The 288,358-nt window shown below is 36.7% G+C and overlaps 1 protein-coding gene across 5 annotated transcripts; it reads left to right on the forward strand.

Moving 5' to 3' along the window:
* Positions 1-20,043: 20,043 nt before the first annotated feature.
* On the forward strand, positions 20,044-239,005 carry CBLB (Cbl proto-oncogene B). 5 transcript variants are annotated; one of them, XM_059164255.1, is made up of 19 exons: positions 20,044-20,193; positions 21,598-21,779; positions 34,560-34,810; positions 110,414-110,560; positions 129,145-129,301; positions 138,394-138,515; positions 141,597-141,734; positions 145,026-145,113; positions 147,792-147,923; positions 158,818-159,021; positions 177,960-178,145; positions 179,808-180,173; positions 189,357-189,451; positions 201,780-201,926; positions 204,922-205,019; positions 205,135-205,266; positions 208,113-208,253; positions 216,366-216,485; positions 238,042-239,005. In XM_059164255.1, exons 2-19 carry the CDS (start codon positions 21,612-21,614, stop codon positions 238,299-238,301), a joined length of 2,952 nt encoding a protein of 983 aa, XP_059020238.1. In that variant the 5' UTR covers positions 20,044-20,193; positions 21,598-21,611; the 3' UTR covers positions 238,302-239,005. The 5 variants fall into 5 exon arrangements, with proteins under 5 accessions (XP_059020238.1, XP_059020237.1, XP_059020239.1 ...); XM_059164254.1 differs by lacking the exon at positions 20,044-20,193 and adding an exon at positions 20,390-20,585; XM_059164252.1 differs by lacking the exon at positions 20,044-20,193 and adding an exon at positions 20,726-20,915.
* The last annotated feature ends 49,353 nt before the right edge of the window (positions 239,006-288,358 follow it).

Below are 288,358 nucleotides of genomic sequence, written 5' to 3' on the forward strand. Positions count from 1 at the left end.
GGAGCCCAGGAAACATGCTCTTCACAAGGAAGAATGTGTCTGAAAAATGAGCAGTTTCTACCTGTAGAATACTTTTTTGCGTCTTATAAAAGGTCAAAAGATTGTAGATTGACAAATAGGCAGGAATCAGGAGTTTTAACATCAAGGAATGCAGGAAGTAGTAGGAGCATTGATGGGTATCTTAAGGACAGGACGGTTTTCCTTTAGGCTACTCAGTTACAAGGCAGATATACAATGTATTCTTGGTGAGCCATAAATTAGGCTTTGGGTTTAAACAACAATTACATACAGTCATGCTGACTTGAAAATCTAAATGGTTTCCCTATATATCAAGCCTTTAGAGAGTTTTTCTCTCACATGTGGGAACCTCCCATTTCTAGCCATTCAGTCAGAAGCACAGGTAACCGCCTACGCAGACTTGTGATTGGCATCTGAAGTCTCGGTTAGGGTCATCTTACAGGACTGAGTCCCTAATTTGTATGATCTAATGCTAACTCTCCATGGATAGTGTCAGAACTGAATGAATTTAAGACACCCTGCTGATGTTGGTCAGAATTGGAAAACTGCTTCATATGAAAACCCACACATATTTGGAATTCAGAAGTACTGAGTGAACAGTAAAGAAATAACAGGAGAGTTTTTCCTGGATAACATTCTGCACAGGTGACACTTAGATTGATAACTGACTAGAAGGAATCAGTCTTTATGAGATGAAGAGGAGAGGCAGGCAAAGGGAGTGGCTGGAACGAAATCCCTAAGGCAAGAATGAGCCAGTGTGGGTGAGAGATAGGCATGGTCATATCTGAAAGACATTGGGGTTCAGATCAAGCATGGCCTTGCAGGTAATATTAGAGGTGAGGTCTTTTACTCCCAAGTGTGTTGGGAAGGTGAATGAGGTGTGTGAGTTTTGTGTGATGTGAGCTAAGGTGTATTTTAACAAGAATACTCTGGCTGTTTTGCAGAGAATAGGTTATAGGAAGGCAAGGAGGCTCATAGTTAAGCCAAGAGGCAATGGTTTCTAGAGCTGGGTTGTTAATAAGCAGCGATAGAAACACGGGTGAATTTGAGTTAAGTTTTGAAAGTAAGATTTACATGATCTACCAAAACCATGGATTTGAAGGATGAAGAAACAGCAGCAAGAGTAATTCCTAGATTTTTGTCTTAAGTATTTGCATGAATTGCAGTGCTGTTTACTAATGTGGGGGGTACACAGGAGAGAAGAAGTGGGATTGAGAATCTATGATATCAGAAATTCTCCTTGTGTCTATTAAACATGCCCGTAGAAATATCAAGTAGATATTTGCATATATGCATCCAGAATTATAGGGAGAGGTTAGAATTGGAGAAAGCTATGTAGACTGGACATAGAAATGATCTCTAAAGTCACGAGAGAAGAGGAGGTCATTTTAAGAGATGTTGCAGTTGGTGACGGGCAGGAAGTGGATATAGGGTAGCGTGCTCATCAGTTCCGCATTCAGAGATCATCTACAAGGGGAGGATGCAGCAGAAGACAAGATGGGGTAGCTGGTGGGGTAGAAGTGAAACTAGGAAAGTTGCTGGCATGGTCATTTTCTTGGCATTGTCATTCGATGGACAGAATTCTCAGTCATCCTGTGAGAATAACAGTCTATGTTTCTACTTCAGAGGAAACTGAAGTTAATGTGATTGGGTGACTAGTTACCAGGCAGTAATCAATAGAGTGCAGACTAAACTCAGAGCTTCCTTTTCATCTTCCATATAGAGTTCTTGCAACCATGAGATATCTTAGGGGTTTCTGTCCAGTTAGCATCTAGACCTCCCCACTTCATTCTCACTCCCATGTGGCTGATTAGAAGGAAGTGGAAGGAAAAACCTTGAATCATCACTTCAATCTCCTGGATCCAGTAAATGGAAGTTTGATGATGACACAAGCCAAGGTCATCAGGGCCTTCTCTGTGAGTTTCCTCAAACCATCTGAAGGAGAGCCTCCTTACAAGGATAATAAGCCGTGTGAATGAGGAGGTTAAAACTGCCAGCAACTAACTTCCTACTAAGTAGGACCAACACAGAGGCAACACAGTGTTTGAGCCCCTGGAACCCGGCTTAGGCCTGAGCCCAAAGCACCTTTTCCCACATCCCCTTTCCTCATTATTTTACTTATACTCATTTGAGATGGGTTTTCACCACTTAAACTAAACATTTTCTAGTACAATGATTTTTCTTGTTTAGTTTGTATACTAGTACGCTCCATTTGTACATTAAATAAAACTGAAATGTTAGTGTTTAATGATGAAGTATCTTGATTTAAAATTAAGAGATTATGCTGAGTGAAATAAGCCAAGCAGAGAGAGTCAATTATCATATGGCTTCACTTACTTGTGGAGCATAAGGAATAACACGGGGGACATGAGGAAATGGAGAGGAGAAGTGAGTTGGGGGAAATCAGAGGGGGAGAAGAACTATGAGAGACTGTACTCTGAGAAACAAACTGAGAATTTTGGAGGGGAGGAGGTTGGAGGGTTAGGTGAGCCTGGTGGTGGGTAATATGGAGGGCACGTATTGCATGGAGCACTTGGTGTGGTGCATAAACAATGAATTCTGGAACACTGAAAAGAAATAAAATAAAATGAAAAAAAAAACATTGTCAGTGACCAGTCTTAACACTGAGTTTCCCAGGCCAGGAAAACCCCTTGGTCCCAAGAAAACCACAGTAGTTAATCACCATGTCTGAACATTTAACGCAAATCCGTATTACAGTAATTACTGAGAATTTATTAAGATCCCAGTGATCAGAGATGACAACAAAATTCTAGAGGACTCCATTGTGGTGGGATATGGTGCTTTACGAGACACAGAGATGGCAGGGAAACTACCTCTTCCTCCAAGTTAACCTTTCCCTCACCTTTAAAGAGGACTTCAGCTACTCCCATTTTGACCTCAGTCTGTACTTTCTAATTGATTAAGAGCTTAATTTTCATTCAGGCAAAAGATCCTGTAGGCAAAGCATCCCCTGATGGGAACTGAAACTATCCCCTCAAGCAACAGGGACTTCCCTGAGCCATCAAGACCCTACTTATGACAATCATGACCTGATTTTTACTGCCCACCTGCATGTACCCACCAACTTTGTCCCATTTTCCTTACGTAAACTTGAATTTTTAGCTAGTTTTTTGAGAGGTTAGTTTTTTGGCCTCACTGAAATAAGTTCCTTTATTGTTTCACTACCAATAAATAAATAAATAAATAAAATTAAGCCCTTCAGGGGTGCCTGGGTGGCTCCGTTGTGAAGCAGCTGCCTTTGGCTCAGGTCATGATCCCAGGGTCCTGGGATCTAGCCCTGTGTCAGGCTCCCTGCTGGGAGGTGGGGAGTCTGCCTGCTTCTCCTTCTCCCCCTCCCCCTGCTTGTGTTTGTGTTCCCTCTCTCACTGTGTCTCTCTCTGTCAAATAAATAAATGAATAAAATCTTTCTTAAAAAATTAAATTAAATTAAGCAGTTCAGCTATTTAACATAGACAAATTAGAGGATTTTTAAAGCTTTTCAGGACAGCTGTGTGGCTCAGTCGGTTAAGCCTCTGCCTTCAGATCAGGTTACATTCCCAGGGTCCTGGGATGGAGCCCAACATCAGGCTCCCTGTTCAGCGGGGAGTCTGCTTCTCCCTCTGCCTCTGCTCCCCCGGCTTGTGCTCTATCTCTCTCTATCTCTCTGACAAATAAATAAATGAAATCCTATAAAACAATAAAAAAAGAAAGCTGCTCCTTCCTTTGCTACTCAAAAACATTTAGTGATGTAAGAAAAATAGTTTCAACCAAATATTTGGTCTATTAAAAATGTGAACACTTTGAGAAAGGAATAACTTAGTTTTTTTTATTTGTGGTGTTGTTTTTTTGTTTTGTTTTAATTTAAGACTGCTCCCTTTTTTCTCCTCCTCTTTATTTTCATAGTTTTATGGGTGGACAAAGAAATATTTCAGGCCAGTGTTCTCCTGATGTTTTAAGTTGCCTTTCTGTATAGTCTTTAAAGTGTAGTCACCACATTTACCTTCTTGCTGCCCCTTGAGGTTTAACTTGATGAATTGATCCTCACCATAACTGTTTAATATAATACTTTTGCATCTGTAAATTCCAAAAAAACTTTTAAGCTTTTGAATAAATAATAAATTAGGTTATTATGACTATATAGTCAATGTTACCATTGTTATTAAACCCAGTTGTTCTCCTGAAAATGCTGTTGTGTAAGCCTGGATTGGTTTATTTTGACTGAAGATAATTAGAAGTACTTGTACTCCATTGTGTGAGGAATAGGGTAAGATTTTCCATTCTTCATTCCACTGGGATCAGAATGAAAAATCTGACTTCTGTATCCAACTGTGAATATAACGGCCATTATTCTGGCGTCATTTTTTTCCTCTTGTAAGATTATAGACACCATTTCCTTTTTCATTATCCGAGAGAAAATAATCCACTATTTTCTGGGACTATCTTAAGGACAGAGGTAGTGAAATTGTTGTATGGACCATAGACTCTGTATTTGTAAGTGTCCACCTCCAGGGCCTATTGATATTCTGATTCTACTTACTACAGGGTTTCAACTTCTCATATCTTGACATCACAAACTATAAATAAATCTGGTTTCTGGCCATGAAACAGAGTGGGTCCCACTGATATTCAAGAACCACCAATCTCAGAACGCCTGGCTAGCTCAGTTAAGCATCGGTTAAGCGTCATTTAAAGCATCCACCTTCATCTGAGGTCATGATCCCCGGGTCCTGAGATTGAGTCCTAGGTCGAGATCCCTGCTCAGCAAGGAGTCTGCTTCTCCCTCTTCCTGTCCCCCCCACTTCAGGCTTCTACTCTCTTTCTTGTTCACTCTCTGTCTCATAAATGAATAAAATCTTAAAAAAAAAACTCTATGGTTAACTTTTTTTGCTTCATCAAAAGTTATTAATTCAGTTTCTACTTGCACTTCTCCTGGTGGCTCTAATCTGATCACCCTTATGTTTTTACATGTCGGGTGTGTAATTGAATTTACATCAATATAAAGCAGTTTCCTTCGCTCTCAGCACCCCTCTCCAATTGTTGTACTATTTGGACAAGCTAACGTTTATTAGATATTTTCACACATTGTGCTTTAATGATTATGCTTACCTTCTTTTCTATTTTTAATGTGGATTTTATGATACATGCATCATTAAGACTTCTTTGGAATGAATCCCACCTATTCCATTTCAGACTTAAGTAAACGTTTTTTTTCCAGAGTGATAAGCTTCCTTAACTAGTTAAGTATTAGTATAGACTTATTGAAATTCTCCTCAAATCCAGATTCAACAAAACTCTTTAATTATGTATTACATATGAAGTTATTGTAAAGTTTTTTGTTTTCTTAAATTTATATTTCTTATTAAAGCTTAACCTTTGATGATAGCTCAAGAAGAATGTTGAGACATTCCTAATAAATAAGCTTACCCATTTCAGCCATTAGCTGTTGAATTTAGATAGTAAAAGAAATTACCTGAAGTGTATTTGAAGACTCTTCCTTCGATTCTAGTATAGAAATTGTTTAAGGCATATTTGATAAACTTTCTTGGCTTTGGGCCTGTTGTGTGGTAAATTGTGTCATCCATCCATCGAGTTTGGGTGTGTGTGTACATGTGTGTGCATGTTTTAACTGATGGACAGTGAGAAAGTTTATTTATGCATTTAACAAGACAGGTAAAAAAAAATAGCTGAGTAACATTTTGGATGAAGTATACTTGAGCTTAAACAAACAAATGAGCCCATAGATCACAACTAATCATATAGAAGACTGCCTTAATAAACTTACAGTCTGGGAAATGACTAAGTCCAAATATACAAATACACTCTGTGAGTCCACAGATAGCAGTATTCACAGCTGAGCATCATATTAAAAAAAAAAAAAACACAACAACTTTATTTTCTTAGAATAGTTTTAGGTTCAAAGCAAAATTGAGAAAAATGTACAGAGACTTCCCATATACCATCTGCTTCTACACATACATAGCCTCTTCTATAATCAGTATCACCCAGCAGAGTGGTATGTTTGTTACAATTGATGAACCTGCATTGATGTATCGTAATCACCCAAAGTCCACAGTTTACCTGAGATGAAGATCATTTTTTAAGAGATCTAAACAAATTGGAATATGACCAGGGAAGAAACACCAAAAGGTAAAGGGATAGAAACCAAATAACTTGACCAGTTTAAGAAGTTAAGGTACTTTATCCTAAAGAATAGAAGGTTTAGCCCTTGTGCATTGTTGATGGAGAATGTAAACTGGTGCAGCTACTATGGAAAATGGTATAGAGTTTCTTCAAAAAACTAAAAATAGAAATACTGTATGATCCAGGAATTCAACTACTGGGAATTTACCCAAAGAAAGTGAGAACACTAATTCAAAAAGATATATACACCTTTATGTTTATCACTACATTACTTACAATAGCCAAGATACAAAAGCAACCCAAATATCCACTGATAGATGAATGGATAAAAAGATGTGGTATATATTTTAAAAATGGACTATTACTCGGCCAATAAAAAGGAATGAGATCTTGCCATTTTCAAAAATGTGAATGGACCTAGAGGATGTTACACTGAGAAGAGGTGAGACCAAACTGATGATTGCCAGAGGAGAGGGATATGGGGCAAAGGGCAAAATGGATGAAAAGGTGTGGGGAGATACCACCTTTCAGTTATGGGATGAATAAGTCATGAGAACAAAAAGTACAGAGTAGGGGATATAGGCAATGGTTTTTAATAGTGCTGTATGGTAACAGATAGTAGCTACACTGATTATGAGCACAGCACCACACATACACTTGTCGAATCTCTATGTTTTACACCTGGAACTAATGTAATATTGTGTGTCAACTATACTTCAATAAAAAAATAATAATGACAATTTTTAAAAATATGTACTTAGAAAAAGAATAGAAGGTTCATGGAGTTATGTATTGTATACTGATATACTGTGAAGAGATTTCAACCAAAAAAAAGATTGTATTTTTCTCTGTGGTTCCAAGTGGCAGAACTGAGGTCACTGAATTTTCTTTGAGTACATAGACTTGGGTTCTCTGTAAGAAAGAACTCTCTTCTCAACATCAGAAGTGGCTAGATAAGAATGAAATCCCCTTTCAGTATGTCTAATCAAAGGCTATATTATATCACTAAGTAAGGGGTGTGTATTTGGAATCAAAGCCTTAGATCTTCTTAACCCAGAGATTTCCTCTACCTTAAGATTTTTTTCCCCATTAATCAAATTAACAATTACTTTTTCAGATATTGTTAGATATTGTGATACAGAAGAAGACAGGAAACCTCATGAGAAATACCTCTTTATCATCAAATACGGACTCAAGCCCATGTGTATGAAAATGAACTTATGACCCCAAGTCTATTCATGTTCTTAACTTTCCTATTTTTATCAAATACACATATGTTCAGATATGTTATATTTTACTTCATTTGACTTTTTTTTTAATTTTTTATTTTTTATAAACATATATTTTTATCCCCAGGGGTACAGGTCTGTTAATCACCAGGTTTACACACTTCACAGCACTCACCTATCATCAAGACAGCATGGTACTGGCACAAAAACAGACACATAGATCAATGGAACAGAATAGAGAGCCCAGAAATAGACCCTCAACTCTACAGTCAACTAATCTTCGACAAAGCAGGAAAGAATGTCCAATGGAAAAAAGACAGCCTCTTCAATAAATGGTGCTGGGAAAATTGGACAGCCACATGCAGAAAAATGAAATTGGACCATTTCCTTACACCACACACAAAAATAGACCACACATAAAATTGGAGATGGGGGTTAAATGGAATGCACCACCATTTCCTTACACCACACATAAAAATGGATGAAGGACCTCAATGTGCGAAAGGAATCCATCAAAATCCTTGAGGAGAACACAGGCAGCAACTTCATTTGATTTTTTTAAAAAAATTATTTATTTACTTATTTGAGCAAGAGACTGAGAGTGAGATAGCACAAGCAGGGGAGTAGCAGAGGGGGAGGAGAAGCAGACTCTCCACTGAGCCAGGATCCCCACGTAGGGCTTGATCCCAGGACTCTGGGATCATGACCTGAACTGAAGGCAGATGCTTAACCCACTGAGCCACCCAGGCACCCCATTATTTTTTACTTCAATTAAGTTTATATTCAATTAGAGTCAAAGTCTCAATCTTTCTTCTGCTTTGAATTGTGTCTGACATTCATCCTTCTAATTTTTCCTACTACCTACCCATTCTAGATCCTAAACTGTTGAAATCCAAACTGGGTCAATAGTGTCATAACAAGAGCCCTCACTACCATTCTCTTCATTTCTCTACTTTCTTAGATAGTCTAACACACTAACAATGATGTTCCTTAAATACTGATTTTTTAAAATATTTTATTTATTTCTTTGTCAGAGAGAGTGAGCACAGGCAGACAGAGCAGCAGGCAGAGGCAGAGGGAGAAGCAGGCTCCCTGCCGAGCAAGGAGCCTGATGTGGGACTCGATTCCAGGACTCTAGGATCACGACCTGTGCCGAAGGCAGCTGCTCAACCAGCTGAGCCACCCAGGTGTCCCAATACTGATTTTATTTTATCTTTATCCTCTTCAGTCACCTTAAAGTTCCCTTTTATCTACAGAATTAGACAAACTCCCAATTATATAATTTAAAATAACTTTCCATAATTGTTTTTTATTGTCTGTTGCATTTTGACATTTTTAACGTGAACTTTCTACCATAGAAACTAGCACTTTTCCTTCCCTTGAGCACATAGACTTAATTGTTTGTTATGCTTCCTTTGTGCATTCCATTTAACCCCCATCTCCAAATTTATGTTTTCCTCATAAGGTCCTTCAACATCCTTGAAGGACCAGTTTACTTTCTCCATGAGGCATTTCCTCACTTCCCTTTCCCAAGTTAATACTCATTTCTTTCTTACTTTTATAGTAGGCACTGTAATTATATATTTACATCAAATACTTGTTGAATATACTGGTAGCAGGTAATTACAGTACGTATGAGAGAAACACCAGAAATATAACATAGTCCTGTACATTTCCCACCAATAATATGGCTTAATTGTGCATTATATAATCTCAATTTCACAATAGCACTTATTTCCTACAACACATCTCTGTCAATATGCACAGGTAAGAAGAAATGTTTCCATCTGGTTCATTGTGGCTAAGAGGCAGAGGATAAGCCATCTACACCAGAACTTAGAAAAGAAGCTTGCTTGAAAGCTGGGTGAGCCATGGTAGCATCTCAGTTTATTTTTAGTTCTGCCTAGAAATAGATAATTTCATGCAAGAATTACCTTGTACCTGACCCAGAGTGAAGATTCTCTGGCTATTCTTTATATGCATTGATGCAATAGTAGAGTGGTTTAATGCTTAAAGAAAATCAACTAAGGATAAATGTAAGAAGGAGAGAGACTTTTAAGGTATGAATTAACTTTCTTCCTTCCTTTTTTGGGCAGACTTATTGTAACTGAGGGGAAGGGGAAGACTGTCAAGAGATTTAGCAACTGAGAAGAATCAAGAAGGTTGTTTACCCCAAGAATGTTTATAAACATATTTTCCCCACTTCTTCTTTAGGAAATAGACCAACTTTAGCAGGTGGTAGTTAGGTCTCTCTCTCTCTGCTGTTGACATTCAACTCATACAATCCCCTCATTTATTTTTCTATGTACATTTAAAAAAATCAATGCTCACAATTTTGATTGCTTTCTCAGCAATCTTTTGTGACCCGTGAGAGTAACATGGACAATTGAGAGGAGGTCATTTAGAGAGCAGGCATAAGGAGAAGAAGAGTAGGAAATTAATTGTATTCATCACCTCAGTCACTTCTCAGAGGATGCCTTCCAAAATGTCATCTTTTATTTTCAAATCCATTTTTCTTCATATTTAGATGCAACTGTAGCTGGTAAGAAAGCCTTTGATCTATATTTTATAGGTCAGTATTATACATGTGAATATTCCTTTTTATGACTGTAGAAAATATAAGCTTCTTATATATCTCCTGACTGAGGTCTCTGCCTCTCATCCTGACTTGCTGGTCATAAAATTATATTTTAAAAGTACATTTCTTTTTTCATTAATATTACAGATTAAATAACAACATGAAGCCTTCTTGATTTTTTTTTTTAATATTTGAAATAGACACTTTCCTCTGGCTAGCAGGGAAAACAAAAACAAGATGTGACAGAGGGAAAAAAAATGTATAAAAGTGGACCAAGTGACTTCCTGCTTGGGAGGTGTGTGATGTGGTGGTGGGGGAGTGGGGTGCACAGAACCAAAATCAATAGCCCAACCCAAGCCTGGCACTTCATAAAATGCTACCTAATGATAACATCCTACTACCCTGACATAAACTGGAACTATTTGGAAAATGATAACACATTGAGCTTATATACCAATTATGAGAGAAAATCTGTCATAATTTCTTAACCAAGCAAGTCGGGGAGGGCTATAAAGAGGGAAGAGAAGAAAATTGCCTGAAACAATTGAATACAATCTGAATACAATGTGGGTTAACTGTGACATTAAGGAGCAGGACAGCTGAGTCCTAGAAATTTAAGATTGGTTAAGTAAAGCAAGTTTAGTCAGATGGGCCGCACTAAAGGTGTGAGTGTGTGTGTCTGCACACGGTGTGTGGGGGCAAAGCCATGGAGTGAGAAAGGAATGAAAAATGGAGAAACCATTGAAAATGGCCTGAAAATCCCAGTCATACCCAGGTCCAACCCCAATCAAAAACACTGGAAATCTAGTTCATACATGGCATAGTCTGATAGAATGTCTGTGGAGCGGTGCTTGACAACTGACAGAAACAAGAGTTTGGTGATAGACTTAATACTGTTTATTATTTTTTTAAAATATCGTTGACTTTTTAAGATGCTGCTTTGAGAGAGCCTGGGTTTGATTAGTACCCTTTCTGGTTCTTTGACATTCAGCACCCTATTAATGGAAATGAGTCCCACTAATGATTGTATATACCCTTTACTCATAGATCAAGAAATTAAAATGACATGGTAGAGCAAGTGGTAGTCCAGAAAGTTGTCCTTGAGTTGCCCCATGTTTCTGTATGTCATCTTAGAAAGATATTTTATTTCTAGATGATTGCTGTTTTACTCAGTGTGAAAAGGCACATACAACATTAGTGGTTAAAATATACAAATGGGTAAAAAGCCAATAACCCTCTTCATTTTTAAAAATGTCCTTTGTAGTCTGGGAAACCATTTAAAAATAGCAAAATGAAGTTAATAGCTTTGTTTTTTTTAATGTTTCATTATTTTGTGAAAAATACATTCCGTGAACATTGATTGATTGATTGATTGACTTTTAAAGATGTATTTATTTGAGAGAGGAAGAGAGAGAGAGAGCACATGGACCTATGGGCTCACTCATGTGAGTAAGAGGAGGAGCATCAGGAGAGGCAGAGAAGGAATTTCAAGCAGAATCGCTGCTGAGCAGGGAGACCAATGAGGGGCTCAATCTCACCACCCTGAGCCCAAACCAAGTGTTGGACAGTTGGATTCTCAATTCGACTGAGCCACCAAGGTGCCCCTTGGTGAACATTTTATCTTATTTATTTATTTATATTTTATTTATTTATTTGACACAGAGAGAGCACAAGCAGAAGGACCAGCTTAGGGAGAGGGAGAAGCAGGCCCTCTGCTAAGCAGGGAGCCTGACATGGGGCTTGATCCCAGGACCCAGAGATCATGACCCGAGCTGAAGATAGATACTTAACCAACTGAGCCACCCATGCACCCCTACCATGAACATCTTAAATAAAAATTTTATTAATGTGAGAAAGTGTCTTTTTTTTTTTATTATTTTACTCTGGTTACTGGGACAGTAAACATGCTGTAAAAGAAACAGAGTATTTAAAATTTATTTAACTACACATAGACTGTACATAAAAGCATACCTAATGGTATAAATGTCCATACAAAGCTATAAAATTTTTCACAAGCACCTGCACACAGGCATGAGCAAATGGAATAATTTCTTTTGGGGCAAGATTATCATAACATGACTTTGCTGCTGCTGAGGTGTGTTAACACTCTCTGTGACAGAGATAACCATCTTTTCTGTGCTGTGTGCTCTCTTCCTTCCTGACCCATCTTGAACTATCTTGAACCATCTAGCTGATCATCTGAACTATACTCTCTCACCAAAAGATTTGATTTTTTTTATTTCTTTCATTCTTGCATTTTGCAAAACCTGTTCAATCGAAACACAAACCTGTTTTGAAGCTACAATCTTACTTCCCCCAGGACCCTGCTAGAGAAATATACAAATTCTTCCACTTTGGCATCACAGTCTAATTCATGGTCTCCAAACTCCACTGTGTTCTCAGAATGGATTCCATGTTTTTTTCTTACTTTTCCTTTTTCTTTTCTTCAACTCAAAACCTTCACCCCTCTGAAGTTCCCTTCTATTTGAGAAGTCTATTTTGTTTACCACTTTATCTAGTGGAGTTAGAAACCAACAAACATGGCTACCCTCAACCTCTTACCACCTCTAAAAATATTTATAATAAAATTATGCATTCTTTTATAGATACTATTATTTAAATATTTTCATGTTTCTCCCTTTTCTTTCTCAGAGGTCTCCTGTTTTTCCATTCTTGTAGGATTACACGCCATTTAATTTCTTTCTTTCTAATTTATTTTTCCACACTCATGCTTTCATTTCTTTCAGTCCAAAATTTTGACCTCCTTATCCCCACCCAATTCTGCATTCATCTATAGAGACCAAGGTCTCTTCTTCATCCTTACACAGATTTCTTAAAAGACTAATCTCTGGGGTGCCTGGGTGGCTCAGTGGGTTAAAGCCTCTGCCTTCCGCTCAGGTCATGATCCCGGGGTCCGGGGATCGAGCGTCCGGCTCTCCGCTCAGCGGGGAGCCTGCTTCCTTTCCTCTCTCTCTGCCTCCCTGTGATTTCTGTCTGTCAAAATAAATAAAATCTAAAAAAAAAAAAAAAAAAGGACTAATCTCTACTTTTCATTCCTCATATCCTATTCTTTTTTTTTTTTAAGGTTTTATTTATTCATCTCCCTCACGAGTGGGAGGGAGGGGTGGAGGGAGGGGTGGAGGGACAAGTAGACTCCCACTGAGGGCAGAGCCTGAAGCTGGCCCCTGAGAGCATGACCCAAGACAAAGTCAGACGCTCAACCAACTGAGCCCGCCAGGTGCCTTCATATCCCATTCTTTGTAACTCATTCTTTAATTGACATTGTTCTCATTTAGGTCACAAATGATCTCTCAATTACGGACTCCGGTGGGTGTTTTGCATTTTCCTTATTGAACCTCTCTCCTTACAATTGAAATTGTTGTTTGCTTCATAGAAACACTAGACTCTCCTGGTTTCTAGGGTACTACCCCCAACTGGTTTCTTTTGTGATCCTCCATCTTTTTGTGATATTTTTCTCCCTCTGATTTCTTCGGAATGTTGATCTTCAAGATTCATGTCTCAACTCAATGCTCTTCTTATCCCAGATAATCTCCCTTCATGCCATCACGTTACTGTTATTACTCATTTGTCAATGTTGCCAAATGTAAGATCATATATTTCCAATCATCTAACTAAAAGTATCCTTCTTACTTGATAGATGCCTAATTTTTTTATTTTTAAAAACCAAATTAATTTTCCCTTTCCCCAAACTAGACTGTCCTTTGATATTCTCTGACAATTGCTGAAGTTCTCTTTTGCTAAGTCATTAAAACTGGAATATTAAACTGTTTTGACTCCTCCATTTTCTGCACTTTTTATATTTCTGAATTTATCCAGTGATTACTACATTAACTAATCTGATTCTCAGCTTCAGTTGCTAATTAGGATACCTTAGCAAACTTTAAAACTACCCTAGATCAATGAAAGCAAAATCTCTGGGAGAAGAGTTTAGAAATTTGTTATTCTAATGGCTAAGGAGGATTGGAAACCATCTTTTTCAACATTTCTCAAATATCTCACTCTTTTCTTCTTACCTCCAGTACCACTGCTTCATTTTAGGTTATCTTCATTGCTTATTACATATATCCTTCCTGGCCACCCTGCCTTTAGTTTTATTCCTCTGCAATCTATTATCCATCTGGCCATCAAGATGAACACTCAGGAATATGAATATTACAATGTTATGTGCCTCACTTTTCTAATCCTGTGTACTCTTCCCTGGCTTAAAACCTTTCAATATTTCCCCATCAAAAAAGATAAAATCCCAAGTCTTTAATTGGGCACCTGAGGCCTCATTTTAGTTTACTTGTTATTTACCACGTTTTCCCTTTGATTCACATTTCTCTGCTTCCCACGAAATGGAGCCACTTATTCCCTGTGCATACAAAGCTGTTTTCTTTCTTTTAAGTCCTTGCTCATGAGGCCTCCTCTGACTAGTAATGACCTTTTCTGATTAACTGCTAATCCTGTTTATTTTATATGTTTCAGCTTTGTAATCACTTTTCCAAGCAGGGTTAGCTGCCTTTCCTCAATTTCTCATAATGATCTCTGCTTCAAGAAATTACTGCCTTTACCACTTGAGTTTATAATGATCTCTGAATACGCCTGCTTTCTCTTTGAAAACAATGACTACTGCTTAATCATCTTTGTATTCCCTGATGTCTGGCATAATGCTTGGCATATATTAGATACTCAAAAAGGTTTGTTGAATAAGTGAGTAAATGAGCAGTTAGAACTTATAGCTGATAAAGTTGGGTGCCTAGTAGATATTTTGTCTCAAAACAATCAAGAGACCTAAAATAGAAAAGGATAACTTGGGAATTGGGGGAATTGGGAACTTGGGAACCAATGGATAGACTTTCTGCAGAATTAGAATATATCAGATCTCTGCTGACATGATTAGAGCTATTCCTAGAGGTAATGGGCTTCTGATTTATATGTTCATTTCAGAACTTTCTGGTTATAATTTGACTTCTTGAGTAGAAAAATGAATATATAGCTGGTATATATATGAATACTGGTCTGATTAGCAATTATATTTCTCACACGATTACATAGTCTGTACACTACAAACTATGTAGTATTATTATGTATGTTTTTATTTATTTGACAGACAGATCACAAGTAGGCAGAGAGGCAGGCAGAGAGAGGAAGGGAAGCAGGCTCCTTGCTGAGCAGAGAACTGACAGAGAACCAGATGTGGGGCTTGATCCCAGAACCCTGTGATCATGACCTGAGCTGAAGGCAGAGGCTTTAACCCACTGAGCCACCCAGGCACCCCTATTATGTATGTTTTTTAGGGTTCGGTCACCATGGACAAACTTTCTGCCAAACCGCATCATGTGATCAGTACCAAGATCCCCTTCAGTGTTGAAATTTTGAATTTATATTTTGTTTAATTGAAAAATTAAAATAAAAATTCAATCTTGTATTAATGTGGTATAATCAAAATGCACAAAATAATTTCTCTGTAGAGAAATTATTGTGACAAATTCTATCAAATTTTACATTCCTTATACACTCTCTTGAGGGAAAAGAAAATGATCCACATTTTTCTGAATCAAGACATGTTAGGAAAACATGAAAAATGTATTGTGAAATATGAAGAATGCAATGGAAGTATGAAGGAATACAGAACTGAGGCAAAGTAATAGGTTTATTCCAAGTTTTGAAGTAGCTGTATTTAACACTTTAGTATAAATCCTTTTTATTACAAATAACAACTATCAAATAATTTTCCAGAGAATAATTGAAATGATGGGCCTGGGAATCAACTGTCTAGGAAAGAAAATCACAAAGAAGTGGAGTAATTTTGAAGGTTTCTTTTTCCCCCCACATAAATAGCTGTCTAATCTGATAAACACTTTAGAGCAGAAATACATTAAGGCAGTTGCTTACTTGATTTCCCATTCTGCACCCTATGATATTGAATTGTTCAGGATCACTGAACCCACATGCTGTATTGAAAATTATATATAATTTACTATACATATTTTCATACAATAAACTTTAAGCACATATATATCTAGTAATAGCAGATACTAGTTTTTGCTAAGGAACAACTTATAATTATCTATATATGTTACATATTATATATACACATATATGTATGTTTATCTATACACATATTTATTCTGAATTTCAACCGAGTATCCCAAATTTTCATTATGTCATACCACCAGCATTGGAAACTCTAGTTTTTGCTTCCAGAACTGATTTATCAATCATAAGTTTAATTCTTAGAACAAGATCTTTGTGATAAGAGTTGCCAGTTTCTTGCCGAACATCTATTCAACCATTTCTCTTTAGAGCCTAAACTTTAATTTTATGCTGGTTATATTGCTTCCTTTGTAAAAAGCACGTTGTCTTCTAGACCTTTTTGCAAGTGAGCTCGTCCATGGGACTGGGTTCTGTCCTTTAAAGAGAAATATTTGTGGGAGTTCTCTGAAAATTGCTTAAAAGGAATTGACTGAGCTGGAAGTTCAATATAGCCTTATATTAGCTTGTAGTCTGAAAATCAGTGGTAATAGCTGGAGCACCAACAACCATTTTGGGTTCTGGGATGACACGGAAGATACTAACTTGGATCCTTGAGAAAACTGTGGACCCACCAGGTAATTCCTACCTTCAGATTTTTCTGTGCATGAGATAGATAAAGTTCTATCTTCCTTGCTATTCTTATTTTTGTTTTTGCTGTCACTATTAAGGAAGAATCCCAGTTGAGCCCAAACTTGTGCTCAAGAGTCTGGTTATGTCTGATGAAACCATATATCCACCATCCCTCTTTGCCAGCTATTTGTATGTATTGTTAAAGACAGATAGAAATCTATTCCTCTTAGCAAGGAATAACTTGTTACACCCAAATATGACGAGGTAGTAATGCTCTTATTTCTCTCTAGCCTGTGTATTTGTGTCCATTCCAAACGAATCTCTAGAGGATTCATTTTTGTGTGATGTGTTATTTTCTATTTCTATATTAGGAGAGGCATTGAAAATCTGCCTTGTAGGAAATGTAACATCTTGCTTAGAATTGTGAATACAGTGGATTCTCCTTTGCACAGGATCAGGGACAGCCTTATATTTCCTATTTGAGACCCTAAATAGTCCATTCATTCATTCAATAAGTATTTTATTTTTGAGTAGCTATTACGAGTCAAATAAATTATGAGAAGGCTTTGTTACTTAGTCAATTCATGTCTATTACCACATGGGACACCTGTGAATTTGGCAAAGTTAGAAAAATGAAAAGAAAAAGATTAAACTGAATGAAAAAAGTCCAAACATTTGTCCAAAGAGTTGTCTTCTTCTTAAATTTTTTTCCCTGTGTTCAAAGACAAGACTGTAATCTACATTTTCCTGGACGGCACCAGCCAGTGAGAACAGATATTAATGATCCAATTACAAGGGTTCATAGATGTCATTACAAAATTTCTCAGCACTCCTGTCACAAAGTCTCCCAGTCTTTTCTGAGAGTCCTAGGGGAAGGGTCTCCCATGTGCTAATAATGGTTAACCTCTTCATATTATTCACTTACTGGCTGCTATGGTGCTTGCAAGACTCTTAGGCAGGAGTCTCTTACCATTCTGCCTTAGGTCAGGATGTTCCAGGAGAACACTCCTCTCCTGTGAAGATGCCATGTTCAAGTTCTCTCAGGTTATAAATCACCACACTGCCAAAGAATGCTGCATTCGTGTTGAACTGCACAGTGTTGGAAATTGACTTGTTCTATGTAGAAATGAGAAAAGTATTTCTCCAATCAGCGCTGCCACCTTGAAGTACTAACATTTATGCTCTGAAGTCTCCTGTGAACACATTGTGTGTGTGTGTGTGTGTGTGTGTGTGTTTATATTTATAGTCCTCCAATATGCAGTCCTTTCTTATACTCAGTCTCTTGTGTTTCCACTGGAGGTTCTTGGGATATGAAGTTTTATCCCAACAGGTCTCTATTCTCCCATGTACATCAACATAAACTAACATCTTGTAGAAATGGCTACTGCCCCATCACTTAATCAGACTTAGTCAAACTGTGAATCCTAGTATAGTTTAAATGGGAACTCCGCTATGGCACAACTTAACTTAGACTTTAGATGACTTTGATAAAGCTGAGAATGAGGCTGTAATTTCTTGATATTGTGTGTGATATGTATGTTACATATATTCATAACATATTACCATATCCCATAAAGGTTATAATTTGTATCAATATCATATGCTTGAAATGTAGGCAGTGCCATTTTCTCATTAAGTCATCTCTCTCAGTTGCAAAACTCATAAAGGAGAATGCCACATGCTGTAACATGTATTTTACTTACTCTACATTTACCCATTTGTGAATATGAGTAATGTACTTACAGTGTTCCCTTAAGCCACTATTTTCCTACATGCTGAAAACCTTCTATACAGAGTTTATACATTTTAAAAATTTATTTAAAAGGTGACCCAATAAATTTTTCCCTTTTGCAGTCTTCCCTTAGTAAAGATAGCTACTGTTACCATGAGTAAAGGAGATAGGAATGGGTGGAGGAGATATGGAGAGGTTAGCACTATTGTAGATAAACATAATGTGAAAACAAGGAACTACTCTTCAACTATTGGCATGGAAATAATGCCAAGAAACAAAATTACTTCCTGAACCACATTCTATCACCTGACTACTTGCAAAGAGCTCGTTCTGCCCGTTTTAACCAAATGAAAATCGTATCCATCTGAATGTAGATTTGTGGAGTAAATTATAACAACTCAAGATTCTTGACTGTAGTAATCACAGTACTAAAACGTTGATGTAGCTAGAATGTGGTTAGAACCATTGAGAAATATTTTATCAGGTTAACAGGTTAAAGAAAGAATAGAAATTTATATATTTTTTAAAGACACAAAATAGCACAACATCTGAGAAGCCTAAGGTGTAAAATGCATTCAGCACTACCAACTGTAGTGGAAAGAAAATTCCAAAGCATGACAGTCCAGAGCAATTGTTAGTAGCACCTGTGGTAGGATCGAAATTAAGCAGAAAGAAATAGAAGACATTTGTTTAACTTTTGATCATGTTGAAAGACGGGTCCCAGCACAGTAGATTTTTCCTTTTAAGATTAGCCAGATGTGGTTTTTGATAAGGGTATAGTGATGGAACCACAGAAGAGAGATCACAAATGTAAGAAGAGAATGGCAGATACCATAAGCTTGTTTTTAAGACGGAGAGAAATATAAAGCTGACTCAAACAAACAAACACACACACAAACTTTCCTCTTCAGTCATTTATGCAGAAACTTGCACTAAATTAAAATGATGTATATATTAGCAATTTCCATAACCTGGTTCTTTTACTGCCCTGGCCTGTTTAGTAGAGACTGTTTGGTCAGCACTGTCGACTGCATGCTTTTTCATCAGCCTCATGTTTGATCTGCACTCTCTAGAACCAGCAGGAAAAGAGAGACACTCAGAAATTTAGGAAGTTTGGGTTGGCAGTTAGGTGTTAACCCTCACTGGCTCTAGGCGAGGTTTATATTTCACCCCAGAAACTAGCTGGGTGATTGTTGCTCTTTTTTTGACAGCCGGCAAGAAGCTGCGCCTTAGACCTGTTTGGCTGCTGTCCTGGGTAGAAGAGTTTGGCAGCCCTAGGGAGATGAAATTCTTGGGCTTCGGACCCGCCCAGAGTACACCCTCTCAGCCACTACTCTGTTGCTATGAAACAAAAGACGAGGAAGGTGAGCGAAGCAGGAAGTCCCGCCTTTGAGCCCCCGTTGGCTTTGGCTCGGGCTCCCAATGCTCACGCCCACCCGCCCACTCCTTATTGGTCAGTTCCTTCAGTGCCTTGGCATCCTTTCTTCCATCTCCTTTCCCCTTTCCACTTTCGTTCTTCGGTGAGTCCAGTGCCCCCATTTCCCTCCGAGTCTCTTTGTATTGGGGACGTGCCGCGAGCGGGCCTTCCTTTGGGGCCATTGTGTACTGTGGGAGACGTGGACTGGGGGGGTAGTGCGAGAAGGACGGCCGCCTCCCGCCCATTGGCGCCGCCCGCTGTCGGGCAGGGCAAGGGCGCGTGGGATTGGCCTGGCGGCGCGCGGCCCCGCCCCCCGGCTCCGCCCCGCTCCCGGGCTCTCTGTGTGTGTATCCTACGGGGTGGGGTATCCAGCGAGTGGTCTCCACCTCCAGCTCGTGCTGCTGCGGCGTCCCGTGGCCTCCCCGGGAATCGGGCGGGAGGGGAGAGCGGGCGTGGATTGGTCTTGACGGTAATTGTTGCGTTTCCCCGTCTCGGTGGCCTGCGCTCCGGCTTGCGCCTTCCCCGGGAACGTGCTTTTACGGCGGCCACACACTCCCTCCCCTGGCTCCCCACGCACCCTGGGCTCGTGCGTGTAGAGTAGGACCCGCGCACACGCGTGTCTCCGGAGAGCTGCGGCGGGGAAAGCGGGGAGGGAAGGGGGCGCCGGGGAGGCTTGCCGCTTCTTTCCGGCCAGGGGACCCTGGGGCAGCCAGCCGCGGGGCCACGGAGGTCCAGGGGACAGCCCTGGCTTCCAGCTGCTGTCGCCGCGGCCGGCACAGTTTGAAGAGGGGTATTTAAAGACCGGAACCCGGGCTGGGCCGGGAGAGGAGGGAGAGGGAGTGAAGGGAGCCGGGTGGCTGGGTGAGTGTGCGTGCGTGCGTGTGTGTGTGTGTGTGTGTGTGTGTGTGGTGGGGGGTGGGGTGGGGTACGTCCGCCCGGGAGCCGAATGTGGGGCGCCCAAGACCGACGGGTCTGCGGGCGCTGGACGTGCGGGGGGGGGGGCTCCGGCCTTTCTGTGTCCACCTTCCTCCCCGAGCTGAGGTCCGAGAGTGGCAGGGGAGAGGCACACAGGAGGAGGGCGCACAGACGTCCCGAAACAAAGCTTTGGACCCCCACTCCCTTTGCGTGAGACGAGAGGAAAGGAGCAAAATAAGTGAACACTCTTCTCCTTTCGGTGCCCGCGCTTGTCAGGTTCTCACCCCTCTTTTTTTAGTGGGTTGTTTGTTGGTTTATTTGGCTCTTAACTTGGGGCTAACTCCTTGGTTGAAGAACTGTGTATTGGTGGGTCCATGTTCCCCTATCCGTACTTGTTGGTGTTAGCGGGGAAAATCCAAGTTCTAAACCTTTGTTGACAACAGCTATGTCCCTTGCGCTCTTGTAGAATCATCTTCACATTTATATAACTCGGCGAAATCTAAGAGAGTGAAAGTGAGGTTTTCAAGTGAGGCTCTCAACATGTTTTCTGGGAGCTTTAGTTCTAGTATACATTGAATTGAGATTAAGGCAGGGATGGGGAGAACATTGTGTTCCTATCTACTTGGAGGAAACCTTTGTAAGTTGTTTTGTTTTGGATGGGTTTTTGGTTTTTTTGGTTATGAGTTGGGTATTAATAAAGGCTTTGCCAGGTGAAATTCGAGAAGGATACATCTTTAACTCTTAGTGCTCCAAAAGCAAATCTAAGGTTACCGTTTGTTGTGCGAACAGATTGAGAGTGCAAATTCATAGCTATTGGGAAGTTGAACCTGGGACCCTGGATTTTGTTCTCAATGGTGGAGGATGTAGTGGGTACAAATTAACCTGTTCAATTTTCTGCTGGGTGAGCATTTTCATGACCAACTAACTTTCCCTCCCCCCCTTAATCTGCCTTTCAAAGAACTAAGGTTCCAGATGGCAAATTCTATGAATGGCAGAAACCCTGGTGGTCGAGGAGGAAACCCCCGAAAAGGACGGATTTTGGGTATTATTGATGCTATTCAAGATGCAGTTGGACCTCCTAAGCAAGCAGCAGCAGATCGCAGGACTGTTGAGAAAACTTGGAAACTCATGGACAAAGTGGTAAGTTCTGTATGCTTGTTCCTGTTATTTGCCCTGGATGTGGTTTCTTCTTCTATTGTTTTATTTGTACTTTCAATTAATATTATTGTTACCATTAATTAATAATTACTGTTATGGCAACAGTCTTTAGATTTGAATTGACCATTTTTCTTGCATCTACTCTGTGTGTTTTAAAAAGTTGGATTCAGAGCAAAGACTTGCTTGTGTTTTCTTTTTACCTTTTGTCCTACTCTTCAAGGTTCAAAGTTCCTCTATATGACTCAGATATTCAAAGATTTTACTGTTGGCTGCTCTTTGTTAGTACATGGCCATAGAATAGTTTGGAGGTATTTGCTCTGTCTTATGTGAAGTTGTGTTACTGTTAAATAACAAACGAGTGCAAACAAGTGTTTTAAGAAAATCCTCTGAGGGACCACTCATGACAACCACAGTGCATGACGCTGAGAGTATTTACTAGAGGAAGAACCAGATTAGTCCTTAAGTGGGGAAGCAATGTTTGAGAGAGTTTCCATTTCCATCTGTGAGAATTCATCTTCATTAAGAAACTTTTTCTTGTTGTTAATGTAGAGTTACAGTTTCTTTCATCTATTCCATTTTGAAACAGGAAACCTTTTCGATTGCACATTGTTTATTGTGAAAGGAAAATTTATGATGGAGGTGGGGGGGCTGAGAGTATCAGAAACCTCTGTGGTTTCTGCATGTTGCTTTCAGATGAATAATAATTTTACAAGAAGAAGTCAAGCTGGATGTTAGTACCCTGAGAAGTCTAGGCAACCTGAATATTTTACTGGAGACTACTGAGAAACTAGCTGTCAGTGTCCTCTTTTACTAAGTAGGATTATGAAATAAATATGATTAAGAGGTGGCTTGCTGCTGTGCAGAATTAATAGTTCTTGTTTTTGAAGCAGTTAGTACCGTCCCCTGTATATTGGTAAATGTTTGTAGCACCATCTGGTTTCATTTCGTAGATATTTGGGGCTAATTATGAATTTAGTTGATGCAGGGCTCTTGATATTTTTGTGACTGCAGAAATGGAATTTTAAAAAAGTATCCTCTGTAGGGATGTGCTAAAGCCTCCATGAAATCATATAGTAGTAGTTGCCTTTACTTTGGCTTGTAACTGTGTATGAATATTTGCCACAAAAAGCCACTGTCAGTGTAGTATTAGTGGCACAGGAAGGTGATAAGATTTGCTTTATTTTCGTTTATCCTTATGTATAGTACAGATGGATAGATGAATGATAGGCTTACCATTCTAGGTCCGGTGGTGCCAAATGCAGATCCAGAAAATTTTGCCAGATAAGTATCCTTAGTTTTGGGCTTCATTGTGACCTATTTAAGCTTCTGCCAATTTTTTTAAATTGTGATATTAAAATGCTCCAGACAGAATGATGTCATAGTGTCAGAACATTGCAACTTGCTGGTTGAGGTCAGGTTTGAATTTTAGCATTGGATACTTAAGAATGAGGAGTATGCAGTGGGAACAACTGCATATATTTAGCAGGCGCAAGTAACTGTCTTTGGTTTTCTAAAGAGAATGCGATTTAAGGTCACTTTCATTACCTAAGTCATTAGTTGGGCATAAGAGAAGGAATTCTTGGTTTTTCCCTATACCTGTTATATGAGTGGGCAACATGGGTCAGATTCTCCCAAGGAGCTGCCCCTCCCTCCCCATCCCCTTCTGCGAGAGGTCAGAATTTGTACATTTATGGTTTATGAGTGAATGTTAGCACAGCAAATAAAAAAGATTGGTATCAGGAAGAGGTGAGCTATAGTTAATATAAGAGTCCTTGTTTTTTAAACATTAAAGAATATATTCATAATTTTGGTTTGTAATTGCTTGTTAACATAAGTTTTATCCACTTTTAATTATTTCACCATGGGTTATGATAAAATAGATGGTTTTTGATAGTTAAGTCTCTGCCATTGTTTATTTTACTAACTCTTTTGTGGGTTTGGGTTTAGCCTCTCTAATTGAAAAACTTGACTCATAAGGAGAACTATTAATGAAAGTCTCTACTTAGTGGAATGTGGGTAAGGGTTGGCAAAGGTGCATTGGAATGGCTTTTCTTATTTTGTCTTCATTATTTGTCAAGAATGAAAATAATTGTGTTCATTTATGAATGCATTCATGGGCTTTGTGGAGGAAAATCACATGAATCGCTATAAAAGACCTCAGCGTGTTCATCACTATTCTATCACACAGTAATAAAAAGGCATTGATAATTACTAACTGAAAATATATTTTATTAGATTGTGTAATACAGAAGTGTCCCTCACATGTGTTTACCCTTTTTTTTTCTTTGTCAGTGGTGAAGGAAGTGGTTCATCATCTCAACATTGTCCTGGTGATTACATTAGGATATTTATTATGAGTCCAAATGTTAATCTCTTGATCAATCACCTAACTGTTTTATAAACTAACAGCAATAGCCTGAGTTTAGCTTGTGAATAACAGAAAAGAGTAACTTTCAAGTCCTACTGGTAGTTACGTGATGGGCAGGGTTAGGTGTTTAGTTAGCACGTTTTTCTTTGGGAAGCCTCTTCAGCAAGGACAGATCTTAGAAGGATAAATATGAAATGAACTTTTAAGTCCAGTATGTTGCAGCTACCTACTAAATCAAAGAACATTTTACAGTGGATATTTTGCAGTCCCAGACTGTAGTAGAAATTTCCAGGAAGTGTGTAGTTTTACCATTCCCTGGCATCTAGAATTTAAAACAGTCAATTGAGACTCCAGTTCCAACTAATTGTTATGTTTTCAGAGGGCAGACTTCTAGATACGGTCACTGAGAGTAGGAGAGAGTCATTACTCAGTTGGTTTGTGTGTGTGTGTGTGTGTGTGTGTGAGAGAGAGAGAGAGAGAGAGAGAGATAAAGTATTCTGTAACCCAAAATCAGTTTATTGAGAAAAAGGATTTAGCATATCGCAAAGCCTCCCATTTAGACATATTTTCTGGCCTTGGCTCTATGTGTCAGTTTAAGTCAATAGCTAACCCCAAACTCTTCTGGTCCCTGGAAATCTTATACAGTGACAGAGGTATTACTCATGAATATATATCCAGGTTCAGATGTACCTGAAATATGGAATCTATTCCAAAGCTATTACAGAGATGGGTTTGTTTTTTTTAAAGATTTTATTTACTTATTTAACAGAGATCACAAGGAGGCAGAGAGGCAGGCAGAGAGAGAGGAGGAAGCAGGCTCCCTGCCGAGCAGAGAACCTGATGCGGGACTCGATCCCAGGACCCTGAGACCATGACCTGAGCTGAAGGCAGAGGCTTAACCCACTGAGCCACCCAGGCTCCCCAGAGATGGGTTTCTCAAACACTTAACATTTATTGAGGGCCTACTATGTTCCTACTAAGTGCTTGTTATTAGGGATACAAAGCTAGGTAAGATGTATAATTTGGCCTCTGATGTGTCAAGGAACTCAGACACTGACATCACAGCGAGGCATATAAATGGTAATCTATTATTTATATTATATTATATTATATTTATTAGGTAATTGCCATGTAGTATGGACAAGGCTGTAATACAGACCTGTGGGAAGTACAGTGGGGGCAAAGTGAAGAAGAACCTCCTTGTGTTTTGGCTGCTGCTCAGACAGTTGCCTGTCTGGATTCTGCTGGCCACTGTCCTTAGGAACAGCGTTATTGTACTCTTGTTGGAAATGCTGAGGTGAGGGTAAGGAAATGATTGCTAATCAGTATGGGAGAAATGATAATTTATTAATGTGAGGTTCCTGAGCCTGGTTTTCATAAGCGCCTTAGCCAGGTGATGGAAAGTGGAAGGAACAGTTTTCCATCTAATAGATACTAAATGTACTGAGCTTACATGGATGTTCAGGAAATTAGAAAAGAATTAATTGATACCGAAGAGCAAAGCAGCTTGAGTACCTGCCTACGTTTTGTCTTGTTGTCCTTGTCATTTATTTGAAATTACATTATTGAAAGACTTTTAAAAGCATTTAAAAAGTGATGATGCCAAATAGCCTTTTCCTGCCTTTTCCCCTCAGTACACTCTGTACATTTGTCAAGCTGGAGTGTAATTCATTCTCCATCTTTATACTTTTACTGCAACTATAATTTATTTTAAAGGTTGTCAATCAGAGATGCTTGGAATATATGCAGCTATTTTAACAAATAATAGTCGATATTCTTTTCTAAGATGAATTCCTTATACCTCTGAAAAATATTATATGTGGGATAAAGCATAGGCTTTGGATGCCTCTTGTTTATGTTTGTTGGATTTATGTTTGTTTATGTTTGTTGGGTTTGTTGCAATATCACTATCCTTGGGCCCTTGGAATAGGGAATATCATTTATTTGAATCATTCTTCATGTATTTCCTTTTCTTTAGTGAAGTTCTTCCATGTTAGCAGAATCATGGGCACTTTTAGACTTGGGTAGATGATAACACATTAAGTGTCTGAACAGTTTTGCTTAATACTGAGATTTTGAGCTCTTGTGCTTGGCTAAGTGGAGTGATTCCAAAGTTTGCTCCTTTCCCCTTTTAGGGAAAATTTTTTATAAAATAAAAGATTAAAAGAATCCTACCAAGTTATCTTGGTTTATCCTTGTGACTTAGGACACGCATTTAACAGAAGCCTTAATAAGTTAGTCATCTTTTCAACTCTCATAAAATCTTTACCATTCAGGTTTTAAATCAACTCTTCTTTCTTCAAAGCTGCTTTATACGCTATCTATTGATTTCACCATTCATTTATCAAATTCCATCTGGAAAGATAGAGGTTTGTAAACACCCATTCCATTCTATGTAGTAGAGTGTGTTCTGCATACTCTAGAATGCGATAAGGCTGTAATGGGATATAAATAAAGTGCTGTGACGTAGGATATGGTTGGGGAGGATATGCTTGTGGGGGCTGAGGAGTTGATCAGGAATGCAGCTGGTAGAGGTGTTATCCAGCTACTCTTTCAAGGATGTTTTGGATTCCACTGAGGTGTAGTATACAACAGGCTGAAGGAATGTGGGTAGAGGGAGATTGTTGAGAAGTTAAGTTAGAGAAAGATGAAGACGATTTCTGCTCTTTCAAGGAGTTTGGACTTTATTTGGTAGAAGAGAAGTGTTATTATCTTTGAATAGAGTGTGAAAAACAGCCAAGGCTGTGCTGTGGTCGATTATTCTCTTGACTCTACAAAGCATAGATTAAGAGAAAAGAAACTTTAAAGTAGGAGTAGTGATCAAGAAGAATTAAAACAGGCTGGGCAAGAAATAATGAAGGGCTGAACTGAGGGCTGAACTCCAATTGAGAGTCAATTTAGCAAGCGTAGGTTCAAATGCGGGAGGCTTTTTTTTTTTTTTTTTTTTTAAGATTTTGTTTATTTATTTGATGCAGAGAGACACAGTGAGAGAGAGAACACAAGCAGGAGGGGGAGTGGGAAAGGGAGAAGCAGGCTTCATGTGGGGCTTGATCCCAGGACTCTGGAATCAGGACTAGAGAGGAAGGCAGACACTTAACAACCGAGGCATGAAGGCGCCCTGTGGGGGGCATTTTGGAGGTAAAATTTACAGGTGCGGGTGACCCTTTAGAGATAGAGGATGAAAGAGATGGTGAAGTGAAAGTGACTCGAGGTTTTTAGCCTGAAGGCGGTGATGCTTTAAATGAGATAAGGAACATAGTAAGAAAAAGAGGAAGCTTGGGAGCTGGTGCATAAGTTTGTTTTGGGCCATGTTGAGTTTGACATGCCAGAGCGAAATCCATTTTGAAATCAGAAAGTTGAATGTGCAGTTAAAGAGAGAAGTTTGAAACTGAGGACATATGTTTGTTAGATATGCCCACAGAGGTAGTATTTCAAGCTGTAGACCAGTAAGAGATTTGCAATGTAGAGTAGAAGATGGGAGTTAGAGAAAAAGTCAGAGATTGGCATTTTGTCTGTGTATGGGGTTGTAGTTATAATTAGATTGCAGAGAAGGAGAGAGAATCCTGCAAAAAACAGCGATGCGAGAGGTAGGAAAAGAATTAGGGCAGATTGATTTCTTGGGTAGAGACAGCTTCAATTAAGGAGATAGTTTCCAATTCTCAGAAAACCAAATTCAAGTCCAAGTGGAGAAAAGCAAGCAGGATGAAAATTTAAGAAGTCACTGAATTTCATGAAGAGAGGCCAATCGTTGACCTTTCAGAATAGTGTCATTTACGTGATGGGGCTAGATTAAAAAGAATGTGTGGGTAACTTAACAGTTGTTCTGTAAGTGACAACTGGTGAAAAGGAAGAAAGTTCTGAGAGATAGCTTGAGGGTTTGAGCAGAGCATAACTTTGTGTGTGTGTGGAGAGGTGTATAGATTGAGGAGAGAGGTATGTAGATAGGGAGTGATTTAAAATGTAAAGGTAGAAGAAGTAATTAATAAAGTGTCATCCTAGATTACAATGTGGGAGTAAAAGGCTAAGTACAAGTTGAAGAGTAAACCTTGGTAGATAACTAATTGCTACTTATATAAGAGGGAAGTAAGAAAATCTACAGAGTTTTGAGAGAATTTGTAAATTTTATTTTGGGTTGTAAGGAAGTGATTTAAGGAATAACATTTATAATGTTCAAACCACGTCTTAAAATTGTATATTGTAGAATAAACAATATACATTTTAATCAGTCTTCTAGCAGTTAAGTGGGCAAATAAGTAAAACATGGAGATGGAAGTAAGTTCTTATCCTGTGTATTTAGCTCATTTTAGAAACATGCTGTGACTTAAATGATGTCAGGATACTATTTTTATCTACTCTGCTTGGGCATATGGGGAAGTTGGTTTTTTGTTGTCATTGCTTTTGTTATTGTTTAGCATTTTTTAATTGCTGATATTTTCCGAGTAATGAAGGAAGCATTTTGAATATAACTGACCAAATTTTTAGCACTTTAACATACAAATATTTAAATAATTGTTAAGCTCACTCATGCTATCTTCCAATAGCAATGAACAAAAATAGTTATTAAACTAAATGTTCTGCCTGTTCAGATACTGCATCAGCTGAGTACTGCTGATTATTAATTCCGTATCAGGAGTACCAGCCTGGGCTTATTACCGTTTGCTGCTTTCCTGCGCAAAACACTCCAGACTTTTACAGAGCTGCAGGTAGTATGAAGAACTTCAGGAGCTGAAAGAACTCTTAGCCATCCGCAACAGAGCCCTTGGTCTGATTCTCATATGTTGGCAAAATCTGCAGTTTACCATGATGTGGTATAATATAAAATACAGAAGGAAAAGATGTACTAAGAAGGACTGAGTACCAGCTGTGTGCTACGTACCGTGCAGGTCACTTTACATTTCCTCTTCTGAGAATCATAACATCCTGAGTTTTCTGGAAGAAGAAACTGGCCCACTGTTGGAAAACTAATAAATGGTAGCACCAAATCTTAGGTTTGATTGACTCTAGCATCTGTGTTCATAGTATGAAGATTCAAGTACTCCATTCCATGAAATAATATGATTCTTCCTCTTCCCATGAGAAGGAAATCAAAAGGCTCTTTACCTTCTAATATTTGATATGATCAAATTCTTCTTGAAACTTTGTACTCACTTAGGTTTATTCACTGTAGGTATGGTTTTCCTATTTGTAGTATTCTCTTCTGAGAAGTTCTTTGTTCCTTTCCTCCTTCTACACCTTCTTTCCGCCATCAAGTATTTATTTTGCATCTACCATATGCAAAATTCTACACTAGGTGAAGGAAACAGACAAGTAAGAGATAAGTCTCCACTTTTGTTATTGTTTAGCATTTTTTAATTGCAGTTTTCATTTGGAAGGAAAATAGTGAACAAATGAACACACAATTGATATGAACACACAACTGAAAATTGATATTTTAATTATAGCTAGTCAGTTATTTAATGATGCTTATATTTAAAGACAGCTTTTAAAGAAAGCTTCATTGAAAACCATAAATAATTTGGTAGTTGGCCCAAATCCTACCTTAATTAATATATCAGATTCATAACCAATTTTATATGCTAACCTTGTTTTGCCCAATTAATATTTTATGTAGAAAGAATTTTATATTATTTTTATACTCTTTACATTTTATACTGTATACATGTACATTCTTTTATGTACTTAAGATGATTTGCTAAATTAAGATGAGAAGAATTCAAAGAACTCACGGATACTTTTTTATCATAATAATATCCTTTGTGTAATTGCAATAAGGAACCTCTTAAAACATTTACATGAAGAGAACAGACAAGGGATTCTTTCAAGCTTTTCATACTGTTGTTAAAAATGGGGTATTTCACTTCGTGGGTACATTGCTTGATTTAATATAACTGCATCGTACATGAAGTGAGGTGTGCTTTATAATGAAAGTCTTTTACAGTCTAGGCACAATTCCTTACTGTTGAAGTTTCCATTTGCTTCAGTAGAATTTCTTTCATACATTTCAGGGGCTGGGGTGAACCTAAGAAATATGTTAGCTGACCTAATACCTCTTTGTTAACTTTTGACTAGAAGTTTTAATTAAGGCACAGCGGGGAAAATCTTTAAATACAGGAGTGTTCCAAGAATAATTAATGGCTTTGAAAATTGTTACAGCACTCACAAATCCTGTGTTTATATTTGTGCCTTTGCTTTGATATAGTCAAATATATATTTAATGTATGTGAATATATAGTATTTATAGTATATGTATAGATCAGACACATATTTTTATGTGTGTGAAATGGTAAAGACATGTATAGAGAGGCCCCTTTAAAGATCTCTAAATAAATTTAAACAAATACAACAGGCAATTGCATAGTGTTAAGGAGAGAGTGCCTGACTTTCAACTCTAGACAGAAGGGTTTTGAGCAGTAAACTCAGCCATGTTCCATGTCTGTGTTTTAGTATTGTTCTGTCAAAAGGAGAGGGTATTGGTCATTGTGATTTCCAAGGTTCTCTTTAGCTCTAAAATCCTTTGACTCAATGACTGTAATGGAATTTGTAGCCTAATTCAGTACTAAGTGTTTTGCCTTTTAGTTCAAGAGTGAAGAGTAACCCTGCTAATGAACCAATCCTTTTATGCACTAGTCGATGCCCTAAAAAGTTTGTTATTGTATAAAATGACTGGAGATTTGTTCTTTTTAAAGCTCTTCTGTGTTAGGAACCGCTTGCATTCTAGGGAGCAACTTAGATATTTCTAGATGACATCTAAGTCATTTGAATCTGAACTCGAACCTTGTGGTGAGCTTGATTTTTCTCCTTAACATACTGTTTTTAGAAAAGCAATTTTTCTTTCTCTGGCTTTCGCAGTTCCTTGCACATAGCAGGGACTCAATAAATATTTATTGACTTGAATTTAACCTGCTTAGAAGTCAGTCCTGGTGTAGAGTTACTCGTTTTTGGCAGGAGCTGTCATAAATCACAGAGTTTAATACTAATCCAACTGATGAACTCTACACTCAGCAGCATATCATAGTTCAGCTTGTATGTTACACTCTCCTGAAGGCAGATTTAGAAAACTGTGTGGCCTATAGGAGCCCTGATGAATGGAATCTAGCCCATTTGAAATCTGCCTGTGCTACTCACCTGCAGGCTCCCTGTGCCTTCACCTCTTAGAATGACTGCATTGACTCCTTCCTTTCTGCTCTACTTTCTGGTACCTCACAAGCCTTTGCCTACCCTTTTGGCTGGAATATTCCTTTTGCAAATGTAGGTATGCCTTTTTTGATACTCATGGCAAGTTATGAGTGAGCTGCTGCTTTTCTCCTCCAGCACTTTGTACTCTCCTCCATTAAAGCCCTTAACGTGTCCTGTAATTCTTTTTTAAGCCATCTGTCTTTTTCACTGGAAGACTCCTTGAAGACAGGTCTGTGATTTATTTCATTCTGAATTCCCTAGGGCCTGAAACAATGCCCGACACATAAACATTTTAGAATTAACAAATGGGTCCTGAAGTTCATGGAAATTTGCAAATGGTGTAAAAATAAAAATGTAAATGAGGTTAGGCAGGGATCATTAATTATATGCCTAATTCTAATTAAGTTGCGATATAGTTAGAAAGAAGATCAGCCTGAGATTCAGAAGATGCAGGCTCTTGTGTTAGATTAATGATTTTTTAATAGTCCCTTAATCTTTGTAGTTCTTCGTTTCTTTATCTGAAAATGAATGAATTGGACAGGATCTTTCCAAAGATCCCTTAGAGCAAGAATTACATTGCTCCTAAGTTAATTAGAGAGAACTAGGCCTCTTCTGCCAGACTCCTTGAGGCAGGAAGTATGTTCTAGTCATCTATAATTTCCTGGCAGTAAGCTCAGTACCTGGTATATGGTAGTTATGCAAACAATTGTACCAAATAAAGCAATAAATGCCCAGATAGAATTACAATTTAAATAAAGCAAATGAGAAAAAGCTCACATAGAGAATAGTAAATTAAAAATCTGTAACACTTCAAATAATCTGTTAAAGAACATTTACTTGGAATGTCTAAAGAAAATACCTGAGAGAATTTTTTTTATCAGTTAAATGTTCACCAGTAGACGAAATTAATTTGAAATTGCCTAGTCTCCTAACTCCAAGTTAATCATTTATCAATCTTTGACATGTTGTCCCAAGTTTTATGTTGCTGAGATTAAACTGTGCCTGCTGTAGGTTGTGGCTGGTGATATTTTTGAAATTTGTATATACTTGTGATGCTATCTTACAGTTTTAAGAATTGAAAAACTATATCTTGTTTGGATTTGTCAAATCATTGACATATTTGAGACTTCATCAGTCTTTAGGGCAGAATGAGCTTCTCTGATTATATCAAAGTCCCAAAAGGAGAAAGAAGGTAAAAAGTTTTATTAACCCCTTTAACTATACTTTTCTTGTGATTTGGTGTTATTTAATTAATTATATGGCATCTTCCTATTAAATACTCTTATATTTAATCTTTGCTCGTGCCTTTGGATTATTGATTTGAACACTAGTATATTCAATCATGAAAATAAAGCAGTAATATAATAATATGATTTAAGTGTGTGTGTGTGTGTGTGTGTGTGTGTGTGTGTGTGTGTATATGTACTGAAGTATTCTGGAAAATCAACTAAGCCATCCATTTGTCACATTTGTACTATATGCTCGATACTTCTACATTGTATACAATAAAATAGCATGGTGGAAGATACAATGCCCTCTGTTAACGTGTGAAATGGTTGTCTTAAGGGCTGTTGCTTGATAGTTCTTTTTTTTCCCCCACACCCAAAAACTCATATGGTTATTTCTTAAAGCAAGTGTGTTAGTAAGTGTGAATACTTTTTTCATTTGTTGTTTCCTGGATTTCTTAGGTTTGTGGTTCTTGAAATTATTACTGTTCAACTGTTTTCTATTTGGCCCAGCCCTTCTGTGAGCACTCAGGGGTGAATCCATGTTTTGTTGAACTTGAAATTTGGAGGGGTCCTTTTAAAGAAAAATAATACAAAATTACAAATACAAAATTGGGTATGAAGGTGAATTTTTTAGACTGATAAATAAGACACAAGTTATAAATCTTTAAACGATAAATCCACAAACATCAGAAAAATGATCTTGACTCTGTACACTTTATACTTTTCTTCCATTGCCCTGTATGTTTCCAGTCCTGGGTACCTCTGGACACATGGAAATGACCAAATCTGACTTGGATCTTCCTGCTCCTATGCTGTGTGCTGCTCCATGGGCCTTGAAGTCTTCCCGAATCCATTCTCTTACTGTGCTTGCTGGCAGCATTTTAGCTAGCTCCAGAAGTGACTGGGCATCTCACATACCTTCTACCAAAGCCACACTCAAGTGTATTATTTCCAACTCAGATTCCCTTCAGCCAGATTTGAAAAACACCCACAGCAGGAGGTTAAGTGTGATGAAAGGGAAGTCCTACTGGAAAAAATCAGAAACCTTAGCCAATTGTGTTTAGAGTATCTTGCTCTTGAAAGTGTTACAAAGGATACACGATGAAGGCATCAGAAGAGAACGAGCTCTTAGAGGACCATCAAGCCTGTGCTTCACGGGCTTCTCGGGAAAGCTGCCTTTATGCATGAGCGTGCGCCCTTCCACTCTGGACGCTCCTGTGCAGTGTCTAATGGTTCCATTTAAAAATTGTTTGATTGCGTGGTTCCCTAAACCCTGGTTGGAGAGGTAGGAACAAGATGGGTTAACTGACTTTTTGCGGAAGTTACTCTTAGTTATGCAGGCAGCTCTGCATGCCCCAGTGGTTGGGTGGCACCCGATGGAATGACTTAACCGTTAGGTACCACATGTTTATAGGCACGAGATATAATGTGGGGAGGTGGAAGAGACTTGTTTGGACCTGACACCCATTTACTACTTAATAACTCAGTTATTAAAATTGCACCTCTTTGTTTTATTCTCCTGAGGGTTCAGGAACAAAATACGAAAACGTTAATTAAAATCTATGAGAGGTTAGCTGGGAGTTCAGTGTAGTTGGATAATATCTAAACGTGAGACATTGGTTGCCAGCAGAAGAGGCCCATTTCCTAATTTTTACTTAAAAAAAAGATACTATTAGTGTACGACACTTAGCACGCTATGAAGCCACGAACAACAGGATATTGTAGAAGAGAGAATGAAAACTTTAGTGGGGGAAAGTAAAGGTGTGTCATAGAAAAAAATGAATAGGAGGAGAAGAAAATTGGATTTAATTGTATCCAGAGGAATGCAGATATTTACCAGTTGTTTGTAGATTGGAGATAGTAGTTGTAAATGAAAATTTATATTGTGTAAAATGAAGAAATAGTAGTTTGATATATTTCTTAACTTTTCTGTGAAAGAAATTATTGTGGTTCCTATGAAAATGTTGTTATTTTTGTCTCTTTTTTTAGGTCAGACTGTGCCAAAATCCCAAGCTTCAGTTGAAAAATAGCCCACCATATATACTTGACATTTTACCTGATACATATCAGCATTTGCGACTTATATTGAGTAAATATGATGACAACCAGAAACTTGCCCAACTCAGCGAGAATGAATATTTTAAAATCTATATTGATAGTCTAATGAAAAAGTCAAAGCGGGCAATAAGACTCTTTAAAGAAGGCAAGGAGCGGATGTATGAAGAACAGTCACAGGACAGGTAAGAATGTTTCAGCTTTTATTGTTTTTAATGGTAAGCTCATAATTTCCATGGCTTTTGGCTTCACAGCATAAATGTCACCGTATCTTTGTTTCAGAAGAAATACCGCATTTGTATATTTGCTTTTCATGTTACTTAAACCTTGTAGTTTTACTTAATTTTTTTTTTGTGATAATAGCTACTTCATGAGACCCTGGTTTTTCTTAAACTTTCATTTTTAGAATGGTTTTAGGTTTACAGAAAACTTACTCCAAAGTACAAAGTTCTCATCTACCGCCCTCTTATTAGTATCTTACATGGTATGATACATTGATAAACCAATATTAATATGGTATTATTAACTAAAGCTCAGACTTTACATTAGCATTCACTCTTTCTGTGGGTTTTAACAAAATATATGACGTCATGTATCTACCATTACAGTATCATATAGAATAATTTCACTGCCTTAGAACTACCCTGTGCTCTTGCCTATTCGTTGCCCCTCTACTCCCCCACCTCCATCCCACAACTTCTGAATCCCTGGCAACCACTTATCTTTTTACTCTCTTTATAGTTTTTCCTTTTTTAGAGTGTCATACAGTTGAAATCATATAATATGTAAATTTTTCAGACTGGCTTCTTTCCCTTGACAGTATGTGTCTAAGGTTCCCCCTTGTCTTTTGGTAGCTTGATACCTCATTTCTTTTTATCACTGAATAATACTCCATTGCATAGAGGTACCGTGGTTTGTTGATCCATTCGTCTGTTGAACGATATCATGGTTGCATCCCAATTTTTGACAGTTATATATAAAGCTGCTATAAATATTCATATGCAGGTTTTTATGTGCACATTAGCTCTCAGTTCATTTGAGTAACTACCTAGGAGCATGACTGTCTTATGGTCTTATGGTAAGCCCGTGTTTTAGCTTTGTAAGAACCTCCCTACAGTTTTCCAAACTGGCTATACTGTTTTTGCATTCTCACCAGCGATGAATGAGAATTCCTGTTGCTCTCCATGCACCAGTGTTTGGTATTGGTGGGACTGTCTTTAAGATGCAGTCTTGACTGGATATGTGCATGTCATAGGTGTGGGTGGGAGATGACATGTGATTCTCATGGTTTGACTGTTAAGTGAGAAACTGAACAGGGATGGCAAAGACTGGAGGGATATCAACTGTATCTTCACTTTCCAGCCAGGATTCCAGACTTAGAGACTCCCCTTTAAAGTTTGTTGTCTGGCTATTTCAATGTTACATCTCATGACCTATCTTAAATCAAATGAAGAAAAGTAGTTTTCCATTTCTGGGATATTTTAAGTTTATCTAGAATATTCACTGATAGTGATAGTATATTTAGATTTCTACATTTGAAAACAAATATTAATTAAAATTCGTAATATCTTAATATAGGTTAGTTGGATTTTAGTTTAAGACACTTAATCTTTCCGGATTTTTAGTTTCTTTACACATAGGATAACCTCCAAGAAACTGCTAATCTTTCTTTCAGGTCAGAAAAGCTAGCCTCATGTAGTCTGATAAAACATAGGGTTGTATAATAGCAAATTCAGTTATCTAGGTGTATAGACTCTGAACTTGTCTGTAAATAACAGCCAAACAAATACCCAGAGTGAGTAAAACCATAAAAATCAAACATTAAAAAGTCCTTTGCCAAGAAGTAAAATGGCATAAATGTTTGCTTATTTATAATTTGTTCTCTAAATTAGTGATGAACTCTATAATCATAAATGTCTACCCAATTATAACTATAGGCTCCTCATTTAATATACTTGGATCACAGTGTACACATCTTGCAGGTGGTGAATCTTTCAGTTGCCTTTTAGTTTTAAAGCTCTTAGATTCTCCAGGACTGCCAAGAGGAATGTGAATCACCACATGGTATCAGAAGCAAAGTAGAGAAATATCATAGTGATTATTTCTTCTTACAGTTCTTTCAAGAATGACCCAGGTTATGGGGAGGCCAGCTGTTTATGTTTGAAACTATATTTTTACTTTGTAGTTCTACCAGTGATTTAATAAAATCAGGTTTTTTTATGACTGTATTTATACTTCTTATTTAAATTTAGTAGCCCTGAAATTCTTTATGAACCAGCAAAAACATCCATTTAATTTCACTTATTAGGACATCAGGTTAGTGAGAAGGCATTTAGTTTCTCAGTATTTTCATTGGATGTAGTCATATGTGATAAGCTTGTGGCCCACTTTAATGACTTCTTTAGAAACCTAAAACATTTTCTAACCCAGTCGATGTGATTACCATTTATGTATTTTGATATTTTTGGCTTTTTATGTGGGAGCATATATGAGGGAATCTCTATAAATGTTGGTTGCTTGTGGTAGATTCCCACAGATGATGATAGATTGCATAATGCTGATCGATCATGTTGAGTTGACTCTATAAATTCTGTGTTTTACGTGTCCAAGTAAATTTTGTCACTCTCCTAAATTCAACTGTAAGACAAATTTTATTAGTTTCTGTGCTGGTATAGCATATTCCTAAATGAATTTTACCGTCATCCATGTTCATTTTCTGATAGTGTTCTGTGACCAGCTCTTTTTATGTGGAACTTGCATTTGATACATGTTTAATCAGAATTCATAATAATGGACCATTCTTGCTATGCCATAACAAGGACATAGATTTTGATTTATGTTTCTTTTGGTGGTAATATGTTTTTACACATTCACTTTTAGGATTTTAAATGCAAGCTGAGGCTAAAGTGTGCCATTATACATGGAACTCTGGGACCTTTTGCTCTATAGAAAATAAAAGAAACTTCTTAGAATATTCTTATGGTGGGCAACAAAGTATTCTGTTTGGTAGAATGAGCTTTATAGAACATGGATGATGCACTGATTGCTGGGAATATTATAAAGTTTTTCCATGGGGGGCCAGAGCAGCTCAATCTACTGAGCCACCCAGGTGTCCCTATAGCCTGAATTTTTAAAGCGATTTCGCAGAAATGTGACAAATATCATAAATAGAAGAATAAATGAAAAAAATATAGCAATGGCATGCAATGTATTTTTTGTGTATAGGTGGGAGGTAGAAATATAGATGGATTTATTTGCTAGTGAAATAGATATCATGGGCATTGTGAAAACTTCCTTGAGGACGGGTGGAATGATGATTTCTGGTGAGAGGCGTGCTGCATGCTTTGCTGGACTTTCACAGTGAACCTTTTCTTTAGTATCACTTCTCCCAAGGTTGGTTTTTTTTTTTTTTCCTTCTCTTCTCCCTCCTACAAACAATTGAACCTCACACTGAGTTAGTGGTCTCCAGCTGAATGCCTAAACCATTCTGAGCTGCTCTTTTTGGGAAGAGTAGTTCAGCGATTTCTGGCACACAGAAAGTTTTCGTGCATATGTATGGGGTTGAGTCTGGGGGTCACGTAGAGAAGGGAGAATTTGTAGTTTCAAGCATGGAAGAGAGGTGAAACTTTCTATCATCTGGCTTAAATTTTTAGTGGCAAGAGTCGGAATGAGTGTGAAGGTAGTTATTGCTAACAAATGTAGAATTGACGGGGGGGGGGCCTTTCTTCAGAGATTCGGTTTCATCAGTTGACCGTTTCAATAGTGAAATTTACTTTTTCATATAAAAAGTTATGTGCTAATCACCTGCTCAGCAAGGCCAGGTTTGGGACACTGTTTTAGAACACCCAGAGGGGATGACCTGAGGATACTCAGATTTTCCATTTTTCAGAGCTGCTTCAGTGAACCAGAGTGCGACAACCTATCTTCCCTCCCACACTCTGGTTTACAACCACTGAAACAAAACCAAAAGTCAACTGAGGTGGAAAAATAGCTCTGGGTTTGATGGCCTATCTGTGAAGAAAATAAAGGCTTTAAAAAAAAATTCATGCCCGAAAAGTAATACATAGATGCTGTTGTGTTATTGATGTCATTTCAAAACCTCTGGGCCATTCCTTATGCACATGAATTGTAGAAAATCCTAGTGTGCACAGCTTGTATAATAATATGCATTCCAAGTCAGAATTTCTTTTTTTTAAAGTATTTCAACATAGAAAAATTAGTCCTGGAAGATGCTAGTCTTTATTTAAAATCATTCAGGAGTATCAGGCAAAAATCTTTCTCTCTACTCACCATTTGATTGAACAAAGAAGAATGTATTACCTGCTATATTAATAAAGTGCTTTTCCCTCTACAGGACTACAAATCACTATGCTCACTATTTATACCTGTGCTATAACTTATGAGAAAGTATACTAAGAACTTTTTGGAACTGATATTTTAAAGATACATGGTTAAGTTAAAAGTTGAATCAAAAATTGTCAGCAACAACAGTAACAGGAGCAACAAAAACACAAAACTGCAAGCAAGCCTATTTAGCTTTCTTCATACCCCATATGCCAAAGTGGCTTTGGCCAAATAATAATGTATCAGTTTAGATGTTTAATTTGTATAAATGCAAATTCAGTTGATTGCATTGGTCATGGAAGTAGTCATGAAATTCCTCTGGGTTTTCAGTTTAATCGTAAAGAGATCTACCTGTATGTAAAATTTGGGCTTCACATAATAGTTTTCATTATTACTAGAATTCTCAGGTTAATGGCCTTGTTTAAAATGCCACATTAAGTTCTATGTTTTCTCAGAGGCAGCTCTGTATGTTGCGAGAAGGAGATAAGGAAAGAAGTAACTTGTATGGTCTGATGCCATTTCTGCTCCAAGTGTGCTTTGTAGCCTTGGTTGGTTTCTTGACTACAATCTATGTTTTTTCAGTCTTTAAATTATTTTCTGGATGGCCACAGTATTTTTTGGTTCAGACGTTTCAACATCATCAACAAAGATGCAGTTTGTTTCAAACTAAAGGCTACTGTTGCTGTATAAGTCTATTAAATAATTTTTCAAATCCAGTAGTAGTTTCTAGTAAAAATGCTGTTTTTATAATTATAATAATCCTTTTCAGGAGAATTAGTCTTAGGGAAGTTATGTCTTCCTTTATAAATATTTTCTACAGTATGTTTCATATATTTTATGAAATATCTATTGTTTATGCATGAGAGGGAATGGTTTATACTCTTTTAAGAAAAACCTGACATTAAAAAAAATTAACCTAGTCTTTCTGTTTCTCCTTTTTGTGTGTGTGTGTGTGTGAGTGTGGGTTTTTTTTTTGTTGTTGTTGTTGTTGTTATCAGTGGTGGAAATTATAGTGCTTTTGCATTTCATGAGGACAAGGGACAAGATGCAAGTAGAAAAATATGAATTCTAGATACATCAAAATAGGTTACTGACTTTTTTGAACACAAGTACTTCAGTATAAACATTTAGTTGCCGTTTAATTTTTCAACATTTGCATTTTAAGAATTTTTTTCTTTTTGATGGAAGGGGAGAGGAACTGAAAGATTTATTTTTGATATTTTAAAACAATATGTAACTTGGATTCAGAAGACAAATAGTAGTTAACCCTTTGATTATCTGTGTCTGCCAGGTAGGAGATGGAATTTTTTTTTTTTTTTTAGAAAACTTAAACATCTTCCTGAGATTGATTTATCATAAATGACTAGAAATTTTATTTAGTCTTGATAAGAATGCTTTCATTCATATTTTTAAGCATCTGAGAGATATGAATATACTTTTCTAAAGTTTGGAAATGAAGGGGCTTATTTCTTAACACAGTTGTGAAATGAGAGACCACAAGAAAGTTAGACAAATGTTTTCAGAGTTAAACAAGGGGAGTCTGTTAGAGTGGGCAGGTGAGAGCTTGAAGAATCTTTGGCTGTTAAGGACTTTATGACTTACTCCATCTATGCTGCTTTTGCTAAGTAGATACAAAGTAATTTTCTTACTGGTTTTCATGTGAGTGAAAAGCGAAAGGGGTTTTGCCAGCAATTTCTTCTTTGGAGTATATTTTTAAAATCTAAAGAGGTTATTAAATACAATTTAAAACTAAATTCATTGTTTTTTAATTTTAAATAAAATGTTTACATTTAATTCATTCTATTTTATTTATTTTTCCCTGTCCTATTTTAATATCAAGCAGCCTCTAAATAACTCCTGATTTATTAGCCTTTAAAAATTTTATTGCAATTTATTTAAGTTCCTTCCAAATCAAATGATATATACATATATTTTGATTTTATAATTGGAAAATTTTTTCTCCCTCCAGTTTAGAGTTTATTAAATGTTTACAAATTCCCGAGAGCAATAAGTATTGTATTATAAGACAGCAAGCCAGCTCACAGGACTCAAGTGAACTTGGCTTTACAGTTGAATACCTTTTATGTTTTTCCGTCTTAAGGCAGCTTATTAAAATTGATGATTTCCTTTCAGTAAATATCTGGTGACATTCAAATTTGGTAATTAAAATCCAGAAGCACTCAAGAAAGAATGCCTGTTTTTAGTTGCATAATAACAGTACTCCCAACAAAGAAGGTTGATGAATGATGTCTTTCAAGCAGCAGATTTGTTATTTAGTTAAAGACAGCTCCTTTGGCAGTTTCTTAAAAAACTAAATTGAAGTCTGTTTATAAAACAGACAAGCTGCAGTAATAATCATAAAGCCTGAGGAATGCTTGGAAATCTAGCCCAAGAAGCGCCTTTTTTTTTTTCCCCAGTAATTTAACAAAGTGGAGTTTCTAGGAATCCAAACAGATTAGCATCCAGCACTAATTGGGTAGGTCATAAAATAGTACTCATGTCTGACTATTTTGAAATAAAGTGCTTCAGAAATATTCAGTTTTCTAAATCCATTTTTAGTATTAATCTTTTGTCTCATTAAGCTGACTGTTAGAACAGGAGTTCTTGTTTGAATTTGCATTTATACACCAATTGTTTATAGATGTGCTGATTATAGCAGGATACACCTATGAGGAAATTACAGGAAGTACTCAGCAATTCAGATAATAGAGTCGAGGCTGCTTGGTTTGGTGGGACCGTTGAAGAAAAGATATATAGATTTATTACTGAACTGTGAACATGTGATCGTGATCGTGTGATCCTGTGTAATCAAACATGTGTGAGTATATTAGTCTCCTAGGGTTGCCATAAAAAATTATTACAAGCTGAGTGGCTAGAACAACAATTTCTGGTATTGAAGTCAATACTCTCACACTAATGGAACTTAGAAGTCCAAAATGAAGGTGTCAGCATGGCTTTACTCCTTTCAGCTCTAGGGCAGAAGTTTCTAGGACCCTTTCAGTTTCATCAGCTCCAGGCTTTCCTTGCCTTCTAGCAGCGCAACTTTAATTTCTGCCTCAGTTCTCACAGGGTGTTCTCATCCCTCTGCTCGCGTCCCCATTTCCCTCTTCTTACAGGACGCCAGTCAGACTGGATCAGGGCGCAGCCTGATGATCACATCCTGGCTTTATTACATCCGTAAAGATCCTGTTTCCAAATGAGTTCACATTTAATATAGACTCGAGGCTAAGATTTGTTTTTTAGAGAGAGAGATGGGGTGGAGGGGCAGGGCATGTAGGGGCAGAGGGTGGGGAGAGGGAATCTCAAGCTGACTCCGCACCCAGTGCAAGCCCAACCTTGGGCTTCATCTCATAATGATCGCAACTGAGACAAAATCAGGAGTCAGGCACTCAACCGACTGAGCCACCCGGATGCCCCAAGATTTCAGTATATGTTTTTAAGGAACACAAATCAACAGTGACCAAATAGATCGTAGTATTAAATTTATACTCAGGAGAAGAAAATGGAAACTCATTAGAGTATATGTCATGAGAAATATGGAAGACTTTTCCCTATTGAAGATAATGCCAAATAAAACTACTTAAAACATTTTTTTGAAAGACCTGTAGGTCAAATAGTTTTTGTAGTTTTTTTCAGATTTATAATAAAAAGCATGGTGAATTAATTTCTTGATTAATTTTTATGCCTCTATTAAAAACATGGTGTGACTTACACTTTCATCAGTATTTTTATAAGTATTGACATAAATGAATTTATAAGTACCTTATTACAACAAACTTTCTTACTGATTTTAATGTTATCTGTCTCTCTTTAGAAATTATTGCTATAAATTTGTATATTTAATTAAAGGTTATAATATTAATAGCCCTGATAATCACTTGATTAGGAATCCCTGTTTTACTCTTTTGTTTTGTGATAAAAACTCTGGAGTATTAATTAAAATAGTTGATTATGACTTACATCATCATTAAATCTGTTTACAAAGTTTTCTGTATTGCAAATTAAAAAAAAAAAAGAGGTGCGAGGTGTGCTCTATGTTGGCATAGAGAGGGCTACACTTCACATCCACTTTGTGTCTTTAATATGAAGATACAGAGTTTTGTAAGTATGGATTTCAAATTAAGATTTTGGGGAATCAATTCAAGGATCTTAGCTTAAACAAGAATAATTGTTTCTACAAGTGGCATGTTGAATAGGCCAGGGGTCAGCAAACTATAAAACTAGATAGTAAATATTTTACATTTTGCCACATGATCTCTAGCAACTACTTAGCTATGCCTTTATAGTAGGAAAGCAGACATAGACCATATGTAAATAAATCGGCATGGCTATGTTCTAATAAAACTTTATTTATAAAAGCATGTGGTAGACTAAATTGGCTGTGGGCTGTAGTTTGCCAGTTCTTGGCCCAAAGTATTAAACACATTTTTGGGCAGTAAAATTTTGAAAATGTTTTTTCAACATAACCAAATATGTAAGTTGTATGAATTAAGAATGTGTTTGCCTAAAAGTAACAAAACCTGACCAACAGTAGTTTATGAGTGTGGGGATATATTTTTCTCAACAATGCTGTCACAGACCCAAGGTCTTTCTAACTTTGTAATCTCCTTCCTTAGTTAGGTTTGTCCTCATTCTAGTCACTTCATGGTTGTAAAATTTCTGCTGTGGTTTCATCTTTGTTAAGGCTAGACAGGAAAGAAGGGCAGGGCAGCACCACATATATCTGTCCTCCCTTTATCATAGATCGAAAAGCTGCTGGGAAGCTTTCCACCTGACTTGCTCCTTCTGGCAGATTTCTCTCAGGCCTTTTTAGGCCTCCGAGTCTCCCCTTGCTACAGAGGTGGCTGGTCTCTTGATATTTTTAAATAGCAGCATTCTTTCATATTAGTGAAAGCCAAGGGAGAAAAGGATTGGGAAAGGGTGTTCAGTCAGTCTGCAGTATCTGCTGAAAGAGACAACCCAGCATCCATGGACATAATTAATTTAGACATACTTTATAGTGTAACTTGACTTCGGGACTTATTTCTTTAAAATTATGTTGTCAGGAACTAATTTTGAAGGTAATCAGCCCCACCTCATAAATGCTGACAAAGGCCCAAGAATGGTTGGAGAAAAATGACTTTTTAGTAGTCATAGTTATAGCATTAGGCAGACTATCACCATTTGTGCAGGTCCCCGACTCCCATCTCCTACAGGGGCATATAAAGGGGCAGGTGACAATTGTCCATCCGGTGGGTTGCATTAAGAAAGAACCCTGAGCTTGAAGAACCTGGGTCTTTTACAATAGGAGGTAAACTGGCCTAACCTTTGCACTAGAAGGAGACATTGGATATTAAGTCTTGTTTTTGTTCCAGAAGGAGACACTGTTGCTATCATCCAAGGCTGTTTGCCATATAAATGTTTCTGAAAGGATAGTCCCAACCAAAGGGTGTCAGTATCTGTGATCAAAATACATGCAGACATGTGAGAGACCCATGGAGAATTTTATCTCAAAAATATATGTTCATTTCTTTCCTAGAAACCATAATTGTGTCATAAGTTATAAAATTTGAATCTCACTTAAGAATATTATGTTACTATTTCAGATTGTTAGTAAGATCAAAATATTGGGTTCTGCCATATGTAATAATTTATGTTTTATGAAATATCAAATATTTTAAGAATCTCATATATGAAATAATTGTGACATCTGGAAACAATATTGAAAACTTTTTAGAATAACCTTTTTCTATTCTTAATAGCTTTGTAGGAAAATACTATTTAAAAATAAAACAAGGAACAAATTTCTAAGTTTCTTCTCAAACTCATTATCCTATAAAAGAAAACCATTTTTTCATTTTTCATTGAGTAGTACCTCTTTTAAACTTCGATTACTATAAACTTAGGTTTAGACACAAATAATTGAAAACAAATACTTTGCTTTAGTGGTAAGGAAGATTGAAATTATGTTTTAGAAGGAATATGTTATTTATCTTTGTCATCAATGACTGTACCTCAGAGATGAGTAGTTAGTATTCCAATTCCCTTTTCTATCTGGAGAAGCTAACTTGTTTGGAGGTTATATGACTTGATGAAAATTGTATATATTTACATGTGATGTATTCTTTTGTTTTTTTAACATGTGATGTATTTCTTTTCTTTCTTTCTTTTTTTTTTTTAAGATTTTATTTATTTATCAGAGAGGGAGAGGGGGAGAGAGCGAGAATGGCAGGCAGAGGCAGAGGCAGAGGGAGAAGCAGGCTCCTTGCTGAGCAAGGAGCCTGATGTGGGACTCGATCCCAGGACGCTGGGATCATGACCTGAGCCGAAGGCAGCTGCTTAACCAATTGAGCCACCCAGGCGTCCCACATGTGATGTATTTCTAAATGATGTCTTATTACCAAGTTGGCATGAGTGAATCTGCAGCTGTTGGCATCCGAAGGGTATCAGCATTGCAAACCTTTGCACCTTTGTTTCAGGAGAACTCATTTGAACAATTAGCATATTTGTGAAAATGAGCTGTTCTCTCATCTTCATTAAACCAGCATTAATCCTGTATGTGAAATGGTCAGTAAATGTGACTTTTACTTTAATAAGACTGCTTATATTTGTTAGTTAAATTCAGGATTGTGTATTTAAAGCTTCATTTCACATGCTTGTGTGTGTGTGTGTGTGTGTGTGTGTGAGAGAGAGAGAGAGAGAGAGAAAATGAGGAATGTTGCTTGAGAGAGAAAAAAGTGCTGCCAGTGACTTTTTATGCTTTTAGTTTTTCTAGATGAGCAAAGTATTTTTTTTTCCTTTAGGGAAATTGGAAAATTTACCTCATTTTTTTCTGAAAATAAATTGTTAGCTCATTTTATAGATGCTGCACATACTTCAGTTATATTTGTATAAAGCAGCTGAAGTTTAAAGTTGGTAATTTATCACATTACTTTTTTCCACTTTATCAGTATTTGGTCAACTATAGCCTGCGGCTCAAATCTAGTCCTTTTTTCTTTCTGTAAATAAGATTTCAGGAGTACGTGGACATATCTATTCTGTGGCTACAATGGCAGAAGTGGGTAGCTGCCACAGAGAATATATGGCTCACAGAGCTGAAAAATTTATTATGTGGGTCTTCAATGAGAATGTTTATTGACCTCTGCACGACTGATATAAATCGCCTATGACATCTTACAAACTTGACATTTTTTAAAGGAAACATTTTCTTCACTTTTTCTTTTTTCCGCATTTCTGCCCATAATGCTTTATGAACTGCTGGCCATTGTGGTCTTGTAAGGGTAATAAAATAATAATTGCAGGTCGTCAGTAATTGAGGGCTAACATTCTTAGAGACTCCCCATCACCTATCTTGTGTCAGTATTCTGAGGTGTGTAATTTAAAAGTGCATAAAATTTAAACTTTTCTTTTTTTAAAAACACAAGATATGTCACTAATGTGTTTGGCAGTGATCTATCTAGTAATTTCCTAGAGTCCATGGACCAGGTGATGTGTCCTAATCTTCCAGAATGATAAAGTGCAGGTCCTTGACTTCGGACAGTACCTCTGTCCTTACCAGCTGGCATCTGAGTATCCACATTTTTTAAAAGTGCCCTTGCTACTTCTGATGTCGTGCTTGTTCCCTGACTCTCCCTGAATGAAAGTATGTCACCTTCAGTGTGCGGTTACCAGTGCCTCCTGGGAGGGCACAGGGGACAAGGATCCTGGGTCTGACAGGGCTCTTTGCCCATCACTATACTTCCTTTATCACCGCTGCAGGGCTCCACTCCCAGCCGTATGTCATTCTGAAGGGTCCCAGGAGAGAGAAGTTTGGTAAAGTCTTTGAAGGAATTTTTTGGAAAGAAGGATTGAAATTATCTTTTTACATTATTTTCAGATTGGCCAGTTCACTACCCTGAGAATCTACCTTGGCATGCCAACTCTGTATCTGGCCATTTTCTCCCTCATCCCCTGTTTGTGCAGATCCTTTCTTATTATTAACATAGCTAAAGCCCCCACTTGGTGCCCACCGTCATCAGCTTTTTCTGATGACTTTTGCCAAAATGTCTCTTCTCCTGTGGACATTTTATCAAGGCTTTTCATGTAGCCCTTAAATATTTATTACCAAATATTGCTATCTTTTGTGAAAAATCATTTTGAACATTTCATTACCTAATCCTTAAGGCAAAACTAACTTCTTCTCCTATGTAATCTTTAACAGTATTGCATTGTTGGCAAATGCTCATAAAATATATATATATATATATATATATTATTTCTTAAAGGGTTTATTTATTTTAGAGAGTGAGAGGGTGTGAATGGGGGGAGGGGCAGAAGGAGAGGGAGAGAGAGAATCTCAAACAGACTACCCCCTAGTGTGGGGCCTGATGCGGAGCTTCATCCCACTGAGATCATGACCTGCGCCAAAATCAGGAGTTGGACATTCAAATGACTGGGCCACCCAGTTGCCCTGGTGCTCATAAAATACAGTATTGCTTTAGAATTACTGTAAGGTTATTTGAAAATCCTGCTTTATTTCTTGACTATGGGCAACAAAGTCCCAGAAACAGGAGAAAGTGAAAACATCATACTGGAAAGTGTCCAGTGAAGTGTCCAGAGGCTTAGCTTTTAGAATTTGTAGATGAGCTCTGAATATCAATTTCAGATTAGCAATGAGTGTCATTAGTTTTAGAAGGAAAAAAATGCCTATAAGCATAGTCACACCCTTATTATTTATTGTAAATTATTTGTATTTTGAAACAGTTTTTTAATCTGTGTGTACACAAAATGTCTTTAATGCAGTGACATTTTCTGGATAAAGTTGGTGAAATTACAAAGATTGGAAAGCACTTTTTTAATGGAGTGACCTTGTAGCTACCCTTATTACCTCTAAGATAAAGCCCTTAAAACCCACATCTTCACTATTCTGCCTGTTTCCACAAACTGCTCATGGCAACAAACATGTTTCATGGCTTTCCTATTGACTTATTCTCCAGCTGAGCTCTTATGAGTGTTTTCACTTCCTCTTATTCTGATTTTCACATTTCTTCAAAGACTGTTTTGTTTCTGTGCTGTGTTGTATATATGACTCTGAAAACACAGGACTTTTCAGCAACTGGGGAATCCTCCCAAAAAATCTATGCTTTCGACATGAATGGTCCAGTTTCGTTTGTTATGTATCTTGCCAAGAGTCCTTCTTCATTCTCTTCATAGCTTGCTGTGCAGCAGCCGGTGGTTACATCATTTCACGACTCTTCAGAGAGTGTCTCAGTACACGGGCACCAGTTGAAGAAGTCTTTCTATGCCAGTCATCTTGTGTTCTCATGGATGGAATTCTCTGATACATACAAGGATTTTCAAACTTGAAAATTAGTTTTCAGATTTTAGCTAAAATGTTTCTATATTTCTTTAAGTGCCATCTCTTTTTCTCTCCTTTTATTTTACTTTCTGAAAAAGATTTCATTTGTTAATTTGGGAGAGAGAGAGAACATGCAGGGGGGAGGGGTAGAAGGAGAGGGAGAATCTTTTTTTTTTTTTTTTATAAGATCATATTAATCTTTTTGACAGAGAGAGAGTGAGAGAGAGTGCACAAGCAGAGAGAGCAGCAGGCAGTGCGAGATGCGGGCTCCCCGCTGAGCAGGGCACCCAGTGCGGGACTCGATCCCAGAACCCTGGGATCATGATAGATGCTCAACCAACTAAATCACCCAGGCATCTGGGAGAGGGAGAATCTTAAGCACACTCTGTGCTGAGCATGGAGCCTGATGGGGAGCTCGATCTCATGACCTGTGAGATCATGACCTGAGCCAAAACCAAGAAGAAGATGCTCAACTGACTGAGCCACTCAGGTGCCCCTCTTTTTCTTTCCTTTCTCAAAGGGGAGTTTGGATAGTTGAATCTGGTATTCCTGCCATATATGTTACCTTTTTTTTTTCTTTTTTTTTCATAAGCGTACTAGCTCTAAGGGACATCTGAGACATTTTGAATTCGTAGAGAGGGCTTTTAAAGAAAGGAATTGCTGTTCGCTTACATCAACCGTGCAGACTCAGAAGCAGACTTGAAAGGAAAACAGAGGCATGTGTGTTCTCACTGTGTGTTATTGTTGCGCCCCCTCACATAGCTGTTAGGGTTTGTCAGCAGTTTGTTTTGACTCACTGTACCAAGGTGGGGGTGGTTTTGTGTGTTTTTGTAAGTTATCTAGTGTGGGATGTCAGTAATCTCAACTGTACCATTTTGATTGGCTATGATCCATCCATTTCTTAGGCCATATTTTAGTTCTGAAACTTGCCCTAAAAATATTTGCCAAATAGTTTTTCTCTTTTTGTAACAAAACCCAATTCTTAGGATGTATACCCTTTTTTTTGTTGTTGCTGTTTCACAATGCCTTTGTGATATATTCATGGTATTTTCCCAGACCAGTTTGGGAACTTCCTTGAGTTGTCCTTTTCAATTTATCTTGATAGTTCTTCTTACATAATTATATTTCATTTTATTTAGAATGTCAAGACTGAGAACACACCTAAATCCACATCTCATTTCCTGGGAGGTGGTTTTAGACATATATAAGCACAATAGATTATTTTGATCAGGGATGAGGATGTCTTTGAAGGAGAAGCTGGAGCTCCTGAAATTGATTTGAATGGGTCTTCTGAATTCAGGAACCATTCATAAAGAGAAGGTGGTCTAGGCAGAGACGTCTTGACCCTTTTGCTATGTTCTAAGAGATATGGCACTCCAGGAAGTAATGCAACATGATGCCCTTGGTACCTCTTTTCTATGACTCTAAGGTGCGGGAGTAAAGCCTGAGGATGAGACACAGAAAGCAAAATGTTTTCTTTTCATCATCACCCAGGGTAACCATTATGTTTAGAGAGCAGCAAAAATGTCTTGCATCCCTGATAACTTTCCATTATGTAACTGCTCTTTGTTTTCTCTGCTATATACGTGACATTATTCCCGGAGCAAGTTAAATTTTTCCCTGTATGCGTTTACCATAAACTGTCATTTATGTGGGATTAAAATAACTAGAATAATTTTAGCATTTTCAGTACTTGACATTTAAGAGAGAGACAGATGGCACGTAAACAAGGTAAGAGTAGGACTTTATTTGCTGTATTACAATCTCAAACTACTGTAAAGAATTTTAATTAGATGTTATTTTAGGAAGTTTCCAATTCACTGCAGGTCACTGAAGCTTGGACTAAAGCAGAATGTACACCATGTGTTTTAGTAGACCAGCAATCTACTTCATGTGGCTGAAAGTTGGTCTGGATCTTGTAGGTTATATTTTTAAGAGTGTAAAAATTTTACTGGGTCTCAGTGTATCTTAGAGCAAAACTAATTTTCTTCTTAACTTTAAGTACTGTTTGAAACTTCTCATTGGAGCTCAGAATCAAGTGTGTTTGGTTTGAAGATTGAAAATTTTCTTCTGATATCTTTCCTTTTTAGTAAGCTCATTTTTTGTTTTTCTCTGTGGGGATTATTTTTAATTTTCCCACAGCTCTACTGGAGGTTTTCTCCACTGTGAGTTAATAGTTGTTACATGTACTTCAAAATTCAGTTTTTCAGTTTTCTAAAAGAATTTCTGTGAAATATGTTCAAAGTCGCTATTTTTTTTTTCTTTTTCTTTTTCTTTCCTCAGATAGAAACTAGTTTTAGAACTATTCACGGTATAGGCAAATAAATTTACATGTGAAGGCTTCTCGGGTTATTGTTTGTAAAATTGTGTATTTCTCTTTTCTCTACAAATAATATGAAGTTCTTAAAATAACAGCTGGTTCTCACCATTAAAATACAAGGAAAGAGCCTTGAAATATGACTGGTACCATATGTAGTTCATGGAGGTTAGTAAGTGATATACACAAAAGGCAGACTGTTCTTGAATTGCAAAATGTTGCATAGTTTGTACAGTTACCAGCTCTGGGGATAGCATGTGCTCATAGTTTAACTGGTGAACAAAAATCTTACAATGAAAAGTTCTATAGATGATTCTTTCCCCCTCAAGATTATAGCATTTCTGAAGAACAGAGTGTGTCATAATATGGTAGTAATAAAGCTGAAAAGTCCCTTTCTTTAAATGTTATAAACCTGGCAAAGAGAACATTGCAGTTTTGAGAAAGGCCTATAGACATTATGTGTTTTGTTTTTGTTTTTGTCTTTTTTAACATGAGTCCTTCTTGTTTCTTTTTTCATTTTGGGTTTGTAATCCATATACATAGTGAATTTTGTGCTAAAATCTGTTCTAAATGCAATATGATATCAATATTATGTAATCCTCTCCCCTCCTTAGTTTTGTTAATCTTCTGAGTTCTCTTCAATTACTAGGAATGTATTTGTTTCCTTCAGCTTTTTTGTTTGTTTAAATAGCACTTAGTGTTGTTTTGTAGGAATAATACCACCTACTGTGTACAATTGTATAAGAAGTAGTTTCTCAGATTCTGAGAGAAGCCCTAGAAAATTATCATTAGGAAATCTGTTATACCACTTGTACATTACAGAATTTTAAGAACTTTCTCCAGATGATGTCAATAGGGCAAAAGAAGTGCACAGTCATGACATTCTTATTTGGGTTAGATCTTCCTCATGTAATCTGTTCTTTTATTATCAGAATGACCCCAGTCCTTAACAATTTGTTTTCAAATTACTCAGCTCATTTTAATCTACAACTGGGAAGTTTTGATTGATAGAATTTTTAAGGAGTAGAGTTAATTATCATTTGCAATAAAAACCAAACAAAAAACCAAAACCGAAATATCAGTAGTGAAATAGAGAGGGGCTACTTAATGGATGATTTGAGAGGGTCCATTTATTCTGGACCTGGAAATCTTAAGATCTAGGAAAAGAATGACTTTCAGTTTTTTTTTTTTTTTAATTAAAGGTTTTACATAATTATCAAGTTCTAATTCCTTTAGAATACCAGCCTTTAGGGTGCCTGGGTGGCTCAGTGGGTTAAGCCGCTGCCTTCGACTCAGGTCGTGATCTCAGGGTCCTGGGATCGAGTCCCGCATCGGGCTCTCTGCTCAGCAGGGAGCCTGCTTCCTCCTCTCTCTCTCTGCCTGCCTCTCTGCCTACTTGTGATCTCTCTCTGTCAAATAAATAAATAAAATTAAAAAAAAAAAAAAAAAGAATACCAGCCTTTAGTGATTGTTTATCTGTTCTAGAGGAAACTATTATATAAAGCTCAGAATTTTTATTTTATAATTTATGCTATTCCAGGACTAAAAATAAAAAAAGCCATGTCTCAAAATTATTCATTATTGATGTCACTAGATTTAAAAGAGCACATTTGATTTTTGAAATTTCTGTGATTAATAAAATTATTTGAATTTTAAGGAAAATGCCTAAGAATTTGTCTTCCTTTTTTTGTCAAATCAGAGTTAAAATCGGACACTTATGATAACACCTCCTCTGGATCCTGAAAACAAATCTTAACAGTGTTTTTTTTTTCAGAAAATGAAAGTGATCACAAGCAGAACGAAAATATCTTACCGATTGCTCGAAAGCCCCATGAGTTGAAAAAAAAAAAAAACATAAAAATGAGCAACTTTTACGTTAAGGTTTAACTAACTGGTCATGGAAATTAATGAGCCCGTTTGACCCAGAACAAGGTATTTAGTGCGCTTTCTTCTGTTTGAAGCCAGCCTCCTGAATGCTGTCCAGGCCGTCAATGCAAATGAGTCATTTTTATTCACAAGCCTCAAAATCCCTTCTCCTTGTCCAAGGCCATATTGTTGATCTGAGTGGAAGCTGTGATGGCTAAAACCCGGAGTCATAACACAACCAAAAACCACCATTTATTCATATGAGTGGGATATCATTTCTGTTTCTCCCTTCTCTTCCTTTCCAGCCTCATCGCAAGACAGTCTTCCTCAAGTCTGCTTCAACCCCTCGTTTTTCAGTTTTTCAGGCTTTCAGGACCCCCACATCTGCAGCTTCACCCGCCTGGAAGCTCTTAAAGCTCTTTCACTCTTGCTCCTCCTTTGGGTCATTGTTTCAATGTCAGTTCCTCAGAAGAGCTTTCCTTGACCCACCGCTCGAAGTGATTCTGTGCTTTATTTCTCTACAGTACTCTGTTCTCTTCTCTCCAGATTCTGCTGTAGTCTATATAATCTTAATTTTCTTCACCATTTCTCCCCAGTGCCTACTCCAAATCCTACACACAGTAGGTCCACAGGAAGCGCATCTGACTGGCACAAGGCTGTGTATATGCTGATCTCAAGCTGTGGGCTAGCTATGGAACATCCTGGAACTTGGCAGGCGTTCTTTAACCTATATATGGCCAGAAGCTGTTGGTGTTTTTGCTCTGTTCACTTTTGTTTTCTTTCTGTGATGGAAAGAGAAATTTAGTAGTTATTGAGCCGGAGAAATTTAATTAAATTGGGCTTACTAATCTTGTATGGTCCAGAGATATTTCTTTTAATCATGGGAGGATTTTATTTTCATATGACACTGTGGAGAGGATGAAAAGAACCTTGAGGCCACATGCATCACTTTTTTTGCCTGTTGATCCATAATTAGAACCAGTGTCTAGAATCTGTTTTAGCATAGAACTAAATAGCACAGAAAAATCAGAATTACAAGTGAAACTACTTTTCACATATTTGTTTGTTGTCCTTTACTGGTTCAGATTAGCGCATTTAAAAGTTTTACTGAGAAATATGAAATTGAAATTCTGTGCATCCATATAATCTTTTTCTTCATGTAAGGTAAAGTAAAATTTCAAAAATCCCTATAGCAAAGGTATTATTGGGCAGTTTCTTAGTTCTAACTCTTAAGTTAATGAACAAATTATGAATATATTAAATGCATGGATCTTTGATATATCTCTCTCTTCATGAAGCAGGTGAACAATATTTAGGTATTACTTATTACCTCCTTAAATGAATTGCCATCTTTTATTTTAAAAATTATATCATGCATGATTATTTTTATAACAGTTTTTAAATGATTCCTTATTTCCAGTTGTATCAACCTGAAACTACTTTGACTAGCTTTTTGGCTCCGCCCTGCTTTTCTGAACTATATTCTCTACCTCCATCTATTACTCAGTATCTCATACTACAGTATTCTCTCCATATAGCTCTGTTTATTTAGTTCCCTTAATTTGAAGTAATTTTCAGAATTACCATTTTACTTTTTCTCTCTCTCTCAAATAACATTTAAACTTTAGCCTTACTTGTCTAATTTCAAGATCTTAGATCTTGTCTAAGATCTTTACTACTTTGTGGCCTTTTCAAATACTTTTCCTCTCCTAAAAAGCTCTTCCCCTCACTCTTTACATTTTTAGCGGTTGGGACAAAGATCTAAATGTATATATCAGCTCCTTTAATGGGTCTTCTTTGACCACCCAATTAGTATTTTGAATGTTTGCTGATGCTTTCTTCTTTTCCCCAATTGTCACTTTTCTTTCAAGATATAATTGAGGTTCTTCTTAATATATTTTCTCAGTAATTAAGTGCAGAAATTGAGTTTTCTGAGCTTTTTCTATTTGCTAAAACCCTGTGGTTGGTTGTGTGGAAACAGAGTTCTGTCTTGGTTCTTTGGATGGCCTATAGCCAGTTGATGAAACTTGGGGTCCTGAGGACTCACAGAGGAGGGCACCTGAGCCCACCTGGGGGTCAGGGGAGATGTCTTCTGGGGACTTATGTATGAGTTGATGCTTCAGGGTTGAAAAGCAGTCAGGTATAGGTAGGGCAAGGGTACAATGGAAGATCTTTGAAAGGAGTGGAGAGTAGCCACCTACCTTAGGAGTATGTGAAAGCGTATTATGTTAGGGTTTGTGATCTTGCGCATTCAGAAGGGTGGGAATCTTGGGATTAGGATTTCCTTTTTTAGGCTTTTTCTCTTTTGCTCCTCTGACTTCTCTACTATGAGTCGGTTTATGTTTCTGATGCATGGAGAGGAGTATGTATTGAGGAAAAAAAAGGATGTCACCCTGATAGCATGGCACAATTTCATATTAAATGACAGTTTTGCATTTTTGGATATTTCACCTGTTGTTTATTTTGAAGTTTGGTATTGCTGATTTGTATTTTTGATGTTTCATTTGTTTTAAATGCTTTATCCTAAACCATGTGCATATGCACAATGGGAACTCCGTTAACACCTAAAAGAATTGACCAACTTTTGAAAAAAGAGTTTGACCTTTAATTTTGGTGAGTTTTCCTCCTTGTGCCCTAATTGAGGTTGCAGTAGGCATTGCACTTCATATTAGGCTCATGAGATAATAAGGTATGTGTCATTTTCACACCCTAAACTGGTTTTGTCTCTGAGATTGTATAATCAGATATTTTCCTATCTTATAACTTAACTTTAAAACATAATCTTAGGGGCGCCTGGGTGGCTCAGTGGGTTAAAGCCTCTGCTTTCGGCTCAGGTCATGATCCCAGGATCCTGGGATCGAGCCCCGCATCGGGCTCCCTGCTCCACAGAGGAGCCTGCTTTCCTTCCTCTCTCTCTGCCTGCCTCTCTGCCTACTTGTGATCTTTGTCTGTCAAATAAATTAAAAAAAAAAAAAAAAAAAAAAAACCATAATCTTAAAACTGCAGGATTTTAAAAATATGTATAACAAACTATTAGTGACAGAGGTGGTTCTTTAAAAGGAAAAAAATAACAAGTAGTTCTCATCTCTCTTCTGTCTCTCATAACAAGATCTGATTGATATTTCATATAATGATATGGTACTTCACAAGGTTGATCCTGAATCAAAGTTACCAGCACTTTTCCTCACAGAAGAAAAATATTCAGATTCTTGTATTACTGACTCAGGGGAAGTATTACATACAGAGGAAAAGCCTTTGATAGGCACTGTTGCTTCCTCCAGGAAATGAGATTTAAGGATCTAAATAGACATCTGTCATATAAACAAGGGACAGCCTTATTAGGCAATTTTGGACACCTATTCAGTGGCTTTCCTAGAAGACTTTTCCCATGGGGCGCCTGGGTGGCTCAGTACGTTAAGCCTCTGCCCAGGTCATGATCTCAGGGTTCTGGGATTGAGCCCAATATCCAGCTCTCTGCACAGCAGGGAGCCTGCCTCTCCCCCCACCAACCCTGCCTGCCTCTCTGCCTACTTGTGATCTCTCTGTCAAATAAGTAATAAAATCTTTAAAAAAAAAAAAAAAAAGAAGAAGAAGAAGACTTTTCCCATCATGTTTCTCCAGGATTTATCAAATGGTTATATACCACAGACAGTCTCATAAGTTGTTTTCATGTTGACAGCGATGTGTTATGGGGGAGGGGTAGAAAGTACAGATTACGACTGTACACTATTGCTCTCTCTCTCTCTTTTTTTTTTTTTTTTTTTTTTGAGAGAGAGGGAGGGAGAAGATGGGTAGAGGGAGAGGGAGAGAGAGAATCCCAAGCAGGTGCCACTCCGAGTGCAGAGCCTGACTCGGGACTTGATCTCACGACCCTGAGATACTGACCTGAGCTGAAATCAGGAGTCGGACACTTAGCTGACTGAACCACCCAGCCACCCCATCTTTTTATTTCTTAACATCTAAAGCAGTAGAATTCCCAGGTAAGTGTTTAGGTGAAAATGGAGTCAAGGCAAACATACCTGATTGTTGGGGTTCTTGGGTTTACATTTGTGCTAATTACATATAAAATGAGATAGTTCTTAAAGTTAATACAGTCAGTATTTGAAAATAGCACTTCAAATACTGTTATCAGAACTATACCGAACTTGGTTTTCAGGAGTAATGAATTATTCCACTTCTCGTAACTGCTTCCAATAGCAAGAATTTCTGTTGTAGAGGGACAGTTAGCAATATGAAGAGATGTTTCCAAAATTATTATAATGTATTTTCTAAAAGTTGTGATATGCTAGATGAAGTGATAGGGAATTTTATCTTTTTTTTTTTTTTTAAAGATTTTATTTATTTATTTGAGAGAGAAAGCACGAATGGGGTGGGGAGGGACAGAAGGAGAGGGTGAGAAACAGACTCCCCCAGAGCCCAATGGGGGCTCAATCCCAGCACCTCTATATCGAGACGTGGGTGGAAGTCAGACAACTTACTGAGCCACCCAGGTACCCCATGATAAAGTACTTCAAGTTAAAGTAAATGCTAATTAACTTTCAAAGGATTTTCTTTTTAGAGTTTTGGTACATCCTAAAGAGAACTGGGAGAATTGTGAAGTGACGCAGAGCTAGGAATGAATTGATATGAAGTCTCATTCCAACAGAAGTAGAGGAGAACATGGAAAAAATTGACTTAAAAAGGAGATCTTTCATATCCTAAAGATTGCTACAGTTTTGTGGATAGGAGTTGATCTTCTGCGTTCACTGTGGAAAAACTCTATAGATAGACAGCATACATTACATTTCTTTCACCTGTGTTTGATACTAAAGTGTTTATGTTGCCATGAGCTATAAAACCAGTTTAGAAAAGTAATCTCTCTTTTCTGAAGTATGCATATTTTATGAGCTTTACAAAAATGGTATTTTAAGATATTATTTTATCATTACACTAGAGGATATTAAAGTGTCTCTTTAGCAGTTATGACATGGGAATAGAAGTAAAAAATTATTATTTAAATTGTTTTTTACTTTCAGAAAGACTGTAGCTTAAAACAATCGCAGCAGGTTGTACAAGTTAAATTTTCTGGTCTAGAAATGTGGCACAGAATTTCCCTAGAAGCTTCTGTTCCATTGTGGTTGAAATGTTTTCTCACCTTTTTAGACTATTTCATTATTGCTGATGTAGGTGATACTTTGAGATGTGCCAAGAGAAAGTTGTGTAAAACTTCCTTTGGCCTTTTCTGTACTAAAGGCTAAGTAAGTTGCCTTAGATGTGCTGATTACTTTAAAAATCAACTACTAATCTGTGTTCAGATAAGTTTACTTATTAAAATGCATCAACTTCTATTTCATTTACAATCATCTCTCTCATAAATTTATCACTTAAAGGTAGTGAGTATTTTGCCACTATTGATACATATGTATTTATTATTTATGACTCTATGGTAAAAATATTTGAGACTAAAATGCAAAAAATATTCATTCTGGTGTTTTAAAAAATATTTAGTGTTTCACAGAATCCTATCTTTAATATGTCTTGGCATGTATCAAAATTTTCTCCTTAAAGGAAAGATGATCCGATTTGGCTTAATTCACTCAGTGAAACTGCATTTCTGTCTAAAGGAAGTCATTTTGTAGTTACCAACATCATCTGTATTGAGTGTAAGTAATTAACCCAAGATTCATTTGACTCCTTTTTATTATAATATATTTCTCCATTGTGATCGACTCACAGTAGAGAGTGTTTTGGGGGCTTTTATGGAGCTGATGTAGCCCTATGAGTAAGTTCTGACTAATTGGTTATTACTAGAAGTGAGGTGTGCAGCTCCTAGGTCATGCCTTTTAAAGGGAGGCCATATACTCTCCTACCTCTCTTCCTGCTCCCTTGCTGCTGGCTAGAATGTGAAGATGGTTATGAGTCATGTTGGGCCACATGGAGGAGAGTGATGACATAGGAGTGGCAGAACTAGGAAGAAGGAACATTGGTCATTGACCTTTTTGTGGACTAGAGCTGCCATACATTTAGATGAGAGGGAAATAAACATCAGCATAAGTCACTGTTGTTTTGTGTCACTGTCACATACAGTCAAAACCATATGCTAGAATCTACCCCTACGCTGAAAGTATTAACCATTTCTGCTGCCATTTTTTGAGATTTAAGTTTCGAATTGTGAAATAGCTGTAAGTAAAGGCATGGCCTGTGAAATAATGCTTTACTAATAACTATGCCTCATTTAGCTAAAAGTAACCACTGAATTCATGCTAATGAGGCTCTTCCATATTATATTGCTGTGGATTATATTGTACAGTTATTCTGTGTTACACTCTTTTGTGACTATCCCTAACTGTTGGATTTCATGACCCATTGAGAGTTTGAGCAGATATTTTCTGTTGATAAATCAGGTTTCCTTTATTTGTAGTCTTTGTGTCTGATTTACTATACGTGCCCTTGTGTTCATCTCCCACATCTTTCTCTTCCCCTTCTACCTTTGGCTGGCATCTGGGGGAGCTCTGGTGCAGCTCTGCCTGGCCAGTTCCCCAGAGTTCTAGGACCCTAATAGTGACCAGATGCCTGGCATTATTCCTGAATACGCGTACTGTTGAAATTTAGTTACTTGCTTAGGGAGTTTGTGGGCTTATATCATAATGGATGGAAAAATGCCCTGTGCTTCACAACCTTTTAAACTAAGTAATAACACTTACAAGAAATTGTGAATGTTATAGGAACCGAGTTCTGTGTGGGAGATGAGTACTAGGAAAAATATGTTTCATAATGACGAGTGAGAAATTTTCAGAAAGCATTGTGTCTTTTGTCATTTTCAGTCCAAAAGGCAACTTACATCATTACACTAGGGATGGGATATAGCTTAACTGAATGATGTGGTTTGCTCCCGAGTTATTTAGTTATGTTTCATTATATTGAAATACTCTGCTCCTGCAGAATCATTGTAAATTATGTGTGAGGCTCTAAGTGGGAGAGTTGAAAGAAGGGCAGTATTATATTACAAGAACAATGCATATGCTTCTCTTGGTGTCCTTCCTAAGCTCTCTGTTTGTGGCTGTGCCAAATTCCATCGCATTCTGTATGCATAGATAGAACTGTGTGCAAACACCAGGCATCTTGCATTTTAAAGAAAGTTAGGGAATGGCCAAAATCTTTCTTGCCTGTGATTCACCCTCACTTTAAATTTCATTTTATATGTGCATGGAAAAGTAGTGGGTACGTTACCGTCCATATCAGTGTAGAAAACCTTCTAGCACCAGAGTCTATACTCTGATTCTTGAAGCAATACTGGAAGCTTCTTGTTTCACTGGGCCACTTGTATATCATTACTCTTCCGCTTACTTTCAAAAAATGTTCCTGTTAATAATTCCACAATCTTCTGACTCCAGTAGCAGGCATGTCCTCATAGATGTTAGTATTAGTCTTCACAGCATACAGCAGCATTTGAAGGGAACTTTTCTCTAGTCTTTTTTCACTCTAGGTGTTACCCTCGTTCTAGACAACCATAATTCTCACCTTACTGACTTCACTGTCAGGGACTCTTGCCCTTTATTCCACTTGGCCATGTATATCCCTGGCCAAGTCGTGCTTCCCTTGGGAATCCTTAATTCTAAAGTCTCATTCTGCAAACACAGCCTCAGTCCTTCTACCTCTCTTACTTCCTTAACACCCTTGAAATCTACTCTTAAAAGTCATCGGTAGTATCTCTTACTCCTACTTCATTCTTTTGGTCTCTTGATTCTTTTTAGGCTTCACTCATTGCCATACTTAGCTTGGATTCCATTAATCACTAGTCAGACACATCTGAGTTCAAACTCTAGCTCTCCTAGTTGCTGATAGTAATTTAGGCAATTTACCTAACTCCACGTCTCAATATCTTTACTCATAAGAAAGGTATTATAATATCCATTTAGTGGCAAGGTTGAGAGTATATAGGAAAACATTGGTTAACCGCCCAATATAGCTTGTGACAATTAGTGGTTATTAAATTGATGTGAGCTGCTTTTATCTTTAATATTATTTGAGAAAATGATAGAAGATTGATGAAAAGGTGAATGAAGTTGGGGACAAAATAAGGGAGGGTTATGGAATGTAGGTTTGATTTTGCAGAAGCTGTGGAGAACTGTTCCGGGTTCTTCAGCAGTGAAGTGGTGAGATTTAAATAATGCACATGAAAGGTGATTCAGTTACATGGTTTCTCTGATAGTGGTAAGTGCTAGACAGTGGAGTAAGAAATTTGTTGGATTATATGCTGAAGCTATAATGTTCCAAGTTAGTGTGTCTTGTTTCTTATTTTATTTCCTTTTAATGTAGATCATGTTTTATATTGTTATATTTTGTACCTCATAGTTTTATTACTTCTTTATGAATGACTTAATAGAGAAAATTTTATGTATGTAGTAAATGTGAGTGCATTTCTTTGGTCAGGGAGATGATAGATCTCTTTTGAAGTATCTACTGTCTTATTGCCATAATTGAGTTGTACAGTGATTTTGAGTCTCCATAAACAAAGTACGAGACATGTTGTTTTGGAACCATTTAGAAACCCAAGGTGCTTGGGCTTTAAATTTCAAAAGCATTTGGATTTGTTATTTTGGTGCTTAATTAGAGCAATCGGCTCAAGATTTTAAATCTTATTAAACTGATTTTGCATAATTTCCATGAATTTCTAGGTTATCAGAATACTCTCAAATATGCCATTCAGATCTCAAGTGACATATGAGTGACAATGATTGGGGTTCACTTTATGACATAGTGTATTGTTTATTATACTAGAAAGTGAATGCTTAACATCAGCCTAGGATGTTGCCTTCTTAAGTTACAGCCTTCATACCTTTACATCAGGAATAGTCAGTCAGAAGCAGAAAAGAATATCAGCTACTGGTAAACCATTTTTGTGCCTTTAGAACAATTTAATGAGCAGTCGTTTTTAACCTGAAAACTGAGGCAAGAGACCCATGGTAGTAAAATCTGCTATTGTTTGTTTACCTTACTGTCAAACTTTTAGTAATTCATGTATTTATTCATTGGTTCCTTCAATGGGATTTGTTGAACACTTACTCTGCCCTGGCCATTTTTTAGTCACACAGGATAATTATCAATTATTGAGCTTGAATCCTCTTTCATGTGTATTAGAGAATAGACAGAAAATATCGGGAAAATGGATCACTATCTACATTTTGCTTTGAATGGATTATTCCTTCTTCTGTTTGTCATCTTCCTCTCCTTCCCCTTCCTATGCCTCCTACTTCCTGCCCCCCCACCCCCCACCCCATCTCAGCATTCAAGGAGATGAGGAGGTGGGAATTTGGAGTGGAAGATTGGTTTAAGGGAATGGTTTTCCCAGATTAAATCATGGCAGTGTCTCATTAGACATTAGCTGCAGATCCGTGAAAGGGGAGATGACTGTGACCAGATTGACTCCTTCATCCCATCACTGTCTGCTGGGGGCCCTTGGTGTGCCAGCTGTGTTCCAGGCGTGCAGGTCCAGTCCCCATGGAGCATACAGTCTAGTGGGGGAGACAAACCATGAAAACAACACCTATAAATGCTATGGTTTCAGTTACTGATAAGCTCTCTGAGGAAGGGTGATTTAGGGTAAGAGCATAGAAGAAGGGTTGCTTCTGTAGTAATGCCCTAGGTACTAGTCTGGTTCCATCTAGTATTGTCTGCCCGGCTCTGTCATTCCCAGGCCTTTCTCAGGGAGTAGGGGTAGTTCTCCCTTTCAGTGAAGTCCCTCTCAGCTGGTGTGAAGTGGAGAGCCAGTTTATCAGCTTCCTTCTCCACTTCCGCCGTCTGGTCTTCCACAGCTTGCGTGGAAATCCTCTGCTAGGTTGTTATTACCTGACGCCGGGTGTGAGTAGGAACGGGCTGGGTGATAGGCCCCAGGAAGTGGTACAGAGAAGAATGGGGCTTGGGCAGGGGGTGGGGGGGGACAGAATTCACGAAAGATGAATCAATGTCACAGCTTCCCTGAACCAGGGCTAGGTTTGTGGTATTCGGCCCCTCAAGGCAACAGAAACATGTGGCATTTGGTTTAGGTTCTAGGTACATGTTTGTTAACTACAGCAGCCTTGCTTGGACAGCAGAAAACCAACCTCTGGTCCATTTCCTATGCAGGGGCGTATTTGGTTTGCAATCGAGGCAGTAACAGTTTCCACAAATAGTACCCTTGACCAGGCCCCTTATGCATAAAGTTGCCTCTTAAACAAAGAAGGCTGTATAGCTACCTCATATTTCTCCCTGAAGAGTAGTGAGCAGGGCTGCAGGGGAACTTTGGGTGGCTTTGACATCCTATCGATCTGGACTTTGGGCCATTGCAATTCTGTAGGAGGAAAAGACCAGTAGGCTTGTGTTTAGGCTTCTCTGTTAACTACATGCTCCTCAGGAGGGCTGAAGCTGGGGAGAAGAGTTCTGTGGGGGTTAGAGAACCACTGAGTTTTAAAGGCAAAGTAGGACCGGTGGCCATGTGGAGAGAACTGGGGAGAAAGAAGCATAGTTGAATTTCTTAAAGAAGAAACGGAAGCATAGAGGGGAGACCCAGAGTCAGCTATTTAGAAATAATAGTAGGGCCAGGGTTTGGTGGGGGCATCAAGGGGAGGAGAGTAATGGAGAAGTGGTAAGGATGGATGCTCAAGGGAGCTTGATACCCTGGGCAGGGGAGAATTTCTGAGTGCAGACTTTACAGGACCTTGGCAAGTTAGAGCTTAGAACAAGAGAGGGCGATTTGCAATTTGAAACAAAGGATAATTGTGACCAAGACAGAGAATCATCTTCGTTTTCAAAGGTCCAGACTGCTGAAGTGCAGGCCCCAGCCCATGTTCTGCAGTAGGAATAGTGACCCAGTAGGAAGGCTCTTTATTAATGTGTGTAGGTGAATGAGTTAAGGGTATTTGGAGTCGATTGATTTGGAAGTAGGATATACTGATCCAGAAACATGAATTGTCCTATGTGTTTCTTAAACCGATGACTTAGAACTCAAGATTTTCTTGTAACATAGTAGTGGTTTGTGGATCTGAACTTGTCTGTGCCACACTTTTGTGGCCCCAAAGGGTCTGGTGTAAATCCTTGTGGTTCAGTCTGGAGGGGGATTTATTCTCACCCTTTCTTCTTGTCATGGGGATGGAAGGTCTCCAAGAGAAGCAGGGATGAGATCAGGCCAGGGAGCCTTCTGCTCTGTGTGGTTTTGTTTGTCAGTGACACTGATCCTAGCCAGAAACAGTTGTTTCAATGAAGTTCAACCTTGCCATCTATTTTTGGTAGAAACAGGAAGAATGTCAGAGGTGATGTTTGAGTTTTAAGGCCTTTTATAAGGGCCTCAGCTGAAGCTGTTTAGACCTTCTGTCCTCTGTCATTTTACTTATCAAATTCAAGCACAGCCTTTTAATTTCAACACACTTAACTTCTGGGGATGAATAGGGCATTGAACGGGTTCTATAAACAACTACTTTTCTGAGCCATAAACAGGAACACAGCTTCACAATGATATCATGTCAACAAGACAGGGGATGTGATGAGGGGGCCCAGGTTGGAGAGCTTTTTCTGCCCTAACCTGGGGAGCAACTCTGTTATCTTTGATTTAAGGAACACGGAAGTTATGACTCAAAATGCTCGTGTACCTAACTGCCACTATTCAGTTTGCTAGACAGTGCTCCTGGCTGATACGTGAATAATACTATATATTGACTAAACACATGTTGCTTTTTAAAGAAACCATAAGATGAAAGGCAGAACAAAAAGGGTAGGATTGTTTGGATACTAAGAATAGCAGAGGAGACATTGAAGACAATTTTAAATCCTCTCACAGGGGAGATTTATTTTCCCATCCATGTCTGAAAGGGCCCTACTGTTACCCCTTCACTCTATTTTAGATTTAATTTATTTGTTTACTTTGGCTCTGAGTGTGCCTGAAGAGATACTAACCCTCCAGCAAATATAACTGAGTGAGAGCATTATTTCGGTCTACTTTCAAAGGGAGGAGATCCCATTCACAGCACTCAAAATAGAGAGTACCGGTTCGTTCCAGAACTGACCGGCCATGGAAAGACGTAGAATCTTTGTTAGCATGCTCATCCTAAGAATAGGATCTGAGCTATTGGAGTTGTTAAAGAATTAACAGGCTTGAGAACTGCTAAAGCATTTTCTTTCTTTCATCTTTGCCAGCTTTCCCATGCCTCTTGTGCTGAGTATTCCATTCAAAAGTTGAATTTGTTGTTAAATAGGTTCAACACTGTCACTCTGTGTGACATACCATTGCACTTATATTTATATATTTGTATATAAATGCATGGGAATAAAAATAGTTTAGTTATAAATAACAATTATAATATATAGTAGCAAATGACAGAAAATCAGTTAAGGAAATTACACATCCATACAGTGGAATATTTCCTTTTATAAAAGTATGAGTTGTATCGATAAACATGCTGCTGTGGAACAGTTTTCAAGGTTTTATACAAAAAGAAAATAAGGCAAGTTGCCGTCATGTGTGTTTAGTACAGTAACATGATGTGAACAGGGATACACGCAGCCACCCACATTCACATCTATGCCTGTTTACATTTGGACCAAGAGAAGAGAAGAGAAGGGATGGAGTCGTGACCGTGGAAATGAGCCTCTTTGTTTCTTCCTGAGGTAGGAGGGAAGAAGTTGGGTAAAGATAGAAATTACTCAAATGATGAAAAATTAGTTGAGGAAGAAAGAAAGGGAAGTCAGTGAACAAAAATCCCATTTTATTTTAAATGCACATGCCAGTCCCTGGGAATCTTGAGAAGGCAGGCCCATTGGTTGGTTGGGTGATTGATTGCAGTACCTACTCGTAGGTTCAGGGCAGAGAATACAAAGGCGTGCTTGGCGTTCAGTATTAGCATGCTAAAGTGCTACTGAGCTTTGTAATCAGGTTTTTTTCTATTTGCCTTCTAGAAGTTTTCTTTGTTATGTCTTTCTTTCTCCTCCCATCCTTTTTTTTTTTTTTTTCCAGCAGCATTTTGTATGAATCTATATTGTTAACATCTTGTGTACACACTGGTTTTTATGATAGGATGATGCTACCTATTGGTAGAACTGGAAAGGACTTACTAGTTAGCTAGATCATGTGCTCTGGTACCTGACTTTTAGGAGGTGAGTGTGTAAACCTTTTGCGGGTTTGGCATTGAAATACTGATGGGTCTCTTAGACAGATGTTTACCATTTGAATACAAGGTTGTTTAAGGGAGGAGGATTCTTAAATAATGGTGGTCAGGCACCTAAATTATTTTGTGTTTGGAGAGTAAGGGAGAGAATGAGTACCTAGTTCAATTTTCTGAATCCTATAAAATCAAGAAAAATAGAAACAATGGGATATTTAGTTTCTACTTGGCATTTGTATAAAATTTTGAGTATTGGAGATCATGGAGTTTTATAGTCTCTTAAAATCATCACTTCCTATTCTACCTTTCAGGGTATGGGGAAAATGTTTTCTTTAAACCAGATCTTATGAACCTCCATTAAAATTGCTGAATTCTTAGTTTTTCTAAAATTAGAATTTCACTTTTCCTGATAAAGAGCAAAATGGAGTGGGGAGTAGCAAAGATGGAAAAAGAAAACTTTCTAGGACTTTTTAAGATGAAAGAATTTTCAGGTTATCAGTTACATTGCTTTCCTTACAATAGGATAAGGTCTAGTTTTTTGTATGTATTTTTTTGATTCTGTGGTATAAAATTCTTAAAACTTATCTTAAAAAATTTCTGTGCTCTTAGAGGTTTCATATTCTCAATTTTGTGTGTATGTGAAATTCTCACAACTTAATTATGGTGATGGGCTTAAAGCAAATGAATTGATGCCCTCTCTTTAAGCTGGAACAGATTATTTTAACTAGTCACTGTAAGAAGAAAAAAGGGGATGGCGGCACAGGGAGTCCCACTGATTGATGAGCATGGACTTTGATATCTTGGCTTTGATACCTGAGATCAAATTAAATGTACCCCTCTCCTCTAATCTGGTTCTACTCCTTTAAACCCTTTCTGCTAGTTGCTTCTTCTTAACTCCTAGTGTAGTTAGGATAAGTAGATTTTATTATATAAAGATAACATTTTCCTCTTAAGATTTTTTTCTTCTATGTAATAATAGGAAAATAGTGTTGTCAAGGGAATTTTGGAATTGTTTGCTATTCTGGATGTAGAGTGAGTAAAACTGAAAGTATGGCATCCATTTAAAGAATTTTGCTGTATTATTTATAGTATCCAAGATACAGAATTAACCTGTGTCCTTTAATTTAAATTTAGTTAGCCAACATATAGTAAGTACATCATTAGTTTCAGATATACTGTTCAGTAATTCATTAGTTGCATAGAATAGCCAGTGCTCATCACATCACATGCCCTGCTTAATGCCCATCACACAATTACCTGATCCCCCCCACTCACGTGCGTGCAAGTACATGTCTACACACACACACACACACACACACACACAGAGAGAGAGGAATATTATACAGCCATAAAAAGGAAGATGTCATGCCATTTTCAACAACATGGGTAGACCTAGAAGTTATGCTAAGTGCAATAAGTCAGACTGAGAAAGACAAATATTATAAGAATTCACTCATGTGAAATCTAAAAAAAAAAAGAAAGAAAGAAAATAAAGAATTTTGTTGTAATAGCAATTACAACAAAGTGCAAAATTCTGATAATACCATATTTCTAGAAATGAGAGTGAGACTTTAAGGAGCAAGGAAACAAAAACACGAGAGTACAACATTGTTTGATTACTGTTGATTACTCTTGACCAGAAGTTGAGTTGTAGAGCCAATCAATTCCTACACTGAGTTGTATTACCTACTTTTACCTCAGTATATTTTGATGAATCTATTAATTTGACTTTTAGAGAAACCTAATGCTCCAACTTAAATATTTATAATTATTCCTTTCAAGTACTTTACACAATGGTTGACTATATTTAGCTGATATGAGTCAAGGCTTAGTCAAGTTATATCATTTTGCCAAGTATATTTGAAACATAATGGAGTTATTGTCTACATATCAGTAGAAGGATTTCTGTTTTGTGGATTGACAGGTGCAGTTGTGAAGTTAAATCAGAGGGAACTGAGTTGAGACAAACTTTGTTTTCACTTTCCTTTGCTCACTGACATAAGTTTCTCTGAGGATTTTTTTACAAGTCAGTAGCACAGAGTAGATCCTCACTTTTCTCCATCTGTATCTTTAGGCTTTAAGTTTTCTGTAATTTCTAGAATTTTACACTATTCTTAATAAGCTACTAACAGAGTAGCTAAAAGTGGCTGTATACTATATTGTTTATAATTGTTTAAATAAAACTGACCTTCCCAATTATACATTTTTCTAATATATTGGTTGAGGGATTCTCATAGTTTCTGTTGTGTTTAGGGTTATTTAAACACTTCACGTTAAATTCAGGGCCAATATAGAGTTATTTATGGCGTATTTATTATCAAAAGTAATCAAAAGCATGCATGAGTTTTTTTGCTTTTAATTTAATTTTCAGTTTTAATTTGTTGCATTAATTTAAAAAATGTCAGTGCTGTTTCTCAGCATTGTTATTGATGTGAGAACATTGTATTGTCAGTGTGGTTTATTTTTAAATTGCTCTTATACTTTCAATAGGGAATGCTATTAATACAAACCCATTTTATTACCTTTTTGATGTGTCTCCAGTTTTCCTACCTGCATTAAAATATCTGGAGATTTTCTGTCTCAAGCCTTTTTATCAGTACAGTAGTATAATCTCAGTACATGTTAATCATTGATGATGATGAACTGTTAAAATTCATGGCTTATTTGCTAAGTTGAATTATGAAATGTAGGGTTTGGGCGTTGAAGTATAGAATTTGCTTTTATAAGAGTATGCCCATAAATAATGTGTTATTATTAGCAATTTTTATTAATTTCCATTCTTTGGAATAATGATTGTCTAAAGTTTTTTTTAGGATAAGCTTTTACTAATTCTGACCTAGTTTGTAGTATTTGTTTTTTAAAAAGCCATTTTAATAGCATTGTGATATATTTAAAGGAAATCACAAGGATTTTTAGAAAACAGAATATTTAAACAAGAGATCGTATAATTGAACCTTTGAAATTATAATTGCTTATTTTCACAAGGCATTTTCATTCCTGGAAACAAGTTTCAGCATAAGGATTTAAAATGATAAATTAATAGACATCAAAATTAATTCAATTTAGATTTTATTGGTCAAGACAGTGTACCTTGCTTTGTGTGTAAGTGTATATAGTACCTCGAACTCTCAATATGTTTATTAAATACCAGCTTCTTTCTCACATCAACCTGAAACCTTCATGAGTCACTTTTCTGCCTGTCTTTATTTCCAAATTAGTGGTGTACACAACTCTGTTATGTCTTAGATTTGGGCTTTAGTATATTCCAGTTTTCACAAGTGCCTCTAAGATTTCCTTTGACCTTATTGTTCAGCTCTGTGGCTTGGCCTCTGCTGTGCTGGCCTCTCCTCCCACTGGTTTTTGAAATACTCACTTCCCATGTTTTTAGTAACATGTCCCAACCTCTTTCTTACCTCTAAACCATTCCCATGGGCCTTCTTCTTGTTTGATTCTCTCCCTCCTAATGCCAGTGGTCCCCAAAGCTCAGTCTTTGACCCAAGTCTACTCTCTTTTTGGTGATTTTATTTAACTCTCAATTTTCATGAGCATATTTCTGGTTCTCTTGTTTGTGATTCTTTCTGTTCAACTTAGCTCTATTTCCATATTGTCTATGGACACTTATGCCTGGAACCCATAACATTATCTTAATGTTTTTGAACTCGTCCTCTTTCTCTCCAACATCCTTGCTTCTTTCTGTTAGGGTCATCAAGCTTCAAGTCATCTGTGACTGCTCATCCTTTTCACCCGTTTCCTTTCTTCATTTAGTCCTGGGTTGTAGTAATTTTCTTCTCCCCTAAATATAAGCTTTGCTGCTCCTTCTTGTTCGCTGTTTTCTTGCAACTGTGTTATTTTTCAGCTCTCCCCCACTAATGGCTAGATTACTGTAAATGGCTGGCCTTTTAGTATATTGTTCCTCTGTTGTGCTAAAGCTAGAAAGGCTTCTTTAACACTATTTTTTTTAAACACAGCTATGAGCATTTGCCTTTCTTGCAAAAGATGGAATGTCTTCTTTGTAATCTGGTTTTCCTTACATACCCCATCTCATTTCTTACTGCTTCAGTCTTGTCTCCATCTTTTTTTCATTCCCTCAGTCCTAGAAACATGTCACACTAATTCTTGTAACTATAACTTTGGTCATGATTTGCTCTCCCAGACATCTGGAAACTTTTCATTCTATCCACCGAGTTCCTGTCTCAGCTCTAACATGAGTCTACAGGGCCTGCAGGTCTCTCCTTTTCTTGAACTGTTTTTAGTTTTAAAGAGCTGGATGCTGATGTATTCCAAAGCATACTTTGTTTTACACTGCTTGAAATTGTGGTAGACTTGTTACTTCATTTGAAATTTAGATTACTTTGTCAGAGATCATTTATTTTTAGGTATCCACTGCAGTAGTGCTGGGTCCATATTTTGGTGCTTAGTAAACTTGATGGTGGAATTGATTAAAGAGGTGATCATGCATCCCCCAAATAAAGACTTTGTTTCTTGAAAGCACTTAGCTTGACGTTAGTTGAACAGCCCATGTGCACAAACACGTACAGTTGAGTCCAGTGTATGTACAATTTACTTCTGTAGTTATTCCTAAAAAGTACTTTTTGCTTCTTTCTTTTTTTGTAGACTACTTTGTGAAGTGCTTTAATTTTTTATTTTTTTAATAAATGTATTTTGTAGTATAGGGAATAATGATTAGCACTTTTAGAAGTTCCATTAATTAAGATTCTTGGGAACTTTCAGTGTACTCAAGAGCTTGACATAACAAAATTAAGGTTTTGAGGAAAGAAAAGCTTAAGTACTAAATAAGAAGGTTGAACGAATCTGCTTAGTAGTTGTCTTAAGTGGTTTAGTTGAAATTACTTGACAGGTTTGCTTCAAGTGGCTTTGTGGCACTCAGCTAGTTACTGTTAATTTTGTAGGTTAGCAAAGTAGAAAATAAGATTAAATCAGATGACACCATGCAATTTATATATGTTTCAGTGGAACTAATAAAAACTATCATTGATACTTCGTTGTAATATAAATCCATTAACAACCTTTCTTCCTGTGGTTTTTGTTTATCATCCTTTGAATGGGATGGATGCTTTTATTTGTCTATCCTTCGCTTGCACTCAAAGAGAACAAAGATATTTTTATCATTTATTCATTGAAGACAGAGGTACCTACAGATGGATAAGGCAGTCTCAGATTTAAAGCTCAGCCTTCCCTGAAGCAATGATCAAATTAGGGATATAATATAGTTATACAGAAGTCATTATGATTTTGCATTGGAAGAATGATGGAAAATGCTTTGAAAGAAGTATAAAGAAAGAACTCCTGAAGAGAGAGGGATTTCTCATGCCAGGCTTGCCTGATCATGGAGTATTCTGGGGAGAGCACTTGATTCCAGCTTCAGACATAGAGGGGATATTACTGGGGACATGGTATGAGATAGAGGCACTATGCTGTGTAAAGTGTAGGGTCAGCAGGTGCAAGGTATGTGGTGGTGAGGGGAGGGAAGGGGTAAAAAATTTGGCCCTGGATGTACGTGATACCAGATCTTGAATGTGCCTGAATCTTATACTGAGGAATATGTCTCATATTCAGTAGGACCTAAGGAATAACTGAAGAACAGCGACATAATCAGAGCTGTGTTTATGAAGATTTGACACTGCTGCGTAGGATAAGTTGATGTGTGATGAAGTCGGTGATTGGGAGGCTTCTGTAGAGACTGTTGTGGCATTTTTTCTTTTTTGAGGGAGAGAGAGAGGCAGGGGAAGTAGGGACAGAGGAAGGAGGGGAGGGAGAATCTTAAGCAGACTCCACACCCAGTGTGGAGCCCTACGCAAGGCTTGATTACACATCTCTGAGATCATGATCTGAGCCAAGATCAAGAGTCAGATGCTTAACGGACTGAGCCACCCAGGCACCACTGAAGCCTAAATTAATGATAGTTGCAGTGAGAATGGGAAATAAGGAATGGCGTAAGAGTGATTTCAGAAAAATCAGTGAAACTTAGCACCACATTCCTTTATGCTTCCATGAATGTTTAGTGACTTTTTTCAGAATATATTATACATTTATGCTACCCTCCTCAAATATGGCCAGTGGTGAAAGAGACTTGATTAAAAGATTTTTTCTTATAGCACCAAAGTCTATTCTCATGACAAATAACTTAGATCAGATTTGTTACAAAATTTAATTCAAGTTAAATATACTACTTTGTATAAAACAAAACAAAATGAGAACAACAGGTTTACTTAGCCTCAGTGATGCTGATTGGTTGATAGGTATATCGAAAGATTCTCATAGCTATATTTATCTTGTAAGCTTTATTTTTCATCAAATTCTACTTTTCTGATTATCTTTGATGAGCATATGAAGTACATAAAAGTTTTGGTTGGGAGCATTTAATCCTGTCCAAATTCCTAATCATATTTTGAGTCCTACTCCTTGTTCTCAAATTCTGAGTTGTGAATGTTTCAGCATAAAAGCCAGTCAGACTTTCTTTTAATTTTCATTAGATTAAAAGAAAAATTAACTTAATTGAACTGCTTTCAAGGCAAGCTGCATTTAAAGTTTCAATATCATCAATCAGTTTTTTTCTGTCTGGGATCTTTCTTCATAGGAGAATCTAATAGGCTTTGCAGGCAGCATATAAGATAGATTTTCTTTACTGAATTGCTGCCAAGGAGGAGGAGAAAACCAGATTTCCCAGGAGTGGGGAAGACAAACAAATGGTCACAGTTTCCTAAGTGTGCTTGAGTAATACCCAGCTTGGAATTCTTGTTACTGAAGTTTTTGGTATAGACTTACCAGTTATCTACAAAATATTGTTTCTGTATGTACAACTGCTTACTTGTGCCTCTGATATGCGTCTTCCTTCACAAAAGTATACGTTTTCTAATATTTCTGTGATAAATTATAAATGCAGTATTATTTTGGCTCTTGGAGACTTGATCTTACAGACCTTGAAAGGTGAATTTGTATTTATAATATGAACTAATATTTTCATAGTTAAAAAAATGCTAATGCGGGTAGGAGAAGAATAAATGAAACAAGATGGGATTGGGAGGGAGACAAACCATAAGTGACTCTTAATCTCACAAAACAAACTGAGGATTGTTGGGGGAGGGGGGAGGGGGTTTGGGAGAAGGGAGTGGGATTATGGACATTGGGGAGGGTATGTGCTTGGGTGAGTGCTGTGAAGTGTGTAAACCTGGTGATTCACAGACCTGTACCCCTGGGGATAAAAATATATGTTTATAAAAAATAAAAAATTAATTTAAAAAAATGCTAATGCTTAGGAGAAAGGCTGATGATGGGTTTTGTAACTTTAAAAACTTCTGGATAAAAATTATGTTGTAAATATAATAAAGTGGCCAATGAGTAACCATTTTATATTTTAAAATAATTTAGAATAACCAATAACTACTGTCTATAAAGTGGGTTTTCTTTTATTCCCATATCAGTCATTGCTAATCATTTAAAATATTTTCCTCTATGAAACAAGCCTGTAGAGCTGAGTTCTGAGATATCCATATTGGAGATTTGGTTTGACCTAGTTAATTTGACTTCTTCGTGTTTTATGTTTGTATCTGTCACTTAGGAAGAATGTGTTATGATATAGTGAAGTACTCTCTAGTGTTTTTTTTTCATCAGTTAATCACTCTTCTTCCTTTCAGAGACAATGACCTACCATTGTTTCCTTGTATTGACTGAGTTAGCCACATTTTACTCATTTGAAAATATTGTATTTGTAGGTTAGTTTCAGTGGTATTTAAAATATCATTTAAAATGTCGGCTTTAATGGTATTTAAAATATCAGGCTTTCTGGAACTATCTGAACTAAAGTTTCCACGTAGTCTCTTAACATGTGCAGTCAGTCATCTTTGTCAGTTTCTGCATTGTCCTCTTTAGTCTGTGTGCTGCTAATAGCAAAGCAGTAATGAGGATATAACTGGTAGGCTCCAGCATTGGAGGGTCAAACAGAACAGCAAACAAACAAACAAAAAATAAGTATACAAAAGGAAAAGAGAAGAAAGGGAGGCAAACCAGGTAGAAAAAAAGAGGGAATATTCAGAGTTACAGAATTTCAGAGCTGGGTACAATATTGGAATTTATCTGGGCAAGTCTTTTTTTCCAACTTTATATTTGGAAGTTCACCGATCTCCCCTAATATTTATACCTTTATAACTCAGTAGCAACAGTCAGCACAGTAGCAACAGCCGGAAATTGACACTGGCATCATCCACAGAGCACACACAGTTTTCTGCAGTTATGCATGCACTCATGGGAGAGTGAGAGAGAGAGAGAGAGTGAGTGTGTGTGTGTGTGTATGTAAGCTAATCATTTTTTAAATTAACATATAGTGTATTACTTGTTTCAGGGGTACAGGCCTGTGATTTGTCAGTCTTACACAATTCACAGCACTCACCACAGCACATACCCTCCTCAGTGTCCATCATTCCACAACCCCATTCCACCCACCCTCCCCCTCCAGCAACCCTCAGTTTGTTTCCTGAGAACAAGAGTCTCTTCAGGTTTGTCTCCCTCCATGGTTTCGTCTTCCTTTATTTTTTCCTCTCTTCCCCTATGACCCTTTGTTTTGTTTCTTATATTCCACATATGAGTGAGATCATATGATAATTATCTTTCTCTGACTGACTTATTTTGCTTAGCATACTACCCTCTAGTTCCATCCATGTCATTGTAAATGGCTAGATTTCATTTTTTTGATTGTATCTGTATACCATATCTATTTTATCCATTCATTGTCGATGGATATCTGGGCTCTTTCCATAGTTTGGCTATTGTGGACATTGCTACTGTAAACATTGGGGTGCATGGGCCCCTTTGGTTCACTACATTTTTATCTTCAGGATCAATACGCAGTAGTGTAATTGCTGGGTCATACGGTAGCTCTATTTTCAACTTTTTGAGGAACCTCCATACTGTTTTCCAGAGTGGCTGCACCAGCTTGCATTCCTCCCAAGGTGTAGGAGGGTTCCCCTTTCTCCGCATCCTTGCCAACACCTGTCATTTCCCTACTGGTTAATTTTAGCCATTTTTTTAAAAAGTTTTTATTTATTTATTTGTCAGAGAGAGAGAGCGCGCACACGAGCACAGGCAGACAAAGGGGCAGGCATAAGCAGAGGGAGAAGCAGGCTCTGTGGGACTCCATTCCAGGATGCTGGGATCACAGCTGAGCTAAAGGCAGCCGCTCAACCAACTGAGCCACACAGGTGTCCCAGTGTGACCAGTGTGAGGTGGTATATCACTGTGGTTTTTAATTTGTATTTCCCTGATGCTGAGTGATGTTGAGTACTCATGTGTCTGTTGGCCATTTGGATGTCTTCTTTGCAGAAATGTCTGTTCATGTCTTCTGCCCATTTCTTGATTGGATTATTTGTTCTTTGGGTGTTGAGTTTGATAGGTTCTTTGTAGATTTTGGATACTAGCCCTTTATCTGATATGTCATTTGCAAATATCTTCTCCCATTCTGTCAGTTGTCTTTTTGTTTTCTTTTTACTATTTTCCTTTGCTGTGCAAAAGCTTTCTATCTTGCTGATGTCCCAATAGTTCATTTTTTACCTTTAAGCTAATCATTTTTGAGATGAGAAAACAGAAGTTTATAGACTTGCTTCAGTGACTTGCTCAAGGTCACTAAGCCTTGAAACTAAATAGCTGATTCTTAAGCTCCACGTTACCGTGAAGTTCTATCATAGAATTCTCCCACTATCAGGGATCATTCATTAGCATTAGTGCCAGAATTTGACTAATCTTCCTATCCTAAAAGATATTAACTATGCCTCTTAGCCAACTATGTTCATGCAGATTAAAAAAATTTAATTTTATCAAATTGGATCTATGTCAGAAATTGGAATTAAAGCCTGACTGTTGTTTTGGCCCAGCAGGAATCCCCTAATATTCAGGGAAAGGCCTAATTAAGGTTTCCTGAAACTACTCTTCAATCACTTGGAATAGAATAAAAAAGAAATATTTTTAATCACATACATATCTGCTAATGCTTTTCTTCTGGTAACTAATTGCCTTGATAATAAAAAGTGGTAATAAAAATGGAGACTTAATGGATTTTACACATGTGTTTCTGAACTATATATGTTATAGAATATGTATACTTAATGCATTAGGCCATATTTTAAACTTATATCTATGAGGCACTTAAGGTTTATAATTGATCCATGGGCAACGTGAATATTTCTGGGAAGTAGCAGGCTTTTATGCCTAACAAGAAGTATGAAGAAAATAACCTAAGAGTTTGATTTGGTGTTCGAATCTGATCATCAGATTTCTCCCTGTGTTGCAAGTCATTCTATTTAATCTTGTTTTCATTTTATGATTGTAGAAAAAATGGTTCATGATTATGGAGTATTTTCTCAAACTGTGGAAGGTCTTTGGTTAGGGTCACTAAGTTTTCTAGCATTTAACATGACGAGTACAGCATTTATACTTCCTTGGATTTTTAATTTTGAGATTTGGGGATAAAATATTACCAGGATTAGCTATTTCTCTCCTAAGTTCACGTTATGCCTAGTTTGCTTTTGTAATTCACTAGGATAGGCTATCTATGGAATCTAATTTGTCTTTTTAAATATGCTGTTCTTATGAATTTAAAATAAAAATATTAAACCTCTTCAAATAAATTTGATTCGCAAAAAGTAATTCTGGGTATCTTAATTGAATGTTTCAATTTTTTACAAGAATTTTTTAAAAGATTTTGAGCTGAGAAACTTCTAGTAATGAAATAGAGAATCTTGAATCAAATAAAATAAAAAATGTAGACTGTATCATTAATTTCATTTAATAAAAATTAGGGAAAAAATTCCCAGTAGGAAATGTCTTTGAATTGCACCATTTCCAGGTGGTCATTGATTTTAAATGGGCATAAATCCATAACAAAACCAGTTTCACTTAATTTGTAGAGCTCCTAGCTAGGCTGAAAACATGTTCATGGGTATACGCTTTGTGTATTTGATAGATCATTAGCTTATATTCCTCTCCTTGAAGTCAGTGGAGAGTTTCAAATTTTCTTGCCTTTTTTTTTCTTTTAATATCTACAGACATATTTCTTTAGGAAATTTAGACTTGTTATTTTTGTGATGCTAGCTGTACTTAGAGAGTGCTGACTCTCTGTAAATGTCCCATCTTCATTTTTTACTAAATTTCTTCATTTCAGAAGATGATAATGGGACATTAAAACCACATGTGTAGTTTACCACTGCTTTATTGTTTTGCTACATATCATTAAACAGAGTCTGACCTTTGCCCCATCTGAGCTCTCATCTGTTTGAGAAAGCAGTTAACCAGGATTTGGAAAGGAAAATAAGAACAGTGTTTGGCAGTTTGCTTGGTCTGCTTGGGATTTGTACACATTCCTGTCTCCCAGTCCTTGATTTTATGACGCTAATCACCATAAACAAAAGTGAGCATAAAACATGCTTTTTATTAGGTATGTTGGAATTAAAAAAAAATAAGACAGTGATAAGGTTGTTTTGTTTGTTTGTTTGTTTTTAAATAAACTATACGTTTTTAGGTTTAGGTTCACAGCAAAATTGAGGGTGAACTACAGAGATTTCCCATATACTACCTGCCCTCACTCATACACAGCTTTCCCCATTCCCACCCTCCTCCATCAAAGTGACACCTTTGTTATAATTGATAACCTGCATTGACACATTCTATCACCTGCATTCCATAGTTAGGGACGCAGAGAGTGAACATTAGGGTTCACTCTCAGTGTTGTATATCCTATGAATTTGGACAAATGCACGACATATATTTATCATTCTGGTATCATGCAGAGTATTTTCACTGTCCTAAAAACTTCTGTTCTCTGTCTGCTCATTTTCCCCTCCCCCAGCATCCTAGCAACCACTGATCTTTTTTAGTGTCTGCATAGTTTTGCCTTAAATTATTCTTTTGCTTGTTAATCTTGACAATGTGCATGCTTAAAAATAAGAAAAATATGAAGGTATGACTTATAGGCTGACCAAAGTTTATGTGACAGACACATCATGCTGAGTTGCTTGTATGGTGTCCTATTAATCTCCCATCAATTTTTCAAACTTCACATAGCAGTCTTATGATTAATGACACAATTTTCAAGTAATGATCATTCACTGGTATCATTCAGTTGGACTATATTAATAATCTCCTATGATTAAATTCAAATGTTGAGTGTATTTTTTCCTCAGCTTTTCTTAGATGCAGTGTGTTCTTATATACTTTTGCTTTTAACTACCTCTGATTTTATTATAACAAAGTAGACTTTAATGAAACCAAAGTTTTCTTTTTCAAAATTTGTTTGATCTGTACATTTGTGTATTTTCATCTGATTTTCCATTCATTTGTTTATCCGAGCATTTTTCTGTACATTCACTCCTGTATCACTATTGGCCAGACTTGTGCTTGTTAGATAGCTGGACTCAATATTTGATAAGTCAAAGAAGGAATGAATGAATCTGCTTAAATTTTGGGTTACTTTGTGCTTTTATGTAAGAGGTTGGCAAAGCATTGATTCCAATCTTAGAATTTAAAGGCTACAATTAAATTGTAGCTATTATTTAGTTTCAGGAATTTTTCTTAACTTACTTTCAGTACTCCTAGTTTTTGGATATAACATAGTCGTGAATTTGTCCTAAAATGATTTTTTAAATTGGCATATGATGGGGTTATGGACATTGGGGAGGGTATGTGCTTTGGTGAGTGCTGTGAAATGTGTAAACCTGGCGATTCACAGACCTGTACCCCTGAGGATAAAAATACATTATATGTTTATAAAAAAAAATTTTTAAATTAAATTTAAAAAGTTTTAAAAAATTGTCATATGAGAGTATTCACATCAATAGATACTAGTTTATCTAAACAAAATAAAACAAGCCAAATAAGTAACTTAATTTTTAGAAATATTGATAATGAATAATGTCTACTACTACTGCTATTTTCATGTTTCAAGTACTTTACCTTGAATGTATGTTATTGCTGGTGTCTTCAAGAGTGAGATCTAAGTCATATATTCTGTTATTTTTCACTAAGTTATTACATACTCTGTACAAAGCATTTAGAGCAAAGCAAAAGAAATAGGAATTATGTCTCCTACCTTCAAAAACCCAAGAGTATATTTGGGTAAATACACTACAACAACACAAGAAAGTCTATGATACAGCATGAAACTGGTATAAGGTTTGTATTATGAAAACACAGGGTTGGCCTTAATAGGATCTCTGGTGAATGAATAACTGCTTGAACAATTTTCCACTTAAAAAGGTTATAAAACAAATGCACACATAGATCCTTAGAGAAATAAGTATTACAGTGGAATATGGGACATGGATTGAGCATAACTTAAGGTTGAGGTGGAGATAATAAAATTAGTAATTTAGTCTTACAGCTTTAATGTTATGCCAAGAATGTTTAAAATAAATTTTTTAGGGGCACCTGCGTGGCTCAGTGGGTAAGCTTTTGTTTGTCTTCTGCTCAGGTCATGATCTCAGGGTCCTAGGATAGAGCCCGCATCTCATCAGGCTCTCTGCTCAGCAGGGAGCCTGCTTCCTCCTGTCTCTTTGCCTGCTTCTCTGCCTACTTGTGATCTCTGTCTCTCAAATAAATAAATAAAATCTTTAAAAAAATTTTTTTATATAATTCTTTAGCATTTTAACAAGATACCGTTTTAGAGGAAAAATTGATTAATGTTATATAGAAGGATGAGAAACTTTTTTTTTTTCTTTTTAAACTTAAATGCAAAATCCTTTTCCTATGGTTTTAGAAAGCTCAGTAGATTATGTTAGTACTAAAACCTAAATAACCAAGCTGGCCAAACAGACAAAGGATCAGCAATATCTTTGGGGAAAAATTTTGTCATCACAAGTTCTTTCTTGGTGGCTGGTTTTCTGATTTTACTACATAAAACAAATATGCATTTATTAAACACACAGTGATAGTATAATGAATGATTATTGAATGAAGTATCTTGAGATTCTGATGCCAGCCCTGGTTCTGCTTCCAACTTGTGTGAGGCAAGTTTTTTGGGCCTTTTTACTTATTTGTATATTCATGGAGTTGTACCACAGAATCTCTAGAAGTTCCTTCCATCTCTTACTTCAAAAACAGTAATTCTGAATGATCTTTGCACTAACAGCCTGATCTTTGTTTTTTTTGTTTGTTTTGTTTTCTTTTTTAAAACAAAAGAGTTTTTAAATTTTGGTTGTAAGTTCTTATTATTCTTAGGTATATATATATATATACACATACACACACATATCATTATATAGTTTTATATGTTATACTTATATATATTTTTCCTTTGTGTTTTTCTGAATATTATGGTATTATTTCACAAATAAAATTACTATAAAATGAACTATTAAAAATGCATACTGGACACATAGTAAATTCTCAGGATTCTTTACAAAATTACATTGCTAGAGAGTACAGTAATTAAACTGCTGAGAATGAAAGATATATCTCTTGTGATTTTTTTGATGAAAAGTAGACTCATTAGGAAAGTAAGTAATTAGTCTTTATGTAAAATTTTATGTGCTAAAATTTATTTCAGTGAAATTTGAATGTATACTAGAAATTTACTTAGAAAGGTTAGTTTCCCTTTGTATAATGATATTCTAATAGTTATATGTATGGTCTACTATTCAAAGTACTAATGGACTTAAGTATTTAACATGGTATTTCTATTAATCAAAACTATCTCATTGCCGGAGTTAGACAGTGAGTAAGCCTAAGAAAATTTTGATTTGTGTCTGTGAATAGCTCAGCAACAGTAGCCTAGTAATATCTGTGGTTCCATTTTTAGGTTTGTAATGAAAATGAGTTGCTTTAATTTTTTTTTTTTTAATTTTTGGAAGCAACAATGAATGTTTTACACAAATCCATAGCTAGAATTGGCCCCATTTAAGTTTCTTTGCTTTGGTTGAATTAAAAATTAGTTTCTAAACATTTCTATATTATTGATCTATATTTTAACAGTTTTCCTTTTTTTTCTATAGCTCTTTTTTGGAAATTTCTACTCATTAATTTTTAACTTAAAAATAATGCGGTATAACGTGCTGTTTCCTGTGGCACATCTATTTTCTTTGAGTGGCTTTTCAGCCCTCTATTTGGCAAAGCTTAGCGAGGGGTTAAGGCTCACCATATCTTTGTGACCTTTAAAAAGAGTATCCTCTTGTTTGGGACGCCTGGGTGGCTCAGTTGGTTAAGCAGCTGCCTTCGGTTCAGGTCATGATCCCAGCGTCCAGGGATCGAGTCCCACATTGGGCTCCTTGCTCCGCAGGGAGCCTGCTTCTCCCTCTGACTCTTCCTTCCACTCTGTCTGCCTGTGCTCTCACTCGCTCTCTCTCTGACAAATAAATAAATAAATAAAATCTTAAAAAAAAAAAAAAAAAAAAAAAGAGTATCCTCTTGCTGATAACAGATAGGGATCTCATAGTTACTATCTCTGCCTTTTTTTTTTTTTTTTTGAGAAAGTTTTAAAGTCATTTCATTAGAAATATGAACAAATAAAAGGTTCTACTTTTGCTTTGAAGTAGAGTTTGGTGAATATTTGAGAATATAGGCAGCTTGGAGGCCAGTGTGCCATTGTCCTTAAATTTTGTGTGGTTATGTTTGTTGAGACTTTTCCAGGCACAAGGTATCTGGGTGTAAGAAGCTAATCCATGTATTCATTAACTCAGCACATGTTACATGTAATGCCACACAAAACTGACAATTAAAAATCTCTTTGAATTTCTGACTTTTTAAAACCAGGACAAATTTCGTTGATACTGTTATGTATATAGTAGACATTTTTCCTATCGTGTCCCTGCTATGTGCAGATTATGAGAATAGATACTGTGGTGCATTGTGGTTAACATGACACACTTCCTATCCTTCAGATCCTTTTTTTCCTGTTCTTTTCTTATTCCCCTTTTCCCTTCCTCCTATTCCTCCTTTTTTAAGTTTTCTTTCTTTTTTTCTTTCTTTCTTTCTTTCTTTCTTTCTTTCTTTCTTTCTTTCTTTCTTTCTGAAAGGAATCCTAGCAGAGGAGACAGATATGTGAATATAATTCAAGGGAAGAAAAAATATAAATGCTACATTATTGATATGGGCAAAGTGGTCTGGGGGCTTCAGAGAGCAGAGCAGTTACCTGCAGCTTGGGGACTGGAAATAGGTTTGCTCTGCGGTGGAGTGGTATTTGGATAGTGGCCACTGGCAGGAAGAGTCTTACAGTGTGAAGCTGTAGCATATGTAAAAAGAAAGGGTTCTGAGTGCACTTGACATGCCAGGGAATTCCAGGTAATAGTACAAGGAGTTGAGTCAAGATATTTTCAGAAGAGAGATAATGAAAAAGTGTGGCTGGGATTATCAATTCAGTTTGGAGAGAATAAATGTGATGCTCAGAAACATGAACGTTATTAAAATTAGGGTACCATTGATATTTATTTCAGGAAGTGAATGAAGTCATTTAACTTGTGCTTTAGAAGGTTGATCATGAAGGAGTAGGAAAGTCCTGGGGATAGACTGGAGGTAGGGGTACTGATAAGTGCTCATTGTTATTGTTTGGATGAGAGATACTGAGGGTCTGACCTCTGAAGAACAACTATTCTGGTGGTAGATGTGGAATTTATTGTGCAAGGAGGAAAAGAAACTGAGGAATATAGTGTTGCTTATTTTTTGAGATAGCTGGTAGTGAAAGGTACAAGAGATGGGATGTTCTCTCACTGTGGAGTGAGGTTAGAGGAATAGCTACTCTACGGGAATATCTAAGTGGATTCAGGGATCCTTAAAGAGGACACAAAACCTAAAGAAAAACAGAAACAAAGCAATAGATAGAATAGAAAGTAGGAGCAGATAACCTCAAAGGGCAACTGTGTTCAACAGAAATCTAACACGGGGCACACATAATTTTAAATTATCTAGTGACTGTCAAAAAAGTAAAAAGATGTAGATGAAATTAATTTTAATAACATTCTATGTAGCCTAAAATATCATCATTTCAACATGTTACCAATATTACAAATTCTTAATACTTTACTTTCTTTTTTTCACAGTAAGTCTTTGAGATCCCAGTATGTCTCTATACTTGCGGCAGATCTCAGTTTAGACTAACCACGTTTGACATGCTGAACGGCACATATGCCTAATGACTGCTTGTAGAGGACAGTGCAGGTTTGGGAAGTCTTTTTTTTTTTTTTTTACGTTGTCTACAATTTATACATACTAAAAATGTTGGCATTATGGAGTTTAAGTATGCAGAGAGCTAAGTGAAAACTGCTGATTTCTTGGAATAAAGTTGTAGCTTAGAGCAAAAAAAACACGGGTTCTTGGCCGAATGGAAGAAACTTCCTTTCAGCATTAACCTAAAAAGCACTCCTGTAATTGAATATCATGCTACTTCCAGTAACTGTTCCTAGTTTCAAATATTTTTAAGCCAGCAGTACATTTTTTGAGGGGGAAATGTAACTTAACAAGAATGAGCATAATGAAAAAATAAGTAGCCACTTCAAGGGATATAACATAAATTTAAGTTTATTCCATTATCTAGAAGAATATATACACAGCTTTATTGACTTTGTCATATTAATCAATTTCCAGATTATTTTAATTTGATTTTCTGCTAAGCATGAACTGCTTCCCCCACACCCTCTACTCATGAGAATAATAGAACAAATAACTGAAAGTAGCCCTGGAAAGGATTCTGGGACACGGCTGAGAGGGCAGTTGAGCTATACAACCTACACAACTCCACTAAGCCTCACCCCGACTTTCAGTTCAAGGAAGGTGGAAGTTGTGCATAGAATGCTTTGAGGTGGGCTCCTTCTTACTGAGCTTTGAGAATGGGGAGGAAGTAGTTCACATACAAAATAAACTCTGAATGTCTTTAATGGTACCCTTGACACTTTGAAAGGAGATGGATTTAATAATGAGTGGCAGTTACAGTGGGGAATCAGAGCCATACAAACCACCATACAAAGGTAACTCAGTAGGGGCTTGAGGGATTAATCTCAGACCTCATAAATTCAGGCTCTCTCCTCAAATACTGAGCCTAAAGAAATAAACAGAGGTTCCATAATTATTCCACAAATTGTGTATTCTAAATCTTTTGGGTAATTATCGCAACTAAAAATTACACATTACAATAATCACAACTAGTAAATTACCTGGAATTGCTTGCTCAGTGAATATCTTTCCATAACCAAAATTTGTACATAGCATGACTATGCATGAGAGCTATTTATAAGGGAGTGCTTGCTAGCATTGGCGGGTATGAAGACTTCACTGATTTCTCTAATTTTCATCAACACTGCAGGTTTAAATGTTAGCCGCCTCAGTATCTATGTCGAAGAGTTGTCCTACTTTTAGAAAATTGGTGAAATCGATAACTAGGTTAAAATCCATACAAATATATTTATAAATTCCAAGAAAATACTAACCTCTTTGATCATAAGTTAATCCTCTTGCTAATGTCTTAAAAAAATTTCCTCATTATTCAGTGTCTTCTAAAACAAATATAAATACCATGTATAATATATAGAAAATTTCAGTGTCTTCTAAATGCTTTCAAGGACAATTAATTTAACAGTAGAATCCGCTGGTACTATTAAGTATCTGGGCTGCTTCAGCAGAGCTAGTTACATCCTGGAGTATAGATTGAAGGTGTGTCTATAGCTAGTCGGCAAAACATCTTCCTCTTTTCTGACTTTCTCTCCTAAAACATATGGGCAAGTGAATGATTTTTTAGGGGTAGACTCTCTTGGGATTTGAATATTTTTTTCATCTTTTGGTCCTGGCTGGGGAGTTCTTTGGAAACTGTGTGGGACCTGCCTTGGGAGTGAGCGTTGGCATCTGGGACAGTAATTCGGCGTTTGGCACACATGTTGTATGGCAGTTCCACCTCAGTTTTTAATTGGCAACTCGGGAGGGCACTGGTTCCTAACCTCTTGGTTCACAGACACCTTTAAGAATGTAGTAGAGACCTATGGCTTCTTTTTCCCATAAAGATGTACATAAACACACAAATACTTTGGCATAGGACTAAGGAGGAATTCAGGAGGCTAAGAAGCCAAGTGGGAACTGTTCCAGCTAGAGACGACTGACTGTGAGAAGGGGCACTGATGCCCGAAACAGAACGACTTGTTTAGGGAGCTGCCAGTTGGATGTGTGTAGGGTGTAGTAAGGAATGAGGCTGGAGGCAGGGATCAAGTAATGAAGGACAGGGATCTGCCATCCAGCACAACGTGGGTGTGGGGGCGTGTGAATTTCTCCGTCAGGTATTTTCCCTTTATGTCCCATTAGTGGCTTGCTTACAGGATTATCCTGAAGATTGTTAATATGATTCAGCTAATTATTTTTGCCAAATTGATATCCTTTATCACCTCTGATTTAATTATGTATATTTTCTTTATGTATTTGAAGAAAGCAGTTTCAACTCCCTCTTACAATCCAGGCAACCTCCTCATTTTTCTCTAAACATCCCTGGGATCCTGGATTGTGTCCTAGGCTACGGGTCAAAGTGACCCCCTGACAGAGGTAGACTCCTGAGCTTGTCCTCATTTCTGAAGCGTGTTTGTGAGGAAGTCCCATTATTCCTAATTTTTACTCTTAGGAGTTTTAACAAGCTTTTTGTTGTTGTTGTGAGCTGAGAGGATCTTGCCCATGCCCAAGCAATACCAACAAAGATGACAAATTGGAGGGGCGCCTTCAAGATGGTGGTGGGCCCAGGCCCAACCTGTTTTAGGAAGTCCCCTCACTCTTCATGGTACCATACAGAATGAAGGAAGAAGGCCATTTCATGTAAATGAATTCAGTGATGTGGTTAAGCACAACAAAGTTCTTTATAAAATGAAAATTAAAATTGTTCAGACCTGTCTTAATGCTTAATGCTTACTTAAAAGGCTAAATGACTAATTGGACTAGCCATTTGTTAGATTACTCATTTTAACCTTTGAGTTCATTATCCTTTAAGTAGCAAAACATATTTTAAATAGTCTATAATAAATTGAAATATTAAAAATACGATATGCTTGCTCATTAAAAATACTATCTATTTCCACTTTTATAAGTATGGTATTTAACACAGTAATTAAATATCATTTTAGTCTTCTGTACCTGGGTTTGCAAGCTATTAAAGTTATAGACCATTTATGTGTTAATAATGGCTGGTGCTGCTTTTTATGTTATTTTCCTGGGTGCTTTAAAGATTATTTTTATTACTAAGCCAATATTTCAGTGGCAAGGAGAGGGTAAATCCTCTCTAAACTTTGGCTTTCAACCTACTCAAGTCATGAATAAAAAATTTTTTTTAATGAAAACTCATTAGTCAAACATTCAAAAACTGTGTTTTAAATCCCTTTGCACGATTCTTCTTTTTTTTTAATATGCTGAAGTAGTATTTTGCTCTCTTTTCAAGTGGTTAAATAAGTCAAATGGGTTATCGTTCTTTTTTAATGAAGTATGCATTTGACTGTCTTTCACAATTTGTTTTTATGCTTATTTACTGAATTTGATTTGTGTAATTGTTTGCTAAAACCCAGGTTGTGTCTTTATACTTGTTCTATTTTTCCTCTATATCAATTCTGTAAATGTAATTGCCCAGTAAACCAGGCCATGTTAGGGATTTATGGAAAAATTATCAGTAGGTATCCCTGGGATATATATTACTTGGCTCACAGTTTTGGATTGGGGTAGTGGTTTTATACATATTTTGTTTTCTTAGAAATTTGTAATTCCTTGTGGTGCCTGGTGGCTCAGTGGTTTAAGCCTCTGCCTTTGACTCAAGTCCTGATCTCAGAATCCTGGGATCAAGCCCCACATCAGGCTCTTTGCTCAGCAGGGAGCCTACCCCCCCACCCCACCTACCTCTCTGTCTACTCATGATCTCTGTCAAATAAATAAATAATTTTTTTTAATAAAGTCTTAAAAAAAGAAATTTGTAATTCCAGGTTTTTGTCAACAAACTCATTGTAACCAGTTAAGTGCTGGCCATTTCAAGAATTCTAAAGTTAGTTTTTCTGTAAAATAAATGTGAATCTTAATAGTGATTCCCAATCATGGTGCTGTATCAGAATTACTTGGAGAGTGTTAAAAGCAGCACCAGGACCTTGATCTTCTGAGGGTCCTATTGACTTGAGCTGGAGTGGGTCTTGGAAACTATGGGCTGTGCATACTCCTCAAGTGATTCTGATGTGCAGCCCACCATTGGAACTCTTGAGTGTTGGAAGGTACCAGGAGATCTTTTTACTCAGTGGGTTTTCAACCTTGGCTGCACATTGGAATCACTTTGGGGAGCTTAAGCAACTCTGGAACTTGGGTCCCACCCCCCAGAAGTTTTCATAGTTCTAGGATATTGCCTGGGCATGGGGATTTTGTAGGCTTCCCCTGTGATTTAACATAAAGGCGAAATTGAGAACCCCTGGTCACCAATTTTTTTTTTTTTTTTCAGATGAGGGACCTGAGACCCAGACCAAAGAGATTATTATATGACTTGTCCAAGATTCATAGAGCAGAACTAGAATTCTAGTTTTTTAATTTGTAGCCCAGTGTTATTACCAGGACATCACATATTTTTATGAAAGTGGAGGTTTGGGCATGTCATAAGTACCCCCGAAATTATGTTCCTTAGGTGCTTGAGTCCAGAAGATGACAAATATTTCTCTGTTTTAACCCTGAAAAGGTGAAAGTTCATTGCCAAGATTGAATCATTATCTCAGTTATGACATAAGAGAAATTTGGAGCTTTGAAGTATTCTAGAACTTATGCACATTATCTGGAAGCAAATTAGACAGAGATAACCAAAGTGAAATGTGTTAAGCCAGGTTAGCCTCATGCCATTATTTCTGTAGCAGGAATTATAATGCTTATGTTTATAACTTGGGTCATTCTCTAGGAGAAGGTTGCCCAGGCCTATATGGTTTGGAGTTACAACTACAATGTATATTACAAAGCGTACTCTTTCAATAACATTAACAGCAAAGGTAGAAATTAGAGCAGTGGTTTAGAATTACAATATTCAGAATGTCAGAAAAGGAGAAATGTTGAGAAAATGTTACAGGCTAACTATATAGTCTCATTTGTTTGGCAAAAATTGTGTATTTGGTACTCTTAGGGGAGAGGGAAGGTGTAAGGCAGTTTTTATCCTTCAGCCCGTATCTAATTAATTCCCTAAAACACAAACAAGGCTTTCTCTAGGCGTACCTCTAGCCCCTGCAACACCTGAACTTTGCTTTACTCATTACACTTGTCTTTCTGTTAACTTTAGCCTAGCACCTTCATGAACATGAGAGTGTGTGTCTGGGGCCTCACCTGGGTGGCTGGAGCTTCTCTCCATGTGTTTCATCCTTAAGGAGGATAGTGAGAGCATGTTCACAAGATTGCTTAATGGTTCTCAGCAGCAGTGGAAGGGACCCATCAATGCACAAGGGCTCTATAAGCCTCTGCTTCTGTTGCATTTAATAATGGCTCATGGATGAAACAAGTCACATGACCAAGCCTTGCTTAAAGCAGTAGAGCGTGAGTTTCCACCTCTTGATGGAGGGGGCACTCACATTGCAAAGTTTGTGTTGCTGCTATGTAATTTATTCAGTAAGTATTTGTTGATGGATTACAACTTATTTATTCTTTGTAGAATATTAATGGCCTAAAGGTGCAAGATATATATCCTTTGAAAACAAAAGGGACTTTTTAAAAGAATTCCCTTTGAGGTGATTTATTCACATCTTGCTCTTTTTATCATGGAGAAATGTTCTGTTCCTGCTTCTGTAGAAAAAAGGGTCTTTGGGGACCTTATTTGTTAAACACACACACACACACACAAAAGCAAAAAACTGGATCTGTAACAGAAATGGGTACAATAGATAATAGGTTCAAATTCTGAGGTATTTCAGTACACCATACTTTTTTTTTTTTTTCTTTAATTTTAATGCTTCTGTGGATGTTTGTTTTGGAGTCTTGATGGAGGTTTTCCTTGGAGTAGGTTTGTCAGTTATAACAATAGCCTTAAGACTGTACTCACCTGGGAATGCCTGGCTGGCTCAGTCCCTAGAGAACGTGACTCTTGATCTTGGGGTCATGAGTTCAAGCCCCATATTGGGTGTGATGCCTACTTAAAATAAAAAAAGGCCCTACAAACCCGATTCTCAGTTGAATATAGGTAGGTAATTGATCTAGACACTTATTCAAGGTACATAATAAACTCCCAGTTGCTAAGAGAACATTCTTTCATGCTGTCTGTGTTCACCTTATACCTCAAAACTGAATGTTTAAAAGTATGTTTTATTTTTGTCTGGATTATAGTGTGAATATGCATAGAAAATTTGGAAATAGAGAAGTAAAAATCACACGTGTATAATCTTACCACCCAGAGATAACATAGCCCAAATGTTATTTCTAAATCAAATGCTGAAATGCTCTTGTTTCTCTGCTTCTTATACAAATACTTTAATTGTCGTCGGGATTAGTGTGTATATATGAGTTACTAAAACTTGAGAATGCAACTACTGCCTTATCTATTTAATAAATGTTTGCTAATTATGCCCATTATATGTAGTTAATAAAAATGTAAGGACTGTCAGAAGGTAACTTCCATGCTTACCAGTTTTTTTTTTTAATAACTTCTGCATTAAAATTCTTGTTTTTCCCTACCCTTTGTTAATTTATTTTGTGAATTCCCTCTTGGTGTTTTTCCTTTGTTTTCTCTATTGTTCTTTCTTTACTCTTTCCCATACTTAATCAAGTGTTGTTTTCTTCCACTGCTATTCTTTCCTGCATTTCCTTCCATCATTATTACTCCGGTCATTTTTATACATTTTATTTTTCAATCTAGACATGGTATTAGATTCTGAGAAATTAGCAACAAGTTAGCAAGCAACAAGTTAGCACCTGGGGATCTTTTTATTTTTTACTGTTTCTTCTTTTTATAAGTGTTGATGTTTCTTTTAAAAGAAGTCCGGTCCTTCCTTGCTGCTTAGCCCTACCATTATCTGGTACTCTTCTGAGGAGTCCAACTTCATCAGCTTTCTGTTTTCTCTGTGATGCACTTCCATCCCCAAACAAACCAATCCATAAATGCCTCCCCAAATTCCTGACCTCCTCACACACATTCATTCACTAACAGGAGAGTTTGACCTTTAGGCTGAAATTTTTCATTTGAAACCTTGCACATTTGCTTAAACTCATGTCATTCAAAACAAGCAGCAAGGAGGGAAAAAAAGGGTAGTTCTTGGGTTTTAAAAGAGGAAGTTTTCTTACCCACCCCTAATCTCAATCTCTAACATCTGGTTCTGACTACAGATGGGGGGAAAAAAACAGACTCAAATCCCCATTCAGCCTGATGTCACCCCCAAACAGTTTGATTTCAGATAACATTTCTATTTTTATTGTGGTCTGTAGGGTCAGATGTTTTGGTTAATGACTTGTAACAGGAGATCTAAAGGGAGTGCCCAATGCCTTATAATTTTCTGAATTGTTGTAATGCAAAATGCTAGCATTTCAAATTCTGGATAGGGTTAAATTTAATCATCCTTTAATGAAACTCTGAAAGGAAGAAATTATTGTTGAGCCCATATGTTTCTGTCTTGTTTTAGAAACAATAAAAACAGACATGTTTAAATCATCTACAAACTTAAAACATCTACTTGTTCTAGAAACAATAAAAAACAGACCTTTATTTCATCTACTGTAAAAATAATTCATTTTTATATTCAACTTTTGAATAGGTAATGAATTCACATGGGCAGAATTCAAATGGTGCTATTGGATATCTTTGTATTTCTTTTTAAAGATTTTGTTTATTTGAAAGAAAGAGAGCATGAGAGCGAGAGAATGAGAGAGAGAATGAGCAGGGAGGAGGGTGAGAGAGGGAGAGAGAGAGAGAGAGAGAGAGAGAGAAGCAGACCTCCCACTGAGCAGGGAACCTGAAGCAGGACTCGATCCCAGGACACTGGGGATCATGACCTGGCTGAAGGCAGACACTTAACCAACTACCCAGGCATCCCTGGATATCTGTGTATTTTTTAAAACTACACATCTGAAAATTTTTTAAATAGCACTTTACATCAATATAAGTAGCTTAACATAGCATTTTTTAAAAAAGAAATATGTCATAATTTCTCAAGATCATTATGTTACCTTGTCTCTCACAAAATCTGTGGATTTTTTTTTTTTTTAAGATTTTATTTACTTATTTGGGAGAGAGAGAGGGAGAGCAAGCACAATAGCCTGGGGGTAGAGGATTGTGGGATGGAGGGCAGAAATGAGAGAAGAAAAGGGACAAGCTGACTCCTTGTTGAGTTCAGAGCCCACAGTGGGGCTCAATTCTTGATTCCATGACCCTGAGATCATGGCCTGAGCTGAAATCAAGAGTCAGACCTTAACTGGCTAAGCCACCCAGGTGCCTCACAATATCTGTGTTTTTGATAATGGGTTTCATCTTAAAATTTGGAATGCCTGAAACGAGGTGGTACTGATCTGCTTTTCACCTGGCACCTGATGCCTGCCCAGTAATTAGTCTTGGCTGACTTTTACCATTGTAGTGAATATAACCAGGGAAAACTGCCTTGCTCAAGCTTGAATAGGGAAATGAACGGATAGAGCTTCTACTTCTCAAATTGTTCTTTCTGCTTCAATGTGCAGAATTAGGAGATGTCTGAGAGGCAAGGATTCCTACCCAAGAAAAATCAAGCTGCCCTAATGTCTGAATTTATAAATTACAAACTTAAATTAGACCTAATTTTACCTACATTTTTTGCATGTTTATTATCAGAAATTCAGAAGTATTTTTTTTAGAAAACAATTTTTAAAAAATATTTTATTTATTTATTTGACAGAGAGACAGATATCACAAGTAGGCAGGGAAGCAGGCTCCCCACTGAGCAGAGAGCCCGACGTGGGGCTCGATCCCAGGACCCCAACCAAGATCATGACCTGAGCCGAAGGCAGAGGCTTAACCCCCTGAGCCACCCAGGTGCCCCAGAAAACAATTTTTATTGAAATTTTGAGTTTATTATGGGAAGTTAGTGGTTAGATTTTTTCCCAAAGGAAAGAAGATGGACTAAAAAAAAAAAAAGAAAAGGTATAATATCCACAATGGCAGGTTGAAAAAAATGGTAAGACTGCTTTCTTTCTGATATTAACCTCAATTTATGGACTTTGGCAGTTTCACATTTAGCTTTAGGGGTGTTAAAAGATAACCTGAGGCATATAAAAAATGTTAAGAGTTTATTTGAGCGAAAATCAATTCAAATCTGGCAGCATCCAACCTAGCAGAAAGGAGCTCCAAGGAGCTTTAGAAAAGGAAAGATTTTTATAGGCAGACAGAAGTGGGAATAAGGAAGTTATATTAGGCAAAAAAATGGATTGGTTATTCCGAGGTTAGTTTACTTTAGGGGATGGCAGGGGTCTATCAGATTACCTAACTAGTGCCAGTCAGGTGATTCCTAATTGATTGGCTTAAGATTCCATTTCTGGGAGCTCCAAACCTGTAATTAAGTCTCGGTTTGGTGACATGGGACTTAGCACAAGTGACTCCATTTGAAGTCTCTTGTCTTGTTTAAACAGGGAGTGAGCTTGGATGGAAAACTAGCCAGTGGGGAGGTCAGTCTCTTGAGGTTATAAGCTTGTGCTTCAAGAAGGAATGGGAGCAGAAGTCTTTCCTCCTTCTTTACTCAGAGAATGGGGGGAAATGTGTGTGTATGTGTGTGTGTGTGTCAAATATACATATTCAAAACCTATCCATCCACATATTTATGATGTCTATATTAGTAGGTAATACATAGGTATAGGTACTACCTATAGTAGATAGATCCATATATAATCTAAATAAATATCACTAGAGAACTGAAATTAGGCATTTTTTAAAAGATTATTTATTTTAGAGAGAAAGAGAGCACAGGGGAGAGGGGCAGAAGGAAAGGGAGAGAGAGAGTCTTAAGCAGACTCCCCGCTGAGTGTGGAGCCCCACGTGGGGCTCCATCTCACGACCCTGAGGTCCTGACCTGAGCTGAAATAAAGAGTCGGACATTTAACTGCGCAATGTTCGTGCCCCGTGTGGTATACATTTTTTGAGTCTCTTTTGTCCAACATTATGATTGAGTCATCTTATTGCTGCATGTTATTGTAGTTTGTTCATTTTCGTTACTGTTTGGTGTTCTTATTTTGTGAGTATTTCATTATCCATTCTGTAACTGATGGACATTTGAGTAGTTTTGGTTTGAATAATGTTGCTGTGAAGGTTCTAGAACATGTCTTTTGGTGTACATATGCATGTATTTCAGATAGATATATATCAGAGTGGAATATGTGTAAGAATGGAATTGCTGGGTCACAGGGTATGAATGCATTCCAATATAGTAGAATATATGTGTACATTTTTGAAATTTTAATATGTTTACATGGCATCTGTTGATCATTTGAAAGTGAGTTATTATGGCTTGATTAATTGGTTAGCCCACATGAAATTATTGCCTGTTTATATTAGGGCCTAACTGTGTATGTGGTTTCAGTGTAGCTAGAAGTTCAAAGACTCTGTTCTAGCCTCTAATTGGTATGTTATATGGGGCCTGTCTCAACCCTTTTGAGTTTGTAGTTCCACTTCTGTAACTGAGAAGATAGAAAAAATTATGATATATAATTATGGCGACTTCATCTCCACATCTCTGAAATTATTTTGAAATGTTCTAAAAAATGTTTTCTAAGTGTGCTTTTTGTGATATCTGCTAACTTGAGGAAAAAAACTACCTATAAAGCTGATTTCTGATCCTGTATTTTTCACAATGATTAAGTAGTGTTGGGATATGCAAGAATCTACTTGGGCTTTTCAGTAAGCAGGCATGATTTTAATAATAGGCTAATTCATGTAGGACCCATGTTCAAATGATTTTTTTTCCTTTAGATGGTAACATTTTTCAGGAAGTTTAACAATATTGGAAAATTATAGTACTAAATTTTACTATCCAAATAATTTGATAAACTAGAATTTCATATCCAAAGAAATCTTTGAATTTTATGGTAAACTTTTAGTTGAGCTAAATGAATCAAACAGGAACCATTGTGTTTGGGCTTATTTTTAGTGTCGGCTGTGTATATTTTAACAATCCATTCTTTTGTGTGGTGTTTTCCCATGTATATCTGTATCTGCAAGTCAGTTTCAGAGTTAGAGAAAAATGAGCTAATATTTAATAGGTGAATAGTAATTAGTTATCAGCAGGGCGTATTTAGTTCATTTTCATGAGAACCTTCTTTGTTGCTTTTTGTTTCATTTCTTTTCAAAGCCTGTAGTGTGTCTAGCCCTGTTCTTCACTGCGATTAGGGGTGTGTGGAAGATCTGCAGGGTGAAACCCAAAACTTGGTGGGAGTCTCTGAACTCCTCTTCACAGACCCATCCCTGGCCTGGAACTGGAAGTCATGGTGGGCATTTTAGTGAATCTTTCATAGAGTTAAATGTATTCCATTTAAAAGGAATACATCTTTTTTTTCTTTCTGAAATTATCACTCTTTTTTCTTTTCTTTTCTTTTTTTTTTTTTTTTTTTTTGGTGGTGTGGAAAATATTTCATATAAAGTAGATGATAGGTTTTGTGTTAATGCCCTTTTGGTAAATGAAAAACATAGGAATCCTTTGTTAGTCTCCCCTATTTTTGTTGTGAAACATTTCAAGGTCTCTGAAAACCAGTGGTTCCTAGAACATCCTTCTCCATCAGTCCCTTTTATATTGAAAAGGTTAACTTCTCGGCATCACAGTTTTTTTCAGAGCGCCTTAGTTAATTTTACCCTCCATTTATTCCTCCAAGCTGGCCTCTCAAAAAGCCCTGGGCATGCTGTATGCTCTGTGCCAAGGGAATCTCTTTCTGCCTTTCCCTCTCCTTCTCTCAGGTGCCAGAATGGAGCAGCAACACCCTTAGGATCTCGCAGCTGCTCCTTTCAAACTTGGATGCTCCCTGGCCTCCTTCCAGCCCGTGGTGTCGAGTGCATCACTCCCCCACAGGCAGTGCCAAGATCTTTTTCTCTTTGATTAGAGGTTCTCATGATAAAATTAGTTAGCTGGGCTTGATTGACATTTTCCATGGATATTTATGCTGGTGGGAAGGCAGGGAGGCTCTGATTGCTCTTTAATTATTAAGTTACAAGGAGATATATAGCAGCGGGAAGAAATCGGTTCTAGGTGGAGAAAGCACCTTAGTGGCATTTGGAGAAGATATTTTTAATTTTTTGGCTTGGCAGAAAAATTTCTCTACTCTTCCCCCGAAAAACACACACCCTCTGTTGTTCTTCAGGGTATAACCAAACATAGCCAATGATTGCTTACGTTTAGGAATCTCAACTGTGAGTGGTGATGGAGGGAGGTCACCGAAGGGAGTGCTCACTCGCTCCTTTTTCAAGTGAGGCACAGGTGAACCACACTTAACGCTGAGCTAGTGATGTGTGTGGTCGTCTTCTGTTTCCTGTGGTAGGAGGAAGCAGGCCTTCTCTCTGACCTCTGGCAATATATTAACCACTCAGAAGAATTTAGTTCTCTTAGGACAGAGATGTGGGGGTGAAGTGGGGTGTGGTGATGAGGTTATTATCAGCCTGATGTTGATATTTACGCATGTGAAAAGTACAGACTGTCCCAGGACTGGGCCATCCAGAACTCAGGGTGAGTTCCTCAGGGTTATTGAGCAAGAATGATGACAAATGAAAGCCCATCAGTGGTTACCCTTGAGTCTGTGCTGAAAGAGAAGCTAAATCATTCCAAAACAATGACTTTCTAGCCCTGTGATGACATTAGCTGACTCCCAGCACACTGACTGTGTCATGAGAGGAACTGATAGCTACGTGATTTGGAAAACAGAATGGAATTTCTCATAAATCTTTAATTAGGTACTTAGATCTTGAGGCTGCTTTAGATGCAGTTTAACTTAGAGACTGAGCAATGAAAAATAAAAGATCTTCTGAGGTTGCTGCTAAATAGTGGGTTACAGATGTTAAACAGCTCTGGGAATCACCTGCGGGTCTTCCTAAAGTGCAGACTCTGACTGGGCTGGGGTCTGAAATTGCACATTTTTAACAGACTGGGAGGTGATGTTTCTGCTTCCTGTCCAAGGACTGAAGTTTGAGTATAACTGCTAGACATTTATTTTAGTTCTTGCCTTGGATCTTGAATGCTGAACTGAAATCTAAGGCCTACTAAGTAACATTATCACCTAGTCTTCATGTGTAGTCTTTTGTAACACTTGATGATGAAAACCCTGTTCGTAATGAAGAAGATATGTTTTATTTTTTCCTGTAGGGTCTACATTATAGGTGTATTATGGGAAGAAAGGTGATAAATAATAGTAATAGGATCCAAATTAAATCCACCAACCAACATACTAGAAGTTCCTTCTGATCAGAAACCAAATACTAGGCTACACATAGCTATTTGCAGACCTCTCCATGCGGTGCCATATTCACATGTGTGTTACACCTAACAGATGTCTGGGAAACAGATTTTTGTGACAGATTTTGACACAGGAAATATCAGGCTCCATAAAACTTAATGGAAAAATGTATTGCTTAACTGCAGTCCATTTTTAAAGAACAGATTGCAGTACGATCAGCGGAATCATTTGGACCTTGAGAGCTTTGGCAGAGTCTCCCTATACAGAGATGTCCCTTCGAGAATGTCACCTGGTGGCATGGCACTCGATTGGTTATTGACAATGTTGTGTTTGGTGCTGGCCATATTCAGCTCCATATTCTATTTTAAATCATGGAGAAGGACATATTTCTTCACTAAATTTTTATCTGGTGAATCATTTCTGGAAGTGAGGGAATTACTGTGGTATTTTGAAATAGAAACACATCTTTTCAGATGTGCATCAGCAATGTGATCAGAGTCTGTTTCAAATGGTAATACACCAGGGGCTGAGAGTATGCCAAAGTAGAACATCTGCTTCTAAGACATAGGCTTCTGGAGCATCCCTCTCTGTGTGCTATTTTCTTTTGTTTGTTTTGTTAGTTTGTTAAATCTAGATTATATTCCATCAAGGATGCTAGGAAGAAACCCTCAAAATTCAGTTATTACAATCGAGAGATCTTCAACAAAAGCTTTTAAATTGGGGTAAATGAAGATCTGAGAATTCCTAGTTATAAGTTTAGATTTTGTGCTACACTTTATTAAAAGTGGTTTTATTTTTCGGTTTGGGTTTTTTTTTTTTTTGTTTTGTTTTGTTGTTGTTGTTGTTGTTGTTTGTTGTTTGTTTTTCCCTCTCTAGTCTCTTGTAGATGCAGCCTTCCCTGGTGGGCTCATAGTCAGATATGTAGACCCCTGTACCCTTGGGCAGTCTGGGGAGACGGTGGGCCTGTACTGGTACAATGGACAGGCCTCATAGGAAGGCAGTTCAGTATCTGTAGCATGGTCTTGCTACCCAATCCCCCTGTTCCCCGAATACACATTACTTCTGACCCTGCCGTCTGTCACATTGCCAGACTCCTCTACACCCACAGGCTTGCTGCTATCTACTAGGCTTGCTGCTTTTCTCTGGCATGTTCTTCTGCCTTGCTCCTGCCTCTTACTTTTTTTAAGAGGCCCACGGTTGAGAACTTTTTCCGTTTAGCTTCTGTGTTCCTGAAGCACATTGAATACACCTCAATTATACAATTACACTGTATTGTGTGTTTTCATACATAATTACCCACTTAAATTATAAACTCCTGGAGGGCTGGGGTATAGCTGGTTTTCTTCTTGTTATTCCCCACTGCCTGGTGCTAATAGCAGATCATTGCAGAGCCTCAAAAAATATTTATTGAGTGAATAACTTTATTTACAGTCACTGGAATTCCATATATATAGATAGATAGATAGATATAGAGCTATATACCTATATAGATATATATATATCTGTACTTACAGGTCACAATTTCTATGCATATAAAATTATTTTAAAAAACAGTGAGAACTTATGTTTGTGAAGACAAGCTAGACTTTCAGGGAAGGGGGCGCTGCATCCTGAGTAAGATACACCAGCAAATGGAAGATGAACTGAAGCTGCTTTTATAGCTTCATCTTTTTGACTTATTTGTAGCTTTTCTTTCTCTCCCAATATTTGATTCCTTAAGAAACACTTGATTTAAGCAGGAAATAAGATTTTCATAAGTTAACACACAGTCTTTCTCCCATCATTCTGATGTTTAACTGAAATATTAAATATAGCTTCGTCTTTTTAAATATTTGGATTTTCGGGACACCTGGGTGGCTCACTTGGTTAAGCGGCTGTCTTGGGCTCAGGTCATGATCCCAGCGTCCCGGGATTGAGTCCCACATCGGGCTCCTTGCTAGGCTGGGAGCCTGCTTCTCCCTCTGCCTCTGCCTGCCACTTTGTCTGCCGAGCTCGCGCTCTCTCTCTCTTTAACAAATAAATAAATAAAATCTTTAAAAATAAATAAATCAATATTTGGATTTTCTTATTAAGTTTCAATGTTGGGTATCTCTAGGAGAGGAATAATGACTGATTCTTGTGCTTTGCTTATAAATTAAATGTGTTGGTATAGCAGTTTTCTCTGTCGAATAATCATTTCACTAAAAGCATTTACATGGTAGGCAGGTACAGGATCTGTTCAGCAGGATTTTTAGATGTCTTCTCAAATGACATTATAGCGATGGTGTCGGTACAGCTGAAAGCCAAAAGAATTATGCCTAAAAAGAAAATCATCAGTGTGTATACTTCAGTGTTGCTAAGTAAGGGATTATTACTAGTGCTTGACTTTTAGGCAGAGACCCCAGTGAGTAGAATTGGGTAAGCCAAAATCCAGGATGATTTCTAACCTAGACATACATTAAACCTAGTTATATGATGTCATCTTCAAAAAACAAGGGATTTAAATGGCAGCTCATTTAAAAGATCTGACTATACATAGAAAGTCTATAAACTTTTCAGGTCCTTGCTTTCATTTTACACACATGTGATACTAAGGGGATTCTCTACCTTTGAGCATTTAAGACTTGAAGAAATTAAGTCTGTTGTTAGTATAAATCAGTGGATTAGCCTAATGGTATTTTCACAGTTCAGTTCATTGTGTGGTTATGTAAATAAATATGCTTTAGAAATTAACTGTATTAAATTCCTTCTGATCCAAATCTGAATAGGCTGCTTTCCAATTAGTATAGTCCAGATTTTGTCTAAAAAATCTCTCTTGGTTGGTTGGTTTTAGTATCAGAGAAAACAGAGGTTGTAAATTTTATAATATTCAATGTGTAAAATTATTTTGTTAGGTAGGAATACAACTCTTAATGTGTTTGGTTTTTTAAAATCCCTGCTATTTATTCATACTGACGGAAGAGGGTCCTTTCAACTGCTGCTATTGATGATAATGATTTTAATAAGTTAGTAGCACTTAATAGTTCTGGTAATGATTAATATTTATCAGATGCTTGCTATTTGTCAGTTTCCTAAGCCAATTATTTAACTGCTGCATATCAAACCACCACAAAACTTAGTGGCTTAATTAACAACAATTATTCTTTGTTAGGATTTTGTACGTTGATTTCCTATGGTGTTGGCTCGGGTGTTAGTTCAACACATGATGGCCTCGATCACCTACCTAGCAGGTGAGGTGTTGCTGCCTTGCAGCTGGGGACTTACTAGGGCCCTGCTTCCTGACTGCTTGTGCCTCCTCACAGCATGGCAGCTAAATTCCAAGAACCTTTTCCAAGATGCAGAGGCAGAAACTATAGATCTCGTAAGGTCTAGCCTCCGAATTTATGCAGAGTCATTTCTACCACATTCTACTGATCAAGGCCAGGCATACCTTAGACCAGGTACAAGGGGAGGAAAAGTAGACACCACTCCATAATAGGAAGAGTGGTAAAGAATATTTGGCCATCTGTAATCCTCCACAAATCCCATGAGACTAGTACTCATAATTCATATTTCAGAGATGAGGAAACTAAAGTTTAGAGAGCATAGCTTAGTACCCAAGGTCATTCAGCTACTAAATGTAAACCAAATTTAGGTTAATTTGACGCTGGAGCTTTTAACTAATGTCATATACTGCCTTCAGGGGGGTAGGTAGATTAGATCTATTTGTCTTCTCCAAAACCAGTATCTGAGGGGGTTTTATTGACGTGGGGGTTATTTGGTTTGCAATCAGGCTGAAATAGTAAAGGGATTTTATTCATATTATTGATCAGCCACCCTTTGATTCGTATTATTGATCAGCCATCCCATTTGATTCATATTATTGATCAACCAGCCTAGGGAGACATAATAGTCTCCCTAAATTTGGATATTTCTACACTCTTGGTTGAGATGAAAGTTAAAATTCTTAGACCTGCTATTATCTTATGGTTACTACATATATTAACACATTTTTTTAACCAAAAACAAACAAAATTAACTTTTTATACCATGTTTTCTCCTGGGCATACTCTTTTTTAGCAGTCTATATTTTTTGTATGGTTTCAGTATCCTACAGTTTACTGTTCATTAGGATGAAACACAGGGCTTTTAAATTGCCCTTTTTGTTGTTATTTCTGCTGCTTTGTGGTTTTCTTTTGAGAGCCAGTGTTTTTCAAGGATTTCTTCTTGTTGAAAAATGATAAATGTCAGAGATGTCTATTATGGTAAGGAACAGAAAAAAAATTAAGGCTTCCAAATATACTAATGATTTCTTATGTTTACTCTAAGTTCAATTTTCTATGTTCGATTTTTGAATCCCGACTCCAGGATCTCTGCACTCTCTGAGGGAGACCTGTTAAGGAACGTCTGTAACTTGGAGGGGTTATAGAGCATCTCCTACTTCGTATTAGTTGTGGGTTATGAAATGGATTCGCGGTGTTTGTCTCAAGCCTGCGGGCTTTGTAGTGCTAGGGCTCTCTATTCCTGTCCTACTGGCCGGATTGAAAGTTATGATCCACTCCTAGAATGTTACGGGACCTCAGTAATGAGATACTGCATTCACCTCATTTTATAGAGGAAAACCCTTTGAATAAGAAGCTTTCAGCTCTTTCTCCTGTTGTGGATCAATGAGACAGGCAGAACTCTGTCTAGAACCCTACTTTACAGTGCCATGTTTTCCTCCACTGTATTAGAGTTCGTCCTTCATGGGGCTTGTTTTTGGCAATATGGAAGCCACTTGTCTCAGAAGGGCCCATCACCACCGCTCAGCTACAGAATAAGTTAAATCTAGTTTAAGAAAATCTTAGACCTTAAAAAAAATTTTTAATATATCTGTTGTTGCTTTCTCTGTTCAGAAATTTTAAGAGGTTGATGGTGGTCCAGGAAAATCCTACTGCAAACAACTATGACAGGCATGTTTTCCTCTGATTGCTTTATCTTTCTGTTTTTCATTTTGAAAGAGAAAAATATCTCCAGGTACTCAGTGCTTTAAAAACCCCAGCATTTCTCTGCAAGACCCCTTAAGCAGCCCTTTTCTCTTGAATCATTAGCATATATGCATATCATATATTTGGTAAGCTGAAGAAAAAGTGTGAGTAATTGAATCCTTTGGTCCTGTGTAACTAGAATTACTTTCATGCTGTTTTATGACAAAGATATATATATGATGTACTAATTTGCCTATATAGCTATCGAACTGTGTTCCTAAAAGTAATTCAACTTGAATCGAGTTTTTTTTTTTTTTTTTGAGAGACTATTATAAAGGTAGGAGATAAATTCACCAACTAGATTTAAGTATAATGAGACCTCACAGAGTAAGATGACTCTTTATTCTGCTTAGTCGTTATTCGATTGTCTGACGAATCTTCTTTGTGTTCCCTGTCTAATGTTCTAAACAAGTGAAATTATAATTGAGGCCTTCATTTAGAGGGGGATTTGGAAAAATACTCGTGTGCTGTTGGTGAACACACTATGGCCAAAAGGCTAATACATTCTAGAAAATTGAAACTCAAGAGGTCAAGTAGGTTTGGGGTGATTGCACCGGAGATGCATCCTTCACTTGAGAACCAAAGCAGCCTGGAAGTCTGGGGGGCCACAGGATGGGGACATTGCCATGGGTGTGGAAATCTGTTCACTGTCCCACATGTACATCGTAGGTTTGCTTGAGAACATCAGTAGAATGCTCTTCAATGACATTTTTGTTTCTTGTTGAAAATTGGAATACTTAAAGACAAAAAACAGAAAACAGTTATAAACTACCCAGAGATTACTACTATTTGTGTCTTTTTGTGTATATCCTATAATTTTTTCTATTTATCTATAATGTGATATTCAACTTTTAATAAAACTAAGACTGTCCTGGACCTACTATTTATTATCTTTTTTTCACTGCATTCTTTTATTTTGTGGCATATGCACGCACATACATGTTCAGGGTGTTAGAATGCGGTATCCACATCAGATGATACCAAAAATAAATGAGAGTTGCTTGGAAAAATGGTGTTTATATTTTTCGCAGTCATTTGAATGATGATCATTTTAATCCCAGTGGAAAGATGGGAAAAAAATCTCATGATTTTAGCTTTTTTCTGCTGATGACGCACAATGTGAGCATGGGAGAGATGAGCTTTATTCTCCTCTGTCTTTCACTTGCTCCGAGAAAGCAGAGTTGAAATGGGACAAAGGTATCAGTAAGGAAAATTTCCAGAACCAAAAGGAGGAAGTAACTGTCAGGAACAGGTAATGTGGTGGGAAACTATGTAATGCTTCCTCAGAAAATACAAATGTGTTCAGTTTACTTGAGGTTCTGGAAACCACACATGGGGGATGATATAGCACTAATTTCCTTTAGCTTGCTTGTATTATATTTCCACTCACGAGGAAATTTAGAAAAAAATGTTGAGAAAAAAGATCTTAAAACTCCTAGAACAGTGATTTTTTTCCTCCAATTTATACATAAACCCCAGATTTTTAATTCTCAAGGCAGCTTTTAGTAAAAATTTCTTTTCATCAAGGTTTGGAAAGTTAATGCTTTACTAAGTGGCATTTCTATGAACTCTTTTTATATTATTGCTCCTCTTGATCTGTTTATTGGCCCTGTTTTGCATTCTGGAAAAACCTTCTCTTTTTTTCTTTAAACATTTTATTTATTTGACACAGAGAGAGCACAAGCAGGCAGAGAAGCAGTCAAAGGGAAGGGAACAGCAGGCTCTCTGCTGAGCAGGGAGCCCGATGTGGGGCTCCATCCCAGATCCCTGGGATCATGACCTGAGCCAAAGGCAGCCCCTAAACCTACTGAGCCACCCAGGTGCCCCATGGAAAAACTCTCGTATTAATAGTTCTTTAAATATTTCTGTGATCCTTGAAATGAACATTTACTGAATATCTGTTACATGTAAAAAGCTCATAAAAGAATAAGAGTTTCTCTTCTCTAAAAAAAAAGTTTTGATCCGATGGAAGTGAAATTCAGTGTACATATAAAATAACCATTGCTGCTCTTCAGAGAAACCTTTGTGGTGTGGCAGGTCGTAGGAAGTGGTGGGCGTGGTGTCCAATAGATCATAGCTGAGAAAGGAGTACAGGGAAGCGACCGTGGGAGTACTTTGACATAAAATTGGTGCAGGGGAAAGTTCAACAGGCTGACGCATAGGACCTTTGTTATCATAGGGGAGGAAGAGACAGGTCAGCACAAGGTGTGGAGCAGGAAAATGGGACGCTATCGGATAGTTGGAGGAGAGGGAGAGGATGGAGAAGTGGTATGAGAAATGGCAGAAAGGCGGCCCTCTCCCACGGAGAATAGAAATCCTTGAAGGAAATATTTTAGGAAAAATTTAAACCATATTTGACAGAGTGAAAAAAACAAAACAAAAACCATCCTTGTGATTGACTGTGAGAGCAGCATCCTTATTTTGAGAGCTAACTTAACTTCTTAACTTATGAATTAGGTTTAATCAAAAGATGTCCCGTATTAAAGACAAAAGAGTTTTCTTTATTGAAGTGGATATTGTTAAGCTTTTAAACCAGTTGAAAGTACTGGTAATCATATCATACAGTAGTGGGTTCTTACAATAAATTTTCCATATAAAATTGTAAGAATCACCAAAGAGATGTTGTTAAAATTGTTGAAATCACCAAAGAGATGTTATTAACCCCACTTTGACATTGCCACAAGATTTTTTTTTTTTAAGATTTTATTTATTTGACAGAGGGAGAGAGAGATCACAAGCAGGCAGAGCAGCAAGGCAGAGAGAAAGAGAGAGGCGAAAGCAGGCTCCCTGCTGTGCAGGGAGCCCGATGCAGGGCTTGATCCCAGAGCCCTGAGATCATGACCTGAGCCGAACGAAGGCAGAGGCTTAACCCACTGAGCCACCCAGGTGCCACGCCACGATATTTTTTAACTGATATTAAAAAATTATTTGGGAAGCTTTTTTGAGATAAGGTTTATTGTCCTTTTCTTCATGGAAACTGTCATAATCCTAGGAAATTTCAAGATCTCTACAAATGACCCCATTTAACCTTGGAGTTATCAGATTCCTAGCTTTAGTAGCATTGACCCTACTGTACCTTATTGATGCGTGGCCACATTCTGCGGGTTCTGCATCACCATAGGAGTTGTAAATTCCTCTGCCTCTCTCCCTGATTACCACCTTTGTTCTGGTTCTTTCAAAGAGTCATTCCCACTGCATTGTCCTGTGCCTTTGGAGAAGTCTAAGCCCCCTAAATTCACAAAGAGTAGGATTGTGCCATCATCCTTGTGTTATCTGGGCCTAAACCAAACCCAGTATCTATAGATAGTGAAGATTTATGGGATAAGTGACTGAATGGATGAATTGAATACTTGTCCATTGTTTGCCATGGGACTATAACAGGCCACCATTGACAATTGATGATCTTAATAAAGTGAGAATGATGATTTTTGCCTCATTAAGATGGCCATCAATTTAATGGACAATAATATTGGAAAAAGAAGAAAGATTAATGATACCTATACTTTTAGACAAAAGTGGTAGGTAGAATTAATAATAACTCTTACTGTTTTTTAAATTTGATGTGTTAGGCTCTTACCTACATGCCTTATTTACATATAATAACTCAGTGAGACAGGCATTTTTATCTAAAATTTTAGGGGTGAGGAAACTGATGCAGACAGACCAGTTAAGCGACTTGTTCAAGAGTAAGGATATAAACCTAGTACTATCAAACTTCAGGATAGGATTGTTGACAAAGTAAGCAGAATATGTTTTGAACGTCACCTGGGAACTTGTCAAAGGATACTGTATTTGATTATAATAGGCATATTTCATGTTTGAGTTAGGTTTAAGTAAGGCATTTGTAAATTGTCCATTTTAAACTGTTTTAGAAAGGAAATACATTGACTGTGAGAGCAGCATCCTTATTTTGAGAGCTAACTTCTTGCTGTTCTCAGTAGACCTTCGCAGGCAATGCATTTAAGATGTCACAGAGAGATCAGAGGATGCCCACGGTTCATCTTTTCCCAGCCACAGTTTTGGGCTTGACTTCCCTGGCCATGTTAGTGGTAGATGATGTATCCTTTAACAAAAGAAAAAAGGCCTCCTTAGTTACCCAATTTAGTGCAGCTTTTGGCCTGACATAGTTTGCTAACTTCCTTTTTAAGTGAGCAGTTCAATTTCTAAAAAGTAACGTGGGACAGCTTGAAAAATTGTCCTTTCCCTGTTCAGGTGAGTGAGTTTCAGCTCACACTCTTTATTTCTCTTATGACTTGGAGTAGACTCTGAGTTTTCATTAGTAACTGCCCCAAACTCCCCTTAACAATATTGGGAACTTTAAAGCATTTGGGCAACAAATGGGTGAGATCCCGTTTTATTTAAGGCTCTCAGGATCCACCTCAATAATAGTTTGAATTCCCATGAGGGAGAAATGAAAGGCAAGTCTTACATCAGCTTGGTCTCCTCACTTTCTTAGGAATCGAAATGTTCCCCAAGGTCAAAAACCGTGTGAAGTAACTCTCTAAACCTATCTTGGAGGGCACTGCCTCAGAAATACAGTGAATGGAAATTGCTCTTTAACTGGACGTGAGTCTCATTTTAAATGCCTCTGTTTATATTCTTTATGTCCTGCCTTTCTTTTTATGTTGAATTTGTTTCACCTTGTAAAGATTAGGAAGAGCATGCTCTACCTTTTAAATGTGAGAATTGAATTATTAATAGTTTGGGGATAAAAAATGGTCTTCTCTTTCTTCTACCAAAGGTAGTACATTCTCACAAACTTTGGACCTCACTGATACAAAGTGTCACTTGAAGTTTTTCACTAATGCAGCCTTTAAAGCTTTTTTATTTCTTCCTTGATTTATGACACAGCTGTTTCCTGAATGGAGAAAATGCAAGAACTACATGTGATCTGATTAGATTACATTCTTCATGTGTCTCCCACATTTAGTGGAGGCTACACATCAAATCCTGATGTACTTTTTATTCATTTTTCAAGTTTAATTTATCACCCCAAGATGGCTGTGGTTGGTGTGTTGTCCCTCGATATTGTATCATGATCATCTGTTCATGTCTTTTTCTGCCACACAACGTGCTGCGTTTATTAAGGGTGGGATTGTGTCACCCCACATCAAATAGTGTGTGCCTCCAGTGTCTGATGTTGGCTATAGCCACCTGAAGCTCCTGAGACTCACCATAAGCAGAGAAACTTCATCGTTCCAGAATCATGCTAATTCACTCTGGTGCATCCTCGCATTCTGTTCAGTTAAATGTAACTTGACTTTTGGATGAATTGATTCATAACATTTTAAAGAAATACAGTGTTGGGTAGCCAGGACAAAAAGAAGCCCCTTGCTTTGGTAGGGAATTTTTTTTTTTTTTTTTTTTTTTTTTTTGAGAGAGAGAGAGAGAGAGAGGTGGGGAAAGTGAGAGCAGGTTGGGCGGGGAGGCAGAGGGAAAGAGAGGATCTTAAAGATGATCTTAAGCAGGCTCCACGCCTAGCACAGAGCTCTACATGGGACTCCCTCTCTTGCCCCTGAGATCATGATCTAAGCCAAAATCAAGGGGCAGATTCTTGACCCACTGAGCCACCCAGATGCCCCATTCTAGGCAATATTCTTGACCCTGTTAATGCATTTCATGGTTTTTAAAATAATATAGGTAGCCTTCCTTCTCCTCCCTTCTTCTTCTTCTTCTTCAGGTTTCCTCTAATATTTACATCTTTTACTGGTTTACCCAGTATTGCCATCTGGAAGCTACTTTTTGATCACCTGGTATTTTAAGATACTTCTGTTCTAAAGCCTATTTCTTAATTAACAATTTTTATATAAGACTTAACAAAATTTTAAAAGTGGCTTAGCTTGTGGTGGTTAATAGCAGATATGTGGCAGTAAATAGTCAGTGTGTCTTACATGTGAGAGTGTTGCAAAATTCCTTGTAAAGTTAAAGTTATGTTTACAAAATTATTGAGTGGGCAAAGTTTTTATTTCTTCAGATGTTTGGAGGTAGGGGAGTTTTAGTGATAGAAGCATATTCTTAATTAGTAATTATCCTCTATTAAGCAGTCATCATTTTGGTGTAATGGTAAGCAGTGATCAGGGGGCTTAGGGAAAATTGCCCAAGTACAGACAAATTTCATAATAGGAAAAAACATTTCATCTATAAAGAATATGTATAGTTGTTGCTTTTCTTCTGTGTCTAAATGGTTGGAGATATATTCTTGGATTTTGTTTTTTCAAAATTGGAAGTTATTTAAAGAAAAAGTGAGATGGAGAATTAAAGCACATAATATATAAATAATAGCAAACAGCAAAACCCTACAGTTATATAAAAGACAAAACCACATGCTGTGATAATAAATTTAAATGACATTGGATAGTAAAATTAGGCATCTCTTCTTTTCATGTCTTATAGATGGCAGCCTCTAAAAACATGGACCTTTTAAATAATGGATTTCCAAGGTGATCATTTACATATATGTGGTACATGTGTGTATTTAAAAATTAAGTATAAAATAAATATATATTTTGGTCTGTGTGAAAATTAAGGTAATGCAAAACCGTTGCATTCACATATTTTTAACAACTTGAATTTTAGTTTCGTTAAAGACTAAGGGCAGGGCGCCTGGTTGGCTCAGTGGGCTAAAGCCTCTCTACTTTCGGCTCAGGTCATGATCCCAGGTCCTGGGATCAAGCCCCGCATCGGGTTCTCTGCTCAGCAGGGAGCCTGCTTCCTCCTCTCTCTCTGCCTGCCTCTCTGCCTATTTGTCATCTCTGTCAAATAAATAAATAAAATCTTTAAAAATCAAAAAAAAAATAATTAGATAAAGACTAAGGGCAAAAAAAAAAATGTATCTTTTCCCACTGCCATAGTTTGTACAAAAAGTAAAAAGTGTGGCAATCCATTTGTAGGAGTAGGAAAATTGAACTCTTTCACACATTTTATTTATTTATTTATTTATTTATTTATTTATAAAGGTTTTCTTTATGAGAGAAAGAGCTCAAGGGCGCATGAGTTGGGAGGAGGAAGGGAGAAGGGAAGTAGTCCCACCCACAGGGAGCCCAATATGGGGCTTGATCCCCGGACCCTGAAATCATGACCCAAGCCACAGTCAGACGCTTAACTAAGTGAGCCCACCCAGACACCCCTCTTTCTGAACATTTTAAAATTAAGTAGATGATTAGTTCTATGGGTACTAGTGATTACTAGAGCTTCTAGACTCTATCATGTTACTATTTCTGCTTTAAAGTATAGTGTCTTATAGCTAGTGGATCACATAGCTGAGATGGGTAATCATTGACATTGTGCTTCAGACTTTAGATCTAACAAATAAAAATGAAAAACATTTGGATAGGATTATGATTAAAGAACATAAAGGGATGGAGAGCAACCAGTTCAGACATAAGGAACAGTTGGTTTACCCTAATTATAGACATCGTGATTTTTCTTTTTTCTCCTGTGTGTATCAATTGGAAGTTTGGTGGAAAATTAACCCTTTTGCTTAATGATATAAATAAATTTCTTGCAGATTTTCTAAAAGGACTTTATGCCCTTCCTTAAACTCAAATTTCAAAAGTCAGTTGCAGTTTGTACTGGCCACAGTTCCTCCCTTTGATCTGGTTCAGTAGTTCAGTTTTCATTTCCTACAACTGAATTTCTTGTATCTACCATCATCTAAATGAGGATGTTGACATCAATGAAAGGATCAAAGACTCAACTAAAGAACGCTCACATTTGGATTAGGCTGAATTGTGTGGAAGTGTGGCTGAATCTAAGAAAATAATGGAATAATGTGTGTAACCGTAACAATTTTGCAGATTGTTTATTGTTGCCAGTCAAGCATTAAAATATGGCCTAAAATTCTGACTCTTCTTTCTCATAAATATTCTCATAGATTATAAACATTGTGGAAATTGAGACATTTTTGGTTTTCCAATACAGATGAACTCACTGAGGTATAGATTATACTCTTGCTTTCCTTTCATTCCTACTTTGCCCACTTTTTATCATGAGTACCTTCATGTATTCCGTATTCATCTTACATGGGAAGCTGTTGGCTTCTTTTCGAAATGTTTTAGAGAGTGGTACTCATTGACTTTATTGACAGGTGCATATTATATGATCTCTTAGGTACCTAACATGTTTTCACTTACTATCTGAGAGTTATTAAGCACAGATATGAGACCGTGAGGTGAAGAACCACATCTCTCAGTGTCCAGGGCCTACTGACTGAGACGTTGTAAGGCCTTCAATGCAGTGCAGTAAATATCGTCTATATTTACTTTTAGTCCTAAAGCAATTGACTCATCCCATCCTCACATCCTGACCCCTCAACACACCCACAAAAATAGCTGAAGTTTCAAAATAGAGTATTATATGTGTACCTATTGAGGCCTGGTGATTCTGAAGAAAGAGAAATATAAAAAAGCAAGGTCAGTTCAAAACTGACCAGTTCTTCAGTGTTCTGTGTTTCAGTTGCTTCTTTACTGTTTTGCACTGGCAGTTTTGGACTGATGAACATAATGTTGTAAATTTCTTAGGAAGTGGCGGGAAGGAATGCCCGTGATAGTAGTATTTTGAAGTGTGAATCATATTTTGAATCACATTTTGAATCCTGTCAGAATCCCCAGAATTCACACCTGCATTTCCCTCCATTTCAAACCTTTTTTTTAATACCACTTTAACTTTTTCTTTCTGAAGCAGATTTAATCCTCTGCTCCATCTTTTTAATCCATTTTGGTTCCCTGTTCCCTCCAGCAGTAGCCCTTAGCAAGGGGAGTACATTAGAATCGCTCAGGGAGCTTCTGGACTTATGCACATACCTGGAACCCATCACCAGAAACTTTTATTTCTTGGTGGGAGTAGAAAGCCTATTTGACAAAGAGTTTGTTCATTGTTTCCGGTGCTTCTTTATGTGCTGTCCCCACCAAGATTTCTCATCCTGTGTCTTGCCATTTCCATCAATAGCTTCTGATCTTCTCTAGCCATGCTAAACCCGGCTATGACACAAAGCCTTCTATCCTGTTCCTCTACACTTTGTATGGAAGCTGTTGCTGCTGCCCTGGTCAATGCCTTCTGCTTCCCTTTCCTTCCTTCCCTTCCCCTGCTCCAGGTGTTCTATCTGTCAAACTGCATAATCTTCGTAGCTTCTCCTCTAATGACCAATCTTTCCTCACTGCCCCATGTAGAAGTAGTCACGCTATCTTCTGTGTGTAGTGTTTATATTTGATTACGGTCTTTGCAGGAGTGCAATTCTCCCATTCAACTGTAAGCCCATTGAAACCGTGTAATTTATCTTGTTCATGTTTATGTTAAACGAACACATGGGTGAATCATAAAGTGAAAGCCTCGTAGGAATTTAAATGGATAGTTTGTATGAACACTGTTTTTAGATGCATTCTTAAGTTGAGGTTCGTGATCTGCCCCCAAGATGTGATGTTAATACTGTACATAATTTTATCTTTCATAATATATATTCCCATTAAAACTTGCACATATGTTTATTTATTTTTTTCATTTACCCCTTGTGTCCACAGACGAAATCTCACGAAACTGTCCCTTATCTTCAGTCACATGCTGGCAGAAATCAAAGCCATCTTTCCCAATGGGCAGTTCCAGGGAGATAACTTTCGTATCACAAAAGCAGATGCTGCTGAATTCTGGAGAAAGTTTTTTGGAGACAAGTAAGTAGAGATCATTATAGTCTGTGTCCAATTTTGAAGAACGACCTCATCCTGCCTCCGGTTCCCCATGGTTATGGATTTCACTCGAATATTTTGAGACTGTACTGGCACATTTTTGATGAGTATTTTGATTGCAATTTTCCTATTCAGCCACCAAAAGTATGCTTTAATAACTGAATAGTTTTATATCCTTGCAAAGCAAATATCAGTTATACTACATTTACTTGAAGAGCATTCACTGAGTGAAATAGCTTGCTCTAAGGTGTAAAAGGTATGTAAGATGGAATCTCTCAAAAGCTCACAGCTTTTTATGACTTAGTACACACTTAAGACACGTGCACTATAGAAGGCAGAGAAGGATAGATACTTTCAAAATGGCACAAAGAAATTGTTCTGACAATTCAGAGAGGGCAGCAGTTGCTTCATGACTGAATGAATCAAGGACTGCTTCTCAGAGGAGGTGGTGTGTGAGCTCGGTTGAGACTTGATATTCAGGTGGGAAAGAAAGCCTTGGCACCCCAGTTCAGGCTTTCTTTGTGTCGATGCACAGAGAGTAAGTGTGTAAACGAGATAGAGAAATGAGGATCATGTTATCACAAAGTAGCAGATAGAGATGATTTCCTTTAGGTACTTCCTCCCCAGACACGAACTTTGGTGAGCACACTCAGAATGTCCTTGAACGCCAGTAGAACCCTGGCTGAGTGTGAAGGGGGAAGAGTGCTTGCTTACACATAGATTGTTTTCATGCCTTAGTTAAAAATCTCCATGTTAACTGGTGAAATGAGACCTATAAAATGTTGGTATACACTTTTGATGGTTTTAGTCCTTTGATGCTGGTGAATTCACTGGAACAATGAGTTTCCTTTCTTCTTTTCTTTTCTTTATTTTTTTTTCCTCTTAATGAAGTGCTATGCTTATCTCAGTACTAAGTGGTTAGCTTTCTAACTTTTGGCTTTGGAGATGTTAAAGCCCTTTCCATATTTCTTAAATAAAATGTATTCTGAATGATTTGTCAGCACTAAAGGGTGAAATACTGTTATTGCCACTAACATGGACGTTTTGTGTTCCAGAAATCTAGCCATTTATAATGCTCCTGTATCCATTCACAAATGCAAAATTAAAAGGAAAGATTCATCCTCCTCTAAATTAGAATAACAGCCAAAAGTATACTAATTAAATACTTGTGGACCATAGAAAGCAGAAAGGCATTGCCCAATTCTGGGAGTCCAAAATGAGAGGGTTTCTTCAAGTCACAGCTCATATATTAACACTTTGAGCCTAACACACAACAGTTGGTAATCTTCGACATCTACTTTATCTTAAAATTTTAAGAACATTTATAGGCCAAAATGTTTGTGGTATTTCTTTTTGAAAACTGAAAATTCTGGTGAATCATGAAATTGTTCACTTGTCAAAAGGTCAGTAAAAAAATGGAAAGATTGCCCACACACCTTTTTTTTTTTTTTTTTTTTTTTTAAAGAGAGGAGTTTGTGTTGCTGGTACCTCAAGCCACAGAGAATTATGTATGCATTTCAGACTTCTTCATTTCGATTTATTTATAACCATAGACATCAAGGGGCTGACATTTCTCTCCAACTGCTACATGAGTAAAATCACTATTAAATCAAATGGGGCAGTCTTAAAATACTGATTAAATACTCTCCTTACCTCCCAAGCCTTTTTATGCCTTTTTCTCCTGTCTTCACTTACTTGAGAAAGCTGTTTCATTTTTCTTTAACATTTTACTTTTGGGATGAGAGCCAAATTTAAAGCTCCTTCTGGAACTCAGACATATTTCCATAGTCATCAAAATTAATGATTCTTTTATTAGATCATTGGAGAAACCATCTTTATATTCTCTGTGGGTTTTTGCCTTATTTCACAATATTTTATTGAATGAATAAGCAAATACATGAATGATGTAGCCTTTCAAAAGGTTGAATTCTTTTATCTTCCTTATGCTCTAATACTAGTTTATATTTTTGCATAATTTCTCATATGGAAGCATTTCTGTCATTTATCTAGCTACACATTGAAGCCATGTGAGAATGCTTTTATTTGATCTAACCAGTGCCTTTAAACTTGAGAACAGTATTGTTTCCACAAATGTAATCATTGAGCAGTTAGTTCTAAAAAGAGCCAATCGGGTTATGATTTTTATAAAGCAGTTTTTAAGCTTAAGGTATTATTGCAATTTTTTTTTTCAAAGTAACTGTCAGAATAAGATATTAAGATTGAATTAAAATTGGGGGAAAAAAACTATTTTTCAAAAGATTTTGTAAAACTCCTAAAAGCATTTTTAGTATTCAGGCCTCATAAATACAGGAAGCAAGAAAAAAAAATTTTCTTTTAATTTTAATTGCAGTATAATTAACATAGGATGTTATATTAGTTTCAGGTGTATAATATAGCGATTCAACAGTTCTATACATAACTCAGTACAGTGCCCCTTCGGATAAGTATGTCTTAATCCCCATCACCTGTTTCACTTAGTCCTTCCACCTCCTTTCTCTTTGATAACCACTAGTTTGTTCCTTATAGTAAGAGGTTTTTTTTGTTTGTTCATTTGTTTTGTTTCTTAAATTCCACATATGAGTAGAATCATTTGGTGTTTGTCTTTCTCTGACTTATTTTTAGCATTAAACCTCTAGATCTATCTATGTTGTTGCAAATAGCAAGGTGTTATTCTATTTTATGGCTGAGTAATATTTCACTCTACATGTATACACATCTTCTTAATCCATTCAACTATCGATGGGCACTTGGGCTGCTTCCATATCTTGGATATTGTACATAATGCTGCAGGAACATATGGGTTCATATATCTTTTTACATTCTTTCGGTAAGTACCCAGTCGGGAAATTACTGAATCATATGGTATTTCTAATTTAAATTTTTTGAGGAACCTCCATACAGTGTTCCACGGTGGCTGCACCATTTTGCATTCCCTCCAACAGGGCACGAGGGTTCCTTTTTCTCTGCATCATCACCAATAGTGTTGTTTCTTGTGTTTTTGATTTTAGCCTTTCTGACAGGTGTTAGGTGATATCTCATTGTGGTTTTGATTTCATTTCCCTGATGGTTAGTGATGTTGAGCATCTCTTCATGTGTCTGTTGGCCATCCGCATGTCTTCTTTGAAGAAATGTCCGGTCATGTCTTCCACCCATTTTTTAATTGGATTATTTGGGAGGTTTTTTGGTGTTGTGTAAGTCCTTTATGTATTTTGGATACTAACCCCTTATTGAATATGTCATTTGCAAATATCTTCTCCCACTCAATAGGTTGTCTTTTTGTTTCCTTTGCAGTGTAGAAGGTTTTTTGTTTTGTTTTGTTTTGTTTATTTTTGTAAGCTCTATGCCCAACAAGGGGCTTGACCTCATGCCCCCCCAGATCAAGAGTATCCTGCTCTATGGACTGAGCCAGCCAGGTGCCCACAAAGCTTTTAATTTACTTTTGATGTAGTCCCAATGGTTTGTTTTTGCTCTTGTTTCCCTTGCCTCAGGAGATCTATCTAGAAAAAAGGTGGTTATAGTCAATGTCAGAGAAATTACTGCTTGTGTTTTCTTCTAGGATTTTTATGGTTTCGGGTCTCACGTGTATATCTTCAATCCATTTTGAGTTGTTTTTGTTTATGGTGGAAGCAAGTGGTCCAGTTTCATTCTTTTGCATAAAGCTGTCTAGTTTCTCAAGCACCATTTGTCAAAAAGTCTGTCTTTTTCCCACTGCATAGTCATCCCTCCTTTGTTGAAGATTAACTGACCATATCGTCATGGGTTTATTTCTGGGCTCTCTGTTCTGTTCCATTGATCTGTGTGTCTTATTTTTATGCTAGTACCATACTGTTTTGATTACTATAGTTTCATAGTGTATCTTGAAATTCAGGATTCTGATACCTCCAGTTTTATTCTTTTTTTTCTGAGATTACTTGGCTATTTCAGGTTCTTTTATGGTTCTATAGAAATTCCAGGATTATTTGTACTAGTTGTGTGAAAAATGTTGTTGTTATTTTGATAGAGATTACATTAAATCTGTAGATTGCTTTGTATAGTATGGACATTTTAACAATATTTGTTCTCCTAATCCATGAGCATGGGATGTCTTTCCATTTCTTGGTGTCATGTTCAATTTCTTTCATCAATATTTTATAGTTTCCAGAGTTCAGGTCTTTCACTTCTTTAGTTAAGTGTATACGTAGGTGTTTTATTCTTTTTAGTGCAATTATAAATGGGATCATTTTCTTGATTTCTCTTTCTGCTACTTCATTATATGTGTATAGAAATGTAACAGATATCTATGTATGATTTCGTATTCCAGCAGACAAAAATCTTTAGGTGTCATGCCTAATAGTTCATTTCTGTGCTTCTCAACCTTTTCAAAGTCATGGCTAGGCCCACCTCTCTGCTCTGTCTAGCTGCCAAAAGGCTGTGCCTGACTGGAGTCCCAAGTCGATCAATAAGAATGATGTCCCATGGTAAACTGGTTGGGAAGGTCTGCATTTGTTAGGTTTTTATGCAGATTCATTAAATGTTTCAATGCTTGAGTCCTGCTTCTGCTTTCTTAGTCTGTTGACCAGGAGGTAGTAGAAATACGTAGAGAAAGAGAAGTGACATTATTGAATAAATGTGTCTAAGTAAATTCTGCAAAATAAGATCAACACCAAACTGAATCTTTGCACTCTGGAATAGTAGTTTAGAGTCCAGAAACTCTAGGCACCAGTCTCAGAAAGTAGATTACTAACTGTTAAAAACAACAAAATTCCATTGGCGGGATTAGACCGTGGCTGACAGTCATTTTTCTAAGCGAGTCAGATAGCAGGTTTGGGGCCACTGGTGCTAAGCACTTCTTTACACTGAAGAGATTTAGACATACATTTCCAGCCAAATTATAATTCAGCAAGAACTATGAATTCTTAACCTGCATCTTTTTATGTCTCACCTTCTTTCCATCCTTACTTCAAGTTCTGTCCTATAATTTCAAGTTCAAATTCTTCTGTGTATTACAGCAACAGCATTCTGACCCATCTTTGTATCTTCAGTAAGAATCTGTCCTGTTGTTTTTCTTAGACCACAGAGCTCTCAAAAAACAAAACAAACAAACAAACAACAACAACAACAACAAAACACAAAACCCCCATAACTAATCATTCTATTTTTTGTTAGTTTTTTTTGTCTGAAATGTTTGTATGAGTTATTATTGATTCTAGGTTAAAATGTAAAATCCTATTAATATGACAAACTTTAGGGACTGTTTGTTTTTTGGCTTCATCTCTTTGTAGTCTGCTCATCCACAAAGAAAGAACCTAACTACACAGCACTGTTACACGTATTTCCTGATGTGCATTTCCCCCCTATTTTTTGTGTTTTTGTTTTCCTAGATTGCATCCACTGTTTGGAAAGCTACTCACCCATGCCACTTTGGAAGCTGCCCTAATCTAAAGTGAATATCCATACTCTTGGCTTCCAAGTGCCCTTGCTCTTATCTGTCCTATTAGACTGCAGTGAACTGCTGACATGATCACATTTCCTGAAAGACGAGGAAGGTGTTTTGAAAGCAAGAACCTGCCTTCCTGATTTTTGTTTCTTAGAATCTGGCACATTTCCTGGAATGTGTATGCACTAATAAATGTTAACAGATTGCATGAATAATTGGATGGATGGATGGAGGATATTTATTCTCTGCTCAAATTTTCAATGACTTTATTATTTACAAATTGATTTTATTTTTCTTTTAACCTTTGGTTCCTATGGTTCAATTCCCTGGAAGCACCCTAGCCTCTTCTTTCTTTTTTACCATCCCAAAATTGCTCAAGTCCAGTTCAGAAGCCCCCTTTTCTGTACTGCTCTCACTAATATACACCCTTCCGTAAGGTCAACTTTAACTATTCCATGCCTCGTGTCCCTGTTGTGTATTAGACATGTTTGTATTATTGAAGGTATGCTTTGTGGCTCTTTCCTGCTTGACTGTGAAGCTCTTTGTTGACTTTTTATCCAAAAAATTTCATCCAGATACATTGGCAGTTAGTATATGTTAAACTCTGTGTCCAGTGTTTTCTAATAAGCTAACTTCATTTTTAATGTTGTCTTTCAACCTTATCCTTTAAAGGTATTGAATGAATCCTTTAGGTACTGTATACATAACAGACAGTAATTGTTGGATGAATTCATGTATTTTTCTAGCATTTCTTTCTTTTACTTATGTCCTGGTCTTCAGTCAAGCTGGATTATTTGGATGTTTCCTGACATACCAGAAGTTACAGGTGTCTGAGTGCTCCTAATGCTGCTCCCGCTTATGGTTTTTATTTGCTCTGGCATTTATGTTCTGATTAATCTCTCAGAGTGAGTCTTGCTTATGATTCTGTCCCTACATCTTGTAGGGACAGCAACATGTTTTTGTCCCTACATCTCTTCTTAAACCCCCCTAAGCTCTTGTTTATCCTTTGTATTTATTATTTTCATTGTTTTAAAATTATTTGTCTAGCTATTTTACTTCCCATTAGACGATAAGCTCCATGAAATGAGGTTTATTTATTTATCCTTGTATGTCCTGAAGTACCTCAGCACAATGTCTCATATTTAGATTTCAGGAACTGTCATTTATTTAATTCAAGTGAGTTGAGGAGTAAAGGACTGTATGTGGGTGTGTGCCTATGTGAGATATGACAGGGACACAGTTTGCTTGTTTGATCAGGAGGCAACAGGCTGACAGGTAGGTATGCAGGTAGGTTGTCTTCATTCAGGTCTGACTGTAACATTTACTAACTTTGTGACTTTGGACAATCTACTGGGTTTCTCCATGTATCAGTTTCTTTATCTATAAGATGTCGATAATAATAAACAATAATACTTCCTATGTAGTGTTGTCATAAAGGTTAAAAGAGTTAAAATCTACTGCTACTAAAAGCTAGAGATCAGTGTCCGGCATTTAGTAAGTACTCTGTATTGTGGAATAATTAACCAATTCAAACTTTTCATCTTCTTCTAAACTCTATTATATTAATTATTACGCGGATAATTTAGTTAATATTCAATTTTATGTGATGGGTGTTCTATAGTCCCTAGAAATCTGAAAGCAAAATCCAAAAACAAATAGTAAATTTTCTAAAATTGGGTGTAGGATAGAATATAAGACACTGCCCTGCTTACCGTGGAAAAAAATTATCTATTTAAAGCTCATTTTACTGCCTCTACCTTTGATTTCCTGGGGAAGTGGTATGGACCTTCTTTGGTTTCCTGTATTCTCCTTTCACTTTTAATAAGAAAGGAAGGACAGTAGTTTCTTTACTTTTCCAATGGGTGAGATATATATTATTTTAGCATATTAACTAGGTCAGTGTTTCCTCTAGTCAGAGAAAAGGCAACTTAATCATATTTAATCCACAGTAGAAATTAAGGACCTGTACAAGGTAACTGGATGGCAGGAGCTCAGGAAAAAACTGACTTAGAACTCAAGAAATGATATCTAATATTTCTCTCATTTAGTCAACTTCTGTTATTGCCTATTTTTAAAAAATTCTAAAGGTCTTTATATTAATAAGGAAAATAAAATTAGAGGTCTATTTTGTATAACTCCTTATAACAAGATCTTAGATACAAAAAGCAAATAAGATGCCAAATTATAATTTTCTGTCTTTAAGCAATATGTATTCAATTTGGAGAAGAGAGTATATACAGAGTTAATAAATATTTAAACCAGGTATGTGCCTTAGAAAGGTGCCTAAATAATGTTACAAATATGAAATTATTTACTAGCGGGGTCAGAGGACCACTCCGGCTTCGTGGAGGAGCTGGTATGTTGTATGGGTTGCACATATGTTAAGAAGGAGTCTGTTCCATGGAAAATGCTGTGATTGAGACTGAACTATTACAGTGTCTGCTGGAGATCAAAAGAAAGATAGAGATAACTTCAAGGTTACATAACCACCTTCATTTTTTCCTCCTTTTTGTTATTTTTTTCTTTCTCCTTCTTTTCACTCTGAGTGCTTCAGTAAGTGACCTTTACCTAGTGAAATCACCATGATTTAGGTTCTGATTCTCATCCTTGAAACCATGATTTCATGGAACCAAGAGTATGTTTACAGAGTGGACACAATTTAACTGAGCTCATAAATTGCTCTATAACCGAGAATTTTTTTAAATTTACAATGATTGATGCCACTATCAGGCAGATGAGGATGTATATGTCCCCATCAATAAATTATCAGTGGAGCCATTTAAAAATTCTTGGTGAACATGGAACCCAAATAAGGGGTAGTGGTTTATGACCCACTGTAGGAGTTACCCTGTTTCAAGGACCCAAGTACTTGCAACTGTTACTCTGTGCTTTGAAAGCTCTGTCCTATTCCATCCCTTTGTACTTTCTTTTCCCTATACAAAGTTGCATTTTTAAAACTCTGTTCTTTGCAGCCCTGAGAACAATGGGAACCCATTGATGGGTTTTAGGCCTGGACCTGGTTCCTCTTGTATTTTTAGGTGGGTGACTTCTTGCTGAAGTATGGATAATGAATGTGAGCAGTGGCTTCCAAACCCATTTGATTATATTCACTATTACTAACTTACTAAATACTTTTTTTTCCTTAACATAGCACATACCCTCCCCAATGTCCATCTATTAAATTATCATCTGCATACATACATATATTTTTATATTAATAACATGTAATCTCATATGTAAGACAAATAGTGGACATAAAATACAAAAAAGAATCTTTTAAAGAGTTTATATATTTATTTGACAGACAGAGATCACAAGCAGGCAGAAAGGCAGGCAGAGAGAGAAAGAGGAAAGCAGGCTCCCCACTGAGCAGAGAGCCTGATGTGGAGCTCGATCCCAGGATCCCGAGATCATGACCTGAGCCGAAGGCAGAGGCTCTTAACCCACTGAGCCACCCAGGCACCCTGATAAAATACAAATTTTTAAAACTATGTAAAGGAGCACCTGGGTGGCTCAGTCAGTTAAGCATCTGACTCGTGGTTTTGGCTCAGGTCATAACCTTCGGGTTGTGAGATTAAGCCCTGCATCGGGCTCCATGCTCAGCTCAGAGTTTGTTTCAGATTCTCACCACCTGACTCATTCTCATTTTCTCTATCTCCCTCTCTTTCTCAAATAAATAATTTTCCAAAAAATAAAAATAAAAACTACATAAATATGTAAGTAGAATTTCAATATTTTCTTCTTATCCCAAAAAGGATCATCTTGTGTACCCTCTGGGGTCTAACTGCCTCCCCCACCCCTACATACTTTAGAAACTGAAAAATTAGAAGAGAAATAGAAGACTCATAGGTAGCATGCCGTTGTAGAAAACTAGGTAGCACTTATAATAATATACATAAAATAATTCATATATAAAATAATACATGAAATGGAATCAATACACCAAATAACTTTACATATATGTAAGTAAAAGGAGTACATGGATTTGAGAATGATATAAAGATAAATTGAAGCATACCTAATTATTAAGCTATATGAGGCAGAAGAAAGTCAAATGTGATTTCTCAATTTCTAACTTGAACAACTGGGGCACTTTCAGTGGGAGAGGAAAAATAGGAAGAAGAGGGGATTTGGCATCCAGATAAGCTCAGTTTAGACTATGTTTGATTTTGTGTACCTAGATAAATCTATGTGGTGATAAGCATTGGTAAGTTGGATATATAACCTTGAGACTATGGAAAGAATATAGAATAGGGTAGAGATTTTAGAATTGATGGTGTATCTATGAGAGTTTGCAGGTTGATAGCCTGTGGAGTATTTCTTGGCTTTATGAAATATTTGACAAAAAAATTAATAGTAACTTTTAAAAATTCATTTTCCATAAAAATAGTGTATTGAATTTCATTGAATAATTGGAAGTGACGACACCACTAGATTGCAATTCTGACAGGGCAACATTTCTCTAGACCTGGGTGCCAGCTGCCCAGTTGAGACATGCTCTCCTTCAGTTCATTGCAGTCCTTAGCTGGATCTCTTTACTCATTTCTGTTAACTGCCTGGTTCCCAGATATTTGAGTTTGTAATCTCTGAAAGCTTTGTGAAGCCATTGATGTAGACCATGCAGAATGTGCAGGGAGAATGAAGAGGGACAGATGCTTAAAGAATTCTGATAAATGGGAGTGCCAGGGTGGCATAGTCAATTAGAGTTGGACTCTTGGTTTTGGCTCAGGTCATGATGGTTGAGATTGAGCCCCGAGTCAGACTCCAAGCTGAGCCTGGAGTTTGCTTGAGATTCTCTCTCTCCTCCCTCTGCCCCTCTTGTTCATGCTCTCTCACTCTAAAAGAAATAAATAAATCTTAAAAAGAAAAAAAAAAGGAATTCTGATAAATGAAGTGTGCATTGAAGAAATTTAAGAAAATGGAGGAATTGCCAGAAAAGCAGGGAAAAAAACATGAGGAGCATGGCGGAATTACACCTGCTAAAGGAAGACAGTATTTAAAGAAAGGAGGAGATGAACCAGATAATAGTACTTAAAGATCAAGCTAGATAAAGACCTTAACGTTTCCATTAGTTGCAGTAACATGAAGGCACTTAATATCTGATTTATTTTCTCTTTTAAGAAATTCTTTAAGTCTCCTTCATAGCCAAAGCTTTAATAGGCTCCATGTGTTTATGCAGTTTCTTATGTGAGGGTTTTAGAAGTGTTGTTGAAATTGGATATTTCTTTTGCTTCCGTTTAACTTAGATCTAGCAGACTTTGCCTATTGCTTGTCAACTCATTTCACCTTTGTAGAGAGATTTATGAGGAATTTTTTAAATTATGGACTTTGTTGGTTATAAGATAGGCTGAGCTCTTATTGCTAAAGAGAAGATCATTTTAAAGCCTTGCTTAAACCCTTCTGTGACAGGATTTTCTAATTTCAGGATCTATAACTTCCTGATTTTCTTTAATCTGACCTCAGAAGATAAAAGGTTATCTTGCTGTGATCCATGTAGCTCATGTGTCTTAAAACCTACCAAGTATCATTAACCTTTCAGAAACAATATACTGAAGAAAGTTGTGCAGTAGAAAGAAAAGAACAAATATTCATTGTTTTAAGACCAGAATCTATGTTTGTCTATGGTTAATGACTACTAAGTAGAAAAATTAAACATGGGATTTTGACATGTTCTTACAGATTATATTTATAGTTCCTCTTCCTATCCCTTTTCACCAATACATTTTATTTATTTCAAAGCCAGAAAATAAATGGAATTATGTCCAAAGTAATGCCATGCCTGTAGTAAATTTGTCATGTTCCAACGTCTGGTCATGAGACCAGAAGTCAGAAAGCATCAAATCTATCATGTGAATGAGCTTACTGAGAAAATCAGGAATAATGTTGAAGAAACTATTTTCCTTGTTTCTGCAATTTTATAAAAAGTATTTGTCTCGAAGTTTTACTTTCAGAATCTGAAAATGAGAATGATACTTGTCCATTTTACAGAGAAGTAATGCTTGTCTACACTATAGACCAAATGTTATGAATGTTTTTGAGGAAAAAAAAAAAACCCTAAATATGCAATGTATGTGTCTTTCTGTATGAGAGTCAAGAGTTTTCACAGAAATGATTAGATCTAATTATGATTATCCTTGATAACCATGGTTACCATTGTGTCCGTGAGGAGTCGTAAGGTAACTATTTGATGAGAATTTTGATACGGTTTTTGTGTGGGTTGCTGGAAAATATTTGCTTTTCAAAAACAAAAACTTTCGTGTCTAGAAACATTTGTGATGGAAGAGTAAGAACAGTAGAGCCTGATAACAGTCTATTTCCATATTCTGTAACAAAATACAGACATAAGTGCGGAAAAATATTGGATTTAGGGAATAACTATATGTTAATGTATCAACAGACTTAGGAGTCACAGTACTAGTATTTGCATCCATAATAAAAATCAAAACATATAAAACGTCTTATGAATGTTTCATTATCTTCTGAACAAAACTAGCCCTCAACTTAAAGGTATTGACACTGAATATATCGTTGTTGGTCAAAGTGAATTTTCTGACCAAATTCAAATGAAATTAAAAATAGGAATGGGTTAATACAGATAGAACAGATTTTCATTTTGTTTAAAATCAAGGTGACATTTTATCTCCTTTAAAGAAGGAATTTGAAACAACTACTGTCAACACCCCACCCCCACCAGAACAACAAAACCAGCAACCAACAAATACACATTGACTTCCTTGTTTATATTATGACAAGTACTACATCTGTTCCCACATTTTCTTCTTTTTCAAGTTTTTATGTAAAAATTTGTAAAGCCTTATATATTCAGTTTAATATACATACAGAAAAGTATACAAAGCATAAGTGTAAGGCAAAGAATTTTCATGCCGTGAACACACCAGTGTAAATGCCACCAAAATAAATAGCGTATTACCTGTAATTCCGAGCACCCCTTCCCCCCAACCTCTCAGCAAGTTCCATACAGTCACCGTCTGCTCATGGTATCCTGACTCCTAGCTTCATGGAATCATTCATAGTTGAAATTCTACAACTATGTTCTTTTAAAAAAAATCTGTCTCCTTTCATTCTTTGTTTATGAAATTGACCCAGGTTCTGCTCCGGAACAGACTGTTCATTCTTCTTGCTCCATTGTGCAGCTATACCATACTTTACCTATCAATTCTATTCATGATGGCCATTGGGTTCTTCCTCCTCTGGGTTATTATCAGTAGTGCTATTATGAACTTTTTTAAAATATATTTTTAAAAACCCATATATGCATATCTGTTGGATGTATCTAGGAATGGAATTGCTGGATTCTAGTTTCCGCATAGTTTTAGACTTAGTAGCTTTTAAGAGTTTTCTAAAGTGGCTTACCAACCGAATCACCTTTGAGCAGTGCCTAAAGGTTCCTGTTGCTCTGTATCTTCTCCAACCCTTTGATATCCTTTGTGATTTTTTTCTTCTTCATAAACCATACTAGGGATGTCAAGTGGAATCTCACTGTGTTTTTAATGTACACTTTTCTGATGACCAGTGAAGCTGAATATATCTTTGTTTATTGAACATTTTGATTTCTTTGTGTATGTGAAAATCATTTGTCCAATTTTGAGTAGTTATTATTAATATTTAGATAGGACTCTTTTGTCAATTATATGTTTCTCCCAATGTGTGTTTCCTTTTCCCCTTTGTTAGTGATCTCTCTTCATGAATGCAGGTTTTAATTTCTCTTTTTCTTTATCCTTTGAGCATTTTGGGTCCTGTTTAAATTTTTTGCTTGCTCTAAAGTATTAAAGATATTCTCTAGTTTCTACTAAAAAAAAAAAAAAACCCTTTAACCTTAGACCTAAATATCAAAGATAAAACAATAATCTAAAATAAAACTTTTATATAGTGTTAGGGAAGAGTCAAGATTCAGTTTCTTCCGTATGTACATCCATTTGACCCAGCAGCATTTATTGAAAACCTCATTCCGCACTGCCGTTAAATTTTATTTAAATCTTATCTGCAATATCCAATTTCCAAATATGGTTGTATTTCTTTCTAAAATTATTGTTTTGTTCCATCTATTTGTTTATTCTTGTGTAGTTATCACACTGTCTTAATTAATACAGAGTATGAGTTTGTCAGTGTTGTTTTTATTGAAGACGGGCTTCATTATTCTTGGCTTTTGACGTCTCCCTATAAGGTTTAGAATCAGCCTACCATTTCCTACTACAAATAGATCTCCTAGAATTTTTGATTGCGGTTATATTAAATCTGAGAGTGAGTTTGGGGATTATTGATATCTTTAGAATATTGAATCTGTCAGTCCATTAAAGTGTTCTATCCCTTTGTGTCTTTTATATCTCTGATTGTGTGTGTATTTGTGTTTATCTCTTGGCGTTGCTCATCTTTTGTTAACTTCATTCCTGTTTTTTTAATATTTTCAGATGCTGTTGTAAAAATCAAGTATTTTTAAGTTTTATTTTCTAATGATGCATTGCTTATTTATAGAGATCAACTGATTTTATATTAGTTTTATATTCTGAAACTATGTTGAATTCTCTTATTTCTTCTCATAGTTCAATATGTAAATTCTTTTGTATTTCTTTCATATAAAATCATGTCCAAGGCAAATACTGTTATAATTTTTGTTTTTGATTCTTCTTATGATTATGAAATATATTTTAAAACAGTTGTAGCATGTCTTTTATGTCATTATTTCTAACAAACTTCTGGCTGTAGAGAAAAATAAAATAATCACTTCAACTCCCACCATGATCAGTTCTTATCAGTTAAAATGTGTATTGATCTCTCCGGACATTTTAGATAGTTTTTAGCATTGGATCATAAAGGACATACAATTTCAAAAATGCTATTCCCATTTAAGAATGTCATGGACACTTTTCCATGACAATATTCTTTTGTACAACTGTGAATTGCTGTTAAAATATTATAATCTTTGAATATAGTATGTCTTATTATTACCATTGAGCACATTTGTTTTTAATTTTTTACTGTTATGAACAATACTGTATTGAAGAGACTTATGGGTGGATATATGTGCTGCTGTGTGTTTATTTATTTATTTTTGACATAATTTTGTGAGGTAAAATCCCTAGAAATAGGCTTTCAGGGTCAAAAAATATAGGCTTTTGAAACTTGTTGCCAAATTGCTTTTTAGAAATTCTGTATAAATTCTCACTCACACCAGAAGTATATGACTTTTCAAAAACTAGCCTTTGTTGAGATTTTTTTTTTTTTTTTTTTTTTTTGGTGATAATCTCCTAACAATTTTTGTCTTCCATTCCTTTTATTTTATTAAACTGCAAGATTTTCAAATTGGAATACCCAATACACTCTTCTACTTTTGTGGAAGAGGAGAAAAGCCTGGAAGATTTGAGTGACATGTCAGTTGCTGACCTACTGACACATTTTCAGTTTTGTTTCCGTGTATCTGTTTTTATCTGAAAGGACACTCACTCTGTTTTCAAGACAATAAATAAAGTTACTCTTATTTTCTTGGTAAACAGACCAAGACTTCTCATCTAACAATAAAATAATGTATTAAGTTCTTATCTCTCCTGACATGATAAGAACAGACTGTTACTCTTTCAGTCCTCAAAAGATTTCTGTGCAGTAGAGAAAGCAGGTGGAGCACAAATACTGGGCTCTCCTCCATGTAACACTCCCTTGCTTTCCCTAGACACCGTTTAATTTAGTTATACAAATCTTAGTTGCACACCTTGTTTGTTTTGGGTAAAGGTGAATAAGATACAATTCCTGTTCTTAAGGAGCTACATCTCATGGGGTTTCTAAGGCACATCCATCGTTTTCTATAATAACTTTTGCACATGGCACAACACGACTTATTTCCAAGACTTTACACTTAATTAGATTGTGACTTTATTTATATTTCTGTTCTGAACTTACAAAAATGCCTGAACATATATAGTCAGTCTTTGGCAAATTATTTAACCTCCTTAGGCTTCGGTTTTCCCATCTGTATCGTGAAAATAAATATATTATCTGCCTCATGCTATTATTGTGACAAACTCCAGTAATAGATATTATAATAGCATCTGGTGATTGGCGGAAAGAGTAGATAATCAACCAATCAATCAATAAAAATGACATCAATAAATGGCGGCTCTTATTCCTACTGGAAGTTTAAAAATCCTGAAATCATTACTATTTTAAGTGTCTAGCTAACCATTGGCCTTGTATTCCATTCTTTGTGGATTAACAACTACTTGTACTTTTAGTAGATTTTAAAATTAATTCAACTTGTAATTAAAGTGATTGTAAGTGGCAAAAAGGACCTATTAAAGTATTTTTGGATTGGTGAGAGCTTGAAGCTTTTATGTTCTATTCCTTTTCTTTTTCTTCCTCGTTTCTATTCCCAGTTCTTTGCCAGCACAATGAAGTTTGTATGTATTTGTGAAACAATTTTCATTAATATTTTCTCTGACTTCATCTCTAGGGAAAGAGAATAGAAACTACTACTCTCTATTGCTATAGCTTAATTAAAAGTGTGAAAAGCTATCCTCTTCCTCACCCCCCCCCCCACACACACACACATCAGGGAAGAAGGTAGCAACCTGAAATCTTGAAATCCTCTTTGGAAAGGTTAGCTCCTTAGCAACAGTTTTAGAACCTGGTTGTTGTTGTTGTTGTTGTTTTCCTTTTTTTTAAGAAGTCATTGCACACCATTTCTGTTCTTCACTCATGAAACCCTCTTCCTTCCCACCATTTTCTATGGTGGGTGGCTCAGCTGATAAAGAAAAAGTATCTGTTGCACAAATTGTATATGTAGTTAGTTAACCAGATAATGCCCTTTCTTCTTAATCCCTGTTAAAACCCTTAATTAAGCTTGTTTGGGCCTTTATCACAAGTGAACTGTGAACAAGTGTCATTTACACAATTACTAGGGAAATGTGGCTTGCTCCTTTGTAAATTATTGTTCCAAAGTGGTATGTTAGACTACAATTTTAGAAGTTCATACATTTTTTAACAATTTGTTCTGGGAAATCATTGGGTATTGAAAAGAGTTATGATCTGCAAGTGCCTTAAATATTGGGATGAAGATAACTTTGTTATGATAACATATCAAAGGCGTCTATCCATTTGATGTACTTTTTATTCTTCATATGCAAGACAGGTTTCTCTTAACATGTGCATACAAAAATAAAATATATAACATTCTTAAATCAGTAGTTTTTGTATAATTTTTTAAAAAATTCGAATATTATGGTTCATGTCCCTTTTATGCATTGAATATTTGAACCTTAATTTGGAAAAGAAAAATGTGCTGCTTAAGCATTACTTTCGTGGTAACTGTAATGAAACTGGACACAATTGCATATTTTCACTTTGCCATAAATCAATTAGCCTTCTAACATTATCATAAGAAGTTTTCCTTGTTTTCTTAAAACAGCAGCATTTTGTTAACCTTAATCAGAGCCTGACGTGTGTTTCTTCTAAATGGTGTCTGATGTGGTGTGTCTCTTCAGTTCTCTGTGGTTTCCTGTTTTTTTCATACATAGAGGAAAGCCTTTTGATGTATTCAGCCTCATATTTTTCTTTCTTTTAGTGGTATATCAAACCTACACCTTCTTATAAAGTAGCATAGTATCGTCAGCCTGCCCCACCATTCATTTATTCGTCTTGCCGTAGATCACTCCTTCTCTGAATTCCTCCAGTACTTCCTCGTATATCCCACCCCACCCCACCCCAGGTATTTTTTTTTAAGTATTACACGTCTTATTTCTACCCTGTGTGTATCTTTTTCAAGGACAGATGGTATCGTGTATTTTCATAATTGTATTTACCCACAGTGCCTTAGCAATTATGAGATCAGTGACTCTCAAAGTGTTGCCCCCAGATCAGCCAGCAGTGTCAGCATCACTTGGGAACTTATTAGAACTTGAAGTTCTCCCCCCACCTCAGTCATAGTGAGTTAGAATATCCTGGGTTGCGGACCAGCAATTTCTGTCTTAACAAGCCCTTCAGTGATCCCTATGAATGCTCAAGTTTGACAACCACTGCAGTAGATAATTACTGAATGAATATGTAATTGTACCCTTATGGCAGTGCTTCACTGGGAGGATTAGTATAGCATAGGGCCGGAGTACTCCATTCTGCCTGAGTCTTTTACTTCTTAAGAGATACTAATAAAGAAAAACCTAAGGCTTAAATATTTATAATCTTATAGGAGGGTATGTATAGCTCTTATGATGTCCTGTTGTGAAAACAGCAGCTTAAAATTTTAAAAACGTGAATGATTTCTTTCTTTCACCTATTCAGGAGTAGGCATTTAACATTCCAAAAGGAGGAAAATGAACTAAGGGAGGAATAATGAGTATTACTTATTTTCATGGTGGGTGAGGAGGTGGTGAGTGTCAGAAACTGGCCAGGTGGAGGACAGACTGGGAGACTTCCTTGCATATCATTTTTTTTCCTCTTCTAAATTTTTAAACTATGTAAATGTTACTTAATAAAAATTTTGCTGCGTGATATTTGAGAAAAGTAAAAAGTTTTGAATAAATATGTTTCTATATGCTAGCCAGTGTGGTCGGTTAAACAATTTAAAATTTCCCTTTGTATTAATACAAAAGGTTAGATAATGCACTCTTTTTTCTGCAGAATACAAGGCGGGTAATGGCTAAAATGCCCTCCTGACTTTCCACCTGAGCTTTCTCAAAATGGTGGATTACTCTTTTGTGCCATGAATAAAGAATTCCTACTATTGTACGTACCCATAGTCTTAGAGTTATTTTAAAGAAATAAAGAGGGGAATAATTTAACTTGATTTAAAGTCAAATGATCTTATGTACACAAGAGGTCAGACACACAGAACTTTGACCTCATCACTTCTTTTGAATGTATTTTTGGAAATATCTTGATAGCCAAGGATTGTTTGAGCGAGAAATTGACTTAGATTTTTGTCCCATTCTTAGCAAATGGAAAATAAGCCAATTAGCAAAACCCATTACCGGTGTTCTAAATTATGAACACCTATTAGTCTTTTTTGTCAACTATTTGTCTTTTAGTACAAATGCAATTGATTATATTAATGTTATGATTGAACTGTGCTTTTCAGTGAAAGCTAGTCTTAAATGACACTTGATTCAATTCCTTTTTTTTTTTCTTTATTTTTCTTTTCCTTGCACAGAACTATTGTACCATGGAAAGTATTCAGACAGTGCCTTCATGAGGTTCATCAGATTAGCTCTGGCCTGGAAGCAATGGCTCTGAAATCAACAATTGATTTAACTTGTAATGATTACATTTCAGTTTTTGAATTTGATATTTTTACCAGGCTTTTTCAGGTAAGCTTCCTATGTCTTCATCCTTTCCTCCCTCCTGATCTCCCTCCCTGTGTGTGCATGTGAGGTGCATCGGTTCATTTGTGTGTACGTGTGTATGTACAGCTCTCTCACAGACTTAAACATATGAGAAATCATGTCATTTTCAGTAGTCTCTAATTTTGAAGTCACTGATGTAACTTTTTGGTCACTGCTGTATGTTGAAGGCTTAAGTTCGAAGGACCAAGTGCTATGAGGCTGATGATTGCTTGTTGGCTTTGAGAAGATTCAGGCAGAAGAGCTTGGTTTCTGAATTTCCTATTTAGTTTTTCATTTTAATTTGTCTTTTTTAGCCCAGTGACTAACAGAATGCAAATTTTACAGGTGGGCATTTGCTGAGGTTGTATCCTAACTTCTCGAACCCTTTGTCTCCTGCATTCATTTGGTGAAAAAGGAAATAGTAAACTTGGCAATAAATAGTAAATTTATCAGGTTCTCTATAGGAGATTCCAATGGTGTATACTGTTTTACAACTTATGTTGTTCATTCAATCATATGTTATAAACATTTTTTCATGTCAGTAAATCTTTTTCATTAATAAAATTATTAATTTTCATTTGCTACATAATAGTCCATCAAAATAGTATGTCATTGATTTAACAAATTCCTCTTTTGGAAAATTTAGGCTTTGTTTTTGTTTTTCTTTTCTTGTTTCTTCACTAATATGCATGACGGTGACATTAACCTTCTAGTCCTGTTGTTTTTATTTTTTAATCTGTCCTTTATAAATTTCTTCACATAGCTTTTCAGAAGCAAGTGTAATCGAATGATGAAAGCTGGATGCTATCATTTTATTCTTTTGTAGATCTTCATGGAATTAGACATGAAGACTTGAAATTTGTGTCTTGAATTTGACTCTGCCACTAAATTGTATATCATCTATGACATTCAATTCAAGTAGTCACACAATGAAAGAATTCCACTTAAAATCTTTATGATTGTAGTAATTCTATATTAAATGAGGTAAATTGATCAGAAAACAGACTTGCTTGTATTCTGATGCAATTTTTTTATTGTTTTAGTCTATAGTAAGATTTATTCTGTTTGAAACATGCTTTCAACAAATGTTGGAGTATAATATTGGTTTTCATGTTTCCCATGTTATAAGAATTTCCCTTCTCTGATTTATGATTCTCCTTGGCATGAGTTTGCAAGGATCTGGTGACTGATTTATGTAAGAAAATCAAATTGTGGGGGATTAACTTTTAATTTATGAAAGGACCTGTTAACAGAAGGCAAATTAACTCTTGTCACCAATACTTATCGAATACATTTTGTTTTATTACAACTTTAAGATCATAATTCTACCTGGGTGTATAGGATAAGAAACTAGATTAATGATTGCAGAAATTGTGCTTTTGCATATTTTCAGTTTACACTAGTTTCATGATTATTCCCTTGGTATATATAGGCACATCTAGAAGATGCTGCAGGGTCATTCAGTTCCGGACCAGTGCAATAAAGTGAATATCACAATAAAGCAAGAGCAAGTCAGAATTTTTTTTCTTTTGGTTTTCTAGTGTATCTAAAAGTTACATTTACACTATACTGTAGCCTATTACACGTGTAATAGTATCATGTCCTTAAAAAGCAATGTATACACCTTAATTTAAAAATACTTCATTGCTAAAAAAAATCTTATCACCCAAGCTTTCAATGAGTTGTAATCTTTTTGCTGGTGCAGAGTCTTTGCCTCAGTGTTGCTGACTGCTAACTGATCAGGGTAGTGAAGGCTGGAGTGGTAGCAGCCATTTCTTAAAATAAGACAACAATGAAGTTTGCTGCGCTGATTGTTCTTCTTTCACCAACAACTTTTCTGTAGCACGTGATATTGTTTGCAAGCATTTGACCCGCAGTAGAACTTTCAATATTGGAGTCAATCCTCTTAAACCCTGATGCTGCTTTATCAACTAATATTCTGAATCTTTTATTTTCATTTCAACAGTTTTCACAGCATCTTCACCAGGGGTAGCTTCTCTGTCCAGAAACTATTTTCTTCACCCATTCCTAAGGAGCAGTTCCTCAGCCGTTAAGGTTGTTATCATGAGATTGCCGTAATTCAGTATCATCTTCAGGCTCCGCTTCTAATTCTAGTTCTCTTGCTGTTTCTACCACATCTACAGTTACTTCCTCCACAGAAGCCTTAAACCCCTCAAAGTCATCCATGAGAGCTGGAATCAACCTCTTTCAAACTCCTGTGAATATTGGTATTTTGACCTCTTTCCATGAATCACAGATATTTTTAATGGGATCTAGAGTAGTGAATCCTTTCCAGAAAGTTTTCAGTTAACTTTGCCCAGAATCACTATCTAAGGAAGCTATAGCCTTACAAAATGTATCTTTTTAGTAATAAGACTTGAGGGTGCCTGGGTGGACCAGTGGTTGAGCATTCAGCTCTTGCTTTCAGTCCAGGTCATGATCTCATGGGTCATGAGATGGAGCCCTGCATCAGGCTCCACACTCAGTGGGGAGTCTGCTTCAAGGACTCTCTCCCTCTACTCCTCTCATATTCTTTCTCTCTCTTTCAAATAAAAAAAAAAAATCTTTAAAAAAAATAAAAAGACTTGAAAGGTGAAATTAATCCTTGATCCATGGGCTGTTGTGTTGACAGGAATGAAAATAATTAATCTCATTGTACATCTCATCGAAGCCCTTGGATGACTGTGCATCAACAACAAGCACTGATATTTTTGAAAGGGAGCTTTTGCCTGGAGAAGTACATTTAAAAAGTAGGCTGAAACTCTTCAGTAAACCAGTTTGTAATCAGGCGTGTTGTCATCCAGGCTCTGTAGTTCCATTTCTAGAGCACAGGCAGAGTAGATACAGCATAAATCTTGGGCCCTAGAATTTTCAGAATGGTAAATGAGCATGGACTTCAACTTAAGTAACCAGCTGTATTAGCCCCTAACAAGAGTCAACCTGTCCTTTGAAGCTTTAAAGCCAGGGACTGACTTTTCCTCCCTAGCTATGAAAGTCCTAGGTGTCCTCTTCTTCCAACAGAAGACCATTTGATCTCCACTGCAAACCTCTTGTTTAAGGTAGCCACCTTCATTAGTGGTTATAGCCAGATCTTCTGGATAACTTGCTGCAGCTTCTACATCAATCAGCACCTGTTGCTTCACCTGGCACTTTTATGCTACGGAGATGGCCTCTTTCCTTAAACCTCATAAGCCAACCTCCGCAGGCTTCATACTTTTCTTCCGCAGTTTCCTGACCTTCTCAGCCTTCCTAGAATTAAGGAGTTAGGGCATTGCTCTAGATTAGGCTTTCATTTAAGGGAAGGTTATGGCTGGTCTGGTCTGCTCTCCAGACCAGTGAAACTTTCTCTGTATCAGCAATAAGGCTGTTTTGCTTTCTTATCATTTGTGTGCTCCTTGGCCTAACACTTTTCGTTTCCTTCAAGAACTTCTTCTTTGCTTTCACAATTTGGCTATTTGGTGCAGGAGGCCTAGCTCTCAGTCTCTGTTGTCTTTCAGCTGCCTTCCTCGTTCAGCTGAATCATTTCTAGTTTTTGATTTAAAGGAAGCTAAGTGTGAGGACTTTCTTTCACTTGAACATGTAGAGGACATCATAGGGTTATTAATAGGCCTAATTTCAGTATTGTTGTGTTTCAGGGAATAGAGAGCCCGAGGAAAAGGAGAGAGATGGGGGAACGGCTGGTCAGTGGAGCAGTCAGAACACACATTCTGGGTTACCTTTAACATCTTATGTGGGTTTTGTGATATCCCTGAAAATTTATAGTAGCAACATTAAAGATCACAGATTGCTACAACAGATATAATGATGATTTAAATATCTGAAATATTTTAAGGATCACCAAATATGGGATGCAGGGGTGGCTCAGTCAGTTAAATGTCTGACTCTTGACTTTGGCTCAGGTCATGATCTCAGGGTCCTGATATCAAGCCCTGTGACTCAGGCTCTGTGCTCAGTGGGGAGTCTGCTTGAGATTCTCTCTCCCTCTCCCACTGCCCCTCCCCCTACTTGCTCTTTCTCTCTCTCTCTCTCAAATAAACAAATAAATCTTTTTAAAAAATTACCAAAATAATGTCAGGGACTTGGAGTGAACAAAGGCTATTGGAAAATGGTGCATGATAGAATTGCTCAGTGTAGGGTTACCACAGACCTTCAGTTTGAAAAAAAAAAAAAACAACAACAACAACAAAGTATCTGTGAAGTGCAGTAAAGCAAAGCACAATAAAACGAGGTATGCCAGTGTACGCCGTTAGCTTACTTTTCGCAATGATTTTAATGATACATTTTATAAAATGATTATGTTAGCCAATACTATTTTTATGGTATTTTATAATACCATTTTATAACAGAACCTCTCCATTCTTTAAAGGTTTTTGATAATTTTACAAATAGTTCATTTCACATAACACAAAGACATTTGAAGTAGTAGAAGTTTTGTTTCTTTCCATTGTGAAAGAAGAGGAAAAAAATTATTTTCCTGCCTTAAACCTAACTGTTCATTCTAGGAAGAGTGTGTTTTTATGGGGAGCCTGGATGACTTTTTAAATGCTAGAATGCCTAGGTTATGTGTGAAAGTTATGAGGGCACCTTAATGTTGTTAAACACTTACCCCAACTATTATTTAATATGTGCACATATTTTCTTATAAGCTGTTTCACTTAAAAACAGTGCAGGTATTCTTAATACTCTAAGTTATGTGTGCTTATTTATGTTTCCTGAGATGAGAGGAAACGAATCATTTTAAGTAGAGTTACCGTGAAAAAAAATTTTTTTAATTTATTTTTGTTATGTTATGTGAGTCCCCCTACAGTACATGATTAGTTTTTGATGTGGTGTTCTATGATTCATTTTGTGTGTGTAACACCCAGTGCTCCTTGCAATATGTGCTCTCTTTAATACCCATCACCAGATATTTAAATCATCATTATATCACCCATCCTCCTATCCACCTCCCCTCTGAAACCCTCAGTTTGATTCCCAGAGTCCATAGTTCTCTCATGGTTCATCTCCCCCCCGATTCCCCCCCCCTCATTTTTCCCTTCCTTCTCATAATGTCCTCCATGCTATTCCTTATTTACCACAAATAAGTGAAACCATATGATAATTGTCTTTCTCTGCTTGACTTATTTCACTTAGCATAATTTCCTCCAGTCCCTTCCATGTTGATATAATAGTTGGCTATTCATCCTTTCTGATGGCTGAGTAATATTCCATTGTGTATATGGACCACATCTTTATCCATTTGTCTGTTGAAGGGCATTTTGGCTCTTTCCACACTTTGGCTATTGTGGACACTGCTGCTATAAACATTGGGGTGCATGTGGCCCTTCTCTTCACTACATCTGTATCTTTGGGGTAAATATCCAGTAGTACAATTACTGTACTACTCTATAGTAAGGTAGAGGGTAGCTCAATTTTTAACTTTTTGAGGAACCTCCACACTGTTTTCCAAAGTGGCTGCACCAGCTTGCATTCCCACCAATAGTGTAAGAGGGTTCTCCTTTCTCCACGCCTCTCCAACATTTGTTTCTTGCCTTGTCAATTTTTCTTACTCTAACCGGTGTAAGGTGGTATCACAATGTGGTTTTAATTTGAATTTCCCTGATGGCTAATGATGATGAACATTTTTTCATGTGTCTGTGAGCCATTCATCTGTCTTCTTTGGGGAAGTATCTGTTCATGTCTTCTGCCCATTTTTTGACTTATTTGTTTTGGGGTATTGAGTTTAAGAAATTTTAAATAACAAAACCAAAAAATACCTGTAGACCAAATATGCCTAGTCTCTTCTATTTTTTTTTTCATTTTTTTCCCTCTTTTAAAGGATATAATTGTGGAAGTAAATGAAGAACTCTCGTTAGCTCCATTACGCCTCTGTGATTCTTCACTTCTTTTGGTTTCATTATTCAGATTTTTTAACTAATCATACATGTACCTTAAAATTAGTTCCATGCATAGAAAAGTAAATGTATTAACTTTTACTGAAATTTTATTTTTATACAACTTTAAAAATTGAGTAGTAGGTTTTCTTAAGTTATAATTATGTATCCTATATGAAAAATATTTTATGAGTACTGTAACTGGATGAACATATGTTCCTCTGCCGTCACAGTGGTGATGGTTCATTAGCAGTGAATTCTAACCCCTCTAAGTTGGTGGTAGTGGGGTATTTAGCAGAATGGGCTCTGAAAGTGTGAGGTACAACGCTCAAGATTGGAATCTCACATAGCAGAAGGGTTGGAAGAACTCATCGCTGGGCACTAGGAGATGAAGTTGAGAATTGTCTGGGAAATGAAAGAAGGGAAGAAAAGACCATAAAGCTGGTTGCTAGTTACGTTCTTTTCCTTGCTTCCCTTATCCTCACATTCTGCCAGAACTTGAACAAATGCTGGGAAGTCATTGGAACAGTCTTGCAGTGGCTACCTCCCTCATTTCCTCTTTCTTCTGCCTTTAATCTTCTCTTTTTCCTCTCCAGATAGTTCAGAGATGCTGGAACTGGCAGGTGCTAAAATCCTGGAATGGAAATGGGGGGATTTTGCTTCTCTCTTCCCTCTCCCTGGGACTGTTGCTCCCCTTCTCCTTCCATTTCCCCACTACTAGAAAAGATTGGGTTGCTGAGAAATGGGGCAAGAGATCTGAGGGGTGGTGGCATAAGGAATATGTGATTTGGGGGAATGTATTTGTGACTATGGAATAGGGAGCAAAAGAAGAAGAGGAAAGTCATCTGTTACAGCAAGGAATGAGAGAGTGGATCTGGACAGACCAGCCCAGACCCCTCTTTAAACAGAAGTTATAAGTCAGTAAAGGGCTATTCTTGAAAATAGTAGTATTCTGGAAGAATGGAATAGCTTCCTCAATTCACTCAATTTCTGTAGTCATTTAAGAATCTCTAAATAATTTTGTTTTAGTGGGTGTGAAAACATTTCCTTTAATCTAAAAACAAATTGCAAAAATATTCTTATTCTCCAAAGCATTTGATTTTGCCTTCTTCAAGCCATTAGTTGGCAAAATTCTTTAAGCAAAACAAAACTAAAAAAACAAAACTAACAACAACACGTAACTACCATCTGTTTCTGAATGTGGGTTGCATTCACTGGAAAAACAGGACACAGACTCTTTCTATTACACAAATACTTTTGTAGTTAGAAGCTAGCCCTCTGGATTATGTACCAAGAAATGGTTGCTTAATACTGTAGCAGTTGGCTCAGAACTACAGTTTCTTTCTTTTGTTTTTCAGTTGTATTCCAATCTGCACTTTGGTTCTCTGTAAAGTTCAGCATTTTTTTAAACAACTCTTCCATTAGTTTTTGTAGACTTCATAGAAGTGAACCAAATATTTTATATTCTCTCCATCCTTGTTCTTTGTAGATGGGGAAGTAGAACAAAACAAAACAAAACCCATCGCCTCTACTAGCAGTTATTTCTCATTTAAAAAAAAAAAAAACATATACTGATATTCCAAGTATTGTTTATGTAATTTTTAGTCATGATTTTAGATGAAAATTAGAAACACGTCCCCCACCACCACCACTAAATACTTGGACACAACCTCTCATAATAGTGTCCTCCAGAGCTCCTTTTTGCCCAATTAGATATTTTAGCATGCCAGAGGAATACCCTGAAGGTTTTTCTTGTTATGTCAGAAAAGGTTAAGGAACTCTTCATTACTAAATCTTTCCTTCCTTTGTTATCCTCATCTCAAGAGATATAATCCTTGAAGAATTCTGCCTTGTGAATCTGAAACTTGTTTAACAATAATGAGGAATAAGTCTCAAAGCAAACAAAAGCAAGAGCCCTCTACCAATGATCATATCTAGGATGACTACTTAAGTAACGCTCACTTGGCAACATCAAATACCTTTTTTCTTCTTTTCTATAGAAGATATGAGTTAATAATCTGGCACATCAGATAGAGGATGCTGCTACGTCCTTGGAATAAATGTAGCTTCAGCCTTATGGTCAAGATGATTCATGCACATCCTCAAGCAAAACTGTCTATCACTGACTGCCTTTTTTTCTCTTGCCCTGGTAACTGGAGGGGTAACTGAGCACCTAAAAGAATGGTGCAAACTCTATGTGTGTTCATTTGTGTATTTCTGTGTAAGATCTTTAACGTACTCACTACTAAATCATAAACCTTCTGTGATTGTGCAAGAATTAACCAAATGTGAGCCCAGTAGTATGTTATCATGGAAAGAATGGTAGGTTGGGAGCCAAGGCCTTTTAAACAAGTTACTAGTTAGAGGAGCTTTTCAACAATTATACCTCCCTGATCACTGTATTCTGAGACTGCTTCAGTGCTGATATCCCTTTGGTGAGCAAGACAGACACGTTCCTTATTCTCATGTAGCTTCTGGTTAATGTGTGACCGGGTGCCAAATCACTTACATTCCTGGTATAGCTTCTTGTTCTATAAAATTAGATACCTTAAAGGTACAGAGGCGAACAAAACAGACTACAGGAGATCAGGAATGTGATGAGAGCTAACAGTTTGCAATAGAGTGGTCTGAGAAGGCTTCACTGAGGAAGCAACACTGGAGAGCAATCACTTAGGTCATTGGAGGAAGAATTCTGGTAGAGGCATCAGCAAATATAAAGACTCTGGGGCAGGGGAGTACCACTACAAAGAAGCCAGGGTGCCTGGAGAAGAGGCAGAAAGTAGAGATGTCACAACAGATGGGGAGGAAAGGGAACTGGGCATCAACCCTGTAGTCTTTTTAGACCATTTGTAAGGACTTTGGCTTTTACTTGAAGTTAGAGGGTTTTGAACAGAAAAGTGATGTGTTTTATGTTTCAGAATTACCACAAATGCTGTGTTGGGAATAGAATTTGTGACGAAAGTATGTAGTTTTTCTTTTTGTTCTCTGTATTCTGTCCTGTTTTCTGCCTAATATTTCTCTAAAAAGAGAGCAAGGTATTGCATGTTTGCTGTTAGATGGTAAAGGTTGACCTAAGCTACCAAAGCTCATATTCACTTTAAAAATATCTAGGAGATTTCAGTAACTATATTAAATGATGTGTTGGGGTATAATTGGTGGTTGATGTTATCTAGATAATATATTTTCATTTATTCACATTTTTAGCCTTGGGGCTCTATTTTACGGAATTGGAATTTCTTAGCTGTCACACATCCGGGTTACATGGCATTTCTCACATATGATGAAGTTAAAGCACGACTGCAGAAGTATAGCACCAAACCTGGAAGGTAAGACTTTTCAGCAGCAATATTATGTGGTATCTCTAATGAGGAAAAGTCCTCTCTTGTTCATTTTTAAGTAAATCAGTAACACCCATGGGGGCAGAGGGAAGAAAATGCTAATAGACCACATTCTTAATTGAATCCTTTTAATCCATTCATTATACTTATACTGAAACTCTGTGTTCATGAAGTTAAGGAGGATATGGTGCCACGTAATTTGATAAACTTAGAAATTCATTAAGTCTCAGAGCTCTGATTTTCATATTGGTAGAGGATATTGTCTGTTTGATGACACCTGTGTTTGTGTATAAAATTGTATGTGTATATTGGAATACTTGAATATTTTGCTGAAGACAAAATAAATCAGTTTCATGTTCAGTACTTTAGGGTATTTTTCAAGATCTTCAATTTGGTTCTATGATAAACACTTATAATTACATACAATATAAACAAATATAAGTACCTTTAAGTTTACATATATGTGTGTTGAGCACACATAAGTATATAAACATATATAAGCCCATTGTTACAATCCAACCAATTTCTTGTCTTAAAGAATTTCTTCTGTAGTACCTTGTCATTCTTTGTAGCTTCAGAATTTATGTTTTATTTCCCAAATGATGAAACTAGGTGAAATTCAGAGGTTGGCTGTTTGGTCAGCCCATGTGGCTTTGGCTGAGATATCATACCTTATCAATGACAGATCTGGGATCAGAAAATCCGTTTCTTTCCTCATTCATGCATTTTCCCCATGTGCCATTTAGAAATGCATTACATAGTAGGCATTTGTGCTGTGGCAAGCAGTGTGCTGCGTACGGCGGCAGTGATGGTGGACACCTGTCCTCCTCATACAGTGATAGTTTAGTAGGAGATGCCATCCCAACATCCGCAAGTACTCTGATTTCCATATAGGAGCACTTTCTTTATAGGAATGCATTTGGTTGTTTTTTAGGGTTATGTTTTTCTGCTAATGCCATTTTTATCTCATTTGTTGTGCAAATGGTATTTGTCCTTTAACAAAGTAGTTTCTAGTACAAGACAATACTGTTGATTCCTTTTTCTCTGCCATGAAAAATATTTCCATCTTTTTTATTTTTAAGAATTTATATGATATATAACGAGAAGGTAGTGGGTACAGAGAACAGTTTGGCTCCTCTTGAAGACTTCTGTTTAGATTAAGGGGAGTTGGTTCTCATTGAGATGCTGACAGTGGCTTAGATGAGTCATTCTGTTTTGGTCAGGGATCTCTCATAACCAGATTTTTCCATAATTTTTGCTCTGTAGATTGAGATCAAAGTATCTTCTTGTTTTTGGAGTCAGATTTGAATGATGTGCTATGTTTGGAATTACACATCATACAAATTTAATGCAGAAATTATTTGTGAAATTAATAAACTGAGTCACTTTTGTGTTTTCTTGTTCAAGATTATGGAGATAAATAATGTTGGGAGAGAACACTGTTGGGAGCAAAAGCCAGGCCTCATCACATTGGGAATAGTTCCTTTAATAAAAGGACAGTGCCCTCAAAAGGATGCCTGCCTTTTCTTCCCAATTTGGCCTGTAACAGTTTATTCTACTAAGTTTTTGGCAAAGATGAAATGGTCAGTCTGTGGTAAATCATTTAAAGTGTGATGTGGTATTTAAAATGCAAAGTTTAAGAAAACTCAGTGAACAGATCAAATGATTTTGATAAATACTCGTTTTGCAGAATACCTGTTTAATGGTTTCTTCCTCTTGGAAAGTGTTTCTTCTTCTTTAGCTTCATACTACAGAAAATAGTAAGACCTGTTGCAAGGACATAGGAGTTTCTCAGGTTTTGCTTTTTGGGGGGATCCAGTTTAGAACGAGAAGTCTGTGTGGAATTATTTCATCTGTGATTCTGATTAAGGCTTCCAGCAATTGGAAGGCTGATAACCTATGTCAGGCTCTGTGGAAGAATACATTTTTGGACTTTTCTTGAGGAGTTCTTTCCAAAGGTTCTAAAACAAGTGTGAAGTTCTTACTATTTAGAAATCACAACTTCCTCCTTTCCTTCGGAACCCCATTTTCTTCAAAGATGAAATCAACTTGCAGTACCAGATACACAAGTTAATTAAACTGAATGACTGTACAGCTATTATTTATGTTAATTTATCCTGCAAAGTTATTTTTATAGTACTTGGTTCATCAGTAACTAATGTACATTAGGAGATAAAAGTTTCTGTTAGGTATGTAGAATGATCAGGGTATTCAAATATAGCCAACAAATTGTTGACCTACTTTTGAGCTGCTCAAGGGCTTTTAAAACCCAGATATGGTTATCCTGATAGCAAGATTGAGTGCAATACACTTAGATAAAGAGAAGTGATCTCAAATGAAATAAGCGGACAGCTATATTAATAAATAAATAACAATGAATTTAAAACCAAGTCAGAGTCTCCTTGTCATTGTCTTTAATTTGATTTCTATTTTTAAACTATTTTAACTTCCTGTTGCAGGGCATTGAACCTGACAAGGTTGGGGGGCAGCCATGAGCTTAATCTAGTTTGTCTTCTCATTAATATAGCTCATCTCTTTTGATCTTTCATTTAAAGGTGAGGTGAATGGCTGGAACGTTCCAAAGACCAAAAAATATTTTTAAACCAGTCATTAACTTAAATTAGTGACTTGAAGTCATTAACTTAAAATGCATAATTTTAAATTACAAAGTGATATCTTGAATTCCATGGTAGAAACTGATTCAACCTCTCTCTGTAGTGAACAAATTAAATTTTATACTTTGCTTTCCAAAAAACGACTTGTGTCCTCACTGGTTCATCTGAGCTCCTGCTGGTGGGGATGGCAGTAGAGCCTTTGATATTGAAGTGGATCCACCTCAGTTCCTTTGTCCGACAGCCCTGGAGGTGTTTAAGTGGAATTATTGTCAGTGCTGCTTTTACAGATCAATGAACAGAGAAGGACAACGGTGTAAAAATCAGAAGACAAAACCTTATTTCTGTTATTTTAAATGATTCCATTTATTCTTTGACTTTAAAGAAGTCCAACAGATGTGTAGTAGTTAACAGACACTTTGAATGTGACTAAACATCATTTTATCATGCTTTACAGCTACATTTTCCGGTTAAGCTGCACCAGATTGGGACAGTGGGCCATCGGCTACGTGACAGGCGATGGCAATATCTTACAGACCATCCCACATAATAAGCCCTTATTTCAAGCCCTGATTGACGGCAGCAGGGAAGGATTGTGAGTATGAGAAATGGGAGTCAGGGTGCTTATCATTCACCAAATGAAAGACAGACACTGCTTTGCGATGGAGAGAAAAGATAGTGAGGCTCATGATCTGGCTGGTTTTTTGTTTTTTGTTTTTTGTTTTTTGTTTTTTGTTTTTTATTTCAAGACTGAAGAATGGAGTGCTCCTGAGTTCTAATTGTTCTTCTTTTCAAATACTCATTTTAAAGTAACTGGCTTGGACTAAACTATATATGACAGCCAGTAAATTCCGGTATCAGATTAGAACATGCATTTGTATCTTTCTCAGGGGAAAAAAAAGCACTTAAAAGTAGTTTAAAATAGATGAAAAAACTTATTAAAAAGATAATTCTTTAAAATAAATGACTTTCTCTTGCTTCGTGTAACCCTCAAGTTGCTAGTTTTCCTTTTTGTTTGACTAGAAGTACCAGATTTTCTTTCTTCTTATGCTTTTCTTACCCCTTCCCCACTTTTTCTGTGTCTTTCTTCCTTTAGTCACACTGATATTCAGTCCCTATTCCAGAATCATATGTTAAGAGCTGAATTCAGTTTAACTTAAGCTGTTCTTTTTTAAAATTTAAAAATAAGTTAATTCTCTTTTGTCTTTTAGAATAAGAATGACTTTTTTTCTCCACACAGTGTAGACCATCTGATAGGAGGCTTCCTAGTAAATCTCTCTCATTTGTTTTCATCCTGTGCCATTCCCTTCATCTTTTTATTCTCTTTTCTGTGTAGTTTTGTTCCCTTGTCATATAATCATGCTCACTTTTCTTGCCCTTTGCCCTTACTGAGTAACTCGGGGATGGATGTTCCTTTATTTGCTACAGCACAGATTGTGATAGAAAGCTAGCAGGAGAAAGCCCACAAGAGTTAGCAAAGAGAAAATAATTTAAGTTACACCTTCTCTAATAATTGCAAAGAAGAAAAAAAAGTGATAGGATACATATGAACAAAAAATGCATTTTTTATAAGTTATGAGCTTTCAAAAAATAGTTACTTAAGAATTGTATGGCAAACTGTTAACAAGTTTGTCTTTCTGTTTTTTTAAACTTATCATACATTTTCTATCCTCAGTTATTTATACCTTACTTGTAATGCATCTAAGGATCATATATGTAACTTTTGATTCACTGTGATTACAGGGTTTTGTTTTTAAGAAAGTACTCTGTAAAGTTTTACTTTATAAATAAAGGTTATGAGTGAGCAACTCTGTACATGTATTAATTTTGATACAGCTTATTCATTTTGTATATAATGCCTTCCATCTATTTTTTAAAAGCCAGTAAAAAAACTAATTATAATATTGTGTTCAGTAGTTTAGCTTCTGAACTCCAACGCAAATCAGATGTTAATATTTACACACAACATACACAGACACACACCCCTTCAGAGGCATTTAATTAGTTGAATTTGAACTTTAGTGATAGATTACATTAAAATAGGTCAGATTAACATTTTAATCTTAATTAAAACTATATCAGATTTTAGATTTTATTAAAATAGATATAATGGAATATATCTATATTATTTTATGTCTATTTTAATATAGATATCTTTATATATCTATATAGATGTATTATATATCTATATTAAAATAGATATATCAGATAGATTTCTTTTTCCTCTAAGATCAGTAAAACACAAGATATTATCTGATCTAGCTATCATCGGGGTCAGCTAATCCAATATAGTATAACATAGGTAATAAAGAAGTTTACTTCCATAACAAACTGAGATTCTTTATTCTTTCCCTGCCATTGAGAAGGTCTCAACAGTAGTACCCTTCTTTACTGAGGAGAGTAATAACTGAATGGCCCCTTATACATTAGTTAGACCCTTCTAACCTTTCCTCTAGCAACCTCATTGTCATTTTATTAATCTTTCAGGTTTGAATTCTTCATGGAATTTCTACATGCTTTTTAAGTGTGATAAGCAAAATATTATATAATAATTTTAAAACTGGCCATTATTTAGGGTATAAGAAGAAGGGTACTTATCAACTCTCATTTAGCACTCTTCACTTAATATTTATAATAATCCATCTCTAAAAACACTCTAAGTTTGTCATTTTAGATGTAGTCAACTCCCTTTCCTAAATTGTAAATATATACATATAATATATAAATATATATTTATAAATATTTATATAAATTTATATAAATATATATTTATAGGTATATGTTATATGTGTATATCTCACTGATCTACTGATTTGTGTCTTACCCTGTGAGAATACAAGAATTGTCTGTCCTTGAAGTTCATTTTTTTCCTGATTTACTAGGTAAATTTTAACACTTACAAGCATATTTTTAGACTATTTAAGGGTAAGGATTTTTTGTTACTTCACAGAACAGTTTTGGTATGGTTTTGCCCCTTAAAATACTGATCATAGTAGTAACATATTCTGAATTTTTCATTCAGGCAACCTAGAACAGAGTACTACCAAACAAAATTAACTCTATAATTTAATCATTAACATGACCCAGCAGTAATATTAGCATTTTTTAAAATAAAAAATAGGTATTTACCAACACCATAAACTTCATTTTTAAATCAATGTCTGAATGAATAAAACCTTTTAACAAGATGGTCTTATTGCTATAACTTTTAGTTCTTATTTTAATTTTTTGTAACAGTGGAGCCTCACATTTATAAATGATTCTGTGTTTGTAGCTAACATGTAATTGTAGCATTTTCTAATTTCTTTAAGCACGTTGCGGGGCGGAGGGGGGGACTCATGTGCACATAGGAGTGACCGGAAGGTGAGGTGGAAAGGCAGAGGATGAGAAACTGGAGAAACAGGAACCATGGAGGGGTTTGCATAACTTTTGTAGGAAATTTGCTGGCTTTAATTCCATTTTTTCCCCTCATGTTATTAAGCATGTTGTTAAATGATGTTTCTAACATGAACTGTGCTTCACATGAAAGACACATTGCAAATAGATGTAACATTCATAGTATTTTGGAATAGACCATGAATGATCAGAAAAATAAAAGTTTAACTTACCTAAAGGACCTTTAGTAAAGGTATTTAACTGGAAATAGTTGCTTGGTGGCCGAGTCCATATTCATTATGTATTTCTTATATGAAAATGATTTCTAGATTTTAAATGTCCTAAGATAACTGGTAATATTATGGAAACAGTGATAAAGTTTCTTGTTATAAGTTACATAAAAAGGAAATTTCAGCATGTAGGTTTAAATATGGAAGAATCTGATTAAATAATCTTAGATGCAATTTAAGAATGTATATTTGTAGTAATAAAGTTTCTGTTTATAACCCAGCTATCTTTATCCTGATGGGAGGAGTTATAATCCTGATTTAACTGGATTGTGTGAACCCACACCTCATGACCATATAAAAGTTACACAGGTAAGGATAATTTCTGGTAACCCCTTTATAATTGTTAAGTATCTAATGCTTTTGAAATAAAAAGCATCCTCTTATACTGTAGCTAAAATTATGTACAGGTATTTCATGCAAAACATACTTTAAGGGATTCTAAGAGTGTTTGAAAAAAATACATTACTTTCTCCTTCTTTTGGATAGAAGTTTCTGTTACTATTCTTGCTTCCAATATAATGCCATTTATGGAGATAGATAGATAGATAGGAAAATCCATTGGTAAGTAAAATGATATGAGGAGAGAGCCATAGGTTTAGAAAACTCCAAGGAAGTTTAGAATAATGGTATGCTTTTAGAGTCAAATGAGTACTTGAAGCTTATTGAAGATAATAATTATATTCTTATAAATCCGTCATTGGCAACCTCATAAATTAAATGGGAGTGTAACTTAGTAAGCTTTTCTTAAGGGTAATATTCAGTTAATTATCAAAATCTAAATAAAAACATTTTTGACTCTGGATTCTGTACATATCACTCACATATACACAGAAAGATCTGTACATTGGGATATTCACTTTAGCATTTTTCCTAAAAGGGAAAATTATAAACTATTTAATCATAGGTTAAGTAAACCATAGTATATTCATACTGCATTATACTGTAAAGTCTTTAAGAGGAGGGAGGTAGCTCCACACAGCCACATGGGAACTTCGGCACCATTATTATGTAAAAAAGTCCCATTACTGAGAAGCTCAATTATGTAACATTTCATTTTGTAAATTTACATTATATGTAAGTTCAATTTCTGAAAAGAAATGAAGGAAGAAAGAAATTACCATATATGAACATATGAATATATTTTTTAAAAATAAAAATTAAGAAATGCCAAACTGGTAATATTACTTAACTGAGGAGTTAAGAAGATTTGGGGAATTAGGAAGAAGGTGAAAGGGAGAACCTGAGTATTTTGTTTTACATATAGTCTAGTTTTTAAAATATTTTATAATTTATATATTTTTGTGCTTTGTATATTAAATAACACAAATAAGAACCAGAAATTATAGATTTGGAGGAAGACAAGAGGTAACATTTTTTATTTTATTTCAAATTCTCTAGATTTCGTCCCAGTGGTCTTGGTATTATTATGTGAAGCATATTTGTTGATGCATGTGTAGCTGATGGATGGGTTTTAAAGTATAAAATATATTTTATACATGTAAAATATATGTAAAAGGATATACATGTAAAAGGATACTCACAAAAGACAATTCCTCTTTATAAAACCATGGTTTAAAAATACGTATTCAGGAATAATATCATTCCATTAAATTATTCAATAAAATATTTCAAGTAAAATATTTGAATAACTTACCGTTTGCTTCCATTAAGTTTTGTATCGGTGCTTTTAGCTCATTGTAACTTTTTAATAATTGCAAATCGGTCCTTTGGATGTCATAACAATATAAATCCTTAGCTATTGTTTTAGAGATTTCTGTGACTTCCAGTTTATTTTTAATTGCTTTGGATTTATTTTTCATCTTGATCCATTCTTGTCTTTTTTTTTTCTTATTTTCTTTAAAGATTAAATAGTCACATATGTACGCTTTATGGTGGACACAATTTATATATGAATGTGTGTGTATGTGCATGTGTATCTTTGTGTGTGTGTGTGTATATATGTATATATATATTTTTTCACCCAGAGTATAAGATCTTTCAGTAGACTAGTGGTTAAATATTGTCACTTATTTATCATGCCCAGGGCCAGGTACCTAATAGAGACACTTATTACCTGAAATAAGTAAATATTTATTTAACTAAATTTTTATTTCCATAATTCCTTTTTTTCTATCCCTATTAACATTTTTTCATATTTTCTTTACACGTACTGATATATTTATATCTTCTTTGTGACATAGATCTTTTCAGTATTTGGACACCAAGAATTTTACTATTTCAAAATGTTCACAACTAGTATATCAAGAGATAGATGTTTAATAAAACAATTTTTGGTTGCTGAAGTGATTAGTTTTCCTTAAAGTACTATATTGGGAAAAGAGTATGCAGTTTAGAGATTTGATACAGAATTTGAGGAAAACAATTTAAACTTGTTGAGCCTCAGGTATTTTTTTAATTCGATGTATCTTATTATGCCTTGGAGATCATATGAAATAATAAATGTGGACCACAGTCCACAGCATGCAAGAAGTGCTTGACAATGCTGCTTCTCTTCTGTTCTGGAATTTCTAAAGGTATTTCGGAAATAAAATTTGATGTTCAGTCAGAGTCATATGTGTGTGTGTGTGTGTGTGTGTGTTTGCAGTTTTACAGTAAAATTAGATGCATATGTGGCACTGACAAAGAAACTAAAGTTATTTATAATTTCTTCTAAAACCGTAAGTTTGTCTTTTAAATCACCATTGAAGCAAGTCCCTTCCTAAAGGAACAGTACAAAACATTAAATAATCTGTAGTATTAAAAAAGCTTATACAATTACAGATAAAAGCTCAAATGTTTTAAAAAAATAACTTTGTAGACCAAATTGTGATTAACAGTTTAAAACATGTCTTAAATGATAACATATTCCTGACAGGCTCAAGGGTGAGGAATTTACTGTAAGTCGTTGTACTTGAGAAAATTCAATATTAAGAGTTCATTTTAGAAATACGTTAACACTGCCTTTTTTTTTCCCTCCCAAATTCCAGGAACAATATGAATTATATTGTGAAATGGGCTCCACTTTTCAGCTCTGTAAAATTTGTGCTGAGAATGACAAAGATGTCAAGATTGAGCCTTGTGGGCATTTGATGTGCACCTCTTGCCTCACAGCATGGCAGGTATGATCCAGGTTTAAGGAGCAACACTGATGTCATCCTTCTCTGCCCTCTTACTATTTTTCCTTGCAGCTTTTTTCATCTTAATGAGTCAAAGATGGTCTGTTAAGTGCTTTCTTTGAGTAGTTGTTTAAAAAAAAAAATCTCATATATTTGATTTTCTGTTTTATATAATTTCATTTTTTGCTGTGTTTTATGTTGTTTCTTTTGCCTATATAATTTAATTTTTGGATTTAGCCATAAGTCTTTGTACCTCAATAAATATAAATTGATTTAATGTTTTAGACTAAGACCTAGAAAATAATTGGCTTCCGTAAGGGCTTTTTTATATTTCTTTATCTGTAACAGAGGCTGGGGGGGTTGAAAATGGATCTTTGGACAAATTTCCAGTTTTGAGTATTTGAAGGAGTAACAGGATATTTTGATCAAGTCATTTTTTAACTGCTATTTAATACAGTCAGTACTGAAGTCAATATTATTGTTAGGATTTAGAAAGCAAACAATTAAATTTTCAAACCTTTTTAAGACTTTGCTGTTGAGTATATAATTGACAACCTTACCCCATTCCTGAGCCATCTCAGTCCTTGATCTGCCCAACCCAGAATAGTCTCCTGAGACCACTGGTGCTGTTGAACTCATTACTTAGTAATTAAATATAAGGATTTTCACATTTTGTAAGTTATATTAATTGTTCTGCAGACTTAACAGTGTTTTTTTATAAATGACTTTCAATAAGATACTCTGGTAGAAGAGAGAACTATGTTTGCAAGTGTATTTCACATCAATCAATAGGAACTGTTTCCAAGAAACTGACTCAGTGCCTGACTGACAGATGGGACTGTTATGATTGGTTTTACCTGATACCCATTCAGTATCTCAGGGTAAATAGAAGGAAATTGTGTTTGCCACCCCTTTGGGTTGACTTATGACTTTGAGGTGGTGGTATGGTTCGCATCGGTACAGAGAAGCTAAAAACTTTGTATTTCTCCCTAAAGAGACCAGAATTTTAGGCTGAAGCAAACTCCCAGTACTCTTTGGCCCCACACATGGCCTATGTCTTAGGCCTCTACTCTTGGGGCCTCAGTCTGGGAGCAAGGACATACATATGTCCCTATGGCAGGACTTGGCAGCTTTAACTTGATATTTGCATAGTATTTGGAAGTTAAGTAGGTTAAAAGTCAGAAGGTCCCATTAGTTTGGCAAGATCTTTGCTCACTAAAGATTATTGTTGAAAGCATCATACAGAGTAGCTGTTTACCTTGTAGCCCAGAGTAAGAGAGTATGGCTGAATATAAAACAAACAGATTTTATTTTACTTTTTGTATACTTCTTGAAAGGAACCTATGTTCTACAATTTCAGGGACAATACTATACATTTTATGTAGTAAAGTTTGTGAACTCTTTGCAATAAATAAGTTGTGTGCCAAAGACCCAAGAGAGTTTCCCTGTTGCCGGGGCTGTGTTATGAATCCTTTGTCCCTCCAATCACCACAGCTTTTCTGTATATTACTGTGCATTCTCCAAATAATACAGTTCTTCTTGCCAGCAGCTAATCAGTTCCTTGATTCACTTCGTGATTTTTTGTATTGGTCTAATGGACTTAGGTAAAGATGTGCCCAATCATAGTGTAAATTGTCAACATTCACTTTTTTTTTTCTTTATTAGTGTGAAATACTTCTCAGTTTTACTTTTAGAAATTGAGGAAGTGCATAAATTGCCAAGCACTGACAACTTAGTCTTTGAGTAAAGTTTCAAAAGAAGGTCATCAAGAAGTAGTGAAGTAGGAACCAAAAAATAACAAATACAAAAATACTCAGAAGGTTGAAATAATGCTCAAATTTCTTCAGGCTCCTGCTACTAGCAAATAATGTGATTATTTTAATCTGATCAAAAATTTTGCATATAGGTTAATGAAAAATGTTCAAAAGCATTATTTCAACATTATTTTTTAATTCTTCCCACACAAGACATGTTGCAATTATAAATATTCTGATACATTTTGTATATGTCCCTGTAAACTCTTACCTCATTGTATTTGTACTGTAAACATTACATATTTACCTTTTTCTCTTCAAGAACCTAATTTGGAATCCCTTTCTTCTAGCGTGCTACTGGCCTCCTCCGTGGTAGGTACTAAGTAAGTGTTTATGGACTGTATGCTAGGTAGTGTAAAGAGTAGACTTAAGATTACATTAAAAAGATGTTAAATAGATAAATTGGATAAATTGTTGATATAATAGATCAAATGTCTTAGTTCTGTTCATTTTTCTTTTGAGAAAATACCTATATTTTTTCAAATACCTTTGATTATGCCCAAGATCTGAGAATAAGTTCTAAGAATTTTAAACCTAAGATCCATTTGTTCCATTCAGTAGCTGCTGGATGATTACCTTCAACTTTTCACATTTTGATTTTGTCCACTTATTTTTGAGGCACATTATACTGTTTCCACTTGCAATAATACTGGCACTAAGCTAGAGGCAGTAAAACTGTGAGTTTCTCTTTATTACGTTTTTACACCAAGAAGCATTGCATGGTGATCCCTGGTTCATGTTTTCGCTACCCTGAAGAAAACTGTTCATGGGCCAAGGTTTGCGAATTGCAAAGTGCTATTCAACACTTGTTCTATCTCAGTGGGATCTTAGAAGTTAAAGGAAGCATCAATTTTTGAACATTTCCACTTTGGGTTAACCTGAATATTTCTACCTTCACATATAGATTTCACAAAGTGGTGCTTCCTGCCAACCAGCAGATCTGTTTTGGCTGTTTTTATATAATATGGATAGCAGTGTTTGACAATCATTTAAGCATGTTATTGCAAAATGCCTGTTACTTAATAAAAACAAAATTCTTATAATTTACAACGTTAATCCGGTTAAAATGCAGTTGACAAACCACAGATACTCTAAAAGCCTCACATCGGGACCTCTGTAAGCTGCTCACAGGACTTTACCTAAAAGATGGTGAATATGAGAAGTAAAAAAAACAGTTAGTGAACATTTCCATAGTTCTGCAGGATATTGTCAAAGATTGTATCTAAACTTGTAGATGCACTGGGAAATTATGACTGTGAAGTCTGGACATGACTCCACAGAGCAGTATGTCTCTATTTTTCAGTGTTCTCTTTATTCAAACTGGTACAGAGCTAGAGTTCATATGTTCTGACTTAAAACCATTCTTTTTTTTTTTTTTTAAGATTTTATTTATTTATTTGACAGAGATCACAAGTAGGCAGAGGGGCAGGCAGAGAGAGAGGTGGGGAATCAGGCTCCCTGCTGAATGGAGAGCCCAGAGCAGAGCTCAATCCCAGGACCCTGAGATCATGACCTGAACCAAAGGCAGAGGCTTTAACCCACTGAGCCACCCAGGCACCCTGTTTTAAATCCGTTCTTTTTGTTTTATATGCTTGTTTACTTTTTTCTATTAGAGGACAGGTTGTTTTCAAACTTAATTAGGCATAGAGATCATTTGTTATTCTACTTGGTGGAAGCAGACATGGATTGTTTTATCCATCATTCTGCAACATCTCAAATCCATATACTTATCCATATATTTAGGAAACATTCCTGGGCAGCTGCTGTGTCCCAGGTTCTGTACTAATCTCTGAGCTAGAAAGAACACAAGACCCAGGCCTGACCCTCCAGAAGGTAAAATTAAATCTGAAAGTTTTATAAAGGGGCATGGTATTAATAGTCATTACTTGAAATGAACATCCTGTTATCCTTCAAATTTAATTATAGATTCGAGACATCTTTTGTTACTTTTTGCTACTTTGGATGGGCATGCTTATTGGAAAAGGATTTTAAAGGTTGCGTGCCTGCCAAGAAGCTCTGATAAATCAGTCAGAGTCCAATAGGAAAGAAATATTAAACCCTGACCATAAAACATTATGTGTTCAGCCAGGGTGCATTTTTAGCAAGTTATTCTTCACCAACTTTTTCTTCCATTTGTTGCCCTACTTTGGTTTAATTGAATTCATTGGAAACTGAAATTTTATGTAATTAACGGAAACCCTCAGAAATGCATGGTTGCCGTGTCAGTTAGCTGTTTCAGGCGGCGAGTAGTTACCCTTTCATTTCTGTCCTAATGGCCCATTAGTCATGCCTCTGAAGAGGTGTCACATACTTTTTTCTCCTTCTGAAACATCTGTGTTATTTAATAAATTGAATAAGCAAGCCAGAGTTTGCACAGCATACTAAGTAAGTTGAATAATCACCTCTCTGGAGACCTTCTTTGAAGCAGTATCACTCTGGGTGCAGCAATAAAACTCACAGCTTTCTTTCACCTCCTCGCTATTCCACAAAACATTTTTCTTAAAAAAAACATTTTTCCTTCTGCATCCAGAACTCCTCCACATCTTTTTGTAGTAGCATATTGCCCAGCCCTGATGGTTCAGGCTCACCGCATGAGGTGTGAAGTGAGGGATGTTTCCATACTGTGGTCCCCAACTCCTCCCCGACCCGAGGAACCTAGAACATGGCTTCTGAGCTTACGGATGGCACAAATTCTAGACTATCTTCTTCACATCTTCTTTTCAATAGAAATGGATATACATATATCAATTGGATATGCAGCCTTGTTTTGAATTGCTGCCAAGGACTTTAATTCAATTAGAAGTAAAATTACTTTCTTCCTGTGATTATTTCTTCTGCATCGTTTTCCAGATATTTGAAAGGAAAGATACCTGGAATGTTCAAAATAAAATTACACAAAGTCACTGAGCCCTGATTTTAATACAGAATATGATTAAAGAGATTTATGGATGTCCCGTATTTAGAGTACTGTTGGGGGAAAAATGTGTAAGAGAGGTGAGAAACCAGCTCAGATGATCACACTGAAGGCACAAAGAATAATCTTTTATTGTATCTTCCCTCAAAAGGAACCAACCTTCACATTTCTAGCCTAAGTGAAAATTTGTAAGGTTATATTTGCCTTTAAGATGGTTATAAATTGGTATTTCTGTACTTGATGACATGTTGTGTCTTTTTGTATAAATGTGATCAAATAAAATGTTGGGAGCTCCTGTTTCACTTTGGGAATAATGTAGGGGCTACCGGAGTCATCCAAAAATGTTACAATTATTTCATGAATGACAGTGATGACAGTAGGAATGAAAAAGAGGAGAAAATAAAATCCCTGTAGAGTGAATGCTTGACTGACAGTATCGTGATGTGCCTGGACAGTAAAAGGTATTGGCATTTGGGAAGGTTTTTTGGTTGGTCCTAACAGAGGACTTCAGTAGGTGTTTTAAAAGTTCACTCCATTAAATAAAGCATCTTTAGAATGCAAATGCGTAAACTTCATGCATTAACATTTTAAATTGGACTCTTAGCAACAAACATTTTAAAAGCTCTTACTGTGTAAAAAAAAATATATCCCAAGGGGCACCTGGGTGGCTCAGTTGTTAAGTGACTTCCTCCATCTCAGGGCATGATCGTGAAGTCCCAGGACCAAGTCCCACATCGGGCTCCCTGCTCAGCAGGGAGTTTGCTTCTCCAGCCGACCTCTCTCTTTCATTCTCTCTCTCTCTCAAATAAATAAACAAAATCTTAAAAAAAAAAAAAAAAAAAATATATATATATATATATATATATATATATATATCAATCACCCAAGGAATACTCTAATTACTAGGACAAGTTATTAGAAGCTGAAACTTTTCAAGTAGAGCAAATGATATATATTGATTATAGTAGTTTATTTAATTTTGAAATATATGCTTTGAACAAAATAGTCACTTTTTTTCATTTTTGAATGATCAGTAGTAGGTAGCTATTTTAAAACTTTAACCTAAGTTATGAATCCAATATTGAGGAACCACTAGTTCCTGATGCTATTGTGTAGGATAGTGGTAGGTTAGTGATGGAATGACTAGGCTCATTAGTCCTCCTGAGTGAAATTTCCTGCTCACGACTGCTCAGCTTTGTGACCTCCATCAAATTTTGTTAACTCTCCACTCTCTCACTGGTAAAATGGGGGTAATAATGGTACCTACCTCATAGGGTTATCTTAGTTAATATATGTATAGTGCTTACAACAGTGCCTGAAATTTTAGTTAGTATTTTTCCTAATGGTAGTAACTGATAGTATCACTTATGAAGCTGTCTCCTATTTCTGATTTTTCTTAATTTATGAACAATGGGGATTCTGTGGTTTTAAAATTGTATTCATTTCATAATTTGGGAATTCTTATGGATTATTTTCAGATGATAAACCTGTTTCCTCAGTTATCTTACTTCTTTGCTTTTGAAATTATATTTATAGTAATTATGCTAAAATTTGCAAGCACTTTGAAAACTTTGAATTATCTTACCTTAATCTGTGAAATATCCCTTAAGCTGTACATTCCGTCTTATTCCCACAAATAAGATGAAATGGCTTATATAGTGTCCCACAGCAGTAATTGGTAGGTGTGGGATTCTAATTCATGTGTCCTGATTTGGAATGACTGTGCTGTTTCTCAGATTTATTGTTTTCATGTAAAAAAAAAACAGATTAAAACTAGAAGAGTCTAGATTCACCAACATCTTCTTTTCATTGCTCCTCATGAAAGAGCCCCCAAACCAACCATCTCTTTCACTCTGGGTCTATTTATTCTACTATTAACTATCCTCACCTGTTCTTTTAACAAGAAGTTATTGAATTTCTGTAGGAAATATTGTGCTCTGAAAATGCTTAGTGTTGACCCAATTTATGCCCAGTATATGTATGTATTTTTCCAGTTATTTCCTTATTTATAGCTGTTCCATGCTTTACCGAAATGATTTATGGGAACTTCAAATCTATGCGAAATATAGCAAAGTAATATAAATTAGAAGTTACTGATACAGAAAGCACATATATACACACACAGTAAAAAATATAAAATGCACTGCAAAATGAGACTCGGAAAGTCCTAGTTATTTTTCAGGGTTCTCTGTATATTGAATATATGGGAAGCCATGAAGTGATTAACCTTAAATTAAAATGTGACTTTTAGTAACCATCCTGAGAGCAAATAAGCTGGACTATATATAATGTGTATCTTAAAAAAAAAAAAAAAACTGAAGAAGGTATTTAAGAGGTAGTATCCATCTGAACAGTATTTAAGCAGCAAGAATATAGAAGCTGACCAATACATAATAATGATGGTGATGAGATGATACTGGTATTTATTTGGATTTTTACCTAGGGTGTGACTAGGGACTGGGCAATTTTGGAACCTGAAGATTTTTTTTTTTTTCTATTTTTCTGTCAAGTGTTAATTGGTTCTCAGGTTGCCTAAAGTTATATTTATATTTAATATCGTTAACTTAGTATTAATGGTTGTCATAGGAGTCTGAATTATTTTGTCATAAGCATATTACATTGTTAAGTTTCAGATGAGTGTAGCATTCACTGACCACTTCTGTGTCTTTGGTTTGGAAGTGTTTCTTATTTGAGGAAGTAAAATCTTCAGAGTCAGTTAGCACGGATGGAGTCCCAAGTACTTCCTCTTAACGTTCTCAGGATATGAATATGTTGAGGACTAGAAATTATTTATTGGTCTTTCTTCTTAACATATGTTCCTTGATCTTGTGTTAAGTATATGTTGACAGAAACATTATTTTAATTATTTAGGCACAATCCTGATGAGTTATATGTCTGTTGAAGACATTCTTCATGTGTATTCAATCAACCATTTGACAGAAACTAGAGCAGAGGACTAAAGTGACATTTGAGAATTTATGGTTAAACTTAATTTGCATGTGGCAGTAGTCAGTTTACAGAGACAGAGTGATGGGTGAAGTCATACATTAAAGAGACAGATTCAGCGTGATCCGTGTCTGCAAATCAAAGTGGGTGTACATTGCAGCTCAGGCTTTTGGGGGGGTTTTTGTTGTTGTTGTTAATTTAGTGGGTCATTTGAACTTTCAAAAGACACAAAGCTAAACAGATAATACGCTTTCTGATACATAATCCTAAAACAACTCTAATATACACCAGTAATGTGGGTAGTATTAAACTGTCAGATGGCAGACAGGGAGAAAAACTAATTTCAGTTATAGATGAACTATTCCTACTCCTTTCCTTAGTGCCATCAAGATGCTATTATTGCCCTTTCCCTCTCCCCTTTTCCAGACTCCTCTTGTCAGTTACCTTCTCTTGGAAAATGGATGACCTAAACTGGAGGTCATCCTTAACCAAAAAAACAAACAAACAAAAAAAAAACAACAACAAAAGAAAAACCATGCAGATTGGCCTTGGAGGTTCTAAGAGAAGCTTTTGTAGCTAAATATTGTGGCATAAACATCCCAGGCACTGTGCTACAAATATAGCGACTTTAATGTTTTAGTTCAAGGGGACTAATTTGTAGTCACGGTAATTATACTTTAGTTAGGTCTTAAAAGATTTTCTATTTTTAGATAAACATACTAAGACACTTATGGATGAATTTATGTAATGTGTAGCATGTGCTTCAAAATAATCCAATGGTGGAGGGAGCAAGTGAAGGTATCAATGAAGCCAGATTGGACAAGAATTGATCATTGTTAAAGTTGGATAATTGTTAAAGTTTAACAATTTAACAAATTGTTAAAATTGTTAAAGTTGGAAGATTCACTAGACTTTGCTGTCTGTGTTTCTGCATAAGTTTGAAGTTTTCTGTAATTTTTAAAAAATGTATGAATAAATGATTTATCTATTTAGGGCTCAGAGTACTGCTTTCCAACCTTTGTGCATTGAAGACACACAGGGAACATCAGCCCTTTCCCATCTTGCTCTTAGATATACTGTCTTTTTGAAATTATTTTACATAGATTTGTAAGAAAATCCTATCACAGGCACAGAATATGGATCCCTTCTGACTTTAATAATAAGGGGATTTTATCTAGATGATAACATACTTCAACTATGCACTTGGCATTTAATGTTCTTGTCATCAAAAGACAGGAGAAAGAGATTTAGCTTTCCTTAAATATTTACTCCTTTGTTAGGAAATGTTAATGTCCTATAAAAGAATTAAGTCTTAGCTTTATCATCTGTAAAATGATAGAGCAAAATTTTTAAGTTGCCTTGAAGCCCACCAGGTTAAGCACATATAGCAGTAAACATCAAAGGGTTTTGTATCAGCCTGCCTGTATTTCTACACCACTTAGTTTACCTACTTTTACTCTCCCAGCTTTCCTTCCCAAATTATCTAACAGTGGATGAATAAGGAAATGTTATGTTTTCTTTTCATTGACTAGTGCAAAGAGCATTTGTTTTTCTTTTTTTGACAATATGTGTGGCAAAGGGAGATGTTCACTTCGTTAGTCACCAAAGTGATTAATTAGAATTGATTGCCTAATCAGGCTAGGCAACCTGAGAACCGATTAATACTTGACAGAAAAACAGAAAAAAAAAAATCTTCAGGTTCCAAAATTGCTCAGCCCCCAGTCACATGCTAGGTAAGAATCCAAATAAATACCAGTATTATCTCATCACCGTCATCATCATGTATTGGTCTGCTTCTGTATTCTTACATTTTAATCAGAATGATGTTTGGAAAAGAATAACCCACGGACCACAGGATCTGCCAGATGTGGATGCCCAGCAATTGTTTAGTAAGAGGAGAGCAAAAATATTATTCCACTGGTGGTCAGAGCGTCAGTGTGGGGCATGCAAATAACCAGTTTCCCGTCATACCAAGTGGGTGGGGCAGTTGAGTCCAGCACTGGATGGTTTCTTTAAGGGTGTTAGCTCTCTTCACATCCCTTGTTTCTTCTCTAAAATGGTGCCAATTCATGTCATTTTTGCCTTAAAGTGATTTTATGGTTTTTCCTATTTTTTTTAAATAACACACTACTAAACTCAGGGTAAAATGGAGAAACAGCAAAGTGGTGGTATCATTCTCCTTCGAGCTCTAGAAGGCAGCATTATGGGCAGGATGAGGAAACTTGTTGTATTTCCCTGCCAACTGTGAATTAATTCAGTTAGTTTTGAGAAATGGAATTGGGAGATTTTGAACAAAATCTTCAATAATTACTAATAAACAAGTTTCCGGCACTAAACTATTGGCACGAATCTCTAGATCCTAGAAGTATCTAGTCTGAAAGCATGATGAGGGGTAAAATTTAATATTTCACCTGGTATTCTATTTCCAAATGAACTATGTCAGAATGACGGGCTTTCAGGACAGTTGATGACTCCTGGATGTCAGTTTGCTTTATTTTTTCCCACCGATTATAAATCAAGATTTTTTTAAAAACCTAGGCAATTCATAGGAAGTTTTCCAGAATAGCTTATTTAATTAATAGTAGTACTTTATTTGTAATGAATTTGTACAAAATGTCCTTTTTTAAATGTATTTTTGTTAAGATTTTATTTATTTATTTATTTATTTATGTGAGAGAGAGAGAAAGCTGAGGTAGAGGGAGAAGCAGGCTCCTCACTGAGCAGGGAGCTCAATGTGGGGCTTAATCCCAGGACCCTGGGATCATTACCGGACTGAGCCAAAGGCAGACGCTCAACAGACTGAGCCACGCAGGTGCCCCCAAAATGTCTTTTATGGAATGTTTAATTAGCACTGGAGCCTTTTGGTAAAGAGGGAAATGATTCAATTTCTAGTTTTCTATAAGAGTCTCAAGTTTTGATACATTACAATTGTAAGTGAACATTCAGGAAAATAAAGTTGGGCTCCTTTTCTTTGGCACATCAAACTTTTTTTTTTTTAAGAGAAGTTTTTCTTTGAAAATCTGAGTCTGAACGTCTAAACATTTATCATATATTTTTTTGGCTCCCTGTTCTACTTTATTACTCCTTCAAGACAGATCTTCTTTCACTCTCACTGCCTACCCTAAGACCTCTTGTTTGCAGCTTCTTATAGTTAAAGAACATTGGCATCTCACTGTTTTATTTGAGTAAAGACCAATCACATTTTGTTATTGTTGTTGTTTAGGAGTCAGACGGCCAGGGCTGCCCCTTCTGTCGCTGTGAAATAAAAGGAACGGAGCCCATAATCGTGGACCCCTTTGATCCAAGAGATGAAGGCTCCAGGTGCTGTAGCATCATCGACCCTTTTGGAATGCCTATGCTGGACCTGGATGATGACGATGACCGAGAGGAGTCCCTGATGATGAATCGGTTGGCGAATGTTCGAAAGGTAAAATGATAAAGCACAGGTTTCATCAGGGTGGTGTAGGGACATGAAAAAGGACTGATGCTATCACACATAGGCTATAACTGAGTTGATTTGGGCTTGGGAAAGAAAGATGAAAGAATCAGGGGCGCCTGGGTGGCTCAGTGGGTTAAGCCGCTGCCTTCGGCTCAGGTCATGATCTCAGGGTCCTGGGATTGAGTCCCACATCGGGCTCTCTGCTCAGCAGGGAACCTGCTTCCTTCTCTCTCTCTCTGCCTGCCTCTCAGTGTACTTGTAATTTCTCTCTGTCAAATAAATAAATAAAATCTTTAAAAAAAAAAAAAAAGAAAGATGAAAGAATCAAAAGGAAAGTGAGAACCCAGGTAATGTTGATAGTCTGATGAAATCCTACACAGAAAGAACTAGTATCGACTCTAAGCGCTTCTGCTGGTTTTAAACTTCAAAATGAGAGACAGTGAGAGCTTTCATATAGAATTAAACATAGTCTAAGACTGGCAAGAACAAATCTGTGAAGAAAAAATTAACAAGAATTAAGAAAACAAAAATTAAGACAAAATATAAAAGTTGGAAATGATGAAACTGAATAAAAAGTCTTTGTTGAAGTCTAAAGGAAGTATCTGTTTGAGTTATTTTCTTACCAGGAAAGCCAGTCTTCCATTATGTGACTGAGAAGTCACATAAGATTTACCTTTGTGAATTTCTCATAGTGTGCTTTGCTTATCAAAATTACTGACTCAGAAAATTGACTTTGTCAATTTACTGAGAATGGATGCTACTGCCCAGTTGGAGTAGCTGAGCTCACAAAAGACTAGTCAATGAGCTAGAATGCCAACTGAATAATTTGCAAGCCAGAAACGTAATGATTAAGAAAGCTGGACTCTTAGGTATCAGGTTATTCTCTGCACAGAAAGATATATGAAATTTGGATTACACTCAGAAGTTCTGTGTTCTCAAAATCAGAGAAATGGCAATGCGTGGTATGAAAGGATCTGCAAATAGAGTGTGAAGGTGCCCCGGCCCAGCCCTCCTCCTGACTCATGGCAGACAGGGCTAATCAATCATGGCTCTCATCCCCGCTGAGGTCACAGCCTTATAGAACCTCCACAGTAATTCATTAGGACTTGGCAGGTGACATGAAACCTATTTGCCATCTAGGTGGAATGATAATAACATGTAATGGCATCAGATCGTTTGCATCTGTCTTTGTAGTGGGAAAATCTTTGGTGCAGGAAACAGAGGAAGCATTTATTTGGGTTACTGCTTCTTGAAGATACCAAAATTCATTGCTTGGGTTCCTGTATTTTCTGTATTCCAGTGTTCCGTGCTCAACAAAGACGTGTATACCCTTGGTATTTTTTACACGTGCAGATATGTCACCATCACCAACATGGCTACTCTGACATTTTCAGTCTGAGATTATTTCTACTCTTCAGCTCATTTTTCATAAAAGTCATAATTTAACTCCCAGAGAAACTACTCTTGATTCTACCCTTTAATCCTGACAACTTAGTTTTGAAGCATGTAATTCCTTTGACCCAAGAGATGGAAGAAAGGAAGTAGTTGTTCCTCAGTATCTTTTCTATGAGCAAAACTTTTTTACATACTTGAATCCTCTGAATAATTTACAGAGGTAAATGTTCCTCTCATGTTTCAGATAAGGAAGTGAGGTGCAGACTACACATGCCACTTGACTGTGTTAGTAGGTTGTAGAGACCAGAGACTAACTTACATTTTCTGGATAACAATCCAGCGATATATATCCCAAACCACGTGTGTCGTTCTCTATCATGCTGAGTCATGAAATGGTTTCTACTAAGTCAGAGTACAGGATGTATGCTTGAATAGTCCTCATACAATATTAATTTTAATTAATAGTGGTGGGGCACCTGGGTGGCTCAGTGGGTTAAAGCCTCTGCCTTTGGCTCAGGTCATGATCCCAGAGTGCTGGGATCGAGCCCCACATCAGGCTCTCTGCTCAACGGAGAACCTGCTTCCTCCTCTCTCTCTCTGCCTACTTGTGATTTCTGTCTGTCAAATAAATAAATAAAATCTTTTAAAAAAATTTTAATAATAGTGGTAATAAAATAGTAACATTGATGATTTCAGGGACAGGGCACTGTTCTGGGTTCTTAAATCCTTAATCTCATTTGATTATTTCACCAATCCAATGAAGAAGCTAGTGTTACTGTCCTATACGATGATTGAAACTGAGGAAGAAAGGGGTGAAATCGCTTGCCTAGATAGTAAATAGTACTATACTATTTACTAAGATCCCAGTAGTACTCTAGAGCAGAACCAATACTTTATGCCAGACCTTCTTAACTTCAAAACTCCAGTTGTGAGCCATCACCCAGTGTGCCTCTTTTGCCCTCTTTGGATCATGTCATATACATTATACTTGATAGAGTGTATCTCTATCCTCTGAAGGTCTTTTCAGTTCTATAATATAATGTATATCATGAATAATGACTGACCCTCCCCAATACAATTTTAACCAGAAGTTAAAAATAATTTGATCTGGTGATAAAAACATAAAACTCTAAAAATGTTTATGCCTTATAAAATATTTATACCCACACCTACCTAATGGGTCACCAAAAACCCAAGCACATTCACTTAAGACCTACCAATTGATAATATGATGACTATTAAAACTGTTTTCTGGTGTACTAGCCATATGTGGCTGATTTAAATGTAAATTTAAAATAATTAAAGTTTAATAAAATGTTCCTCCGTCCCCTTGAACATATTTTCAATGCTCAATAGCCACTCATGTCTAGTGACTACCATATTGACCTGTACAGATAAAGACCATTTTCTGTGGGCATTATTGATATAATAAAAACATCTATTCTCCAATAGATAATTCTGTTGAGCAGAGCTTTCTTAGATCATCCCTGTAGTTCTTATTGGAAGAAGCTAGGTCTTGATGCAAAGACTTTTCCTTTTAATTTGATAACCTAATGGTCTTAGCTTGGCCTGGATATTTGACAGTGATCTAGGACTGGAATCAGCAAGCTACAGCCCATTATTCTTGGTTTGTTTTTATTGAGCTAAGAATGATTTTACATTTTATACAGCTCTATATTTAAATGAGTTTATAAGTACCTACATAATTTCCTTGGTTTTGTTTGTTTGTTTTTTGCATCTTGACTTAGCTTGCAAAGCCTCAAATATTTACTATCTAGCCCCTTAAAAAAAATTGCAAGCCCCAGGTCTAGGACACAGCAAGCATATAAAGAATGTTTCTTGAGTGCATGGATAATAGGGAATGACAGAAAAGTCTTTAAGAAATATACAGCAGCTCAAGTAGTTCACCTGACCTAGGAGGTAATGTTTCCTAGCTAGGAAAAAGGCATTTCACTTTTCTTTACTAAATGGATTTTCTTCTTGCAGTGATTGATGTCAGAGGAGGAGAGCGGGGTCTTAAGAGGAATTCTTTCAAGAACTCTATCCTTTAACAGTTTGCAGGGAGCAGTTGCTGCCCTCCAGTTTAGGGAAAGTTGCCGTCTTGGTCTGTTTCCCACTGAACTATGTTGTAGCTTGAGCCCTGCTTCAGTATTCCAAAGGGAGTGACTGGTGACATAAGACGTGCAGCAGAATGTTCAGGGCGACCCTCGTGGTGTCCCCACCTCTTCTCACCCACTCGCAAGACTGGGCATGTTTTGTTCTCCCTGGCACACTGGGAAGCTTTCTGTCAAGGGAGCTGAGGTTTTTACACTGATGTTCTTTTTAGTTTACCAAAAGAAGAATGGTGGTCTCAGACATTCATTGTTCCAGAAGTCCCCCTTCAGTGGTTTCGTTGGCAGTCCACTGTGTCATTTCATAAAGCGCCACTGCAGATTTCTCTCCTTCCTTCTGGCAGTTGTTAGATCTTGGAGAAATTTAAACAACTCATAATTATTTGTTTTTAAGTTGAAGAGTCCTATTTCAACTAAGTGTCTTCATGTGCACTTATCTGCTTCTAGTCAATTAAACAGATTGTAAATTTTATATTTCATAAATTCCTGCCACTTAACTTTCAGTAAAATCTCAATTTTAGTGTAGATGCAAGCATCAATTCTTCGTAATTGGGAAAAACATTGCTATGACATCATGTTCTCATAGCACTTTATATGTACTTCTGTCTAAGGAGTTACACGAGAGTGTTTTGTTTTATTTAGAGAACCACCTTCTCCATTGGTTTGTTCATTCTTAAGGCTGGTGTCAGTATCTTCTTTCTTTGTGTTTGCTGGTATGTCAACACATACAGTACATATTAAATGAAATAGTAAATGGACATGCATGCTCATATGTTCTTTGAAATGAATGACCTGATCTTACACATCTTTCTTTATTCCAAACTGAAGGCTGAATGTGAATGTACAAAATATCAAATTATAGATTCTATTCAGTTCTAACAACTGAGGTTATAACAAATATCACACTGTCATTTTGACACAATAACTCTTCTACCTGAATCTTCTTCCTATCTGTTTTTTCATTCTGTTGTCTCATTCACTCATTCACTAACTCATTCATTCATTCGTTTTAAAAATATTTCATCCTTCCAACTCCCTGAATGACTGTAAGTCATTGTCCAGTAGAATGATTCAGTTTTCTTCTGTCTGCTATTTCAAATACCCATCTTTCTCCTGTTTATGAGCAGGGTTACAACTATATTATGAACTAATTCTTGCCTGTCTTAAACATATTGCATTTTTAAAATTAGTAATGCTTCTATCATAGCATGGAGGACTGAGCTGTTTGTATATTCCTGTTACCATGGTAATATCCTGTAGCTGGAGTTTATAAATACTTGCATACTGAACATATAGAATATCTTTTATTATTTGTTTTATAAATATAATAATGCTAATGTTACAGAAGCAAACAGAATGGATAAATCTACATGACAGCATATGGGTTACCATCCTAGAAATAGTCTATTTTATGATTTTAACTAGAAGATTTTTAGATTTTGCTTGAAATTGTACCACTGCCTGACTTCTCAAGCTGTCAGAATTTCTAGGATAACTGGATCTGAGTGAGTCCTCAGATGAAGTCTAGGGTGTGATTGGTAAGATCATGTCCTTTTCTCTGACTTCAGTTAGATCAGAACAAAGAAAAGGTGTCTGTTGTCAGTCAAAGTTTTGTTTCATTTTGTCAAAGGTTTTAGGAATCTTAACAGTTCCTCAGCAGTTTTATGTTGATAGAACATATTTTTCACCAAATATGTAAAATTACAAACAAAGATTTGCATTCAAAATGAAAATGTTGACAGATTAAACGTGTATATGAACTGAGATTGAGATTAATTCCTTAGGTCTTAAGCATTACATTATCTTGAAGCCATACTTAAGCTTCAAGAAGCTTGAATGGCCATGTGAAAAGAAATACAGGTATAATCAGAGATCAAGGGAATTATTCTTTTATCCTTTTTATACATTCCCCAAATGTTGCCAGCATTGGTTAAAATACATATTATTAATTAAAAACTTCATATATTACCTAATTCTTGCTTTTCCCAATGCTAATGTGTGAGGATAGGACCCATGGTATTCCTGATCTCGAGGAAAGAGTTCACGTGCACACATCAGTGTTTTCAGGGAAATGCTGCTGTTTTAATGTGACTTGGGTTCCGACAACAGAGGTCCACATGGGAGTAGTAAAGACAAAACTTGCAAGAAAAGTGAAATACAAAAATAACAATAGATATTCAAATATAGGGCATGCTTCTCAACCACAGGCAGATCTACCTCCTGAAGGTATTCAGAAATATGTGAGGACATTCTGATTTTCACAGTGACTGAGGGCTGGGAGAAACCTGTGGCATTTAGTGGCCTGAGATACAAGACCTCCAGCAAGCCATGGATCAGTCCTACCCAGGAAGAATAATTCTGCTTATGTGCCAGCAGTCTTCACCTCCCCCACTGGGTGATGCAGGTAGCCATGGCTGACACTAGACAATCCAAAGTCAACAGGTTCCTTTGCCACTTAACTACATTGTTTACTCATTTTCCTAAAGCCCTCCGTGCTAAATAGTAGTTTTTTTTTTTTTTTTTTTGTATTTTTGTGGGATTAACCAAGGGAAAATCTGCCTTTGTCCAAGGGCTATATGATGTTTTAGGTGACTGCAAAGATGTTACAGATTGCTTTAAAATAGTTTGAATAATGAGTAGTTTGAGAGAAGCAAGCCCTTGAATTCATACCTGTACCTCTTTTGAGTCAGCGTCCTTATGATAGACTGGAGATGAGATGCTGTGCCTTGCTCTCCTAGCCTTTGCCCTTTTTTTCCTAACCAGAGATTTATATAGTGCCTGACACACAGTATGCCACTGAGAAGGGGGTTTTTGTTTTGTTTTAACTGAATGATCAGTGGTGACACTGAAGAACAGTGCTCTTAAGGTCCCTGGAGCCCAGCATACTGGGTTTATGTTCTACTTAATAATCGATGTGCCTTGCATTGGTTAGTTAACTCCCTGTGCCTCAGTGACCTTGTCTGTGAAACCCTACTGAGAGTAAAGAGTTAATACATGTAGAGCTGTTGGAACAGAGTTGGTATGTAATAAATGTTAAGTATTAGTTGTAATTAATATTATTTTGTAGATAGTTATTTAAGAGGAGATACTGCTCTGTTTCTGAGAATTAAATATCAGTATTTTTGAGATGTCTATGGAAAGTTTTTTTTCTTTTAGATATTGTTAGCTATCGTCATTTGGAAAGAACTGGACACCAAAACTGTGTTGGTTTGGCAAGCGGTTGGTTGTGTTTCTTTGCTATGTTAATATCTACATAGTTTTAATTTCATGACATGGCTATAGTCAAATAATTTATCATAAAATCATCCTTTAGGTTTAAAACTCAAAGAAAATGCAAAGTTGCCAACATGTCAGCTGAAATCCTGTTTTAAACACTAAATAATTTAGACAAGCTTACAATAGTCTTGTTTTTCACATAGGCAAATTGAAATAATTAAGTAGTCTCTAAAGTACAGTAAAGAGCTACAGTAACTAAACAGTAATTGTTTGTTGTTCAAACCAGTTATACCTGGTATTTTGTGAACCAGTATGGGTTTCACATGAGGGCATTTTTCAGTGACTGAAGTTTATTCCTTTAATCCCCAGAATGTTCTTGTTTCTCAGCCATTTTTATGGAAATATTTCTGAATTATATGTCACCCTTCCTGACTTTCAAAATTGGTTATGCGGCTGAGTGAATCAAAGGGCATAAGAAGCCACTACAATCAGCCTGACATACTTCTTGAAGCTTATATTTGCTATGAGATTTCAGGGGAGGTTTCTCGAAGAGAGGGGAGCCATACATTTAAATTAAAATCGCATATAATATTTGGCTCAGGATGTAAAAATCATGTAGATGTTTAAAGTAAAATAGACACTTCAAAGAAATTTCAGGGCTGTAGATGCTGGTCACAAGCCAGGGGATTAGGTCCTCCTAAGGTACTTCAGGGGGGAGGTGTATAGCTCAGTGTAGTTAACAGTGTTTAACGTTTTAATGGAGCAGTGTCTCTGGGGTTATTCCACTTGCGAGGCTGTTTGCCCTTCTTTAAAGTACAATTTTATCCACCAGCTCCCTGTCAAACCTTAGGGAAGGCAACTCTTCATCCACTCAGTAGCTCCTCAAGTTTAAGTTTGTAACCCTTTATCTGTTCTTCACTGCTTCTAATTTGTAATATCTGAAAATTTCTGGAAGTTGTTAGTGGAATGTAAATAGTAATAATAATTTAAAATATTGCATCTCATTTTATACACAAATATTCGTATGCTTAGTGAGGTAACAAGGTGCCTTACATTATGCTCTTCTAGGAAAAAATGCAGCAGAAATTTTCCCCCTCTTTTGAGGACTTTGTTTAGGGCTGGTTGTTTTTTTGTTTTGTTTCATTTCTGTATTTTAAGACTTTAAGAGTGGTTTTAGATTCACAGCAAAAGTGAGGGGAACGTACAGATTTCTCACATACCCCCACCCCCATCCCCATACATGTGTAGTAGCTTTCCCCATGAACAACTTTCCCCATCAGAGGGGCACATTTGTTACAACTGATGAACCTACATTGATTGCCACCCAGAGTCCATGGTTTCCATTAGGATTCACTTTTGGCTCTGGGTTTGGAGAAATGTATAATGACACAGATCCTCTAAAATAGTATCATGCAGAGTATTTTCACTGCCCTAAAAATCCTCGGTGCTCCACCTTTTCTAGAATGTCATATAGTTGGAATCATATACTACGTACCTTCTCAGATTGGTTTCCTTCATGGTGTGATGCGCATTTAAAGTAGGTTTAGTTTTCTAAGACCACCAAAGTGTCATCCAAAGTGGCTGTATCATTTTATATTCACACCAGCAATGAATAGGAGTTCCTGTTGCTCCACATCCTCTCCAGCATTTAGTGTTGTCAGTGTTCTTCATTTGGGCCATGGAAGAAGTGAATAGTGGTATCTCATTGTTTTAATTTACATTTCCCTGATGGTATATGATAAGGAGCGGGATCTTTTTATATCTGCTTATTTGGCATCAGTATATCTTTGGCAAAGTATCTGTGAGGGTATTTGGCCCATTTTTAATTCAGTCATTTTCTTATTGTTGGGTTTTAACAGTTTTTTGGTGTATTGGGGATAACGGTCCTTTACAGATGTGTCTTTTCCATTTATTGTAGCTTGTCTTTTTATTCTCTTGATGGTTTCTTTTACATAGCAGAAATTTTTAATTTTAGTGATGTCTAACTTAACCACTTTTTTCTCTCATGGATAATGCCTTTGGTGTTGTATCCAAAAAGTGATCACCAAACCCAAGGTCGTCTTTATTTCTCCTATTTATCTTCTAGGGGTTTTATTAACTGTTGTGAAGGCACAAAGTCTGTATCCAAAAAAAAAAAAAAAAAAATTTTTTTTTTGCATGTGGATGTCCACTTGATTTAGCACCATTTGTTGAAAAGACTGTCTGCTTCACTGTATTACCTTTGCTCTTTTGTCACAGATTAGTTGACTCTTTTTATATGGGTCCATTTCTGGACTCTTCATTATAGTTCATTGAAATATTTGGCTCTCCTTTTGACCATTCTACAGAGCCTTGATTACTGTAGCCTTGTAGTAGATGTTGAGGTCAGGTAGTGTCAGTCCTCTTTGTTCTTCAATATCATGTTGGTTTATTTGTGGTCTTTTGTCTTGGTGCAAACTTTAGAAATTTGATGATACAAAAAAATAACTTGCCAGGATTTTGATTGGAATTGCATTGAATCTGTAAATCAAATTAGGAGGACTTTTTTACTCTCAGCTTCTCCCTAAATTCCTACATATTAAAGCTTCTGGAAGTGGAGCATCACATTCCTCATGTAAGTTTTTTTATTATCTAAAAACAGTAGTGCAGGTATTCCAGAATAGATAACATAAGCCATACTTGCCTATGAATCAGTGCATGTGTGTGTGATAAATATCTTTATAATGGATACCCTCAGAAAAATATTCAGTATAGGCTGTTCTTTAAAAGACTCTAGGTTTTATGTTCACAAATTAACATGAGAAAAGAATCAAGAGGATAGTTAGCAGCAAGGAAACTATACTTAAAATGTTATATTTTAATGATAAAAGTTTCCGTAGTGTCCTTTATTAATTTTTCTGCATTTAGAGAAAAATGTTGACCTTCTAAGAGTCCTTCTCATCATCCTTATAATATGTGGATCTACCTTGTTCAGATATGAAAATTCATTAAGTAAAAATCTTGTTAGAAATATTATAAAATTGACTTTGATTATCTCTGGGATTGTCAGTACTCTCATCTTATTAGTAATTGGAGAGGTTTTCTCTTGTCCTATTTTTAATAATAGCCTGGCTGGGTTTGAGGTTTCTTACCAAATGTTTTGCCATTTCCATAATAATGGATCTTATTAAAGGTTTTATAAAGTTGCTTTTTAAAAAGGTATGGATAAAATGAAGAGTGACTAAAATAGAATGAATCCCCGATTATTACTGGTAATTGCTGAGCGTGCTGAGATGGGCTTTTGACTACTTCACTTCTTGGGCCTTTTCTCTCAGGATTTTCTGTTAAAATTGCAAATTTGGATTTCCCTATTCATTATGGTGGTCATTAGCATCCTTATTCTGAGTGCTAAAGAATTCTGTAAAGTTTGTCAGAGAAATAAAGAATAGTATTTATTCATTTCAGGAAGCAAAGGGCTAGGAAGAATTGGTAAGTATATAGACATAAAAGAATCAGATGTGGTCTTTAAATTTCTAGAGCACCAGGATTCCAATTTGTTAAAGACATACTTATCACTACCGGTATTTAAGAACTTAGGAGAAATTGTTAGACAAATATGCTGGTATGATGGTAATACAGGCAGGAGTTAAGGTACTCGGCTTTTGCATTTTGAAAGGAGCTGAAATGAAAAAAGATAATTTATTCTAAAGTTCTGAAAGCAAGTGTAATAGTAGAAAAAAGTGAGAATTACCCAAGATCAAGATAAAGGAATGGAATTATAAAAATCAACCATTCTGTAATGTGAAAGTGTGCTTCCATCTTCCCAACTCTTGTAGTTGCATTTATGTAAATGGTTGTTTTATATGGTGCAATAAATTCTCTACAGTTAATTCCATGTCCATACCCTGTTCCTATTCTTAACTAATTTTTCCATAGCTTTCCATTTCTTTACCCTAACTTAATAAAATAGGCAGATAAAGATGGAGTGACCAAAGAAGGACTCCATTTAAGGAAGTGGCAGAATGGACAAGATCTTTTAAAGTATCCCTTGATTACTGTGTCTTCTTATTACACTAATTAGATTTTATTTATTCATTAGGAGATTAAAACCAGAAGAACAGAGGTAAAGTCTCTGCAATAAGATAATGAAGAAAATAAATTAAACTGGGGAGAAAGCATTTACAACAATTGTAACATTAATTGAGGTTCACTATCCCAATAAATAAAGAGCTCATTTCAATGAGGGGTACCTAAAATAATATAGATAACAAGACAAAGAACATACAAAACCAGTAAGCTAGAGAAGAAATGCACAGGGCAAACAAAACAAAACAAAAATTGCATTATTTCTAACTATTAAAGCAGTTTAAAGTGAAACATCAACATATGCCACTGAAATGCCAGTCAACTATTGAAGTAAACAAATTCAAAACTAAAAATACTTTATGCTTTTGAGGTTTGTGCAGTGGTAACCATCATACATAACTGGTAGAAGAATAAATTGTTTTTAACATGTGAAAGGGTCTTATGCATATTCATAAAATTTTACCCAGTTTAGTTATGAGCCTATTATCCTATGCTCAAAACATTCTGTGATTCTCCCCTTAAAAATTAAAATGCATGTGAATCACCACAGACCTGGGGATAAAAATATATGTTTATAAAAAATATATGTTTATAAAAAATTAAAAATTAAAAAAAAAAATTAAAATGCATGTCAACTATAGTCAAATAAAAAGTATTTTTTAATTAAATAAAGTCAAAGTCTCAACAAAAAAATTAAAATGTGTATGACCAAAGACTTCATGTTATCACTTTATAATAGAAGAAAATTGAGAATAACCCAAGTGTTCATGGCAGGAAATAATTATGTAAATGTTGGTATATCCATATAATTCATCCTTTAAAATTATATTCATGAAGAATGTTTAATGGCAGTTAGAATTCTTTTGCTGTAATACTGTTAGCCAATATAGTGTACATTAAAAATGTGTATGTGTGATTAAGAAAGATCACCATTGGCTATGTGTACATGTCCTCAAAACCTCTATATATTTTCCTATAATTCCAAATTTTATGTAGTGAATTATGTTCTTTAAAATGAGAGAAAAAAAGTGGAATGGTAAAAATGTAGTTGTGAAGACAGAGGAGATGAGCACCAAAATCAATACAACTTATTTATTATGGTGAACAGTTTGACAGCACCCATACCCTTCAACCTGTTAACCTCCTCTTTACTACTTCTGCTCTTATTATTTATTTCTATATTTAAGATGCTTTCCAGATCAAGATGAAAAAAATAAAAATGCATGTTAAATTCTAGAAGCTTGTGTTAATAATCAGAATTCATAACAGCAAATAATCCAAGTGACATTTTTGACTTTTGAACGCATTGTAAGACTTTAGTCTAATTTTTTGTTTAGGTATTTGTTTAGGCCTTGAGAATGAGAGGAATTGTCTAGGACAAAATAAGAAATAAGGATGGGAACCTTTTGTTTAAGGATATCTCTAATAGAATTATCTTTTGGTAATGAGGTTGAGCAAACTTTGACTGGAACTCTGGAGATGTAATAGATGGTATTTTATCAGTTATATATCAAAAGAGTCAACACTCCTAATTATATCATCCAAATAAAAATCAAACGTTTTGTAGCAGCTTTTATTTCATTTAATTTTATTAGCCCATAAGGCCTCCATGAAATGGTTTAACCTTTTTGAAATCCACAGGTGAATATTAACATGGGAGTGATTTATGCAAGACTGTATGGCATTTTAAAGTTCTAGCTGCATTCAAATATTACATATGGAAAATATACATGGAGGAAGTCAGATTACATGTCTAATTTTATGGTCATTGTTTTTTATAATCAGTTGGCTTTAGGACTTCAGTTTGACAGTTAGCCACACTTGAAATTCACATATTCCAATCAAGTGTATCCTGCCTGAGCCACGAAAATACCTCACTGTTACTATTTAGGATTAAATAAACATTTTCCTACTCTTCTACTCAAGGAGTTTTATGTACATGTGCTAAATCTGCATTTCTATAAAGAATGGAGATAGTAGTGGTTGTGAGGACTGTGGACACATCAGTAAGAGGTGTGTAAGTTAGCACAGTTCAGTCTTAGAATTGAAATCCAAGCCAGAGAATAAATTCCAGACTTGTTTGTCCTTGCCCTTTCCCCCCACAACTTCCTTTATCATACACATCAGAAGTAGAGAACAGTAAATGGCCCGAGTGATCTTGGGATGGGGATTAGACCTGTGGGACAAGACACAGGAGGAAGGGCTGAGGGAAATGGCTGACTGTAGAATCTATATGGAAAAGAATAAAAATCGGCCAACTAAAGGTGACTGGCTACATGCCTGTGTCACACCTCAGCCTTAGAGTCATTTGTCCTTCCTACCTACAAGGGGAAATTCTGATACTGTGGAATCACAGTCCTTTAAAAGACCGTTAAATATCTTCTCCCATCCCGTGGGTTGCCTCTTTGTTTTCTTGACTGTTTCCTTTCCTGTGCAGAAGCTTTTGATTTTGATGAAGTCCCAAAAGTTCATCTTTGCTTTTGTTTCCTTTGTCTTTGGAGACGTATCTTGAAAGAAGTTGCTGTGGCTGATATCAAAGAGATTACTGCCCATGTTCTCCTCTAGGATTCTGATGGATTCCTGTCTCACATTGAGGTCTTTTATCCATTTTGAGTTTATCTTTGTGTACGGTGTAAGAGAATGGTCGAATTTCATTCTTCTACATATAGCTGCCCAGTTTTCCCAGCACCATTTATTGAAGAGACTGTCTTTTTTCCACTGTATATTTTTTCCTGTTTTGTCGAAGATTATTTGACCATAGAGTTGAGGGTCCATATCTGGGCTCTCTACTCTATTCCACTGGTCTATGTGTCTGTTTTTATGCCAGTACCTTTCTGTCTTGGTGATCACAGCTTTGTAGTGAAACTTGAGATCAGGTAACGTGATGCCCCCTGTTTTATTTTTGTTTTTCAACATTTCCTTAGCGATTCGTGGTCTCTTCTGATTCCATACAAATTTAGGATTATTTACTCCAGCTGTTTGAAGAATACCGGTGGAATTTTGATCAGAATAGCATTAAAAGTATAGATTGCTCTGGCAGTATAGACATTTTAACAATGTTTATTCTTCCGAACCAAGAGCATGGAATGGTCTTCCATCTTTTTGGGTCTTCTTCAGTTTCTTTCATGAGTGTTCTGTAGTTCCTCGAGTACAGATCCTTTACCTTTTTGGTTAGGTTTATTCCCAGGTATCTTATGGTTCTTGGGGCTATAGTAAATGGAATCGATTCTCTAATTTCCCTTTCTGTATTTTCATTGTTAGTGTATAAGAAAGCCACTGATTTCTGTACATTGACTTTGTATCCTGCCACGTTGCTGAATTGTTGTATGAGTTCTAGTAGTTTGGGGGTGGAGTCTTTTGGGTTTCCCATATAAAGTATCGTGTCATCTGCAAAGAGAAAGAGTTTGACTTCTTCATTACCAATTTGGATACCTTTTATTTCTCTTTGTTGTCTGATTGCTGTTGCTAGGACTTTTAATATTATGTTGAACAAGAGTGGTGAGAGTGGGCAAATGACAGTACAGACAGAAGGTTGATATCCAGGATCTATAATGAACTCCTCAAACTCAACACACACAAAACAGACAATCATATCAAAAAATGGGCAGAAGATATGGACAGACACTTCTCCAATGAAGACATACAAATGGCTAACAGACACATGAAAAAATGTTCATCATCACTAGCCATCAGGGAAATTCAAATTAAAACTACATTGAGATATCACCTTACACCAGTTAGAATGGCCAAAATTAACAAGACAGGAAACAACATGTGTTGGAGGGGATGTGGAGAAAGGGGAACCCTCTTACACTGTTGGTGGGAATGCAAGTTGGTGCAGCCTCTTTGGAGAACAGTGTGGAGATTCCTCAAGATAAAAATAGAACTTCCCTATGACCCTGCCATTGCACTCCTGGGTATTTACCCCAAAGATACAGATGTAGTGAAAAGAAGGGCCATCTGTACCCCAATGTTTATAGCAGCAATGGCCATGGTCGCCAAACTGTGGAAAGAACCAAGATACCCTTCAACGGACGAATGGATAAGGAAGATGTGGTCCATATACACTATGGAGTATTATGCCTCCATCAGAAAGGACGAATACCCAACTTTTGTAGCAACATGGACGAGACTGGAAGAGATTATGCTGAGTGAAATAAGTCAAGCAGAGAGAGTCAATTATCATATGGTTTCACTTATTTGTGGAGCATAACAAATAGCATGGAGGACATGGGGAGATAGGAGAAGGGAGTTGGGGGAAATTGGAAGGGGAGGTGAACCATGAGAGACTATGGACTCTGAAAAACAATCTGAGGGGTTTGAAGGGGCGGGGGGTGGGAAGTCGGGGTGCCAGGTGGTGGGTATTTTAGAGGGCATGGATTGCATGGAGCACTGGGTGTGGTGCAAAAATAATGAATACTGTTATGCTGAAAATAAAAAACCATTAAATATTCCAATATTATATACTGACAGAGTACAGTTTAAAGGAGAAATAATTTTAGATCTACATTAAATCAATCTATTTGCTTCTCTTTATTTTCAGAAGGGAAAAAAGGGCCACCTTTCCATTCTCATTGAGTTGATGAGTTTTGATGTCATGAATTTTTAATGTCTCATCGAAAAATTTAATTATGAGCTGGGGTGTCAAGCATTGTGTTTGGTGTCTTTTCTCCTTAGACTATCAAATAAGAAGGAAAATGGTGATTATCCAAATAAATTTCAAGTGGCCATTTACATAACCTCTACTAAAACTGCCTGCTAAGAATGTTTACAGGTGTTCATAGTTAGCATTGAATTTTGCCAGCAATAAAAGTTAATGCAGAGTTTCAGTACTCTTTTTTTTTTTTTAAGATTTTATTTATTTATTTGACAGAGAGAAACACAGTGAGAGAAGGAACACAACCAGTGGGAGTGGGAGAGGGAGAAGCAAGCTTCCTGCTGAGCAGAGAGCTAGATGCAGGGCTCCATCCCAGGATGCTGGGATCATGACCTGAGCTGAAAGCAAAACTTAACGACGAAGTCACCTAGGCACCCCACTGTACTCTTAATTACAGAATTGTTCATAGAGCGAAAGGTTCAGCAAATAATAATTGCATTATTAATCTAAAAGGCATTGTTAAATTATCTACTCTTACGTGGGGATTTTACTATAATTCAGGAGAACTCAGGAAAATAAATACATTATGGTAAATTTAGTCCACATAATCAGTAATGATGAAATGTTCTTTTTTTCTTCACTTACAAATATATCTTCCATAAAATCCTTCTAAGTCAACTTACAGATATTGTAATGCTTCAAAATGAATTAGTTTTTTCAGGAGGATGCTATATAATCACCTTGAGACTTAGTATGAATTGTGCTTAAGCAAAGTCTGCTTCTAGTTATATTCACGAAGCTGTTGAGAGTGTGCTTTTGGGGAGGTATCTAGAAGTTCAAGGTTATTGCTGCACCACACACATGGGTTTCGATGTCTCTCCTGAGGATTTTCAGTATACCCTTTCAATAACTAACAGTCATTTCACATCAAATCAAACCCTTTATTTAAACATATTAAGAATTTGGTAACTTTAAATATTAATAGTTAAAGCAAAAGTCAAGGTCTAATAGTGTTGGTGGGCTGTTGGCTATGTCCGAATTCTCTTTTTCAGGTAATGAAGGAAGCAGGAAGAGAGTTGTGGAAGAAAAGTGCTCAGAGGGGCAGAGGTTTTATTCAGCGTCTGCTTTGTATGCACCTAGCCCTGAAAACTTTCTCTCTTAACAACTAAATGGATAAAGTGCTATATATTCACACACACACACATACACACACACATACAGTGTTAAAAATACTTTGTTGATCTGTGTGTGTGTGTGTGTGTGTGTGTAGTTTGGAATAGTGACTGATCTAAAATACCATGATACTGTGACGCACATAGTTTATATCAGGATTTCTTTCTCTTATGTGTATGATCATTTTTATTCCGGAAGGTTCAGATTCCTGGTCATGTGAAGCTCCATGTCTTTTTGGGTAGAATCGTTATTTTATTTAAAAATCATTGGCTGTGTTAAAATCAGTTTGTTATGACTACGGAGTTTCTACTTTTTCTCTTCTAATTTAATGATAATTAAGTTTGGTTTTTTGGTTTATTTGTGTTTTTTTGCCTCTCACAGGGTGAGAAATATAAAAAAGAATCATGGAAGTACTAAAGAGAAGAAAAGGTTCTTAAAATTGTCATGTGATATTATGGATAAATTTGTTGACCTATTTTATTAGTTGGCACCCTTGAGAGAAACAAAGAATTGACAGTTTAGCAATTTCATGACAATATTCAGGCATATCTGAGGTATAGTCTAGATGATTTTGTGTAACCACTCAAATTTATTTTTAAGAAGCCTCAGGGTGCTTTGTGGCTCAGTCTGTTAAGCATCTGTCTCTTGGTTTCGGCTCAGGTCATGATCTCATGGGTCCTGAGATGAAGCCCCACGTTGACCTCTCTGCTCAGCAGGGAGTCGGTTTGAAGTTTCTCTCCCTGTGCCTTGCCCCCTCCCAATAGAAAAACAAATCTGTGAAGAAAAAAAAAAAAAAGCCTTTACAGTAGGGACCATAACTCCCCACTCTGTAAGTGTGGTCTGAATTCCATGCAGAGAGTATAGAATGGAAGGGGGAAGAAAAAAGGAGTAACTTGACAGGGAAGAAACCTTGACAGATAGTATCTTAGCCATGTAATCAAGGTCAGCATCAACAAGGATGAATCTTGTTGGTGGTGTGTCCCTTGATATGATGTGGTTAATATATTACTTCACTTTCGTCTTCCTTCCAAAGCCCCATAGCCCTGGTCTAATCTTGAGAAAAACACCAAACAAACTCCAATTTTAGTTAATTAGAAAAAACTTTACACAATGTAGCTAAGTGTGGTATGAACACAAATTGATCATGCCCTCTCAGATAAAGACAGAATGGCCAAATCTTTGTCACTGTTGCTACAGCTGAAATTTTTTTTTTATTTTAAGATTTATTTATTTATTTGACAGAGAGAGATTACAAGTAGGCAGAGAGGCAGGCAGAGAGAGAGAGGAGGAAGCAGGCTCCCTGCTGAGCAGAGAGCCCGATGCGGGACTCGATCCCAGGACCCTGAGATCGTGACCCGAGCCGAAGGCAGCGGCTAAACCCACTGAGCCACCCAGGCACCCGCTACAGCTCAAATTAAATCATCAGTTGTTGACATTGGCTGCTCTTAAAAAGGGGAGTAATGTTAGGAGAAAAATGGTTAGCAACAAGCCTAACACTCTAAAAATACTAGCATTAGGAAACAGATGACTTTCAAAGCATAGTAGGTATAAAAGTAAAACCTAGATCTCCAAAGAGCTAGTAACTTAGCCTGGAAAAGGAAACTGCCTGATATTTCATAGCAGAATATTGTTTACTTTGGTAAGGCTATTTGATTAATTGGTATGGTTTTGTATGAAATCACAATCAGGTTGTGTCACATTAAAAGAAAAATTCCAAAATGAAAGAAGGTTACATATGTACAAATCAAAGTACTTATTACTAGCTTTTCGATGCCATTTTATCTAGAAGACAAAGAAGAAAACCTTTAGTAGCAAAGAAAAACATTTCACTTGAGGATTTCTTTTCCATGTGAAATCCTGGGGAAAAAACAATTGGGCTGTTCTTATTTTACATACACATTTTTATTTTTTAGATGCTGCCTGATTTAATTGGTTGGTAGGAAAGTAGGCTATGCAGTGGATACTTTGTATGGAGCAAAATGACTTCTAAGTTCTAGAATATACTATACATCAAAGATTTAAGAAAACTCTATAGTACAGAAACCAAGAGCAATGTACATTACTGCATTGTGTATTTCTGGCTTCCTCATAAAATGTGGATGGTTTTTTGCAGGAAATGTTTCCATTTGATTGTTTTTAAACTGTGGTTTTACTCTTCTTTTTTACTAGGCCTTGTCTGCAGTATGTAAGAGAAACTTACCCATTTATTCTTTATATAATACTGCCCTTGAGGGACAGTGTGAGCACTTTCCATCTATTAATCAGAGTAAACTGAGTTTAACAGATGTTCAATGGCAGATACCTTCTCAAACCAAATGTCTTCCTTAAGAACTGAAAGGCATACACTTTACACATCAAATCAGCGTCATCTTTCTCCTTCTCTGTTCTAGTGCACTGACAGGCAAAATTCCCCAGTCACATCGCCAGGATCCTCTCCCCTTGCACAGAGAAGAAAGCCACATCCAGATCCTCTCCAGATCCCTCATCTAAGCCTGCCACCAGTGCCTCCTCGCCTGGATCTAATCCAGAAAGGCATAGTTCGGTCTCCCTGTGGCAGCCCAACTGGTTCACCAAAGGTAAACAGATTTTATTAGAAACACAGGTAATTTAAGTGACACTTATTGATTGCTCAGGGTCCTTTGAATTCTATTCCTTGAGTTTCTTGTGCTCTTAATTGTTTATGAAGAACTTTGATGTGTTTCTCATTTTGTTTATAGTAAGCCTACTACCATATTTTTGCTTTATTACTGTAAAAGTTACATAATTAATCAGAGAGAACGTATGTCTATAATACCTACCTGATCTGCAAAAATGCGTAGAAGAGTAAACATGGTTATTCTGTAGAATGGATTTAAAAAGTCATTATAAGTATTAAAACAAATTACATCCCCTTATCGAATGATATTTTACACTCATTTTCACCATGTCATGACAAGAAAAAATGTAATGGGGGTATATTTGCATAAGGGCTTACGATGTGATAAAGTATCAGCCATATCTCAAGGTGACTCAGAAGAGGGAGCTATTTGTATAGTACTTTTTATACCCGAAGGAATTAATTACAAAGAATTATAATATTTGCAAAGTAATTACTTTACTCTTTAATTTCAAAGACAGAATTCTAACTATGTAAATCTAAGCCTATAGTTTGTTTTAGTTTTATGAGGACTTTTTTCCCCAAAATTTGATAAGGGCTTATTTTGCTTTATTAAATATAAGACTTAAAAAGTTCATTCCATTTGGTAATATGCTTTAGAGTCTAAAATGAATCAGAAGCACAATATTTTAGTAGTAGTTGATCTTGATTACAGTTAACTTGGTTTTAAGATTAGATTAAGACTTTATAGGATGGTATTTAGTTAGAATTATGTAAACGTACAACACATTCCTTTTTTCTATAGTATTTTCTACCCATAAAAGCACAAAATCATTCATCAGATGAACCGTCTATCGAAAAACAAAACCATAAAAGTCACATAGATTCAGTTCAGGTACATGTACCTTCATAATTCCAGATGGGATTTAGACTGATTTTTATCTTTTTAAGGATCCATAAAAATTCAGATAAGTTCTACAAATAATGCTGCTCTATTATTTGTGATTTTCCACTCTTCTGGTAATAACTGGTAAAATAGGATCAAAGCAGATTTGCCCCCTTAGCAGTTGCTTTATGTTGCAGTAGCAAATACGAAAACGGCAACACCAACACGTTCATTCTTTCGGAGATATTACAAATCAAGCTGCTCTTTCAAAAGCAAAACAACAACAACTTTGATAGTTTTCTTTCCCTCTCCTTAATTGTGTAAAGGTGCAAATAAATTAACAATTAAATATTATTTTCAGTCTGTCAAAATCATCACATAATTTTGATACTCTGCTCCTGTTTCCTGTAGAGTCTTTCTTTACAGTCCTTAACACTTTATGTTTAGTTTATGTATTCATTTTCATTCATTTGTGTTTAGTTTAACATTTTATGTTTAGTATAGTCCTTAACATTTTATGTTAAGTTTATGTATTCATTTTCTTCAAAAAATTCTAATGACATATATAAGCTTTTCACTAATTTTTTAAAAATGTAATAAATGGATGATAAAAAGAAACATTAAAAGGTGACACAGGAATCTGCTAAAATTCCGCTATGGCTTAGAAAACAAAATGATAATAGACTAGTCTGGAAATCACTTTTCAGTGTGTGGTACAACTTCTAATTTATTTATTTTTCTATTGTATCTCTTCAGTCTTCTCCTTGCATGGTGAGAAAACAAGATAAACCACTCCCGGCACCACCTCCTCCCTTAAGAGATCCTCCTCCACCTCCACCTGAGAGACCTCCCCCAATCCCACCTGACAATAGACTGAGTCGCCACTTCCATCATGTGGAAAGTGTGCCTTCCCGAGACCAGCCAATGCCTCTTGAAGCCTGGTGCCCCCGGGATGTGTTTGGAACTAATCAGTCAGTGGGATGTCGACTCTTAGGGGATGGCTCTCCAAAGCCTGGAATCACAGCAAGTTCAAATGTAAATGGAAGGCACAGTAGAATGGGCTCTGACCCCGTGCTTATGCGGAAACACAGACGCCATGATTTGCCTTTAGAAGGAGCCAAGGTAAGAAATAAGCAAAGCAGAAGCTAAACAGTCTTTTTTTTTTTTTTCTTTTAAAGATTTTATTTATTTATTGACAGACAGAGATCACAAGTAGGCAGAGAGAGAGAGGAGGAAGCAGGCTCTCCGCTGAGCAGAGAGCCTGGTGCGGGGCTCAATCCCAGGACCCTGGGATCATGACCTGAACTGAAGGCAGAGGCTTTAACCCACTGAGCCACCCAGGCGCCCCAGAAGCTAAACAGTCTTCTCAAACTCTACTGATAGGAGGTAGTAAAGTAGTATAAAGGGTTGGGAGTGGTTTGTTTTTTGGTTGTTGTTGTTTATTTATTTATTTATTTGCCTGGTGTGGCACTTCCCTGAAGACCTTTAATTATCTCCAAGTTATAAATAATCAGAAGCTCATTAAAACTTAAAAGAAGTCAGGAAGACAGTTCTAAGTAATGATTTAATTTTAATGCAAAAACACTAGACAGTCTGTGGGAGATTTATTTCACCTTCCCTTATTTCATCTGCCAAAACTTTTTCTTATTAATAACTTGTTGGTGGGAGAATCAGCACTGTTTCTTTTTTTTTTTTTTTTTTTAACTCACCTGATCCTGTCTAATCTGGAAAAAAGTTGACTATAGCATATCATAAATAGGCCACTGGAATTGTGTCCAAGACAGTCACCTTGTGCATCCAGGTAAAATGAACTTCTCCCAGACATAAAGACACCACTTCCAGGTCCCTCTAACAGAGTAAACTCTTTCTCCGTAAAACTGAAAGAGACGGCACGTGTGTTGAGCTCTGACTTGAAAGATATCACCACTATCATTTATAGACCCAGGAAAGAATTTTAGCTTGCAGCGAACCAAAGAGGCAGCAGCAAAAATCACTGAGTTTAGAATTCTTGGTAGGCCCTTGGCAAAGTTGTCCTCTAATATTTTCTCGTATTTGCTTCCATGACTTTTCTGGCTCTGAGATCAGACGGCTGTCCTCTTCCCTCCGCTGAGGAGGCGTGGCCTCTTTTGAAGACTGTAATATTAAAGTGATGCCTCCCTATTGATCTCTAATTGTTATTTTAGAAGAATAATCAATTCCTTCAAAGTAATGGTTTGCACGTGATGAGTTCAGCATATACTCAAGAAAAAAAGAAATGTGAATTATGACATGTATTCCACTTCTGTGTGTCTGTGTCTGTGTGCCTGTGCATATGTGCGCACATGTGCTCGTATGTCAAGGTTAAGTGATAATGAAAACTTTGTATAATAATATTTAACTTCAGAGATTCGAGGGTAGGATATGAAGAGTCAAAATGTCTAGTGTGGCATTCAAAACAAAGGGGAGGAGCGGTGGGAGTTTGCCGTGACCCATTGCCATGACTCACCTCAGTACCTTCATTCAGCATTTTAAATATATCATCTGTTTTAAATATAATGATCTGTAAAGGTTTCCCTCAAGGTCATCTAAACATGTAAATGGAAGAAAAAGTACTTACAAAAGCATTCTTATAATGTTTTCTGAAAATGGAGTGCTTATTATCTTCGATTGTATATTTCTACAACCTAGAGCCTGTATCGGAAGGAGCTGCTGGGTTTTTTCTTTTTCTGGGTTTTTTTTTCTTTTTTTTTCTCTTTAGCCTCTATTATTTTTTTTTTTAAGATTTTATTTATTTATTTGACAGACAAAGATCACAAGTAGGCAGAGATGCAGGCAGAGAAAGAGAGGAGGAAGCAGGCTCCCCACTGAGCAGAGAGCCGAATGCGGGGCTCGATCCCAGGACCCTGAAATTATGACCTGAGCCGAAGGCAAAGGCTTACTTAACCCACTGAGCCACCCAGGCGCCTCTAGCCTTTATTATTTTTCATTCATACCTGATCATACTTGTCTTGAGATGAGTGTTGGAATGAGCTCTACCATGAATTGATTGGTTATATTTTGCTACATACTACAATTTATTTTGTAATGGATTTTGGATGGATTTTTAATGGATTTTGGAAATACTTATATAATTATTTTAGCCAATTCATTGAAGACATCTTATTTCCAGATCCTTTTACATAATACGTTATACAGTTTTGGCACTAATATAAACCTGCCCTTTTAAGCCCTAGAACATACTGGCTGTTAATTTTTGTATGGAAGGTTACCATTTTTTAAATTGGTGTTATAATTTCGTAGGCTATAGGTATAAAATTTTATTATGTTAACTGGAGGTATGAAATACTAATAGTGACTTCAGTTTTGAAGATTTCTTTAAATGTTTTCTATGTGAATGTTCATGTCCTAATTATTGATACATATTAATGTCCCAGAGAACATTGAGTAAATTGTTCAATATCTCTTAGTGAAAGCTGAATTTTAATCTTGTTTAGTTCTGGCTAAATATCCTCATTAAGATTCTTTAAGGTTTAATCTCATATGTTGTGTATATTAATAATGCAATGTTTATATTCTCAAAGTAAATTTCATGTTACAATCAGACATAAAGTTTTTTTTTTTAAAGATTTTATTTATTTATTTGTCAGAGAGAGCGCGAGCGCGAGCGAGCACAGGCAGACAGAGTGGAAGGCAGAGTCAGAGGGAGAAGCAGGCTCCCTGCGGAGCAAGCAGCCCGATGTGGGACTCGATCCCAGGACGCTGGGATCATGACCTGAGCCGAAGGCAGCTGCTTAACCAACTGAGCCACCCAGGCGTCCCTCAGACATAAAGTTTTAACCAAAATTATATGTCTAAGATTGATGATTAGAGTCTAGTTGTTCAACTTCTATGGCGGATTATAAAGAAGGATCTACCTATAGTTAATGTAATAAAGAGTGTAAAAGAGATGACTCCTCTTTTTCTCTTTTATTATCTTTATGAAGGAACTTCAGTAGACCACAAGGTACATCATAATTTACATGTAGTAGAAAAAGCCTAACTCCTCTTCCCATTTCTCTGTTGGGAAACCTAAGAGGCTGGCTTCAGCTAACATCTGACAGAAGACTGAGTCCATCTGGGATCTTGGGGTTCTCAGTTTCTGTGATCCTGCCTTGGAGTTTGCTTCTCCCCTTCTATCTTTATAGTTCCTCCATCCAAACTGGTTAAATGTCACATTCGTTAAGTGCTTTCTAGATGCAAGACCCTCCTGGTGTCTAGGATAACTGGAATCCCAGTGTTTTCTTCCCTTTCAAATTTAACAAAAAGTTTTTATAAACTGACAAGGAGACGGCATACTTAGTAGCTCAATTTTAACAGGGCTAACCATATTATCAACACAGATGAACCAGGCTCTGGAATCAGAACTGAGTCTTGTAAATGGGATTGACTCCTTAATTTTTTTCTTCTGTCTTGTTGTTGGTGTAAAGAAATGCAACTGATTTCTGTGCATTGATTTTATATCCTGACACTTGACTGAATTCCTGTGCAAGTTCTAGCAGATTTGGAGTGGAATCTTTTGGATTTTCCACATATAATATTATATCATTTGCAAAGAGTGATAGTTTGACTTCTTCTTTGCCTACTTGGATGCCTTTAATTTCTTTTTGTTGTCTGCTGAGGCTAGGACTTCTAGTACTCTGTTGAATAGCAGTGGTGATAATGGACATCCCTGCAGTGTTCCTGACCTTAACAGAAAAGCTCTCAGTGTTTCTCCATTGAGAATGATATTTATGGTGGGTTTTTCATAGATGGCTTTGATGATATTGAGGGATGTATCCTCTATCCTTATACTTTGAAGAGTATTGATCAGGAAAGGATGCTATACTTTGCCAAATGCTTTTTCAGCATCTATTGAGAGTATCATATGGTTCTTGTTCTTTCTTTTATTAATATATTGTATCACATTGATTTGCGGATGTTGAACCAACCTTGCAGCTCTGGAATAAATCCCACTTGATCGTGGTGAATAATCCTTTTAATGTACTGTTGGATCCTATTGGCTTGTATTTTGATGAGAATTTTCGCATCTGTGTTCATCAAGGATATTGGTCTGTAATACTCTTTTTTGATGGGATCCTTGTCTGGTTTTGGGATCAAGGTGATGCTGGTCTCATAAAATGAGTTTGGTAGTTTTCCTTCCATTTCTATTTTTTGGAACAGTTTCAGGAGAATAGGAATTAGTTCTTCTTTAAATGTTTGGTAGAACTCTCCTGGGAAGCCATCTGGCCCTGGGCTCTTGTTTGTTGGAGATTTTTGATGACTGCTTCAATCTCCTTACTGGCTATGGGTCTGTCAGAACTGAGTCTTACTTCCTACTCTAGAATTTACTTTGTGGAGGTGAGTAACATACTACATCTTTGCCCCAACTCCACTTATTTTTCTTACCTTTTTTTAAATGAACAGGAAGATTGATTTATGACATAAAAAATATTTCCTTATTGTTTTAAATTCTGGTATTATTAATATACAGTGTTATATTAATTTCAGGTTTAGAAGTTGTTCAGCACTTGCATACATCACCCAGTACTCCTCGTCACAAGTGCACTACTTAATCCCCATCCGCCATGCCTCCCCCAACACACACACACACCCGGTACCTCTGGGAACCAGAGTTAAGAGTGTTTCTTGGTTTGTCTGTCTTATTTTTCTTACTTTATAAAATGGAAGACTAATAGTACCTTATCTAGGAGAATAGTTACCTTCCAAATACCTAAATCCTTCTACTACTCAGGTCTGGAATAAAACCAAAAGTAACAGGTAGACATGAAGGAGCAGTAGAAGTTGTAATAGTTGACATTTTCATTCAAAATAGTTGCCTTTTTTTTTTTTAACAAATTTGAAATCCAAATCAGCTCTTTCTCTCCTTCCTCTCTTTTTATTTAACATAATTCCTAATAAGTACATAGTAAGCACTTGGTTGCCTAATTAGTGCAGTATTTAAGCTGATGATAGAAGCCAGAGAGTGCATATGTGTTGGGGTTGGGGCGGGCGAGGGTGGGTCAGAGAAAGGGCTTGGAGGAAGAGGACATCCGTGATAGACAAGGAGGAAAAACAGTTTTGTGTGTGTGTGTGTGTTTTAATGTATTTTTCTAGCACTGGCCTTCAGCCAAAGGTAGCCTGTAATTTTCTCATTTAAAATAGGAGTCTTTTCCTCCTATTTTTCATGAGAATGGTAAAGGTTACAATGTATCCTCACCCTCCATACCTGGTGTGCAGTTTTTAAAACATTTTATCATGGGAATAAAGGGGAAGGGGATCTAGATATTTGGAAGTTGATATATCTTCACATAACTGTCAGTCTCTCCAACAGTAAGCAAACACACGCTTGTGTGAAATAGGAACAAGTCTCATTTAGACTTGTTTTCATTAGAGGGAATACTTCAAATGAACTGTTAGCTTCCCATTTTCAAGATAAGAAAACTCAAGTGAGCACAACATGCTTAGATTAGAATTCGATATACCGGCAGGAGACTTCATAAAGTGAACACCCGTAAATGGAAAGACCACTCACTTTCCTTCATCGGGAGCCCTCTGTCACCGCGCCACTTCCCATCATCCATTAGAGGCCTCTGCTCTTTCTGTTTGTACCTTCGCTAGATAAATGGTCAGGGAAGCAAGAATAAATTAAATTCTAATTATACCATTTGCTACTTGTAGAGAGCTGTGAGGGAAAGAGCCATTCAGCTCATCATTAAAATGAAGTGCAAGAATTTTCTGTGACTTTCATTGATTCCCTTTCTCTCCTCCCTCCCACCTGGCATCCTCAAATTAGTTAAGGTAATACTTTCCTTTTAACATGAATCTGCAAGCCAAGAGTTATTAGGTTTATTTATCTTCTTTGATTGGTAAGAAATTTCTTTCCTGTAGTACTCTTTTCTTTCTCTGAAATTCTCAGATTCGAGCCACATTAGAAACCTGCTCCTTAAATATTTTGTTGGCTAGATATTTATCGTTGGTGGTGGTTTGTTTGTTTAAATTAGCTGAGGTCAGGGGTGCCTGGATGGCTCAGTGGGTTAAGCCTCTGCCTTCGGTTCAGGTCATGATCTCAGGGTCCTAGGATTGAGCCCCGCATTGGGCTTTCTGCTCAGCATGGAGCCTGCTTCCCCCTCTCTCTCTGCCTGCCTCTCTGCCTGCTTGTGATCTCTCTCTGTCAAATAAATAAATACAATCTTTAAAAATAAATAAATAAAAATAAAAAAATAAATTAGCTGAGGTAAAAATTTTTGCATTAAATATGTTTTAAAATATTATTGGACACTTGAAATTTATCTGCTTGTATCCAGATACTAACATTATGTTAAAGTATCTTTATTTGTTCCTCTTGAAAGTTTAAGAATACTGCTGTTTCTAATATGATAAAAATTATCTCTGACTTATGATGTTGCTTCAAATGACATTATTCTAAAATGACCCTGTGTACAATAATCTTTAGAAGATGCTGCTAGATAAATACATAGAAAGATTCCCCTTTTTGAGATTGTGGCTTTTGCTTTTTGGTGGAGAGGCACATATTTATATGAATGATCTCAAGCTTATCTATAAATCTGAAAGACTATCAAGAAATAAGTTCCCAATGTACACTGGTGTCATTTCCAATCTGATGTTGTAGAAGGACAAATTGTAGTGATATTTTTGGGTAGTGTTTGTGTGGCTTCACATACACGGGATACAGAAAAGGGATTGCATTTGGGGTTTTGTACAAATAAAAAGTTTTGTCTTAATTGTCCTAAGATTATCACAAAAGCATGCATTTTCCCCTGTATCTCAAGGGTCCTAAATACTTTAAGCTTAATTTTGAGACAACATTTGAATCAGAAGAAGGCATTTCAAACTTCAAGATTCGCACCGATGCTCTCTTGAGGCATGTAGAAATGTATTAATCTAGGATAACCTAAAATTTATAATAAGTTACTTGATAACTCTGATTAACTTCTTCCATAAGTCTAAGCTTCCCCAATGTCTTCTTATTTCTTCAACCTCTTTTAGCTCTATGAGTACTTAGAATGTTCAAGATACCGGGGGAAATATGAAATGAATAAAGCAATGTCTAGTGAGAATGAGACGGGTGTACGATTAGTTCACTAAAAGATAAGGCATAGGAGAAGCGTTCATAAAGAACAATACGGGCTCCTCAAGTAGAAAAGCAAATCTAATTGAGATGCAGTGTAAAAGAAGGAATAAAGAAAGCTGGGTGCAAGAAGGTCAGTGGCTCATAGACATGAAAGATCGGAGGGTGTTTCTGTGGCCATGACAGGGAGGAACGGCATGAAGGAAGGGGGAACGGGCATAGCGAAGGAAGTCCACTGGGGATGCATATGACATAGCCTATAGGCAGGGTACATGAAATTACAGCAGCGCAGACTGAAACCACTAATATAGTGTCCTGAATTCTACACTCACTTGTCTTTCATTTGTTAGACAGGAAAGAGGTTTTAAAGGTTTTCGTTGTTGTTCCTGCTTTTGGGCAGAAGAGCAATAGGATCAGAATATTTAAATTGGTGGCATTTTCAATGAAGTTGTGATAGTTTGGGGACAGTCCGCTGGGAAGGCAGAAGAAAAAGATGTCTCCTTCGTTAAAGAATTAAAGAAGAAGAAGAATCTGGGGCCCCTGGTAGCTCAGTTGGTTAAGGGTCTGTCTCTTGATTTCGGCTCCGGTCATGATCCCAGGATCGTTACATCAAACCACTTGTGGGGCTTCACACCAAGGGTGGAACCTGCTTGAGATCTGAAGATTCTCCCTCTTCCTCTGCCCCTCCCTGCTCCCCACCCCCCACTCCCTTGCCTCTCTTAAAGTGGGGGGGGGGGGGGGAAGAAGGCCTGAATTCGTGAAGTTTTAGTGTAAACTCTTTCAATCAATGCTATAAATCTGCACTTTTGAGGAACAATTTTTTCTCCTATTTATAAACAGGCTTTTCAGATTCCCAGAGAACATAAAATATTTATTTTTAGCTCAACCGGTAATTTATTGCACTCACTCAGGTTGTGGCAGCTGAAATGATTCTAAGTTTGCTGGAATGTCTGCAGGTGGGAGCACAGCATTCAGAACGAAGTGGTGTTTGGGATCTGTTTTGTCACCATGTAACTCTAAGATCACCTCTAATGAGGGAGACCAGCAAAGGAGAGAATGGAACTCCAGCATAGGTCCTAGTTTTTAGAGTGATACCTCTGTGCTTTAGGATTGAGATTGTATAACTCTGAAAAGCAATCATTGATATATTTCAACTCTGTTCTTTAAACTGTGTTTCTTATTTTAAACTGAGAAGGGCATTGACTTTCATTTTGTATTCTAAAAGCTTTGATACCATTTTAGAAATACCAGTGGAGGAAAAGAAATCGGTAGGTCATTGATGGGGCTATCGGGCTTTTCAGGTTATAGTACAGCCTTTTGCCCCCTCATTAGCCTACCTTTTAATTATGAATTAATAAGAATTTAGGTAAGAGCCTCATGATAAAACTTTAATGATTACTTGAAGATTTTAAAATACATTTCACCTTTTTTATATGTGTATGAATATACAATATTATTCTCTTTTTTTTTAATCACTTTAATTTCAAGTTGTTGCATTAGTAACAAGCAATTGTTCAGTCTCTGTAGTGTAACTGAGAAACCTAGAAATCAGAATTTCTTACCCTGAGTAATTAAATACCAGTTCTCTATGGTACCTTATAAGCAAAGTAACAGTTCTAGTTTGTGCTGTTCACATGGAAAATTTCATTTAAAATTGCATGCACTTTGAAAGCCAGAACAGGTCTCTCGTTGCCCATAGTGTTGAAGCTTCAGCCTTGCAAGATGAAAGGTATTTCTGATAGTACTCATGTACTGTTTTATCAAGAAGTTTAAAAATGTTCTGTTAACCCCAGAGAGATATAATTTAGAATACTTTTATTTGCAAGAATTGAAAGAATTGCACCAGTACCATTTTCTCTTCACGGAATCCTATAGAGAATGGTAACTTTTCCATAAAAACTGATTGGTATTTGGGAAATGTTACTGTCTGTGTATCTAGCTACCTGTGTCAGATTTATAGAAATTATCGTACATATCCCTTCTTAGTGTGTTCAAGTATCATGTTGTATTGTATTTTTTAAGTATAACGTACTCCTTTGGGTGATGGTGAATGATCGCTATGGTGCTACTGACTCCTAAGTAAATTATATGATATTTCGCTTGTTTAAATAAACTGACATTACCCATGCCTTTCAAAATTACAGTTTTCCTAAGAGCTGCTACTGTTTTTAGGTCCTCCAGAAGTTAAATTTTAAACTAGCCCTTTGATTTCCTTTCAGGTCTTTTCCAATGGTCACCTGGGAAGTGAAGAATATGACGTTCCTCCCCGGCTTTCTCCTCCTCCTCCCGCAGCCACTCTCCTCCCTAGCATCAAGTGAGTTCTGTTGAATTTGGACATCTCTTGTCCGTGCATTAAGTGATGGTAATAGTGGATGTGAGGTACTCAGTGCAGAAAGTGCAAGGTGAATAAAAACACATCAATAAAAATGATCCAGTGAGATTTATAAACTAATATACCAGAAATCAAGATCCTTCCTGGTTCTTTGCTGGGAAGCAAAGCAAAGTTCTTTGCTGTAACAGCATTTAGGATACTTACCTAAACTTCAAGCAAGTTGCTCAGGGAGAGAAAACTTCTTTTCTTTGTATCCGAGAAGAGAACAGAGTAGCACAATAAGCTTTCCCCTCCAGTTTACCTCTCTCCCTGAGGGGTGTCACATTTATCCCAACTATCCAGTGTGATATCAGAAAATAGTCTTTGAGTCTGTCAGCTCTCCCAGTTCCCAAACCCATTCAGCCACCAAGTCCCATTGATTGTTCTTTGAAGGTTTTTTTATAATCTTCTCATCTTTCCCGTTACCTCCTAGCTGGACAACTGAAAGGATAAATCTTACACATGATGATACGTCGTGATCTTAGAATTCGTATCAACAGATTTTTTTTTAATCTTTTTTTTTTAATTTTTTATTTTTTATAAACATATATTTTTATCCCCAGGGGTACAGGTCTGTGAATCACCGTTAACTGAAAAATAAATTAATCTGGGTTATCTCATTTGAAAAATGGGGACATGAGACATAATGGACAGTTAAGTGATAGATCTATCCAAGCTAAACCAGGATAAAACCAAGTCTTCTGATTCTGATTTTCCTTCTCTTTATGTTAAATTAGGCTACCTGCCTTTTCTGTAATATATTTTGTTTACACAGCTGAATGAATTTAAATTCTGCTTTCCCCAGGTTACTTTCCTACTTAAAACCTGGCATTGTTTTTTCTTTTTTTTTTTTTAAGTTAATTCTCTGCTTTTCTCCTAGCAGTAAGATCCACGGGATTTTACCCAACTAAAATATTTTTCCTAAAATAATTCCTAATGCTTGCCCTCCAATTTTGTCTTGATTTTTTTTTTTTTTCCTGGTTTGGTGAGTTTTTCAAGCTGTTTCCTCCTATGCACTACCCTTTCGGAATCTTTATTCTAAAGGTCTATGTCTCAGGCTGTATTTCTTTATGAAAACTTGTATAACATCTTCATTAGCAATGATAGTAAGTGGTAAGACTAATTCTCATTTCTCTTCCTACAGTTTATGTCCTACACGTTTAACTATGAACTCTGTTCCACTGTCTTCTAATTTTAAAGTGTTTTCCCATATTAAAAAAAGATTATAAGATTTAAAAGGCAAAAATCTTTTTCTTAAATTTTCTGATTTTTCCATAACACTGTACTCTTTTTGCTGTATATTAAATACACCAAGGGTACCTGGTTACTTGGTTGATTATCTGGTTAAGATCTCACTTCTAAATGAAAGTCTTAGAGCATCTTCAGTCCTTCCTCTGCTGGTTACTGACCTCCCCTATACATAAGAATACAAAAGGAAGGATAAGCTAAATCCCGGCCCCTAAGAAATTTACACTTGACTTTAGAAATTAAATGAACATACATGAAATCCCAAGAGAACATTATGCACTAAATTGTATTTCTAACTTGTTAGTTTTTACTTATGCTTGGAGGAAAGATTGCTACAGACTTTCCAAGTCCAAGGATGTTTCATAGAGAGGATAGAAATTTCCTAAGTCATAGAGAATAGACACAGTTCAAAAAGGGAGTGGACAGGAGAAGCAAGAGTGTGAAATGTGACACCATTCAGGGCACAGGGGACAGTGGGAAACTAAGCTAACTGGAGTATTCTCCAGTGGTAACTTCTTTGGGAACTTCCAGATAATGCAGCTGACATAAAAGTTGGAAGCAAATGTACATATTCTGTATAGTAGGCTCTAAATCAGTAAGAACTTATGATATCCTAGCCTCACATGAACTCTGGATATAGATAGATGATAGATAGGTAGATAGATACACATATGTATTAAAACATCTAAGTTCAATTAACTCTGATAATTCAGAAAATGAAGTAAATAAAAATTTGCCAATTAGAAATTAAATTTGTATATTCTGTTTACTAAATTCATACCATTGAGTGGAATGAGAAGCAGAAGTTGTAGTTTCCTTCTTATATATTTAATATTAGATACCTGTTTCTCCTATAAGTTAAAAATAAATTCATAGCATAATCTATTTTATTAATATTTTTGTAGTCCCTCAGTTTGTAAGTACATGGGATTTTATGTTGTCCCCATTTATTCTTGATTTTTCCCTCGGAAGGAGTGCAGTTGCCTTACCCAGAGAAATATTTTAACAATGTAGATTTAACAGCAAATTAGTTTTTGATTTTTGCATGCTGCAAATTAACCATAATTAACAATACAAGTGTTGACTTTTTTTTTTACAAGTATTGACTTTTAATGTCACATTTATCTCTAGAGTTTTTTATTCTGACTATATAGGTAGCAGTTCTTTATTGTATAAAATATGGAAACTGTAGGAAAAAAAGAAAATTAATAAATATGTAAATACAAGCATCTGCATACTCAAAATATCAACATCCAGAGTTTTAACATTTTGACTTTTTTTTAGATTTTTTTTTACATGATTTACATTATATTGTAGAGATAATGTCATGCCCTTCTTTGTTACTTAACATTTTAATAAGCACTTGTCTTAATCATTTATGGGCTGTATTATTATAAAACCAGCATGGAATTCTGAAATGAACATTAAAATAATCAGATGTGACTCCAGCATATTAAGAATTTGTCTATCTCTGAACAAGGTAACTTCTCAAGCCTTCACTTTCTCCATCTGATAAATGAAGGGGTTGTTTATCTTAAACGATCTCCAAAATCAACTTTTGAGCTTCAACTTTTTGGGTTCTGTGCAATATGTTTTTTAAGGGGTGCTCATCTATAATGTTAATTATGTGTGAAACACTTGGCAACTTAAGTGTGCATTTGTATTGGCTGTTTGCATCTCTTTGCTGAAGCCAGTATGAGTTGGATTACTGCTCTAGTTTTGTTTGGTTTTGTTTTTTATGTTTGGTCTACTTGGGCCTCATTAAAATATATAACCAGAGTCCAATGAGTATGGACCGTTAGCACTAGAGGGGCATAGAACAGAGGTCTCAGCAAATAGGAATGAAATTGGGATGTTGGATGTTCAAGTACCTAATTCCATGTTAGACTCTCTCTGCATGTTTCAAAATCAGCCCAAAGCAAAATCACAAATTATTACCTAACGTAGATTTATAGTTCTCACAAATGTTGAAAATCCTAGTGTTGAATTCAGTAAAGTCACAGCTAGCATTTACATTTTTTTAAATGTACATTGTGTTGTTATAAATATTTACTAAAGTGTAAGTGTTAAATTATTTGATGTTACCATGATTCCCATTTACTTGATATAAGAGGCTACTGTCTGATAGTGTTACTTTCTTATGAAACTGTATGTTTGCAGTTATGTCACTTTTATTGTATAACTTGAGACCTAGAAGAATATAGAATTTATTTTTTAAAAAAAATGTTCTGTTGAAGCAAGCTGAAACTGTACTAGTGTACATAGTGTACTAGTGTACATATTTTTTTCTTAAATAGTTTTTCTAAATGGTTTCTATTTAACATCATTGATATTTAGCTATAAGTGTAAAATTTTAAATAAAAGCTTAAAGCATGGGTACTTATTATTTTCTAGGGGAGAGTGGAAAAATCCTATGTGGGTTATTTTTACTTTGTAGTATAAATTTTTACTAAACTATCTTTGTCTTGAAATAATTTGACTAGAGTTGAATAAGGTATTCCAGGGTTAAATAGTACACTGCCTTTAAAGCCGAGATGAGAATTTTGGTTTGGTTTTCAGAAAGTTTTGATTGGCATTATGATGTGATACTGATTTGCATTTTTAAAGAATTTTCCTGGCTGCTCTGTGGACAATTGTCTCTAGAACAACAGAAATGAAAGGAGGGAGACCAATGGTGACTGTTGTTGTCATCTGATATAGTAGACCGGTCAGAGATGGTCAGGGCTTTGGAGTCACGGCGATGGAGTTACTGGGTCAGCTTTGGGGCATATTTTGATCCAATGGTACCTGTTAATAACCTGGATATCTGTGAGGTATGATCGTCAATGACAATCCCTACATAGGTTTTTGGCTAAAGAAACAGAGTAAATCAGTGCCACTTTCCAAAGAGGGAGACTGGTAAAGAGCAGATGTGGGAACAGGACAGAGGTGTAAAATTGAGACTTAGGGATCTGCTGAGTTTGGGATGCATATTACACACACACAAAGAAGTTTTGAGGGAACAATTGAACGTAACATCTATGCTTAAACTTGTATTATGTTCAGGTGAATATTTCAGTAGGTGCTGTCAAAAGCCAATAAACTTATTACTACATACCAATGCTCAAATTTAGTTTGATAGATAGATTGATGACTATTAAAGTATTAGTTTGAAGTAGACTATACCAGTTACCCCTGAAATGTTAATTGGAGAAAATATGTTTAGAACATTGCTGTAGAGTAAAATTTTAGTAAGCATTGTAGGTTATTACAAAAAAATCTCCATTTATATGCCAAATTGCAAGGGAAAATAAACTAGAAATGTAGCTTTGTGAATGTCGCCTCGACTGCTCCCAGAGAGATCACGCTTCCAAACATCAGTATCTGTGCATGTGAATGCGCATGTGACTGTGATTGTCTTTAAACAGTCGCCAGAATGGTCTGTGTATAAGTCGAAGTGTAAAACTATAAAGCTAGATCAATGTGAATGAAATGATCTGGTGAATTCATGGTAGAGGGGGAGGTTTGTTTTGTTTTGCTTTGTTTTTAACTAGGAAGTGGATGACATAGAGAAGAAAAAAGTACTAAGCCACGGGAGAGATTAATACAAATACCGAATCGTCATTTAAAAACACTTAAAGAGCATGAGCTGGATTGGAATTTTTCATTTTGTAGATGGTGCATACCAGGCTTATTACGTGTGCTTAGCATCAAAATAGCAGGAAAACGTGTTCTGTTTTTGCTCACTTGAGGATCTGTATAGACAATATGTACTTCAGTTTTACATGAATCCCTTCTCAGTGATAAGAAATCAGTATTATTGATTTAAATACAAGAAAATGTGGTAGAAAACTTCTTAATGGAAAATTAAGCTGTAATTAAGAGCCATTCTATTTTCTTAATCCTAGCAAGTGAATTGAATATGATTGCTCCTTTATTAGTTTCAGAACCAACTTTCCTCTAGTACCTTAAAATCTTTTAAAGGCTTGCCAAGATACTGCACTTTTTGTTTGTTTTACCTTGAGTAAACGGAAAGGTGCACTATTCCTGAAGACGACAGTCTTCTATAAGTAACAATTGACATGATACATAGGGGACGGTGGAGAGGGTCCTTCTTTTCAACGTGTCTAGTAGTATTGCTGCGGCATCCTTCTCTTGTTGTGTCGTACAGAATGCTTGATTGGGACCTGCTGATACGACTTAATATTTGAAACTTATACTTAATTTGTAAATCAATGAGATTATGCAAGAAAAAGTGTTCAGTTCTCCTGCAAAGCAGCTTAACCATCCTAACGTAGGTTTTCTGGTGAATCCCTACAACCTACTTGTTGAAACATTGATGAAAAAACAGTTGAGAGTTGCAAGTCTATCATTTTAAACCAGTCTCAACAGAAAAAGCAATAATGTGTGGAAAGTGTACAAAAGATGTATGAATATTATTTTTCTCCTTTTTATTATAGTATTATAATTTCTAAATTCACACAGAATGGCAATCCCTTCTCATCTTTTGTGGAAAGCAATATTTGGTGGATGGCTATAATCTGGACAGAGGGAATGCCACTAATTCCACTAATCTTTAATTTTCTCTGATTAAAAACTATGATGAGAGGGCGCCTGGGTGGCTCAGTGGTTAGGCCGCTGCCTTCGGCTCAGGTCATGATCTCAGGGTCCTGGGATCGAGTCCCGCATCGGGCTCTCTGCTCAGCAGGGAGCCTGCTTCCTCCTCTCTCTCTCTCTGCCTGCCTCTCTGCCTGCCTCTCTGCCTACTTGTGATTTCTCTCTGTCAAATAAATAAATAAATAAATCTTTAAAAAAAAAAAAAAAAAAAAAAAAAAAAAACTATGATGAGAACTGATACAACAGTAGCCCTAGTGGTCTGACCGACCTGTTACTTATAATTTACAAAAAGAACTCATTTATGATCATAAAAAATTAGATAGCCTTAGAAATGTGAGCCATTAGGGCTGCCTGGGTGGCTCAGTTAGTTGAGTGTCTGACTTGATTTTAGCTCAGGTCATGATCTTGGGGTCCTGAGATCGAGCGCACACTTTGGATTCTGTGCTGAGTGTGTGGCCTGCGTGAGACTCTATCCCTTTCCCTCTGTTCCTCCCCCTGCTTACGCTCTCTCTCTCTCCCTCTCTCCATCTCAAAAAAAAAGAAAGGTGAGCCATTGGGTGCTATTTAAATATACAATGTAAAATATATTCCTTATACTGTCTCTTTTTCGTCTAATCTCTCATATATTCTCCATTTCTCCATGAACATATCAATTCATTGATAAAAAAAAAAAAAAACATGTGGGGTTAGAATGAGATTTCATTTTCATATTAAGTGAGGGCCTCTTTGCATATTCCACACATTCAAGCATTTCTCAGTTTCTGTTAAGATTTCTCTGTCATCTCCTGTAGAATTCAAAAAGTTATTTGAAGGCCACTAAGAATATTCAGCATATTTGTGAAAGATGCTTATCACTAATATTTAAAGTGAGTCAAAGTGAATTCTTAACTTTAAAATGAAAATTTTCCTTGGTTAAAGCATAATTTATGTACAGCAGAATCCAGCTTTGTGAGTTCTAATGCAGGGCCACGCAATTACCGCCACAATCAAGATACAGTACAGTTCCATCACTCCAGAAAGTCCCCTTGTGCCTTATGTCAGTTCCCTTCATCCCAAACCCGTGGAAATTACCCATCTAATTTATGTCCATACAGTTTTGCCTCTTCTAGGAGGTCATGTAAATGGAATCACGTGGTACCTAGTCCTTTGATTCTGGCTTCTTTCTACTTAATGTAATGCATTTGAGATTCATCCATGTTATCAAGTGTATCAATAGTTTCTTCCTTGTCTTGCACCAGAGCAAGTATTCCATTGTAAGACATACTGGGGCTTGGTTATCCACCTCCATTGAGGGACATTTGGGTTGTTTCTAGTTTTTGGTGATTACGAATGATACCACTTTAAATAACATCGTGAAGTGGTCTATGTATAAGTCGAAGTGTAAAACTATAAAGCTAGATCAACGTGAATGAAATGATCTGAAGTCTTTCATATACAACATATACTGGAAAAGTAGATTCTCAAGAAGAGTATGTGTTTCCTCATACCTTTTTGATTCCTAAAGTGGTTCCCCTAAAAATTTTAGAGGTGGACATTGGTTCTGAATAAGTTAACTTAAAAATACAACTTAAAATTTGTTTCTCCAATTTATATTCAAGTCCATGAAATGCTTATAATTAAAGCTTACAGGAAAGGTTTGTTAAACGTGATAGTATGCCACACCAACTTTTCTTGATGTCCTGAAAGAAACCTCGAAATCAGTATGTATTATAAAACTCACTCTGATATACTGGGGAAGTTAATATTTTGCGGCATATATGCCATCATTTCAAAGAGAACTTTATTTAGTGTCACCACTTACCAAGGCTATGATTTCTGGGAGTTAAGTATTTTCCCTGTTAGGCTTGTGATAATTAATATAAGAAATATGGACTAATGTATACAGCAGGTTCTGAAGAGTCAGTTTTAAGAAAAGTTAATTTTTAAAACCTTGCCTTCAGATGTGATTAAATAAACCTTCTTACATGTAGAAAACAATATATAAAATAATATATAAATAATATATCAAAATCCTTTTCTAGATTATGAAAGAATCCTGAAAATGATCATTCTTTTCCCCTTAACAGCTTGGTCATCTGTTTCTCCGATAATCACTCATTTTTGTCTAAAAGCTGTGAGTACTCCCCTGGTTACATACCATGCCAGGCCTTTGTTGACCCTTAAGCATTTTGCAGTTCAGGACAGAAATAGATGGCAGGTGTAGGTGAATATATAGAAAACACAACGTCAGTGAAAGAACGTGTACCAAATACATATCATTGAACAAATTAAAGTTGAAAGAAAATTGTTTTGTCAGGCAGTGTCACAGGGGGTTCATAGATGGTGAAAATGAACATTTCCACTTTGCCTTTTTTCTGGAAAAGTTGATGGACTAAGTGAGTTATCAAGAATTGTTCAATTGAAGGAAAGGAAGCACATGGCAATGGTGGTATTAGAGTTATAAGTTACATAAATAAAGCCAGTGGGATACGCAGTTCACCCCTCTGATTATGTGCCTTACACCAAGAATATAAAATGCTGTGGAGGAGTGTGTCTGTGAGTTTGTGTTGAAATGTACAAATCACTAAGAACAGTGTTGGAAAATATATTCTTGGTTTGTTTCAAGTGTACACTTGCAGAAAATGGATGTGTTTCTCACTGAAGGCTCCGATAACTAACGTACAGTGGGTTTAACAAGAGGTGCGGGTTGGGGAGAGAATGGCTGTGCATCTTTGAGAGGATGTGTCCTTGTACATTACCAGCGTATTAACTTCCAAATGACAGCCACAGTGCAAAGCACTCCACTCTGGGTATGATGATAATATAAAGGGAATGAAGTAATGGGTGTTAATGATAAGATGGTTTACTTGCAGCTTTAACTTGGAACCAGCCAAATATAATTTGCTCTGTTTCGTTCCTCTGATATCCTAAACATTTCTCAGAAGCCATATCAATGACTGAAAATTTTCTTGAGTCCCATAAGTTAGGTATTTTCTCCACTGCCAAAACTAAACATACATGATAGCCAATGAAAATTGTGAAACTAATTCTTTTACCACTTATTTAGTGGCAAGTAAAATTGAACCTACTTTTTGAATTAGTTTGTGAAGGGGAAAAAAAAATCCAACATATAACTACAAGAAGTGTAATTATTTACATGAATCGAGATTTCTCTTTTGGTATCTTATATACAAATTCTTTATCTTATTTGCACCTTCTCTTTTTTATAAAATTTCATGTTTTAGAGAAGTTTAGAGTAATTAGAGACTTTATTTTTTTTTAGATTCACAGCAAAATTCACAGCAAAATTAAAGCAAAGGTACAGCAGTTTCCCTTATACTGACTACCCCCACACATGCCTCATCTTTCCATCATCAACATCTTCCACCATAGTGGGTACCTTTGTTAAAACGGCTGAACCTGTATTGACACATAATCACCCAAAGTCCATACTGTACATTGCTGTTTTTTATGATAGAAACTGCTTTGATTTTTACCTTCAGAACTAGATAAGATTAGGGACACCTGTGTAGCTCTGTCAGTTAAGCATCTGCCTTCAGCTCAGGTCACGATCCCAGAGTCCTGGGATCGAGTCCAGCATTGGGCTCCTCCTTGCCCAACAAGGAGCCTGCTTCTCCCTCTGCCTGCCATTCCCTCTGCTTGTGCGTGTGCTCTCTCTCTCTCTTTCTCTGAAAAATTAATAAAAATATTTTAAAAAACTGTATGAGGTTAATTTGATATAAAAATTTATGCTGAATAAAATATACTGGAGGGAGGGCATTGTGTGGCATCGCTGATTAAACATCCCATTAAGCATCTGACTCTTGGTTTTCAGCTTGGGTCGTGATCTCAGGATTGCGAGCTCTAGCCCGGCATCGTGCTCCCTGATGAGCACAGAGTCTGCTAAAATTTCTCTCTCCCTCGGGGCACATGGGTGGCTCAGTGGGTTAAAGCCTCTGCCTTCTGCTCAGGTCATGATCCCAGGGTCCTAGGATCGAGCCCCGTGTTGGGCTCTCTGCTCCGCAAGGAGCCTGCTTCCCCTCCCCTGTCTCTCTGCCTACTTGTGATCTCTCACTCTCTGTCAAATAAATAAAATCTTAAAAAAAAAAATTTTCTCTCTCCCTCTCCTTCTGCCCCTCCCCCATGCACTCTCTCCCTCTGTAAAATAAATAAGATAAATCTTTCAAACAATTTTAAAAATGCATTAGAATGATATTCTTATAAACTGGCTTATTGAAGTAGAATATTATACTGATACAAGAAGTTTGCCTTAAAAACACAAAGAAGAAAAATAAAATTTCATTTTCAAACTTATTAAAATGGTGATAAATGGGATATTTAATCACTTTTTTGGATTTGGATACAAATGCCAGTTGAAGACATTTTCCACTTCTGGATATAATCCACTAAAATCCATTTAAGCTAATAATCTATGTTTAGTAAATTTTAGCAGTAAGCCTTTATTATTCCATAAAGTTTTAGGTAGGCTTTACTTTTCATTTCCTTGAAATATTCCATCTGTTGATTTGCAGCAAAGCAAAAGAGTAGGGGCAGGAGTTACCCAGATGAAATTCTTTATCACTGAAGAGACTCAGTCATGACAGATGTGATTTCAAAAAACCGTCCATTCTTGTCTCAATGTGGTGCCTCTTTGGGAACTCTTAAATCTTTGGAAGTAATACAACAGGCAGATGGCAGATTTCTGACATTGATTTTGTTGAACATTTGGTTAATACGTCTTTTTCTTTTATACAAGATATGCCTGAATTGCAAAGGAAAGAAGGATTCATTATGAATGAAAGTATATTAGGATATAGAAGGGATGTATATTGTTTCATTTGTCGATAGAACCCATTCCGATCCTTGAGTTAGGTAAATCGATGTCCGTGCTTATAAGACTTCATAGAAAGGTCATGTTTGAAATTCCTACCCCAATACCCATCAGGTCCCCATTTGGCAGTCCACGTACTCCCCGCCTTCATTTGGAATATACATACCTCTTCTAAGGTTACACCACAGGAGGTGTTGTAACCCTCTGGTCATTAGCTTGGGCTCTGGGCAGTGACGGCAGGCTTTTTGTCACTGTGTCACTGTGCTTTCACCTGACTATAAACTGTCGTTTGAACTTGGAGATTTTTCAACAAACAAGAATTCAAAAATCAGTACTGAAAAAGTCTTCAAAGACAGGCAAAAATATGCTTTTGAAAAGTCTTAGGAGAGATTTCTCTTTAATCTATGAAGTTTCTTAGGATTCAAATACGAGTAGAAACTTGAAAACATAAACGTTTTTCACAATGTCTTCTTGTAATGGGCACAAAGAAAAGCCCTTAAAATTTTTCTCATTCTAACTAGTGAGAAGAAATCAGAATGAAAAAGTTATTTCAGGGTCGATGGCACATATACCAAAGGGCTTTTGCTCCCTCTACAGAAGGTGCTTCAAAATTGCAGTCACAGACATTTAAAAAACAAAACAAAAAAAAACCTTTAATGAAACCAAGGTTTCACCATGATTAACAAAAGCTTTGGGTTTATATATACCAACAGTGTCTTGCAAATTGGTTGGGTATCAGAAAGTTAGGGTAGGTTCATGTGTTATTACTTTATATTTTTCACTTGCACAATCAAGGATTAGATTAAACTCCATTAGCAATGACTGTGAAAATCAGCCAGGTTTTGTTTCCTTGTTTGGCTTTGTTTTATTTTTTTTATTTACTCTCATGGATGAGTAAAATACTTGAAAATTTCTTTTGGTATTAGGCGATTGTTGTACTCATCTTTGTTCTTTTTTATTTAGCCAGAGAATTGAAGCCATCAAAATAATGTACTATACCTCAAAGACTTAATAAGTTTGCTTATTATCTACTTCTAATTGTTCCAATCATTTTTAGTTCTTAGTAGTTCTTGGGGAAAAAAATTAACAATTTGAATTGTACTTGAACTTCACAGGAGAAGGAATTCATATAATTGAACTGGATTTTTTTTTTCAGCTTATAGGTAATATTCACAAGAGACAGAAAGTTTGACCTTTCTATAAAGACTTCGTTAATACATAAAACTACCATGTGTATATATTTATTATCTTAATTTACCCATTTAAGTTAAATTGGAACAAAATGTTAATATTTTAATAGCTTTGGTTTAGATAATTTTACACATTCTCTTTTAACTTCAAGACCTTTCTAATTTGACAGGATACTAGTTTTTCTTACTGTGCCATTTAAAATTATAAGTATGAAAATTCTTTTATTTCAATAGAATCTTAGCAAAAGATTGAAGAATCCTTTTCATCTATATTTAGTAGAAGAACAGTCCTTCTGATGTTAGCCTGTAATTGAAAAATGAATACAAGTGACAAAATGGCTCTTTTGATTTGATTATATCACATCTGACTTGCCTATTCTGAATTGCTATGCTTAAAGCAGACTGGATTTTCTTCCCTCTCTGGTAGGTGTACTGGCCCATTAGCAAATTCCCTTTCAGAGAAAACCAGAGACCCAGTAGAGGAAGATGACGATGAATACAAGATTCCTTCATCCCATCCTGTCTCCCTGAATTCACAACCATCTCATTGCCATAACGTAAAACCTCCTCCTAGGTAAGCATATGGGCAGCATTTTATCACCTCATACCTGCATAAGCATGATCATATGTGGTTTTTGTTTTTAAGCAGCTGAATCACATGTATTTAATTAAAAATCCTTATTTCTTGGTCAAAGCCCCTTCTTCCTATATATGATTTTCTACATTATTTTCAGAGAGTACTAAAAGATGCAGATTTCTCATGAATCAGAAAGTCATGTAGCTAAATTAATTGACTAGTAAATCTAATGGAACATTTTGTTGCTCTTCTCTCACCCTGCCCCCCCAAAAACACGTCATAGCCTAATAAGGCTTTGCTGTATATTACCTATTGTGGCGATTAATTCATCCATTTTCAATACACTATTTTTGGTGCATTTTATCAGTTCTAAGCCCATATCTCACGAAGAAAATCAGTGCTCAGACACTAAAGTATTACTGAACCTTCCTTAGGATTTTTTTCATTTCACTAGTATATATTCATTTCCCTTCTTGATATGCTACCTGCTTTTACTCGTCAGATCTTAAAGTAAAAAGAAAAAAAAAAGTATTTCCCTTAGCTATTTTTTTTTTTAAATCAGAAACTATTTTACTTTTCCTTAGATTGAATAAGATTGTGAGAAATAGCATCTTTTTTTTTTCTTCTTGTCAGTTGTTTGTTCTCCTCATAACGGAGGCATCCTTGGTCTTTGAAGTGGCAGCCCCACTGAGGTATATAACAGTTATTAAAAATGGGTGGCCTATATTGAAATATTAGTAGGTGCTTAAGTAGAAGGGTGATTCTTCCCTTCATAATTGATTTAGTCATCTGTACTCTCAAGTATTTTTCTTTTCTCTCATCTGACTTACATGAGGTACTCAGTAACTCAAATCCCGGTTTTAAAACTTTCTTTGTGAGTTTACTGCCTTTGTGAGATGGAATCCCTGGAGCGATGCTCAGCACATAGTGTAGGGGTCGACCGTGGATAGTGGCCCAGCCTTCCTGCCTTCCAGCAGCTCTTGATTGAGGCTAGAACTGCCCAGCACTTCAGCCATCTCTGCCATCTCTACTTTGTGTGCTATTTCCTTTTCAAGGTCAGGTCAATCAGTGGAAAGCATTTTATGAGTGAAGTGTTTCCTTCTTTACAGATGAAAGATCCAAAAAATGTTTTAGTGCCTTTCTTTGAGTATCACATGGAGGTGAAAATGCAATACTTGGAAAAGAGGAGCAAATCTTCATTTTCACCAGAGAGCTGTCTACATGAGTGATCTTGGTTAGAATTATCAACACTCTGTAGTATTCTTCACCAGAATTACTAACATTCTGCATCTAGGGCTTCATATTTCACAACAAGAAAACCAAAGCATTTCTTGCTAATCAGTGGTGTCTAAGACATTTGTTGATAAAACGGTATCATTGAGAAAATAAATAACTGCGAGGCAATTTGTTGTATCAGAAGAACCAAATGTCTACTACTCTTTATAGAGAGGGAAGTTATTCCTTCACATCAAATACAAATTGTCACAATTTTTAGTCCTTTTGGCCCTGACAAATGGATAGTAATTTTTAAAGACTGAAATAAGATGAGCTTTTTTGGTTTCCTTGGGATTTCATTTTTTTTTTTCCCATTGCTGAAGAAATGAGAGGTATAATTTAAATGCTTTAAATTTTAATTGTCAGATCATATTGGATGAGATTTTTGGTGGCAGGCTTCCCAAATCCTGAAAATAAATTTGAATTATGACCACCATTACTATCTTCCTATTGTTACAGAGAAGTAATAAATGTTGATAATCCCTAAACTTAATTGGAGTGGATTTTTTATCTAATTTGTTCTCGAAAGCCGATGGATGAAGTAACTTATGTCCTCCACAGAGCACTCGTTAAGCTTAAACATTTCCTTTCCCAATACGTTTTCCCCCTTTGGAACATCAGAAGAAATACATTGTCAATATGTGGAAAGAGTTAAAGAGTAGATGAATAATTCAATTCAGTTTCAGTAAAAATCCATCATTATTATGAAAATTCAATACATGATAACTATTTTTAAATGAACCATCTCTGGCCCCTGAAACAGATGTGGCCACCAGAGAGAATGGAAATGAATTTCAGATGGAGCGCTCTTGCAGTAACTATTTAAATGTCCACTATCTCCTCGATTATGTATGTACTTTTACTATGCCCCAAGAATTTAGAGTAAACCAGAGTAAAGAAAAATATAAACTCTGCTTCCTATAGCTTTTTGTGAACAGAATAACTTGGTGAGCAGAGAGTTCATTGTTACACAGCTATATTCTCAAGACAAAATGTGCTTTGTACTTTCTCTTCCTGCTATCTTCTAATACCCCAGTTTTGTCCATTATGCAAATGGTAGGATTCCAGTATATTAATACAAACAATAAAAATACTTTTTAAATAAGTATTATCCTTTGCAGACAAACAGATTAAAATGTTTGTTGTATACCCAAGGCCTTTGCCAAAGTCTGTTCTCTACAGCTATCCGAAGTGCTAGGAGTTTCGGTCATAGAAGTAGTGAAATTCTAACATGGACTCTAGGTCTTCAAATATGCCGATCAGAATTTTAATGAAATTTCCGAACATTTAATAATTCTTCTTTGATGGGCTCTAGTTTATTATAAGGAAAGCTTAAATTACAGAAATACTATGTTACATACCATCAACAAATAAGTCATTGGGACTTTTACATATTTATTTTAGCCTTACTACATGTTTTACTGCAAAAACTTGACAAGGTATCATTGAACTTGTCCAAATATATGTTAATTTTCACAGATTTGTTTAGCTTATCAGTAATTTTTGTGGCCTTTGTAATTCTTGATTTCACTTTAAAAAAAGATTGTTTTCCATAAGATATTTACTTCTTCTTTGTAAAAATTTCCAAAAAAGGAAATTATATTTAATTTCAAGCTTTAGCATATGAGCAGGATTCCTAGTTCCTATCACCCTCCAAATTACTTTTAAAAAGAAAATAGTTTTCCTTATGATTTTTGTCCTTTGATCTCCGCCTTAGGTCTTGTGATAATGGTCACTGTATATTGAATGGAACCCATGGTACATCTTCAGAGATGAAGAAATCAAACATCCCTGAATTAGGCATATATTTAAAGGGTATGTATAAAACGTATTCTCTTTGTGTTCTACATCTTAATGGTCAGAATTTAAAGGCAAAATTCCATGCCATTGTTGTACTGAAAATACATTAAGATTTTGTGTTATCCTCTAGGAGATGTTTTTGATTCAGCCTCTGATCCAGTGCCATTACCACCTGCCAGGCCTCCAACTCGGGACAATCCAAAGCATGGTTCTTCACTCAACAGGACGCCCTCTGATTATGATCTTCTCATCCCTCCATTAGGTTGAAACCTTTAAAACAATTTTCAAACAAGCCACCCTGCCTTTTCTTTCAGTTAATATCTGAATTACCAGATTTCAGTGTAACACAGACTTACAAGGGTATGAATTTGTCTGAATTAGAATGGCTTCTCTAGGTAGTGGTGGCTCTTGGGTTCATTCCATTTACATAATTGAAGTAGTGGTGTACAGGGCTGCCCATCAATCTGCATTTTATCAAGTCCTCTCTTCACTTACTAAATGCAGTCTAAAAAACCTGTGAGAGCATCCTTTCTTCCCCTGAGCCCTTGTGTTCTAGTAGACCTGAAGTGCTCATCTGAGATTTTCTTTTAAGTACAATTCCTAATGAATGTGTACTTACTCTTTCTTTCAGCATAACATGGCCCCTTTCCACTTACTTAGCTAATTACATTATGGGAAATTAAATATTCTATTGTAAAGAACTGAGAAATACATTCTGTCTTATAATCACTGCAATTACACATACAGAGAATCTCCGTCTTCTTGGTTTGAATTTTGATAAAAAGTGTGTGTGTGTACATGTGTGTGTGCATGTGTGGAGGTACACGTGTATGTAAAAGCTGGCTGGTGCTGGTATCTGTGTTTATTAAATCTAGGTAGGAAGCTTCTCACCCTGTTTCTAGAAAAGATTTGGATGAATAAGATAATGAGGAAGACAGAATCTCCGCACACCTTCAGGCTTCACAGTAACAAGTCACCATAACATAACGTCTGATGAAGGTCCATCTATAAGCTTCCCTGAATCGATTGCTAGACACCCAGAACTGTCAAATGACCCTTTTGATGTTTTCCCAACACCATCACCTCGTGTTTCTAGTTGTGTAATTGCAGTGTCTTTGGCTCCCGCGCCTTCCGTGCTCAGTGCTTCATTCCCACCTACGTCAATTACAGGCAACTGCTAACTTCTTTACCTATGGGGTGTTCCTGTTTTGTTTTGGTTTTTCCTCCCTCCCACTTCTTCCTGCGTGCCGGTTTTTGACTTGTTACCCAAGTCTAAATGACCTAGATCAGCATTTTCCAGTGGAACTTTATGTGGTGATGTAAAGAATCTATACATTCACCTGTGCGACTGTGAATGGAACTGACTTTTAATTTGAACGAAGCAGCCGTATACGGACGGTGACTACCGAATCAGACAATGCAGATCAGTGCTCCAGCCTGTCTTTGTAACTCAACCTTCCTCTCGCTCTTCACACACATCTCATGCTTTATTTATACTCTTTATGCTATTCCCTCTGTCTGGAAGACACCGTCCTTGCATTTAATGAGTAAATGTTTTTGAGCCTCTGATAGCCAGGCCTCTCTGTTCTTGTAACACCTGGCTGAATACCGCTTTCTACTTTTCCTGTCTCCCTGACAATGCAGAGCTCTCTCTGTGAGACCTGAGACCCTCTCACCTGTGAATCATACCTCTTTGTGAGTTTTTCTTAGATCTTCTTGTGGAATCTAAGCTCCTTGCATCAGGGCCTTGTGATTTTGATCTTCACATTACCCATGTGCCTAGCATGGTACCTGACATTTAGGGGCTGAAAAAAAAGATTTGGATGAATAAGATAATGAGTGTAGCAGATCGCTGAAGGTTGGAAGGATAGCAAAGCTCTCTTCCCCCCTCCCCATACCTTCAAATATTTTATTTTATTTTTTTTTAAAGATTTTATTTATTTATTTGTCAGAGAGAGAGAGAGCGAAAGCGAGCACAGGCAGACAGAGTGGAAGGCAGAGTCAGAGGGAGAAGCAGGCTCCCCGTGGAGCAAGGAGCCCGATGTGGGACTCGATCCCAGGACGCTGGGATCATGACCTGAGCCGAAGGCAGCTGCTTAACCAACTGAGCCACCCAGGCGTCCCTTCAAATATTTTAAATTAGGAAAAGACTTATGGTCATTAGAGAAAATACTTTGAATATGTTTTGTAAGGCAAGTTGGATGGATGATAAAAACTATTTCTCTCTAAAATATACCTTTGGCTTAAGTCAATAAATTTAAATACATGAATTTTTATTATTGGAATATGTAGGTGTTTGCTTATACCCCGTTTTATTCACAGAGTATTTGAGATTACTTACAAAAATACATACATTGCAGTTTTATTGTTTTAAAGAATTGAGATGGGGAAAATATGAGTAGAGTAGTAAGATGTGGCAAGGGAAAATAAGTAGACATAAAAGCATGCTACAATATTCTGTAGTTACTAAAGCTGGGAAATATGCAAATATAAGTAGTTTGGGGACCACAGGAGAGAGTTCTGTATTTAACTGTTCCTCTTTAGAGATATCTGATAAATAGAAAAATACATTCCTCTACTATAGGTACATTTTCTGTATTTTGACAATGAAATATATGGAACATTAGTTTAAATGAATTAAAATCCTGAAGAATAAAGTTTAAAAGATAATCTATTCTGTGACATTAAATTTCTTGTGCACAGTGTGATTTTCTAGTAAGAGGCTGTGAACTCTTATTGTTACATAAGAAGTTCTGTTTTGATGGTATGACCTATAATAATTTTTAGTTCAAACTTCGTGTCTTAACATGATAAAGGTTACAAGTAGATAATAAGCTCTTTCACAACCTGCAGTGGTGTTTTTTACCAGAAAGGCCTAGGAGTTTGAAAGGTTCGCACATGTACATGTGTGTGTGTGTGCCTATGTTTCTCTTCAGACACTCCCAGAAAATAAGCAGCTTTCGTTCTCAAAGTTGGTAAACTGCGAGATAAACCCTGCAGGTGAAGTTCTTTATGAGCAGCAAGAGAAAATCAATCATAACTTTGGCCCGATGCTGTGTTTTCATTAATGAAGTTCTGCTGTTGATATTGACCTTTCTTCAAATGCAGGTGAAGATGCTTTTGATGCCCTCCCCCCATCCCTCCCACCTCCCCCACCTCCCGCAAGGCACAGCCTCATCGAACACTCAAAACCTCCCGGCTCCAACAGCCGACCATCCTCAGGACAGGACCTTTTCCTTCTTCCTTCAGGTAAGAGGGGAAAAGCCAAAGAAAACTTTTCACCTAAAGCAAGAATATTTCTAGGATCGTACTGTCCAATAAACATCAGTAATGTACCATTTTCTAACTCTCTAGCAGGAAAATCTGGGTAGGAAATACCAGCAGTTGTGTAGCTTTGCTTGTCAACTGGTTGATTTAATGCAAAGGATTACAAAAATGTTAGAAGCAGTCGGAGTCATAGGTGCTGTAGAACTCGTCCAACCCATATAACATCCTTGTGCCACAGAAGGCATCCCTGAGACCCGAAAGGGCTCCATGGTTGGGCGAGTAGTGATGAGGACAGAATTCAGACTCTCCCGATCCTGAGTGTCGCATTTTTTTCCTAGTAAGTTTTAATTTTACTGGCTATGGCTTTGGGTCATAATTGTATTCAAAAATATAATGTTTTGGTAAATTGCATTATTACAACATCAGTAGATAAGTTTTTCTGAAATATCTGCATTTTATTGTTACCATCGTTATTAATATCTTAACACAAATTATTGTTTTTCATGGAAAAATTAAAACATAACTCTTTTTTTTAGCCTTTAAAGTGAGGAATAGAAATAAAAACAAAGAGACTTATCATAAGCCATCCACTCCACTAGTCAGAACTGTCAGAAAAAAATAATCCGTTACATTGAATCTACTGATATTAACTATTCTGATCTGTCATGTTGGTGAGACTGTGAACCGTGCTCAGAAACCTTTGTCTCAATTTGGTTTGGATAAACATAGGGTAAAAATTTTCTTTTTAAGAATGACCTGACATTTTTATATTAAATAAATTTGAAAAATTTTTATAAGTGCTTAGTTTGACCTTGGGCTGCCTTTGTGTCTCAGTGAAAACTTGGGAAACTTAGCCATTATCATTCACCTTTAGTATTCATGTTCCTAGATTTTTTTTCCATTCAGTTTAATAACTTAGAAGATTTGAGGTAATTTATGGATGAGACACACAAATTATACACCTATAACTTGGAATAGGTAGCTTCAGCTTCTAAAAGAGATTCATTTTTTAAGATATAATTTTGAATTTAGTTTTTCATCAGTAAATATTGATTGAATTGTCCTCTGTGTCACACGCACTATGAGATGCCTCGCTCCCCTCCTGGCATCCATGAATTCACTGGATACTACCAATCAAAGAGTGAGGGCCATACCCCTTCTAATCCAAGGAGAAAGCATGGTAACTATTAGGCTCCTAGGAGTGGCAGGATGACTCAGTTGGTTTAGCATCTGCCTTCCATTCAGGTTATGATCCCAGAGTCCTGGGATCGAGTCTCCTATCATATCTTGTATCTCAGGCTCCCTGCTCAGTGGGGAGTCTGCTTCTCCTTCTGACCCTCGCCCCTCTCCTTGGCTCTCTCTCTCTCAGGTAAATAAATAAAATCTTAAAAAAAAAAAAAAAAAAAAAAAAAAAAAAAACTATTAGGCTCCTATTCATTCTTATAAACACCAATGACATTTGCTATCTTTTTCACTTATTCAAATCTTTGTTTTATACAAGGATTTTAACATTAAAAAAAAAGTCACTCTAAACCTTAGTTAACCTTTCCCAAGGCTGACTTCTGTGTAAGTCTCTGGTCAGATTCCTACAAGGTACCTATCACCTTTTATTTATGTGATTTAAGCCCCATTAAATAAAAGCCAACGTAGTGCCTTCTTTTTAAAATTAAGTCAAGCTTTCCAGGAGTTGGCAGAGAACATTTTACACAAATACACACGTTTACCTGTTTTTAACCAAAAGAGTTAATTGTAAAATGTTTTAGTTATAATTTTATTCTTTATTGTGCTTTACATAAAAAAACTTCATAAAAATACTATCGCTATTACTTAAAAGATTACAAAATGAAAATGCCCCTTTTATTAGATAAAGTTGTATAAACCATTTTATTTTATATAGAGGTTTTGCTTGTTTTGTTTTTACTTGGCAGGCAGCTCAGCAACAGTCATCCTTGAGTTATAAAATGAGGCTTGTATGGGGACAAGGTGTTTCATTGCGACCTGCTGACTGTCTCTTGGCCTCCTTTTGTACATGTGGGGAGTCTAATTCCATTCTCCATAATGTTGACATCTCTTGATAATAAATACTTCTAAGAAAAAAAAATAGTAACTTCTTTTCCTCATCCAGCCTTTCTTATCAATAACATGACAAACTTCTAGTCTGTTGCTAGATCCTATATGAGATCCATTGAGACAATTGCCTTTTTTTTTTTAATGTTTTTATTTATTTATTTATTTATTTGTCAGAGAGAGCACACAAGCAGGCAGAGTGGCAGGCAGAGGCGGGGAGAGAGAAGCAGGCTCCCTGCTGAACAAGGAGCCCGATGCAGGGCTCCATCCCGGGACCCTGGGATCATGACCTGAGCTGAAGGCAGCGGCTTAACCCACTGAGGTGTTAAAATAACTGCTTTTAATCAAGTCTATTTATATTTTATTAAAGCATAATTAACATACAGTGTTACACTGTATCAGGTATACAACATATCGATTCAGTAATTCTATATGCTGCTCAGTGTTGCCCAAAATAAATGTAGTCACCTCTCTCACCATACAGTGTTATAGTGTTATTGACTCTATTCCCTACACTGTACTTTGAGTCTCCGTGATTTATTTTATACCTGGAAATTTGTACTCTCTTAATCTCCTTGACCCACATATGTTAAATCTCCTCCTTTTCAAAGAACTATTTTAATTCTTCTTACATACTAATAGAACATGAAGGTTTCTTTTGACCCATAAATAAATATTTAAGTATCATTTTGCAAACAATTTAATACATTATGCATCCAAAGTAGAAGATTTGTGGCCTTTCTTCACTCTTATTTCAGGGAACTTCATTAAAGAACACTCTATAAATGATAAATGAAAGTTTGACTTGCTAGTTGTAGAGCCATGAAGGGGAAGTAGAGGGGACTGCCGTGTTTAAGGCAACTGCATGAGTTTTGTATAGCTGTTGCTTTCCCTGTTGTTCATTCGGGAAGATTTTAGTCTAGTATAACGGTAAACCTCTACTGGGCATGTTTGAGATTATGATTTCCTTAATGAAATAATTGTTCTTACTTGAAGACAAAAGATAGATGTCTTAAAAAAAAAAAAAAAAGAGAGAGAGAGAGAGATTGCTTTTCTCTCGGTGTTGTGTTAACCCCCTTATCAAACCTCCCTCTTTATTCCTAGCATTTAGTGCCCTTGCACACTTGAGTCAGCTTCACCTTTCCAGCCTTCTAAGCCCACTGACTTCTGTGTAGCAACAGTTTTCAAACTGCAGGGTCCTGTGTTTCTGCGAAGGAGCCTCCGGACTCCTGCAGGACGATGGGAGCAAACAAAGCAGGGGCACGGCTCTGATGCTTCTTTTATCTGTTTTCCGCTTTCAGCCTGCATGCAAGATTTCTTTCAGCAAATAGTCATGCCCACTGCTGTGCCTGAGCATCTATTCCGGATGGGCTAGTCCTATCCTAACAAAACCTGAAGAATCTTCAAAAAAAGGCTTTATACTTTGCTAGCGTATCTGTGCCTTTGTTCAGATTACAAAAGGATACTTCTTTTGTGCCAGTGGGTTGAAAGCGGCCCCCATCCTATCCCCTTGTGCCAGGGCCAGTGCTCCAGGAACAAAGCCAAGGCTGTATTACAGTCTGCTCATTCCCATAGCTGCATGTCTTTGTGCAGTGCACAAAATACACAACATATCCAGCAGCCCTCATTGAACCTTGCTTCCACTATTATTCTAACCTGGAATCTCTTTTGAATTCCTTATCCGATCTCAAGTCCCAATTCAACTCAAAAAGCTAAAACATTTGACTTGATTACAGTTAAATGAATATTTTCCAGTTCCATCCAAAAATGCAAGGTCATAAGTAAAATAGGATATTTAGGTCATTAGCAAATCCTGAAGAGGATTTGAGTGGTTTAGCAAGAGTTACTGAAGAGGATTTGAGCGGTTGTGTTAACTGTGACCTTTATGAACCACCATCACCATGTGGCTACCAAGGGAGCTCCTGCCATCTGAAGTTTGCACTCAGAGTTCAGACCCGAGGAGGAGTGAGAGGAGGTCTGTGCTCAGCTGGCCTGGAGACCGCTGTGGTGAGATGTTGAAGGACTGACAGGCTAGAGCAGTGGTAGGTTCTCAGATTGTAGTCTGTAAACCAGCCCCATCAGTGTCACTGGGGGATTTACCTAAGATTACAATTCTTTTTTTTTTTTTTTTTTTAAGATTTATTTATTTATTTATTTATTTGACAGAGAGAGATCACAAGTAGGCAGAGAGGCAGGCAGAGAGAGGAAGGGAAGCAGGCTCCCTGCTGAGCAGAGAGCCGGATGTGGGACTCGATCCCAGGACCCTGAGATCATGACCTGAGCTGAAGGCAGCGGCTTAACCCACTGAGCCACCCAGGCGCCCCTAAGATTACAATTCTTAAGCTCCACAGAGCACTTACTGAATCAGAAATTCTGGGAGTAGGGCCCAGCAATCTTCACACAAGCCTTCTGGGGACTGTGAGGCATGCTCAATTTTGAGAAATACCGAGTTGGGGTATTCATGGTGGAGGGCAGCCGGGGTGGTAAAGGGAGTTTATACCTGACTGCAGGAACCACACTGGATTAAAAGAACTGCAGTGCTTAATGAGCAAAACGACCTTAGAGATATATATCCGGGGGTTGTGTCTAGTTACAGTATCTGTGAAGGAAGGACTAGTTTTCCTCAGTGTTTCCTCTGAAGGACAGACCAGTGAGAAGGATGATTAAGAATAAAAATGTCGTTGTAATTTCCTAAAGTAAGAATTCTTAAACAGTTTTTTAAGGAATTACTGTGTCAGAGGAGTGGTGAGTTCTCTAACCCTGGAGGATTTAATCAGTGAGCGGATCACTACCTAGTAGGGATTTTATGAATGCAAGTTAAAGAGTGAGGGCCACAAAGAGGAAAGAATTTGGTTTCACCTAAATACTCTTCAGACCCCTCTAACAATTAGAGCCTGCTTTGATTTTTTTTTCTTTTTTTTTTTTTTAATTTGGAGGATAACAGATAAATCTTCCAGATGGTTTTTGGACAGTCCTGCAGGAAAGATGCTGCTGTTTTAACTGCCCAATTTTATTTGCCTCTTTTTCTACACTTGAGTAAATATTTGGGAAGTGTTTCAGATAATGGAGAAAAAAAAAAGGAATTAAGAAAAACATTCCATACTGCCGCCTCCTATAACCATTTGATAGGTTTCCCTCTTACACAGCATAATTTCATTCAATACGTATTTTCCCGCTTCTTTTATAGTGAGCAAACCTTTCCTCCCAGTCTTTCCTTAGATTTTTATAATCTCTAAACTAAGTATTAAAATTTCAATTTAGCATTACCATACTGTAAATCACAGGCAATAGTACTTTACTTTTAGAACAGATTAATCCCATCGTGTTTATTCACTCATTTCTCAAACATGTATTACTATGTAAATGGTGCATTGGCTATGGTATTTTCAATTTGTATGTTTTAATTCTAACTGTGGATATAACATTTTACTTTAATTAGTTTTTGAAGAACTTATTTTTAAAAACTTGATTGCTTTTCAAATTTTCTTTATCAGGAGATGGTGGTTATTGTACTGTTTGTAGTAATTGGGTTGTGTATCTTCCCATCGAAGCATGAATATTTTCAACTTTACAACTTGCCCTAGAAGCCCAGTATGCCCTATACCTGACCAGTAGCAAACTTAGCATGAAAGAAGACACAGATGGTAGTGAGACAGAACTGAACAAAGTATTTTGCTATTTATGGTAATATTTTCAGTGTACCTAGGGACTTTTAAAGTAAAGTAGTTTAATGGAGCAATATCCTACAACTATATACTTTGTAGTCTATTTATGACCCTGCAATGTTTAGTCTTAAATGCACGATTAGTAACAGCATAAGTATATTTGGCAAACCTTTACATTTACCCCTAAAGAAATTTTTTTAAGTGTATTATTGTAATAAGCAATCTTTCCTCAGACCTAATGTTATATCAGTGATGCTTAAAATGCACAATAATGGAGGGTAGGTTTTATTGAATATTCAAATCTAAATCTTTGGGGAAATTTCTAAACTTGGGCAGAAATCACCATACCTAGTTCCAAATACTTTACTCTTCCAAATCAAAAGATTAACATTTGTTGCATGGGGTTTGATTTATCTTCTCATTGCTTCCTAAAATGTTTCAGCAAAATTAATGAGGCTGAACCATTGACTCTTCAAATTCCAAAAGTGCAAAATCTAACACTAATTTTAAGCTTGAATTTAATGAAAGCAAGTTAAATAACCTTACTTAGGTCAGAAAGTCTCCAGCAAACCTAGGGATAATTGTTGTACTCAAAATGGGGAAAGTAATAATCAAAGACTTCAACTCTTGACTTACGCTATCTAGTTAAAAATTAATATAAATATGTGTTCATTTTCTTCTTAAATAATCAAATTCTTATGTATTCTTTATGATAAACTTCAAGGGACGTTAAAACAATGAAATAGGGGCGCCTGGGGCTCAGTGGGTTAAGCCTCTGCCTTCAGCTCAGGTCATGATCTTGGGGTCCTGGGATCGAGTTCTGCATCAGGCTCTCTGCTCAGCAGGGAGCCTGCTTTCCCCTCTCTCTCTGCCTGCCTCTCTGCCTACTTGTGATCTCTCTCTCTCTCTCTCTGTGTGTCTCTGTCAAATAAATAAATAAATTTTTTAAATAAAATATAATTGGATCCTTAATATTTACAATCTTAATCTTATGTTAGCAATTCAGATTTCACTGATTTTGAATTTATGAAAAATATAAATTGGTTTTGGTTTATTTTGATAGTTAAAAGCATATATTTATAATGTTTAGGCTACTTGCCAAGCAGTGTGCTTGGTACTCTGTGTCAGGGGATATAATTCAAACATGATGAGTAACATAACACTCCTTTTTACTATACCTCTGGAGATGCTGGCAGACATAAAAGAAAGTAATATGAGAGAAGAAAACAGGAGCAGAGATAGAAGTGATGGCTAAATAAATTATCAGTGAACCAGACATTGCAGAGGTGATGTGTATGTACTCAAAAATGAAACCAGTTCTGTGGATTTAAATCCATAGACTACTAATTTTAAACCAGTTAGATTTATTGTCCTAACAATTTAATATGGTACCACTGACAAAATTTATTTTTCTGTCTTTGGTTCCAGTTAATAAATGTCATTAAAAGTAACAAAGTAATTTTTAATCTGTGTATAATTTATAATTTGCACTGTTGCAGAAGCCCCGATTCTGATTACCAAGGTGGTTAAAAATATCACTTTTTACTGTATATGCAAAGCTTAATGTTACTAATAGCACAATTTTTAACAATTGAGTCTACTCTCTAGTGACCTAGTTAAAAATGACTTTTAGCATAAGAAGGCCAATGAGGTAGTAGTTTAAAAGGCACTTTGTATATACAGGAGATTTCACACACATGGATTCATTTAATTCTCACAAATCCCAAATGTCAGATTCATTTTACAGATTATGCCTAACACTTAGAGTTAACTGATTTGATAATGACTCTTACAGGGAAAATTCAAAACATTTTTTCCTTTTAAATTTCCAAGTTTCCTTAAAAAAAAAAAAAAAGATTATTTGAGAAAGAGAGAGCAAGAGCAGGAGAAAGGGCAGAGGGAGAAGCAGACTCCCCACTGAGTAGGGAGCCAGACTCAGGGCTGTGTCCCAGGACCCTTGTGGTTTCATGCAAGGACCCCAGGATCCTTACCTGGGCTGAATGCAGATGCTTATCTGACTGAGCCACCCAGGCGCCCCTACTTTGCAACAGTTTCTATTTATAGTACAGGATAGAATGGAACAGAACATAAGAATTCAAAGCAGCTTTTATCACCAAGAATTTTATAATTAAGATCTGAAAAATATATAATTAGTACTTCGTATTGTCTAGGAATAAATGGGAAGAGCCTATCTGAGCAAGTAATGAATAAGTTAGAAAATAGGATTAGAAGATGGTTAATATCAGTCATGAAGTTCTTGTTCTAATTTATTTTCAAAACCTTTACTCTTTATAGAATGTTTTTTCTTCACCCACTTCGTAGAGATAATCATTTTAATTCGAAAATTATCTTTACTTTTAAGATCCCTTTTTTGATCCAGCAAGTGGCCAAGTTCCTTTGCCTCCTGCTAGGAGATTACCAGGTGAAAATGTCAAATCCAACAGAACATCGCAGGACTATGATCAGCTTCCTTCCTCTTCAGGTGAGTTGTCTAATAATAGTAATAATGCTTCCTTAATGTTCATATAGTGCTCTTTGCTTTTCAGAGCACCTTTCTGTTCCTTATATAACTTAACAAGCACTGCCAGCCTAAAAAAAAAGTATTTTTATCACTTTACAATTTGCTTATAAAGCTTGTATGATGAGAGGAATGCCTACAAAACTGCCTCATGAAATAGGAAAAAAAAGATACCTTCATATTTTCTTTGTTCACTCAGTAAAGCACATATTCTGATTCAGAATGTATTCATTCTCTAACTTTTGTTTTTGCCTTACCAGATAAGAGAAGTGGGAAAAATCTCTTTGTGCATCAAAATGCTGCATTCTCTTATTTTTTGACTAAAGGAAGAAATCTCTAGAATTACTATCAGCACCAAAGTATTAATTTTCAAAGGGCTGTGCCACAGTGTTCCATTGGCCACGGTTAAGTAGAATGGGGCAGGAGGAGGTTCCATTTTTGTAAATACCGGTCCTGCTCCTGCCCATTGATACTGAAATGCTGCTGCTGTGCTTCTTGGGGAGGCCTTCCCCTACACCGTAGCTCAGATGGTTCCCTAGACCATACCAATCATTTTCTGTATGGATCTTGTGCTTTTTCTTCAGTGCACCTGTCACTTCCCTGTGCCATTCATTTGTTTGCTTGATTTGTTATTTGTCTATCTTTGCTAGAATATTAATGCTTTGAAGATAGGAGTCTTGCTTGCTTCACTGCTATGTCCCCGTATGTTCACAAGAGTGCCCAGTGCATGATTGTTGCATAGGTGGATAGCTGGGGAGTAGATGTGTAGAAGGAAAGGAGAGTAGCAGATGTATGTGTTATGCTGAACACACAGTGTTCTTGGTTGAAGTACCATTGACACAATGTTACATTAGTTTCAGGTGTACAACATAGTGATTTGATGACTCCATGCCTTATGGTGTGCTCACCATACCTACCCTCTGTCACCATTCAGTGTCCTTACAATACCACTGACTATATTCCCTGTGTTATACCTCTTTTCCTTGTGACTTACTGATTCCATAACTGGAAGCCACACACCTTTACCAGTTTTGCCCATCCTCCTACACCCCTCCCCTCTAGAAACCATCAGTTTGTTCTCTGTGGGTCTGTTTCTGCTTTTAGGGGGTTTTTTTTGTTCATTTGTTTTTCTTGTAGATTCCTCATATAAGTGAAATCAGATACATCTGTCTTTTTCTGACTTATTTCACTTAGCATAATAGTATTTAAGTCCATCTATGTTGTCACAAATGGCAAGATAGCATTCTTTTTTATGGCTTTATGGCTGAGAAATATTCTGTATACACACACACACACACACACACACACACATATTTACCCATTCATTGATCAGTGGACACTTGTGTTGCTTCCATACCTGGGCTATTATAGATAATGCTGCTGCAAGAAACATAGGGGTGCATTTTCAATTTAGTGCTTTTGTTTTCTTTGGGCAAATAACAATAGTGGAATTACTGGATCATATGGTACTTCTATTTTTAACCTCCAGACTATTTTCCCCAATGGCTGTACCAGTTTACATTCCCACCAACAGTGCTGGAGGGCTTCTTTTTACACATCCTCACCAACACTTGTTCTTTCTCTTTTTGATTCTAGCCATTGTGACTGGTGCAAGGTGATCTCACTGTGGTTTTGACTTGTATTTCCCTGGCAGTTAGTGACGAGCATTTTTTCATGTGTCCATTGCCCATCTCTGTGTCTTCTTTGAAAAAATGCACTCCGGTCCTCTGCCTCTTGTTATCTGGGGGGAGGGGTGTTGAGTTGTAGAAGTTCTTATATATTTGGAACATTAACCTCTAATAAAATATATCATTTGCAAATAGCTTCTCCCATTTAGTATGTTAATTTGGGGGGAGTTTTTTGATGGTTTCTTTCATGGTGCCAAAGCTTTTTATTTCATTGAAATCCCAATCGTTTATTTGAGGAGACCTAGCTAGAAAAATGTTGCTAGGCTGATGTCAGAGAAATTACTGCCTAAGTTTTCTAGGAGTTTTACGGTTTCAGCTCTCACAGGTCTTTAATCCATTTTGAGTTTCTTTTTTGTGTATCATGTAAGAAAATGGTTCAGTTTCATTCTTTTGCAGCTGTCCAGTTTTCCCAACACCACTTATTAAAGAGACTTTTTCACATTTTATATTCTTGCCTTTGTTGCAGATTAATAGACCATATAACCACGGCTTTACTTCTGGGCTCTCAATTCTGTTCCATTGACCTTTGTGTCTAATTTTGTGCCACTACCATAGTGTTTTGATTACTGCAGCTTTGTAGTATATCTTTAATCTAGGATTGCAATACCTCCAGTTACATTTTTCTTTTTCAGGATCACTTTGGCTATTTGTGGTCTTTTGTGGTTCCATACACATTTTAGTACTGTCTCTTCTAGTTCGGTGAAAAATGCTTTGTATATTTTGATAGAGATTGTATTGAATCTGTAGATTGCTTTCGGTAATATGAGATTTTAATTTTACCAATCCATGAGCATGAAATATTTTTCAATTTATGGTATCATCTTCAGTTTCTTTCACCAGTGTCTTGTAGTTTTCAAAGTACAGATTTTTCACTTCTTCCTTGGCTAAGTTTATTCTGAGATATTTTGTTCCTTTTGGTGCAGTTGTAAGTGAGATTTTCTTAATTTCTCTCTCTGCTACTTCATTATTAGTTTATAGAAATACAACTGATTTCTGTGGATTAATTTTGTATTCTGCAATTCCACTGAATTCACTTATTCTAGCTGTTTTTTGGTAGAATCTTTAGGGTTTTCTGTACATGGTATTATGTCATTTGTAAATAGTGACAGTTTTTCTCTGATTGCTGTGGCTAAGACTATGTTGAATAAAAGTGGCAAGAGTGGACATCCTTGTCTTCCTCTTGGTATTAGGGGAAAAGCTCAGTTTTTCACTGTTGTGTATGATGTTAGCTGTGTATTCTTCACATACGGCCTTTATTATGTTGAGATATGTTCTCTTTAACCCCATTTTGTTGAGAGTTTTTATCCTGAGCAGATACTGAATCTTGTCCAATGCTTTTTTCTGTATCTATTAAGATTTTTATCCTGTTCTGTTGTGGTATATCGTGCTGATTGATTTGCAAATATGGAAGCATCCCTGCATCTCTAGGATAAATTCCACTTGATCATGGTGAATTATCCTTTTAATGTATTTTTGAATGTAGTTTAATAATATTTTGAAGATTCTGGCATCTATGTTTATCAAGGATAATGACCTGTAATTTTCTTTTCTTATGGTGTCTTTGTCTTGGTGGTTTTGCAATCAGGGTAATGATGGTCTTGCAGAATGTATTTGGAAGCTTCAATTTTTTCTTTTTTTTGAGGAGAACAGGTATTAACTCTTCTTTAAATATTTGGTAGAACTCCTGTGAATCCATCTGGTCCTGGATTTTTGTTGGGAGGTTTTTGATTATCAGTTCAATTTCATTACTAGTAATTGATCTATTCAGATTTTCTATTTAATTCTATTTTAGTTTCAGAAGATCTGGTGTTTCTAGAAATTTATCCATTTCTTCTAGTTTGTCCACTGCATGGCAATATAAATTTTTGGCATATAATGTTTTTGTAATAGTTTCTTAAAATCATACTTTGTATTCTGTGACTTCAGTTGTTACTTCTATTTTGTTTCTGATTTTATTGTGTTTTTATTTCTCGATGATCCAGCTAAAGGTTTATCAGTATTGTCTGTTTTTTTCAAAGAATCAGCTCTTGGTTTCATTGATCTTTTACAGTGTTTTTTTAGTCTCTAATTCATTTATTTCTGCTCTGGTCGTTTTTGTTTCCTACTTGTACTAATTGGATTCTGTTTCTCTTCTTTTTCCAGAAATTTTACGTTTAAGTTTAGGTTGTTTATTGAGATTTCTGTTGTTTCTTGAGATAGGTCTGTATCACTATAAATTTCACTTTAGAACTGCTTCTCTATATCCCAAAGATGTTAGAATGTTTTCATTTTCATATTTCCATGTATTATTTTATTTCACTGTTGACTTGTTGACCCATTGGTTGTTTGGTAGCATGTTGTTTAGCTTCCATGTGTTTGTACTTTTTCAAGTTTTTCTCTTCTTGTGATTGATTTCTAGTTTCATAACATGTGGTTTGAAAAGATGTAGGATATGATTTTATTCTTATTAAATTTGAGATTTGTTTTGTGGCCTAACATGTGATCTGTTCTAGAGAATGTTCCATTTGCACTTAAAATGAATATGTCTTATTTTTTTGCATGGAATGTTCTATATATATCTGAAGTCCATCCGGTTTGATGTGTTGTTCAAAGACATTATTTCCTTAAATTTTCTGCTTGGTTAACCTATCCAAGTGTAAATGGAGTGTCAGTGTCTCCTTCTCTTACTGTAGCACCATCAGTTGTACTCCTTTCATGTCTGTCTCTTTTTGTCGTATGTACTCAAGTGTTTCAGTGTTGCTGGTATAGAACTTAAAACCATTAAATCCTCCTGTTGGACTGACCCCTTTATCATTATGTAGTGCCCTTCTTTGTCTTATGTTACAGTCATTGTTTTAAAGTCTGTTTTGTCTGATAAGTTACTATCTTAGCTTTTTTTTTTTTTAATCTCTATTCTATGGAATATTTTTTTCCATCCTTTTACTTTTGGGCCATATGTGTCTTTAGATCTGAAGCAGGTCTCATGTAGCTCCATATAGATAAGTCTTGTTTTTTATCCATTTAGATGTCCCATTTCTTTTGATTGGAGTATTTAGATCATTTACTTTAATTATTGATAGGTATGTGCATTTTGCCATTTTGTTCATTGGTTTTATGTTCTTCTTTCCTTTCTCTCATTACTTGTGATGGATGACTTTCTATAGTATTATGCCTAGCTTTCTTTCCCTTTATTTTTTGTGTGTCTATTACAGGTTTGGGGTTTATAGTAACATCCTAAGTATATACCAGTCTATAGTAAGTTGATGGTCATTTAAGTTTGAACCTATGCGAAAAAAGCATTCTTACTCTCCCCTCCAAATTTTATGTACATGTTTTATTCATAATTTTATTCTAATTCTGACCTTTTATTAAAGGAGTTCCTTTGATATTTCTTGTAATGCTGGTTTAGTGCTGACGAATTTCTTTAACTTTTGTTTGTCTGGGAAATTCTCTTTAATTCTGAATGACAGCCTTTCTGGGTAGAGTATTCTTGGTTGTAGGTCTTTTTCCTTTCAGTACCTTGGATATATCATGCCACTCCTATCTGGCCTGCAAAGTTTCTGCTGAGAGATAAGCCTTGTGGGGGTTTCCCTGGTATATAACTTTTTGCTTCTGTCTTGATGCTTTTAAAATTCTCTTTATCTTTAACTTTTGACACTTTAACTTTTACATGTCATAGTGTGGACCTCCATGGGTTCAACTTCTTCAGAACTCCCTGTGCTTCCTGAATCTGAAGGTTAGGGATGTTTTCAGCTATTTCCTAAAATATGTTTTTCTGTCTCTTCTCCCTGTGGAACCCCTATAATGTAAATATTTGTTTGCTTGATGTTGTTCAAGAGATTCTTTAACCTATCCTCATTTTAAAAATTCTTTTTCCTTTTTGCTGTTCAGCTTAGGTGCTTTCCATTACCCTGTCCTCCAGACCCATTTTTCTACATCGCTAAACTACTATGAATCTCCTCTAGTGTATTTTTCATTTCAGTTATTGCATTATTCAGCTCTGGTTGGTTCTTTTTTATATTTTTCATCTCTTTGTTGATGTTCTAAGTTCTTCCACTCTTCTCTGCAGCCCAATGATCATTTTTATGATGACCTTAAAACTCTAAAGCAATATGGCTGATAATCGACATTTCATTTAGTTCTTTTCCTCAGGTTTTGTCTTCTTCCGTCACTTGGAGCATGTTCCTCTGTCTTGTCATTTTGGTTGATTTTTGTGCCTATGAATTAGGTAGAACCACAACTTCTCCTAAACTTGAATGAACACTCTTATGTATAGTCCTCCCTTGTATAGACTGTGTACCTGTGGATTTGGCTAGCTGCAGGCTGAAGTGTGCATGGGCTGGGGTGATCCTAGGGCTCTCCAAGCAGAGAATGCCCTGGCAGGACAGCTGAAGTGGTGCAAGCCAGCGTGTCACAGGGTGCTCAGTGCAGATGTGCCCTGAAAAGCTGGCTGGAGCTGAAGCCAACACAGGCTGCAGAAGTCCAGGATACCCCACTCAGCAGGTGCCCTAGCAGGGCATCTGGAACCAAGATGGGCATGGGCTGGGGATTCCTAAGGTGCTCCATATTGAAGGGTGCCCTAGCAAACCATCTGAAGCTAAAGTGGTACTGGTAGTGTTCTGGGTTCTCTGCACCTGTGTCCCCTCAGTGCAACAGTTGGAGCCACAGCAAGTACCAACCAGGGTGTGCCATTCTGGGGCTGCCTTAGTGGGACAGTGAGGGCAGGTGTGGGCTAGGGCCCTGGGCTCAATGAGGTGATAGTCCAGTCAAGGTGCCTGGACCCCACTCCCATCCCATATGCTCAGTCAAGTTGCAGGGGGAATGGAAATTGTTTAGTCACCAGCCTCTCCAACCTGGAGAGAGTTTTAGCAGCTCTCCCATTGTTTGTCAGGGCTCTAGGTCTAGTCCCTTTATATTCTAGTTGCTTTCTTAAAAGAGGCTTAAGCCACAGCTTTGTCTCTGTGCCCTAGGGCAGATAGATCTGCTCATGGTCCCTCAAAACCATCCCTCCACACAGCTGCTGGCAGCATCAGGGGTGGGGGTTCCCTTCGTGACTATGTCTCCATCTTTCTTGCTCTTCTGTCTGTGATCTCTTTTGTTGGACAGAAGCTGGTCAGTCAGCCCCCAGTTCTTCAGGAGGAATTGCTTTATAAATAGGTTCAGAATTGGTGTGTGCATGGAGGAGGTGAGTTCAGGGTCTTCCTACATTGTCATTTTGGACCAGAACTGAACACACCTCTTTTTCGAGCAATATTTTTGCCTCATGATTGTAAACATCAGAGGTTTTTCCTATGTAGATTCTTGTCCTCTTTCAAAAAGATTTGTTGATAATGACAGCCATCCATTCTGTAATGTCTGAATCAAAGTAATTCATGAGTTGCTTTGGGAATTATGAACGTGGTAGTTCTTATGTAGTTGATGACATGTAAGCTCCTCTGTGGTTTTACATGTTCTAACATTTAAAGAGATCTCAGAAAAGTATAGAAAATTCTATTAACCTGTTCAAATTTTGGTCCATGCTGTCTTGCCTATTTACTTTTAGTCCTTCCAGGATGTCAGATATATCCCTGGGTAACCATTGAAACACTGTAGAATTCCAGATGGATGAAAAAATGTGGAACTCAAGAAGGAATGACATTATCTGACTGCCTCTACATACATAGGAGAAGGAAGCAAATCCCTTTAAGGAAGTAACATTAAACTATAACTTCGAGGAAAGTACCATGACTGATTTAAAATAATCTATTCACTGCCACCAACTCTAGATTAAAAGAAACATACATTCAAGTTTCTTGAAGAGTTGTGGCCAAAAGGCTGTATTTACACAGCTTCTTTACAGTTTTGCTCCATAATATGTAGGTGTCGTAGAGCCCAGAGGAACATCATTCACATATGATTTCAAATGGTAGGAATTTTGATTAGCATTACACTAGAAATTTCAAGGAAGAACTTTCGAGTCACAACCTTGTTGAAATATCCCCAAATAGGCATTTGCCAGAAGCCTGAACTGGCTTTTACTTGAGTGATAAAAATCGTCTTGATTATTACTCTAAGGGCCTCAGCTAGCTGTAACATCAAATATTTCAACCTACTCTCTGAACTCTCTTTACAAACACAGTGGAACCACAGAAAATAAGATACTTTTTTCCATCCAGATACTTGCTGACATGCTGCTTACAGGACTAACAGGCTGCCCACTGGTCTGTTTCACACCAGCAGAGGGGCTGGGCTTGTCCTTCGGATTAAGTCTATTAAAAACTAGAGACGGGGTGCCATGTGCTTTTAGGATTCTAAAAGTCCTTATTTTGCAGGACGTGTTCTTATTAAGGTCTTTTTAAGATGACCTTTAAGGATTCTGGTATAAGTGCTGTATCTTACAAATTCAATTTCTCTTGTCTTTTATGATGTTCTAAATGAAAGATAGTGATTTGTATAGGTTTTCTGTGAAAAAGAATATTTTTAAAAATTCAAAAATGTTTTTTCATTGTCTTAAAAATATTTCCTTATCTTACCTAAGAAAAATGTATGCATGTATGTCTAGATATACCAACAATCTTCCAAATACTTTATTCCTCCCCCAAAAATATAATACTCTTAGATTAACAGTTGATATTTAATGATATGAATGTCACAGCAGTTAATCAGAAATAAGTGGATTTTTTTTTAAAAGTGGATTTTACTAGACTCTGTTAAATTCACATATACCTATATTGGGGGCAAACTTTTTTTTGCTAATAATCTCATTTCTTCACATGGTGATATTAGTCACATGGGGTTCGTGTCTACACCAGCTACATGTGAGTTTCTATAAATTTTCTGGTTTACTTTTCTCTTGTTTTAAGATGTAATGTGCTATGGTGTGAATACCATTCTTTAAAAATCCAGAGAATTAAAAAAAAAAAAATCCAGAGAATCCAACTTGTAATAGAATAACAGTCATAATGAAGTGCTTGTGCTCATGTGGATGAAGTGCTGCGTTACCTCATGGGAACCTTTTTCATGTTTTGGGTATTTAGAAGGCAGTTCAAGGTAACGCTAAAAAAACACCTAGAATTTTAGCACATGACTTATATTAAATGTGTCCGTAACTGGTAAAATATCTCTATTACCAAATACACTGGCAAAATAAAGGAGGTCCCATCACAAAAGAAATTAATTCCAATACAGTGTTTTTTACTAGCTTAAAGGAAAAGTAATGGAATATTGAATAAATTTTATATTAAGACCAAATATTCTATAGAGATCTCTGTAGAGATCGTCTATCGATCCATAGATAGATTCTTCAGATCTCAGTTGAAAACATGGCTTCACTTCACTCAAGGGTTGGAATTGTGTATGGTCATTAGTGATAAGATGTTTGAAGATAAATTGTGTTTATAACATCTTGTTTTGTGTCTCCACAAAGGAAAATGCAGTGTTAGAGATTTTAACCACAGTTCAGCTACCTGAGATGTCTTACACACAGCTGTAGTTTTCAAACCACACTATCTGGAGTCTTTTTTCTTACAAATTTAATAATAATGTAGTTCCATTATTACCATTTTCTGGATGTATTACAAAATTGTGTAACTTTAGCCTTAACTATCATAATTATCTACCACTATGTATGCAAAGATCTTTTGATTTGTAAGTTAGTAAAAGCTGTATTAAAACATGTCCTTATAGAATCAGTGTATCTGTACCAATAGCAATTGAAGTTTGGTATAAATGTGTTGTAGAATTGATCCAACTTCCAGTAGAATAACAGAGTCATAATGATGTATTTAAATTTTCTTTTAATGCCTTGATCAGTTAAATTTATATTTTAATTCTGATATTGTTATAGTTGAAAAAATCAATAATCTGAGTTTTGATGTCTATCCTCAAATATTATCCACGAAGTAGTAAGTAACTCAAGACTTGATGTCTGTCTCAAATATCCATGAACTAGTAACTCTAAATAACTTAGAGATGATGTCTCATATTGTACATACATTTGTTAGGCAGTTACTATGGGCCAAATGTTAAGCTAAGAATTTTCAATATAGACATATAGATTAGATAGAGATAATTTAATATATATAACTATGTAATTATGTATGTATATATATATTATTTATTGGATATATTGACTAGTTTATATAAATAGACATAATTTTTTCCCTCCCAATGAATCTGAAATAATATTAATGTCATTTTATAGAAAAAGAAAGTAAATTACCCAGGGTCTCACAGCTAGTAAGTATCCATGTAATAGGATATGTATGAACTCTGTGCTTTATCAGTAAGCTATGTGTGCATTTGTTGTTGTTGTTGTTGTTGTTAGCAAAGCTTGTTGTTATCCTGCCAGTAGCTAAGCCAAAATTAAGTCTAAAAAAATCACACATGCATATAACAATGGTTGTTAAACTGAGTTTGGGGATGCCTAATGATAAAGTCTGATAGAAGCAAAGAAATAGTAATGATGACAGAGGAATGGAAGAGAGTATTAGAAGTGGTAGTGGACGTTTCAAAACCTGGATTCTAGTAATTTTTCTCAGGATCTTAGGTAGCCATCCCCTATATGCTTTCTATTCTTTTTATATCAGCAGAATCATGCATGCTGTTTTTCCATATTAGATCTTTGAGCAGCTTAGACCTGTAAAGCTAGCAGAGGGGATCTGAAACTATTTTTTTTTCTAATTATGAAAGTAGTACATGCACATTAGAGAATGAAATGCAAAAACAAAGAAAAGTCACTTCTAACCTGTCATCAGTCAGGAACATTGTTGCCATGTTGGCATACTTCCTTGTAATGTTTGTCTGTGTACATGTTCACAACAGTGATCATACTAAGTAAGTCAATTCTGATCATACTCAGTAAGTCAATCCTATCTGAGTTCTATTTAACATAGTGTTCTAAGTATCTCACCACATCATTAAATTTTGAAATAAGTGTCATTTTAAATTATTGTATGATAGTCCATCATTTTTATGAGCTGTCACAGACTAATATTTTAGAAGTGTAATAGAAACTCTAACTTTATTCGCAAGAACATTAATGAATCAAATGCCTCTGCTTTGGTCTAGAAATACGGAAACTTGGTGTTATAGCTATTGTTAAATAAGGCTTAATATAAAAAAATAGGAAATGGATTTGTCAATGTGATGACATTTGCTTATTAGACACAGCTTTCAAAATATGGACTTAAAAGACCACCAAAGTTTAGACAATAAAGGGAGTAATAAGGACCTCTTGGAGTGAAATAGTTGGTAGCCCCTGAAGTAGAAGTGCCATCAACCCTGAGGAATGTGACCGACAGCAGTGTAGCTGGACTTTTCCTTTGCTTTTTTAATCATAATCTGCCTAAGGACCCTTTTAGACCTTTCTTTTTTTCCTAATCACTCCTGCGTTCCTGCAACAATGACAGTTTAATACCACAGATATACTATTTTGGTACATTCTTTTAGCATCTAAGACCTTTTCTTGTCCCTCAAGGACCAATTTTCACCCTCCTGGGGACACTGCCCTCATTTAGAATGCATGACCTAGAGTAATCATTTAAGGTATTATTCTAACGATCTGTTCATCAGGACAATTCCCATGCCATCCAGGACTTTTCTCAATGTCACTTTGCTCTTTTATATGCTCAGAAAATGAAAATTGAACCCTGATTTAACCCTAAACCACCGCTTCTCAAATTTTTCAGCCCAGGGAGTTAACTGTGAATCAATATTCTGATTTTCCATTTTTGGTTAAAGCCCAGTATCATTCTAGGTCTGTTTTCTCTTAAAAACTTGTGCAAATTTTATATTTTCCTCCTTGGTAATTCTGTAATCCTTGAGTAAAATTGGTGCTTCAAGAAGGTGTACTATTTATATCTTATGGCTCTATGTATTCTTGCACTTATTTTTATATCATTGCCATTGCTCAAAAATATGATGAGCATGGGCAGCAGCACTGGCATAAACACAGGCATCCTTAAGAAGATATTGAAAGGACATTTTATTCGGGTACAAAAATTCCCACAGAGTTGGTAAGATTCATAGTAATTCCAATGTACTCCAAAAGTATAATAACTTTGGGGGAACTATAAGATAGTTTTGTCTTCTGTTTCATTGCTCCTTTCTATTACTTACCCATTCTAAAGGGCAAAAGGACCTGGTGTTTCTTTTAGACATTGTGTGTGTGGGGGGGGGGGGGAGGAACAAGCTGGAAGGTGCTTTGGGAAGTGATATGTAGAAAGAAGGATTAGTTTTAAGCAGTTTGCTCTAATGATGAGCATGAAAATGATCTGTTCTCCAACCCCCCCTCCTTTTTTAAATTAAAAATAGGATCCTTCAAAAGAGAGGAAGAGAATCTTATGCAAGCTCCACACCCAGCATAGAGCCAGATGCAGGGCTCGATCTCACAACCCTGAGATCATGACCTGAGCTGAAATCAAGAGTTGAATGTTGAACCAAATGAGCTACCAAGGCACCCCATCCTCCCTTTTTAAAAATAGTTTCTACTTTTAGTTCAGGTTCTAACAGATATTTCTTTTTAAGATGTTGCTTAAAAGCTTTCTATGGAATTAGCACTCACAAGAAATTCCATGTTTTTTCCTCTTCCACACTTCTGACATTACTGTTTGTCGTAATTGCTGTTCATGGCATTTAAGTATAGCAGTTATCATAGGTGTGAATTCATTGCCCTTTATTTTTAATGTTCAATATATGTGAAGAGACCATTAATTAATTTGCATAGTACCTCAATGAGAAGGGCTGAATAAAATCTCTAAAAATGAGATAGGAAAGTAGATATAAGAGAGTGAAAATTGTGCAAATAAATGGTTTGACTCAAGGTCACTCAAAATCTTAGTTGCCAAAGTGAAATGCACCTAACCACTCCCATCTCTCTGTGATGTTCCTTGTCTACATCCAGAAAAGTCTCAGTTGCAGCTGTCAACTACCTGGTGTGGGACTACTCTATCCAATTAAAACAACTGAACAAAAAATTAAGATATGGCAAACTGAATAAATATTCATCAGTAAGTAGAAATTTATAGCAAGTGGCCAGAGTTATAGCAGATTCCATTTTATTCCTATTTGTAGGCTCAAATATGTGATACAGTTAAACTCCCAAGCACTTATTTGTAAGATTCTGAAGAGAGGTCAGTACTCTTCTGAGGAAATAAATTTTTTGTTTTGTTTGGTTTGGTTTGGTTTTTGGTTTTTGGTTTTTTTGTTTTGGTTTGGTTTTTTGCATTTCTTGGGTTTTTTTTTTTTATTAAATTGATTTATTTTCAGAAAAACAGTATTCATTATTTTTCACCACACCCAGTGCTCCATGCAATCCGTGCCCTCTAGAATACCCACCACCTGGTACCCCAACCTCCCACCCCCCGCCACTTCAAACCCCTCAGATTGTTTTTCAGAGTCCATAGTCTCTCATGATTCACCTCCCCTTCCAATTTCCCCCAACTCCCTTCTCCTCTCTAACTCCCCTTGTCCTCCATGCTATTTGTTATGCTCCACAAATAAGTGAAACCATATGATAATTGACTCTCTCTGCTTGACTTATTTCACTCAGCATAATCTCTTCCAGTCTCGTCCATGTTGCTACAAAAGTTGGGTATTCATCCTTTCTGATGGAGGCATAATACTCCATAGTGTATATGGACCACATCTTCCTTATCCATTCATCCGTTGAAGGGCATCTTGGTTTGGCGACTGTGGCCATTGCTGCTATAAACATTGGGGTACAGATGGCCCTTCTTTTCACATCTGTATCTTTGGGGTAAATACCCAGGAGTGCAATTGCTGGGTCATAAATTTTGAGCTAGGGCAGTGAAGACTAGGATTAAATGAACTGGGATATGTGACTTGGAGTTCAAGAGAAAATACCTATTAGGAAAATAAATCTTTGCTTTAGGTAGGAAGTTGTTTTGTTTTGTTTTTTTTTAAATGAAAAGTCTTCAAAATCTATCATGATTCTTTTTGAAGGTTTTTTGAATCACTTTCCATAGTTAATATTTCAAATATAATTTATATGCAAAAAATAATAATAATAATAATAATAATAACAGTTCCAGGATCAGAGATACCTTCACTACTCTAGAGTTGATTTAATCATCAGGTCTGTGTATGTGTTTTTCCTTGTTATATTAGGTTTCCTAAATTATGTTTACTAATTTTTTTCAAGAAAAGAATGATCATCTGCAACTTCCATTGCCAGTATTAATTATAGCAGCCTTAAATAACAGATGGGTTTCTTGGGGTTTTTCCTGGTGAAAGGTGCCTTATTTTAGTGTCATCTACCAGGATCCAAAAATACATATGTTTAGGGTAACAGAAGATAGTAGAGTATGTAGATCCTGAGCTCACCTCCTCCCAAAAACATAGTAGGCCTGCAACTATGTATAGAGCAACTCTGAGAATGACCTGAAGTTTAGCAAAACAACTCTTCCACATTAAGAAGGGTAGAAGGGGCAGAGATGCAATGTGTCTGGGAACCAAATACCTGACACATCAACCCAAAAGCAGGAGGGATATCATAGGTACAGAGGTCTTCCCTGAGGAGTAAGCAGTTCAAGCCCCACACTGGGTACCCCCGACACCATAGGGATCTGTGTCAAGAATACTTGTGAGAATAAGGAATAACATGAAAGACTTTGGGGGAAGGAGAAGAGAAGTGAGTTGGGGGAAATCAGAGGGAGAGACAAACCATGAGAGACTGTGGACTCTGAGAAACAGAGTTTGGGGGGGGGGGGCAGTGAACCTGATAGTGGGTATTATGGAGGGCACGTATTGCATGGAGCACTGGGTGCTGGTGTGGTACACAAACAATGAATCTTGGAACACTGAAAAAAATTAATTATTTAAAAAAATGAAACCCCCAAATTCTTTGAAAATCAGTGGAGCTTCACTCCAGAAGAGCCAGAGGGCCATGAGGAAATCAAGACTTCACTCTTCTCTTAAAGGGCTTGTACATAAACTTACTCCAAGAGCCAGAACACAGGCAGCAGTTTGAAAAGCACGAGGGCCATTAGTGAAGACTTATTGATTATTTTAGGGTATGTGCAGGAGGGGTAGACATCTGTAGAAACTTTTCTCCTGGAATGGAAACATTGGCAGACACCATTTTCCTTGCCCTTTTTCAGCCTAGCTAGCCCAGTGCTGGTAGCCACCAGTTTGGATCCTCTCTATCTACTTTCCTAGCACTTCTCACCCCACTCTGGCATTCCCCGTGGACCCAGCCTCCCCTGCTCTACAGATGTCCCCCTGAAGTGGTTCCTACACTGCCTAGAGGGCATCCCCCCCAACACACAGCTCACATGAAATACCTGTGAAGCACCTGGTTCTGATGACCAGAGGAGATTGTACTTCTGGGCAGTCGTCTATAAGAGGCTACTACCTTCAACCCAGGAGATGTAACTGACCTACCTAATACACAGAAATAAACACAAAGACAAAATTAGGAGACAGAGGAAGAACAAGGTAAAACCTCAGGGTTGGAGGGGAGAGGTGAGGGAAACTAAATGAAACAGATATGCAATCTACCTGATGAAGAGTTCAGATAAATGGTCTTAAAGATACTCAGTGGAAATGTCAACAAAGAAGATATAAAATAGAACCAGTCCGAGCTGAGGAATACAGTAACTGAGTTGAAAAATACACTAGAGGAAGTCAACAGTAGCTTAGAGGATGAAGAAGAATGGATCAGTGATCTCAAAGACCAAGGAGTGGAAATCATCCAAGCTGAATAGCAAAAAAGAAAAATGAGGACAGCTTAAGGGACTTCTTGGACAACATCAAGCATACTCACATTTTTATCAGAAGGAGAAGAGAAAGGGACAGAAAACTTATCTGAAGACATAAAAGCAGCAACTTCTCTAACCTGGTAAAGAAAACCTATTCAGGCCCAGGAAGCATAGAGAGCCCCAAACAAGATGAACCTAAAGAGGTTCACCCACAGACATAATTAAAATGCCAAAAATTAAAGATAAGGAGAGAAACTTAAAAGCAATAAAAGAAGAGCAACTAGCTATGTACAAGGGAACACCTGTAAAACTTTCAGCTGATTTTTCAGCAGAAACTTTGCAGGCCATAAGGGAATGCATGATATATTCAAAGTGCTGAAAGGTTAGAAAACAAACAATCCCTACTACCAAGAATACCGTACCTGGTAGCATTATCATTCGGAATTGAAGGAGAGATAGTGTTTCCCAAACAAACAAAAGTTAAAGGAGTTCACCACTAGACCAGCCTTACAGGAAATGTTAAAGGGACTTCTTGGGGGGGGGGGGGGGCAGATTTATATAGTAAAACTAGATTACTTATAAAACTACTCCAAAGATCAGAAGACAAAAGTCGTAAAGTCAACTGTATCTACAATAATTAGTTAAGGTATACACATAATGAAAATATGTGCAACATGACATCAAATACATAAAAAGTGGGGTACAGAATAAAAATGTGCTTTCAAATGGGTTCAAACTTAAGGGACAAACAAAATAACCTGCTATATAAATAGGGAGTTATATTTGAAACTCATGCTAATCACAAACCAAAACCTATAATACATACTCAAAAAATAAAGAGAAGGAAATCCAAGCCTAACATTAAAAAATGTCATCAAATCACAATGTAAGAGAGCAAAAGAAAGGAACAAAGAACTATGAAAACAACCAGAAGGTAATTAACAAAATAGCAATAAGTACATACTTAACAATTTCTTTAAATATAAGCTAAGTGTTCCAACCAAAAGACATAGGCTGAATGAAGGCATAAAAAGAATCCATCTTTATGCCGCCTACAAGAGGTTTCACACTTTAAAGACACAGGCAAACTGGAAGTAAAGGCATGGAGAAAGAGATACTCCATGAAAATGAAAAAAAAAAAAAAAAAAGACATCAGACACGAAAGACATATAAGAGGGCATTACATAAGAATAAAGGGATCAGTTTAATAAAAGGCTTAACAACTGTAAATATTTAAGCACCTAACATAGAAACATTTAAATAACTATTGACAGAGATAAAGTGAGAAATTGACACTAATGAAATCATAGCAGGAAGTTTTAATACCCCACTTACATCAATGGATGGATTATTCATCCAGAAAATCAATAAGGAAACAGTATCTTTGAACAACATACTGTACCAAATTGAGTAGGATTTATATATAACATTCCATCCCCAAACAGCAAGGTACATGTTTTTTAAGTGCATGTGGAACTTTCTCCAGAATAGATCACATGTTGGGCCATAAAACAACTTTAAATAAATTTAAAAAGATTGAAATTATGTCAGGCATCTTTTCTGACCACAGCAATATGAACTTAGAAATAAATTACAGGAACTGGCAGAAACAAATACATGGAGTCTAAACAACATTCCGCTAAACAACCAGTGGGTCAATGAAAAAATCAAAGAGGAATAAAAAAATACCTTGTGACAAATGAAACACAATTTTTCAAAATCTTTGGGAAGCAGCAAAAACAGTTGTAAGAGGGAAGATTATAGTCATACAGACCTACCCAAACAACAGAAATCTGAAACTCTTTAACATTACACCTAAGCCACTAGAAAGTAGAATAAAGCCCAAAGTTAGAAGAAGGAAAGAAATAACAAAGGTCAGAGTAGAAATAAATGAAATAGAGACTAAAAAACAAAAAACAAACAAAACAAAAACATAAAAAAAGATGAACAAAACTAAGAGCTAGTTCTTAGAGAAAGAAAACTGATAAACCTTTATCCAGACTAATCAAGAGAGGATTCAAATGAAATCAGAAATGAATGAGGAAAAGTTACAACTGAGAAATACAAAGGATTATAAAAGGCTACTACAAAAAATTGCTTGCCAACAATTTACACAACCTAGAAGAAATGATAAATAGCTAAGTCCCTAGAAATACAACCCTCCAAGACTGAATCAGAAAGAAATAGATATGACAAATTAGTAATAATGAAGTTCAACTAGTGACTTAAAAACTCTTGGGAAACACAAGTTCAGGATGAGAAGGATTCATGAGTGAATTCTACCAAACATTTAAAGAGGCATTAATACCTGTCCTTCTCAAAATATTCCCCAAAATTGAAAAGTAAAGAACATTTCCAAATTCATTCTACAATACTAGCATGATTGATAGCAAAATCAGACAAAAGATAATATTTAAAAAAAAAAAATTACAGGCCAATATCCCAGAAGAACATAGATGCAAAAATCCTCAACAAAATATTAGCAAACAACATTCAAAAATATATTAAAAGGATCATTCACCCCAGTCAAGTGGAATTTACTCCAGGGATACAAGGATGATTCAGTATCTGCAAATCAGTGTGATCCACATTAACAAAATGAAGGATAAAATCATATGATCATCTCAATAGTGTAGAAAAAGTATTTGACAAAATTCAACATCTACTCATGATAAAGTCTCTCAACAAAGTGAGTAGAGAATATACCTTAACATAGTGAAGCTAGGGGCGCCTGGGTGTCTCATTCGTTAAGTGTCTGCCTTCAGCTCAGATATGATGCCAGGGTCCTGGGATCAAGTACCGCATCGGGTTCTCTGTTCAGCAGGAAGCCTGCTTCTCTACCCATGGCCCCTGCTTGTGTTCCCTCTCTAGCTGTGTCTCTCTCGGTCAAATAAATCTTTGGGGAAAAAAAATAGTGAAACTATATATGACAGGTTCACAGTTAACATCACACTTAATAGTGAAAAGCTAAAAGCTTTCTCTCTAGGATTAGGAACAAGACAAAGATGCTCACCTCACAACTTTTATTCAACAGAGCACCAAAAATCCTAGTCACAGCAATCAGACAAGAAGCAAAAGGCATTCAAATTCATATGGAAGAAGTAAAACTACCACCATTTGCAGATGACATGATACCATATATAGAAAACTCTAAAGACTACCAAAAAACTATTAGGATAAATAAATTCAGTAAAGTTGCAGGATACAGAATGAATATATAGAAATCTGTTGTATTTCTGTATACTACTAATGGACTATCAGAGAAATTAAGAAAACAGTCCCATTTGCAGTCGCATCAAAAAGAATAAAATGCCCCCCAAAAGTCCCCCTAAAACAAACAAACAAAAAGAATAAAATGCCTATGAGTAAACTTGACTAAGGAGGCGAAAGACCTGTACTCTGAAAACTATAAGACATTGGTAAACAAAAACACTAATTTGAAAATCTTTATGCACCTCTTTGCTCATTGCAGCATTATTTACAGTAGCCAAGACATGGAAGAAATGTAAGTGTCCATCAACAGATGAATGGGTAAAGATGTATACACACACACAGAGACACACACTGGAATTTTACTCAGCCAGAAAAAGGGACATCTTGTCATTTGCAACAACGTGGATGGACCTAGAGGGTATTATGCTAAGTGAAATAAGTCAGACAAATACCATATGATTTCGCTTGTGTGTACAATCTAAAAAAACATGAAAAAACCCAGACTCATAAATACAGAGAACTGGTGGTTGTGTAGAGTTCAGGCAATGGGCAAAATAGCTGGAGGGGATTAAGAGGTACAGACTTGAGTTAGAACAGTACACCGTAGGGAATGGAGTCGGTGATGCTGTAATAACTTTGTATGGTGACAGACAATAACTACACTGCCTGTGATATTTCATAATGTATATAAATGTCAAGTCACTGCTGTACACCTGAAACAAGTATTATATTGTGTGTCAGGTATATTCAATTAAAAATACATATGCTTATTACATTTAAAAATCTAAATCTCCACACTTCCTTGCCAATTATCCTATCAGATGTGTCTCGGGCTGCCATAGTACCCTTCCCACTCTAGGAGCATATTTAGCTGTTCTTTTCAATGACACTTGACATGTGCCCTCACTATTTTGGACAAAAGCAAAATAACTATTAGAAAAACTCTTTGAGACTTACCTGTAGAAAACAGGGAATTTAGACTTACATTTAAGTGTAGGTACTTTTTCTCACCAAAAAGTAAATCAGAACAGATAAGATTTCAATGTGTCACTTCTGTGGTGATTGACTAAAGGATAACATTGCTAGAATTTCTCACAGTTTTTTGGAAATGATTAGAAGCAAAGTAAAATTTATTGCCCAGTTCTGCATGACATAATGGAAATACTTAATAGAAAAGTAACCTGAAAACAGATTAAGAAATGCAATTTAGTAGACCATAGTAGGTTGAGATGTTTAGTTATAGGTGCAAGAAACAGCACATACAGATTTGAGTGAGAACCAGAAATTAATGTGTGTTCTTATATATGAGTGTAATTTAATAAGCTCCATTTATAGCTATATTTTTTTCCAAACTGGGAAGTATTCTATAAGAAAGGAAAAATTAAAAATAAGACTATCATCCAATTTGGTGTGGAAGAAAATATCTTCATACTGGAGGCTTTCATGTGCCTATGTTATACTGCTATATTGCTGGAATTGTGAAGAGGGTGTTTTTAGCAACTTACCTTCTCGTGGAAGAAGACATGAGAAAAACACACTAGACAATTATTGTATTTAGATTTGATTATTATTGAAGGCATCAGCTTACAATTTCTCATGAAGATATTGGAGACGTTGGCAAAGCAGCAGAGACCAGGAGGGCAAGGATGCGGACTAGAGTCACAAAGCATTTGGGTTGTAGCCTCACTTCCTCACCTACTTAACTTATGTCCTTAGAATTAGTGTTTGGCATTTTTCAGTGGTCTGAGAAAGTTATTAAGTGTCAAAGTCTAAATAGTCTTAAATGCATAAATGTGTTGCATGGCATAAATTTGGTAATTTTTATTTGAATCTTTTTTTTTTTTAATTTAGGCTTTTGAAATACAGTACCAAATATAGATATTATGGACATTCATCATAAAAGTACCTTCTCAAGTTACCAGCCCATGCCCTGGTGATCTGTGAGGGATGGTGGTCTCTAGTTCTTCCTCTTAATAAGGTTGCTTTCCATTCATGGGTGCCAGTGTCACTTGATTGAACTTTAAGAAACTTGTCAGAGAGGGTGCCTGGGTGGCTCAGTGAGTTAAAGCCACTGCCTTCCGCTCGGGTCATGATCCCAGGGTCCTGGGGATCGAGCCCCGCATTGGGCTCTCTGCTCAGCAGGGAGCCTGCTTCCCCCACTCTCTCTGCCTGCCTCTCTGCCTACTTGTGATCTCTGTCAAATAAATAAATAAAATCTTTAAAAAAAAAAAAGAAAGAAAGAAAGAAAGAAACTTGTCAGAGGACTAATCCAGAGCCCAAATCTCCATTGCTTATGTTTCTGCTGGTTTTGCCTTTTCTCTAGCAAAACTTCCTACACTGGAATCTGGGTAAAGTATTTGAGCAAAGCAGTGAGTTTACTTCTGTTCAGCCTGTTAACTAACAGTAGACTCAAAGCATCTACTGTTTTCCTCCCCACCTCAGACTCAGTTGACAGGATGATTAGCTTGACAAAACAGACCGGCAGAGACACTACAAAGCCTGCTGCTCGAGTAGTTGTGCTTCCAGGAACATCGACAACCCTGTAACACTTTCCTCTGGCAGAAACTTCCCAAGAAAGAGCCTCCACCATCGTAGGAAAGAATAAGCTGGTGTCCCTATAATGAAAGCCTTTTTTTTTTTTTTTTTTCAATTGTTTTCCTTTCCATACCTGTTAGTCCCTATGGCTTAAAGAATAATATGTGGAATTGGGAATAAATTTGTATTAATTTTTCAAACTTCCAACACATTCTTAGTCAGTTTCTTTAATGTTCAAAATGGGGACAATACAGCCTGCCCTGAAATAATAAATAAAAATGGGGGGAAAGTTTATTTCTGGGGATAATGAAAAATAGGGTTTTCATCTAAAATGAGATCAAGATGATATGGTGTCTGTATATTTATTCCATTATTGACATGATATCCCTTTCAAAATCTACCCAGATGGTTCACAGGCACCAGCCAGACCTCCTAAACCACGACCCCGCAGGACTGCACCGGAAATCCACCACAGAAAACCCCACGGTCCCGACGCATCATTGGAAAATGTTGACGCAAAAATTGCGAAACTCATGGGAGAGGGTTATGCCTTTGAAGAAGTGAAGAGAGCCTTAGAGATAGCCCAGAATAATGTCGAAGTGGCCCGGAGCATCCTCCGAGAATTTGCCTACCCGCCTCCAGTCTCCCCACGTCTAAATCTATAGCAGCCAGGACCTGTCCACACCAAAATGGCAAGCAGTCGATATCCCAGGATCGTGGAAAAGAGACAAGCGAGAGAAGGGGTCTCCTTGGCGTGGCATCTTGAGAAGAGGCTTGGAAAGGCTGCTTCTCAGAAGACAGCTGCTCGCTCAGGATGTCAACAGCTGTGCTTCCTTATTTCTGCTAGCCATACTTTTTAAATCAGGGTTGAACTGACAAAAATAATTTAAAGACGTTTACTTCCCTTGAACTTTGAATCTGTGAAGTGCTTTTCCTTGTTTACAAGTTGGCAAAGTTGCAGTTTGTTTTTGTTTTTAGTTTTGTTTTAGGGTTTTTGGTTTTGTTTTTTTTGTTTTGTTTTTTTTGTTGTTGTTTTTTATCCCTGTACTGTGTTCTTGACAGACCCTTGGTAGAGTGGTCAGGTCTGCTGTAACATTTCCCACCAACCCCCTTGCTGTCCACGCCAGCAGCTGAGTCACACGTTCATTCGGATCTCATCCCTCCCACCCCACCCCCCATGACCAGCTGGGTCCAGTTCCATTTCTCCCATTTACAAGATGCTTCAAAGGTTCTGATTTTCAACGTATTGAACTAATGCAAGAAAAGAAAAAAAAAAAGTGTGTGGCCTTCACTACTGAGTCTTTTCTTTGGAAACCTTTGCTGTTGTGAGATGGGAAAGTTATGAATGTATAAAGCATTTTTTCATCCATGAACTCACTGATTTTTGATAAGGGGTTTTTCATGTGATACAGAGGAACATCCCTTTTTAATGTAAGTTTTGTGATCTTTAGCCCCCATCCCCTATTCTCATCTTTGTCATCCCAGGGGTGTCACTACTCTGTAAAAAACAGAACATTAGGAAGCAGCTACTGCAGATGTGGGAGAAATTCACTTGCATAAGACAATGCCGTGTTGAAGTTATATAATGAGGTCCCCTGATGGTTACGCCTGCATTACTTTGAGGCATGCTTAATAAGAGGGCCGTCTCCCTGAAATGTGTTAATAATTTTCAGATAAAATTATGATCATACCTTTCCCAAAGTGGAATAGAGTTCATTTCCTATATGAGTGATTACACGCTGGTACCTAACAAGTGTAGGAACCAGTACATATTGCAGTGGAAAAGTTAAATCTTTGATGCACTGTTAAGTGCCAATGCTACTGCGGCAATGTCCACCCCCACCCCCCACCCCCGCCCCGCCGCCTTTTTGGCAAAGTCTCTGCATTCAAATCAGAGTTCACATTTAATTTGTAGATTCTCATTGTTCCATCTAGTCAGGGAAAAGAAAGTTAGATAGTTTCGCTTTTTTCTTTTTTTGCCCCCAAAATGGAAGTTCGTCCTTCAGAAACCATGTTATTACTTTTAATAGATCTACAAATATTTATTGAGCATCTATGATGTGCTTGATGCACTGTGTTTTCAAAGCACAAACTGTCCCAAGCTGATTGCAATATAATGTTTTGTTATTCTTTATCTGTGCTTTTGATGGCAAAAGTCCCTCTCTGAAAAAGCCTAATGAGAAGTTAGTGGAGAAGTGGGACAAAACCCAGGTCTGTGTGAAATGCTTGAGCGCACAGAAGCTTTTCTAAATAGGGACTCGTGGCAGGGTTGTGCACCTTTCCGCCGCTCCTCTCTCAGCCTCACCCCAGGTGTGATGTACAGGGATGCACCTGACACTGAGCCTCTCTTCGGGATTCAGAAGGACAGGACCAAACATCCAGCGGGACGCCATGGAAATCAGTCTTCAGCCTGGAGCAGTCACCAAGTTGACCAGGGAGGGGAACTACGACCTTATTTTGCAGAGTGATGTGTGATATGTGCCCTTGACGGTTTGGCTGTCACGATAGGAGGTAGAGAGGAGTCACGGGCTTGGGTGTTTTAATTTCTCAAGTGATTTTACACTGGTCGGTGTCTTCAGAGAGCAATTTTCACTTTTCCTTAGATGTTGCACCTGTGAGCAGATATATGCGTGCATTTTTAAATGGCATCAGCTAATTCTTCATTGATTTAGGAACTCTGCATACATCATCGTGATTATCCTTTTTAATCAGTCTCTGATGTCATGTTGGAATAGCACTATATGTTTTGTGTTTTTTATGACTTGCTGATCATAGGTACAACTAAAAGCCAAAAGTTGCCACTTCATTGTGAAAATATTGTTATAACTTTAATAGATTAGAGTGATATAAAATACAAATGTGAGGAAAAACATAGTACATCCTCAAACAGTTTTCAAATACGATGTGAAAATTTCCAATGAGAATTAGAAAAAGATGATAGAAATTTAGACCTTTTTTTAAAAAAAAAAATCTGTTTTGCAAAGAAGACATTAGCCTCCACTAAAATCTCTGTATCTTCTACTCAATAGCAACCATTAGTTCTATCATTAAAAGATTGAATCAGAAACTTCTATGAAATAGAATGGAAAGAGGGAAACTTTTTATCAAACACAGTCATGAAAATCCCCTTGCTACCTATTACCAATGATAACCTCAAAATTTTTTTGTGTGGAAATAATTTAAAATACTTTAAATTATAAAAATGACTACCCATTAGTGGTTGGAAATGATCAACGCTTGGTTTCACTGTTATCCAGAAAGTCAGACATTCCTCCCATTTCTCAAGACTTGGTACTATATTAAGCCAGTGCACAATATAATCCATATAATTAAAACAAAATCATGGCCAACACTAACCTGCTCTCCCTCATCCCCCAACATGTTCTGGGGATAGAAGTACTTACCCTCAATGACGGTCCAGTAAATTAGTCTCCAAATGTTCTTTTTTTCCCCTTGATGTCTACAATATCCTGGCCAAATTTTCTAGAATTGAATCAGACCAGTCTTTCTGATTAACTTGAGCTTCCTTCCACAAAATGACCTTTAGCTCTTCCCTGTCCCCTCTTCCGTCGCCTACATTGCAAATAGTCAATAGTCCTACTAAAGCCCTAATTGCAACTTCAAAGGGCCCATTTGGTAACTCAATATCTCACACACAAGAACACTTGCAAAGATTTCTTCATAATGTGAACTTTTTTCTTTTTCAGTTCCAGAAGCATTTCCTACAGTTTGGACATTACTTTTCCTCTTGAATTTTCAACTTGAACTTTAATTTGCACTGAATTATCAAAACCTGGTTAAAATTTTAATTTTTTTCTCTTAAGCTGACAGATTTGGAAGCAAATTACAGTGTGTTTTCAACAACACAGGTACTGTCTGTTGACCTGGAATTGTAGTGCTTCTAAGAAAAGTTTCCCAAAAAAGACAGCAATAGAGTGAAGGGTTTTCTTCCCAATTACTACTTTTTTTTTTCATTGTATGTTGCTTTTATTTATTTATTTATTTATTAAAATTTTTTTTAATTTTTTATTTTTTATAAACATATATTTTTATCCCCAGGGGTACAGGTCTGTGAATCACCAGGTTTACACACTTCACAGCACTCACCAAAGCACATACCCTCCCCAATGTCCATAATCCCACCCCCTTCTCCCTAACCCCCTCCCCCCAGCAACCCTCAGTTTGTTTTGTGAGATTAAGAGTCACTTATGGTTTGTCTCCCTCCCAATCCCATCTTGTTTCATTTATTCTTCTCCTACCCACTTAAGCCCCCATGTTGCATCACCACTTCCTCATATCAGGGAGATCATATGATAGTTGTCTTTCTCCGCTTGACTTATTTCGCTAAGCATGATACGCTCTAGTTCCATCCATGTTGTCGCAAATGGCAAGATTTCATTTCTTTTGATGACTGCATAGTATTCCATTGTGTATATATACCACATCTTCTTGATCCATTCATCTGTTGATGGACATCTAGGTTCTTTCCATAGTTTGGCTATTGTAGACATTGCTGCTATAAACATTCGGGTGCATGTGCCCCTTCGGCTCACTACGTTTGTATCTTTAGGGTAAATACCCAATAGTGCAATTGCTGGGTCATAGGGCAGTTCTATTTTCAACATTTTGAGGAACCTCCATGCTGTTTTCCAGAGAGGTTGCACCAGCTTGCATTCCCACCAACAGTGTAGGAGGGTTCCCCTTTCTCCGCATCCTCGCCAGCATCTGTCATTTCCTGACTTGTTTATTTTAGCCATTCTGACTGGTGTGAGGTGATATCTTATTGTGGTTTTGATTTGTATTTCCCTGATGCCGAGGGATATGGAGCACTTTTTCATGTGTCTGTTGGCCATCTGGATGTCTTCTTTGCAGAAATGTCTGTTCATGTCCTCTGCCCATTTCTTGATTGGATTATTTGTTCTTTGGGTGTTGAGTTTGCTAAGTTCTTTATAGATTCTGGACACTAGTCCTTTATCTGATATGTCGTTTGCAAATATCTTCTCCCATTCTGTCAGTTGTCTTTTGATTTTGTTAACTGATTCCTTTGCTGTGCAAAAGCTTTTGATCTTGATGAAATCCCAATAGTTCATTTTTTCCTTTGCTTCCCTTGCCTTTTGCGTTGTTCCTAGGAAGATGTTGCTGCGGCAGAGGTCGAAGAGGTTGCTGCCCGTGTTCTCCTCAAGGATTTTGATGGATTCCTTTCGCACATTGAGGTCCTTCATCCATTTTGAGTCGATTTTTGTGTGTGGTGTAAGGAAATGGTCCAATTTCACTTTTCTGCATGTGGCTGTGCAATTTTCCCAGCACCATTTATTGAAGAGGCTGTCTTTTTTCCATTGGACATTCTTTCCTGCTTTGTTGAAGATTAGTTGACCATAGATTTGAGGGTCTATTTCTGGGCTCTCTATTCTGTTCCATTGATCTATGGGTCTGTTTTTGTGCCAGTACCATGCTGTCTTGATGATGACAGCTTTGTAATAGAGCTTGAAATCCGGAATTGTGATGCCACCAACGTTGGCTTTCTTTTTCAATATCCCTTTGGCTATTCGAGGTCTTTTCTGGTTCCATATAAATTTTAGCATTATTTGTTCCATTTCTTTGAAAAAGATGGATGGTACTTTGATAGGAATTGCATTAAATGTGTAGATTGCTTTAGGTAGCATAGACATTTTCACAATATTTATTCTTCCAATCCAGGAGCATGGAACATTTTTCCATTTCTTTGTGTCTTCCTCAGTTTCTTTCATGAGTACTTTATAGTTTTCTGAGTATAGATTCTATGTCTCTTTGGTTAGGTTTATTCCTAGGTATCTTATGATTTTGGATGCAATTGTAAATGGGATTGACTCCTTAATATCTCTTTCTTCTGTCTTGCTGTTGGTGTAGAGAAATGCAACTGATTTCTGTGCATTGATTTTATATCCTGACACTTTACTGAATTCCTGTATAAGTTCTAGCAGTTTTGGAGTGGAGTCTTTTGGGTTTTCCACATAGAGTATCATATCATCTGCGAAGAGTGATAATTTGACTTCTTCTTTGCCGATTTGGATGCCTTTAATTTCCTTTTGTTGTCTGATTGCTGAGGCTAGGACCTCTAGTACAATGTTGAATAGCAGTGGTGATAATGGACATCCCTGCCGTGTTCCTGACCTTAGCGGAAAAGCTTTCAGTTTTTCTCCATTGAGAATGATATTTGTGGTGGGTTTTTCATAGATGGCTTTGATGATATTGAGGTATGTGCCCTCTATCCCTACACTTTGAAGAGTTTTGATCAGGAAGGGATGCTGTACTTTGTCAAATGCTTTTTCAGCATCTATTGAGAGTATCATATGGTTCTTGTTCTTTCTTTTATTGATGTGTTGTATCACATTGACTGATTTGCGGATGTTGAACCAACCTTGCAGCCCTGGAATAAATCCCACTTGGTCGTGGTGAATGATCTTTTTAATGTACTGTTGAATCCTATTGGCTAGTATTTTGTTGAGTATTTTCGCATCTGTGTTCATCAAGGATATCGGTCTATAGCTCTCTTTTTTGGTGGGATCCTTGTCTGGTTTTGGGATCAAGGTGATGCTGGCCTCATAAAATGAGTTTGGAAGTTTTCCTTCCATTTCTATTTTTTGGAACAGTTTCAGGAGAATAGGAATTAGTTCTTCTTTAAATGTTTGGTAGAATTCCCCCGGGAAGCCGTCTGGCCCTGGGCTTTTGTTTGTTTGGAGATTTTTAATGACTCTTTCAATCTCCTTACTGGTTATGGGTCTGTTCAGGCTTTCTATTTCTTCCTGGTTCAGTTGTGGTAGTTTATATGTTTCTAGGAATGCATCCATTTCTTCCAGATTGTCAAATTTATTGCCGTAGAGTTGCTCATAGTATGTTCTTATAATAGTTTGTATTTCTTTGGTGTTAGTTGTGATCTCTCCTCTTTCATTCATGATTTTATTTATTTGGGTCCTTTCTCTTTTCTTTTTGATAAGTCGGGCCAGGGGTTTATCAATTTTATTAATTCTTTCAAAGAACCAGCTCCTAGTTTCGTTGATTTGTTCTATTGTTTTTTTGGTTTCTATTTCATTGATTTCTGCTCTGATCTTTATGATTTCTCTTCTCCTGCTGGGCTTAGGGTTTCTTTCTTGTTCTTTCTCCAGCTCCTTTAGGTGTAGGGTTAGGTTGTGTACCTGAGACCTTTCTTGTTTCTTGAGAAAGGCTTGTACCGCTATATATTTTCCTCTCAGGACTGCCTTTGTTGTGTCCCACAGATTTTGAACCGTTGTATTTTCATTATCATTTGTTTCCATTATTTTTTTCAATTCTTCTTTAATTTCCCGGTTGACCCATTCATTCTTTAGAAGGATACTATTTAGTCTCCATGTATTTGGGTTCTTTCCAAACTTCCTTTTGTGGTTGAGTTCTAGCTTTAGAGCATTGTGGTCTGAAAATATGCAGGGAATGATCCCAATCTTTTGATACCGGTTGAGTCCTGATTTAGGACCGAGGATGTGATCTATTCTGGAGAATGTTCCATGTGCACTAGAGAAGAATGTGTATTCTGTTGCTTTGGGATGAAATATTCTGAATATATCCGTGATGTCCATCTGGTCCAGTGTGTCGTTTAAGGCCTTTATTTCCTTGCTGATCTTTTGCTTGGATCACCTGTCCATTTCAGTGAGGGGAGTGTTAAAGTCCCCTACTATTATTGTATTATTGTTGATGTGTTTCTTTGATTTTGTTATTAATTGGTTTATATAGTTGGCGGCTCCCACGTTGGGGGCATAGATATTTAAAATTGTTAAATCTTCTTGTTGAACAGACCCTTTGAGTATGATATAGTGTCCTTCCTCATCTCTTATTATAGTCTTTGGCTTAAAATCTAATTGATCTGATATAAGGATTGCCACTCCTGCTTTCTTCTGATGTCCATTAGCATGGTAAATTCTTTTCCACCCCCTCATTTTAAATCTGGAGGTGTCTTCGGGCTTAAAATGAGTTTCTTGGAGGCAACATATAGATGGGTTTTGTTTTTTTATCCATTCTGATACCCTGCGTCTTTTGACAGGGGCATTTAGCCCATTCACATTCAGGGTAACTATTGAGAGATATGAATTTAGTGCCATTGTATTGCCTGTAAGGTGACTGTTACTGTATATGGTCTCTGTTCCTTTCTGATCTACCACTTGTAGGCTCTCTCTTTGCTTAGAGGACCCCTTTCAATATTTCCTGTAGAGCTGGTTTGGTATTTGCAAATTCTTTCAGTTGTTGTTTGTCCTGGAAGCTTTTAATCTCTCCTTCTATTTTCAATGATAGCCTAGCTGGATATAGTATTCTTGGCTGCATGTTTTTCTCGTTTAGTGCTCTGAAAATATCATGCCAGCTCTTTCTGGCCTGCCAGGTCTCTGTGGATAAGTCAGCTGCCAATCTAATATTTTTACCATTGTATGTTACAGACCTCTTTTCCCGGGCTGCTTTCAGGATTTTCTCTTTGTCACTGAGACTTGTAAATTTTACTATTAGGTGACGGGGTGTGGGCCTATTCTTATTGATTTTGAGGGGCGTTCTCTGAACCTCCTGAATTTTGATGCTCATTCCCTTTGCCATATTGGGGAAATTCTCCCCAATAATTCTCTCCCGTATACCTTCTGCTCCCCTCTCTCTTTCTTCTTCTTCTGGAATCCCAATTATTCTAATGTTGTTTCGTCTTATGGTGTCACTTATCTCTCGAATTCTCCCCTCGTGGTCCAGTAGCTGTTTGTCTCTCTTTTGCTCAGCTTCTTTATTCTCTGTCATTTGGTCTTCTATATCACTAATTCTTTCTTCTGCCTCATTTATCCTAGCAGTTAGAGCCTCCATTTTTGATTGCACCTCATTAATAGCTTTTTTGATTTCAACTTGGTTAGATTTTAGTTCTTTTATTTCTCCAGAAAGGGCTTTTATATCTCTCGAGAGGGTTTCTCTAATATCTTCCATGCCTTTTTCGAGCCCGGCTAGAACCTTGAGAATTGTCATTCTGAACTCTAGATCTGACATATTACTGATGTCTGTATTGATTAGGTCCCTAGCCTTCGGTACTGCCTCTTGTTCTTTTTTTGTGTGTTGAATTTTTACGTCTTGTCATTTTGTCCAGATAAGAGTAAATGAAGGGGCAAGTAAAATACTAAAAGGGTGGCAACAACCCCAGGAAAATATGCTTTAACCAAATTAGAAGAGATCCAAAATCGTGAGTGGGGAGAAAGGGGATAAAAAGAGGTTCAAAAAGGAAGAAAGAAAAAAAAAAAGAAAAAAGAAAAAAAAGAAAAGAAAAGAATTTTTTAAAAAAGAAAACACCTAAGAAAAATGTAAAAAAGAAAAAATATATATATTAGATAAACTAGTAAAAAATCGTTAAAAAAGAAAAAGGTAACAGTTAAAAAAAAAAAAATTTACCCGAAGGCGAGAAGAAAAAAAAAAAAAATGAAAAAGAAAAAATTAAATTAACTGCAAGACTAAAAAAAATCACAGGAAAAAAGCCATGAGTTCCGTGCTTGGCTTTCTCCTCCTCTGGAATTCTGCTGCTCTCCTTGGTATTGAAACCGCACTCCTTGGTAGGTGAACTTGGTCTCGGCTGGATTTCTTGTTGATCTTCTGGGGGAGGGGCCTGTTGTAGTGATTCTCAAGTGTCTTTGCCCCAGGCGGAATTACACCGCCCTTACCCGGGGCCGTGGTGAGTAATCCGCTCGGGTTTGCTTTCAGGAGCTTTCGTTCCCTGAGCGCTTTCCGTAGAGTTCCGGAGGACGGGAATACAAATGGCGGCCTCCTGGTCTCCGGCCCGGAGGAGCCGAGAGCCCAGGGCCGCACTCCTCAGTGCGCGCTCAGAGAACCTCGCCCAGTTACTCCCGTCTGCCTGACCTCCGGCCGCGCTCCGAGCTCACCGAGCCTGCGACCGGTTCAAGGTAACACCGAGCTGCTGTGAGCTTACTGTCGGCTCTGTCTCTGCAGCCGGCTTTCCCGTTCCAATACCCGCAAGCTCTGTGACACTCAGACACCCCCAATCCTTCTGTGACCCTGCGGGACCTGAGGCCACGCTGACCCCGCGTGGGCTTCGCCCCGGTTTAGCCTCTGGAGCGATGTCCCTCAGCGGAACAGACTTTTAAAAGTCCTGATTTTGTGCGTGGTTGCTCCGCCGCTTGCCGGGAGCCGGCCCCTCCCCCCGGGGTCTATCTTCCCGTCGCTTTGGATTCACTTCTCCGTCGGTCCTACCTTTCAGAAAGTGGTTGATTTTCTGTTTCCAGAATTGCTGTTCTTCTTCTCCTCGATCTGCCGATGGATTTTCCGGTGTTTGCAATCTTTAGATAAGCTATCTAGCTGATCTCCGGCTAGCTGAAGCAGTCTCAGCTTGCTACTTCTCCGCCATCTTGACTCCTCCTCCCCAATTACTACTTTTTTTACATGCCTTTTTTAAACTTGTCTAATGTGGCAAAATAGTTATGTGTTCAATTAATTTATATCCATCTTTTTTCAATTCTGGTTATTATGTAAACTCAAGTACTTTATCTGTTCTTTTAAGGTATTTTATAAAATGAGTCTTAACAAAATGCAGAGTTGGTACTTCATTTTTCAAATGAACACAAACATTTCTTTCACAGCATTTCTATGTTTTCTTTTTGGTGCTAAGGAAAGGACATTGGATTCAAGAGCTGAGTGGACAGGGCGGTACCACATACCCAGCCCAGGTGGTTATTAAATACCAAAACCATATTGTTTTAAGATATTTACATAAATAAGCTCCTTCCACGTCTTTGAACTGCAGAAGTTCTATTAAAGTTCCAAGTAAGAACCATATCAGGGAAAGACTGAATGTCTTCAAGATGACAATTAAGGATTCCTAATCAATTGTAACATCTGTTCTCTAAATTCTTGGTTTTTCTAATCATTTATAAGGAAGAATATGTAAAATGGGCCAGTATAAAATGGGGAGGGAACAATGGAGACTAAAAAAAAATGTTAATGATTACTATCATATAAAGAACGAAAGAATGTGAAAGTAATTGATACGTGCAATATCCCACACATAGTAGTAATAGTTATATCCTTGAAGTACATACAATTAAAATGGGGGGGATTATACATAAGCAAATAATTCCAATACAATAAATGCCATATATAAATTGTCACTGGAATTATGTATTTACAGTACGTGCTAAAGAACTTTTATTGGGCCCTTACTTTTTGCAAGGAACTTAGTAATAAAACATTTAACCCTCTCAACATCCATTAGGCCTCTTCTAGGACATAGAAGTAAAGGAGGGTATGATACATTCCTTCTGGAAATTTCGATGAATGAGAAGGCTGAATAGCATTTTGGCAGCCTAAAGGAGGATCACGATTTTTGTTTTTAAGAACTCCAGAGGTAAAACATTTCAACTAAGAGCAGCACACATCATAAAACAATTATTTTAGGCAAAGAGGAGAAGTAGTGGGGCGAGAAACACAGAAAGGGCTAGGGAGAGGATTTTGGTGCCGGTTGCTAAAGGACCACAAAAGACATCTAAGATTTCTAGAAACCATAGGACTAGCAATCAGTTGCTGGAAGTCAGAGTTGACAGTAACCATGAAAATACCCAGAGAGATGAGGGCGTCCCTCCCAGGAACTGGCACATCAAATGGCAAGCGATAGGCTGAGGAAAATTTCGTTTCCATGCCTTTTCTTCATGTCCCTCTTTTGTCTGATTTGTGCATGAAACTTGAACAGTATTCTTAATTACCTACTTTTGCTGCTTTCCCATCCCTGCTGCCTCTACGCTCTTTTAGGTCTGAATTATGACTCCCATAGAATTTGATCTCCTGGCTCCCGCGCAAGACAGAAAGAAGGTTCTGAACATCAAATCCGATGTTGCTCCTCAGTGTAAAACTCTTTACAGCTTTCCATGGTGGGGCTTCCCTGTCTGCATCTTCTGGATCCTTGCGTCCCTCCCTCGGCCCTCTTCACCTCTGCTGAGCTCCCAATTGCCCAGACATTCTTCATGTCTTTGTCCATGCGAGTTTGGAATATGCCTTTCCCTTTTCTCAGTCCGGACCAACTCTTATTTTTCAAAATCCAGCTCAAGCGTTGCCTCTGGAGTAGGCACAGGCTGAGTTGAGCAGGTCATCTTTTTATGCCGCACCGAATAGTCCCATCATACCTAAGTGGTTCTGCAATCACTTCATTCCATGGGTTGTCCCAACTAGACTGAACTTCCTTAGTAGAGGTAGCGTATCTAATTTCTGTGTCCCAAGTTCCTATGACAGAAGCCAGTACATCATAGTACAAAATAAAACGTTTGAAATCAATAAAAATTGTACCCTTAAATAGCCAATTCTGGAAATAGTCCTGAGTTCTGGTTTCAGCTCTGTCACTCTCTGCATGAACCAGTATCTCTGTTCTTTGCTCCTGCTTTCTTCACCCATGGACCAGAAGCTATATAAGCCTACTCACTAAAGTGACTACAGTATAGACTTCAGGTTTTGGTCACTGTTGGGATGGGGAACCCATTAGTTAATAAGAAAAAAAATCAGATTCACGAAGTAAAAACTGGGAGATTTTAAAATTTATTTTGGTAGATCTCAAATGTGTCTTTTAGTAACTTGAGAAGCTAAGAGAATACTTGATTCTTCATAAAGAGATCATGATAAATGTCTATTTAAGGGATCACTGCTCACAAATTCATATGGCAACATAACAGTGGTTAAGAGTACAGGCTGTGCAACCGGGATGCCTACAATCAATCTCTACCTCTGCCTCTTCTGTGACCCTAAGCAGATCTCCTAACCTCCCTGTCCATTAGTTGCCCCATATGTAAAAGGAGAATGGCAACCATACCTACAGTAAAGGATTGATAGGGAGACTCAATGAGTGAATCCGGATAAAGGACTCAGAACATGCCTGGCCCCACTGAATGCTCAATAAATGGCAGCTCTCCTTACCATATACCCTCCTACCTAGGAACTTAAGCCCCATTTCATCTCCTAGAATCCCTGGAGTAGACTGCAGAGAGAAGCATCACTTTGTCCCATCACTTCACAAAGCAAAGTGTAGACAACAGTGGAACAAGACCAGTGTGGCTAAACTGAGGAGATTTGAAACCTTAAGGGTAGTGATCTATACATGCTGCTGAAAAGCTGCAGAGATGAGTTTTTAACAGAGAACCTTGACTGCCATCACACATTCTTTCCTGAGCTTGTGACTCAAAGCCCTGTACAGTAAGGGTAGAGATTAGAGATGGTGAGATGGTGGGACCGCCAGCACCAGTCTGGGTTCCTTGAGATCCGCGTTCTTCCCTATTGACTACAACCTAAACCAAACCTCTTTATTTATAGACAAAAAGGATTTTGGGGGTTTTGTTTTATTCTTTGTTTAAAATCTGCACAAAAAATAATTTTATCTTTAGGATATAGAGAAAAGTGGCAAAACTAGTGAGTTTCCTTAGTGCCATCATATCAAATGTAGCCGGATGTTGAAAGGACTTTTCCTTTTCTCCTAGAAAGAAGTTATTGCTCCAAAGCTGAAAACAACATATGAAATGCATCCATACTCTAAAAACTCACCGGACAACTCTGTAGGACCCCTTAAGAGGGTGGTGGCAGAATTTTCTTCTGCAGGCTCCCAAGTGTATAAACAGAAGGTGGCAGATTCAGGGGTTGGCCTGGGAGAAGTTAGTAATGGATAAGAATGTTAAAAACTGAATCCATCTCTCCCAATCCAAGTGATTATATCTCCAAAAATCGATTGCAGAGATTAGAAAACTGTCATTTCCTATTAGATGTCTGGGCAGTGGGCTTCCCCATCTGCCATCTGTGAGAATTTGAGCAGAATAAGGACAAAATGATCTGCAGTGAATCACTGACAAGCAGCCCCACCCCTGGTGTGCGGGGGGCGAGGTGGGGACAAGGATGAAAGGCGGCCCCATTCTCACGGAGCAAGCAGACCCTTTCCAAGACAGCTGAGCTTGAGCCATCTTGATGGTGCCCCCGAAGGCCACCGACAAGCCACAGTAACCCAAGCAGGAAAAGACTGTGGTGTATGCCCCCAACCCAGGCATGAGGGAATTCAGCCAATGGATATCTTGTGAGTCAGACAATAACCTAGTGAGTGACTTCCCAAAGAACGTATGAGCACAATGAACAATTTACCAAACACAGACACACACAGACACACACACACACAAACACAGGAAAGAAAAAAATTAAAGAAAAACTACAATTGCACTTGTGAAGAAAAAGAATGTGCTCCATTAAGTCTCCTTCTCCTGTCCCAACCCTGAAGCAGTAGAAACCTAGAGGAAACGTAGAAAAGAGTAGGTCTTGCTCCTTCTATTCTGGCCCCTGAGACTGAAGCCTGACACGAGACCAGCTGGACTGAATTAGAATCTTGATGACCAAATAAGAAAGAGAACTAACAGTCAAACATAGTGATATTAGGGGAAGAAAAAGTATAACCATGTTGGCAGCCCATCAGGTTCAACGTGTTCAGTAAATTGGTTACTAAAAACAGAAATCATTTTATTTACTTTAGTGGTTTCCTTAGCTTAAAAAAAAAAATTGTTCAAAATCTTATAACCACCACCACCACAGGGTGCTTCTCTGGGAAGAAGCTGTGGAGTGTGCAAATCCATTTGTTTCTCTGGAGAAACTTCCTGCCTGGCAACCTCAGTTCTGTCCAGCCCTGGAGCTACAAACTCAGGTTATCTCCCTCCCCCCCCCAGTCTCTGCAGTGGAGACCCTGCTCTGTCACCCAACAGGGCAGGGTCCAGCCTCGTCCCCAAGTCTCCCTTCACTGCAGACACTCATTTTCTCCCAGTAGACTATTCAAACCTCATTTGTTAGCTGGTTTATGGAGTAAATATGTGGGGCATGAAATAAAACATCTGGCATCCACTTACCTAGGATATCACCGACTGTGATATACTCTCAAAAGGAACTCTACAATTCCCTGAAGAAATGTGCCTGTGTAAGATACAAAATACCTTTGCAGAAAGTTAAACAACACAAGTACCTAGGCTCTAGGCTTTTCAGACTTGAATCAAAAACAGCAACGGCAAGACAGTTATTGTATAAATGCTTAATCAAGAACAATGTGCAATGTTATTTATCGGGAATTTCTGACAGATAAGGGGGTGGCATAGAAAGTTGAAAGCAAGATTAATGTATCTCTTTCAGGCTTTGTAATCAGTGATGAAATAATTAAACATTTATCGAGCACTTTGAATTTGGGACAGTGTTCTATTTTGCTTTCAAAGTTCTAGTTCTCAAAACTCTTTTGAAATAGGTGCATTCCACTTGGCATCTTCTCTTTGCACATTAGGAGAATTTATAAGGCCGGAGTCAAAAATAACTTTCCCTGGGTCACTCAACAATTCACGAGAAGGGCTAGAATTATAACCCATCAATTAGTCCCAGTCTGCACATTCAATATTAAAAATAGACCTCAGAACAATCAGGCAAGAGCTAAGCAATCTTTTTGTGGGCAAGAACGGGAATTGAAAAGGAGCAAGGATGACTTTCACCTGCCGCCATTATTGCATATGGCAGCAGTGTGGGCCAGAAAGATAAACATGTTTATCGACCAGTTGTTTTGCGTTAAGAATGGTTTGGCAATTGGTCAACACTGTTCTGCACAGTGAGCCGGCTCGCGTAGCTGAAGCTGAACCAGACGCTGCAAATTCTGCAATGCAGCAGCAACTTAAAAACATGCAGGAGTGAATCCCTCTGCGTTCCAAAAGGGCTTAGCTCCATACTGCGGGTCATTCGAACTAGCCATTTACAATGTGTATAAATACCTATTTGTTACTGTGTATGTGAAAAAAGAAAAGAAAAAAATTACAGGACAGCATACCATCTCTCCACAAAAGCAAAGCAGATACTTGGTCGATTCAGTGAAAAGCCAATAAAGCAGGGAAGGGGAACAAATAAATATTCTCACAGGTTAAATCAAAAGCAGCTGTTTCATTGTGAAGCTCCAACATGTAACACAGAAGCACTTTTGGCCACCAAGCTATTAATCTCTGAGAGGCTATAAACTTGTCGTGTTAAGGACGCCGCAAATCCAGCTTGAATATACTTTGCTTTCCACATTAATGGCATGTAAGGGCACTTAGGTCTCTCGTCATCACTTCAGTGCCTTGAGGAGACTAATGTTCTCACTCTCTTCTCAGAGGACCACTACACCACGTCCGTGCGTGACTTGTCAATCCTTTGTGGGATTAACCCCTTAAATTAAATTCACTTGGAGCTGAAGATTGGAACGAGAGCACTTGTTTCCCTTTAGAGATCATACGCTAGCATTCCACCTGGAAAGTGCACAAGTATGCAAAAGTATTCAAACCCTCCAGTGTTGATTAAGATCTGTTCTGATAGGACTACGGAGATTCAAACTGCGCTCTCCTCAGGAGAATGGTCAGGATTTGATAAAACATTAGTGATAGAATTCTAAATCACAGCGTAGATATACCAGTGGTCAGACTCTGTTTTATGTTCTTTAAACTCTACCATCCTAAGATTTTACCTCATGCCCAAATTTCTTCATCTACAATGAAAAATATATGCCACAGGGTACTGTGAAAATCTACACTGAGTTTAAAGGACTTTCAATGGTTACAGTGATAGTCTCTACATTTTTAAAAAAATATTTATATTATTAAATTCTTAATATATTTTACAAAGATCAAGAACTGGGACTCTCTTTCATTGTTTACAGGCTCATTTTTCCCCAATTTCCCTAATGCATGGTTTTCATATATAGTTTCATCTCATCCAAGTTCTCAGCAGTTCTAAAATCGTGTGTGTGTGTGTGTGTGTGTGTGTTTAAGGGAGAACGGCCCCCAGAAAGAATTGTTCACCCATTCTTCACCCAGAAGTCATTATACCATGATATCACCATGTTGTTCGCCCCTAACTTCAGAAGTCATTAGTCCATGATATCATTCTACTATTAACGTCTTGTCATATAAAGACCCAGGAGAAATGTTAATCAAATTGGTGACTGTCAGTTTGGTTTTTGACCCATATAAACAAGTCATATTATCTCTCTGAGCCCATTTCTGCATCTACAACATATCAAGTGTAGACTGAATTTTTCTATAGATTATTTCAGTTCTAAATCTATCCGGAAGGAGAACACCAAGATGGCAATATAAACGGCCTCTGAGTCTCCCTATTCCCATTGATGCACTGATTATGCCATTACACATGGATCATTTTTCTCTGGGAGAATTCCAAAAACTAGATAAGTTATTCCTATAGAGCAAACAACTGAGAAAATACCTAAATACCTACATCTAAACAGGTAGGACAAGCTAAGATGCATTCTTGCCATAAACCCCACACCAGTCATAGCATCATGCAATTCAGAGGGAACCCCTAACCTGTAGCTTTACCCTGAAGAGTAAAGGAGTTGGTAAAAGGGGACAAACTTTTAGTTATGAGGAAGGCCTGAGGATCTAATGTGACAACATTTGGTAATAATGAATTGTATAATTAAAATTTGCTAGAACTTCAGTGGTCTTATCAAAAATAAGGTAAATATGTGAGGCATGGCTGTGTTAATTGTAGGAATCCTTTCATAGTGTCTATAGCAAATAATCACACTGTACACTTAAAATATACAACTCTGTTTGTCAGTTATACCTCAAACCTGACAAAAATAGAGATGTGAAAATGTAAATCTAATGGGGGGGGGCAAATATTCTATATAAACTACTTCATCTCTTGATCAGAATTGTGAAGACAATCAAACCTTATATTTATTTGAGGTTAAAAGCTTGCATTTCCTTTCCACGAGAGGACTCTTAGGGCTATCTTAATGACACATGAGTTATACATACCTACATCCGATTGTTGGTACCCCATGAATGATAACGCAGAAGCAATATGTGTGAAGCTTCTTTAGATGAGGGTATAATTTCAGTGGAACTCCAGTAATGTAGGAATTTGAAAGCCAACAAAGTTTAAGACAGAATTTCTGGGAGACTTCTGCATCAGCTTTCAGCTCACTGTGCTGCTGTCTTTGGTATATTATTAGGGAGATTAACTTTAAGCACTTACTGGTTTAGTTCTGAGCAAGATGACTGACCTGTGTTTCCATCAGGGCAGTGGGTTTGCTATAAATCCCCAAGTCTTAAAATCTGGAAGCCTAGAGATAAGCAGCCGCTAAGGGCTTTACATTCACTCGTGTTATCTGAAGACACCCACAGCACACACTACAAAACCTACCCACTTGAAGAAACCTTTGAAGCCCATGTGCTAAATGTGAACTTACTTGAGTCATTACTGATGAGCTATTTTCATCAATGGGTAGACCTGGAAGGGCCCTCAAGAGCTCACTGTGTTCATCTTCCTGACCTCATTGCTTTGTCCTTGTCATCCTAAGAGATACACACACCACGTGCAAGCCAGACCCGAGCTTGCCTGGATTTCTATCGCTATTCTTGGTCATTTCGTAATATTCCTTCCACCTTTAAAGGGGTGTTCGAAGCACTCAACATTAGTTATGTAAATTGAAAACAAAGAAACACTGACATATTGCAAGACTATCCAACACTGAGGTCATATGCAAATTTTCCATATCTATTTAGACACAATTAAGTTTCCCTTAAATTAAAATAGATATTCTGGCTACCTATAATTCAGATATTGTCAGTGGTGGTGTTCAAACTTCAGCACAAGCTAGGAGTACAACACGGTGCTAGCTACAATCCCATGCTTCATGTTTGCAAATACAACTTATACTGCTGAGGGCCCCAAAGAATTTCTTCTCTCAAAAATACCTACCTTAGGGACTCACTGTCTAATGGGATGAAATGTGTGCATTAGCCTAACAAAATTCCGTAAAGATCTTTACTGGAAAACTTTGTTAGAGACAAATTATCATAAATTATTTCTATTAATTTTTTAGATAGATACACAGAAAGAAATTGGGGATATGCAGTTCAAAACTGGTTTAATGGAAGAATACCCTTCAATTCTAGCTGTGTCATCATTGATGATTCTTCACATGACAGTGAGAAAGATAAGGCACTATAAGTGACCTTGTCTCCTTGACTACACAGAAAAATGGTAGTACATCTCTCATTTATTGAAAAGGACTTGGGAAAAATTAAGTAAGCATGATCTTTTGAAAGTTCTGAAAAGGTGACTCAAGACCAATTAATAATAACATATTGAAAGATACATTACTTTGACCACTGCGAATGAGTGCACCAGTGCGCAGTTAGTAATTCTGTCTCTAAAGTGAAGAAAGGGGGCTTTCTTTTTTTTTTTTTGCAAGCCATTTCCTCATTTGAGGCATCCTCCCTCCCCTGAAATTAATCAGCACGCAGCAAATCTGCTCTTTAGTCAGTGTTAAAATTGTGGCTGCCTGCTGTGCCTGCCGTCTTGACACAGCAATTACAGTGCAAGAACAAGACATTATTATCAATCTCTAGATGCTGAAACAGTGACATCCACCAAAAAAGAGAGTAAATCAGAGGAAATGGAAGAAAAAGAGAGACAACTGCAGAGAGGGGAAGGGAACTGGGGAATGCAAGAAACAGAGATAAAACAAAGCTCTAGAGGAGAATAAAGATATTAAAAGAACAGAGAAAATATGGCACCCCAAATCCACTGCTGGATCACATTTTATTTTCAACAGGGACATCTGTCAGATTCAGCATACCTGATTAGCATTAGCAAATAAAACTTAATAGAACTCGCGAAGTAGGATGTGAGTCTGCGGTTTATCGTCCACCGTTAGAGATTTCAGATGAGAAGAGGACGAGTTTCAAGGGAAAAATGTCAAGTAGGGAAGGTCGTTTGGGAAGATCTGTCAGTTCTTTCCATGTAATTAAACATACTGAGTGTTTACTTGATGTCCCGTATTATATAAAATAATGGAAATGAAACACTGTCCTTACCTCAAGAGTTCATGGTGTGGGGCTAAGGTGGGACACAGTCATAACTAGTTAGAATAGCATGAGTCAGGTATCTGTTTCTAAGTGTGAACAGCCTCCTTCGTGCTGCAGATAGGCGGATAGGCACTCTCAGAGCATCTACCGTCACCCATCTCACAAAGCTAGAGGTCCTTTTAACACTACTCTTATTGACAATCCCTCATGCTCTGGAATTTTCTTTGTTAGTGCTCATGTCCAAGAACATTGATGGAAATTTCTGCAGAACCACTGCTCTCTAACGACATGAAAGAAACTCATGAATATAATCTAGACATTAAACACAGGGATTTTGGAGTCAGGCAACATATAATTAAATTGCTGGACTGCATACTTCCATCACCTTTGACAAGTTACTTATCCTAAGTATTTTTATCTATAAAATAAAGGCCGTTGGATATACTTCACAGCATTGTTAAAAGGATTAAATGAGCACATAATAAACACTTAAAGTGTTAACTTTACCCTGGGGCAAATAATACATTATATGTTAATAAAAATTAAAAATTAAAAAATGTGTGCTCTCTTCGGCAGCACATATACTAAAAAATTTAAAAATGTTAACTTTAATTTCCTAATATGGGGTTGTATTAGTTTTCCAGGGCTTCCATAACAAAATTCCCAGACGAGGTGGCTTAAACAACTGAAATGTACTTTTGCACACTTCTGGAGGCTGATAGTTCAAGATTGAGGTACCACCAGGCTTTGTTTCTTGTTTTGCAAATAGCTGTCCTCTTGCTGTTTCCTCACAGTGTCTTCCCTCTGTGCACACGTGATCCTGGGGACTCTGTGTGTCCAAACTTCCTCTCTTGTACGTAGAGCAGTCAGAGTGGATTATATCCCACCCACAAGACCTTATTTTACCTTATCACCTCTTTAAAGGCCCCATCTTCAAACACAATCGCATTCCCAGGTACTAGGAGTTAATGACCTCAACATAGGAATTTTGGGAGGGACACAATTCAGTCCATAACAGGGAGACTAACATGCTGAAAGTAAATTGATACACAAACACATTAACACCTGTGCAACTTCATCCTAGAAAATCTAGAAATTTTTTCACCCCAAGTGCTCCATCATGTGCCCTCCCAATCAACACTACCTTCTCTTCAAGAAATAACCATTATTTTAACTTCTTTTAGGATAAATTCTGCCTGTCTTTGAACTTCATATAAATGAAATCATACAGTGTGTATTCTATTGTGTTTGGCTTATTTTATTTAACAATATATCTATAAAATACATCCAAATACTTCTACCTAGCACTAGGTTCTTCTTTTCAGTTGCTATATGGGAATATAATTTGTTCATTGATCTCATTTGGATTATTTTCTGTTTGGGAGTATTATGAATAAAGCTGTTACAAACATTCATATGTCTCTTAGTGAACATATGCATTCATTCCTCTTGAGTGAATTTGGTTATTCAGAGTTACATTGCTTAATTTACAAACAAATGAAATTTTCTAGGTAGTTTTCCTTCTTTTAATTTCAGTGTACTTAGAAAACATACTCTGAATAATTTTGATTCTTTGAAATTTGGCTATATTTGCTTTGATGCCAGTGTATACACTATTTTTATGAATATTCCATGTGTACTTGAAAAGAATATTTGCAGTTACGTAGTACAATGCTCTTTAATTCTAACTGATGCCAATGAAGTCAAGTTGTTTAGTCCTCTGTTTTCATATTTTATACATATTTACTCATCTTTTGATCATTAAAATCTTTAGCTAATTATGTTTTTTCTAGTTTCCTTTTTGTTTTATTAACTTCACGTAGTCTGCAGCTATGGTATTAAATGCATATCAGTTTGGGCTGTTACAGATTCCTATTGAATTGACTTTTATCATTATGAAATGTCCCTATCTTTGATAATATTTTTTTCTTAAAAAATATTTTTCATATATCAATAAAGCCACACACACTGTCTTTTGGTTAACACGTTCATGGTACACTCTAAAAATACTTTGCCTTCAGGGGCCCCTGAGTGGGTCAGTCAGTTCAGCATCTGATTCTTGATTTTGCCTCAGGTCATGATCTCAGGCTTGTGAGATCTATCCCTGTGTCAAGCACAGCACTGGGCATGGAACCTGCTTACGATTCTCTCTCTCCCTCTCTGTGCTCCTCCCCTCTCCTCTCCCCTTCCCATGTGAGTACTCTCTCTCTCTAAAATAAATAAATCTTTTTAAAAAGTAAAAACCATTCTTTTTCCACATAAAGATTAGTTCATCTAAATATATAGTTATCTTATTAGCCAGTATGGCTATCTTTGTCTTTTAATTGGAGTGTTTACTCCAGAGAATTATAATTACCCATATCCTTAAATTTAAGTCTGTGGTCTTGCTGTTTGTCTCCATATGGTTTTGTTTATGTGATTGTTTTCTTCCCTTTCTTTGCATAAATAAAACTTTTCAAAATTATTCCAATTTTTCTTCCATTATCAGCTTTTAATACAATCTTTTACTAGTCTATTGGTAGTTAACAAAAATAATTTAGAGATTACAATACACATCTTTTACAACTATTGATATTTAAGATTAAATTTATCTGCCTTAAAACTGAATTTCTCAGGGCACCTGGGTGGTTCAGTTGTTAAGCATCTACCTTTGGCTCAGGTCATGATCCCAGGGTCCTGGGATCAAGCCCTGTGTCAGGCTCCCCACTCTGCCGGGAGCCTGCTTCTCCCTCTCTCTCTGTCTGATGCTACCTCTGCTTGTGCTCATTCTCTGTCAAATAAATAAGTCAAACCTTTGAGAAAAATATTGACTTTGTCTTTGACTTGCTTTTATAAATTCCAGGTATCAACTATTTTTTTGAACATATTAATTGCATTCATTTTAAAAGTTCTTTCCTGAAAATACAAATATATTTTTAAAAGTATTTAGAGGTCAGGTAGGTGACTTATTCTTTTGAAGAGTAGTTTCAGTCTCTAATAGGCCTGGCCTATTTGGGTTTTGTTCTTCCCCCTAGGATATGATCTTTCAGGGTGGGCCTCAGGGAACGCCTAAGTGTTTACCAGGCCCCTCTACTTGAACAGAATTTGAGCATCCATCTGTATCTCCCATGTAGCACTGAAATCTCTATTCGGCTCTTCAAATTCTAGGTGCTGCTATCTTCTGGGTTTTGTAAAACCTTTCTGTATGTTTGTGTAGTTTAGAAGTCACTAACCTGAAGGGAAATTAGACATGGATTTTTATCCTCCCTTCTTTATGGCTCCATTCTCTCTGGGACTTTCACTCCTCTGGCAGGCCTGGTGTCTTTCTTTTCAACCAGGTTAAATCAGTGCTTTTTGTCTGTGCTCTATTTCCCCTGCTTAGTTGCTCTCCAATGTTGTCACCATCACTGCTGTCATCAATTTCATCATCATCATCATCAACACATACACACACACACATTTCTTTTTATTGACCAGTGGGCTGATTTAATATCACCTACTTTGCGATGAGCAGAACAGGTACTTACTGTTGGTCTATTATCTTTAATATATGAGTGTGATTCTCTCTAGTTTAGACTTGAAGTTTAATAGTAGGTAGACTTTCTTGTTCTGGTTAAATAGTGTTAATGAGTGTGAATTTCTGATACTAAGGCAATTCTCAGGGAAATTCTTAGAGCTTCTGGGAATAATATAGACAGATATGACTACGGGGATAGTGTTCAGGTGGAACACGAAATAGCTTCTCACTAATCATATATCTAGGGTTTTAAGAATGTGTACAGCCAAGAGAAAGAATGAGTAATGAACTGGAAAGAGCAGGGGGTTGGTAATTATGTGGAAAATGCATGTCAGATAAAGTCCATAAAGTAAATTAAACATCCATAGAGTACCCATGTATTAGGTATTATACTAAACACAGCAGAACTGAAGGATATTTATTTTGGGACATGTGGACCCAAAAGTTAATTATACTTTTGAGAAAAAAAGATTAAATGGAGAATTATACAAATTGAAGTGCTATGTAGTGTTTAAAATAGCAACAAGACTTCTGAAAAATGTACAAAGTAGAATGTATATATTGAACCTAAATTTATCTCCATATAAAATAAGAAAAAGAATAAAACAAGCAGCATATTTAGTTTCAATTATCAACAGAATAAAAATCTTAAATCTCTGCACCTTACAAAAACTAAATAGGGCCAAATTGCACTTTACCACATAGGGTGACATGAGTTTTCATGCCCTAAATAAAAAGATTATGGTTCAAATGGGAGTTTCTCCATTTTTCTTTTTGTCCTGTTATCAAATTATAGGGCTAGTTGGATGCTGGTTAGCAACATTTTAGACTTGGAGGGTCCCAAGAGGGTTTCAGGACATGTCATTTGAAGTAGGATTAAGACTTAATTCCACTTATCCGTGGCTGTACCACAGATTTGCTAAATCATAATCTCAAATTATTTTCACCAAGCTCAAAAAGTGTTTCTGACAGAACCAGGTTTACAAACCAGTGTTTTAAACTAACAGTTATATTTTATCACTTTTTAATTTGTGCAGTGCATTCAAAAACTAAATATAAAATACCCCTGCAGGTTCAACATCAGTAAAATATTTTACAAATCAAAAAAAAAAAAAAATGTAGTGAGTATATTCCTTCCAAGTGAAATAGATAATTTCAAAGATTAAAGAAAAGTTAGGAAATCTTTCTTGCTCATTATGGCTCTCATTTTTTTTTAAAAGATTTTATTTATTTATTTGACAGAGATCACAAGTAGGCAGAGGGCAGGCAGAGAGAGAGGAAGAAGCAGGCTCCCTGCTGAGCAGAGAGTATGGCTCTCATTTTTATATGAGATTCTTATGAGAAGAATTTTCATTTTTGATGCTTTAGAAAATAATATAGAATTTCTGGTCAGGCAATATAACTGCCTAAGGAACTGAAATATTTTCCTCCTAAAAGTAAATAGAGATGCTGAACACAATAAATATTTGGAATTCATAACAGAACTTGCAAGAAAGAAAAGAAAATCTCAAGGTGCAAAAAACAAATAGTGAACTGAAAACCAAGGTAGTAAACATGTGAACTTTAGTTGTCACTGCCCAAGGGGCTGTTATTCTGAGTCACGGAGGGGAGTCTTTCATTAAGCTCATGCAAAGAGAGTAGACAGGGCCATGGGCCCTTACAAAGTAGGAGCTAGAACTCCTACATAAAACTAGAATCTCAAAGGGCCAAATACTCAGCAAAAGGCAGATTAGAAAAGTCTGCACGTAACACAACGACTTGAAAAGAAAATTCATTCACATGTCTCAGCTGAGACTCTAGAGAGAAAACAAGTATCCCTTGCAAATTTGAAAAGCCTTTTTTAATCCCTCATATTTAGATATTGAAATGACAGTACCTTTGAAATGATAGAGTATAATCTTTAAAGAAAAAAAGCACAAAATATATGTATTTGTTGAGGTGAAACAAAAACTAAAAACCACAAAGGTAAAAAAAAATAAAATAAAAATTTTAATAAGGACCAATTAGACATCTAGAAACAGAGACCAAACAACTGAAGATGAAGCTGACACATTACTGGGAAATTCTTACAGGCTGTGGAAGAGAAAGCAAGCGCAGTAGAAAGACAGGTCCCCTACAAACGTATAGGTAGACTAATAGAAAATTTTGACTTCTGTTTCAAGCAGAAAAGACAACAAGAACATGACTTAGCCTCCTAACATAAATAAGACTGTTTGGAAAAAACAACTGTTTTCAGACATTGGGCAACAGGCAGTTTCCACACGATGGATACATCCAGAGAGACACTCAAAAGTATGTGGCCTCTTACGCAGTTCTGAAATTGGAGCTCAATGGCCAGGGAGATCAATGCAGATGAAATTTGTAGACAGAGTACCAGAAATGGAGAAAGCCAGAAGAAAAAGTGCCTCAGATATCTGTATTGGCTTCTTTTTGAGTCTTTACTTAGGCCTATGCCATCCACACATAGAGTATAACTGCAAACAGGAGTAAAGAATAACCAAGGAGCTTTAAGGAGAGCGATTGCCAGTGCGCACAGTGGGTAAGGGGTTATTTGAGTAGAAAGAGCCAGAGTAGAAAGTCCTCAGTGATCATTAAAAGTAAAAGGAAGCCCAACGGTCTTCCAAGTTAGACAACAAAATCCAGACCTTCAACAAAGTAATCAGCATAATGTCCAGCATCTTTTCAAAATTACTAGAAATGGGAAGAAGCAAGAAAATGTAACTAATAGCCAGAAGAAAATTCATTCAGTGGAATCAGATACAGAAATGTCAGGGAGGATTGAACAAGTATAAAAGTATTTTACAGTAGCTATAATTTTGCTTATTTTTGCATTTAAAGGGAAATACGGATAAAATTAGAGAAATGTTAGACATTATCTGTTTGGGGGAAGACCTTTTGAAAGGAGATATTAAAACCAGAAAACGTAAGGTATATAGTATGTGTATATGTATGTGGATGGACACATACATAACTGCACTATTTTCCCTTCCCATTTTCAGAACTATATGAGGAATAAGGTTCCTGAGATGATCAAAAGATCATTTTTATTACTGTATAGTTGGTTAGGGAATATAACTTTATTCCTCAGCCATTTTGCTCTCCATCATGTGAGATACTGGCTCAAAGAGTCTGTGCCCCTATGCGGGAACTTGGGACAAGGAGAATGAAAGTTCTCAACAGAAATTCATAAATCTGATGACATATAATAATATAAACAATCACAGACAACAAAAAGATATCTTCAGCGTATGTAACTAGGGACATTATTCCCAAATTGCCATAATATATTTTCTCTACTTGGTTTCAGATTATAACTCTTGTGCCTGTGGCAAGAAAGTAGCTGAACTTTTCTGGAGGTCCTCACCTTGACTCCCTGAGGAACAGAGTAGTCTATATTTTCTTCCCAGTTCCTTTTTCATCTCACTACTTCACAACTGTCTTCCTCAGATCAACCAGTTATCTTCTTTGATTTCTCCAGTGAGGGAAAGAGGACAGGAGACACAGATCTTTTTGTTTGTTTGTAACTGATTCTACCACAATTTCCAACGAGTATGAATAAGTAAGTATCTTTAAAAATCTGCAAAAACACCTTCTAAAGTACTACCACCTTAGGGTAGTAAAATAATGTTTTATTCTTAATTCCCCTCCCCAGATTCCTTTATTTCCATCAATAGAGACCAAGAAGGACCCTCATTTTCCACCAGCTACGGTTCTTATGGGATTATATTTAATCAATGACTTCTCTCTACTGTTGCAGCCATTTACCTACACATTCCCTTCTTAGTATGTTAAGTCCTACATAGATAAAATTCTCTCTCTCGCTACTGCTGCTGTAAATCTTAGTGACTTTAATGTTTAGGTTGATGATTCTTCCAACACTCTGATCTTCTTTGGATCCGTTATCTACCTCAGCTATTCATCCTAACTTTGTCATTGCCTACAAATAAAACCTCCATAGTCTCAATTTCATTTAGAATGTTCTCTGACCATCATCTCCCTCTAGTAACGTATCTCCTGATCCCTCAACCCTACCAGAACCTCTAATCTTCTGATCCTACCACCTTTTCCTTCTCTCTCATACTCTTTTCCTTCTTTCTCATTCCGTAGCTAAATTCTAGGCCAACCATTATAATCCCTTCATTGAACTCATTGTCCATTCCTTTACCCTTCTCTTAGCATATTTTCTAGGCCATGCTAAACCCTGATTAAACTTAAACCCTGGTTAAATCAAATTCTCTGCTACTCCATGCTTATAGCATACCGCCAAACACAGCAAGAGAAAAATACAAACATGCTGACTGGTCTCACTTTAAAATCATGACCACAAACCTCAAGAGGCCTTTAACACTAGTCAGAAACCCTACCACATCTACTCTGGCCATTTATTCTCACTGTTGTCTAGATAATTACTTTACATACTTCTTTTTCTCCTCAAAGATCCCAAACCTCCTGCCTGAGGAGACAGGAGACAACTCTCAGTTGATAATTTCTCTTCCACTTCAGTGAAAAAATGAGAAACGTCAACCAATCAGTAAAAACTCCCTAAGATTCCTACTACCATTTCTACCTACCTATGAGCATCTGCACTCTTAGACTCTGCCTCCCCACCTGACAACATAAGAGAGCTCCCTTTGCCCCTATGTGAAGTCCACCCCTCTTGCCAGTGGTGAAGTAATGGAGCAAGAGCACAAATGAAAGCCCATTCTGTGTGTGTGTGTGTGTGTGTGTGTATGGTATGGATACACATATATACATTATATAGTGTGTCTGTCTATCTAAAAATGGTGGTGAGGAAGATACCAATATAAATAAAAAAGGAAATTTAAGTGTAAAAGATAAGATACTTATAGTAAGAAAAAGTAGCCACAGACTTATTAAACATATGCTATGTCCCAAGCACTGGGCTAAGGTTTTACTTATATCATCACATTTACTACAAAAAGTAATGCATGTAAGGAAACTGAGACTTTGAGCACCTAGATAACTTGCCCAAATCACACAGCTACCCACACACAGAAACCCACACAGAGTGGGTTTTCCCCAATGATGATCTGACCCCAAAGCCCATGCTGTAGTCACTGTGCTATAAGAGAAAAACACCATTATCTCCTGAGTGGCGGGCCCTAATGAATTTTCTAGACAGTCTCATTTCCAGATGGTGCTTTGTAATGCATAGCTTCATGACATTGAAGCAGGACCTGATGTGTGGTTTGGCTTTGCTGGGGCCTCCTGGGGTTCACCCCCTGTCCAGTGTGGCATGGCTGTCTTTTGCTAAAGTCCTGCCTGGACGGGCCCCAGGGGCAGCAGTATTTCAATTATAGGTGCGCTGATTCCTAGGTGTGTGTTTTCTAATCAGGTATAAAGTGCTCTGGGATTCCTCCAAATGAACAGTAGCCTGTAAGTGTAATTTGCTGTTTCACTTGCCCTACGGTCAAGGAATTAGCTCAAGCGCCTGAATCAAACATCACTGCCTAGACTTCTAACCATCTCTCATCACTAAACAGTAGTAGCTTCAACTACACAGAACAGGTATCCTAACATAGTTCAGTCTGCCACCAGGGTGAGTCAAAGCTGCACCTAAGTGACACTTCCTCCACCCTGCTGGAAAGCTGGAGGTCCGTTGAGGTGCTAGATCCCCATCTTGAAGGTTCTCCAGAACTGATTATAAACCTCTCCTTCCATGTGCAGTGACATCAGGTTGGTAGCTTCACTTTAGGAATTACATCAGGAGAATTCACACTCTGAACACAAATCCTACAAGTCAAGGCTTCCCCTGCTTGTAGAGCTATTTTTACCATCTCACCACTGTAGAAGTCCCAAAATTTTGTAAGTGTCTCCGGTCCTGCCAGAAGGAATGTTATATATGAAGTATAGGACAATTAATGTAAAGGTCTATGGTCAATGTTCCTATTTATGAAATAGGGAACTCTAGCCAGGCTCATTCTTGTGGATGCACCAAAACAGGTGCCGGGAATGAACTCAGTGCCCTTCAGAGCAGTCCTTTCTCAGTCTACTGGCCTTGTACTTCCGGGGTACAGACAGAGGTGGAATCACTGTCAGAATGAGGGCCAGATATCTTAACAATCTATAACAGAAATTGTAGGATCTTAACAACACAAGACTCCACATATAACTCAAGGCTGCAGGGCAGGTCCTTAGCAAAAAGTCTTCACAAGGTGGTCTCCACTCCAGAAAATTTTTTCTTTTGTTTCTCATGAGAACACTTAAATTCTGTCTCTCAGCAAATTTCAATTACGCAATACAATCTTACCAGCTGTAGTCACCATGTTACGATCAGATCCTCAGAATGAATTTATAAATGCAAGTTTGCACCCCTTTATCAACATCTCCCTACTTCTACCCCATTCCCACCCTGAAGCCCTGGAAACCTCCATTCTATTCTCTGTTTCTATGAGTATGCTATTTTGGGGCATTTTGTTTTTTGTTTTTGTTGGATTCTAAATGTAATTGACATTTTTCAGGACTTCCCTTTCTCTCTCTGGCTTATTTTACTTGGCATAATGGCCACCAAATTCATTCCTAATATCACAAATAACAGGCCTTTATTATTTTTTGAGGCTGAATAATACTCCATTGTGTGTGTATACATACACTCTATTGTGTGTGTATGTATACACACAATGGAGTGTATATATAACATTTTCTTTATCCATTCAATAACTGATGAGCACTTAGATTGTTGCATAACTTGGATATTGTTGATAATATTGATAATGTTGCAATGAACATAGGAGTTATTTTAGTAATTTCATTTCTTTTGGATATATACCCAGAAGTATAAGTGGTGGCTTTACTTTTACTTATTTGAGGAAACTACATATTGCTTTTCATATTGGCTGTACCATTTTATATTCCTGCCAACAGTGCATAAGTGTTCCCTTTTCGTTACATCCTGTCAACATTTGTTATCTCTTGTCATTTTTATAATAGCCATTCTAAAATATGTGAGGCAATATCTCCTTGTGGTTTTGACTTGCATTTCTCTAATGATTAGCGATGTTGAATATCTTTTCATGTACTTGCTGGCCATCTGTAGGTCTTCTTCAGAAAAAATTTTTCAGGCCCTTGGCCAATTCTTTAAATTAAGTAGCTTTCTTGCTATTGAATTGTAGGAGTTCCTTGCTTATTTTGGATATTAACCTCTTATCAGAAAAGAGGTTTGCAAATATTGTTTTCCCATGTGGTAAGCTCTCTTTTCATTTTACTGATAGTTTCCTGTGCTGTACAGAAACTTTTTATGTTGATTTTTGCTTTAGTTGCCTTCACTTTTGGTGTCAAATGCAAAAAGTCATTGCCAAGACCAATGACAATGATCCTACCCCCCCCCCCCGTTTTCTCTCAAGAATTTTATAGTTTCAGGTCTTATGTTCAAGTCTTTAATCCATTTTGAGTTTATTATTTATGACATAAGATAGGGGTCCAGCTTCATTCTTTTGCATGTGGATAGCCAGTTTTCGTAACACCATTTATTGTAGGATTACCTTTCCCCATTGTAAATTCTTGGGGCCTTTGTCAATAATTAATTGATTACATATGCATGGGTTAGCTTCTAGGAATCTCTGTTCTATTACACTGGCTTTTTTTTTAAATGCTTACACTGTTTATTACTATAGTTTTATAATATAGTTTGAAATCAAGACATGTGATGCCTTTGGCTTTGTTCTTTCTCAAAATAGCTTTGGTTAGTTGAGGTCTTTGTGATTCCATTAAGACTTTAGGATTTTTTTTTTTAAACTTCTGTGAAAAATGTCATTGAAATTTTGATAGGCATTGCATTGAATCTGTAGATTGCTTGGCTAGCATGAACATTTAAACAATATTAGTTCACCAATCCATGAGCATAAAATATCTTTCCATTTATTTGTGTCTTCATTTCACTTTCATCAATATTTTTAGGTTTATGTGCACAGATCTCTTATCTCTGTTGAATTTGTTCTTATTCCCTTTGATGCTACTGTAAATAGAGTTTCTTAATTTCTCTTTCTGATAGTTCTTTGTTGGTGTATAAAAATAGCTAATTTTTGTTATATTAATTTTGTATTCTGCAACTTTACTGAATTTGTTTATTGCTCTAACAGGTTTTTGGTGGAGTCTTTAGGGTTTTTAATACATATAACATCTACAAACAAACAATTTTACTCCTTCTTTCCAATTTGGGTGCCTTTTATTTCTTTTTCTTGTCTGATTACTGTAGCTAGGACTTTCCAGCACTGTGCTGAATAGAAATGGTTAGAGTGTGCATTCTTGTCTTATTCCTGATCTTAGAGGAAAAGCTTTCAGGCTTTCACCTTTGAGTATGATGTTAGATGTGAGTCTGTCATATATGGCCTTCATTATGTTGAGATACATCACTCTGTATCTAATTTGTTGAGTTTTTATCATGAAAAGATGTTGAATTTTGTCAAATGCTTTTTCTGTTTCTATTGAGACCATCATATAATTTTTATCCTTCATTTTGTTGATGTTATATATCAGATTTACTGATTTATGTTTGTTGAAACATCCTTGCATTCCAGGGATAAATCTCATCTGATCATGGTATATTATCCTTTTAATGTACTGCTGAATTTTTTTTATAATATTTTGTTGAGAAAATTTTCATCTATGTTCATTAAGGATACTGGCCTGTAATTTTCTTTCCCTGTGGTGCTTTGTCTGGCTTTAGTATTGTGGTAATGCTGGCCTCATAAAATGGCTTAAGAAGTATTCTCTTTTTGGGGAGAGTGTTTAAGAAGGATGGAATTAATTTTTCTTGAAACATGGTAGAATCCATCAGTAAAGCCATCTGGTCCTGTCTTCCGTTTGTTGGGAGATTTCTGATTACAGATTCAATCTCCTTACTATTAATGGGCCTGCTCAGATTTTCTCTTTTTTAATGATTCAGACTTGATGACTTCTATGTTTTTATGAATTTATCTCATTCTTCTTGGTTATTAATTTGATGGCATAAAATTGTTCCTAGTAGTTTAGATCCTTATTATCTCTTATTACCAGTTTCAATGTCTCCTCCTTTATTTCTGATTTTCATACTTCTGATTTCAGTTTCCCCCCTCCCCCCTTTAGGTTGTCCAGATGAACATTTACCTTCTCAAAAACAAACAAATGAACAAAAACAGTTTAGTTTAATTGATCTTTTTTTTATTTCTTTCTTATTTCTATTTCATTTATTTCCACTCTGATCTTTGTTATTCTCTCCCCTCTACTAACTTTGGCCTTGTTTTCTTCTTTTTAAGTTTTTTGATATTGAAAGTTAGGTTGTTTGAGATATTTCCTTTTTCTTAAGATAAGCATTTATTACTATAAACTTTCCTCTTAGAACTGCTTTTGCTATATCCTTTAAGTTTGATAATGTTGTGCTTCCATTTCCGTTTATCTCAAGATATTCAATTTCCTTTTTGATTTTTTCTTTGACCAACCAGTTGTTCAAAAGTTGTTGTTTAATCTCCACAGATTTGTGAATTTTCCAGTTTTCCTCCTATAAATGATTTCTAGTTTCATACTATTGTGATAGGGAGGTGCTTGACAGGATTTCAATCTTCTTACATTTATTGTGACTTGTTTTTTGGCTAATATATGATCCCAAGTTCTCTGATCATTTATTTTGCTTGCTCTTGTCTGTCATGGAGTCTCTCTGTAGAATTTTTCAGTTAAATTACTATTTTCTTTAGTTCTATAATTTGTTTGGCATTTTAAAATATGTTTCCATGTTGAAATTCTTTTTTTTTTTTAAGATTTTATTTATTTATTTGTCAGAGAGAGAGAGAGAGTGAGCACTGGCAGATGGAGGCAGAGGGAGAAGCAGGCTCCCTGCCGAGCAAGGAGCCCAATGTGAGACTTGATCCCAGAATGCTGGGATCATGACCTGAGCCCAAGGCAGCTGCTTAACTAACTGAGCCATCCAAATGTCCCCCATGTTGAAATTCTGACTTTGTTCATGTATTAATCTCCTTACCTCGGTGATTATTTTTATGGACCATTATTTTGAATTCTTTATTAAATGAGTCACCTATCTCTCTTATTAAGCCTCGTTTCTAGAAATTCATCTTGCTTAAAACATATTTTAATTTTTCAGCTTTTATTAACACTATAGGTTTTTGCACATTAGATAAAACAGGCACTTCTATATTAACAGACTGCCCTCTTATAGACAAACCTCATCAAATCAGCTCAGATTGAGTTCCTCAAACCTTTGTTATTGAAGCAGCTGTCATCTTTGTTATTAGTGGCATCTAGAAGCTGAGGACATGCAAGACCTGTCAGTTTTCCAAAGGTGTGGGAAATGCCCATATGCCTGTTCAGGTTCCAGGATGACTACTAATTGCCTGACCCTTCCTCTTTCTGTTGTAGACTAATTAGAAGTTCAACTTTCAGACAGCTGGGAAAGTCAGGAGATTAGATATGTAGTCTAGCCACCATCAGGGAGAAATTTGGAGCTGGGTGATAGATTTGCCTATGCACTCCATGTCGAGCCAAAGAGAAGACTCTGAATTTGCTTTTGTGCCCAAATAGAACTGCTTCTTTGTTTTCTTTCACCTCTGGAGGCACATGAATGCCAATGCAGTCAGATCACAGCACTCGATGATTTGTGAGCCAGTGAGAGTTGGGTGACAGCCATAAGACTTGGGGTGTAAGACATGTACACAAGCCACTTGCAGGGAGTGACTGGACACTTGGTTTTATTTTTAGAGCAAATTGGTGGAAAACAGCAAGGAATATGCCCACCAGCTCTATCTTGTTCCTAGGAGGATCCCAGTCTTCACTTGTAGAGATGATAAGCCAGAACCTTAGGCAGCATCTGGGAAAGCATACAGTCATATCTCTTCCAGGGAGAAACTGGGAGGTGGAAATTTTAGCCTACTCCATCTGTGCTTAGTTCACGGAGGACAGCTACAAGAATTTTTTGTTTGCCCATTTGAAAATTGCTTTTTTGTTTTTATTATGGTCATATAGGACTTTTGAAGGCTGAGTCCTGCTGGGTATTGGTGCTAGGAGACTTGAAGGTCTGTTCCTCAGGTGGCTGTTTCGGAAGTTGAAGCACAAGATGCGTGGACAAGCTCATTGAAGGGAGAAGGTGGAATCTTGGTTTTATTGTTACACCAAGCTAGAAGTAAAGGCAAAAAATGGCAAATGCACACTGGCATTTGAGGCATTGACAGGATCATAGTCAACACCTATATGCAGGCTCATTAGAAACCAGACCTTCATGTAGCAGCTTATAAATTATTCAGTCAAATACCTTCCAAAGACTTCCAAATGGCTGTTTTTGCCTACTCCCTCTGCACTGAGTCCTGAAGGGAAATAGCCTCAGCCAGTGCTCATGGGCCCACTAACAACTGCTCCTTTGTTTCCTATGGTTCTGTGGTACTCATGTATGCAAACTCCACTGGGTTTCAGAGGTGGGTATTTGGGGGCCCATTTCTCAGGTGTCAGCCTTAAAAGTTGAGGCTGTACATTGAGCAATGTATAGAATTGTCAACTTGCTATGTTGTATACCTAAAACTAATGCTATATGTCAACTATACTTCAACAAAATAAATAGTTTTGAAAATTGGGTGCTCTAGATGTATGGTCCAACACTTTGCTCCTCAAGGAGAAGCTGGTAGTTGAGGTTTGCCTCTCAATTTTATGGCACTGTAGCAGGAGTGGAGTTTTTGGTGAGACTATATCTTAGCCCTTTTCTTATTCTGATGTGAATTTTTCTCAGTTGCTTAATATAGAAGTCACTCAGCTTGTTTCTGGATTTTTCACAGAGGGAACTTGATAAAGATGAGTGCAGTGTGTATAGCTGTATATTTTGGATGTCCATGGAAGGAAGGAAATTTAGGATCTTCCTATTTTGCCATCTTTTCCAGTTTTGATAAAAATTCAGTAAGGGGTCACTCAACCTCCAATCCACCATTCCATTACTGTGAGATGGGAAAGGACTCTATCTTCCAGAGTTCCTTGCAACTTAGATTCTTTACCTGAATTCAATTCTACCTGTTGGATGGACTAGTTTTAGATTTAGAAGACTTAAGAGAGAATGTTAAGAAGTAAGGTTTAAATGTCTATTCTCTTCATTAAAAATAGAGCTACCCTATGACCCTGCAATTTCACTATTGGGTACTTACCCCAAAGATACAGATGCAGTGAAAAGAAGGGCCATATGTACCCCAATGTTCATAGCAGCAATGGCCACAGTCACCAAACTATGGAAAGAACCAAGATGCCCTTCAATGGACGAATGGATAAAGAAGATATGGTCCATATATACAATGGAGTATTATGCCTCCATCAGAAAGAATGAATACCCAACTTTTATATCAACATGAACGGGACTGGAAGAGATTATGCTGAGTGAAATAAGTCAAACAGAGAGAGTCAATTATCATATGGTTTCACTTACTTGTGGAGCATAAGGAATAACACAGAGGACGTTGGGAGATGGAGAGGAGAAGTGAGTTCGGGGAAATTGGAGGGGGAGACAAACCATGAGAGACTGTGGACTCTGAGAAACAAACTGAGGGTTCTGGAGGGGAGTTTGGTGAGCTTGGGGTTCTGGGGGTTTGGTGAGCTTGGTGGTGGGTATTAAGGAGGGCATGTACTGCATAGAGCACTGGATGTGGTGCATAAACAATGAATTTTGGAACACTGGGAAAAAAAGTCTATTCTCTTTCTTCTTATTATTTCCAAATCCTGAATCAGAGCCCCCAGAGTATTATGTACTTATTGCGCTAGTGTTAGCCTCCAGTGAATTAACGCTCTCGTGAGTCAGTCCTATATATATCTAGAAATCATTTCTATAGACAAAATACAGAATATACATCTTAAGCCCTTCAAATGCTGTTCTGACTACCTAATTTCTGAATTAAACTCTTTCTTCTGAATATAAGTGGTTTCTATTTCCAGCACTAATAAAATATTTGAAGCAGGAAGTTAACACTGGAGAATGGATTTCTGAGGTTCTCTTACCTAGTTTGGATTAAAGGCAATAATGGTGTAATACTGTTGGAAAATTGAACACACAAAATAGACTGAATGAAATGACAAAAAAAGTTTAAATTATCATCCAATATCAACAGGAATAAAGGTTAGGCTTTGTTAGAACAAAATAGCTTTCTAAAACGGGTCTTGATAAAGATGACTATAGTGACTATAAATTGGACTGACAGCTTATTACACAGATGTAGATGAAGAATGGGGAAGAGAAAGAGAAAGAGGAAAATAAGAAGGGAGAAAAGAAGGAGAAAAAAGAGAAGGAGACACAGAGAGAAAGAGAGAACAAAGGATAGAGGAGAGAGGGAATGTCAAAGAAAATGAAATCAAGGTTTAAATTCTTAGTTTAAAGTATTATCAAGAACCAAGAGTCCAACCTAAAATGATATCTTATCAGGATGATAAAGCTAAAAATCAAAGGCACAATCTGATCATGTAGGCTGAATTAAATAGAGATGGAGGTAGAGTGTCATCAAGCCTCTTATGTAATTTAGTGCAATTTTTCATAAAAGATTGAATTCTTACCATTGGAATGAATATACTTAGGTAGATTCAAAGGACTCTGAGTTCTCATGTCTAGTCCTCCCATATTGGCAGAAGCAGCCCTTCATTCCTGTCTTATAAGGCTGATTTCCTTTGTTTAGAGATCCTGTGAGTCCTCAGATGAAGTGTTCACCTTGCAAGCAAAAACCAAGTTTAATAAAAATAATTTAAAAAAATCTTCTCATGATAGTGACTCAGACTTACTGCTTCTCAGGATAGTCAGATCCCACATGCCTAGAGGATGCAAGCAAATTCCAACATGGAATGGGAAAGTTGTACAGCAGAGTGGATTTCTACAAAGAATGGATTTTAAAGGTCCTAAAGAAAAAAGGACCATATTTTTATATTAAGTCAAATTTATCAACATGTATACATTCACCAGAGATTTTTAATTCAGTGTGCTAGCTCAAATATCTGGGAGTGCTCTGACCCAAGACTGGCTTATATAGAATGATATAAACATTCCAGAACATTCTTATATTTACAAAAAGAGCAATATAAAAGCTCAGGAACATAGTAATGAAGGAGTAGATTTATTATGTATAGCTTACTCATTCAAACAGTAATTATGTCTATAGGAGGAACTGGAAAACACACTGCTCACCAAAGCACTAAGTAATGCATAAGGCAGAACAGCACCAGATTATTATTAAATAGTAGATAAGTTATCCCTTGTGGACTCACACACTGAGGTGGGAAATGCTGCTATATAATGGCCCAACTTATTTCACTGATGGATCAAAGAATTATGATTTTACGTGTGAGGTTTCCCAATTCAGACATAAAGACACATAGAGATTAACAGTGAAGAAATGGAAAAGGATCTGCCATACAAATATAGCAGGTAGAAAAATCGGGATAGCAATACTTAAACAAAATACACAGACTTTAAAATCAAGACTATAATAAGAGACAAAGAAGGACATTACATAATGATAAAGGGGATTCAACAAGAGAATATAACAGTTTTAAATATCTACGCTTCCAATACTGGAGCAACTAAATATATAAAGCAAAGATTTGACATAAAGGCAAAAATTGACAGTACTACAATAATAGAGGACTTTAACAACCCAGTTACATCAATAGACAGACCATCCAGGCAGAATATCAACAAGGAAACAGTGTCTTTGAATGACACGTTTACCAGATGGACTTCACAAATATATATAGAACATTCAATCCAAAACCAAACAGAATAAAATTCCTTCCAAGAGCACCTAAAAGTCTCCAGAATAGATTTCATGTTAGACCATAAAACAAGTCCCCAATAAGTTTTAAAAAAATGGAATCATATCATGTATCTTTTCTGACTACTATGATATGAAACTAAAAATTAATCAGAAAATAAAAACTGGGAAAAATACAAACATGTGGAGGCTAAACGATATGCTACTAAATAGTTATGGATCAAGAAAAATCAAAGAGGAAATTTAAAAAAAATACATGGAGGCAAATGAAAATGAAATACAATGGTCCAAAATCTTTGTGATGCAGCAAAAATAGTTCTAAGAGGGAATATTATAGCAATATAAGCCTACCTCAACTAATAAGAAAAAGCTCAAATAAACAATCTAACTTCATACCTAATATAGCTAGAAAAAGAATAACAACTAAAACTCAAGGTTCATAGAAAGAAAGAAACAATAAAACCAGAGCAGAAATAACTGAAAGAGACTAAATAACAGAAAAGACTAATTTAAAGATCTGTTCTTTGAAGAGACAAAATTGATAAAGTTTTAGCCATATTAATCAAGAAAAAAGACATAAAATGAGCTATGAAAGAGGAGAAATAACACCACCATAGAAATACAAAGGATTATAAGAGAATACTACAAAAAAAAATTTCTGCCAACAGTTTGGACAACCCATCATAAATGGATAAAATCCTAGAAACTGTCTCCTGAAACCGATTCAGGAGTAAATACAAAATCTGAACAGACCAATTATTGGTAACAAAACTGAATCAGTAATCAAAAAATCTCCCTAACAGAAGTCCAGGACCAGATGGCTTCAGAGGTGAATTCTACCAAACATTTAAAGAATAATTAATTATTTTTCTCCTCAAATGATTTTAAAAAAAGGAAGATAAAAGCAAGCATCCAAATATATTCTACATGGCCAGCATTACCCTGATAGCAGCACTGGACAAATACACACACACAAAACCACCTTAAGGCTAATATCCATGATGAACATAGATACAAAATCCTCAATAAGTTATTAGCAAATGGCATTCATCAATGCATTTAAAAAGATTTTTCATGACAATCAAGTGTGATTTATTCTGGAATTCAAGGGTTCAATATTTGCAAATCTATCATGATACACCCCATCAACAAATAAAAAAGGATAGCAATCTTATGATCATCTCAGTAGATGCAGAAAGAACATTTCACAAAATTCAACATCTGCTCATGATAAAAATTCTCCACAAAATACATTTAGAGGGAGGAAGGGAGATGGCAAAGGAGTAGCAAACTGAGATATCATTAGGTCCCAGGAGTTCAGCTAGATAGCTATCAAGCCATTCTGAACACCTACAAACTCAATAAGAGATAGAAGAGAAGAAGAGCAGCAACTCTAGGAACAGAAAATCGACCACTTTCTGGAAGGTAGGACATGTGGAGAAATGAAACTGAAGCGACAGAATGATAGACTATGGAGGGGAGGGGCTAGCTCCTGGGAAACCATGAAGCAGCAGAGCACAAAATCAGAACTTTTAGAAGTCTGCTCCACTGAGGGACATTGCTCCAGAGGCTAATTGGGGGTGGCGCCCTTGAGGGGACAGTGTGGTCTCAGAACCGGAGGGGTCACAGAAAGATGGAGATGGCTGAATGTGGCAGAGATGCCAGGTATTGGAGCAGGGAAGGTGACTACAGAGATGGGGCTGAGCAGTGAACTCCCAGCTTGGGGTTACCTTAAACTGTGATCCAAGGCATAGTCGGGACACTGCTCTTCAAGCAGGGACCCCACAAGGGGCAGATCTGGAGACACCCCCTCCTTCCTCCTCTTGGAGGAGTGGAGTGGGAGCATGTGGAAGGAATATACCAGGTTTGGAGACTCTAAATGGGACCATGTGCCAGAGACAGAAACACTTGGTAACAGGCCGGGTGAGCTCAGAGTGCAGCTGGAAACCAGGGAGATGGGAGGGACTGATGGCTTTTCTCTGAAGGTGCCCTGAAGAGTGGGGTCCTGAGCTCTGGGCTCCTCTGGGTCAGAGATTAAGAGGCTGCCATTTTCATTCTCGTCCTCCAAAGCTATATGGAAAGCATTCAGGGAACGAAAGCTTCCAAGAGCAAAACTGAGCACATTACTTAGCCTGGCCCCTGGCAAGGGTAGTGAAATCCACCTTGGGCAAAGACACTTGAGGATCACTGCAACATGCCTCTCCCCCAGAAGATCAGCAAGAACATCCAGCCAAGACCAACAAGAACTTATCAAAAAGAATGGCAGAATTCAAGAGCTAGGAGAAAGCAATACATAGAATTCATAGCTTTTTGCCATGATCCTTTAGTCTTGCAGTGTTAAATTTTTTTAATTTTATTTTTTTCTTATTCCATGTTTTTAACTTTTCACTCTTTTAATGTTTTTAAACTATTTTATCTTAACAGTATCTTTTTTAAAAAAACTTTTAAATTTTTCATTGTTATGGTCATATTTTATCCCTTCATTGTATTTAACCTTATTTTTTGTATACTTATAGTTTTTTTTTCTTTGAAATTTTGGGATACAGGGCACCTGGGTGGCTCAGTTGGATAAGCAACTGCCTTCATCTCAGGTCATGATCCTGGAGTTCCAGAATCCAGTCCCACGTCAGGCTCTCTGCTCGGCAGGGAGTCTGCTTCTCCTGCTGATATCTCTCTTCTCATGCTCTCTCTTTCTCTCATTCTCTCCCTCACACTCTCAAATAAATAAATAAAATCTTTTTTTAAAAATGAGAGGATACAATTTCTTCTAATAGATCAAAATATACCCTAAATCTAGCACATGACTTTGTTCTACTCTCCAGCCTAATCACATTCTCTCCTCTTTTTTCTTTTTCCAACCAAATTATCTTATCAATTCCTTTTTAAAAATCTTCTTTTAAATTTTCATCTTTACAGTCATATTCCATCTCTTCATCATGTTTACCCTTATTTATATATATATATATAAGTTTTACTTTCTTTAAAATTTTGGGAGGAAGTTTCTTCTAAGAGACCAGAATACACCCAAAATCAAGGGGGTGGCTCTGTTTTATTCACCAGTCATATATATATATTTTTTTCATATTTTTCTTTTTTATTTCTATTTTTCCCCCTTTCTTCTCCCCCCAGTTTCAGGTCTCTTCTGATTTGGTTAGCATGTATTTTTCTAGGGTCTTTCCACTCTTTTAGTATTTTATTCTCTCGTTCATATATTCTTATCTGGGTAAAATGACAAGTCGAAAAAACTCACCACACAAAAAAAGAATAAAAGACAGTACTGATGGCTAGAGACCTGGTTGATATGGACATTGATAATATGTCAGATCTAGAGTTCAGGATGATGATTCTCAAGGTCCTAGCTGGGCTCAAAAAAGGCATGGGGGATTTTAGAGAAACCCTTTCTGGAGAAATAAAAGAACTAAAATCTAACAAAGTTGAAATTTAAAAAGATATTAATGAGGTGTAATAAAAAAAATGGCGTAATTAAAAAAAAAAATCCTTACTGCTAGGATAAGTGAGGCAGAAGAGGGAATTAGTGATATAGAAGACCAAATAATAGAGAATAAAGAAGCTGAGCAAAAGAGAGACAACTACTGGACCATGAGGGTAGAATTCAAGAGAGAAGTGATACTGTAAGATGAAATAATATTAGAATAATTGGGATTCCAGGAGAAGAAAAAGAGAGACGGGCAGAAGTTATATTGAAGCAAATTATAGTAGAGAATGTCCCTAATGTGGCAAAGGGAACAAAAATCAAAATCCAAAAGGCACAGAGAACCTCCCTCAAAATCAATAAAAATAAGTCCACACTCCATCATCTAAAGTAAAACTTAGAAGTCTCAGTGACAAAGAGAAAATCCTGAAAGTAGCTTGGGACAAAAAGTGTGTAACATACAATGATAGGAATATTAGATTGGCAACAGACTTATCCACAGAGACCTGGCAGGCCAGAAAGGACTGGCATGATAAATTCAGAGCACTAAATGAGAAAAATATGCAGCCAAGAATACTACATCCAGCTATGCTATCAGTGAAAATAGGAGAGATAAAAAGCTTCCAGGACAAACAAAACATTAAAAGAATTTGCACACACCAAACCAGCCCTACAGGAAATATTAATAGGGGTCCTCTAAGTAAAGAGAGAACCTAAAAATAATAGACTAGAAAGGAACAGAAACAATATACAGTAACAGTCACCTTACAGGCAATACAATGGCACTAAATTTATATCTCTCAATAGATTGGGCTAAATGTCCCAATCAAAAGACACAGGGTATCAGAATGGATAAAAAAACAAGGGCCATCAATATGCTGTCTACAAGAAACTCATTTTAGACCCAAAGACACCTCCAAATTTGAGGGGGTGGAAAACAATTTACCATGCTAATGGACATCAGAAGAAAGCTGGGGTGGCAATCCCTATATCAGATAAACTAGATTTTAAGCCAAAGACAATAATAAGAGATGAGGAAGAACACTATATAATACTTAAAGTGTCTGTCCAACAAGAAGAGCTAACAATTTTAAATTGTTGGGAGAAGCCAATTATATAAACCAATTAATAACAAAATCAAAGAAACACATTGACAATAATACAATAATAGTAGGGGACTTTAACACCCCCCTCACTGAAGTGGACAGATCATCCAAACAAAAGATCAACAAGGAAATAAAGGCCTTAAATGACACACTGGACCAGATGGACATCACAGATATATTCAGAACATTACAACCCAAAGCAACAGAATACACATTCTTCTCTAGTGCACAAGGAACATTCTCCAGAATAGATCACATCCTGGGTCACAAATCAGGTGCAACTGGTACCAAAAGATTGGGATCATTCCCCGCATATTTTCGACCACAATGCTCTGAAGCTAGAACTCAATCACAAGAGAAACATTGGAAAGAACTCAAATACATGGAGGCTAAAGAGCATCCTACTAAAGAACGAATGAGTCAGCCAGGAAATTAAAGAAGAATTGAAAAAATTCATGGAAACAAATGAAAATGAAAACACAACGTTTCAAAATCTGTGGGACACAGCAAGGGCGGTCCTGAGAGGAAAGTATATAGTGATACAAGCCTTTCTCAAGTAACAAGAAAGGTTTCAAGTACACAAACTAACCCTACACCTAAAGGAGCTGGAGAAAGAACAGCAAAGAAAGCCTAAACCCACCAGGAGAAGAGAAATAATAAAGATCAGAGCAGAAATCAATGAAATAGAAACCAAAAGAACAGTAGAACAAATCAACAAAACTAGGAGCTGGTTCTTTGAAAAAACTAGTAAGATTGATAAACTCCTGGTCAGATTTATCAAAAAGAAAAGAGAGGGGCGCCTGGGTGGCTCAGTGGGTTAAGCCGCTGCCTTCGGCTCAGGTCATGATCTCAGGGTCCTGGGATCGAGTCCCGCATCGGGCTCTCTGCTCGGCGGGGAGCCTGCTTCCCTCTCTCTCTCTCTGCCTGCCTCTCTGCCTGCTTGTGATCTCTCTCTGTCAAATAAATAAATAAAATCTTTGAAAATAAAAGGGAAAAAAAAAAAAAGAAAAGAGAAAGGACCCAAGTTAATAAAATCATGGATGAAAGAGGAGAGATCACGGCCAATACCAAAGACATATAAACAATTATAAGAACATATTATGAGCAAATATACAACAGCAAATTTGACAATCTGGAAGAAATGGATGCATTCCTAGAGATGTGTAAACTACCAAAACGGAACCAGGAAGAAATAGAAAACCTGAACAGATCCATAACCAGTAAGGAGATTGAAGCATTCATGAAAAATCTCCCAACAAACAAGAGCCCAGGGCCAGAGGGCTTTCCAAGGGAATTCTACCAAACATTCAAAGAAGAAATAATACCTATTATCCTGAATCCATGTCAAATGATTGAAACAGAAGAAAAATTTTCAGACTCTTTCTATGAAGCCAGCATTACCTGATCCCCAAACAAGGCAAAGATCCCACCAAAAAGGAGAATTTCAAACCAATATCCCTGGTGAATATGGATGCCAAGATTCTCAACAAGATCCTAGCTAATAGGCTCCAACTGTACATTAAAAAGATTATCCACCATGACCAGGTTGGATTTATTCATGGGATGCAAGGGTGGTTCAACATTCACAAGTCAATCAATGTGTTAGAACAAATCAATAAGAGAAGAGAGAAGAATTACATGGTCCTCTCAATTGATGTAGAAAAAGCATTCAACAAAATACAGCATCCATTCCTGATTAAAATGATTCAAAGTATAGGGATAAATGGAACATTCCTCAACTTCATAAAATCTATTTATGAAAAACCCACAGCAAATATCATCCTCAATGAAGAAAAGCTGACAGCCTTCCCTTTCAGATCAGGAACATGACAAGGATGTCCACTCTTGTCACTATTGTTCAACAGGGTACTAAAAGTCCTAGCAACAGCAGTCAGACAGCAAAAAGAAATAAAAGGTATACAAATTGACAAAGAAGAAACCAAATTCTCTCTCTTCACAGATGACATGATACTTTACATGGGAAACCCAAAAGACTCCACCCCCAAACTAACAGAACTCATATAGCAATTCAGTAATGTGGCAGGGTACAAAATCAACGTACAGAAATCAGTTGCTTTCTTATACACTAACAATGAAAATATAGAAAGGGAAACTAGAGAATCTATTCCAATTACTATAGTATCAAGAACCATAAGATACCTGGGAATAAACCTAAACAAAGAGGTAAATGATCTGTACTCGAAGAACTACAGAATACTCATGAGATAAGTTGAAGAAGACACCAAAAGATGGAAGAGCATTTCATGCTAATGGATCAGAAGAAAAAATATTGTTAAAATGTCTCTAATGCCTAGAGCCATCTATACTTTCAATGCCATCCAGATCAAAATACCACCAGCATTTTTCAAAGAGCTGGAGCAAACAATCCTAAAATTTGTATGGAACCAGAAGAGAGCCTGAACTGCTAAGGAAATGTTGAAAAAGAAAAACAAAACTGGGGGCATCACATTGCCTGATTTCAAGCTTTACTACAAAGGTGTGAACACCAAGACAGCATGGTACTGGTATAAAAACAGACACATAGACCAGTGAAACAGAGTAGAGAGCCCAGATGTGGACCCACAACTCTATGGTAAATAATCTTCAACAAAGCAGGAAAAAATATACAGTGAAAAAAGATAGTCTCTTCAATAAATGATGCTGGGAAAATTGGACAGCTATGTGTAGAATGAAACTCAACCATTCTTTTACACCATGCACAAAGATAAACTCGAAGTGGATAAAATACCTAAACATGAGGCAGGAATCTATCAAAATCCTGGAGGAGAACATAGGCAGTAACCTCTTTGACATCAGCCACACCAACTTCTTTAAGGATTTGTCTCCAAAGGCAAAGGAAACAAAAGCAAAATTGAATTTTTGGAACTTCATCAAGATCAAAAGCTTCTGCACATAAAGGAAACAGTTGACAAAACAAAGAGGCAGCCCATGTAATGGGAGAAGATATTCACAAATGACACTACAGAAAAGGGGCTGATATCCAGGATCAGTAAAGAACTCCTCAAACTCAACACACACAAAACAGACAGTTATATCAAAAAAGGGGCAGAAGACATAAACAGACACTTCTCCAAAGAAGACATAAAAATGGCTAACAGACACATGACAAAAATGTTCATCATCACTAGCCATCAGGGAGATCCAAGTCAAAACCACATTGAGATACCACTTTACACCAGTGAGAATTACCAAAATTAACAAGACAGTAAACAATATGTGTTGGAGAGGATGTGGAGAAAGGGGAACCCTTTTACACTGTTGGTGGGAATGCAAGTTGGGGCAGCCACTTTGGAAAAGAGTATGGAGACTCCTTAAGAAATTAAAAATAGAGCTACCCTCTGACCCTGCAATTGCACAACTAGATATTTACCCCAAAGATACAGATGTAGTGAAAAGAAGGGCCATATGTACCCTAATGTTCATAGCAGCAATGGCCACAGTCACCAAACTGTGGAAAGAACCAAGATGCCCTTCAATGGACGAAAGGATAAAGAAGATATGGTCCATATATACGATGCCTCTATCAGAAAGGATGAATACCCAACTTTTGTTTCAACACGGACAGGACTGGAAGAGATTATGCTGAGTGAAATAAGTCAAACAGAGAGAGTCAATTATCATATGATTTCACTTACTTATGGAGCATAAGAAATAACAAGGAACACACTGGGAGATGGAGAAAAGAAGTGAGTTGGGGGAAATTGGAAAGGGAGACAAACCATGAGAGACTGTGGACTCTGAGAAACAAACTGAGGGTTTTAGAGGGAGGTGTGGAGGGTGGGGTAAGCCTAGTGGAGGGTATTATGGAGGGCACATACTGCATGGAGTCCTGGGTGTGGTGCATAAATAATAAATTTTGAAACACTGAAAAAAATTAAATTAAATTTTAAAAAATGAAGTCTCTCCTGCCAGTTTTCATTAAAAAAAAAAAAAAAAAAAAAAAAAAAGGACAGTATGGTCCAGGCACAAAACCAGACACATAGATCAATGGAACAGAATAGAGAGCCCTGAAATGGACCCACAACTCTATGGTCAACTAATCTTCAACAAAGCAGGAAAAAATGTCCAATGGAAAAAAGACAGTCTCTTCAACAAATGGTGTTGGGAAAATTGGACAGCCACATGGAAAAGAATGAAACTGGACCATTTCCTTACACCACACACAAAAGTAGACTCAAAATGGATGAAGGACCTCAATGTGAGAAAGGAATCCATCAAAATCCTTGAGGAGAACACAGGCAGCAACCTCTTCGATCTCAGCCGCAGCAACATCTTCCTAGGAACAACGTCAAAGGCAAGGGAAGCAAGGGCAAAAATGAACTATTGGGATTTCAACAAGATCAAAAGCTTTTGCACAGCAAAGGAAACAGTTAACAAAATCAAAAGACAACTGACAGAATGGGAGAAGATATTTGCAAACGACATATCAGATAAAGGACTAGTGTCCAGAATCTATAAAGAACTTAGCAAACTCAACACCCAAAGAACAAATAATCCAATCAAGAAATGAGCAGAGGACATGAACAGACATTTCTGCAAAGAAGACATCCAGATGGCCAACAGACACATGAAAAAGTGCTCCATATCACTCGGCATCAGGGAAATACAAATCAAAACCACAATGAGATATCATTTAGCCATTTATCATTGGCTAAAATAAACAAATCAGGAAATGGCAGATGCTGGCGAGGATGCAGAGAAAGGGGAACCCTCCTACACTGTTGGTGGGAATGCAAGCTGGTGCAGCCACTCTGGAAAACAGCATGGAGTTTCCTCAAAATGTTGAAAATATTTTGGCCCTATGACCCAGCAATTGCACTACTGGGTATTTACCCTAAAGATACAAACGTAGTGATCCAAAGGGGCACGTGCACCCGAATGTTTATAGCAGCAATGTCCACAATAGCCAAACTATGGAAAGAACCTAGATGTCCATCAACAGATGAATGGATCAAGAAGATGTGGTATATATACACAATGGAATACTATGCAGTCATCAAAAGAAATGAAATCTTGCCATTTGCGACAACATGGATGGAACTAGAGCGTATCATGCTTAGCAAAATAAGTCAAGCGGAGAAAGACAACTATCATATGATCTCCCTGATATGAGGAAGTGGTGATGCAACATGGGGGCTTAAGTGGGTAGAAGAAGAATCAATGAAACAAGATGGGATTGGGAGGGAGACAAACCATAAGTGACTCTTAATCTCACAAAAACAAACTGAGGGTTGCTGGAGGGAGGGGGTTTGGGAGAAGGGGGTGGGATTATGGACATTGGGGAGGGTATGTGCTTTGGTGAGTGCTGTGAAGTGTGTAAACCTGGTGATTCACAGACCTGTACCCCTGGGGATAAAAATATATGTTTATAAAAAATAAAAAATTAAAAAAAAAAAAAGAACTACCATATGATCCAGTATTTCAACTTCTTGGTATATATCCTAGGGAACCAAAAACACTAAGTCAGAAATATATTTGCACTCATATCTTCATAGCAGCAACATTATTACTATAGTCAACCATGGAAACAGCCCAAGTTTCCATCAAGGGATGAATGGATATAGAAGTTGTGGTATATATACACAATGGAATATTATTCAGCCATAAAAAATGAGAAAATCCTACCATCTGTGGCAATATGGATGGAACTTAGGGCATTATGTTAGGTGAATAAGACAGAAAGTTAAATACTATATATTTCACTTATATGTGGAATCTAAATGAACAAACAAAAACACCAATAAACAAACTCATAGGAAAAAGAGATCAGACTTGTTAGCAGAAGGTGAGATTGGAGGAAAGTGGTCAAAAGGTACAAAATTCCAGTTGTAAGATAAATAAGTAGTTGGGATATAATGTACAACACAATGACTATAGCTGACATGACAATATGATATGTAGGAAACTTGTTAAAGGTCAATCTTAAGAGTTCACATCATAAGAATTTCTTTGTTGTTGTTGGGGCACCTGGTCAACCATCCGACTCTGTTTCAGCTCATGTCATGATCTTGGGATTGTGAGATCAAAACTTGCATCTGGCTCCATCCTCAGCAGGGGGTCTTCCTGGGATTCTCTCTCTCTCTCCCTGTCCCTCTGCTTTCCCCTTTCCCCAACTCTAAAATAAATAACTTTTTTTAAAAAGAATTTCTTCTTTTTATTATATCTATAAAAGATGATGAATGTCCCCTGAGTCAACTATGGTAATCATCTCACAATATATGTAAATGAAACCATTATGGTGTACACTTTAAACTTACATAGTGATTGTGTCAATTATTTTTCAATAAAACTGGCGTGGTGGGAGAGCAAAATTGAGGTGTCCCTGAGTTAGAAGCAATTCTACCTCGGACTATAGTTAGCTCCTACTTGAGAGTTGACAGCTTGCTGGCTTGCCTTATAGATTTCAGACTTTCTGGCCCCCATAATCAGGGAAGCCAATTCCTTGAATCTCTCCTCTCCTACTGTTTTCACAGAGGACAAAAATCACAGGAACCAATAAGCATGAATGCTGTAATAGAAATCAAGTCCAGATTGTTAATCAAAATGCTTTAATAATTGGGAATCATTGGCAGTGGCTTAAAATATTTGGGCAAAAGTCTGTTGTTACATAGGTTTTTGTAAAGCAAAACAACAAAAAAAGCAAATAAAGCTATCAAACTATAGATCTGGCCAGTGTACATGTAACTTGAATTGCTATCACTACAATGAAGTGTCAGTGCCTTTCACCTACTTCTTAGACCTGTTTTATTTAGAGATCTTTGAATCAAGAGATAACACGTTCCTTTGACATTGTCACAAGTATATAATACAAAGTTTCTTTAAAGTATTCTGCCAAAAGATCCTGCTCTGCTTCTCATTACTAGAGTTACCATCAACTAGAAAAGGGCAATATTCAGACACTGGTTCTGGGGGTTAGAATTCCACTATGAGAAAAGTCAAACTGTTGGCTTAGGAAGTGGAGTCAGGAGAGAAGTAAAATTTCAGCCCGAGTCTATATCAGATAGGCCTAGTGACATTGCAAATACACTCAGTTAATTTTGTTTCTGAATGAAATATATATATATGTAGATATATATCTACATATATATATAATCATATTTTAAATTATAACTAGCAGAATCCCAATATTGACTCACAGACCATTGGATTGAAGGGTATTAAAATAGAAGGAGCATATTTGAAGCCCATGAAATAATTCTCGTCCACTAAACAAAATAATGAATCCTAGGGAAATTTTAGAAATGAGTACCAACATCAATACCTTGATAAGATATAAGGGTGATATGATGAATTAAACTGTATCCCCCAAAAAGATACATTGATGTCCTAACCGCCAGTATCTCAGAATGTGACCTTATTTGGAAATAAGTTTGTTGCAGATATAATTAGTTAAATTAAGATGGCATCCTACTAGTATAGGGTGGGTCTGTCATCCAATATGACTGGTGTCCCTTTAAAAAGGGGAAAGAGAGACAGAAAAGCGAAAGCCATGTTAAGATGCAGGCACACAGAGGGCGAATGCCATGTTACCATGCAGGCAGAGATTGGAGTGAAGCATCTGCAAGCTGAGGAATGTTAAGGATCAATGGCCAACAGAAGTTAGAAAGAAGCCAAGAAGATTCTGCTCTACAGATTTCAGAGTAAGTATGGCCCTACCAACCTTGATTTTGGACTCCTAGCTCCCAGGACTGTGCAATGGTAAAATTCCTATTGTTTTTTTCAACCACCCAGTTTATGGCACTTTATTATAGTAGACCTATGAGTGGTAGTGTTCCTTTCACATCTTCACTTAACTTCCTTGTTTCATCATTGAAAAATGTAGACAGGTCTTCAAGAATGACATTGGAATATCCTAACAAGTTAAGCGGAAACTTCAGTTGGAGCTGACTTATCAGCCATGAACACTTGAGGCAAATCAACAAAGCCTGTAGTAACGGGTATGAAGTTATCGAGATGGCAAATAATTTTTTTTGAAATTTTATTTATTTATTTGGCAGAGGTCACAAGTAGGCAGAGAGGCAGGCAGAGAGAGAGAGAGAGAGAGAGAGAGAGAG

This window comes from Mustela lutreola, chromosome 2 (assembly GCF_030435805.1).
Source record: "Mustela lutreola isolate mMusLut2 chromosome 2, mMusLut2.pri, whole genome shotgun sequence".
Classification (NCBI taxonomy): domain Eukaryota; kingdom Metazoa; phylum Chordata; class Mammalia; order Carnivora; family Mustelidae; genus Mustela; species Mustela lutreola.

Bases quoted from the DNA above. Each gene is read 5' to 3' on its own strand.
- CBLB (XM_059164255.1), top strand. From the start codon at position 21,612: ATGGCAAATTCTATGAATGGCAGAAACCCTGGTGGTCGAGGAGGAAAC. The intron at 34,811-110,413 runs GTAAGAATGTTT...TTGTGTCCACAG, and splicing joins GAAGAACAGTCACAGGACAG to ACGAAATCTCACGAAACTGT. The intron at 205,020-205,134 runs GTATGTATAAAA...GTTATCCTCTAG, and splicing joins ATTAGGCATATATTTAAAGG to GAGATGTTTTTGATTCAGCC.